This window comes from Podarcis pityusensis (genome assembly GCF_964106645.2).
Source record: "Podarcis pityusensis genome assembly, chromosome: 3".
NCBI lineage: Eukaryota > Metazoa > Chordata > Lepidosauria > Squamata > Lacertidae > Podarcis > Podarcis pityusensis.
The window spans coordinates 118975663-119210869 of record NC_138026.1 but is presented as its reverse complement, the minus strand read 5'-3'; the positions used below and the strand labels follow the sequence as shown (position 1 = coordinate 119210869).

Genomic DNA, 235207 nt, shown 5'->3' with positions numbered 1-235207 from the left:
TACAAACTTCCCCTCCAATATCCACTGTTGCAGGAGACCTTTTTCTCTCCCTGCTCACTCCCTGCTTGGCACCAGCTCATCCTCCCCATATCAAACGTGCGCCCCATAAACCTGGCCACCTTTCATGGGACTGGATGACTACACTCCCATCTGTTCTCAACAAAGGCATTGGGAGGTGCAGCATCTAGTCTAAGGTAAAAGGTACAGTGGTACCTCGGGTTAAGAACTTAATACGTTCCAGAGGTCTGTTCTTAACCTGAAACTGTTCTTAACCTGAAGCACCACTTTAGCTAATGGGGCCTCCCGCTGCCGTCCGATTTCTGTTCTCAACCTGAAGCAAAGTTCTTAACTTGAAGCACTATTTCTGGGTTAGCGGAGTCTGCAACCTGAAGCGTCTGTAACCTGAAGTGTCTGTAACCCGAGGTACCACTGTAAAGGTAAAGGACCCCTGGACGGTTAAGTCCAGTCCAAGGCGACTGTGGGGTTGCGGCACTCATCTTGCTGTCACGCCAAGGGAGCCGGCTTTTGTCCGCAGACAGCTTTCTGGGTCATTTAGCCAGCAGGACTGAACCACTTCTGGTGCAACTTCTGGTGCAACACTGTGACGGCAGCCAAAGTGCATGGAAACACCATTTATCTTCCTGCCAAATGGTACCTATTTATCTACTTGCACTGATGTGCTTTTGAACTGCTAGGTTGGCAGGAGCAGGGACAGAGCAACGGGAGCTCACCCCTTCGCGGGGATTCAAACCGCCAACCTGATCAGCAAGCCCAAGAGGCTCAGTGGTTTTGACCACAGCGCCACCCGCGTCCCTAGCATCTAGTCCAGGCTTCCTCAAACTCAGCCCTCCCGATGTTTTGAGACTACAGTTCCCATCATCCCTGACCACTGGTCCTGCTAGCTAGGGATGATGGGAGTTGTAGTCCCAAAACATCTGGAGGGCTGAGTTTGAGGAAGCCTCATCTAGTCTAACTCCCTGCAACACAGCAATTGCAGCTCAAGAATCCCTGATATTGGCCATCCAATATCTGCTTAAAAACCTCCAATGGAGGAGAGTCCACCATCTCTTGGGGGAGGCCTCTTCTGCGGTTGAACGGCTCTCGCTGTCAGGAAATTCTCCCCACGGTTGAGTTGGAACCTCCTTCCTTGCAATTTGAATCCATTGGCTTGGAGCCTCAGAAAACAAGGTTGCTCCCTCTTTCATGGGACAGCCTTCAGATATGGGAAGATGGCAAAGAAGTTCAAAGAGCATCTCTCTCCCTGCAGACATGTGGTGTCAGTCCACACCCTCACGACAGCCATTTTGTGTTATGGTCAAGCCCACACGGCCGCCATTGTGTGACTGGCGACCCACTGCACATTCCGAACACCCCAGCTGTGCTCCTTGGGGGCTGGTGTCTAGGACCACATCTAGAGTCGCTGCAATGTCGCTGAAGAACGTCAGTCAGTTAGCAGCACCGCATTGTGTCTCCCCCAATCTGGTATTTCATACAGATAAGGTGGCCTTGCGACCTTTCGTTGTGGTTTCCTCTGTGAGTGGCATTCGCTTTTTACGTTGATCGATCATCTACCGCATTGCAAGAGTTCTTCGCAGCTTAACAGTAACGGCAAAAGCAGTTGGAATCAGTGAGATATAAGAAGGAGATTTTTAAGTTTTTCCAAGCAGACTTAATCACAGGTTATTGAGGGTATCGCAGTAAGTTACTGAGACTATTTTGAAGTTATCGTTCGGGCAGGCGGTAATGCTATTGAACATTCAATATCATGCTTTCAAATGTTCAAAGCACTTAATTTTCCCCACAACCCCCCTGTAAGCTAGGGAGATGACCACAGTGCCTGGAGACAGGCAGTCAAATCAGACTAGGAATGACTGCTGGAAGGAGCGCAGAGAGAATAATTGCCCTACAGCCGCACAACCGGAAGCCTCCATCTGCCCCAGCTGCAGCAAAACATGTCTCTCCAGTATCAGTCTCTACAGCTACAGCAAAGCCCTGTGACTCTCCAGCAGTGTGACTTCACCTACAAAAGCACCCTCCTCCATAGTTTCCCAAGACAGACGGATGCCAACATTGTCCCCTTACTCCAGACGTGGGGGCTACTGAGGCTGAAGGAGGCACAGGGACTTGCCTACAGGCCAAACTAGACAATACAGTGGTACCTCTGGATGCAAATGGGATCCATTCCGGAGCCCCGTTCACAACCTGAGCAGAACGAAACCTGCGTCTGCGCGTGCGCGGGTTGCGATCCGCCGCTTCTGCGCATGCGCGTGACGTCATTTTTGAGCATCTGCACATGTGCGGGCGGCGAAACACGGAAGTAATCTGTTCTGTTACTTCCGGGTCGCCGCAGGACGCAACCTGAAAAGATTTAACCTGAAGCGTCCTTAACCCAAGGTATCACTGTACATTAAACAAGTTGTACAGGTGGAAAGGGACCCCCAGGGCTATCTAGTCCAGCCTCCTGCAATTCAGGAATTAATGCGTCAATGCATTAGTTTGGGGAGTTCCCAGACTGTGGTCCGTGGCATCTCTGTGAACAACGGCAGGGACAGGGACTGCTCCATTGTTCTTAGAATGTGTCCCTCTGCCCAGAAGGGAAGTTTGAGAGGAGAAGACACTTGCAAGGAGTGGAGAAGATTAGCAGCAAGGTGAATGGGAGGCTAGAATTAAAAGATCAAACCGTGCAGAGCATGATGCATTGAAATTACTTCAGCAGACAGAAAATACATCCCTCAGCAATTTTCAAGTGGTCAGGGTGGGGTGGAGAGCTGGGAAACTTCTTCATTAGCACATTGAATGTCTCTGGCTCTCCCCCCCCCACCCTTTTAAAAATAAACTTGCCATTAGGACTGGCAAATAAACTGGCAGGGAACTGGCCAAGGACCAGGATGAATGGGGAGGAGGAGTTGACCCATTTCCAACCATGCCATGGGTCTGGGGGAATTCTCCCTGCCCCCACCTCCAGCTCCCCCTTCCCATTTTCTACCCCACATCCCTACGAGGGGACACACAGCCCCCCTCTTCTGCTGCTGCTGCCTAGAATAAGAGCGAAATCAGACTTGCTCCGAAAGGAAAAGCAGATCATAAATCACCTTTCTAGCATGTGGCTGGAGTTTTAATCCCATGCTATCAGTTAATACAATATTTAACGTGGAAGGGGATTTTTGTGTGATGTGCAGTCAAAACAAATTTGAGCACGAGCTCTTGAGCAATGCAGGGCGAGGGTGTTTTTGCACTATCACTGTTTCTTTTAAACAATGCCGCTCCCAGTTAAGAATAGTTCATGCTTTCAAATAAAGGCCGGGTGGTTTTATTCCAAAGGAAGATGATCTTGCTGGAGGGGAGATTTCCCACCTTGTCTGAAGGAGAGAAATGGGACCACTCGCACTCTCCTCTCCTCCCCCCCCCAAATCTGTTCTGGACAGTCCTCTGGAGCAGATTTTGAGACTCCATCGGGGGGCTTCAGGGGAGAAGGAAAGGGAAGTTCTTCCTCTACCCTGCTCTACCTCTCAAATCAGAACCAGTGAAGGCGGTGAAGGTCCCGTGTGAGTGCCTGGAGGCGGTTGGAGGATGGATGGCGGCTAACAGATTGAGGTTGAATCCTGGCAAGACAGAAGTACTGTTTTGGGGGGACATGGGGCGGGTGGGTGTGGGGGACTCCCTGGTCCTGAATGGGGTAACTGTGCCCCTGAAGTGCACAGCCTGGGAGTCATTCTGGACTTACAGCTGTCCATGGAGGCGCAGGTCAATTCTGTGTCCAAGGCAGCTGTTTATCAGCTCCACCTGGTACGCAGGATGAGACCCTCCCTGCCAGCGGACTGTCTCGTCAGATTGGTGCATGCTCTGGTTATCTCTCACTTGGACTACTGCAAATGAGCTCTGTGTGGGGCTACCTTTGAAGGTGACCCAGAAACTGCAATTAATCCATAATACGGCAGCTAGACTGGTGACTGGGAGGGGCCGCCAAGACCACATAACACCGGTCCTGAGAGATCTGCATTGGCTCCCAGTACATTTCCAAGCACAATTCAAAGTGTTGGTGCTGACCTTGAAAGCCCTAAATGGCCTCGATCCTGTATACCTGAAGGAGCGTCTCCACCCCCATCGTTCAGCCCGGACACTGAGATCCAGCGCCGAGGGCCTTCTGGCGGTTCCCTCATTGTGAGAAGTGAGGTTACAGGGAACCAGGCAGAGGGACTTCTCAGTAGTGGCGCCTGCCCTGTGGAATGCCCTCCCACCAGATGTGAAGGAAATAAGCTGCTACCTTATCTTTAAAAGACATCTGAAGGCAGCCGTGTTTAGGGAAATTTTTAATATTTAATGCTGTATTATTTTTAACACTTGATTGGAAGCCGCCCAGAGTGGCCGGGGAAACTCAGCCAGATGGGCGGGGTATAAATAATAAATTATTAATAATTATTATTATTGTGCAAGGAAAATTCTGCTGTGGGGGTGAAAAGGCAGCACCTAGACACCCCTAAATTACAGTGAACATGCCACCCTGTCTTCTGAGCAGCAGAGCCTTGGGTGGCCTAGTTCTTTAATTATACTGGAAATAAATCCATTACTTGGCTTACCAATGCCAAGATGTCTGTGTTATCAACACTTTTGTGAATGAACGCCGCATTTAGTTTCCTTCTGTTTCCACTGACATCCACCTAGCAGCTTGATTTTCTTTCTTACTCGGTGTTGAGATTGCCCGGTAACAGAATATTGCTTAGTGTTTATTTCGCCCCTGTCTATGTGGACTTCTGTCCTGGTCCTAGCTAAGGCCACCAAACTCCCTTCCCGTCCCTTCTCAGCTAAAATAGGCTGAGAAACTAATTCCCACCTCCATTTGCAATTACAGCAATGGGTTGGGGAATCCTAGCCTTAGCTAGGACCTATGTGGCGCTGTGGGTTAAACCACAGAGCCTAGGACTTGCTGATCAGAAGGTCAGCGGTTCGAATCCCCGCGACGGGGTGAGCTCCCGTTGCTCGGTCCCTGCTCCTGCCAACCTAGCAGTTCGAAAGCACGTCAAAGTGCAAGTAGATAAATAGGTACCACTCCGGCGGGAAGGTAAACGGTGTTTCCATGCGCTGCTCTGGTTCGCCAGAAGCGGCTTAGTCATGCTGGCCACATGACCCGGAAGCTGTACGCTGGCTCCCTCGGCCAGTAAAGCAAGATGAGAGCCGCAACTCCAGAATCGGCCACGACTGGACCTAACAGTCAGGGGTCCCTTTACCTTTATGAACTGCCTGCCAACCTAGCAGTTCGGAAGCACAAAGTGCAAGTAGATAAATAGGTACTGATCCAGTGGGAAGGTAAACCGTGTTTCCGTGTGCTGCTCTGGTTCGCCAGAGGCGGCTTAGTCCTGCTGGCCACATGACCCGGAAGCTGTACGCTGGCTCCCTTGGCCAGTAAAGCGAGATGAGCGCCGCAACCCCAGAGTCGGCCACGACTGGACCTAACAGTCAGGGGTCCCTTTACCTTTACCTATGCATCCCACACTCCCCAGCTTGGAGGAACTACCAAGGAAAACGTTCTGTTCAGCTAAAGATTTTGGCCACAGACCCAAGAAAATACAGATAGGGAGGCGGTGTGTTGCCGGGGGAGGCGACAGAGACCTTGCCAGTGGGGTGGATGAGAATAGAAAGCTTTCTTGCTCCCCCCCCCCCCCGAACGCGCCTCTGCTCTCTCGCTCTGTGCCCCACTGAGCAGCTCATTGCAGGTTCTCGCTGTGGGCTCCAGTGGGGAATTTGTTCCCGATTTCAGACATCAGCTTCTGTGTGCTGTTTCTGCACAGCCAAGGTCCCCAGCCCCTCGCTGTTCCAATTTGTTTGCATCTGTGTTATTTCAATTTAGCATAAATGTGATGGACGTGGAACCGGTGTCGCCGGCTGCAGCGAGGAATAAACAGCATTTTCTTCTCGGGCTCCGAAAAGGCAATTCCCACGCCTGGGATTTTGGCCTCACTCTGCGGGGCTTGCAGCACTGCGATGCAAACTGGGTTGCACAGGGCGAGGGGGGGGGGGACACAAATCTTTCTCCCTCCTGCTTTGCAGGGCACCAGCACAGAGATCAGCAGCTGACAGGTTAAGGGTCCCCCCCCCCACTCCACCATCCTGAGCTTGTCAAAACCCTAAGTCTCAGCATTTAGGCAACACAGGCTTGCAAATTATGGGAAACAGTTTGCTAGCTGCGCAAATGCCTGCTCTTAGTTTGCACATAACGCATTTCCTCTTTTAAAATATTGGAATATGCAACTTGTCTGTGCTGCTTGAACACTGGATTTGGGCTGGGATATGTGCGTTCGTGTGTGGAATTAAATTAAATTGGCTGGAAAGGCAAAGCGGTCTCTAGCCCCACCTATAGCTGGCAGTACTAACACTGCGCTGCATTTCAGGGGTGTTGTAAGTCACAAAACTGGTCCATCTCTACTTGTGATGAGATAATCAACCATACTGGCATGTGCAGCACAATTTTTAAATGTTAAAAAAAGAGATGAGGAATCACATTTCCCATACAGTGTAAAACTAGAGTCAGAGTACAAACTCCTTTTTTGTTTGTTTTACTGCTCTGTTGGAAGAGGACGGTGCTCCCCAGTCACAGACATGCAAAAATATTGGATCCAGACCACTGAATTATGATTGACATTTTCCCACCTCTTGCTTCCATGTCTATCCTAGCAGGTTATAAGGATGGATTGCAGGCGAAGCACTCATGCAGGCACAAGCCTGTCTCCACATTTTTACTGTTGCCTTCAGTTCCATGTGGACTAGCACCTTGCTTTTTGAAAGAAGTGACAGCTGCGAGCCTGTGAGAGCTAATGAGCACCAAAGTGCACAAATCCAGAATTCCCAGGGCTCTGGAATAAGCCTGTTAAAACTTGGAATGTAATTGGATTATTCCTTCCCACCTCTCTCTCTCTCTCTCTCTCTCTCTCTGCCCTGCAGTTAATAATGAATGGCGTCCAGGAAGGAAAGGAAGTGGTGGAAAGCAAAAGCCATCAATTACCGACAGAACGAAACTTCTGCAGTCAACCAGTGAAGGATCGCTGCTGCCTTGACAGCAGGTTGCAGTAAAATATGGCTGTGATTAGAAATTGTAAATATATATAAGGCAGAGGGAAATCAGAGGCTATTAGGCAGGCGATTAATACAAGACTCAGACAGGTGTCACCACTTGCAAGGCAGGCCGATGAGGTGGTGGCTTTGAGGTTTGGCTATTCCCACAGCCGCCAATCACTCTGGTCCGATCTCTCCTTAACGGTCTCTCTTTCTGTTCGTTGGGGGAGCTCATTATGCATTTGGAGCCCAGATGTGCTTAGAGGCTGCTGGACCAGGAGAAAAGGAGCCAGCACTGCCATCTTATCAGGAGGTCCATTCCTGTTGTGGCCCCCAAACCCTTTGGAATTCCCTCCCTGTGAACATACTACACAGGATCCAGAAAGGACCTGCAACTACCTTATTTTCCGCTCCATAAGACACACTTTTTTCTTCCTAAAAAGTAAAGGGAAATGTCTATGCATCTTATGGAGTGAATACGTCGTCCCTGGAGCCGAATTGCCCAGGGGCAAAAAGCAGATCGTGCTTTTTTTAAAAAAAAAACAACGGAAGGGGGTGTTGAAACAAAGCCGCTGATCAGCTGATCAGCAAGCAATCGGGAGGGGAGATAAGGGACTCTAGCGATAAAGGAGGCTGCCTGGGAGGGGGGAGGGAAAAGCCCATGGATCCTCAGGATTTTTGCATTGGGTCATCCCAAATTCACCATCAGATCACATAGCATGTCCATGGCTACAGCCTGCACCAAATCACACACGCACCCACTGTTTTGTGGGGCAGCAATGGCGCAAAAACATGGTTACAAAGCATGGATCCACATGGATCCTCAGGATTTTTGCATTGGGCTACCCCAAACTCACCGTCAAATCACATATCATGTCTGTGGCCACAGCATGAACCACAAAAATCATACACCCACTGTTTCTTTCAGAATTTTTTTTTCTTGTTTTCCTCCTCTAAAAACTAGGTGCATCTTATGGTCAGGTGCATCTTATGGAGCGAAAAATACGCTAATTCAAAACACCAGAGAGCTGGTTATCTGACCACACTCCTTAAGAAAAGCCTTTATTGATGCCCAATGCAGTCTTGGAAGCCCACAACAATAAGGTGGTGGTCTCTTTTAATAAAAAAGGGATAAACTATGACCGGGTCTCTTGGTTTTATTTTAGAAAAAAAAGCATTGCTTTGAGTAAACAATCAGTATTACAACACAAAGGAGAACTGACAGGTGGTGAAAACGCAACGTCACAAACAATCTTAAAGCAAAATACTTCATTTAGAAATAATAGGGGCTGCTCCCTTCCAAAATAGGGGGGTGGTATGGGGAGAGAAAATGCTTTAATTCAACTTTTGCCAAGCTGGTACCTGCTAGGTATTTTGGTAAACAACTCCCCCATGCTGGCTGGGGCTGATGGGAGGTGTAGTCCAAAAGAGTTATGTTAAACATTCCAGAGAATGGAACAGGAAACGCAATTCATGAGCACTATCTGTTTGTTTGTTTGTTTGTTTGTTTGTTTACAAAACGTTGTGTCTCCTCCCCTGCCTCGACTTCTACCGGGGACCATGCAGCCTGCTGGAATTCTACAAAATGCCCCAGTGATGTTGGCATTTGGGGTGGGGGTATATGGGACAGCTGCCTCCATCGTTGTGTCACGATAGTGGAAAAATTGTGCCTGTTTAATTATTCCTGGTTTTTAAAATGGCACGGCAGCCCCGGCAACCACACTCTGGAGAACTGTGCAATTTGTTGCCACTGTAAAATGAGCCTCTCTGCTCTCCCCTTGGGTCAGCAGCCGCTTCCTTTTTCTGACCCTGCTGTGGGGGGACGGCCGGCCGGACTCTGAGGCAGGCCGAGGCCTCAGAACTTCTGCAGGAATTTGAGGACCAGGTCCTGCAGTTTCACCCGGAGCGCCTCGTCGCTTTCGCACATGATGTGCGTGGAGTCCTCCTCGATGCGGATGAGGGTCTCCACGTCCTGGAAGAGCACGATGTGGCCTTTCGGGGTGTCCTCCACCTTCACGTCGCTGAAGCCGTGCTGCAGAGGGACAGGGAAAAGGGAAGGGGGAGATGTTCAGCTGGCAAACCAGAGGCAGTGTGGCAAATGGGAGGATTTGCATTCCAGGGAGTTGGGTCCCTTTGGGTCCCTGTCCAACTCTCCGGTTCTATGACTCGGCATGAACAAAGGTGTACAGGGGTCGGCCGCCCCTTGCCTGAATTATATTTATAAAACAATGAACAGTACACCACAAAGAACTCATAACCCACCTGCTCTCAGCAGCCAGAAACACCATAACCAGACACTGGAGAGACCTGTCAGGAGTAAGCATGGACCAATGGTACCAAATAGTATGGGAAACAGCCCTACTAGAAAAATTAACTAATAAACTGAAACTGACACGGGGACAAACAGAAGAAGACGCCTTCACCCCGGTATGGCTCCCATTTATCACATACACAGCCCAACAGGACAATGACAATAATCCACCAACAGCATACAAATCAATATGGCTAACCTGATCCAAAACACCCACCCACCTCACTCACACACGAAAACAAAGATCACCACAGCCAATCACAAGCAAACAATCACACCCTAGGCCAACCCAAACCTCTCTCCTCTCTCACCACCAAAGGAACACAAGTGAACAACACAAGCAACGCTGACACCAAACTCTACATACATTAAACATAATAGAAACACCGCCACCCAACCCCACCCCCATCCATCTTCCCTCTCTCCACCCCCCCTTTTCTTTTTTCTTTTTTTTTCTTTTTCTTCTCCCCCTAATGCCTCAACAAATGAAACGGATTTGTAAAAATGTTACATGGGAAAAAAAAAAATACGAGGCACTACACTTCTGTAAAACAAGAAAATCCTTAATAAAATATTTAAATATATAACACCAAAAAAAATAAAAAAATAAAAAAATAAAACAATGAACAGGGTGGTGATACAATGACTGCTGCAATCAACACAAGATAATATCACCAAGCCTAAAAAAAAGAAGACTAAACGTCCATAAAAATGGCAAAAGTAGTTTCTTTTTGCTATAAGCCAGGAATTAAGATTGCCGGAAGAAATACCAACAACCTCAGATATGCAGATGACACAACCTTGATGGCAGAAAGTGAGGAGGAATTAAAGAACCTTTTAATGAGGGTGAAAGAGGAGAGCGCAAAATATGGTCTGAAGCTCAACATCAAAAAAACGATGCGCCACTGGTCCCATCACCTCCTGGCAAATAGAAGGGGAAGAAAGGGAGGCAGTGAGAGATTTTACTTTCTTGGGCTCCATGATCACTGAAGATGGTGACAGCAGTCACGAAATTAAAAGATGCCTGCTTCTTGGGAGAAAAGCAATGACAAACCTAGACAGCATCTTAAAAAGCAGAGACATCACCTTGCCGACAAAGGTCCGTATAGTTAAAGCCATGGTTTTCCCGGTAGTGATGTATGGAAGTGAGAGCTGGACCATAAAGAAGGCTGATCGCCGAAGAATGGATGCTTTTGAATTCTGGTGCTGGAGGAGACTCTTGAGAGTCCCATGGACTGCAAGAAGATCAAACCTATCCATTCTGAAGGAAATTAGCCCTGAGTGCTCACTGGAAGGACAGATCCTGAAGCTGAGACTCCAGTACTTTGGCCACCTCATGAGAAGAGAAAACCCTGGAAAAGACTCTGGTGCTGGGAAAGATGGAGGGCACAAGGAGAAGGGGACGACAGAGGACGAGATGGTGGGACAGTGTTCTCGAAGCTACAAAGTTTGACCAAACTGCGGGAGGCAGTGGAAGACAGGAGTGCCTGGTGTGCTCTGGTCCAGGGGGTCACAAAGAGTCGGACACGACTAAATGACTAAACAACAACAAGTTTCTTTCCCCAATACGTTTTATCTTAACAAACTGAAGGACATTGTCCTCTTCCTATGCTCCTCCTGATGGAAACTATCCCCCTGCTTTTAGCCTTGTATGCCTCCTTCCTGCAACTCTTGCCACCAAGCTGGTGTCAAACATGCTTTCCTCTGGCCCACATCAGTGAGGCCGAGAGGGGGGTCTTGTTGTCCGAGCAGCCCAGGACCTCCAGACACACTGCCCACCAGGCTGGCACCCCAGGGAGGTCCCTTCGGTGCAGCTGGCACAGTGGTTTGACTTCACTCCCGGAGGCGCACTCCATTGTTTCTCACCCCCGGAGGCGCACTCCATTGTCTCTCACCCCCAGAGGCACACTCCATTGTCTCTCACCCCCGGAGGTGCACTCCATTGTCTCTCACCCCTGGAGGTGCACTCCATTGTCTCTCACCCCTGGAAGCGCACTCCATTGTCTCTCACCCCTGGAGGCACACTCTCTTGTCTCTCGAGGCAGATGGATGCCAACCGCCTCCCCGGTCCTCTGGCCATGAAGGCAGCTGCTGCTTACCTTCTCCAGGGTCTGAACCAGCTGGTCCATGGGGATGGAGCCGCTCAGCAAAGGCTTGACGGGTTTCAGCTCCGGAACTTCGTCTGCCACCCGCTTCCTCTTCTTGCCCCCTTGAGGCTGAGGAGGCTTGGGGGGGAGCTGTCGATGCAAAAGGAGACGGATGTTCGGTTTTATGTTTTTATTTCTGCAAACTGTTCAGAGATGGTTGAAGCACATGGAGAGCACCAGGTTGGAGAAGTCTGATGCATAAAAAAGGATTGCCTTCTCCCACTTTAAAACCATGTTGTCGCTTTAATTGTGCATTTAATTATGCATTAATTAGCTGTTGCTTTAATTGTGCCCTAAACAGCCTCGGTCCAGTATCCCTGAAGGAGCGTTTCCACCCCCATCGTTCTGCCTGGACACTGAGGTCCAGCGCTGAGGGCCTTCTGGCGGTTCCCTCCCTGCGAGAAGCCAAGTTACAGGGAACCAGACAGAGGGCCTTCTCGGTGGTGGCGCCCGCCCTGTGGAACGCCCTCCCACCAGATGTCAAAGAGATAAACAACTACCAGACTTTTAGAAGACATCTGAAGGCAGCCCTGTTTAGGGAAGCTTTTAATGTTTAAGAGACCACTGTATTTTAATACTCTGTTGGAAGCTGCCCAGAGTGGCTGGGGAAACCTGGCCAGATGGGCGGGGTATAAATAATAAATTCTAAATTGTGGAGATATTTTAGGGGGTGAGGGGTACTTTCAGCTTACCTTAGTTCTGAGCTGTTTACCATGTGTGTGCGTGCACAGAAACACAAGTCAAATAAACAGCAATAAAAATTAATAGGTTTGAGCCCCAGGATCCTTCTCGACAGCCTGCTGTTTGTTCCAAAACGGAATTGATTTTGATTAAGGGGTTCAGCTTCTCTTGCGAACCCCAGCACACACACAAAAGAGAAACGTTTTGTCCCAGGGGTTTTGCTGGGATTTGGTGAGCACAACTGCTGGTTAATTAACTGGGAAACCCCAGGGATCAGAGTCACAGGGAGCAGCTTTCACCGAAACCCTTCCCCTGCCAGCACCCCAGTATTCAAACCCTACCTGAAGCACATGTTTGTTGTCTTTTGTGTGCAAAACAGCTGTAACGGTCGCCAAGGAGATCCCCGGCTTCATCTCGGTGGGTACCAGCGAATCTGCAAGCTGGAGAAAGAAAGTTGGTGCCACTTTATACACACACACATTTAGCCACTTCAAGTGCAATCAGGCAATTTGATTTTCCTGAAAGCCAGTAGGATGCACAACACTCCTCCCACAGAATGCAACTTTTAAAGCATGCAGGGACCCTGGAAGCCTCCGAAAAGGGATTATTTGCACAACTGCCACCTCTTTCTTTCTTTCTTTCTTTCTTTCTTTCTTTCTTTCTTTCTTTCTTTCTTTCTTTCCCTGCACCCTGAGGTCATATATTAGAATACACAGAATGAGCAAGGATGACGGGAAAAATTAAGAGATAATACAGAAGAAACATTTTTTAGAGAGTGGGACGTTTACAGAAAGTATCTTAAAGGGCATTGTAAAAATGTGAATTCTCTGGCAGGCTTAGACTGACCCCTGTATGAACGTAGAAAACCTTATTAAAATATAAATTTGGGAGAAGTATGGAGTGACAATGAAAAGTGCGCTACTCAAAAGACCCTTGATGGGGTGACTGGAAGTCAGAGTAGAACTTGTGTTGTAAGAAATTAACTTTTTTGTAATTTGTATTATCCTTTGATTTTTTCCCCTTGACTTTTTTCTCTTTTTTTACAATCAATAAAGCAATTTTAAAAAAAGACTTTTCCTTTAATTGTGACGCTCGGCCTATTTCTCAGCTGTCGCTTTGTTAAAGGAGTCTTATGGATTGCAGTTGTTTCACTGATGAGTTGCTAATTATTCTATGTTGGGTTTCCAGTATGTTTCCGAGCAGCGCTGTGTTGGGGTCTGCCATTAAGAGGAAGAAGGAGAGAGAGGTCCAGCGAAGGCAAACTGGAACCTCTGTATTCTGTGGCCTGGAAGGAACGCGGGAACAGCAGAGGATCCGGCCTGCGGTAGATGGGCAAGCGTGATCTGTCCTCCCCCCTCCTTTCCTTTTCGGGGGCGGGGTGTGCCAAGCGGAGGCTTTTAAATTTTTTATTAAAAAGCCTTTCATCACAGACATCATTAAAGCCATTTTGCTGCTACAGGGACTGTAATGAGTCTCGAGGGGCGCTTGAAAACGTTTAAGGAATAAAGCAGGGAGGTGCCTTTGCCTAGATGAGCGGCTTTCATAAACCCGTAGAAGTTAATTTCCCAAGGACACAGCGGAAAGGGCAGAGGCGCTTGCCAGGCAAGGGGGATGATGGCGGCGGGCGGCTTGTCTGGCACTGAAGGATGGGCAGGGAGAGTATCGCGACCCACATCTGAACGGCTTGAGTCACTGAGCGGGCTTGGGAACCACTGAGCTGGGCGGAAAATTGGTCTGACTCATGGAATCATAGAACCGTAAGGCTGGGAGGGACCCCAGGGGGCAATCCAGTCTGACCCCCTGCAAGTCAGGAATCACAAAATGGGAAGCGTAATGCTGGTGGTCAACAAAAGAAGTTTAAAGACTCTGAAGGCAAATCTTTAAAAAAGTAGTATAAACACCGACAATTGGGAAACACTGGCCTACGAGCGCTCCAGTTGGAGAACAGCCTTTACCAAAGGTGTCATGGACTTTGAAGACGCTCAAACTCAGGACAAAAGGAAGAAATGTGCTAAGAGGAAGGCACACTTGGCAAACCCTCACTGTGATCACGTAGGTAAAGGTAAAGGGCCCCTGGATGGTAAAGTCCAGTCAAAGGCGACTATGGGGTTGTGGCGCTCATCTCGCTTTCAGGCCGAGGGAGCCGGCGTTTGTCCGCAGACAGCTTTCTGGGTCATGTGGCCAGCAGGACTGATCCACTTCTGGCGCAACAGAACACTGTGACGGAAACCAGAGCGCATGGAAACGCCGTTTAATTTCCCGCCGCAGTGGTACCTATTTATCTACTTGCACTAGCGTGCTTTCGAACTGCTAGGTAGGCAGGAGTTGGGACAGAGCAATAGGAGCTTACTCCCACTTGGAAACCTAAGTCCCCACTGTGGAAGGACGTGTGGATCCAGAATTGGCCTCCACCATCACAGTTAAGAGCATGTTCATGGAATACCATCTTACTTGGCTACGAGGGATTGCCAAAGAAGAAGACGACTGTCAGAAAGTTCTCTCTAATGTTTAAGGCATTAACAGCAGGGGTTTCGAGAGAAGTTTTGTAGTGTATTTTCCTGGTGGAAATGGATCTGCTCGAGCAACTTTTTGATTCGGTCAAAGAAATACAAAACTGGGGCAAATAGGTATTTTTCCATGGGCGTCAAGAATTTCTCAAGCAAACCAAAATCTTCCCACTGGGAATGTAAACACAGGGGGTACAGCCCACCCCTAGGTAGTGCCCATTCATAAGCCCAATGGGCTCCCTCTGACGGGGCTGACTTTTACTGTTCAATGCAACCCCCACCACCACCGATAAGAACCGCCACCTCATTGTATGACTTCTTGGCTTAACGGGACCAGAGAAATAAGCACATTTCGAGAACAGCTAAGTACATGGAGAGTCTGCTGCAAGGGGGGCAATTATTTTCCCAATTAGAAACACGCTCCTGGACTCAGAGTTCCAATTCAGGCAAATGGGCTCTTTAAATGCAAATGAGCATATCGGCGCTCCCTTCTAAATTGGATGGGGAGATGCAGCAGTGGGGGCAAGCCCTGCGTTCGTTAGGGAAGCTAGTTAATTGCACACAGGGCTCTGCGTTGCGTTTTTACACCCTGTGCTAAATGACACCCCTTTGAGCTGCAATAAAGGGGGGGCAGTTTCAGCTTGTGGGCTCTTTCTAAAGTGGTGCAAAGTTAGTTTGCAAGGAAGAAGGCAGTGCTTTAGATCAGAGGCTGAACTGGATTCCATCAGATTCTTCTGAGATCACGCAAGGCTAGCCTGTAAATCATTCCAATATAGTGGTACCTTGGTTCTCAAACTTAATCTGTTCCGGAAGTCCGTTCCAAAATCAAAGCGTTCCAAAACCAAGGTGCGCTTTCCCATACAAAATAATGCAAAATTGATTAATCCGCTCCAAACTTTTAAAAGAACCCCTAAAACAGCAATTTAACATGAATTTTACTATCTAACGAGACCACTGATCCATAAAATGAATGCAATAAGCAATGTACTGCAGTCACACAACCATCAATCAGTAGCTGAACTGGGTTCCACACAGTCTCAAAAACAAAAACGCAAAATAAATAGCAAAAACAGACAGACCTCAGCGTAATACTCAAAACAGAAGTGTGGCACTCAAATTGGAAGCGTAACACTCAAAATGGAGCACGTTTAGCTTGCGAGAAAAGTTCGCAAACCGGAACACTTACTTCCGGGTTTGCAGTGTTTGGGTTCCAAGCTGTTTGAGTACCAAGGCGTTTGAGAACCAGAATCTGAAGAGCTGTCACAAGGAAGAGAGAGCAAGCTTCTTTTCTGCTACTCTGGAGGGGAAGACCCAAACCAAGTTGCAAGAAAGGAGATTCTGACTAAACCTAAGGAGGAACTTTCTGGCGATAAGAGGTGTTCAGTGTTGGAACAAAGTGCTGGGCTTTTAAAGCAGACATTCGGTGTCCATCTGTCAGGGATACTTGAGCTCCGATTCCTGCGTTTCTGGGGGGGGGGTGAACTAGGAGCCCCTTCCAACCACGATTCTATGTATTTTTTGTGGGCTGTGCAGTGGCCAGGCAAAACAGAGAAGTGGCTCCCTCTTTAGGCTAGTGCATACTATGTGTCAGCTGACTCCTCCAAGCACCTTGAACGCAAGTCACATGAAGCTGCCTGGATTGGGACCAAAACTAGCCTCGGCTGCCAGAAATGCATACAGAGGGCTCAGCTAAAAGCAGCAATTGGGGTTTGGACCCGGGTGGGGATGAACCTGCTGTCTTGCAAGCCGTGAGATGCTTAAATCACAGAATCAACATATTCTTTGGTGATCGCTCGTAGCCGAGTTAAAACATGGTTTTAACAATGAGTCCGTAATTGACTGTGGAGGCCAATTCTGGACCCACACGTCCTTCCACAGCGGTGACATTGGTTTCTGGGTGGGAGTTGATTATGGTGTGGATTTGCCAAGCATGCCTTCCTCTTAGCAAGTTTCTCCCTTTTGTCCTGAGTTCGAGTGTCTTCAAAGACCATGACACCTTTGGTAAAGGCTGTTCTCCAACTGGAGCGCTCGCAGGCCAGTGTTTCCCAGTTGTCAGTGTTTATACTACATTTTGTTAGATTTGCCTTGAGAGAGTCTTTGATCCTCTTTTGTTGATCACCAGGATTACACTTTCCCTTTTAAAATTCGGAATAGAGTAGTTGCTTTGGAAGACGATAATCAGGCATACAAACCACATGACGAGTCCAACAAAGTTGATGTTGAAGAATCATTGCTTCAACACTGGTGATCTTTGCTTCTTCTTCACTCACAAGGGTCATAGGAACGTGCAGGCCCATTCTCCACGACTAGGTGATGATCCAGCGAGTGGGCACAGAATCATATGGCTCGAAGGAGCCACCAGGGGTCATTGATAGTCCAACCTGTGTCCTTGTAGGAATTGCAACTAAAGCAGGCGGTCCCAATCCTTGGCATGTCCAGGTAGGTCTGGGAATGTCCTGCCTGAAATCCTGTGTCGGTGTGAAGACCCTGGTTTCCAAAGGTTTGAGGAGGAGCCGTGGCTCAGGGCGAGAACATCTGCTCTGTGTTCAGAAGGGCCCAAGTTCGGGGCTGGGATCGAATCCTGCCAGAAATCCCAGAAGAACGCACGGAAACGCCGTTTACCTTTCCGCCAGAGCGGTACCTACTTATCTACTTGCACTTTGACGTGCTTTCAAACTGCTAGATTGGCAGGAGCAGGGACCGAGCAACGGGAGCTCACCCCGCCGCAGGGATTCGAACCGCCGACCTTCTGATCGGCAAGTCCTAGGCTCTGTGGTTTAACCCACAGCGCCACCTGTGCCTTACTTATGATTAATTCAGTCCTCACGGTCAGAGGCAAAGTCCTCACGGTCAGGGATGTTGTTCACTCTGGCTCCTCGCCCTTCCCTCTCTCCCAACAGAATCTGAACCTACGGAGGCCCCCTGTGGTCAAATGCCTCTGCGTCTGTTGCTCCTGCAACCTTAATGAACGTCGTGTTCTATGGGACAGCGGATCATCTATGCCAGACACATCCAACTCCAGAGAGACTGCAATCCACTATAAAAAAACTGGCAGTGATCTACCCATTGAATTAACCAAAGTTGTTGAGCTTTTCTGGGGAGGAAGACCCAAAGTGGTTGAGCTTTTCAATTTTTGTCTTTTGGGGGACAATCAATCAAGGGACACCCCAAGATTGACTGGTAGATCACGATCAACCTGTTGGACATCCCTGATCTGATGCTGTCTAATGAAGTGTCTGTTAGAATTCCTGCTCCCTGGTTGCAGTCATGGGATTGTTGTCTATCACATGACGGTGTATGTTTTGACTCCACAGAGTGGGAAGTGACAGAGACAGGATGTTTGTGTTCCTGTGTTCCGTGAAGTGGGACTATTGTCCTTTGTTCTCTCTCTTTGCTGCCTGATGCTAGAGAGAGAGGGAGCCATGTTGCAGTGCTCCGTGTCTGTTTATATGTAAATAAAGTAGATTAGCCAAAATGCTGAGTTGCTGAGGTCTGTTACGCAAACTGTGAACACTCTGTGGATCCCTAAGTGTGCCGATGTCTGTTGGCATCGGTCGCTGTGATGTCCGGGCTGAAGAAAGCTTTTGAAGTTCCTGAACCATCAACCAGGAGGGAGAGAACATGCCAGTTAGGCATGTCTCTCTGCCAGGGTCCTACTCGAGTGTAGGACGAGCTCCTGACAGTGTCTGCTGGCTGCTCTGTCCCCCACCGCCCCGGCTTCTCCTAACACCTCGTAACCTGGCTGCTCGCCTGTATCTGACTTGTTCTCTCCTTCATAAAGGTAAAGGGACCCCTGACCATTAGGTCCAGTCGTGGACGACTCTGGGGTTGCGGCACTCATCTCGCTTTTTTGGCCGAGGGAGCCAGCGTACAGCTTCCGGGTCATGTGGCCAGCATGACTAAGCCACTTCTGGCGAACCAGAGCAGCGCACGGAAACACCGTTTGCCTTCCCGCCAGAGTGGTACTTATTTATCTACTTGCACTTCATGCTTTCGAACTGCTAGGTGGGCAGGAGCTGGGACCGAGCAACGGGAGCTCACCCCGTCGCAGGGATTCAAACCGCTGAATTTCTGATCGGCAAGCCCTAGGCTCTGTGGTTTAACCCACAGCGCCACCCGCGTCCCTATCTCCTTCATAGTTCAGCTGTAATTCTACACAGCCTCCCGCTTCCCTGTCAGCTACAGAAGAAGGGGGAGGCGATCTCCACCATTCCCCTTCCTCTTCATTCCAGTTCCCGATAGTTCTCACCCCCCCAACACACCTCCACCCCATACCTTGGTTCGCCTTCACTCACTCACCTCTGGCGTGATTTCAATCTTCTCGTAGCGCCGTTTGAACGGGAGGGTCAGCACCTCAGCTCTGCGGTAGGACATGGGTGGGGGCAGACAGTCGACCATCAGATCCGTGCGGTGGGCCTGGGTGGGAGGGGGCTGGGTGTACTGCTCCGGACAAACAACGTGGAGAGGCTGCCGGGGGGAGACGGGAGGAAAATAAGGAGTCAAGGGACAGACACACATCCATGCCCTGATCCGTAAGCCCCTGCGGTAGATGCCTTGTTAGAATTTATTACATTTATTTTATACGTTGCCCTTCATCCAAAGATCACAAGGCAGTTTACATGTACCAAAGCAAGAATCTCTTTCTTCTTTAAAAAAATAAATAAATTTATTTATTTGGTTTTTCAAATTGAAATTCTGCAATCATATATTGAACATAGATCATAAAAACAAGATTCCAAGGAATCTCCTGGACTTCCATCCTCTCCTTTGTGGGTCCTATCATTCATCATTTCCTCCTGCATCTTTTAGAACAATCCAAATCTTTTAGATCTCCGTTGTGTCCAGAATTCACTCTTAAACGACAAGTGATATTCCAATCCTAGTGACAATTTAAACTGTTCACAATGGTCTTTAAGGTAAGTTATAAATTTCCCCCATTCCTGCAGGGCGCAGCTTCCATCCTAAGCCTTTGCAGGGATTGCTTTCCTCCTGAGGAGCTGGCGGGCATGCAGGGAAAGGGGAGGCTGCCAGCAAAGCCGCGCAGCCCCCCCACTTGCTGGGGCGCCCCTGAGAGGCCGGCACCCTGGCGTGACGCACCACTAAACCCTATGGGAAAGACGGCTCTGACGATGACGGTCAAATAGGTTCAACAATAGAACCCATTGCCTAGGAAGGGTAAGTGGCCTCTCCTGGGCTGGAGGTCTTCAGGCAAAGGCTGCCACCTGCATCAAATCTGCGGTTGGGCCAGGTGACCTTCCACGCCCTGTTCAACTCTTATGATTCTACAACACACAGCTGCTGTGTTTTGGAAATGGCCAAGTGTTTGGGGCAGGAATGGGGAGCCTGTGGCCTTTGAGATGCTGCCATGTCCCACCATCACTGGCCCTGGAAGGCCCTAGCCTTGGTTTAGTGGGAAAGCCCAGCTTGGCTCTGCAGCGAGGCCTGTTAAGTGGAGAGAGGTCTGCCCTGGTGTACCTGGACTTCTTTGAGTAGTTTGGAGACCTGGATGAAGTTCAGCCTGGTGTCGATGGGGCAGTAAACGCATTTCATAGCCAGCGGCTGGTATGGAGCCAGGGCATCGAGATAGGAGAAGTCGGGCTCTGTAAATGGAAAGAGAGAGAGGGATTCGGACAAAACACACGCAAACCTTGGGGGAGGTCTCCTCCGGTTTGGAGGAAACAACAACCAAACGGAAACAATTTCTACGTAAACCATAAGATCTAACTAAAGATACAACAATAATATCAATAACAGCAACAAGCTCTCTCCATAAACAATACTCCAGCCCAAGAATCTGTAGCTTTTGTAGCTGGAGTCAGTCCGCACTCCACTCTCCCGGCCATGCTCTTACCTGTAAATATAATGGTGTTGAGGCTGGACTTCCCCCACAGCTCCATGAAATGCACCACGTCCCCAAACCGGAGCGAGGGGTGTCCCGTGAAGACCACGCAGGGCTGCTTGAAGTCGTTGCTGAAGTCTCCGTGGATGCTGGGGTAATGCTTGAGCTTGTTGGTCTGAATGAGCTGGAAGGAGAGAAACGAGGCTGTCAGAAACCTCCTTTTCCTTTCCCGCGTTCTTCCTTTATTGACATTCGAGCACCGCTCTCGACACAAGTTATTTATCGCTACCTAGGAATCGGCTCGCGTGCCTCTCTTGCACGCAAACGTGTTCAAAGCGTCCTGGCAAAAACGCGTGCCGATACATCCCTGCAAAAACAGCCGCGCACTAATTCATTCCAAAGCATAAAGCGACGATCCAAACAAGTGATTCGTCTCGATAGCTTTAAAATAGTAGGTATACAATCGATGCTAAAACACTCTTTCAGATTGGAAGGTAAACTCGTGTATTAGAAACCAAGGTTATAGCGATAATCATACAGTGGAACCTCAGTTATCGAACATCTCCATTGACGAACATTTCGGAACCCGAACGCCGAAAATCCGGAAGTAAATGCTTCCATTTTTGAATGTGCCTCAGAAGTCGAACGGCTTCCGCTGTGCGTCTCCCCCCCCCCCCAATTTTCACCACTGAAATTGACATTCTCCCTTTGCGCCTCGGTTGTCAAACGTTTTGGAGGTTGAACGGTCTTCCGGAATGGATTACGTTTGACAACCGAGGTTTCACTGTACAGTCATACCTCAGGATAAATACGCTTCAGGATAAGTATTTTCGGGTTGCGCTCTGCAGCGACCCGGAAGTAACGGAGCGTGTTACTTCCAGGTTTCGCTGCTCGCGCATGCGCAGACGGTCAAAATGACATCACACACATGCACGGAAGCGGTGAAACGCGACCCACACACGCACTGTCACATCTTACGTTCTGTTCAGGATGCGAATGGGGCTCGCAATATACCACTGTATATTGATGGGAATGATAAAACTTTCTGGGTAATTGTGCTGTTCACAGCACAAACAACACCACTGGCTACTAGCCATTGGAGGCCCTCCTCCATGGATTTGTCTAGTCCTCTTTTTAAAGCCATCTAGGTTGGTGGCAGGGAGTTCCACAGTTTAACTTAGCTAACAGTAAGCTGGGTGGACCAATGGTTTGACTCAATACAAGGCAGGATCCCGCGCCCCTGGTATCTGACAGTTATCAGCTGGGTCCTGGGCTCAGTGGAAACCATCTGAGAGGCCTCGTGGAATTGTAGCATTAGAAGGGTCCCTGAAGGCCATGTAGTCTAACCCCCTGCAATGCAGGAATTTTTTTTGCCTGACGTGGGGCTCGAACCCACAACCCCAAGAGTGGGATTCTGATGAGCTATTTGGTGTGCCCTCCTCTTTCTACAAGATGGCTGCTCAGAAACACCCCCCCCCACTCGTTTCCTAGCGATAAATCTAAATGCACACATGCGAGCCACGCTGGGAGTTAATAAGCCCTCCGTCTTGCAAGTGTGCCTGTAATTAAGCATGGAAGAGATTTCTCCTCGGAGCCCGCCGAGGCCAGCTCTTCAAGATCTAAGCGTTACCTCCAGCAATGGGAGTCAGAGGCCCAGCGAAGGACGTGCTAGATGAGGATTATACTTCAAAATGTGGATTTCATGGAGAGCGAGAGAGAAAGAAAGGGGGGGGGGAGAGAGAGAGAGACCCCTGCAAGCAGCTCTTGAAATTTCAGAGACAACCCGAAGGAAGCAGAACCTGCCTCAGAGGTGCTGGCGGGCATTTCCCACAACAAGGAAAGCGGGATTTGTGGGATGCCATAAATGCCGTCAGATTTGCCAATGGATTAGTAAGGGAAGGATGAGATTTCTGAAGCAGGTTTTGATATCTCTTTCTCCACCGAAGGTGGCCTGGGTGAGCCTGCTCAGGGGTTTGACTCGCCTGAAAGGAAGCCTCACCTCAAAACACGCCGAATAAAAGGCACATAATATCAAAAGGGTTATTAAAATCATAGAATTATTGAAAGGGACCCTGAGGGTCATCTAGACCAGGGGTTAGCAAGCTTTTTCAGCAGGGGACCGGTCCACTGTCCCTCAGACCTTGTGGGGGGCCGGACTATATTTTTTTGGAGGGGAATGAACAAATTCCTATGCCCCACGGGTGGCACTGTGGGTTAAACCATTGAGCCTCTTGGGCTTGTCAATCGGAAGGTCGGCGGTTCGAATCCCCATGACGGAAAGATGGAGCATACGCTTCATAGGCATATATTTCTGAAAGTGGACCTAGGCATATATTTCTGAAAGAAGAGAATGGATGTCAAGGGCATCTCTAAGCAGTGCGGTGATTAAACTGGTGGCAATAAAAACAACTTTTGTCCCTGCAGTATTCGGAAGGTCAATGAGCAAGGCTGCAAATCAGAGAAATCTAGGATGCCGTCTTTGGCAAGGCCAAAATACACGGGCAATTCATTTTGTGTGGGTCTGCGTGTGGGTCTGCCCAGAAATTTCAAACCTCCTTTTGAAGATCGATAAGGAAGCAGGTGCTCTGTGGGTTGAATTCATGTCCCTTGCTCCCTCTGGCTGCCCTTAGTGGGAGGGGAAAAGGCCATTTTCCATGCAAGGGTTTTTACTTCTTGAAATCTGGCAAGCCTATATTAGCACTTATGGGTTTGAACATGAGAGGAGGCAGTACTGGCCCTTTCATATCTGGGGACTCAAAATGACCCCCAAATTAGCTACACGTGGAGAACTGCAAAAAGAAAGAAAAAGAAAGAAAATGCAGGGACCGAACCACTGCCCAGTTATGACGTTTCAGCCACATCCCTCTGAGAGGCATCAAATAGCATCATCAGAAAGCGCCACAGAGCTTCTCAGTAACGACAGAGTCCCCTGCAACTGAATGGTGAATCCTTAAAATGCGACAATTGGCAGAGAAATTTTTCTGCATCTGGAGACTCTTAGCTAAACTTTTTTATTCTTTTAAGGGAGGAAGACATTTCTGGAAGTTTATGAAATTCTGAAGAACTACGTATCTTTGCAAAGCAATTTCCCCTAAAATGCGTTTCACTATCATATGCCTTTTTATGCACGCTTTACCCCGGCAGATGCTGGCTGGAGGCGCTGCAAAATTCGGGGAAGTGTGAATTCCGCAAGAGGGCCGAGTTCTGGCCTCGTACTGTTTTGGAAAGCCCTTTACAGTCATACCACGGGTTACAGACACTTCAGGTTGCATTTTTTGGGGTTGTTGTTGTTGTTTAGTCATTTAGTCGTGTCTGACCCTTCGTGGCCCCATGGAGCAGAGCATGCCAGGCACTCCTGTCTTCCACTACCTCCCGCAGTTTGGTCGAACTCATGCTGGTAGCTTCGAGAACACTGTCCCACCATCTCGTCCTCTGTCGTCCCCTTCTCCTTGTGCCCTCCATCTTTCCCAACAGCAGGGTCTTTTCCAGGGAGTCTTCTCTTCTCATGAGGTGGCCAAAGTCTTGGAGCCTCAGCTTCAGGATCTGTCCTTCCAGTGAGCACTCAGGGCTCATTTCCTTCAGAATGGATCGGTTTGATCTTCTTGCAGTCCATGGGACTCTCAAGAGCCTCCTCCAGCACCAGAATTCAAAAGCATCAATTCTTCGGCGATCAGCCTTCTTTATGGTCCAGCTCTCACTTCCATACATCACTACTGGGAAAACCATAGCTTTTACTATACGGACCTTTGTTGGCAAGGTGATGTCTCTGCTTTTTAAGATGCTGTCTAGGTTTGTCACCGCTTTTCTCCCAAGAAGCAGGCGTCTTTTTTGGGTTACGGACTGCTGAAACCCGGAAGTACCGGAACAGGTTACTTCCAGGTTTCAGCGGTTGCGCATGCGCAGCACCGCCGAATAGCAGCCTGCGCATGCGCAGACACACAGCTGCGGGTTGCGAACGTGCATCCTGCACGGATCATGGTCACAACCCGAGCATCCACTGTAAATGCAAACTGGTTGCAATTTCTCCCTCGTTCCTTCCACCCTCCTCCTGTGCGTGAGATGGGATCGGGTGGGCAGGGCAAATCTCTTACCTCCGCATGAGGGAAGGGTGGTTCTGGCAGGTACACCTTCGTCTGCTTATTGTGACACAGCCTGAAAGGCGGAGGGAGAGAGAGAAAGAGAAAAACAGAGAGAAAAACAAGCCAGATTTACAAACCCATCCTAAAACCCATTGCAGTTCAGCACTGCCACCTAGTGCTCAAATCTCCCAACCAAGCAGAGAAGTTCTGTGCTGGCAGCTGGCAGTATTGTGTAGCCCAGCAGTTCCCAAACTTTTGAGGACCACCCTCCTTTGGTCCCATAAACTCATCCCCAGTTCCCCCTATCCCAGAGGTTTTCAACCTTTTTGAGTCCACGGTTCCCTTGACCAACTGCATTCTTTCTGCGCCCCCCCCCGGGGGCTCAGGAGCCCAGTTATGTCCTCCGCTTGCCTGAAATGGCGCAGTTAACAAATACCCTGAGAGGCAATTCAAAAGAAAAATTTAAGGAAAAGTGGGATAGATATAAAACATATGTTCAAAAATACAGTAAAGTTTCGCTACCTGTGCTAGCATTCGATTGACGTCGGAGTGAGACTGAGTTGAGAAATAAGGCTAAGAGCACATATTGATATTGGAATGTATTAGATAATATGTAACGAAATATACAATAATAAGAGTACATTCATTTGTAAAAAAAGGAATATACAATGGGAAAGACAGGAAGTCTAGCGTGTTGGTATGTACTGTATTTTTCGCTCCATAGGACACACTTTTCCCGTCTTAAAAACTAAGGGGAAAAGTCTGTGTGTCCTATGGAGCGAATGCAGGGGGGGAGGCAGGCAGGAAAAGCCCCCAAGAGCCACACACAAGCTTCGTGCGGCTCTTGTGGGCTTTTCCCCAGGAGGGAGAAGGGACTGACGCGGCCAGTCAGTCCCTTCTCCCTCCTGGGGAAAAGCCTTGCGCAACCTCTCCAGCCGCGGGAGGCTGCGCAAGGCTAAAGAAGCCAACTTTTTAAAAATCTCTCTATATCTACCTCTTTTTCTTTTTTTGTCCTTTCTCCACCCCCTTCTTTTCCTCTGGATCAGTGTTTTTATCTAGATTCACATTTTAGTTTGGAGGGGGGGATATTATAAAAAAGGAAACTTTGCAGCTTTTATTTTAGTATACAATAAAAACAGATTAAACAAAACACAAAAGAAGGAAATAGCATAGAAGAAGAAGAGAAAAGGGAAAGAGGGGGGATACAAAGCCATTTACCAGAGGTAGATCTTAACCCTTGCCTCACCTGGGAGCTTCTCTGGGCAGGAATTCCCTCGGCTTAAGTGGGGTGGGGGAAGAGTGGCAGGTTGGGGGGTACCTACCTAGACACTGAAGCCACATGTCTCTCCGATGAAAACTGGGAGTGGGCATTGTGTGAAGTGGCTGTGGATCTCCTGCCGCAGAATTGTAGGACTGTATAGAGTTGGGAGGGCCACCCAAGGGTCATCTAGCCCAGCCCCCTCACAATGTAGGAATCACAGCTAAAGAACGCCAGGCAGATGGTCCCCCAACTGCTGCATGAAAGCCTCCAGTGGTGGAGACCCCCAACACCTTCCGAGGTCATAGAATTGCAGGGTTGGAAGGGAACCGCAGGAGTCATCTAGTCCAGCCCTGGTGGACAGTGGGCGCGATCCATCCCATTGAACAAGGCTAAAGATGCTGTGCAAGGCTAAAGAGGAAGCCAAGCCAGCAAACTCGCTGCCTTGTCTTTTTCTTTAGCCGTGCTGGAGAGGTTTAGCTCCTGGCTGGAGAGGTTGCACGGCTATGGATCCCACTTGGCTTCTTTGCTCTTTGGGGCTGGGGGGGGGGGAATAATATTTTTTCCCTTGATTTCCCCCTCTAAAAACTAGGTGCGTCCTGTGGTCCGGTGCGTCCAATAGAGCGAAAAATACGGTATATGATTTTGGGGGGAAATGTGTTTTTGTTTTTTCTCTTTCCTTTTTTTTGGTTTCATTTTCTTTCTAGGTATATAAAATTTGTATATAATTTTTGTATACACGTTGGAAATTATATTACAGGAAGTCCTGTAATGTAATATGACAACATTTACCGATGTAATGTAAGAATGTTAACAAATAAATAAAATGCAATTAAAAAAAAAAATTCCCCACTTGCCTGAAGAGCTGGCAGCCTCTTGCCCTTTTTCGAACACCCTCCCTGGTGGAGCGTTCCCTCAGCCTCCTCTCCTCTCTCCTTGCGAGTCCTCTGGGCAGATGCCGCCACTGCCCCTGATCTCTGAGCCACCCGCCACCCCACAGGGGCCTGGGGAAAGGATGCCCCAGACCTTGTGGCCTGACGGAGACTGGCTAACGGTGAAAGTGAGGCCAGCACCCTGCTCACCTTGGGAGGCAGCAGAGGCAGCAGCAGGCGCTGTCGGGCCTGACTTGGTGGAAATTCAGGCACTCAGCTCCCAGGCAGCCCTTGCACAGGGCAAGCACGAAGAAGGGTCAGCGTGGTGCCCTCCTGTCTGCCCAGCCTCCCACTTGTCCATCCATTCCCCAAAACAAGGGCAGGTGGACTGGCTGGGTTCCCTCGCCCGCTTGCTTGCCTACTCCGAGGCTGCCTCTGTTCCTGGCACCCAGCACGCCCTGGCCAGCCCCAGAGGCACCATTCGCCTGAGGAGCTTGGAGCCAGGGCTGCTGCAACAAACAGCTGTGCAAGTCTTTGGGAGGCAGAGACGCGAGAGGTTCAACAGAGGAGGGAGGGAAAGTAAGAGGGACAGAGGCCAGTGTTGCCCAGGGCACCCCTGACCATCCTTCAAGGCACCCCAGGGTGCCACGGCACACTGGTCGAAAACCACTGTCCTATCCCATAAAAAAAGCATTTTTCAGAATACAGTGGTACCTTGGTTCTCAAACGCCTTGGTACTCAAACAACTTGGAACCTAAACACTGTAAACCCGGATGTAAGTGTTCCGGCTTGCAAACATTTTTCCAGAAGCTGAATATGCTCTGTTTTGAGTGTTATGCTTCTGTTTTGAGTGCCACACTTCCATTTTGAGCGTTACGCTGAGGTCTGTCTGTTTTCACTATTTATTTTGCGTTTTTGTGGCTCTTTTTTGTGTGTGTGACTGTGTGGAACCCAGTTCAGCTACTGATTGTGTGACTGCAGTACATTGTTTATTGCTTTCTTTTTATGGATCAATGGTCTCGTTAGACAGCAAAATTCATGTTAAATTGCTGTTTTAGGGGTTGCTTTTAAAAGTCTGGAACAGATTAATCCATTTTGCATTACAGTCATACCTCGGGTTACAGACGCTTCAGGTTGCGTTTTTTCAGGTTACGGACGCGCCGAAACCTGGAAGTACCGGAATGGGTTACTTTCGGGTTTCAGCAATCGCACATGCGCAGAAGCACTAAATCGCCCTTTGAGCATGTGCAGAAGCGCCGAATCGCAACCCGTGCGTGCGCAGACGCGGTGCTGTGGGTTGCGAACGTGCCTCCCACACGGATCACTATGGATCACTGGCGGTTCCCTCACTACGAGAAGCCAAGTTACAGGGAACCAGGCAGAGGGCCTTCTCGGTAGTGGCGCCCACCCTGTGGAACACCCTCCCACCAGATGTCAAAGAGAAAAATAACTACCAAACTTTTAGAAGACATCTGAAGGCAGCCCTGTTTAGGGAAGCTTTTAAAGTTTAATAGGTTATTGTATTTTAGTGTTTTGTTGGAAGCCACCCAGAGTGGCTGGGGAAACCCAGCCAGATGGGTGGGGTATAAATAATAAATTATTATTATTATCACCTTCGCAACCTGAGTGTCCACTGTACTTTCTATGGGAAAGCGCAACTTGGTTTAGGAACGGACTTCTGGAATGGATTAAGTTTGAGAACCAAGGTACCACTGTAGTAGCTTTGCTCTCCCACCCTCTTTCTTCCTGTGTCGGAGGTACCCCTCCACCCAGCCATGGGGTACCTCTTTGCTGCCAATACTTACCACTCGGCAAAGATCTGGGAGAACTCGAGGGAGCTGTTTGCCACTGGCGAGATGAAGTAGAAGGGGACGTTGGAGAGGCCAGCAGAGTCGATGTACTGGTACAGGCACTCGAGAAGGTCGTAGATCACGCCGGACGGGTAGCAGGGGACCAGGACGTTCCCCCCGTTCCGGACGGTCAAAGCTTAACAAAGAGCAAGGACATGTTTTTGAGTTAGTGAATAGGGAAGAGATAATAATAATAATAATAATAATTTTTATTTATACCCCCGCCCTCCCCGGCCAGAGTCGGGCTTAGGGCAGCTAACACCAATAAGATCACATTAAAAACATAATGGGGGGGATGGACAAAAAACAAAAACCAATTTAAAATACAGGTTAAAATGCAATTTAAAATGCAGCCTCATTTAAAAAGTAGCTCATAGATCAAAACCATAAGGGGAGGGAAACAGAAGGGTCAGACTGAGTCCAAACCAAAGGCCAGGCGGAACAGCTCTGTCTTGCAGGCCCTGCGGAAAGATGTCAAGTCCCGCAGGGCCCTGGTCTCTTGTGACAGAGCGTTCCACCAAGACGGGGCCAGTACTGAAAAGGCCCTGGCCCTAGTTGAGACCAATCTAACCACCTTGCGACTTGGGACCTCCAAAATGTTATCATTTGTGGACCTTAATATCCTCCGCAGGGCATACCAGGAGAGGCGGTCCCATAGGTATGTGGACCTGAATAACTATCCAGTTTTCTTTTTTAATGGCACTCAATGGTTCAGAGTACTGGCACCTCTCTCTTTTTTTAACCAAAAAAAGTGTCGTGTACACTGTGCTCGCTGGGGATGATGGGAGTTGTAGTTCAAAACATCTGGAGGGCGCGAGGTTTGTGAAGTCTGCTCTATAATATCCGCTGCCCCATTGTCTATGTTGCCCCCCCGAACAACTCATATCTTATTCCTTAAAAAAGATGGGAAATGATATATAATGAAATGAAGAGGATGTTTAAAATTACCTTTGTAAAAAAAACCCAGAAGCTTTTCTTTTGGGATTTATAGGGACAGAACTACCTAAACTGTACAGAAACCTATTCATGTATGCGACTACAGGGGCAAGAATGTTACCTGCCCCAAAATGGAAAGAAGCAGAAGTCCCACTGAAGGAAGAGTGGATACAAAAACTTATGGAATATGCAGAAATGGCAAAACTTACCGGAATAATAAGAAATCAAGACAACCAATTTTTTAAATAAAAGAATGGAAATGGTTTATTGAATATTTACAGATAATTTTTAAACAGATATAAACATTGGCAGGATGACTGCACTTTTATACGGGCATATATTTAAAGATGATGAATAGATGAGCAAATTAAGTTAATTTGGATATGCAGAAGATATCAAATACAAATTTAAGGAACTGCAGAAAGAGGGGGATGGAAGTCAAGTTTCTAAATGTCAAAATGAATGTAAAATTAGTGAAATGTATAACACTAGTGAAATGTATAAACTTGAAAAGTATAATAAATAAAATATCAAAAAGAGAGGGGAGGGATTTATTGAGATTTTTTAACAATATTTCCAGCCTTGTGACATCTTCCCGTTGGCCTTCATATAAATAAGCCAAACTCCTGCATGAAATGCTTACAGTTGCTGGCAGCATTCAGAGGTGAGTTTAATAAGTAAAACGTATTATATAAATATGCCTGTTGTCTTTGTCCATGGAGTTTTCTTGGCAGGGATACTGGAGTGGCTTGCCGGTTCCTGCTCCAGGTGGATCACGTTTGGTCAAACTCTCCACTATGACCTGTCCATCTTGGGTGGCCCTGCACGGCATAGCTCATAGCTTCTCTGAGTTATTCAAGCTCCTTCACCATGGCAAGGCAGTGATCCATAAAGCTATGGTTTTCCCAGTAGTGATGTATGGAAGGGAGAGCTGGACCATAAAGTAGGCTGATCGCCGAAGAATTGATGCTTTTGAATTCTGGTGCTGGAGGAGACTCTTGAGAGTCCCATGGACTGCAAGAAGATCAAACCTCTCCATTCTGAAGGAAACCAGCCCTGAGTGCTCACTGGAAGGACAGATCCTGAAGCTGATGCTCCAAGACTTTGCCCACCTCATGAGAAGAGAAGACTCCCTGGAAAAGACCCTGATGTTGGGAAAGACGGAGGGCACAAGGAGAAGGGGACGAGAGAGGACAAGATGGTGGGACGGTGTTCTTCAAGCTACCAGCATGAGTTTGACCAAACTGCGGGAGGCAGTGGAAGACAGGAGTGCCTGGCGTGCTCTGGTCCAGGGGGTCACAAAGAGTCAGACATGACTAAACGACTAAACAACTAAACAACAACATCAAATAAATAAATAAATAAATAAATAAGAACATAAGAACATAAGAAAAATAAAACAAGGTTTACACGTCTAGGTGCTTTCAATTGCTCCATTGTCCAAAATTGCTGCCATCACTTAACCGGCCTTTGCAATGGACTGGTTTCCATATTCCCTGCCAGCTTTCAATCTCCTGGTCCTTCCCTACTTTTTTACTAGATCATTTTTAAGATGCAGAGAGACCAGAACTGCACACAGAATTCCAAATGAGAATTCACACGGGCAGAGATCTTCGTTGCTTCATTTACAATTCCTTTTCCTTGCCTTTTTCCTAGAGTTGCCATATTTCAAGAGGTAAAAAGCCGGACACAAAATCCGAGCCCAAATTGCCAGAGCCAGAGTCTGAACCCAGAGTAACCTGAGCACTTTTTTATTTTATTTTTTAAACCCCAACTCCAGGACATTTGCTCTAAAATGTAAAATACACTGGATGGGTATTTAGGACCTGCAAAAGAGGACACGTCCAGGAATTCCCGGTCGTATGGCAGGTTGGCAACCCTGTCTTTCCAAATGCTGCAATCGTCCTTTAAACAAAAAACACCTGCTGCTGTTACACAGGCATTGCACCAATATTTTCAGAGCACCGTCTTCTCTCAAGATCCAGTGGGTGGAAGTTTAATATCCTGTCTACTGTTAGATTAAAGGAGAGATATCTCTGGTTCTCTCGTCCGTTCTTTCCCCATTATTCCTTTTAAACATTTACCACCTCTGCTCCTGAACCCAATAAAAGGTGGGGGGAAACTGCATTTGGGCCTGGGGACAAAAAAATAAATAAATGGATTTAGGTTTATGACATCACTAGAATCACATAATGTAATTCCTCACATCTGAAAAGCTACACGCAGTTTCCATGCAGGAATTGCAGCAATGGTGAAGCAGAGGGCATGTGATACTTTTATGTTTGTCTTGACAATTTCATCCTGTGTGCTGATCACAGAATCTTAGGGGACCCCAAGGGTCATCTAGTCCAACCCCTGCAATGCAGGAATGTCGGCTAAGGCATCCATGACACATGGCCCTCCAACCTCTGCTTAAAAACCTCCAATGAAAAACCTCCGGAGGGAGACCGTTCCACTGTCACACAGCTCTTACTGTCAGAAAGTTTTTCCTGATGTTAAGTCGGAATCTCCTTTCTTGCAACTTGAATCCATTGGTTTGAGTCCTACTCTCCAGAGCAGGAGAAAACAACATGTTCCCTCTTCCATGTGACTGCCTTTAAGATATTTGAAGATGGCTATCTGGTCTGTTCCAATTTGTTGTTGTTGTTTAGTCGTTTAGCCATGTCCGACTCTTCGTGACCCCATGGACCAGAGCACACCAGGCACTCCTGTCTTCCACTGCCTCCTGCAGTTTGGTCAAACTCATGCTGGTAGCTTCCAGAACACTATCCAACCATCTTGTCCTCTGTCATCCCCTTCTCCTTGTGCCCTCCATCTTTCCCAAATCAGGGTCTTTCCCAGGGAGTCTTCTCTTCTCATGAGGTGGCCAAAGTATCGGAGCCTCAGCTTCAGGATCTGTCCTTCCAGTGAGCACTCTGGGCTGATTTCCTTCAGAATGGATCGGTTTGATCTTCTTGCAGTCCATGGGACTCTCAAGAGGCTCCTCCAGCACCAGAATTCAAAAGCATCAATTCTTCGGCGATCAGCCTTCTTTTTGGTCTAGCTCTCACTTCCACACATCACTACTGGGAAAATCATAACTTTAACTATACGGACCTTTGTTGGCAAGGTGATGTCTCTACTTTTTAAGATGCTGTCTAGGTTTGTCATTGCTTTTCTCCCAAGAAGCAGGCATCTTTTAATTTCGTGGCTGCTGTCACCATCTGCCGTGAACATGGAGCCCAAGAAAGTAAAATCTCTCACTGCCTCCATTTCTTCCCCTTCTATTTGCCAGGAGGTGATGGGCCCAGTGGCCATGATCTTCGTTTTTTTGATGTTGAGCTTCAGACCATATTTTGCGCTCTCCTCTTTCACCCTCATTAAAAGGTTCTTTAATTCCTCCTCACTTTCTGCCATCAAGGTTCCAATGTAGTCACATCCTTTTCCTGAAGAGGGCAGAAGAGCTCCAAAATGTGAAAAAAAAATGCAAGTTGGGAGCTTTTACAGCTCTGGCAGCAAAAGTAAGAGAAGCCAGAAACATCTCATGTCAAACCCTTGGGGAAAAAATAAAATTCTGATACTCAGCTGGGCATGGAGGCAGATCCTGAGAACCGTGGAGGAAAAACCGGCAGAAAATGCTCTGTTCTTCTACGGCTCTGTAGCCAAGGTGGTGAGCTGCTGTTGTTCCTGAACTACAATTCCCAGCATCCCTGAACACTGGGTCATGCCAGGTGTGGCTGAAGGGAGTCCAGCAACATCTGGTGGGCACCACATTGTCTAAACCCTGGCTCTGAGGTGTGCGCTTACCAGCAAACGATATAATCCAGACGACAACAGTGCCACTGTCAGAATGCCAACAGACGACTCGAGGAAGTGAGCCAAGTCACATGTTGTTGTTGTTGTTTAGTCGTATAGTCGTGTCCGACTCTTCGTGCCCCCCTGGACCAGAGCATGCCAGGCACTCCTGTCTTCCACTGCCTCCTGCAGTTTGGTCAAACTCATGCTGGAGGCTTCGAGAACACTGTCCCACCATCTCATCCTCCGTCGTCCCCTTCTCCTTGTGCCCTCCATCTTTCCCAACATCAGGGTCTTTTCCAGGGAGTCTTCTCTTCTCATGAGGTGGTCAAAGTACTGGAGCCTCAGCTTCACGATCTGTCCTTCCAGTGAGCACTCAGAGCTGATTTCCTTCAGAAGGGAGAGGTTTGATCTTCTTGCAGTCCATGGGACTATCAAGAGTCTCCTCCAGCACCAGAATTCAAAAGCATCAATTCTTCGGCGATCAGCCTTCTTTATGGTCCAGCTCTCACTTCCATACATCACTACTAGGAAAACCATAGCTTTTACTATACGGACCTTTGTTGGCAAGGTGATGTCTCTACTTTTTAAGATGCTGTCTAGGTTTGTCATTGCTTTTCTCCCAAGAAGCAGGCGTCTTTTAATTTCATGGCTGCTGTCACCATCTGCAGTGATCACGGAGCCCAAGAAAGTAAAGTTATTCAAGCCCCTTCGCCACGGCAAGGCAGTGATCCATGAAGGGAGCCATGTCACGCGGTGTGCATTAAATAGCCAAGGAAGCACAAATTTACCCTCTCAAGGGGTTCCAGGGTCAGAAATGACGTTGCAAGGAATTCAGCACCCAGGAAACTTTATTCTCAGCTTCCCGTCACAGAATCGGAAGGGACCACGAGGGTCATCTAGTCCAATCCCGTCAATGCAGGAATTTCTTGTCCAATGTGGGGCTCAAACTCCCAACCCTCCGACAGTGGGGGGAGAACGTAGCCACGACAGACAGCTAATAGCCACTGGTGGCCTTGCCCTTCCAAGGCACATTTTGAGCAGGATGCTAAGTGATGCTGTTCACACCCACGACATCATACAGCTCAACAATAAATAGCTTTTCCGATGGTGAAAATTAATTTGCTTGTTAATTCTAAATATGTAATAGCAGCTGTTGCTATGTTTCTCTATAAACCAACAGACAGAGAGAGAGAGAGAGAGATTCACTTTGTAGATGTAAATTAAAGGGATATATGGTCACTTTAAGGTCTCGACAGACTAACCAATTCTCTGTGACCAAGTTGCGTTTAATAATTTTCTCCTGACCAATTGGGTCGAAGCGCATCGGGCCTTTGTCAAATTTTGTAGTCATCTATTAGTCATATAAGGATTTTGATCATGCTTTGGCAAGTCTATTTGTTATTATATTGTATTTGTAATCTGATCTATTTTGACTACTGGCCTCTGACAAATTTTGTAGTCATCTATCGGTCGATATGGAGAGTTGGATCAGGCTTTGACCCGAATAGCAAAGTCAATTTGTTATTGTGCCATCTTTGTAATTTCATCTGCTTTGATTACATTTTCATCTTTTGACGCTGGATTAAAATTGTACTTCATCTTCCTATAGTATGTAGAAGCATTTCGCATTGTTTAAGCTTCTGAACCCACTTATGTCTTTTGGGTTTAGTTACATTGGCTGGGGCCAGAACACCCCTTTTTCTGTGCTATGCATTTTATCGTCTTCACCAAAGTCCACAACAATAAGCAGGGAATACAATTATTATATGCCAGTGGTTTTCAACCAGCATGCCATGGCATCCTGGGGTGCCTTGAACGATGGTACAAGGCCTCCATCCCTCTTTCCTTCCTTCCCTCCCTCCTCTGGTGCCCTCTCATGTCTCTGCCTCCCCAAGGCTTGCACAGATTGAGGCTGAATCCTGACAAGACAGAAGTATCGACTTCCGGAGGTGGCGCCAACGGCAATGGCGGATTCCCTCTAATTCGGAGGGAATCTGCTCCACAGAAATTGGGTCTGACACCGCTTCGGCGCAGCGGGGACCCTTTAAATCACAGGCGGGTGAAGCCTGTGACCCTGGGACTCGGCGGGCACTGTTTGCGCCCCCCCAATCTGCAAAGGAACCCGGCAACGGGCTCCGGAACAGAGCGGGGAAGTGGCGCTGTGCTGTGAGTCGTCTGCTTCTTTTGTGGAGTGAAGCCGCGTAGCTGTTGCCGGAGAGCGCTGCCTTTTTTCCTGGACAATTCGGACTTTAAAACAAATACCCGTGAGTACTTAGAATTTGAACAAATGGGACAGTAAATGAAGATTTGTGAAAAGGACAGAATTGGACTATAAAAAAAAGAAAAGAAAAAAATCTATTGAATTCGGTACGGAGCGGGAAGGGCTAAACAGGAAGTCACCCTTCCGTTCTTTTGTAAATAGAACAAAGCAAAGGCAATTTACACTAGAGCTTTGAAAATCGCTTTTAAAAGAGTGGATTCCAACATTCTAAATTGGGAATATTTTTTTTTTGGACTACTTGAAGTAGTAAAAGGAAGTTATTTTCGTCCTGATCCTGGAGCGGGGAAGTCAGGACTGACGTGAATTTATCAAGATAACTGTGTGTGAGAGATAGCTAAAAGAAGAGAATCTTTGTGACTTTACTGTTCCCTTTCGCATTTTAAAGGAATATATATGGACAAAGTATTTCAAGTATTTTGGAAATGTAGCAAAAACAAATATAAGTCTTCCCCCTAGGGGGAGCCTTTGAAACTGTAACTAATTCCAAGGACTTGACAGCTGCTACAAAATAACCGTGGGAAAGCGTGACAATGTTTTCAGAAGTTGTGGTGTGCCTGCTTTATAAAACAAATATTCTACTGGAAAAATTACATGATAAGGTGAACCGGATGGCCAATTCGACTGGAAATCTTAGACAGGCAGTGGAAGGTTTTGACCAGACTGTGGGAATATATGTGGTGTCTATCCAGGACTCAAACCAGGAGTGTGTTTTGACAGAACAGGGGTTTGTGGCATTAAATCAGGAGTGTGTCTTGACAGAACAGTCCCAACAGGAGTTTGATCCTTCGGATTTGATAAAGGAACTTGGAAAAAACCAGATCTGGGAAGGGAAAGTTCGGTGTGGTTTGGAAATGGGGGGCTGGATTGACCCCCCTATGTCGGGATATCTGGACTTTTTAAATACAGTAACAGGCTGCGATATGTTTGGAATTGTGGGGGCCCACAAATTCGGAGGGCCCTTGAAGCATGCTCTTAAATACTACATGGAATGCAGCGATGAACAGGGAAAAGGGTCTGACTTGATGAGAAGGGCTAAAAACACTACTAAGTTGGAGTTATCACGAGCAAGTGACTACAGCCACAAATACGAATAAAAGCCGCGGAAGGGCCATGGAAGTGACCTGAGGGCCTCGGACATAAGGTCACCGGGTTAGATTGAGGAATAAGGACTGACAAATCTCGGAACCAGGAGGAAGGGACGTTGGATAAAGATTGGACTTGTTTATATGCTTTTTTCTCTTTTTTTTTTTTAACTAATAGAATGTTTTATAAAGTTGATGAATGATAGAATGATAGAAAAATGTTGGAAGAAATTACCTGGCTTTAGTAAAGATGCATAAAGAATTATGAAAGAACATTATGAACACAAGAAGTTGGTAAAGTTAAGACTTAAATTTTAAACTTTAAGGTTTATTTTATTATAGAAAGACAGGATTAAATTAGTTGAGAATTCCTTTTATGTTTTATTTTTTTTGAAATATGGAAAGGAAAGGATTTGCTGGGATAATTAATAACTAGAATACAAAGGAAGGGAGGAGGAGGAGGTCTAAGAAAGAAGGTAATGACAGTTAAGGATCTGAAAAAAATGAATTTATTCTGTTTTCTTTTATTTTTCTTCTGTATCTTCTATTTTCTCATATTTTTATTTTTATTTTTTGTATTTTTTTGTGTGTAAGTTTTGTATTTTCTACTTTTTGGTTTTGTGTAAGCTTTGTATTTTTTGAAATTTCAATAAACATCATTTAAAAAAAAAAAAAAGACAAGACAGAAGTATCGTTTTGGGGGGACAGGAGGTGGGTGGGTGTGGAGGACTCCCTGGTCCCAAATGGGGTAACTGTGCCCCTGAAGGACCAGGTATGCAGCCTGGGAGTCATTCTGGACTCACAGCTGTCCATGGAGGCGCAGGTCAATTCTGTGTCCAGGGCAGGTGTTTACCAGCTCCATCTGGTACGCAGGATGAGACCCTACCTGCCCACAGACTGTGTCGCCAGAGTGGTGCCTGCTCTAGTTATCTCCCACTTGGACTACTGCAATGCGCTCTACATGGGGCTACCTTTGAAGGTGACCCAGAAACTACAACTAATCCAGAATGTGGCAGCTAGACTGGTGACTGGGAGCGGTCACTGAGACCACATAACACCGGTCTTGAAAGACCTACATTGGCTCCCAGTACGTTTCTGAGCACAATTCAAAGTGTTGGCGTTGACCTTGAAAGCCCTAAATGGCCCAGTATCCCTGAAGGAGCGTCTCCACCCCCATTGTTCAGCCTGGACACTGAGGTCCAGCTCTGAGGGCCTTCTGGCAGTTCCCTCACTGCGAGAAGCCAAGTTACAGGCAACCAGGCAGAGGGCCTTCTCGGTAGTGGTGCCCACCCTGTGGAACGCCCTCCCACCAGATGTCAAAAAAGAACAACAACTACCAAACTTTTAGAAGACATCTGAAGGCAGCCCTGTTTAGGGAAGCTTTTAATGTTTGATGTATTACTGTATTTAATATTTGGTTGGAAGCCGCTCTGAGTGGCTGGGGAAGCCGAGCCAGATGGGCGGGGTATAAATAATAAATTATCATTATTATTGCACAGCTGTTTGTTGCAGCAGCCCTGGCTACAAGCTCCGCAGGCGAATGGTGGCACTGGGGCTGGCCAGGGGGTGCTTGCCCGGCACCTGTGGGGCAGTGTGAGGAGGCATCTCACTTTGGGGTGGAAAAGATCAGACACCAGGGGCGGCAGCTGAATTTGCCCAGGGGAGAGGAGGCTGAGGGAACACTCCACCAGGGAGGGTGTTTGAAAAAGGGCGAGGGGCTGCCGGCTCTGCAGGTAAGGGGTGACATAACTAGGCTCCTGAGCCCCCCAGGGGTGCCGCAGAAAGAATGCAGCTGGTCAAGGGAGCCGTGAACCCAAAAAGGTTGAAAACCTCTGCTATATGCAAAGAGGGACAAGGGTCCAAAATAAAAAAAAACCCTATTAACTTAAATCAAAGTCTCAGTTTAAATGGAAGAAATCCAATTTGGCCCAGAAAAACTTGGGACAGTACTAAAAGCCATCCGGGGAAATACAAAATACAAAACAAAAACCCAAAACTTAAAAGACAACATGCCTGTCTATAATAACGGTAAAGGACCCCTGGATGGTTAAGTCCAGTCAAAGTCAATTCAGGCCGAGGAAGCCAGCATTTGTCCACAGCTTTCTGGGTCATGTGGCCAGCATGACTAAACCACTTCTGGTGCAACAGGACATCATGATGAATGCCAGAGAGCATGGAAACGCTGTTTACCTTCCCGCCACAGTGGTACCTATTTATCTTCTTGAACCGGCGTGCTTTCCAACTGCTAGGTTGGGAGGAGCTGGGACAGAGCAGGGATTTAAACTGCCGACCTTCTGATTGGCAAGCCCAAGAGGCTCAGTGGTTTAGACCACAGCGCCACCTGCGTCCCTTTTACCTTATAATAGCAGCCTGATAAAAAGCCGAGGGTCACAATCCGACAAAATACCCAAGAGGGCTTAAAGCCATTGAAGCAGGATTCAATCAAACTGGTATTCAGAAGCACTGCTGCCTCCGATTGTGGCTAGTAGCCATCAAACGTCTTCTCCTCCTCCATGAGTGGGTCTAATCCAATTTTAAAGCCATCGAGGCCTTGATGTTATTTTAGGGAAGAAAAGTACCTTATACAGAGGCAGGCCAGTGGGTCTCCCCTGACTGGCAGGAGTTTTAGCCAGGGAGTCTTCCCTAGCCTTTGTCAAGTATAATTGTTTAATTGACAATGAAATGGAGAACGCCTGTGTGTATTGCTGGAAAGGTTTAACACGGGGAAATTCCACAGAGGTATACTAAGAGCTTCCTGCTAGCTAACCTGTGTGTGTTTAACCTTAGATCACATGAGAGGCTATTGAATGGCAAACTGGCCACCTTGAAAGGCTGGTGCCGTTGGCTTTTTGTTCTCAGGCTCTGAGACTCTCCTGAAGGGAGTCAATACAGATCTAGGCAAATGGATGCTGAAGGAAGATAGAGATCTATGCTTTTAGGTCTGTCTGGAATTATTTTTTATTTCTAAGGCGATGAGCCCCTGCTGAACACCACAATATATTTATGGTGTAAATTTATCATTTACTGGGTGTGGGTTTTTTTTGTTCTGTTTTGAAGAAAGCTCTGCAAGTGAAGTTTTGCATCAAACAAATGGGCCTAGACTATTTTATTCCAAGAGGAGTCAGTTTATATGCATCCAATCATTTCAATGTTAATATCCACACCATAGATTGAATCCATCTATTGACGCCAGAGATTCTGCATGCAAAGCCTGCACTCTGCTACTGAGCTCTCTTTCTTCAAGCTTGGATCTAGGGAGGGGAGCCCAGGACTGATCCTAACTTCATGCAGAGATCCTGGACAAGGTCAGTGCCAAGGGGAAGGTTAGGGCCTTCATGGAATGTGGAGCTGGAAGGGACCCAAAGGGTCACTTAGGCCAATCCCTGTCACTGCCTTGACAACCACCATTTCTGGCTTGGCTGTCAGCAGCAGCTACATGGAATCAGCTGGCCATTTATTCCTGCATTGCAGGGGGTTGGCCTAGATGACCGCTGGTGTCCCTTCCAACTCTACCATTCTGTGATTCTATGTAAGGCCAGACCAAGCTTGTGGGCTACGCTGCCTCCGCCTTGCGCAGGCTTTTGGGTCACCAGGTGCTGGCGACGACTGCGCCTTTCGAGAAACGGGAGGCTGACTTTTCACAAAGCACACGCGAAGATGTTAAACTGGCCGAGAGGGAGCCAGGAAGCGGCAGGGCCACCTGTCGATGGGAGAGCCTTGTCAAAACACAAACCGCTGGCAAGGAAGCCACCCACTTAGCGAGCCAAGGAGAGCGGGCGATTCAATCTCATTATGCCTGTTCCGTTCCAAGACTGGGTGTCGTCTCCAGCCGACTTCCATAAGGTACAACTTGCATCTCTCAAAAGCACTTACTGTATTAATGAGGGAGGCAAAGGCACATCGTAAAAAATCTCAACTGCTAGTTTTATGCCAGGGAGAGGGAGAGAGGGAGTCAAGCAGTTACTTCTGTTCCGGGAATCTCGGAGCAATTTCCCACATGGGGTTATGAGTCAGATTATAAAGCAAGCAGAGGCAAAAGAACCCCAACCCAACCCAACCAGCAACAACACGGCCATCGCTGCCACATACACACACACACACACACACACACACCCCACGGCCACCTTACCAAGGTTACTGCAGAATTCTCCCACCATGCCGTCGGGATTTGCGGTGGGAATCTGGGTGAGGCCGGTCAGGATGAGGACATCGCTGTTTTTCAGGGAAGCTTGGTCCATGGGCTGAAAGGGAAGGTCCAAGAGGCAGAGCTCGTTTATTTATTTATTATTAGTCACACAATTCTAAACCAAAATAGACTCCAGGCATCTTGCAAAGAGGACAAAAGTGCAGAGTTAGAGGCATCGTGTTCCTCAATGCATGCAGAAGACGATGGAGCAGGTCAAATGGGTGTGTCTTGCCCAGCATACTTTTCTCACAGGGACCAACCAGATCCTTAATGGGACTAAAGGTAAAGGTAAAGGGATCCCTGACCATTAGGTCCAGTCGTGGCCGACTCTGGGGTTGCGGCGCTCTTCTCACTTTATTGGCCTAGGGAGCCGGCGTACAGCTTCCGGGTCATGTGGCCAGCATGACTAAGCCATTTCTGGCGAACCAGAGCAGCGCATGGAAACACCGTTTACCTTCCCACTGGAGTGGTACCTATTTATCTACTTGCACGCTGACGTGTTTTCGAACTGCTAGGTTGGCAGGAGCAGGGACCAAGCAACGGGAGCTCACCCCGTCGCAAGGATTCGAACCGCCGACCTTCTGATCAGCAAGTCCTAGGCTCTGTGGTTTAATCCACAGCGCCACCTGCGTCCCTCCTTAATGGGACTAGAGGAGTGCAATATCAGTCTCCTCTTCTATAATAATAATAATAATATAATAATAATAATTTACTATTTAAACCCCATCTCATTTGGCTGGGTTTCCCCAGCCACTCTGGACGACTCCCAACAGAATATTAATAACATGCTAAAACGTCAAACATTAAAAACTTCCCTAAACAGGGCTGCCTTCAGATGTCTTCTAAACGTCAGATAGTTGTTTATTTTCTTGACACCTGATGGGAGGGTGTTCCACAGGGCAGGTGCCACCACTGAGAAGGCCCTCTGCCTGGTTCCCTGTAACCTCGCAGGGAGGGAACCACCAGAAGGCCCTCGGGCACTAGACCTCAGTGTCCGGGCAGAACAATGGGGGTGGAGATGCTCCTTCAGGTATACTGGACCAAGGCCATTTAGGGCTTTCAAGGTCAACACCAACACTTTGAATTGTGCTTGGAAACGTACTGGGAGCCAATGTAGGTCTTTCAAGACCAGTGCTATATGGTCTCGGCAGCCGCTCCCAGTCACCAGTCTAGCTGCCGAATTCTGGATTAGTTGAAGTTTCCGGGTCACCTTCAAAGGGAGCACCATGTAGAGCGCATTGCAGTAGTCCAAGTGGGAGATAACTAGAGCATGCACCACTTCCAGCGACTGGTATACAAAGGCAGCATTTGGAGGCTGAACACAGCCCCTGAGACCAGGGATCTTCTTTAAAAGTTATCTACGTTGGGGCCCATCACTGCAGGCTGGTGTGAACAGATTCCACTGCTTGGCCGTGGATTCACAGGAATAATGTTAAGACGAACCTAGCTGGGTCAAGCCAAAGGCCCATCTAGTCCAGAGTCCTGTTCTATCAGCAACAGCAAGAAACTCCAGTGGGTGCAGAATGCCGCGGCCAGGCTCCTTACGGGGTCCTCGCTGTGGGATCACATTCACCCGGTGCTATACCAGCTGCACTGGCTCCCGGTGTAGTACAGGATGAGGTTTAAGGTGCTGGTTTTAACCTATAAAGCCCTATACGGCCTAGGACCCTCAAACCTATGGGACCGCCTCTCCTGGTATGTCCCACGGAGGACCTTACAGTCTTCAAACAAAAACATCCAGGAGGTCCCAGGCCACAGGGAGGTTAGGCTGGCCTCAGCCACAGCCAGGGCTTTTTCGGCTGTGGCCCCAATCCGGTAGAACGCTCTGTCACAAGAGACTAGGGCCCTGCAGGACTTGACATCTTCCCACTGGGCCTGCAAGACGGAGCTGTTCCACCAGGCCTTTGGCCAAGGCACAGTCTGACCCCCTCCTTCTGTAATCCTCATAGAACTTTAGCCCAATGGTTGCCATTAATTTGATTTTGAATTGATTTTAGAATGAATTGATTTTAGAATGTATTTCAAGTAATTGATTGTGATTTTATGTAAATTGTGTTATTTTTACTGTTGTTAGCCGCTCTGAGCCCGGCATTGGCTGGGGAGGGCGGGATATAAATAAAATTATTATTATTATTATTAGCAGCACATGGTCCTTGACAAGCCTGCAGGCAGCGGGTTGGGCTAGATGACCCCGCGGTTCCCTTCCAACTCTACAATTCTATGAGTCTCAGCCATCACAGTTCACCAAATGCCAGGGGGAAAGTCTTGGCCAGGTGTAAGGCGGGTCTTCACTGGGGAGAGTGCTCCATATCTGGGGGGCTACATTGAAAAAGACCGTCTCTTGTGCTAAATCCGCTCCAGAAAAATAATCAATTGCACGCTCAAAGGCACAACCTGTTTGTTTAATTTTGGCCCCTTCCTTCCCTCCCCTTTTTATGAAGATTACCCGCTCTGAGATACCACAGCTAATTCTCCCCTGGTCTCCTCACTAGCCCAAACAGGACTAATTTAGCCAGCTGGCCCTGGTGATCATCTAATGTTTATTGGATGGATTTCCCCCTAAATTGATTTTTTAATTCTGAATTTATTGTAATCCACGTTTTATACTGTATTTTATGCTGTTTTTTTGTTGCATCAATTAAGTGTTTTAAATTAAGTGTTTTAAATTTGTTGTTAGCTGCCCTGAGCCCGGTTTTCTGAACCAGGAAGGGCGGGGTATAAATAAAAATTTATTATTATTTTTATTATTACTGTCCTTCATCTGAGGGTCACAGGGTGGTTTATAGTATAAAAACGCAAAAATAATACCACAGCCACTCAACAGCACAGGGGCAGAAAAATAAAGACTCTTGGCTCAGGAAAGAAAGCCTCAGGAAAGAAAGCCTGACTTTGACAGCTGCAGGGAGGTTGAAGGGAAAGCCGATCAGAAGTTTGGCCCAAAGTCTTTCAAAGTTATCCTCTGTGCAGCAGCCCCAGTGAATCAATGCCAAACGGAAGATGAAATTATGACTATTGAATACCGGCATAATCATTACATATATTTTCCACGGGCAGGTTCAATATTACTTTTACTGTCTTATTGGCATTTTCGGATGACAGGCATTTCATTTGTCTGTGTTGGTTTTTTTTTTGAAAGCTCGCTCAGAGGTCTCTCTCTCTCTCTCCGCTACCAGCTACACTGGTTCTCTAGTCTTCCTTAGAAACACAAGAGTTGTAGGGTTGGAAGGGCACCCCCATGGTCATCTAGTCCAACCCCGTGACACAGGAACCGCAGCTGAAAAATCCCCTTGCGCTAGGCTTCTTCCCGCAGCAGAACATGGAAACTTCAGCCTAGAAGGCTTTTCAAAATGAGAACCAGACACATTTACGGTGATGGAGACGTCTGGATTGTGTCCTTCGACTCTGATATTGCCTTTTCCTTGTCTGGGTGGAGACTAGACTCTGTTTTTGCATTTCTATCCCCCCGTTTTTTCCTCCACGGAGTTCAAAGTGGCTTGCTCCCTCATTTACCGTATTTTTCGCTCTATAAGACGCACCAGACCATAAGACGCACCTAGTTTTTGGAGGAGGAAAACAAGAAAAAAACTATTCTGAATCTCAGAAGCCAGAATATCAAGAGGGATCGCTGCGCAGCGAAAGCAGCGATCCCTCTTGCTGTTCTGGCTTCTGGGATAGCTGCGCAGTCTGCATTCGCACCATAAGACGCACACACATTTCCCCTTACTTTTTAGGAGGGAAAAAGTGAGTCTTATAGAGCAAAAAATATGGTAATTCCCTGTGAGGTAGGCCAGCACAACTGTCCCTAAGGTCAGCCAGCGAGATTTGTAGCCAAGCGGGGAATTCAAACCCTGGTCTCCCGGGTCCTAGTCCGGGACTCTAACCACTATTCAACTGCTGTCTCTCTTATAGACACTGGCCAGCTCTAGAAAGGCAAAACCTACCCCCCCCCCCACTGCTGGTACAGATGCACGCAGGTGGAGAACACTCTATGAAAAAGAGAAGGAAAGGGGCAGAATCGGTTTGGTTGCCCCAACCGCTTTGCCAAATCACACCTTTTGCCCTAAAAGAAATAAACCCAAGGGCAAAAACTGGGCACGACTCCTTTCCCTGGTCTGCCGCTGGCGGGGATTGTAGCTCAGAGCTCTGCCTGCCGAATCCATCAGCCCTCCAAAGATGTAGCTGTCTTTCGGGGGGGGGGGGCGTGGAGGGAAATTATGGATCTTGTGAGAATTAATTTACTGGAAATTACATCTATAGCACTTTGAAGAGTTTGCCCTTAGACAAGCGGGGTGGACGAGTTGGCAGCCAGTTAAGCCATCATCCCTTCGAGAAAAAAGATAATTCAAGGGGCGATATAGATGTAGCCTGGAAGCTGCCTTCAGATATTGCGGAGTTGAAATATGTGGCATTTGAATAATAAATAAAAAGGGGGAGAGAAGGGAAGCGGGCGCAGAGAATCTGTGGGGCTTTCATAGGTGCCTAAACTGGGAAGGCAATCGCATTAATAATATCTGGCCTGTTATTAATATGCAACAGGTTGTTTTTCTTAATGAAAAAGCAGGACCCGTAACCTCTTTTTTGACATTTTGCAATGGGCTCAGGTCACATCAAAAGGATTACATTAAAAGGTTTTAAAAGGACTCCTTGAGAAGGTGGTGGACTCTCCTTCCTTGCAGAAGTTGGAAGGCCATGTCTCAGGGATGCTTTAGCTGTGATTCCTGCATGGCTGGGGGTTAGACTAGATGACTCTGGGGTCCCGTACAACTCTACAATTCCACATTTCTATGATTCAGTAACATTATAATGATACAAGGCTGGATCCCAGGAACTAAAGCAGAATTTCCCTCACAGAGCAGGCCTGTGATTCCTGCATTGTAAGGGGTTGGACTAAGATCATGGCCACTGATCCCATCACCTCCTGGCAAATAGAAGGGGAAGAAAGGGAGGCAGTGAGAGATTTTACTTTCTTGGGCTCCATGATCACTGCAGATGGTGACAGCAGCCACGAAATTAAAAGACACCTGCTTCTTGGGAGAAAAGCAATGACAAACCTAGACAGCATCTTAAAAAGCAGAGACATCACCTTGCCAACAAAGGTCTGTATAGTAAAAGCTATGGTTTTCCCAGTAGTGATGTATGGAGGTGAGAGCTGGACCAGAAAGAAGGCTGATCGCTGAAGAATGGATGCTTTTGAATTATGGCGCTGGAGGAGACTCTTGAGAGTCCCATGGACTGCAAGAAGATCAAACCTCTCCATTCTGAAGGAAATCAGCCCTGAGTGCTCACTGGAAGGACAGATCCTGAAGCTGAGGCTCCAATACCTCATGAGAAGAGAAGACTCCCTGGAAAAGACCCTGATGTTGGGAAAGATGGAGGGCACAAGGAGAAGGGGACGACAGAGGACGAGATGGTGGGACAGTGTTCTCGAAGCTATGAATATGAGTTTGACCAAACTGCGGGAGGCAGTGGAAGACAGGAGTGCCTGGCGTGATCTGCTCCATGGGGTCACAAAGAGTCGGAAACGACTAAACGACCAAACAACAACAAAGGGGTTGGACTGGATGACCTTATGGGTTCCCTCCAGCTGTACAACTCTACGACTCTAGGAGTTTCTTGCCCCTGCCTCTTCTGCTGCAGGACCTCCTGATGGATGTGGGAAAGACAACGTGTGCTGCTTTCTTGAAGAGGGAGAGGGAAGGTGGTGCCTGCTTTGCAAAGTGCTGCGCCTGCCTCTGCTTGTAGAAGACGCCCGGTGCCGGATTTACATATAAGCTAAACAAGTTATAGCTTACTCTCTTGGGGACCCCCCAAAAAAATTTAAAGAAAAAAACCTGGATGTACATTTCCAAAATATAAGATAAAAAAATAAAACCTACATACAGCAACAGTGTTTTGTGTTGTGTAGGCTCCTATGATGTAGGTTATGGGTAGGCAAACTAAGGTCTGGGTGCTGGATCTGGCCCAATTGCCTTCTAAATCTGGACCGCGGATGGTCCAGGAATCAGCATGCTTTTACATGAGTAGAATGCGTGCTTTTATATAAAATGCATCTCTGGGTTGTTTGTGGGGCATGGGAATTCATTCATTCCCCCCCCCCCAATATAGTCCGGCCCATAGCTGTCAACTTTTCCCTTTTCTTGCGAGGAATCCTATTCGGAATAAGGGAATTTCCCTTTAAAAAAGGGAAAAGTTGACAGCTATGGTCCGGCCCCTCCACAAGGTCTGAGGGACAGTGGACCGGCCCCCTGCTGAAAATGTTTGCTGACCCCTGATGTAAGTCGCACGAGATGGAGGAGCTGTGGAGTTGCGCATGCGCTGTAGATTAACTGTATTGAGGAAGGAGAATGTCACACCTTAAGGAAGGCGAAACCTCAGAGTTCTGGGAGGGCGTCGTACCTGCGGGTGCGTCGTGAGGAGTGAGGATCCCGAGACGTAGGAAACCTTCTCGTAATGCGACTGGATGATCCAGTTGGAGCTGCCAAGCGCATAACCGGAACTGAGAGGGGAGACCTGGACTGCACCAAAAAGCTCCTGTTGGAGAGAAGAAAAACAACACAAGGAAGAATTCCAGAAAGTATTTCCCGGCATATGATTTTATTTTATGCATATTTTCTTTCCTTTTCTTTTTCATGGTAAATCTTTATCGGTTTAAAATACAGGCACGAATGATCATTTACAACAAAGGTAAGTATAAAGGTATTGAATAAGGGCGAAAAAATTCCAGACATAAGAATAAGAAAAAAGAAGATAAAAAGATAAAAAAAGAAAAGAAAAAGAACCAAAAATTTATACAGAATCATATCCATCAAATAAAATTTTTTTGCATAAAACTTCCAATCATCCTTATTATACTGTTTATATAATCATAATTTTATTGCACAGCTTTACATTATTTCCTTTTTCATGTATTCCACTAAAGTATTTGTTTCGCTCATTTTTGTTTACAGGTATCATTCCAGTTCTGCTAGGATGGTATTGTTTGTACAATATAATCTTATATATTCCTTAAATAGTTTCCATTCTCCATTTATTTTCTGATTTAAAGCTCCTCTGACTTTTAACGCATATTTTCAGATCTGTTACCTGCCCTTCGCCATCAGGTCACAGGGCAGGTGACCACCTTACCACGCCTCCCACATCCCACAAAAAGCAGGATACGACCACAGATACTCACTATTTTCTGGGAATACCCCACCAGCTGGATCTTACTGAGGGCCGAGTTCACTTCCTGCATATTGTAGCACCTTCTCCACATGGCGACTTCGACCGCGTCTTTCAGAGGGGTGGGAAGCAGCCTGGAGACAGAGAAAGACTGGATCAGGCTCAGCGATGCGCCAAGACCCTGGGCACACCTAGGTCCACCAAGACCCCTAGATCCTTTTCACATGTACTGGCAGTAAGCCAGGTGTTCCCCATCCTATACTTGTGCATCTGGTTCTTCCTGCCTAAGTGCAGAGCCTAACTCTGTTCCGGCGACATTTGGTGACAGACTATGTATATATCGAACTTTTGAATTATTCTACTGGTGAAGATTTAGAGACTTTGGTTGCAATTTCTGATCATTTGTATTAGTCTATACAGTAGTACAAGGGTGGCGCTGTGGGTTAAACCACAGAGCCTAGGACTTGCTGATCAGAAGGTCGGCGGTTCGAATCCCCGCGACGGGGTGAGCTCCTGTTGCTCAGTTCCTGCTCCTGCCAACCTAGCAGTTCAAAAGCACATCAAAGTGCAAGTAGATCAATAGGTACCGCTCCGGCGGGAAGGTAAACGGCGTTTCCGTGCCCTACTCTGGTTCGCCAGAAGTGGCTTAGTCATGCTGGCCACATGATCCGGAAGCACGGCTCCCTCGGCCAATAAAGCGAGATGAGTGTCCCCTTTACCCAGTGGTACCTCGGATTAAGAACTTAATTCATTCCAGAGGTCCGTTCTTATCCTGAAACTGTTCTTAACCTGAAGCACCACTTTGGCGAATGGGGCCTCCCGCTACCGCTGGAGCACGATTTCTGTTCTCATCCTGAATCAAAGTTCTTAACCCGAGGTACTATTTCTGGGTTAGCGGAATCTGTAACCTGAAGCGTCTGTAACCTGAGGTACCACTGTAAATAGTGTTTAGTGCCATTGTTATTGGCCATCGTGTTGTGTTATTTTGTTCAGCTAAGTACAGAGCCTGACGTTTGTCCCTATTGAAATTCATTTTCTTTGCTTGTGCCCAGTTCTCCAAGTCGTTAAGGTCATTTTGGATTCTGATTCTGCCTTCTGCGGCATTAGCTACCCCTCCCAGTTTGGTGTCATCTGCAAATCGGATGAGTATCCTCTCAATTCCTTCATTCAAGTCATTTATAAAGACGTTGAACAACAATGGACCCAGGACAGAACCCTGTGGCACCCAGCTTGTTACGAGGAACCATTAATGAGTACTCTTTGAATTCTGTCAGTCAACCACAAATCCACCTAACAGTCACCTCGTTCAACCCACATTTTACCAGCTTCCTCGTGAGAATATCAAGGGGGACTTTGTCAAAAGCCTTACTGAAATCAAGATACACTATGTCCACAGCATTCCCCTGATCCACCAAGTTTGTAATTCCATCAAAAGAAAGAAAGAAAGAAATCAGATTTGTCTGGCGTGCCTTATTTTTGAGAAACTCATGCTGAGTTTTAGAAATCACAACTCCTTCCTGCAGGAGGGAGTTCCGTAGTTTAATGAAGAGAAAGCAATTTGCAATATGCATATCCACTGCCAATGCCAGAAAGGTGCTGGAAGATTCAGAAAACAAGCAGATTGTGGGCTGTGCGAGTAATTACTCAGAAGGCGAAAGGAAGGGGAGGAAACTGTTTTTTCAAACAGAAACTTTGACACAAGTATTAAAACCTTTTATTCCTTGGAAAAGCCGCCATTGTTGCAGACTTCCCCCCTTTCTCCGCAAAGGAAGCTGGAGAACGACATCCGAGAATGGCAGCGTCAAGGCACATAAAAAGGATGGCCGTCTCTTTTGCCATAAATCTCTTACAGTACGAGGAGCCCAGGCAGGAAGGCAGTGAGAGCTGCCAGCGAGGGGAAGAAGAATTGGGTTCTTACTTTGTATATTAAACAGATGCTAAATCAAAAGCTCATTCCAACCCATTTCCAATGATTTGTGAAAACCAGTCAACTTCTGTCGATCCATTTGTTTGAAAGGAGCTGATTTACTGGGGAATCGGTTGGGCCACTGACCTCCTCCTCCATAATTTTTAGGAGACTGAAGGAAGTGTTGAGGATTGCTCCTGCCAATGTCTCCATGTTCACCTAGCGCAGAAAACATGTAATTTCTACAGATGCCAACAGAAGAGAGCCAGTGGGAGGGGGGTAGAGTGTCAAATTGGACCTGGGAGAGACCTGGGTTCAAATCCTTGCTCAGCCACGAAGTTCACTGGGTGACCTTGGGCCACTGCCTCTCAGCCTAACCTACCTCGCAGGGTTGTTGTGGGAGATTAAATGAGGGAGGGGGAGAATCATACACTGGTGCCTCGCAAGATGAAAAGAATCCGTTCCGCGAGTCTCTTCGTCTTGCGGGTTTCTTCGTCTTGCGAAGCAAGCCCATTAGCGGCTTAGCGGATCAGCTGATAAGCGGCTTAGCGATCAGCTGTTAAGCGGCTTAGCCGATCAGCTGATAAGCGGTTTAGCGGCTTGGGAAAAAGGGGGGGGGAGGAAAAAAACCCCACAGGAACTCGCAATACATTTTCGTCTTGCGAAGCAAGCACATAGGAAATTCGTTTTGCGAAGCACCTCCAAAACGGAAAACCCTTTCGTCTAGCGGGTTTTCCGTCTTGCGAGGCATTCGTCTTGCGGGGCACCACTGTACTGAGCTCCTTGGAGGACAAGGTGGAATATGAATGTAAAAATAATAAAATAACGTGTCCTCTTTGGATGGAATGCCATAGGAAACCCAACAGCCAGCCTGTTTTCTCCAAGTTATTGCAAATTTCTAAGACACACTTTCATTAAAATAAGAGAGATCTCCATAAAACCATGGGTAGGCAAACTAAGACCCGGGGGCCGGATCTGGCCCAATCGCCTTCTAAATCTGGCCCGCGAACGGTCCGGGAATCAGCGTGTTTTTACATGAGTAGAATTATGTGCTTTTATTTAAAATGCGTCTCTGGGTTATTTGTGGGGCCTGCCTGGTGTTTTTACATGAGTAGAATGTGTGCTTTTATTTAAAATGCATCTCTGGGTTATTTGTGGGGCATAGGAATTCGTTCATTATTTTTTCCCCAAAATATAGTCCAGCCCCCCACATGGTCTGAGGGACAGTGGACCGGCCCCCTGCTGAAAAAGTTTGCTGACCCCTGCATAAAACCATGCTTAGAAACATTGATAAAGGGAGGGCACCCCCTCTGTCGTCCTCCCCGCAGAAGCACCCCAATTCCATGGCACTCATCCAGAAGGTGCCACTGTTTGAGGTGGAGGAATGAAAGGGGAAATACGATGTCAGCCACCCCAGTGCCACAACTCAGTGCGGTTCAGAGTTGCCAGCCATTAGGTTGCAGACGGTAATGGGGTAAAAACCATCAGCTGCCCTGATGCACTAAGTATATTCCTTGCAGAGCTTTCCGTTTAAAAGGCGCCAGCGTTTCCTACAATAAAGGGAGCGGCTCAGTTGCACACAACCCAATCGGGGCTGGAAGTTTCTGAGCTGCAAAGTGATATAAACACAGGGAACGCTCCAGGCTGCTGTGAAAAGAGGGGAAGAGGCACCACCGACAAGCTGAACGAGGCTCACGGGTGACTCAAAATAAAAGCAGATCGGCTTAACATTGCGCTCACTTGGGGGTGTCCCCTGTTTTCAAAAGCCGCTATCTCACCAACCCTAGGAAAGAGGCACCGATTTGGGCCCAGCCAGCCAGACTCGGGGCTGACATCGAGGACCCGACCTGACAGCGCCAAGCGCAGATGCTCAAAATCTTCATGGACTCACAGATTCGCTGGCCATGCTCTGTTTCAAAGGCACTGGTGCCATGCGCTGGGGAGAGTCCCATTGTGCTCAGGTCCTCCCAGGCCTCTAAGAGCTATCTGTTCATCAGTATTCAAAAGCTTGGGTCCACTCTGCTGTTTTGTTGTGATATTTTTTCCATTATTGTATTATTATTATTTTTAATATACAGTGGTACCTCTGGTTGCAAACGGGATCCGTTCCGGAGGCCCGTTCGCAACGTGAAAAGCCTGCAACCTGAAGCGCCATATCTGTGCAGGTGTGCAGCATGATTTGGTGCTTGTGCGCATGCGCGAAGCGCAATTTAGCGCTACTGAGCATGCGCGAGCAGCAAAACCCGGAAGTAACCCTTTCCGGTACTTCCGGGTTGCCGCAGGACGCAACCCTGTTCAGGGAAGTTTTTAATGTGTGATATTTTAGTGTATTTTTGGTTTCTATGGAAGCCGCCCAGAGTGGCTGGGGAAACCCAGCCAGATGGGCGGGGTACAAATAATAAATTATTATTATTATTATAACCTGAAAAAACGTAACATGAAGCAGACGTAACATAAGGTATGACTGTATATTTAATCCGCATGCCACCCTATAGCCGTAGATCTCTGGACGGTTCACAACAGAAAATGATATAAACACACACACACAAAATACGTAATAAAAATAACAACAAAGGCAACCCAGCAATCCCCACCCGCTTCCACAGCACATTTAAGAGGGCATCGGCTGTCAATCAGCCAAATTATTATTATTAATAATAATTTTGCTATTTATGTGCTGTCCATACGACTGAGTTGCCCCAGCCACTTTGGGCGGCTCCCAACAAAATGTTTAAAAACACAGTAAAATGTCAACCTGGTTGAAGAAGAATAGCTTCACCTGGCACCTAAAGGTGTATAATGAAGGTGCCAGGCGAGCCCCCCTGGGGCGAGCACCCCACAGATGGGGAGCCACTGCAGAAAAGGCCCCGTTCTCGTGTTGCCACCCTCTGGGCCTCACATGGAGCAGGCAAACGAAGAAGGACCGTAGGGGATGATTGCAGGGTCTGGGTAGGTTCATATGGAGAGAGGTGGTCCCTGAGGTATTGTTGATTTTGTTGTTCTAAGTCAGTGGTTCCCAAAGTTGGTGGTTCTCCCCCTCCCCCGCCTAGAGGGGGGGATTACCTGGGGGGGGGCATCCTAAGAGGCAAGGGGGCAGCAGGAGGGTGTAACTGACTTCCAAACTTTGGAAAGCTGGCATCATTGGGCTGAGTCCATCAATTCTGCTGAATTAGTTAATTAAACTGAATGGTTCCAATTGGATTTTGAATAAATATGCAATGAATCCTCCCTGTTTCGAATTTTATTGTGCTATTATCTTCCTTAGTGGGCCGTGCAAACCACTGTGTTTTTATGCTGTGAACAGCCCCGAGATCTACGGATGAAGAGCGGTATAAAAAGTAAAATAATTATTCGTACTAATAATAATAATGCTTTTTATAGGGTAGCCGATCAGAAGGTCGGCGGTTCGAATCCCTGCGACGGGGTGAGCTCCCGTTGCTCGGTCAATGCTCCTGCCAACCTAGCAGTTCAAAAGCACGAAGTACAAGTACATAAATAGGTACCGCTCTGGTGGGAAGGTAAACGGCATTTCCGTACGCTGCTCTGGTTCGCCGGAAGCGGCTTAGTCATGCTGGCCTCATGACCCGGAAGTTGTACGCCGGCTCCCTCGGCCAATAAAGCGAGATGAGCGCCGCAACCCCAGAGTCGGCCATGACTGGACCTAACGGACAGGGGTCCCTTTACCTTTAGAGGGGCACTGGGGATGAGATTATGGAACCAATGGGGCAAATGGCCCCCAAAATGTTTGGAAAATGCTGTTCTGACTGACACAAGCAGCTCTGAGGATAGGGCAGCTGAGCAGCAGGGCGAGAAACCAAACCGTAGGGGGAGTGCCCCCCCCAGACACACACACCCGTTCCCAAGGGAGGTGCCCTGCGGAGGGGGGCGTGTCCATCCTTACCTTTGCACTTCCTTATTCTTCCACATGGAGGCAGACTGAGCCTTGGGCACCCGCTCAATGAAGTTGACCAGCTCCTCCATCAGAAGCCTGCAGAGAGGAGCAACTGTTAGAATTCCTGCTCTGGTCTGATGCTAGAGAGAGAGGGAGCCGTGCTGCAGTGCTCCATGTGTGTTTATATGTAAATAATAATAATAATTTATTATTTATACTCCGCCCATCTGGCTGGGTTTCCCCAGCCACCCTGGGCGGCTTCCAACAAAACACTAAAATACAATAACCTATTAAACATTAAAAGCTTCCCTAAACAGGGCTGCCTTCAGATGTCTTCTAAAAGTTTGGTAGTTATTTTACTCTTTGACGTCTGGTGGGAGGGCGTTCCACAGGGCGGGCGCCACCACCGAGAAGGCCCTCTGCCTGGTTCCCTGTAGCTTGGCTTCTCACAGTGAGGGAACCGCCAGAAGGCCCTCGGTGCTGGACCTCAGTGTCTGGGCAGAACGATGGGGGTGGAGATGAGTCAGGGGCCCGAGCTTGCCCTGGCTCCAGATGTGGGGATTCCCTTCTTGCCTTCAGCTGGGCCATCACTTCCAGCTGCTCCACTACTGGTTGGGTCAGGGGAGGCTGAGGCGGCCCCTGGGTCTAGTAACCCACCAATGTCTCCCGAGCTGCAGAGAGTGAGGTCTGAGAGAAGGTGAGACCTGAGTACTCGCAGGAAGAGTGCTCGCCTTCAGGCGAGACAGGGAGGTGAGTCACCGGGGGATCAGGACTGGCCGTTACCCTGACAAAGATAAAAGGCTGCTGGACCCCGTCCCAGGTTGTGGGAGCAATGTTGCTGTTGGCCAGAACCTGCCTGTGATCCTGTGCCTGACCTTGCCTGGTTTCTTGCCTCGTGTCCTGCCTTGGCCCTGTCAGACTGACTCCTCCCAGAACCCTTGGATTCGGGACTGGACCTGGACCACGTTGCTCGGGTTATCCCCGCGCCCAGCACACCCAGGGTTCCTTCCAATTCTACGATCCTGTGATTCTGCATTTAGCAACTTGCAAAATAAAGGAGTGTGTCCCTGGCATGTGACGAAGAGTAGAAGAGTTTGGATTTGATATCCCGCTTTATCACTACCTGAAGGAGTCTCAAAGCGGCTAACAATCTCCTTTCCCTTCCTCCCCCACAACAAACACTCTGTGGGGTGAGTGGGGCTGAGAGACTTCAGAGAAGTGGGACTAGCCCAAGGTCACCCAGCAGCTGCATGCGGAGGAGCAGGGAAGCGAACCTGGTTCACCAGATTACGAGACTACCACTCTTAACCACTACACCACACTGTGCTGCCCACCACGGAAGCAGCGGCAGAGGTTTTCTGTGAGCGCAACACCGTCTAGCACCATTTAATCGCTCTGCCCAGGCCTGCCAAACAGAGGAGCCCAAACTGACTCACGACATTCGGGAAGAAGTCAAGCATGCAGTGCACACACTTTAAGCTGCGAAGAAGAACTTCCTTGGCTCGCTCTCAGCTGCATCTTAAAAGCCTCTCACATTAGAGAGGCAAGGCTCCTCTTCCCTGTGTCGTCCTCTACATCCTTCCCCGAAGGCGAGGAGATAAAACGAGGCTTCCCCCCCCCCTCACCTGCCAATTTGAACCGTCGGCTCGGTGGCATAGACAGTTCCGGTGAACCCAGTGTGCTCCGTAATGTAGGGCAAGGCCATCATGCAGTGGTAGTTTGAGATCAGGATGACGTCCACCGTCGACAGGTCAATCAGCTCCATCTGAAAACAGAGAGCTTAAGTGTGGTCTCCTAGGTGTGTGACATTATACTGGGTTCATAAGGAAAGGGTTAACTAATTGTAAAATGACTAATCAATGGGAGCCCAAGGGACAGAATTAACTGTGTATAAGGTTTAAGCACGGAGGTTTTGGGGAGAGTTAGAGTTCGGGCGGTTGAGAAGACAGTCTGGAGTTAGACGAGACAGAGAAGAGAAGTCTGTGGATTGGGCTAGTCTGGTGTGAGAGAGGGAGAGAATTGGTTAAGAGGAGTCAGTCAAACAGTTGAGATAATCAGTCAGAAGGTATAGGCCAGTAAAGAAACTAAAGTTAAGATACCGACAGGAATATTATCTGAGAAACCATAAACTTGTTAATGTTTGTAAAATAAACTTGTTTTTTTGTGTGTTCACTTTTAACAACTGTCTAGACTCAGTGTTTTACCCAAGAGTTAGGGATGCGCTGTGGGTTAAACCACAGAGCCTAGGACTTAATGATCAGAAGGTCGGCGGTTCGAATCCCTGCGACGGGGTGAGCTCCCGTTGCTCAGTCCCTGCTCCTGCCCACCTAGCAGTTTGAAAGCACGTCAAAGTGCAAGTAGATAAATAGGTACCACTGCGATGGGAAGGTCAACGGCGTTTCCGTGTGCTGCTCTGGTTCGCCAGAAGCGACTTAGTCATGCTGGCCACATGACCCGGAAGCTGTACGCAGGCTCCCTTGGCCAATAATGCGAGATGAGCGCCGCAACCCCAGAGTCGGTCACGACTGGGCCTAATGGTCAGGGGTCCTTTACCTTTTAACGGGTTGGTGGCAGCAGGGAAGCAAGCACAGTGGTAGCACAGGGATCAATAGACCGTTAAACGTCCGGGGACCCTGTGTGATCGCCACAGTAAGGCACTGTTGGGAAACGCAGCCTCCTAAAAAAGTCTTCTCCCTCCCTCAGAATGGAAGAGGAGGCTATTGAGCCCAGCACCCTGCTCCTGCTGTGGCCAACCGGGTTGCCTGTGGGAAACCTGCAAGGAGGATTCGAACCCAAGAGCAACTCTCGCCCTCCTGTGGTTTGCAGCAACTGGTACCCAGAAGCGCTGCTGCTACTACGAAGGCAGAGCCTTGCCATCCAAGCTGGTGGCCATCGATAGCCCTCTCCTCCTCCATGAATTGGTCCAATCCTCTTTTAAAGCCATCCGGGTTGGTGGCCATTACTGCCTCTTGTGGCAAGGAGTTCCACAGTTTAACTATGGCACTGCGTGAAGAAATGCTTCCTTCTACCTGTCCTGAACCTTCCAACATTCAGCATCATCGGATTTCCCGGTGTTAGGATTCGAACCCTGGTCTCCCAGGTCTTAGTCCAGTACTCTGACCACCACACTGCTCAGGGTGTAGTGAGGGCCCAGCAGTGCTCTGCTTCTGACATGACTTTTCCCTTTTCTCCAGATTTCCTCAGGCTACATCTCACTCTCGTTTCTGCTCCTTTGGCCCTATTGAGTGGTTTCCCTCCTTCTTGGGCCTGTTTGACCCTGGGGTCCACCCAGGGGCCCATTGCAAGTAGATTGTGAGACCCTTACTCTCCGGGTTGTGGGTTCGAGTCCCACGTGGGGCAAAATATTCCTGCATTTCAAAGGCTTGGGCTAGGTGACCCTTCCAACTTGACAATTCTGTGATTCTATCCAAGGGGCCAAGATTTCTGAGATGAAAAGCTGAGAGGAGGCAACTTTTAGAAGGGGAGGTGGGAAGCAGCTGGAAGGCAAGGCCTGAGGCCTCAAGGATGGCCTAGAATCTCAAATATAAATTTGACTTGTAACAGCCTGGTTATAATTGTCACTTTTGGGGCTGGAACTAAACCTGTCCTCTCCAGACTGTTCTCCAGGCAGAGGAATAGGTAGGTAGGGTCAGCCAAGGTCGGAGGAGGAGACAAAATGATTTTTTGCATCCCCGTAACAGGAACTGTAATTGGAAATATTTACTGGTAAGGCTATAACCCCCGATTATGTTGGTCTGGAAAACTTACCAGAAACTTAAACCTCTAACTCAGTTATTATGGAGCAGCTAATGGGATTCAATACTCGTCAAGTGGAAAAATTATCTTCCCATCGATTCGAAGGTAACAGCCGAGAAATGGGTCAACGTGGCTGCTCAAAAAACAGCGGCTCAAAAAGTGCCATGGCGGCTAACTTAAGACCTGATGGTTCTTTTGCTTTTTTAGGGGAGGTTGGGGCAGGGGGAGAGGCATTCAGTCCACAAAGAAAATGGAAAACTGGGTGGGAGGTGGAATGAAATAAGAGCATCTGTCGAAACCCACAACCCAGAGACTGGGCAATGGAATCAGAGAATTGCAGAGCTGTGATGGTTCATCTAGTCCATGGGTAGGCAAACTAAGGCCCGTGGGCCGGATCCAGCCCAATCGTCTTCTAAATCCGGCCTGCAGACGGTCCGGGAATCAGCGTGTTTTTACATGAGTAGAATGTGTGCTTTTATTTTAAACGCATCTCTGGGTTATTTGTGGGGCCTGCCTGGTGTTTTTACATGAGCAGAATGTGAGCTTTTATTTAAAATGCACCTCTGGGTTATTTGTGGGGCCTGCCTGGTGCTTTTACAGGAGTAGAATGTGTGCTTTTATTTAAAATGCATCTCTGGGTTATTTGTGGGGCCTACAGCAAGACACTGGGAGCTCTCCCAGGACCTTAAAAGCACCCTGGGTCTTGCTGGGTGGGACATTGCCTGGCTCCCCCTGGCAGCCTCAAGCTCCTGCAGAACGCACCACAGAGGAGGGCATGGCATGGCTCATTGACTGGAAGAGCGAACAGGTCCACTCCAAACGGCAACATTTTGTTGCAGCATCCCACTTGCATTCCCTGGGCTCTCTGTCCTTCCCCTGTCCTGCCAGGAAGTTCATTTTGGCTGGAGAGGAATTCAGGGACTTTCTGCATGCAGGAGAACTACCTCTGAGATCGCGGGGCTGACAAGATGAGCCTTTGGGTCTCTTCCAGCTGTACAATTCAGAGTCAGGGAGGCCAGGCCACCAACAGAGGTGGGCTTGAAAAGAGGATTAGGCAGATTCACAGAGGATAAGGCCCTCCACGGCTGCTAAGCCTGATGGATGAGTTTTCCCTCTCCTGTCGGAGACAGGGAGAGAGCTGCTATGTGGGCTCCCAATAGGGGCATCTCGTTTAGTACCTGATTTACGTATAAACTAAACCAGCTATAGCTTAGGGCCCCACTCTCTTGGGGGACCCCACAAAATTTAAAGGAAAAAAACTGGATGTACATTTCCAAAATATAAGATAAAAAGCAAATAAAATAAAACCTACATACGGCAACAGTGTTTTGTATGTGCAAATGGCTTTAGATACCCATTTGGTCCATAAATTGCCATATAGCACATATTCAACACAAAAAAAACAGTGACAATTTGTTGTTGGCAAAGGACAACTGGAGATATAAAGGGCCCCATTACCTTCAGGAGCTTAGGGCCTCATCAAACCTAAATCCGCCCTGATTTCGCTGCCCACTGTGAGAACAGAATGCTGGTCTAGGTGGGCCACTGGCCTGACCCTGCAGGCTCTCCTTACGTTCTCAGGAAACCTTTGGTCCCATTTGCTCGGGAAAGTCTGCTTCTCTGCGTCTCAAGCAGAGAAACGTCTCTCCCCCTGACGCATCTGTTGCTTGATCTTAAAGAGCTGGTGTTGTGGATTGAAATCTGGGGACTTCTGCATGCCAAGCAAGATGCTCTCGGGGGTGGCTGGTGCCCAGTGGGACTGGTAGGGCAGAATGCAAGGAGGCTAACAGTAGGTGGCGCTAGAGAAACTGGGAGGCAGCAGAGACAGCTGATTCTGGGTTTGCCTCCATCTTCCCCGCCCCTGCTGAGTCCTGCAAGGGCAACACTGAGACTGAGAGGGAGGAAGACAGCAGGCAGTGCTGCCCCCTGGATGGGTAAGAATCTGTACAGTGGTACCTCGGGTTACGAATGCTTCAAAAAACCCGTTTTTTTGGGTTACGAACGATTGTAACCCGGAAGTAAGTTGTCCAAGCTCTCGGAGGTCTCGCTGCTGCCTGGAGGCAAACCCAGACATCAGCGGTGCCTACAGAGCTGTCTTGAGGCCTCCACGAATGCCGGGAGCCAAGCCTATTGTGATTGTGGAAGAGGACCCTGAGCCCCCTCCAAACAGTGAGTGCACATAAGAAAAGAAATAAATGCTATTTTTTTCATCTAAAATACTGTCTTATTTATTTTATAATACAGTACATTGGTTATTGCCTTCATTTTATGGATCAACGGTCTCGTGAAACAGTAAAATTCATGTTAAATTGCTGTTTTAGAGGGTGTTTTTCATCGGCTGGAACGGATCAATCCACTTTCCATTGCTTTCAATGGGAAAGTCCGCTTCAGGTTAAGAACAGACTTCCGGATCCAATTAAGTACTTAACCTGAGGTACCACTGTGGTCCAATCCCCTGCAATGCAGGAACCTTTTGCCCAAAGTGGGATTTGAACCCGCAGCCGTGAGATTAAGAGCCTCATGCTCAACCAGCTGCTGGAATTTCTGAGACAGATAAATGAGGCAAATAGTAGATTACACTGCCCAAGCAAAGAAAACAAGGACGGGGAGACGGGAAGAGAGACCCCCCCACCCCCACCGACCCACACAGGCGGCTATCAGTTCATGGAAACGGAGGGTGTCTGAATGCCAAACCTCCCTGTTGAGAAGGCTTGGCCGATACAAAAAAAGGTCCAAAATGATTTCCTTCTGAGGAATGAGGTGCATTCAAGTGTCCAAATTATATATACCGCATTTTTCACTCTATAGGACGCACTTTTCCCCCTCCAAAAATGAAGGGGAAATGTGTGTGCGTCCTATGGGGCGAACGCAGGCTTTCGCTGAAGCCTGGAGAACGAGAGGGGAGGGAGTTCCCGCCGGGCTCCGAAGGCTTGCGGATAGCAGCCTGCAGAGCACAGCGCCAACTCCTGCTGCGCTCACTGGGCTTCAGGCAGCCATCCGCAAGCCTTCTGAGCGCGGCAGGAGTTCCGCGGCTAAAAACGAAGCCAAGACAGTGAGCGGGATCCATCCCGCTCGCTGTCTTGGCTTCTGCCAAAGCTGCGTGCATCTTCTCCCAGCTGGACAGGTTGTGCGCGGCTAAAGAGGAAGCCAAGACAGCCAGCGGGATGGATCCCGCTTGCTATCTTGGCTTCTTTGCTCTTTGGGGCTGGGGGGGGGGATAATTTTTTTTCTCCCCCCCAAAAAAAACTAGGTGCGCCCTATGGTCTGGTGCAACCTATGGAGCGGAAAATACGGTATATTGGCCAGGTGAGGAGCTGGAACACCAGCAGGTTTTGGGAAAGCCCTTCTCTCTTTCAGCCCCAGGCAAATCAGCGGCACAGACAAAATAAAACAACTTTAGCCCACCTTACAGGGTTGTTTGCGACAATCCCCGAGATAATATATGTAATGCTCCTTTCTGGAAAGCACTATATAAAGAGCTGAGTGTTATTATTTTGCACACTCGGTAAGCTGCTGTTTCCCCAGCAAAATAAATGTTCAAAAAACAGCCATCGTTTGCAGTTCCGCTTTCCCTTAAATTGCAACAGGAGCCGTAAGTGGCTTGAGAAATGGATCGGAACATCCATTGGGCATTATTTCAAAAAGTGCCTCCCGTGAAACGTGTGTTTTCTCCAAAGCGAGGAGGATGGCTCCTCCGACTGCTGCAAGCCTCTTTGAAATCAACAGAGGGTAGCAGCGGGTTTGAGAACCCCTTGATGGTTCCAGCTGGGGACCAAAAGTGGGGTGGTCACGGTTTGGCACCCAGGATCCTGCGAAGACTCACCTCCGGCAAGCAGAACTCTGGAACGGAATCCACAAACGCCCGGCCAGCACAGTCTTTCAGCTCCTGGGAAATGGGAGGGGAGGAGGAGAAGAAGGAGAAGGAGAAGAAGAAGAAGAAGAAGAAGAAGAAGAAGAAGAAGAGGAGGAGTTTGGATTTGATATCCCGCCTTTCACTCCCTTTAAGGAGTCTCAAAGCGGCTAACATTCTCCTTTCCTTCCTCCCCCACAACAAACACTCTGTGAGGTGAGTGGGGCTGAGAGACTTCAAAGAAGTGTGACTGGCCCAAGGTCACCCAGCAGCTGCATGTGGAGGAGCGGAGACTCAAACCCGGTTCCCCAGATTACGAGACTACCGCTCTTAACCACTACACCACACTGGCTCTCAAGAGAGAAGACCCTCAGCTGAAAAGGAAGAAATCCGAGGCTAGGTGACAGTGAGGGCAGAGGACCACACTCTGGGCTTCAACTTCCGGCGCTTACAGGCCGCGATGGCCAAACAGCTCGCAAGCTGCATGCGAACATGCGGCCATCGCAAAGGGCTGTAGCTGAATGGACAGGCACCTGCCAATCCTGACATGCTCCTCAGGCCTGGCATAGGCGGCAGGCAGGATCGGACATCTGCTGCAGATCTTGCTCAGGGTCTGCCGAAAATCAGGGCCGGCCCCGTTCTCTCCCGGAAATCTCCACCAAACCTCTCTTTCCCTTGGCACTTCCTTCCTTCCCCACATTCTGTACTTTCACTCCGTCGGGTCTGGAGATGGAAACCGCCCTGCGAGTTCCTCCAGACATCCACATTAATATTCTCCCAGGCCTGTTAAATTAGTCTTTCTCCCTTTGCTCCGTCCGACAAGTTGGTTGCTGCGCATGCAAATAGGTCTGAGATGAGATGGGAGCAATGGCTGCTTAGACAATGAAAGCAGTGATGTCTCTCAGCAGTCAAATGATGCTTGCACTATGCTGCTGTACAGTTCTCTACACGGGGAAAAGGGTTTTTTTTTGGGGGGGGGAGCTCCCCCCAAAGTTAAAGGTTGCATGTTTACCGAACAGTACATTACCTTCTCCTCCCTCTACAGTGTATCCCCCTGGCTTCAGCTCTTAAGAGATTCTAGCAATTTTTGGCAAGCTCTAACAAACGAGCAATTACTTCAAATGGCAGGAGGCGCTTAACCTCATCCAGTTATCTTAAAAGGTGAATTATGGGTAGACTGGGTGAATTTCAATGCCTCCTCCAGTCTTAAAAACAAGGGCCTTCCTCCTTACATGACAAAGCACCCACCTTTGACCCCAGCTGTGCGGAGAACTGGTCAATTCATTTGTCATTCTAAGCAAGCGCAACGGTCAATATAAGAAGCGCAGAAGGATTCATAATTAAAGGTGCACACTACAGGCAGCGCCTCCGAGAGGCTTCCGATGCGATTGTGGAACGCAGAGTAGCCATGCGGCTGACGGGGCTTCTTGCAATGTTCAGGGATTCAACATACGCCACGACTTGTGCATTCCCTGTGACAACAGGATGCTGGACTAGATGGGCCTGACCCTGCAGACACTTCTTAGTTTCTTAAGAATTCCCTCCAAAGTCTCCAACAGAGTCCAGGGGAAAAGCACAAGGGGCGGGGAGACATTTCAAGGTACAGCGACACCTTGGTTCTCAAACGTCTTGGTACCCAAACAACTTGGAACCCAAACATTGCAAACCTGGAAGTAAGTGTTCTGGTTTGCGAACTTTCTCGGAAGCTGAACGTGCTCCGTTTTGAGTGTTACGCTTCCGATTTGAGTGCCACACTTCCGTTTTGAGTGTTATGCTGAGATCTGTCTGTTTTCACTATTTATTTTGCATTTTTGTTTTTCGGCTCTTTTTTTGTTTGTTTTTGTGACTGTGTGGAACCCAGATCAGCTACTGATTGATTGTGTGACTGCAGTACAATGTATTGCTTTCATTTTATGGATCAATGTTCTCGTTAGATAGTAAAATTCATGTTAAATTGCTGTTTTAGGGGTTGTTTTTAAAAGTCGGAAACAGATTAATCCATTTTGCATTACTTTCTATGGGAAAGTGCGCCTTGGTTTTGGAACGCTTCGGTTTTGGAACGGACTTCCGGAATGGATTAAGTTTGAGAACCAAGGTACCACTGTATTCTTTTTGCAAAAAAAATTCTTTTTTGTAAATAATAATATTTTATTATTAATTTTGTAAAAGACGGGGCTAAGAATCATAAAGAGCAGGACTCAAAGGATTTGGCCTGGAAATGCAATTGCTTTTGGCAACGCTCTTGCTTTTCTCCCCAGTTAAATCAGAGATTGACCAAGCTCAACGGTGCTGGCTAATTAGCCAGGCTTGCTGAAAACCCCAATCCCAGTTGTACATTACCTTGTCTAGAAAAGTGCTCCCATCTTTTAAGATCCAACCAGGGAGCTTGGATAGCCTTGGACTACAAGAAAAGAAAAGAAAAAAAAGCTGTGTTAATGGGTTTTATGACAAAATCAGCACCCATTTTCGGAGAACGACATAATATGACCTCCAGGTATAGGGCAGTATAAAAATTTAAAATAATAATAGTAATAATAATAATAAATTAAGTTATTGATGCTCCACGTACATTTCACAAACATAGCACAGCTAAGTCTAATGCAACGCGCTCTACGTGGGGCTACCTTTGAAGGTGACCCGGAAACTGCAACTAATCCAGAATGCGGCAGCTAGACTGGTGACTGGGAGCGGCCACCAAGACCACATAACACCGGTTCTGAGAGATCTGCAATGGCTCCCAGTAGGTTTCCGAGCACGATTCAAAGTGTTGGTGCTGACCTTCAAAGCCCTAAATGACCTCGGTCCAGTATACCTGAAGGAGCATCTCCACCCCCATCATTCAGCCCAGACACTGAGATCCAGCGCCGAGGGCCTTCTGGCAGTTCCCTCATTGCGAGAAGTGAGGTTACAGGGAACCAGGCAGAGGGCCTTCTTGGTAGCGGCACCCACCCTGTGGAACGCTCTCCCTTCAGATGTGAAGGAAATAAGCAGCTATCCTATCTTTAAAAGACATCTGAAGGCAGCCCTATTTAGGGAAGTTTTTAATATTTAACGCTGTATTGTTTTTAACACTTGATTGGGAGCTGCCCAGAGTGGCTGGGGAGACTCAGCCAGATGGGCGGGATATAAATAATAAATTATTATTATTATTATTATTATTATTATTATTAAGTCACCTTTCTCCAATGTGGTGCCTTCTAGATGTTTCGGGCTGCAACTCATAGTAGACCCAGCCAGATCATAAAAAATGATTTAAAAAATTGAAAATATTGAGCCCCAGACAGAGCCACGACTGAGCTTTAATACTTCCTGGGCCTTACCATTAATGGATTAAATTTTAAATCCTGGGAAGCCAACAGCTTCCAAACAGTTTTCAAGGGCAGCCCCTCCATGCAACACATTGCAGTAGTCTAACCTTTCAGCTCCATTCCTATTAGTATTATAATTTACTGATAAAAATGAAAAAAAAAATGTCCAGTAGCACCTTATAGACCAACTAAGTTTGTTCTGGGTATAAGCTTTCATGTGCATGCACACTTCTTCAGAAACACCAGAACAAACTTAGTTGGTCTATAACAGGCTTCCTCAACCTCAGCCCTCCAGATGTTTTAGCCTACAACTCCCATGATCCCTAGCTAGCAGGACCAGTGGTCAGGGATGATGGGAACTGTAGTCTCAAAACATCTGGAGGGCCAAGGTTGAGGTAGCCTGGTCTATAAGGTGCTACTGGACAATTTTTTAACTTTTATTTCGACTGCGTCAGACCAACAAGGCTACCTACCTGAAGCTATAATTTATTAAATTTGTATTCCACCTTTCATCCATAGATCTCAGAGAGGTTCCTACTGGGAAGCTTGGGAGGAAAGTGATCATGCCCTCCAGGGTTTCGTGATACAGAGGTAAAGGGAAACTGAGTGCAGTTGGACATTGTAATAAATATAGGGGTTGCTCGTGCGTAAGTTGCCGCCACTGCTGGCTAGGTTGCCTTGTTAAACCTTTTCTGTCTGGACAGCCCTTCACTTCGTGGCTGTTTCAGTCGCTAGCAGAATCTGTCAGTGGGCGTTTCTTAAACCTTTTCCAGCATAAAAGCTGTTTGACGCCAAGTCTCCTCCTCCTCTCCCTGCGCGGAAGTCTTCTGCGCAGGGAGGGTGTGGGTAGCGGAGGACCCGTACTCTCCCCGCTGGTCTCCGGCGAGGAGTCCTGGAGCCCCCTCGCCGATTCCCCCATCTCCCTGGTGTTACACTGATTTCCTTCCCCAGCTGATGAGCTGCCTCTCTCCCTGCTGGGCCCTTCTCCAGCATCGCTTGGGAGCCTTGCCTCCACCTCTAGCTCCGATGTCAGTTCCCTGACAGACATGTTTCAAGTTGCGAGAAAGGAGATTCCAACTAAACATCAGGAAGAACTTTCTGACAGCAAGAGCTGTTTGGCAGTGGAACCGTCTCCCTTGGGAGGTTGTGGACTCTCCTTCTGTGGAGGTTTTTAAGCAGAGGTTGGGTGGCCATCTGCCATGGATGCTTTAGCTGAGATTCCTGCATCCATGAAGATGTATGCGACAACGGCCGCGAGAGTTTTAATAGCACAAGGATGGAAGACTGAAGAAACCCCAAGTAAAGAATCATGGCAAGAAAAATTGATGGACTATTCAGAACTGCCAAAACGGACATACAAGCTACGGGACAAGGATAACTGTGACTTTAAAGATGAATGGGAAACCTTTACAATATATTTGAAGACGCAACAAAGCGAACTGGACTCCCTGGCTGGTTTTGAATAAACATTCACAAACTTTTTATTGATAATAATCAGCTAAATAGTTTGAGGATCTATACAACTGTGTAACATGCAGAAAACAGCATTTTTAGAGAAATCAAAGACTGGAACTGAGGGAAGTCGGGAGGTGGGGGTGCGTGGGTTCTGTGGGGGGAGGGAGGGGGAGGGAGGGAAAATGGGGGGGAATAAGGATGATATATTTCTGGATAATATGTTTTGTTTTAATCTTGAATAAAAAGTTATTTAAAAAAATAGCTGAGATTCCTGCATCAAAAGGGGTTGTACTAAATGACCTCTAGGGTCCCTTCTAACTCTATGATCTATGCAAGGAGTTGAGAAGGAGCAGAGCAAGGCTCTGTACCATTGAGACTACCTCCTCCATCACAGCCACCATGCCAGGACACCACGAGTCTTTGTGGCAGAAAAGGGGTACCAGCAACATCTGGGGGGGGGGGGGACACAGGTTTCCTCATACCTGGACTAAACACATACAGTGAGGGGGGAAAGTTATTTGATCCCCTGCTAAATTTGCCCATTTGCTCTCCAACGAAGAAATGACCAGTCCATAATTTTAATGGTAGGTTTATTGTAACTGTGAGAGACAGAATAACAACAGGAAAACCCCCAGAAACCCAGAAGACAAAAGTCAGAGATTGATGTGCAGTATAATGAGTGAAATAAGTGTTTGATCCCTTTGCAAAAGGTGACTTAGTACTTGGTGGCAAAACCCTTGTTGGCAAGTACAGAGGTCAGACGTTTCTTGTAGGTGGCCACCAGGTTTGCACACATCTCAGGAGGTGTTTTGTCCCAGTCCTCTTTGCAGATCCTCTCCAAGTCAGTAAGATTTCAAGGCTGATGTGCAGCTACTCGAACCTTCAGCTCCTGTTTTCCTGTTGTTATTCTGTCTCTCACAGCTACAGTAAACCTACCATTAAAATTATGGACTGGTCATTTCTTTGTCAGGGGGCAAACGGGCAAATACTCCCCCCCCCCACTGTACTCTTTAAAGAGAGACGATGAAGAGGTGAGCAGCTTGCCCAGGAACTTTACGCTCCTCCCCGATAAGCACAAGATGTTCCCTTTCGATGATGCAATATGCAAGAGGGGAGGGGGAGGGGGGGACGATCAACGTCTCCCGCGATATTGAGGCTCTCTTCCCAGAAGCCTCCCAAATAAAGCAACTCTCGCCGACGGGCTCCTGACAGTGTAATGAAGTGATTGATTAATCCTAAATAGCTCGACACGACACATAAATAAAACAAGCAAATGTGACGCTCCTCCAGACAGGAAAGGTTAACGGCCTCCATGCGACTGGATTTCAGCATCTCTGCAGTCGGATTCTGTTACAGGAGAAGTTTTGATTGTTCAACCTGCTTCCCAGAACCACATACAGGCTGCTTACGAAAGTAAAGCCACGTTCCTTGGAAAATTAGTTCTGGTGGTGATGCGATCTCATCTACTACTATTAATTATTATTTGTATTAATTACTATTATCTGTTATTATTAATCACCCACCCTTTACCCTAAGGTCTCAGGGCAGGTTACAGTTAGATAAAGGGACCGCTGACCATTAGGTCCAGCCGCGGACGACTCTGGGGTTGCGGCGCTTATCTCGCTTTATTGGCCGAGGGAGCCGGCGTACAGCTTCCGGGTCATGTGGCCAGCATGACTAAGCCGCTTCTGGCGAACCAGAGCAGCGCATGGAAACGCTGTTTACCTTCCCGCCAGAGCGGTACCTATTTATCTACTTGCACTTTGACGTGCTTTTGAACTGCTAGGTGGGCAGGAGCAGGGACCGATCAACAGGAGCTCAACCTGTCGCGGGGATTTGAACCGCCGGCTTTCTGATCGGCAAGTCCTAGGCTCTGTGGTTTAACCCACAGCGCCACCAGCCCGGGGGCCAGATATGGCCCAATCGCCTTCTAAATCCGGCCCGCAGACGGTCCGGGAATCAGCGTGTTTTTACATGAGTAGAATGTGTGCTTTTATTTAAAATGCATCTCTGGGTTGTTTGTGGGGCATAGGAATTCATTCATTCCTGCCCGCCCCCCAAAATTAGTCCGGCCTTCCACAAGCTCTGAGGGACAGTGGACCAGCCCCCTGCTGAAAAAGTTTGCTGACCCCTGATGTAAGTCATGGGCCCTGCCTGCTAGCCTGCTCTCTAAAATATCACTGGTTTGCTCCTTTCTGTATATAGGGTGCCTACATTCTGGATGGACTGGTTGCATGGTAATATGTACAAATGGCTTTAGGTCTATAAATAACTGTATAGGATATATTCAACACAAAAACCAGCAACACAAAAACCATCGGTACCTATTTATCTACTTACACTTTGACGTGCTTTTGAACTGCTAAGTGGGCAGGAGCTGGGGCCGAGCAAGGGGAGCTCACCCCGTCGCGGGGATTCGAACTGCCGACCTTCTGATCGGCAAGTCCTAGGCTCTGTGGTTTAATCCACAGCGCCACCTGCGTCCCCATAGGTTACAGTTAAAAACAGTTTAAAACAACTTACGATCACAAAAAGGAAGCTGGGAATCTGTACAGGCAGCTCTCCACGTGGGAGCAATCTGCTTGTACAGTACGAAGGTCAGGGCATGCATGGTCTTAAGGGACATGCTTAGCACATAAGAAGAGCTCTGTTGGATCAGGCCAACGGCCCATGTAGTCCGGAGGCGTAACATGGGTTGCCGCTGCCCGTGACGGGGCAAGTGTTGCATCCTGCCCCCTGGTAGACTGGGCAGCAGTCAGCCCCTTTGCCAGCCGGCGTCTAATCAAGGGAGACTCTCCTTGCAAACTAGCTCCTACCTGGGAGCAGAGATAAGGCAGAGAAATGCGAAGCCAGGAGCGCCTCTGCCCTCTTGCCGTCCCGTGACAGCCATCTCAGTTGCTTCGTTTGAGCTGTGGCAAGGACTTCCCAGCGCACAGGAAGAGGGACCCATTGGGAGACCCACTTCCTTTTCTGATTATGTTGAAGATCCTGTAACATATCTACTTTTTAATTTGTGGGGTGGGCTGCTGTGTGTGTGTGTCTGGGAGGGGGAGATATACGCCTGGCAAGCTTGCACTTTCCTCCTGCCTCCCATTTATCTCTCCTTGCCTGAAGAAGCCAGAAAAGATGACAGATCTGTGACCTCACTTGCGCTGAGCCGCTGCCGCAATACTTTACTGAAGCTTAGAATAAATTATCTGGAAAACCGAATCGATAAATCCATAAACCGTTTTCCATCTACTGAGCCAAAGGACGTTATTTTGATAAAGGGAATTTTTAAGTGGACTAAGTCTATTTATGCTATCGGGCGATGCTGCGTGCTCATTTGAAAAAAAAGCCTCCTTTCCCAGGCAAGTCAGCTCTGGGCTTTCCTCCCAGAAAGAATGCCCTCACCCCCTAAACTTCTCCCTCCCCAAAATCTAGCTTACGAAGCGGAAAGCAGAACCGGAAAGCGTGCAAGGAGCCTCGGGACATACCTCTGGACCAAAGGCAGGGGCAGAAAGTTGAGCGTCGAGGTCATATCCAGCCCACAGTCGAGCATAATGGTGGTCGATTTGAATTTGAGGACGTTGCATGGTAGCGTTGGGTGTCCGGACAGGCAGTACTAAGGGAATGAGATGGGATCCAATAAATGACCAATAAAAGCAAAAGGAATTCACAGGCCTGGAAGGGAGGAAGAAGCTTTGCCAACCAGTCTGCTGCCCAAGTGCCATATTTTAAATAATCTCATAATGGTTCAGGGTTAGCATGACCTGCTCCCCATTCTCTTTGACACTTATTCACTGAGCAAAATTTACTTATTCACTGAGCAAAATTTCTGGTTTCGCCAGAAGTGGCTTAGTCATGCTGGCCACTTGACCCAGAAAAACTGGCTGCGGACAAACGTCAGTTCCCTCGGCCAGTAAAGCGAGATGAGTGCCGCAACACCAGAGTCGTTCGCGACTGGACCTAACTGTCAGGGGTCCTTTACCTTTAACTCTTTACGTTTCTGAGCACAATTCAAAGTGTTGGTGCTGACCTTGAAACCCCTAAACGGCCTCGGCCCAGTATACCTGAAGGAGCGTCTCCACCCCCATCGTTCTCCCCAGACACTGAGGTCCAGCTCTGTGGGCCTTTTGGGGGTTCCCTCCCTACGAAAAGTGAGGTTACAGGGAACCAGGCAGAGAGCCTTCTTGGTGGTGGCACCCGCCCTGTGAAACGCCCTCCCATCAGATGTCAAGGAAATAAACAACTATCTGACTTTTAGGAAACACCTGAAGGCAGCCCTGTTTAGGGAAGTTTTTAATGTCTGACGTTTTATTGTGCTTTTAATACTCTGTTGCGAGCCGCCCGGGCGGGGGCATCACAAATGTTAGTCTGATCAACCATGGCGACAGAAGTGATTTAAAAATGGAACATTTTCACATTTATTATTAGAAACTTCCTAGTAATTCCATCTCATGAAAAGTATTAATAGAAAGGGCTAGTCACACGCAACAGAAATGCTGCTCAGATTTATTAGTCTATATTCTATTACATGTGTGGCAATGATGCGCCTATCACTGATTGGCTAAGCTGCAGTGATGGCTGAAAATGTTCAGCAACTTAGTGAGTGGAGCTCTTTTCAGTCCAGATTTTGTGAGGGACGGGGATGTTGTCTGTTTGGATGGGACACTTCTCCAGATGGGAAAGGATTTGATCTGGTGTTTAGGATACTGCCTTTCGCTTGGGCTTAGGACCTCAATGTCAGAGGCTGGACTCAACTTCACTGAAGGATCCTGGTACCTCACTCCAGATGCAACATTACCCAGAGATTGGTGTAAGGTCAGGGGCTCCTGGTCCTCCTCTGATGAGGAGACCCCTGACTGAGGCATAGCACCCATCCCTTGTCTAGACCCTAAGAGTTGTGGCTTCTCCTATCACGGCAGCCTCATGAGTTGGAAAATCTAAAGGGAACCCTGACCGTTAGGTCCAGTCGCAGACGACTCTGGGGTTGCGGCGCTCATCTCGCTTTATTGGCCGAGGGAGCCGGTGTACAGCTTCCAGGTCATGTGGCCAGCATGACTAAGCAGTGCACGGAAATGCTGTTTACCTTCCCTACTTGAACTTTGACGTGCTTTCGAACTGCTAGGTTGGCAGGAGCAGGGACTGAGCAACAGGAGCTCACCCTGTTGCGGGGATTCAAACCGCCGACCTTCTGATCGGCAAGCCCTAGGCTCTGTGGTTTAGACCACAGCGCCATCCGTGTCCCTGGAAAATCTAAGAGGGGTGCAAAAAAGAGGGGCGAAGTACTTCTAATTGTGCTTTTACCGGTAATTCAGTTGGGAGCTGCCCAGAGTGGCTGGGAAAATCCAGCCGGATGAGCGAGGTATAAATGATAACTAATAATAATAGCAGAAGGAGCAGAGCTCAATTTCACAACATGGTCTGAACTAACTGAGCCACTAGATCTTTGCAAAGAAAAAGAACCCTTTTGCAAAGAGCAGGATCACCAGAAACTACGTACTAGCAGAAACAGCTGGAGTGCAAGATATATCGTTCTCGGGTCTATCGCCAAAAGTCTTGGTTGGCAGAAGAGGGCAGGAAATAAGACCAAGTGTTTGGGCAGTCAGATGCCTGGGGACAACCTTGCAGAAGAGGCAGGTTCATGCAACCACTTAAGAGGTATTGATGGGAACATAGGTTGACGCTAAGAGGAAAAGCATTACCCATCGCCCAAGATGGAAAAGAGGGAACTCTCAATATGGGAGATCTCAATCGCTGACCGTGCCAAGTCCAAAGCAAAGAAGGATGGCTTATTCCCTTAAGTACGTTACCAGAGAGCTCTTTGAGACTCAAATAATACCAAACGTATGAAATCAGAATATGCAAACATGGGTGCATTTGTGCGCGAGGGAGAAAAATCAAAATGCAAACACGGTGGGAGTCAAGGCAAAGAGAATGATGGCAACAAGCCCTAAGCCACTTGCTGGTGAAATCACTCCAGGATAAGGCAGCAAACATTCTATACTGGGTAGAACACACATTTTTTAAAACAAAAAAAAATCGTTTCATTTTCTCAAGTTCTATGGTTTGGACTTTCGATTTAAAACAAGAATTACATACGGCATTTATGAACGACCATATAGCAGAAATACACAATAATCACACACAGAGAGAAATAATAGGAAAGGGGTGCATGACACAAACTACACACAATTCACACATCATCCTATGCCTGCTTACTCTGAAATAAACCTCACCATGTTTGATACGGCTTAAAAGGTAAAGGTAAAACATCTTTATCAATGACTTGGATGATGGACTCAAGGGCATCCTGATCAAATTTGCAGATGACACCAAACTGGGAGGGGTGGCTAACACCCCAGAGGACAGGATCACACTTCAAAACGACCTTGACAGATTAGAGAACTGGGCCAAAACAAACAAGATGAATTTTAACAGGGAGAAATGTAAAGTATTGCACTTGGGCAAAAAAAATGAGAGGCACAAATACAAGATGGGGGACACCTGGCTTGAGAGCAGTACATGTGAAAAGGATCTAGGAGTCTTGGTTGACCACAAACTTGACATGAGCCAACAGTGTGACGCGGCAGCTAAAAAAGCCAATGCAATTCTGGGCCTCATCAATATAGCATCTAGATCAGTATAGCATCTAGATCAAGGGAAGTAATAGTGCCACTGTATTCTGCTCTGGTCAGACCTCACCTGGAGTACTGTGTCCAGTTCTGGGCACCACAGTTCAAGAAGGACACTGACAAACTGGAACGTGTCCAGAGGAGGGCAACCAAAATGGTCAAAGGCCTGGAAACGATGCCTTATGAGGAACGGCTAAGGGAGCTGGGCATGTTTAGCCTGGAGAAGAGGAGGTTAAGGGGTGATATGATAGCCATGTTCAAATATATAAAAGGATGTCACATAGAGGAGGGAGAAAGGTTGTTTTCTGCTGCTCCAGAGAAGCGGACACGGAGCAATGGATCCAAACTACAAGAAAGAAGATTCCACCTAAACATTAGGAAGAACTTCCTGACAGTAAGAGCTGTTCGACAGTGGAATTTGCTGCCAAGGAGTGTGGTGGAGTCTCCTTCTTTGGAGGTCTTTAAGCAGAGGCTTGACAACCATATGTCAGGAGTGCTCTGATGGTGTTTCCTGCTTGGCAGGGGGTTGGACTCGATGGCCCTTGTGGTCTCTTCCAACTCTATGATTCTATGATTCTATGAAAGGTAAAGGGACCCCTGACCGTTAGGTCCAGTCGTGGTCGACTCTGGGGTTGCAGCGCTCATCTGGCTTTATTGGCCGAGGGAGCCAGCGTACATGTGGCCAGCATGACTAAGTCGCTTCTGGAGAACCAGAGCAGTGCACGGAAACGCCGTTTCCCTTCCTGCCGGAGTGGTACCTATTTATCCACTTGCACTTTGACGTGCTTTCAAACTGCTAGGTTGGCAGGAGCAGGGACCGAGCAACGGGAGCTCACCCCGTCGCGGGGATTCGAACCGCCAACCTTCCGATAGGCAAGCCCTAGGCTCTGTGGTTTAACCCACAGCACCACCCCCGTCTTGATAGGGCTTACTCCTTTGCAAATCTGTTGCTGCCATTAAATAGAGATTAAAATTCACACCAGGGATGAGGAACCTCCAGATGCTATCCTGACTCTCTTGCAATTAAATTGCCCGGGGTTCCCCCCAGACTTGAGGGGTTCAAACATTATGAAGGGGGGGGGGGAGAAAACCCTCCCTCCTCCTCCTCCTGTGTGTTTAAGATTGTAAACCCATGGGGAATGATTTGTGCTGCAGTTTACTTTTTGCAAAGCCCCTAGACATTTTAAAGCATTTTAATGATCATGATAGTATCACAGAATTGTAGGGGTTGGAAATGCAATGCAGGAATCTTTCATCCAACATGGGATTCGAACCAACAACCCCAACCTTATGAGACTCATGCTCTACTGACTGAGCTATCCCAGCATAATAATAATCAGCACAAATGCTATGATAGAAGATCAGAGGTGTCTTTCAACGTTAAATCTATGCTGTAAGGAACCCTCAGATGTGAAGTTCTCTGTTGGATTTTGGACTATGAGTATGTATTATTACACCGCGGGTTCCTTGTGGAAGGAATGGCTGTTCATCTGGTTTGTTTCTGGTGGAGAGGCAAGGTGTTTTCACATGTGAGAATTAAATTAGCTTTACTTAAAGTGAGAAAGTACATGCGATTTTAAAATAGCTCTCTTCCCCAATGTCTCCTGCAATGGCTTAAATAAAAAGATGCATCTTCCAGGATCAAAGTCAGGGTAGTGATGTTAAATTCTCGAGAATAACCTTTTGGAGAATATTACTGAGAATATTTTCGATTAATGAGAATATTAGAGAATTTTCATTTAAAATAGGAGAATATTCATTTTAATGCATTGAAAATGATATAATTAGTTAATATGCATGTTTATTCATGGGTAAACTTGTTCAGATGGCAACCAAAAACTGTTTAGATACTTTTATTCAATGGGGCAATGAAGTAAATTCACATTCTTTGATTTTTTGCACCAAACTTGAAATCAAAACTTCAACATGAATGACTCATGTTAATCACTAAGTCTGCCACTAACCATATTAAAGCTACTTTCTGTAAAAAAAACAAAACTACACTGTATGGCCAAGGGTATAGAACTGCTAAGAATAAGGTCACACCAAAATAGAAAAAAGGCTATTACATATAATTGAAATACATATGAATTCAAATGTTCATCAAATTAAATAAATAGCATTTTTAAAACTAAAAAATAAATAATAACTTTTCTGTAGCTCACTTTTCAGAACTGCCAGTGGTGAATGACAGAATGCCCAGTAAGGTAACTGGATTAATAAGTAAATAAATCATTATTCACTACTTGCACTGGCAATATCACAGCTTGACTTATTATTTACCAGATTTTTAAAATGTGGTTTGTAAAACTGGTTCTTACATTAGAATTTACAGTTTGTGCAGAATATTCTCCGGAGAATTTTCTAGCAGAGAATATTCTCGAGAATATTCTCATTCTTAATTGGCGGAAATGACTGGCAGAATCCGTGACCAGGGAGAATAGTCGGTGGAAGAAGATTGGAAGAAATTCAAAGATTACTTACGGAAATATTGCAAAATTAAAGAATGTTAGAGTGATGTTGGATTGAAATGAAGTGGCTTCTAGCTGTACAGGCTTTAAAGTTAATATATAGATCAAGATTAAGGATTAGGATTAAAAAAAGTTAAAAGAAATGGAAAATTGGCTTTTAATAGGTTAAAATTTAATGTTATATTATATTAAGATTAAGGATTGGGATTAAAAAGGAGGGAAAGGAATTGCTGGACAAACAAATTGAATTGGAATACAAAAGAGGGAGGTATGAGGAGGTCCGGGAAATAAGTTAATGTAAAAGTTATGATGAAAAGATGGAACTGTTTTTAACTGTTTTTTCTTTCTTTTTCTTTTGTATTTTGTATGGTGTATTTCTCTTTTTATTTTTAATTTTTTTCCCTCTTATTAAGATGTCTCTTTTTATGTGAAACTTCAATAAATATCATTTTTTTTAAAAAAAGAGAGAGAATATTCTCATTCTTGAGACTATTCTCTGCAGAATATTCTCACCTCACATCACTAAGTCAGGGTCCATCTAGCCTAGCAACCTGCTCCTAATAGCGGCCAGCCGGACTCTTCTGGAAAGCCCTCAAGGAGGACAGATGGCCAACTGCTCTCCTACTGCTTGTCTCCAACACCCAATTCTCGGAGGTAGACTGCTCCCAATGTGGAGGTTCCACTGAGATACAGTGGTACCTCAGGTTAAGTACTTAATTCGTTCCGGAGGTCCGTTCTTAACCTGAAACTGTTCTTAACCTGAAGCACCACTTTAGCTAATGGGGCTTCCCGCTGCTGCCACACGGCTGCTGTGCGATTTCTGTTCTCATCCTGAAGCAAAGTTCTTAACCCGAGGTACTATTTCTCGGTTAGCGGAGTCTGTAACCTGAAGCATCCGTAACCTGAAGCGTCTGTAACCCGAGGTACCACTGTATTGTGATTTCCCCTCTGCAGATGTACCACTGGTCCTGTTGTCCTTTACACATCTGCCTAACCTTCCCTTAAAGCAGGGAATGGGGAAAATGTGGATCTCCAGATTTTGGGAGCCTGCAGTTCCCATAATCCCTGGCCATTGCCAGCACTGGCTGTGGACGATGGGAGTTGGGAAGTCAACATCAGGAGGGGCCGCATTTCTGCTTTAATGCCATCTTGTAGCAGGGAGTTCCACAAGCTGCTCGTGCTTTGCATGAAATACTTGCGTCTGAATTTATGACCATCCGTAGTCACACATGACAAGAACAATATGCGACAGACACTAAAATGGTGATTTTATAATAAATCATAAATCCAGAGATTCCCCCTTCTTTATAGGAAAGCTGCAAGATTCTCAGCCATAGCATCCCTGCCAGGTGGGCTCTTTCTTCTATATATGAATAATAATAGCCTCCAGATTAAATCCCCCCACCCTCAGGGGAGCCGAGGTCTACCTCGCAGGGCTGCAGGGCGCGTGTGTGTCCCCCTCATGCCGGTCCCCCGCCTCCCCACCAGCCTCCCCAACTCACCAGCTTCATGCTTCACCCGGCTGTTATTTGCAGAGGACCGGCCCCTTTCCCGGCCTAGGCCTCTCCCCCCGCAAAGCACGCTGGGATATGTAGTCTCCCTGTGGTGCCCTCATCATTCTGTCCCCAGTGAAGTCATGGGCAGCCGGCCGAAGAGCATGCCGGGAATCGTAGTCCCCTCCTGGCTGCGTTTCACCCCGGCGCCAACCTGCTCCTCGCTCTCCCGTCTCCTGCCGCCTCATTGGCGCGGCGGCGGCGGCGGCGCGCGGGGGCCGCCGGGAGCCGTAGTCCCCACCCGCCCGGCCTGCGCCGGCCCCCTTGGGGATGGAGGACTACAAATCCCAGGGCCTCCCCGCGGCGGCAGGTGGGAGCTTGGATGTTGATATCAACATGGCGCTTGTCAGACAGACAAAGGCAGCCAGTCTGGTCTGATTGAGCTCAGAGGGGAGCAGGGAGGAGTGGGAGGGTTTTTTCCCCCTTCTCTTCCTTGGGGGGCGCCAGGGGGAGCTGGGGCTGGGGGCTTGCAGGGCTTGGCACACACCCCTGGGCACACTGCCCCCCCCTCATTTTATTTTTGCAGGACCCCCCCCTGCAAGGAAAAGGGGGAGGAAAAACCCACCAAGCCAGCCTCTTTCCTTTTCTGCATTTTGGGAGCCACCCCCCCCTCACCCCCCAACTCCTGCCGTTCAATGGTCAAGTGGAGAAGGAAGGAAGCGGGACCCAAAGGTGAGTTGTCCTTTGGGCAGGGAAGGGCATGATCTGGGGTGGGGAGTTGGGGGGTGGGAGTGATCTTGCAAAAGGGGAGAGGAAAAGTGGGGCATGACTTCCACCACCTCTTCCCCCCCCCCCCATTCACCTCTTTTTGGGGGTTCTGGTAGGAGCGATTCATTGCAACCTTTGGGAGTTAGGAGGGGTGGGGTGGGTGGGAGGTGGCAAAAAATGCACCCTAAGTAACTTTTGTGGCGTATGAGAATTTTTAAGAGTCAATGGAAAGAGGGGGAATGTTTTTCCTTCTGAGTTTTGTGTGTGGCGAGGAAGTCTTTTGCAAATAGCTTTTTTTTAAAAAGAGGGGGTATTTCTTATTTATTTAAAATTTTTGGTGGGGAAGTTTTTAAAAAGGAATACAGGCGCCCCTTTCTTTCCCCTTGAAAGGTCTGATTTGGGGGCAAAAAGAGGTGGGGATGAAATGCCTAGATGGGTGCTTGCTCATGATCACTTATCACTGGTTCCTAGTTGCCTCTTATCTCACTTTAGCCATCCTTTTGGGAGGCAGGCAAAGTGAAATGAAAGCTTGGATTAATCGTCTTGATGTGCTCATATGTCTTGAGTGGTTCTGGTGGTCCTGAACTGGGTTGAGATACTGTTGTCGATGATACCGATTGTGTTTATCCTGGATTATTTCCTTGAAAGGGAAGATGTGATGATGTCTGGATTTTACTTTGCGTTTCCCCCTCCCAAGCATCTGAAAACCTTAGGCTTAATGGAGCCCTGATAATCTTTGCATTGAATTAGCCAGGCAAAGCCACGCCAGTCTGACATGATTGTTTCCTAACAAATGTGTTCTTGCTTAGGTCAAGGTGGTGATCCCTCAGGGCATGAGAAAAGTCAAACAGGGATGCTTCTCTCGCCTTCAGTGCAAACCACATGAACAAAAAAATCCTGTTTTGCATGATGTGTGGGATTTGCATGACTTGTGTGTGATGATGGCAGGATGGTTTCTGCTTGCTACTTTACGGCTAGGGTTTGCTGGGATCTTAGGAGCGAGACCAATGACAAATTCTTTTTTGATGATCTTGCAGGGCAGCTGTCTTCATCTTGACGGTCCTAGTACTTTTCAGAGTGCCTGAAATGGAGAATTATTATGTTAAGAAATGAAAATAAGGATATAAGGTTGGGAGGTTGGGTTTCATGTCTGCCAAGTCTTGCTGGGGAACTGGTCTCAGTGCCGACTGGGGCAACTGATGCTCTGCTTACAGGCAGTTTAGCTACAGCTGCATTAATCTCAAACTTTCGTATTCCTATTGCCTTGAGTGCACTAAAACGAGCTGAAATATTTTGACCTCACTGAGTTGTGGACAGGAGGCAGGGACGGTTTTTGACACACAGCGCTTGTGCTGAAGAATCTGTTCTCTATTTTTTCCTTTTCTTTTTGGCGTGATGAGAATGTTAGTATGCAAAATGTGCACAGGTTGAAAAGGGAGAAGGTGCTTCTTAAGGTTGCTGATGGGGTCTGTGTCAGGATACCTGAGACACTGAGGCTAAAACCTCCTCCTCAAAGAAGCGAGAATGACAAGCAGAAGGTGTGAACTGTTGCTGCGTCCAGACCTTCAGAGGGAGGGGTTGGGATCCGCTATGGGAATATTGGCTTGGAACAGGAGAAATGAATGCCTTAGCCTTAAGGAAACCAAGGCAATTTGTGCGGCACTTGCATGTCATGTGATTTTCATCCCTTTTTACTCACGTAATATTGCTGATTCAGACCTCGTTTGGAACATGGGTAAAGGCTTCTTTCTGCGCTTTGCACCTCAGATGTTTCTGAGGCTGGTCTCCAGCACCTAAAATCTGATGCAAGTGCCTAGGAGTTTTGAAAGTTTTCCTTCCCTACCTCTCAGAAAGTTAAGAGGATGCTGTAAATGAACCATTGTGGTACCTGGAGTGAAGGGCTGAACTTGAGTCTGCAAGGTTCTGTTTCAGATCCAATGCAGTCAGGGATTCGCTGGGACTTTAGCTCCAGCTAAAGAGCCCCCTCCCCTTCAAATCCCATTCTAGGTCACAATCTGAAACCCATTGACCTGAGATTAAGCCCCATGGAAGTCAGAAGGATTTACTTCTGCATATTCATGGTTAGGATTGCACTGTTAGCCATGAGATCATTAGCAGTGCAGTCCTATTCATGTTTACTCAGAAGTCAGTTCCGTTGAGTTAGTTCATGGGGGGTTTATTCCTAGATAGGCTACACACACCAGTCTTGGACGGAACACCAATTCCTACTCTCAACCCTTTTTTCATCTGCAGCCTAGGGATAGCAACACTGATCTACCTTACAGGATTGTTTGTAAGGATTACTAAGGGAGAAAATGAGGATCTCTTTGAACACCCAGAAGCATTATTCCAGTGCTAAGCCGTAGTATTTCTATTTTCCAGACTTGCATCCCATCTGTAAAATAGGAAGGTGGCTGAGAAAGTGAGGCCTCGATACTCGATATCTCCATGGGTAATCTGAATAAGTATTATTATTTTTAAATCCTCTTGTGCGTCTTGGCAGGAGGAAAATATAAAGGAGGGGACCGGTGGGACTGCCTTGAAAACTGCTCGTTCTTTTTTCATTGAAGCATCACCGTTATGCCAAATAGGAGCAGACTTTCCTGATGGGGTTTAAAAGGCTCATCCCGTGGAAGTGAGTTTGAGCTTTCTGCTTCTGTTTGGGCAGCTGTCTTTGGGCTGTGTAAGTAAGAGAGACTAAGGTTAAAAAGAGAGAGGGTGGGAGACTGGAGAAAGGTGTGACTCCTGACCTAATGAAGAGAAATCATGTTTTGAATTAGCCAGGAAGCACAGAATGAATTCAGACAAAGAGGCTTCATTTCTAGTGGAGAGTTCAGAACTGGATTGGTGATGTTTTGTTCTGTGCCTCTGACTTACATTGCATTAGAGACCATTGGACTACCTAACCTGCCATTATTATTATGTATTTATTTAGAGTGGTGCTTGGTTTTTAAAATAATAATAATAATAATATTCCTCTTCAGCCAGAAAGAGTGCCTTACAAGTGTTAGCGATACAGCAGTCCCAGCACTTGGGCTTGCAATCTAAAAGACGCTGCAGCAGAAAAAGAAAAGGCACTGGGAGGAGTATACTGGCTGCTCTGACTGGCAGCTGCTCTCCAGGGTCTTTTGCAAAGATCTTCCTTAGCAACTGCATTTCAGGGGGTTGGGCTAGATGACATTCAGGGGTCCCTTCCAACTCTGCAGTTCTGTGATTCTGTGACTGCTACCTGAGATCCTGTTAGATTGCACCTGTGACTTCTGGCATGTGCTCAACCAAAGGGTAACGTTTACAAGGATTGCAGCGGCCAACCTTGGTCATATTCCCCGGCCCCACGAATGAATGGCCAAGGCTTGCTGTGGGCTGCTAGTGGCTGGTTTGCTGCTGACAGTCAGCTTCTGTTTGGATAACAAGTTAGCTGTGAACTGAAGTCACCCCCTCTCCAAAAAAGAGAGAGAGAGAAAGCCTAGTTAATGTGTGGCAGCGTTTTCCTGACCTTGGGAGTTGTACCTAAACGCCATTGTTTTCCAAGCTGCTTCACAGCTTCCTATTTTCCTAGTGCTTTCTGGAAGGGTAAAAATATTTGCAGTGCGTTTGAAGCTGCTAAAGCTGAGTTTTGCAAATTGCACCGGTATAAATCTCTGCTGCTGTTGCCGCTTGAACGCTGTGCTTGGAATAAAACACTGGCTTTTCTGAAAGCTTGTACCTTTCCCTTTCCTTTTTTTCTTTTGGTCATTGTGGAGTCTGCTCCATTTCCACAGGGCCTGAGCTCACTTCCTGAGTTGAGGGCAGCCTGGGACAGGACAGGGCGATTGAGATGAATCGCTTCCACCCCTGTGGAAGACCTGTGGGACTCTTAACCATGAGTTCATCTTTGACTGTGAGCTCAGGCTTCCCAGGATGAAGAAACAGATTTTTGGCTGCACCATGCATCCCCAGAAACAATCCTGGGAACTGTAGTTCCTTAGCGCTGCTGGGAATTGCAGCTCTGCGAAGGGTGAACTACTGTTCCCAGAATTCTTTGGGAGAAGTCATGTGCTCTAAATATGTGGTTTGTGTGCAGTTACCTCTGTATGTTCTCCTCCATTGTCTTCTAAACCCTCTTTTTCTTTGAACCGCTTTAAGCCCCACTCCGGGCCTTGCCACAGGTGAAAGGAAATCGTTAAGTACATACAGCTTCATTTTCTAACATTCATCCCTTGTTAGCCTTCCCTCTCCTACTCCTCCCCTTCCTCATTTGTTCACTTGCTGCTGTCAAAATGTAGCTTTGTAAGCTCCTTGGGGCAGAGGCTTCTTGTAGTCCCGTTTATGTTTTAAAAAATGCATTGTGCGGAGGGAGCTATGTGTATAAAAAAATACGTTGTGTTTCCGATCCATTGACCTCATCCTAAAAATACGAGTCCTGCTGGATCAGACCAAAAAGTACACGTGATCTGTAAAATGCAAACAGAAACACAGTGCATCAAATGTGTTTTTTAAGCTTGTTGAACTTGACTAGCATACTACTGTTCTCCCCATACAACAGGAAAAGGTAGACTGGGATCTGCTGGTAAATCTTTTGTTAGGGTTACTGGCCCCCAATAAGGGCAGTGACAATAAAGTAGCCTATAGGAAAACAGCTAGCCAGGAGGAGTGGGCATTTGACTGACAGGGCTATGCTCTGACACTGGAAACAAATCCTTAGGCTCCGAATGTGCTCAGAGGCACCCTTTTCTTTTAACTCTACCTGTACATCATTTGTACCTGTGGATGTATCCTCAAGATAAACTAACTCGGTAATAAAACTACCCCTCTTCTGCTTTTTAACTCACTTGCTTTGCAGGCTCAAAACTCCCTCGCTCCTTGCATCCCTGTTTGTGGATGATTTTTCCCCCCAATCCATTTTTTACGGCCAGTGCAAGTCCAGGAGATGACCTCATCGCTTCAGGCTAATGAATGCTGAACAGAAGGGCATTTTAAAACATTTTTTTCTGGGTGCAAGCAATGTCAGATCCCGTACAGTCATACCTCGGGTTGCAAACGTGATCCGTGAGGGATCTGCACATGCGCGTGATGCGATTCGGCGCTTCTGTGCATGTGCGCGACGTCATTTTTGTGCTTCTGCGCATGCGCGAGTTTCAAAACCCGGAAGTAACCTGTTCCGGTACTTCCGGGTTCGGCGCAGTCCGCAACGCGAAAACGCGCAACCTGAAGTGTTCGTAACCCAAGGTATGACTGTACTTGTGATCTGGAGCTGGATACTATTTTTTAAAAAAAAATGTTTTAGGGAAGAGGTGGTTGTTTAACAAGCGGAGCGTTGATCCCAGATTTGGGATGGGAGTAAGGGGCTGGTCTGTTGCTGCCCTTGAAACTGACCCAGAAACTCCAGCGGGTGCAGAATGCTGCGGCGAGACACCTTACGGGGTCTTCGCCACAGGATCACATTTATCCAGTGCTATACCAGCTACAAGGGGACGCGGGTGGCGCTGTGGGTAAAACCTCGGCGCCTAGGACTTGCCGATCGCATGGTCGGCGGTTCGAATCCCCGTGGCGGGGTGCGCTCCCGTCGTTCGGTCCCAGCGCCTGCCAACCTAGCAGTTCGAAAGCACCCCCGGGTGCAAGTAGATAAATAGGGACCGCTTACCAGCGGGAAGGTAAACGGCGTTCCGTGCGCTGCGCTGGCTCACCAGATGCAGCTTGTCACGCTGGCCATGTGACCCGGAAGTGTCTCTGGACAGCGCTGGCTCCCGGCCTCTAGAGTGAGATGAGCGCACAACCCTAGAGTCTGTCAAGACTGGCCCGTACGGACAGGGGTACCTTTACCTTATACCAGCTACACTGGCTCCCAGTGGAGTACAGGATCAGGCTTAAGGTGCTGGTTTTAACCTTTAAAGCCCTATATGGCCTAGGACCCTCATACCTACGAGACCACCTCTCCTGGTATGCCTCACGGAGGACCTTACGGTCTGCAAATAATAACACTTTGGAGATCCCTGGCCTCTAGACTGGCATCGGCCAGGGCCTTTTCGGCCTTGGCCCCGGCCTGGTGGAACGTTCTAGCCCAAGAGATCAGGGCCCTGTGGGATTTGACATCTTTCCGCAGGGCCTGCAAGATGGAGTTGTTCTGCCAGGCCTTTGGTCAGGGCTCAGCCCGACTCCCCTTTTATTTTTGTATAAGAACTAATATGAAAGAGGCCTCCCAGCATTCTCACAGGCCCATATAAGATCAGCGTACAGTGGTACCTCGGGTTAAGAACTTAATTCGTTCTGGAGGTCTGTTCTTAACCTGAAACTGTTCTTAACCTGAAGCACCACTTTAGATCATGAGGCCTCCTGCTGCTGCCACGCAGTTTCTGTTCTCATCCTGAAGCAAAGTTCTTAACCCGAGGTACTATTTCTGGGTTAGCGGAGTGTGTAACCTGAAGCGTATGTAACCTGAAGCGTATGTAACCCGAGGTACCACTGTATACAGTTGGGCCAATGAGCACTCACTGTTCCCAACCCATACCCTACCGAAAGCCATCTGATTAGATTTTAATTAGATTTTGACCTGTTTTTAAGAGGTAATTATTGTTTGATTTTATACCAGTGTTATATATCTGATGTTAGCCGCCCTGAGCCCGGGGAAGGCGGGATGTAAATAAAAGTTTGTTTGTTTGTTTGTTTGTTTATGATGCTCAGGAAAGAATTCTGCAAAGGATCCCAAGGTGGGCTCTGTGGGATGCTCTGTCTGTATGTGGGTGATCCAGTGTTCAAGTTGTGAAAGAGGAGACTCAGCTGGAGAGAGGAGGGAGAGAAACTGCTGGCTCACGGGCTCCCCATCACCGTGGAAGGCTGGTCCCATGATACGAACAGCTCATTTCTGCAGTGCTTATCAGGTGCTGGGCTTGCGTGTGCTGCCGTTTCCTTCCTAAGGATAGGGAAGCTGGTCTTTATTTCTCCCACAAGGGCAGAAATAAAGCCGTCCAGAATGTCGCTAGCAACGCACCAGTGTTTTTGGGGCCTGCGGGCGGTGCTGGGAACGGTTAGGAAGTTGGGAGTCCTTAGCAGGGATGCCCGAGCTACCCGTTCCTTGCAAATCCCAGTGTGAGCCGCACCTTCTGGGCTGGTGAGCCGTTTTGGAACACAGCTCACCCTTCGGATTTTGATTTCCGCTCCAGATTTCGCGGCGCAGCTATCGGCTCCAAGACAGGGGATTAAAAAACGTTTTAGGATAAAAGATGCTTAGAAATGCATACTTTGGGGCATAAAAAGGTAAAGGGACCCCTGACCATTAGGTCCAGTCGGGACCGACTCTGGGGTTGCGGCGCTCATCTCACTTTACTGGCCAAGGGAGCCGATGTACAGCTTCTGGGTCATGTGGCCAGCATGACTACGTCGCTTCTGGCGAACCAGAGCAGCACACGGAAATGCCGTTTACCTTCCCGCCAGAGCAGTACCTATTTATCTACTTGCACTTTGACATGCTTTTGAACTGCTAGGTTGGCAGGAACAGGGACCGAGCAATGGGAGCTCACCCCGTGGCGGGGATTCGAACCGCCGACCTTCTGATCGGCAAGTCGTAGGCTCTGTGGTTTAACCCACAGCGCCACCCGCGTCCCACTTTGGGGCATAGGGGCATCTTATTTAAAAGAGCTTTTGTAGCCCACTGAACACCTTTTCCCAAAAGCTCTCTTATTATTATTATCATTTATTGTTTGTTTGCTTTGCATACGGCGCGATGCAATACCCTGCTCCCTTCTCAACTTTGATGAATTATTGGCAGCTATGATTCATCCCTGTCATGCAAGGCAGACGGTATGTGCGTGTTCCTAAAAGGTCGCCTCACCCCTTATGCACCTAATCGATCACTGTGCTGTGCAGCCGAGACCCTCCTGCGATGCCATCTTACCCGGAGTCCATTGCACCCAACGTAGGAGCCAAGCCTCGAGTGTTTGGAATTCCCTCTCCGTGGATACAGTGGTACCTCAGGTTCCATATGCTTCAGGTTACATACGCTTCAGGTTACAGACTCCGCTAACCCAGAAATAGTGCTTCAGGTTAAGAACTTTGCTTCAGGATGAGAACAGAAATCGTGCTCCGGCGGCGCGGCGGCAGCAGGAGGCCCCATTAACTAAAGTGGTGCTTTAGGTTAAGAACAGTTTCAGGTTAAGAACAGACCTCCGGAACGAATTAAGTACTTAACCCGAGGTACCACTGTATTAGGCAGGCTCCATCTCAGCTGTCTTTTCACCTTCCTCTTCCAATTATTCTTCTAAGCTGAGATCTTTCCTGGTGTGCATCCACACTGGAACCGTGCTGAAAATGTTTTAATTCCTTTATCGTTGGCCTGTTCGTCGCCCTGGGCTGAATATATCTGCTCACGATATTTTGCACGCTCAACTTCTGTGGAGTGACAATCAATATTGCAAGTTTTCCCTCCCAATATGATAAAACCCAACAGCAGCCACGAACGCCAATCACGGATTCCAGCATTTCCCATTTTCCTGCTGAACATGAGCTGCCAGTTGTGTTTTGCTTGGCTGTTGAGCTTCTTGCGGAGCAAAAGTCCCCTGCCCTGTCTGTAATGATGACGAGGTTTGTGTCCTGTGCAGATTCCGTGTTGCAACTGCATGAACTTATTTGTTTATAGTTGAAATGTACACCCTGCCCTATTGGCCCTGATTTGCTTCAAGGCACCTGTCAACAATTAATACAAACCATACAACCATTTTAATATATATATATATATATATATATATATATATATATATATATATATATACACAGAAAGCTAAAAACGTATAAAAATCATTAAGAAAGCAATAAAACAAATTTTAAAAATAATCTATTAAAATACATATATGAAAAGCAGCTGCTGTTGTTTAGTCGTTTAGTCGTGTCCGACTCTTCGTGACCCCATGGACCAGAGCAGGCCAGGCACTCCTGTCTTCCACTGCCTCCCGCAGTTTGGTCAAACTCATGTTGGTAGCTTTGAGAACACTGTCCCACCATCTCATCCTCTGTTGTCCCCGTCTCCTTGTGCCCTCCATCTTTCCCAACATCAGGATTTTTTCCAGTGAGTCTTCTCTTCTCATGAGGTGGCCAAAGTCTTGGAGCCTCAGCTTCAGGACCTGTCCTTCCAGGGAGCACTCAGGGCTGATTTCCTTCAGAATGGAGAGGTTTGATCTTCTTGCAGTCCATGGGACTCTCAAGAGTCTCCTCCAGCACCATAATTCAAAAGCATAAATTCTTCAGCGATCAGCCTTCTTTATGGTCCAGCTCTCACTTCCATACATTACTACTGGGTAAACCATAGCTTTCAAAAGCCTTTCCCTTTTTAAAAAAAATACTGTTCCCAAAGGCCTGTTGGAGCAATAAAGTTTTCACCTGCTGTTGAAAGCACAACAAGGAGGGACCCCTCCTAGCTTCTTTAGGAAGGGAGTTCCAAAGTTGTCTGGGAGCAGCCACCGAGAAGGCCCTCTTCTGTGTCCCCACCAGGCTGGACGGAGAGTAGGGTCTCCCCTGAAGATCCCAGAGCTTGGGCAGGTTCTTACGAGGTCCTTCAGATCGCATGGTTAATGTTGCTTGATGTGGCTCAGGACCGCAACAGCTCAAGGTATGAACCTACCTGGACCCTGAGATCATTTCCTGAGGCCCTCCTTCATGTGCCACCTCCTTGAGAGGTCTGGAGGGTGGCAACATGAGAATGGGCCTTCTCTGTGGTGGCTCCCTGTCTGTGGAATGTTCTCCCCAGGGAAGACGCCCCTGCCCACAGGAGTAAGAACCTCAAGCATGGGGTGACACCGACTTTTAAAACTTCCCTCTTTCCCCCAGAATACACTGTGAGCACCATCACTGAGACATCATCACTGCATCACTGGCATGTCACAAATGGGGAGGGGTATACAAGGGTTACACAAGTTCAACATTAGGCCCCTTTATCAGACACCTTTCCAAACACCTCTTAAGTCTCCATCACCCAAAGAACAATAAAACTCTTGACATCTCCTTGCCCTCAGGACTTGTCTGGAGATGGGCTTTCAGAACACCTGACTTGCTCAACTGCCTCTGCGGATGTCTAGTGTTGCCGCCCTGGTCACTCCCTGGGTGGGGGCCCCTGTATGTGCTCTCACGCTTGGGGGATGATGGCGGGATGCCCTGTTCCTGCCGCCAACGGGACTTCCTGCTTCTTGGTTCATGGAGGAAGGTGGAGCCCAAAGTCACCTTTCTTTAAGGGTTAAAATGGAGCGTTGGTTAAAGTATGGATTTTCTATGAATTTATAAAGCTAGGTGCAGTGGACCCTCCTCGGGTTGCGAACATGATCCATGCAGGAAGCACGTTCCCAACCCGCAGCGCCTGCAGCGCCGCACCTGCGCATGCGCGGGTTGCGATTTGCGCGTCTGCGCATGCGCAAAGCGTGATTTAGCGCTTCTGCGCATGCTCCGAAACCCAGAAGTAACACGTTCCAGTACTTCCGGGTTCGGTGCGGTGCACAACCCGAAATCGCACAACCCGAAGAGTCTGTAACCTTAGGTATAACTGTACAGTGGTAACTCTGGGTGCGAACGGGATCCGTTCTGGAGCCCCGTACGCAACCTGCACCTGCAGGTCGCGATTAGCCGCTCCTGCGCATGTGCATGACGTCATTTTGAGCGTCTGTGTGAGCGGCGAAACCCGGAAGTAACCCGTTCCGTTACTTCCGGGTTGTCGCGGGACGCAACCTGAAAATGCTCAACCTGAAGCGTCTTTAACCCAAGGTATGACTGTATCTTCCCTGAGCTGTCAAGTCGAAAGGATGCAGTCAGGGATATTATTTGTAACACTGAAACAACTTTAAAGATGTGCCCCCCCCGTCATTTCCGAAAGAAGTCCTGCCAGGAGATGCTGCTGGGGCTTGAAGCTAGGACCTTCTACATGCCAAGCAGATGTTCTGCTGCTGAGCTATGGCCAAAATAAGCAAGTGTGTTTGGTCTGTCTGTCTGTCTGTCTCTCTCTCTCTCTCTCACCCCTGCCTGGAATCGCAGGCGGCTTTTCTTCCTCCTCCCATCACTGCCAGATCATGCTGGGACAGAGTTCTGTAGCAGCCGGCAGGAAACTTTCTATTAATTGGGGAATCTCCTTGGCCAGCTCAGGCATTTGCGTGTTGGAAGTTGGCAAGCCTGCCTTTCGAGGAGGAGAGAACAAGTTCATACAACGGGTCAGTTCTCCCTCGATAATTTTTTGGAGCCGCGCTTCCTCCTGTTGAAAGACTTATCTGAGATGAAGTGCTTGAAACGAGGACCAGGAAAATGCCCAGAAAGTGGGGGGAGACTATTATTTGCATTGGGGGGAGGCAACAATAAAGGACTGTCTAGCGGCACCACGGTTGCAGCAGACCAAAGTAAAACTCCCCTCCAAAATGAACAGGAGAAATTTACCGTATTTTTTGCTCTATAAGACTCACTTTTTCCCTCCTAAAAAGTAAGGGGAAATGTGTGTGCGTCTTATGGAGCGAATGCAGGCTGCGCAGCTATCCCAGAAGCCAGAACAGCAAGAGGGAGTCTATAAAGCAGTATAAGAGATTTGGGGAGAAAAGATGGGAGTTGGAGCTTGGAAAAAACAGCATACTTGCTTTTTTTTTTTTTTTGCCAGCAAATATTTCTACATAAGATTCCTGGGTGGCTGCCAAGGGCAAAGGGTTGTGTAGAAAGCAGAATCGTAGCAAGGTCTGCTGTTGCCTGTGGGCAGCCTTGATGGGCTGAAAGCCAGCGGTCCCTTGGCCACCAGATCAGTAGCAGATGATGGGGGCTCAAGACCTCAGCAGCTTAGCAGCCTAATTGAAAGTCTCCCATGCAACTTTTTGAACAGCAGCGGGTTGATAAAGTAGGGGAGGACTCAAGAAGCTCACTTGGAAAGCGCAACAGGCAAGGAATCCTGGTTTTTTAAAATATATTATGCCACCACTGTTTCTATTTATCTCCTAAGGATGCAGTGTTAGAAACTCAGATATATAAGCCAAGTGGTACCATAACCCTAGATTACGGTCACTACAACATAAGGTCTAGGTGCCAGTTTTTTATGGACAGATTATTATTATTATTATTATTATTATTATTACTATTATGATTTATTGCATCTCAAAGTGGTTTACAACACATTAAAGTACCAAATGGGACGTGGGTGGCGCTGTGGGTTAAACCACTGAGCCTAGGACTTGCCAATCAGAAGGTCGGCGGTTCGAATCCCCGCGACGGGGTGAGCTCCCGTTGCTCGGTCCCTGCTCCTGCCCACCTAGCAGTTTGAAAGCAAATCAAAGTCCAAGTAGATAAATAGGTACCACTCCGGCGGGAAGGTAAACGGCGTTTCCGTGCGCTGCTCTGGTTCACCAGAAGCAGCTTAGTCATGCTGGCCACATGACCTGGAAGCTGTATGCCGGTTCCCTCGGCCAATAAAGCGAGATGAGCGCCGCAACCCCAGAGGTGGCCACAACTTTACCTAATGGTCAGGGGTCCCTTTACCTTTACCTTACCTTAAACCTAGATTATGGTCGCTACAACATAATGTCTAGGTGCCAGTTTTTTGTTTTTGCTAAGGACAGATGATGATGATGATTATTATTAATTATCACATCTCAAAGTGGTTTACAACACATTAAAGCATCAAATGAAACAATCCAGAATACAACAAATTCAAGCTTCGAGGAAAATATTTCAAATCCTCCCCTAAGTTACATTTTGCTTTCCCCATGCTTATTTATCTACAGTGGTACCTCGGGTTAAGTACTTAATTCGTTCCAGAGGTCCGTTCTTAACCTGAAACTGTTCTTAACCGGAAGCACCAGTTTAGCGGATGGGGTCTCCTGCTGCTGCTGCGCCGCCGGAGCACGATTTCTGTTCTCATCCTGAAGCAAAGTTCTTAACCTGAAGCACTATTGTTAACCTGAGGTACCACTGTACTTTACATAGCTGTCCCATAGCAGAAGTACTGTAGGAAGGCAGGGTGGTGCAGTGGTTAGGATGTCAGAGACTAGTACCCGGGAGATCAGGGTTCAAATCCGCACTCAGCCATGAATCTTGCCGGGTGACCTTGGAATCAGTCGCGGTCTCTTCACCTCCGTCGCAGGGTCATTGTAGGGAAGTCATGGATATCTTAAGGATGCAAAGTGTGTATTTTAAAATGTGAAACAGAAAATCTAATAAAAATTATATTCAAAGTTTGTGAAACCCTGGCTTTACATAGTTAACCAAATCAACTTCTTCAAAGTTTGTTTACAAATGGAGTAGAGTTTGTCCTAAACCATAGTTTCTAAGTAACAAACCGGCCCTACTGTTAGGGAAGTGGGGCAGTATCAATATCCTGGGACAATGCTTCCGGCTGAGAGGTAGCTGTTTCATCGCACGGCTGGTTGGATCGAACGAACGGAAGGCCCTCGTCGCATCTGATCTTCCTCCTCAACCATCTTCCTTTGTTTAGAGCACGGCTTCCTAATTTAATACCGTCCCAAAATAGTCTTCCTGCGAGTGAGACATGGGTGGCTGTTCTCTCCCCTACCCCCGCCGCCGTTTGTGGTGCGAGAAGCTTTTTTGATTAAACACTGAGAGTGTTCGCAAATAGATGCAATTTAAGTTTAAGATTAGCACATAAAACATTAGGTCTCGTTCCTCCTCTGTTACACAGCCATCCGGTCTCCAGGAGTGGGAAATCGTTCCTCTACTAGTTGGCCGACTGAAAATCTCACCGTGTAACTGTGAAATGCACACTTTTATTTTTATCCTGTGCCTGAGCTTTTTAATATATATATATATATATATATATATATATATATATACACACACACACACACACACACTGCACTTGCTAATGTGAAATTCTAGGTTCTGAGTTAAATCTGTTTTCTCTCTCTCAGATGTAGTTCTTCCTCTTCATTTGCCGGCTCTGTTCATTGCATGATAACATAGCATCCTATAAATCCCATTTTTGGGAGAACAACAACAACAATAATAATAATAATAATTTATTTGTACCCTGCCCATCTGGCTGGGTTTCCCCAGCCGCTCTGGGCAGCTTCCAACAAAGACCAAAATACATTAAAATGTCACGCATTAAAAACTTCCCCTGAACAGGGCTGCCTTCAGATGTCTTCTGAACGTCAGGTAGTTGTTTATCTCTTCGACATCTGATGGGAGGACGTTCCACAGGGCGGGCGCCACCACCGAGAAGGCCCTCTGCCTGGTTCCCTGTAGCTTTGCTTCTCGCAATGAGGGAACCGCCTGAAGGCCCTCGGCGCTGGACCTCAGTGTCCGGGCAGAATGATGGGGGTGGAGACACTCCTTCAGGTATACTGGGCCGAGGCCGTTTAGGGCTTTAAAGGTCAGCACCAATACTTTGAATTGTGCTTGAAAACATACTGGGAGCCAGTGTAGGTCTTTCAACACCGGGGTTATGTGGTCTCGGTGGCTGCTCCCAGTCACCAGTCTAGCTGCCGCATTCTGGATTAGTTGTAGTTTCTAGGTCACCTTCAAAGGTAGCCCCACATAGAGCGCATTGCAGTAGTCCAAGCGGGAGATAACCAGAGCATGCACTATTCTGGTGAGACAGTCTGTGGGCAGGGAGGGTCTCATCCTGCATACCAGATGGAGCTGGTAGACAGCTGCCCTGGACACAGAATTGACCTGCGCCTCCATGGACAGCTGTGGGTCCAGAATTACTCCCAGGCTGTGCACATGGTCCTTCAGGGGCACAGTTACCCCATTCAGGACCAGGGAGTCCCTCACACCCGCCCGCCCCCAGTCCCCCAAGAACAGTACTTCTCTCTTGTCAGGATTCAACCTCAATCCATTGGCCGCCATCCATCCTCCAACTGCCTCCAGGCACTCACAAAAAAGCAAGATTCTAGCCCTTATTGTGGCAGAAAACAGCTTGGATGTATGTGGGCAGTTTATGGTGAAGGCTTGGAGTAAAGAGTGAACATTTTCCGGTGGTGGGATGTTGGAAGGGACCCTGAGGGTCATCTAGACCAACCCGCTGGGGTGTGTACAGTGGCTAGGTATAACACCTTTTTTAATGGGAGTTGCACTGTCAGTCTACTACTAGGGTGACCTCCTGCAATGCAGGAATCTCTGATATAGGATCCCTGACAGATGGCCACCCAACCTTTATTCAAAAATCTACAATGAAAGCGGTGGAAATCGTTGCAAGGATTGTTATAAGAACAATGTTCTTCTTTTTAAATTTCTGGTGGTAGAAATTAGGAAGCAGGAAGATCTCTGGTGTTTTTTCCCCTGAAGGTGATTTTAAATAGTTTCTTAAACTCATCATAGAATGGCACACTTCCAGAGATTACTGACTGGCAGATACTCATGTTAGAATATCTACGATTAGCAAAACTGACGGGATCAGTTAGAGGAACATCGAAACGAAAAACAACTAGAGAATGGATAATATTCAAGAACTATGTAAAACTTTATTGCACAAATAATTCCATATTAGCAGAAATTGAGTGGTATTTGTAAAGAAAACGATTGGAGGGAATATATACAAAGTAGAAACAAATGATATTATACAATACAAATCTGTGTTAAAAAAGAATGTTTATATTACAGTATAATGAGAAGGATGGGAAGGATTGTGTCGATGAACACTTTTATTGTGTAAATGTTGTCTTGTCTTTTCCTCTTTTGATTTTTTTTTACTTTGTATCTTTGTTATTTATTTTTTTCTTTTCCTCTTTTTTGTTCCTTTAGAAATTTTCTATTCTCTACATAATTTTCTTTTTCTATATGGAAAGAGATAGCATATAATGTTTGTATAGATATGTAAATTTTTAATCAATAAAGAATTTAATTTTTTTAAAAAAAAGAAAACGGTGACATAATTTGTATTGCAATAGCACAAAGGGCTGGTCTGTCAGTGGCTGGACAAGTCAGTGGCTAAAAATATCCCTGTTTACCGTTCTCAATTATCAGTTACCTGCCTTTTCTTTTTATAATCGCCCAAAGCGGCCAACGTAAGCGTATGAAACCTGCAAAGCGGACTAAAAATAATAGAATTGCAGCATCGTGATGGCATACCGGTTAAAAGCAGAGCAGTCTCTATGAGAAAGTAGAAGTACAAGGAACATTATTGCAGCATTCCTTGACCTGATGTGTCTTCCAGATGTTTTTGGACTCATTCTGCACTGCATGGGGCTGATCAGAAGGTTGGTGGTTCGAATCCCCGTGACGGGGTGAGCTCCCTTTGCTCGGTCCCTGCTCCTGCCAACCTAGCAGTTCGAAAGCACACCAGTGCGAGTAGATAAATAGGTACCGCTCTGGTGGGAAGGTAAACGGCATTTCTGTGCGCTGTTCTGGTTCGCCAGAAGCAGGTTAGTCATGCTGGCCACATGACCCGGAAGCTGTACGCCGGCTCCCTCGGCCAATAAAGCGAGATGAGCGGCTCAACCCCAGAGTCGTCCGTGACTGGACCTAATGGTCAGGGGCCCCTTTACCTTTCCCTTTAAGTCTTGCTCGGCCAGCCCACCAGAGCATTCCCTTTCACCAGATGCGCGCACACGCAAGTGGATTTCCACACAGGAAATTTACTCTTTTACTCTTGTAACGTGAGATGGTTGCAGTGACTCCAGTCATCTTCCTGGTATTGATTCCATCTCCTGCCAGACAGGCCTTTGGACATCATGATGGTAGCAGAGTCGAATCATAGCCGGGAGCTGCGGCTGACGTCGCTCATGAATTTCCCTTTGGCTCATTTACCAGAGATAATTCTGACAAATTTGGGTGTCATTCCCTGGTCACGCTTCGTGGTGCTCGGTTCTGTCCACAGCCACCCACTTTGTTACCTTCGTCACATGATGTGGATCCTGGTGGAAGCCTATTTTTAGGACTTTGGTGGTCTGGAATAAGAGAAGAGAGAACCACCTCTCTCTTCCAATTTATGAAGTATACAGAATTGCCTGGAGGAAGTGGAACATAATCAGTTCTGGAAGGACGTCCGACTTCCGAAACATTCGAATCCCGAGGCGCGGCTTCCGATTGGCTGACAGCTAGGCTTTTTGCAGATCGGAAGCTGCGCTGGACGTTCAGGTTCCAAGGAACGTCCGAAAACCTGAACACTTACTTCCGGGTTTTTGACGTTTGAAAGCTGAAACGTTTGGGAACAGAGTGGTTCGAGAACCGAGGTTCCACTGTACTCGCTAAAGTATGTTTCCGAGCACAATTCAGAGTGCTGGTGTTGACCTTTAAAGCCCTAAACGGCCTCGGGCCAGTAGACCTGAAGGAGCGTCTCCACCCCCATCGTTCTGCCCAGGCGCTGAGGTCCAGCGCCAAGGGCCTTCTGGCGGTTCCCTCATTGCGAGAAGTGAGGTTGCAGGAACCAGGCAGAGGGCCTTCTCAGTAGTGGCGCCCGCCCTGTGGAACGCCCTCCCATCAGATGTCAAAGCAATAAACAACTACCTGACATTCAGAAGACATCTTAAGGCAGCCCTGTTCAGGGAAGTTTTTAATGTGTGATATTTTAATGTATTTTTGGTTTCTGTGGAAGCCGCCCAGAGTGGCTGGGGAAACCCAGCCAGATGGGCGGGGTTCAAATAATAAATTATTATTATTATTATTATTATAAAGGCTATCAGGTACTGGGCTGTTCTTAATGTGAAGCAGTACCTGTTGCCAGTCTCTCCCTTGTTGGGTAACTCATAATTCATATACAATCATACCTCAGGTTGAATGTTTTCAGGTTGCGCTCTGCGGCGACCCGAAAGTAACGGAACGCGTTACTTCCAGGTTTCACCACTCGCGCATGCGCAGACACTCAAAATGACGTCATGTGCGGAAGCGACGATACGCGACCCACAGACGCCATCGCTTGTTACGTTCTACTCTGGATGCGAACGGGGCTCCGGAACGGATCCCGTTCACATCCAAAGCTACCACTTTATTACTTGGGGCCTGCAAGCAAAGAACTCGCTGGCTAGTTCAAGGCAAGGCCGGCCCATGACATTCAGCCTTCCTTCACATTCCTTCTGCTTGGTTGCCTTTTAGCATTGCCAGGTCACGACGCTAGCTGAACTCCTCTCCTGTGCAATTCTGCCATCTCAGTCCTGCTAGGAGTCTCGACTCAGACTATACCTGGCAATGCAATGTTCACTGGCTCCCTGACCCACAGTCCCTGGTTACCTAAATCTTCCTTACTATTGTGTTCTCTTTTAGTTCCTTGATTATTATTTTTAAAGCACTGGGTCCGTTAACAGCCTTTGGTTCTCTGTCTTCTTTATTTGATTTGTCTAGCCACATTTTCTCTTTTGGCTTGCCTCTCCCTTCTTCCCTTCCCTTCCTTCCTTCCTTCCTCCCTCCCTCCCTCCCTCCCTCTTGTGATTTTCTTTCTTTCTTTCTTTCTTTCTTTCTTTCTTTCTTTCTTTCTTTCTCCTCACTGCTCTGCCTCCCCATCCCCCTTGTCTTACCGTATTTTTCGCTCCATAAGATGCACCAGACCATAAGACGCACCTAGTTTTTAGAGTGGGAATGCAAGGAAAAAATATTCTTTAAAGGGAGCGCTGAGCAGAGCCTGTCTGCATTCCAGGCTCTGCTCAGCGCTCCCTTTCATGAGTCGCGTGGAGCGTGTGTGCGGCTCTTGGGGGCTTTTCCCCGAGGAAAAAGCCCTTCTCTCTCCTCGGGGAAAAGCCCCCAAGAGCCGCACACACGCTCCGCATGCGCTTTAAAGGGAGCGCTGAGCAGAGCCAAGGAGCCTGCATTCACTCCATAAGACGCACACACATTTCCCCTTACTTTTTAGGAGGGGGAAAGTGTGTCTTATAGAGCGAAAAATACGGTAATTCTTATTTGCCTTCCATTGCCACATGTGCCTCTCTTCACATTTCCTCCAGCCATCCTGCCCTCCTGGGTTTCCTCTTCCTCTGCTTCCTTGCATCATTTCCCAGGGCTCAGCCACCCCCACAAAGCTGCTCCGAAGACCCATCACTTGCACTCGTGTCAAGTTTAATCCCTGCAAGATCGACAAGTTCCACTTCTTCCCTCGGAAACGGGAAATCAGACATTCTGGCAAAAAAAGAACCGAGAGTTGAGATGTTTATGAACATTCTGTGCTGCCGCCCTGATTCTGCTAACCGATGTCAGTGGCTGCAAGCACAAAGCAGCACAGACGGAACGGGAAGAGGAAATTCCTTGCTATTCTAAACCTCTGCTATACTAGATTCACTTCTGCTGGGTGTATAGTTGCAGGATTACGCCAGTCAATATCTCCCCTCTGCAGATCAGGAGCACTGGGTGTGTCTGCCTTCCTGTTGTGGTTCAGGGTTTGGACTGGAGTTGTTGTTTTCCCTGTGCCACATCTGGCAACATTAGGCTCTCCTATGAAAAACCTCTGGGGTTTTGCTGGGTATTAGGGGAGGAAAATGGACTCCTCGTTTCTTTCCGTAACCCTGCCTGTCGCCTGCAGTTTTCTCGAACTGGTTAATCTTTGAATCTGCTGCCTAGACTTTATATCCAAGTGATGATTTCTGTACACAGTGTTGTTTTCTCGGTAGCGGTTTAAGCTTTTTTCTCTGTCTCCGCCAGCGTTCCCGGATATTTGTAACTTAATGTACAACCGCAAATGCTTGGGTCGCAAAGCTGACCTCTGAGATTTCGAGCGGTGACAGTTTTCTATAAATACTTTCTTTTCTTTTTTTGCTTGGAGCCTGTCGTGTTGCTGCCGTCCTCCTGTCCCCCATCCCTTCCCCGAACTTACTGCTTCGGGTTCTCTTCGAAGCTTCCCCGCTTTTTAAGATGGGATCGTGACTTCACTTCCAGGATGACAGTAAACCTCGAGCCAAGCGCTTGGCTTGTTAAGGCTGGCGTTGGACAGCGGCGTTGATGGCTGCTTGCCAAGGCCCGTTGCCAGACCCTTGAGAGCCTCGGCTGTCTTGCTCTCCCTGCTCGCTGTTGTGGCCTGTTCACTTGTTCTCTCCAAAAAAGTGAGGGGAAGAGTGGGTAACCTTCATCTGCCCTGTCCTCTTCCCCTGGAAAGGGGTGTAGATGGAGAGGCAAATCAGGGGGTAAAGGTAAAGGTAAAGGGACCCCTGACCATTAGGTCCAGTCGTGGCCGACTCTGGGGTTGCGGCGCTCATCTCGCTTTATTGGCCAAGGGAGCTGGCATACAGCTTCCGGGTCATGTGGCCAGCATGACTAAGCCGCTTCTGGCGAACCAGAGCAGCGCACGGAAACACCATTTACCTTCCCGCCGGAGTGGTACCTATTTATCTACTTGCACTTTGACGTGCTTTCAAACTGTTAGGTTGGCAGGAGCAGGGTCCGAGCAACAGGAGCTCACCCCGTTGTGGGGATTCGAACCGCTGACCTTCTGATCGGCAAGTCCTAGGCTCTGTGGTTTAACCCACAGCGCCACCCGCATCCCTAATCAGGGGGTAGCCGTATTCCATTAGTGGGGATTCCAGGAGTCCATCTACCCACATGCTCTCCAAGGTAAATACTGGCACGTCTGAAATGCAAGACGCCCCATCAGTATTGGCATTCCGCCGGCTCCTGAAGACTGACCTGTTCAGGCAAGCGTTCCCCTGAGTTTAAATGTCTGATCTTACTGATTTAACTGCTTTTCAACTGCTTTTTCATGCTTTTCAACTGGCTTGCTTTATTGTGTGTTTTAGTCAAGGGTACTCGCAGGTATACAGGTAAAAAAGTCAAAGGACCCCTGGATGGTTAAGTCCAGTCAAAGGCAACTATGGGGTGCTGTGCTCATCTCGCTTTTCAGGCTGAAGGAGCTGGCGTTTGTCCACAGACAGCTTTCTGGGTAATGTGGCGGCTCCCAATCAAGTGTTAAAAACAATGCAGCATTAAATATTAAAAACTTCCCTAAACAGGGCTGCCTTCAGATGTCTTTTAAAAATAAGATAGCTGCTTATTTCCTTGACATCTGGTGGGAGGGCGTTCCACAGGGTGGGCACCAGTACCGAGAAGGCCCTCTGCCTGGTTCCCTATAATCTCACTTCTCTCAATGAGGAAACCGCCAGAAGGCCCTTGGCGCTGGATTTCAGTGTCCGGGCTGAATGATGGGGACTAAACCACTTCTGGCACAATGGAACACTGACGGAAACCAGATCGTGCAGAAACATCATTTACCTTCCCGCTGCAGTGGTACCTATTTATCTACTCGCGCTGGTATGCTTTCGAACTCCTAGGTTGGCAGAAGCTGGGACAGAGCAACAGGAGCTCACTCTGCTGTGCCGATTGAACTGCCGACCTTCCGATCAGCAAGCCCAAGAGGCTCAGTGGTTTAGATGATGACGCCACCACCCGCGCTTAACCAGGCATATATAACCACCATGGCTAGCAGCCTTCGATAGCTGTGAATCTGTCTAACCCTCTTTAAAGCCACTAGTTGCACATGGAAGGTCTCAAGTTCATTTGAGACCTTCCCCAACATTTAGGGGTAGAAAAACCAAATAGCTGGTGATAGGTGAGATTCTTTCATGTTGGGGGAGCTGCTGCATTATAAGGTAATCTGGGTCTAGATACACCTGGTGTGGTCTGACCTGGTGTCAGGCTACTTCCAATGTTCCCCGCCTTCCCAGCAGAGGTTATTCTCAGAAATAAGAGCATAAGAGTCTTCTGGAACAGACCAGTGCCCAATAATAATAATAATGATAATAGTAATAATGTTTTATTTATACCCTGCCCTCAGGGCGGCTAACACCAATAAAATCACAATAAAACATCATGGGGGGGGAAGGGAAAAAACCCAATTTAAAATACAGGTTAAAATGCAATTTAAAACGCAGCCTCATTTTAAAAGTAGCCCATAGATCAAAACCATAAGGGGAGGGAAACATAAGGGTCAGACTGAGTCCAAACCAAAGGCCAGGCCGAACAGCTCTGTTTTGCAGGCCCTGCAGAAAGATGTCAAGTCCCGCAGGGTCCTAGTCTCTTGTGACAGAGCGTTCCACCAAGTCAGGGCCAGTACTGAAAAGGCCCTGGCCCTAGTTGAGACCAATCCAACCAACTTGTGACTTGGGACCACCAAAATATTGTCATTTGTGGACCTTAAGGTCCTCCGTGAGGCATACCAGGAGAGGCGGTCCTGTAGGTACGTGGGTCCTAGGCCGCATAGGGCTTTAAAGGTCAAAACAGACACTGCCAGCGCTTTGCCAATGCCCTCCCCAAATGCATCTTCTGAACACGCAGGGCGTTTCGTGAAGGACGCGAAGCGGCACCAAACCTTCTTGTAGCAACGTTACAGGAAAAGGGCTCATCCTTAATGTAATCAAGCTCTGTGTTGCGGCCATATGGAAGCAATTTTAGTCAATAAGCAACTCCTGGAGGGGAGACGGAGGAGAAGAAATGATGGGGAAATTGAGAAAGGAGGCAGGAAACTCAGCGGTTGCACTGAGAAGGGAAGCCTCCCCTACCGACAGGAGCTTCAGGGTCCACGGTGTTGGACCGTTCTGGGTCTCTGCCTGGGCATAACGCTCCCAGTGAACCCTATGTGAATCCAGAGGAGAGTCCCTAAGACGGTTGGATGGCGCCTTCCTTGTATACGTCCTTCTGGCAACTCCTGCAGCCAAGCTGGTGCCAAACAGTTGCCAATGGAAGTTGAAAATTAGGGTTGAGAAATCACGCTTAATCAGATGTTGCTAGCGGCTCAATGAGTCATTTCACGGAGAAGAGGGCTATCAGCGGCTACTTGCCACGATGGCTATGCTCTGCCTCCACCACAACACAATGTTTCCGAATAACATCTGCTTGAAACCTCAGGAGAGGAGAGTTGCTCTTGGGCTAGGATCCCGCTTGTGGTTGTCCCCTCTGAGAACAGGATGCTGGACTATGTGGCCTAGGACCCATGTACCTACGGGACCGCCTCTCCTGGTATGCCCCGCGGAGGAGCTTAAGGTCCACAAATGACAACACTTTGGAGGTCCCAAGCCGCAAGGTGGTTAGATTGGTCTCAACTAGGGCCAGGGCCTTTTCAGTACTGGCCCCGACTTGGTGGAATGCTCTGTCACAAGAGACTAGGGCCCTGCGGGACTTGACATCTTTCTGCAGGGCCTGCAAGACAGAGCTGTTTGTGGACCATAAGGTCCTCTGCGGCGCATACCAGGAAAGGCGGTCCTGTTGGTATATGAGCGTCCTAGTCCGCATAGGGCTTTAAAGGTCAAAACCAGCACCTTAAACCTGACCCTGTACTCCACCGGGAGCCAGTGCAGCTGGTGTAGCACTGGATGAATGTGATCTCCCGGCAAGGACCCCGTAAGTAGCCTTGCCATGGCATTCTGCACCCGCTGGAGTTTCTGGGTCAGCTTCACGGGCAGCCCTGTGTAGAGCGAGTTACAATAATCAAGCCTGGAGGTGACCATCGCATGGTATACGTGAGATGAGAGATAGAGATCTTTCCACTTAGCAAACAGGCTTCCCCCATAGATTCCTTTCTCATAACCCCGCGCTTTTTGTCCAAGGGGCAGATTGCGAACTTTGTAAGGTGGTGTGTACATTGCGTTGAAACGTCTGGGCTCGGCGTAAGATTTGTGAACACACAATAATTACATTACCCGAGGTTACTCTTCAGCTTTCCCCAGCTGTGGAGTTTACAGCCTCGCCACGCATGATTGCTGATCTGTTACTCGACGTGTATTTTATTATCTGTACTTGCCCCGCAGTTCCCTTTCTGGGTTAGACAGAGCAGGGCGACTGTGCTGGGTGTCCTCTCTCTGTCTCATACGTGCTGCGCGGTGCTTGGCAATTTTTACGAGAGACGTTCCTAACTACGAAAACGAGCTTGCAAAGGGGGCGGGTGGGTTATGAACTCTCAGCTGGCCGTCCTTCGATTGGATTCTAAACATTAACCAGGTTGTGAATCGGCTTTGGAGACAAGCTTTAAAAAAAAATCCAGGCACTGAGGAAGTCTGACCTTTCCCCAATTCTGCAATATTTTTTGAGGTGCAAGAAGAGCGCTCCAACTTGCGCCAGTGCCGCACATTTGTCTAAACCTGTCGTTCCCAAACTTTTTGGGCCACCGTAAACTCATCCCCAGTGCCCCCTACAAATACCCTCCAAAAATCGATATTCAGAATAGTGGTTTGCACAGCCCGCTAAATATCATGGACGCTCGGATTGCAAACGTGATCTGTGCAGGAGGCATGTTGCAAACCCGCAGTGTTCGCAACCTGCAGCGCCGCATCTGCACATGCACGGATCGTGATTCTGCGATTCTGCACATTCGCAAAGCGCAATTTAGCACGGAAGTAACCTGTTCTGGTACTTCTGGGTTCGGCACGGTGCGCAAGACCCGAAAATGCACAACCCGAAGCATCTGTAACCCGAGGTATGACTGTAATGACACGGTACAGTTCAAAACAGCAACAATTAATTGCACACTTACTCACAATCCAATTAAAATGAATTAGTTTAATTAATACAATGAAACGGATGAACTTGATCCAGTGATAACTGCTTTTCAAAGTTTGATCGGCATTTGTACCTTCAGCACCATCCCCTGGCTGCCTCCTTGTCTCTTAAAGGTAAAGGTAAAGGGACCCCTGACCATTAGGTCCAGTCGTGGCCGACTCTGGGGTTGCGGCGCTCATCTCGCTTTATTGGCTGAGGGAGCCGGTGTACAGCTTCCGGGTCATGTGGCCAGCATGACTAAGCCACTACTGGCGAACCAGAGCAGTGCATGGAAACGCTATTAACCTTCCCACTGGAGTGGTACCAATTTATCTACTTGCACTTTGACGTGCTTTTGAACTGCTAGGTTGGCAGGAGCAGGGACCGAGCAACAGGAGCTCACCCGTCGCGGGGATTTGAACCGCCAACCTTCTGATCAGCAGAACATTTTTGGTAGGATTTCTTATCCTGCCCTTCACCATAAGTTCCCTGGGCATGTTGAAGCAGTAGAAGAGACAATTCTAAAAGCGGACAAAGATATTACAGTGATAGGTAAAGGTAAAGGGACCCCTTAACATTAGGTCCAGTCGTGGCCGACTCTGGGGTTGCGGCGCTCATCTCGTTTTACTGGCCGAGGGAGCCGGCGTACAGCTTCCGGGTCATGTGGCCAGCATGACTAAGCCGCTTCTGGTGAACCAGAGCAGCACACAGAAATGCCATTTACCTTTCCGCTGGAGTGATACCTATTTATCTACTTGCACTTCGTGCTTTTGAACTGCTAGGTTGGCAATAACAGGGACTGAGCAACGGGAGCTCACCCCGTCACGGGGATTCGAACCGCCGACCTTCTGATCAGCAAGTCCTAGCCTCTGTGGTTTAGACCACAGCGCCACCTATTACAGTGATAAAAATACATAAAACCATTCCAAATGGAAGAGAACATTTGGCAGAAGAGGTCTGTGTCCCCCAAACCAAAATACATTGCATCTCAAAGGACAAGGCAAGAATGTGCATTTTCAGCATATAGTACAATGAAGATGCTCTGCTTACTCCTCTGTGGGGAGAGAATTCCACAATTTAGCAGCTGCCCCAGGGAAGGCACTTTCCACGGATCATTATTCCCAGCACTTCTGAGGTTGGTGGAACAAATAAGAGTGGTTCTTCCTGCAGATCTGAATGCCTGAAAAAGCCAGTAGGACCTTTGCTTTGAATTACAATCCATCATCTCCACCAGCCAGATCTCGGAGGGGAGGGAGTTCCAAAGATGGGGTGCCACCACCAAGAAGACTCTCCCTCGTGGCACCATCAAATGAATCCCGTTAGCAGGTGGCGCTGCCAAGAGAGCCTCTCTAAAAGGTAAAGGTAAAGGGACCCTTGACCATTAGGTCCAGTCGTGGCCGACTCTGGGGTTGCGGCGCTCATCTCGCTTTATTGGCTGAGGGAGCTTCCGGGTCATGTGGCCAGCATGACTAAATCACTTGTGGTGAACCAGAGCAGCGTACGGAAACGCCGTTTACCTTCCCGCCGGAGCGGTACCTATTTATCTACTTGCACTTTGTGCTTTCGAACTGCTAGGTTGGCAGGAGCAGGGACCGAGCAACGGGAGCTCACCCCGTCGCAGGGATTCGAACCGCCGACCTTCTGATCAGCAAGCCCTAGGCTCTGTGGTTTAACCCACAGCGCCACCCGCGTCCCAGAGCCTCTCTAGCAGATCTTAAAACACAGGTTGTCCTATAGAGGGCTGTCTTGCAGGTAAGGGGGTCCTAAGTTAGCTACAGGTTTGCCTACCCGGTCTAGAACCTTGAAACTGGCTCAGGAGCATATGGGCGACACATGCAGATCTTTCAGGAACTGGTGATTTCTGTGAAGTTGGGGGTGCCCAATGTGCATCACTTTATCCTATCTCAGGGGCAGCCAGAGATGCTCACCGCACACTTTGCGCCATGAATGATGCCCCCGCCTTTTTAGGCCACTGAAAACGAAGCATAACCTGCCCATCCCGTTTCCCCAGGGAAGAACTTGATTGGGACAAAAGTTCACCCCCCTCCCGACCACCTCTCTCCCACTGTTCCTGACCCCTGGAGGCCACGGCGGTGATGTTTGACATGACATCATGGAAGAATGAAACAACTACATATCTTTTCAGCCTCTTGCTTTCATCAGATTCTGGAACTTAAGCCAACTGGGCAGATGCTCAAGTTACTCATCCACTAAATTGTCCTAATGATTGAGCCTCTCAAGAAGCTGAACTGCCAGTGTCTCGCAGACAGCCCAGCACTTCTGGCCACCGATCAAAGCCGCCGTACGTGGGGCAGAAGGCACCTTTTGTAGGTGGGGAGTGCACAGAGGAAATGCTGCGCTGCCTGCCTGCTTTGTGTTTCTTGGACCATGCGGGGGTCTGTGTTCAAGTGGCGACAGGCCTGCAGTTTGGTTTTGTCGCGTGAAGTGAAAGAGGCAGAATATGGTGGTGCTGCTGCAGGCAGCAAAATTGCAACACAGCACATCTTACAAGACAAATGCACCTTGCTCTAGACTGCAAAAGAACCCCCAACTAATTCCCCAAAGCCCAAGGGAAGTGAGTGTGACTGTTTTGCAGCAGAACCCACACTAAAATTCATGTAAGAAAGAGCAGGAGAAGGGAATATCTGTCTGGAGTGTTGGTTCCTTGAGGACATAAAGCTCTTTGATGGAGCTTAGAGAACTCTTGAAAAACTAGAGTTTTTGTACGGATTTTAGCCAGTGCATCTCTTTTTTAAAATAATTTTTATTAATTTTAACATATAAATTATAATACGTCCCACAAAAATTTATCACTTATACAATCATTTTGGACTTCCATCAGCACTTCTGATGATCCACCGTTTTAACCACTTCTTATGCATTTCTTAAATTTATATTACCTTTAATTATCTTAACTAATCATCCTCCCCCTTATCCATTTTTGCAATAATTCCAATAATTCTCCTCACAAAACTACTTGCAAACCTACAAACGTCGTCTGATCTTCACAAATACTTTTCAAATAATCCGTGTATTTACTCCAGTCTTCTGTGAATTTCTGGTCCCGCCGATTTCGAATCCTTCCTGTTAGTTTATGTAGTTCTGCATAGTCCATTAGTTTTAACCTCCATTCTTCTATCGTCAGTAATTCTTCTTGCTTCCAATTTTGGGCCAATAGTATTCTTGCTGCCGTTGTTGCATATAAAAAGAGCTTACATTCCTTTCTGTTTATATCACTCCCAACAATGCCCAGTAAAAATGCTTCTGGTTTCTTTATAAATGTATATTTCAACATTTTTTTCATCTCCCAGAAGTTTTTCTCCTTTTTACATTCCCACCACATATGATAAAATGTTCCTTCTTTTTCTTTACATTTCCAACATTTATTACTAACTTTATACATTTTAGCTAACTTAACGGGTATAATATACCATCTGTACATCATTTTCATCATATTTTCTTTTAAGGCATTGCATGCAGTAAATTTTAAACCTTCTTTTCATAATTTTACCCAGTCACTCAGCTGTATATTATACCCAAAATCCTTAGCCAGTGCATCTCAATGGAGAGGAGACGAGTAGCCTTGTTATATTTCTTTGTTCTATTGCCTCTTCCTATAAGTCCTTGCCTATTTCCTATTTCGTTTACTTTGCCGAGTTGGTTGTTGAAAGAGTATGAGCTTGGTGAGGAATGGCAAACCGGTTATCTTTGTCTCCCGAGTTCTAAGTTTATCTTACTATTGCCTGTATGGAACTCATTCTTCTAAAGGAGGCAGGTAATTAAATTATCCTGGTAACCAGGTTATTTGCAGTGATCTTTATCTAAAGTCTGAGGAGCTCAGGAGGTATGATCAATGCCTCGCAGGACACTTTTGAGATAAGAACTAGACCGGGGTCAGTGAAGTTCATTTTGGGGTGTATTTTGATGCCATCTGTGTTGACATCATGATCTACAGTAACAAACCATGGGGGAAAATCAGATTGGCATGTTCCATTGCAATGTCATAATTCTGCGTACATGTTCCCAATGTTACGGAAAAATCTAGGTGTGAGGTTGCTCAGTCACCCAGCTCGTTGGGCAGAGGCCACGGGTCCCTGTGGAATAAAGGAAGGAGTCCAGCCAACCGGAGCAAATAGCTGTAGACCAAAGTTTATTGCGCAATAGGTTCAAAGAGCAAATTTGAACCCTGAGGATAGGGTGACAAAGACTTTTAAAACTTTCCCACCATATCCCAGAATACAGTTCGTGCAGCATCATTGCTACATCACTGACATGTCACAAAAAGGGAGGGGTGAACCTTGGCAGACATGTCCAGACAAGTCCTTGGTACAAGATTAGCATAAGCAGACATGGCAGGGCAAGACTCAGGTATAAGATTAGCATAGACAAATATGTCTTAAGTACCCACCACCCAAAAGTACAATAGAAGTTCCTTTGCGTGTCTGGAGCCTGAGGCGAGTCAGGTGATGAGATTTGGCTTCCTTTGGCTAACAATGAGCCCAGCAATTGTCACCTCTGGGAACTTCCTGGAGTCCTTTTGCAAGGGGAAAATAGCTTTGGAATGGAGAAAACTGGGAAAGGAGATGATTTTATATTATTTTAAAGCTAGGTAACTTCCCTGAGCTGTCAAGTTGAAAGGATACATTCAGGCACAATATTTGTAATATTTCACTTTAAAGATGTGCCCCCCCCCCCGGTAATTTCCATAACACCTTGATTTGCTGGAGTTGCATCAGGATGAAGACCCTGGTTTTTATTTTATTTTAGTGGGACCAAAACTTCTGAATGAGGAAAGGAACTGCCAATGGGTGGTGAAACTTCTCCCTTCTTGCCTCCCTTCCTCCTGTCTTTTGGGACGAAAATTCAGTGCAATTTAATCTGGTGCACGAATCAACAGAATTCACACGTGGAGGGCATCCGAATTTAATGCCCCTAAACCAATGAAGTTCATTTGGTGGCTTTTGAGCTAGTTGCTATCTCTGCTTTAACCTAACCTACCTCATAGTGTGTTGGGAAAAAGTTCATGCATGTGTGCTTGAGCTCCTTGCAGGCATGGAAAAATAAACATAAAATATTATTTTTTTTAAAATTGTGTTGCATTTTTGTGCACCGCTTATAGAACTTTTAAAAAAATTGAACCTGCTTTAGAGAAAAGAGAAGAAATGCTTTTAAATAAAACAAAACACTATCTTAAAAGCAGAGATACAATAGCTCTATACTGGTTTTCATTTTGTGAGAAACAAGAATCCAGTAATAAGAGAGTCCAATCTCCTGGGGTCAGGGAAAGTGTTGGGCAAAGGGAAGGCTATTCCAAAGTTCAGTGGCCAGAGCAGAAAATGCCTATTCGGGGTCACTGGCCTGTGGTTATTCTGGGGACGCGGGTGGCGCTGTGGTCTAAACCACTAAGCCTCTTGGACTTGCCAGACAGAAGGTTGGCGGTTCAAATCCCCGCAATGGATTGATCTCCTGTTGCTCTGTCCCAGCTCCTGCCAACCTAGCAGTTCAAAAGCATGCCAGTGCAAGTATATAAATAGATACCACTGCGACAGGAAGGTAAACAGCATTTCCATGCGCTCTGGTTTCCGTCACTGGGTCTTGTTGCGCCAGAAGCGGCTTAGTCCTGCTGGCCACATGACCCGGAAAGCTATCTGTGGACAAACGCTGTCTCCCTCGGCCTGAGAAGTGAGATGAGCACCGCAACCCCATAGTCACCTTGGACTGGACTTAACCATCCAGGGGTCCTTTACCTTTTTACCTTACCTACTTGGGAGGTGTCTGCTGCTGTGAGAACACTTTCCCAGATTATCTAAGAACTGAACATGACAAAAGATCGAAACAAACAAACAAAAAATTCCTTCCAGTAGCACCTTAGAGACCAACTAAGTTTGTCATTGGTATGAACTTTTGTGTGCATGCACGCTTCTTCAGATGCACAGTGTGCATGCACACGAAAGCTCATACCAATAACAAACTTCGTTGGTCTCTAAGGTGCTACTGGAATGAATTTTTTTATTATTATTTTGTTTCGACTACAGCAGACCAAACCTACCTGTAACTATGACAAAAGATGGAAGCTTCATTTTGTCTCCTCCAACCTCCGCAAAAGTAGCACTGTTGTCCCTTGTGGCGACAAGAGTAGACCAGCAATGGATACCTGGCTAATCTCAACAGACAGACGTGGGCGATCTCTGTGGGTCGAGTCTCTCCCTCTTCTGCCCTTGCCGCTGGTTCTTGCCTTGTCCCACCATGAAGAGGAGCTGGATGAATTATGCCGAATGAGTCAGGGATGCCCAGTTTTGCTTATTTCGCGCGATTTACACGCAGGGTGCTGAATTCAGCTTTCCTTGAGGGGGCGCGATTCTGGTGACCTTGACGTCGAATGGAGAGGATGTACTGTTTTTCTTTTTGAGCAGAGAATACACAAGCCTGCTGTCTCATCATACCCTTCAGTCTGATTAATACATTGGGCCTTCTTTTTAAAAAATGCTCGCTTCTCTCCGTGATCTCCTCCTCTGCGGGAGAGAAAGGAGAGCCTTCCCTTTATGTCTCACTCTCTGATACCGAGGATACCATCTTTGCAAAGTCCATATTGACGTTGGCAACTTTCCCAGCTACTTAAGGTTTAAAATATAAAAAAAAAACCCAGGGCAGCATAAAACTGCCTTTGGTTGTTCTCCGACAAGATGTTTACTCTGTTTCGGAGCATCATGCTTTTCGCCTGTCTGCTCTGGAAAGGGTCCAGAAAGCACCGTGCCTTTTCGCAGTCGTTCTGCCAAGGTTGCTGTCACCTGCCCTGGACTCCCCAGGTGTCAGTCCCAGGCTTGACTTTCCTCCTGCTACGGAAAGGACCTTATTCCTTTGGCAGCCGTGCTGCTGCTTCTTGACGGAGGACAGGAAACAGGAAGTGTTTGCTTCCTGCTTTCCCCCTCTTTTTTAAGGAGAGAAAAGCCGTTTCAGATGCTCTTGATACTAATGGGTACGTAAATGGCATGTAAGGAAATGTATCATAGCAGACGTCGATCGTTCTCTAGGTCATTTGCCCACAAAGCGGCGATAAGCCAGACAAACAGCAGGGTCACTTTGGAGACCTGTCACCAAAACAGATTTGGCTGGCTAGGTGAAATTCATACTCGTCTTCATCTTCTTCACCCAGCAGTCTCTCTGCCTATTTGTTGTATGCCATAATAGTAATAAGGCACGGGTGGTGCTGTGGGTTAAACCACAGAGCCTAGGACTTGCCGATCAGAAGGTCAGCGGTTCGAATCCCCACGACGGGATGAGCTCTCGTTGCTCAGTCCCTGCTCCTGCCAACCTAGCAGTTCAAAAGCACGTCACAGTGCAAGTAGATCAATAGGTACCTCTCCAGCAGGAAGGTAAATGGCATTTCCGTGCGCTGCTCTGGTTCGCCAGAAGCGGCTTAGTCATGCTGGCCACATAACCCGGAAGCTGTACACTGGCTCCCTCAGCCAATAAAGCGAGATGAGCGCCGCAACCCCAGAGTTGGCCACGACTGGACCTAATGGTCAGGGGTCCTTTACCTTTACCTATAATAGTAGTAATAATACTTTTATTTATATCCTGGCTGAAACTGGGCTCAGGGCGGCTAACATCAAATATAAACATTGATATAAAATCAAACAATAATTAAATCACCTCTTAAAAACAAATCAGGATAAAATTAAAATCTGAATTAGATGGCTTTCCGCAGGATTTGGGTTGGGAACAGTATATGCTCATCAGGCCCAACTGTGTACGCTGATCTTACATGGGCCTGTGAGAATGCTGGGAGGTCTCTTTCGTACTACAGTGGACGTTCGGGTTGTGAACGTGATCCGTGTGGGATGCACATTCGCAACCCACAGCGGCGCGTCTGCGCACGTGCGGGTTGCGATTCGGCGCTTATTCGCAAAGTGCAATTTAGCGCTTCTGCGCATATGCGACCGCTGAAACCCGGGACTAACCCGTTCCAGTACTTCCGGGTTTCAGCTCGTCCGTAATCTGAAAAAAACGCAACCTGAAATGTCTGTAACCCGAGGTATGACTGTACAGTGGTACCTCAGGTTACATATGCTTCAGGTTACATACACTTCACGTTACAGACTCCGCTAACCCATAAATAGTGCTTCAGGTTAAGAACTTTGCTTCAGGATGAGAACAGAAATCATGCTCTGGCAGCGTGGTGGCAGCGGAAGGCCCCATTAGCCAAAGTGGTGCTTCAGGTTAAGAACAGTTTCAGGTTGAGAATGGACCTCCGGAACGAATTAAGTACGTAACCCGAGGTACCACTGTAGTTCTTATACAAAAGGGAAGGGGAGTCAGGCTGAGCCCTGACCAAAGGCCTGGCAGAACAACTCCATCTTACAGGCCCTGCGGAAAGATGTCAAAGATGTCAAATAATGCCTTCTGACTTGCCGCGATTCACGATCAGGGCCCCTGTATGGACTAACTCACGGTATATTCAGAAAAAGGTAGGCACAGGTGTTTAGGACCAGTCACTGGCAGCTCCTCAAATCTCTCTCTCTCTCTTTTTTTAACGTTGCAGAGTTGGGATAAACCGGAGCAAATTGGGGATGGTAATCAGGGCAAATAAAAATTGATTGAGTTTTTAATTTCAAATTGGGTCTTGATTTTTAATACTTAACACTTGCCCAAATTAAGGGTTAAATATAGCTGTTAAATCACCATTTTAAATGTAAAAATATACCGACTCAATTACAGTTCATCAGACTTTAATGAGGGAGAAAGCCAGTTGGCTGTAGCCTTAAAAAATTATTTTAAATTAAATAGTATAGCGTTGTGTAGGGGTTTTCTTTTTTTGAGGGGAGAAGGAGAAAAATAAAAGAAACTCCTACAGTCTGGTCCAACTCTTCTACTTAAAACATCTGTCCTAAATCATTTCCAGAGCTGACTTTTTGCGAGTGAAGGAAGTGTTGCTTCTCTTACTTCTTTTTCATGCAGCAGATAATTCCCACGTTGTAAGGAAATTGGGGTTGGTTTTTGCAGCCCAAATCTCCACCAAGGGATCCCACAAGGAGCTCTTACAAGGAGCTGTCCGTCCCCCCCACTTTGTAAGGAGGCGAGGAGCCCAGAACAGAAAGCATGCTACAATTTTTAAACCCTCTGTAATAAACGTAAGTCTGCCCTTCTTCCCTTATGGGGGACACAAGAGCCCGTATAGAGTCCTTTGTAGGTTCTCCATCGGTCGGAGAAAATAACAGAGGCCAACCAGACAATATTGAAAAAGCAGCTAGTAAGCCTGATCTTTATTGAACTGTTGCAACAGGGTGCTCCCCTCACACACAGGAAAGGAGGAGGACCCAGAACAAAGGTTTGCCCGCCCTTATATAGACATTTTAAATTGCCCGCCCTGGAGTCCAAGACCACCCCCAGAAACATCATACCTACATCACAGAAGGGGTGTGGCCCAAGACCACCCCCACCCCAGATACATCATATCTACATCACAGAAGAGGCGGTCTACAACAGAAATCTGAGTGCGTTGTTTATCTCCTGTCTGGCAGGTTACCTGTTAATGCTTACTTGATGGGATAGCCTGGGGAGCCTGGTCAGTCTTTTATAATGACGAATACTTAGTTCCTGAGCCAGGTCACAGGCTCACCCTCTTCATACACAGACATACCCTTAAGACATGATTTGTGAAGGAAAAGACAATGGGGAGGCTCCCCCATCTCCTCCCTCCTTGCAGAGAGAACATTTGAAAATGGTTTCAGGGCGGTCCTCCTGTGCTGCTCCAGACATGTGGTCCACACATCTATGCATGCGCTTGGTTGGTACATTTATGAACATTTATTATATATATGTTGTTGTTGTTGTTGTTTAGTCGTTTAGTCGTGTCCGACTCTTCGTGACCCCATGGACCAGAGCACGCCAGGCACTCCTGTCTTCCACTGCCTCCCGCAGTTTGGTCAAACTCATGCTGGCAGCTTCGAGAACACTGTCCCACCATCTCGTCCTTTTTCGTCCCCTTCTCCTTGCGCCCTCCATCTTTCCTAGCATCAGGGTCTTTTCCAGGGAGTCTTCTCTTCTCCTGTGGTGGCCAAAGTCTTGGAGCCTCAGCTTCAGGATCTGTCCTTCCAGTGAGCACTCAGGGCTGATTTCCTTCAGAATGGAGAGGTTTGATCTTCTTGCAGTCCATGGGACTCTCCAGAGTCTCCTCCAGCACCAGAATTCAAAAGCATCAATTCTTTGGCGATCAGCCTTCTTTATGGTCCAGCTTTCATTTCCATACATCACTACTGGGAAAACCATAGCTTTTACTGTATGGACCTTTGTTGGCAAGGTGATGCCTCTACTTTTTAAGATGCTGTCTAGGTTTGTCATTGCTTTTCTCCCAAGAAGCAGGCGTCTTTTATATATATAAAAGACCTTAATTTTTTTATTTCACAGGCCTGTGGTTTATGCATTTACCTTGTGCACTTCTGAATGTGTATTTCATTTATGGCACCTTAGAATTCTTATAACATAGAGAAGATTCTGAGGTGAAGAGCTGTAGCTCCGTGCCTGAAACACTGGACAACTGCTGCCCGTCAGTGCAGACAATATTGAGGCGGATGGGCCAATTGGTCTGACTCAGTTGGCTTCCTATAGTCTCACCCCATCAGCTCTATATTAGGACTTTCCAGGTGTGCAGTCCCAGGTAGGCTAGAAAAACAAGGCGTTTGCCAAGCCTTTGGTAGCTTGTGGTCTGCATTTGGTCTGGGACATTGCCATGATTCTTGCATTGCAAGGGGGGTGGACTTATTCTGTGATAAGCTGTGATAGGAATTTTATGGTCTTAGATATATGGTAATGTTCATAAGTGTACCAACCAAGCACGTACATAGATCAGCACAGGAAGACCAACCTGATGCCATTTTGATTCCTAAACTGAGCCAATGTTTTCTCTGCAAGGTCAAAGTGGGAAACCTCCCCATTGTCTTTTCCTTCACAAATCCTGTCTTAAGGGTATGTCTGTGTTTGAACAGGGTGTGAGCCTGTGACATGGCCCAGGAACTAAGTATTTATCATTACAAAAGACTGGCCAGGCTACCCAGGAAACCCAATCAAGTAACCTGCCAGACAGGAGATAAACAACAACAGGAGAAAAACAATATTCAAATTTCTGTTTTAGACCGCCTTTTCTGTGATGTAGGTGTGATGTATCTGAGGGGTGGTCTTAGGTTACACCCCTTCTGTGATGTCTGTATGATGTTTCTGGGGGTGGTCTTGATCTACAGGGTGGCAATTTCAAAAGTCTTTATAAGGCCTTGCACAGCATTTTTCTGGGTTCCTCCTCCCTCCTGGGTGTGGGGAGTAGGGGGCCTGTGAATAAAGATCAGGCTTACTAGCCGCTTTGCTTCTCAATATACTCTGGTTGGCCTCTGTTATTCTCTCCTACCAATAGGGAACCCACTTAAGGACTATATACGGGCTCCGGAATACCCCATAAGGGAAAGGAAGCAGTTTTTCTTACAACAGTGCTTTAGTTGAGATTCCTGCATTGCAGGGGGTTGGTCTAGATGACCCTGGACCCCATTGCAGTTCTGTGATTCTGATTCTATCGGTTACAGACAGGTAAAGCACAGACGGCACAGGGCTACGCTTAGCCCAAATGTTCCACGAGTCCATTTCGAAACGCATAAACTGGAACAAAGCATTTATTTTGCGATTTGGAAGAGAGAGAGAGAAAAAATAGCAAGCACAAACTAATGTGGAAACAAGACTGAAAAGGCCCATGAATGAACACTGGGGAAGCAGAGAGGGGCCGGAAATTGACTGATCCCTCTCTTCCTCGCCTTTAATGGCCTCTATATCAGCTATCTGGAAGCCAAAGAAGCTTTTTTGCCTATATTAGTGGGAAATGGAGCGTCTCCTTTTTATTGCGTAGGATCTCGCCCAACATGTGAGAAAGAAAAACACGCCATTTCCTGCTAGCGCGCAGCCGAAATTAATAAGAGGCCTCTCTAACGGTTGTTTACCACTGCGCAAGAGTCAACGCGATTTCCAGTCAGTGCCACTGATACACCCATAAATTAGCACTAAGTACTCCATTAAAATCTAGAGTTCTAATGCTTGCGCAGAATTTTTCCCTGCTTTTCCGGGGCCCCCTGGGCATAGCCTTCCTCTCTGGGTCCCTGGTGGGGATGCCCTCATGGAAGGGGAACGATAACCAGCCCTTGCTCGCGGCATCGGCGCTGGGCAGATAGGGGGGTCCGGGCATCTGTTGCAAGAGCTTCTCCAAAGAGATGCGGACCCCAAAAACCTCCAGGGCTTGTTTGGGGCCACGAGCACTCACTCCAGCGCACACTGAGGAAAGGGTTTGGGCCCCTGGCAAAAAGCTTAAAGGAAGCTTCTTCTTCTTTTGCAGGTGGCGCTCAGTTCCTTCCTGACAGCAGCTTTGCTGGGTTGTCAAAGCCTTCCAAAAAGCGCATGCCTTCGTTGCTTTAAAATCAGAGGCAGAATCACAGAACTGTGGATTAGGGAGGGAGCCCCCAATCCAACCCCCTGCAATTAAGGAATCCTGCCCACAGCCATCCCTGTTCCCCAGCCCTTATATTAAATGTTCATAAATGTACCAAGCAAACACATACATAAATAAATATATGAACCACGTGTCTGAAACCCGCAGAAAAAGTCCTGAAACCATTTTCTCTCTCCCCAAAATTGACCTCAAATATTTCTCTGCAAGGTCGAAGGAAATGGGGAGCCTCCCCATTGTCTCTTTGCTCACAAATCCTGTCTCAAGGGCATATTTAAGATATGAATAGGGTGAGCCTGTGACCTGGATTCAGGAATTGAGTAGTTATCATAACGAAAGAGTGGCCAGGATACCCAGGTAATCCAATCAGGTAACCTGGCAGACAGGATAAAAACAACGCACTCAGATTTCTGTTGTAGACCACCTTTTTGTGATGTATGTATGATGTATTGGGGGGTGGTCTTGGGCTACACCCCTTCTCTGATGTATGTATGATGTATTGGGGGTGGTCTTGGGCTCCAGGGTGGGCAGTTCAAAAGTCTATATAAGGACTTGCACACCTTTGTCCTGGGTCCTCCTCCTCTCTCCTGCATCTGGGGGGAGCACCCTGTTGCAACAGCTTTAATAAAGGTTTTCTTCAAGGAGGGAGGAGGTGGGGGAGCCTCCTCATTGTCTTTTCCTTCACAAATCCTGTCTTAAGGGTATGTCTGTGTATGAAGAGGGTGAGCCTGTGACCTGGCTCAGGAACAAAGTATTTGTCATTACAAAAGACTGGCCAGGCTCCCCAGGGTATCAAATCAAGTAAGCATTAACAGGTAACCTGCCAGTCAGGAGAGAAGCAACACACTCAGATTTCTGTTGTAGACCGCCCTTTCTGTGATGTAGGTATGATGTATCTGGGGGTGGTCTGGTACTCCAGGGCGGGCAATTCAAAATGTCTATATAGGGGCGGGCACACCTTTGTTCTGGGTCCTCCTCCTTTCCTGCGTGTGAAGGGGGCACCCTGTTGCAACAGTTCAATAAAGATCAGGCTTACGAGCTGCTTTGCTTCTCAATATTCTCTGGTTGGCCTCTGTTCTTTTCTCCTACTGATGCACAACCTACAAAGGACTCTATATGGACTCTTGGGTACCCTGTAAGGGAATAAAGGCAGATTTTGTTTACAACAATGGCTATTAGCCAGGATGGCTCTGATCTACCCCAATGGTAGAAGCAGTAATGCCTCTGAATACCACTTGCTGGAAACCGCAGGAGGGGAGAGGAATTTTGCATTTTTTAATATTGTAATTCTGTTTTCTGAACTGCCTTGAGACCTACGGGTATAGGCTGGTATACAAATTTGATTAATACAAGGGTACCTCTGGATGCGAACGGGATCTATTCCGGAGCCCCGTTTGCATCCCGAAGTGAACGTAACCCGCATCTGTGCATGTGCGGGTCACGATTCGCTGCTTCCGCGCATGTGTTTGACGTCATTTTGAGCGTCTGCGCATGCGTGAGCGGCGAAACCTGGAAGTAATGTGCTCCGTTACTTCCAGGTCGCCGCGGAGCGCAACCCGCAAATGCTCAACCTGAAGCTACTTCAAGCCGAGGTATGACTGTAATAATAATAATAATAATAATAATAATAATAATTAATAATGGTGCTCGAATACTGCTTGCAAGTTTCCCACAGGCACCACTGTAAGAAGAGGATGCTGGACTAGAGGGGCCATTGATGCGTTGGGCTCTTCTGACCTTTTTATGTACAAAAAGGAGTTTCTCGGATTATTGTACGTACAAAGAAAGCTCCTCTGGTGGCTGGGAAATTTGGAGAGCATCTCCCAAGAGCAGAAGCGAGGACCACGGTTTGAAACCGTAGCTGCAAAAGGGATCTCTGCAGCGGCTCCGGGAACGCCCTGTCCCAATAGCTGCTATTTTGAGCGTGTAAATAATTAACCGCTTTAAGAGCAGGTCTTTTCATCAAAAGAAGGGGAAGAGAAATACACACGCACACACCCGTCACAGGGAGAAAGCAGCCCGAACAAAGATGGCCGGGATATCTTATATCGATTTCAATTAGAGATTGAGCCGTACTAGAAAACGTCTTGTTTTCCCAAAGCTTGTTTTCCCATTTTTAGATTCGTAGGATGCTGGGGATGCCTGCAAAGCTTTGTTGTAAACAAAAATTGCCCTTTTCCCTTATGGGGTATCCAAGAGCCCATATAGAGTCCTTACATAGGTTCCCTATTGGTAGGAGAGAATAACAGAGGCCAACCAGAGAATATTGAGAAGCAAAGCAGCTAGTAAGCTTGATCTTTATTGATCTGTTGCAACACGGTGCTCCCCTCACCCGCAGGAAAGGAGGGAGACCCAGAACAAAGGTGTACCTGCCCTTATATATACATCACAGAAGGAGGCTGTCTACAGCGGAAATCCTGCCCTCCAGGATACCTGATAATGGTCACTGATTGCATTACCTGGGCAGCCTGGCTATTCTTTTATGATGGTTAATACCCCAGTTCCTGAATCCAGGTCACAGGCTTCACCCTATTCATACACAAATACGCCCTTAAGACAGGATTTGCAAGCAAAAAGACAATGGGAATGGTTTCCCAATTTGCCCCCCTTACTGCAGAGTAATATTTGAAGTCATTGGGAGAGTCAAAATGGCTCCAGGATTGCTCTCCCATACTATTTCAGACACATGGTTCATATATTTAGATACGTGTGCATTTATGAATATTTATTCTATGTTTGAGACCTTAAAATTCTTATAGCACTATCCTTGACAGATGGCTACCCTACTTCTGCTTAACCTGTAGACCCCTGTAGGGACACTGCAATGATTTCATCAATGAAGGTACTAAAATTTCCAGCCATGGCCCCGATTCGAGTACCAAATCGGGGAGGCAGGACACCACAGGCTTGCCCCCTGGCCCCTGAAGTCGCACCCTCAGAACCAATGTACGATTGGTCTTGTTCTTGCTTTATATCAGGCACCTTGTCTACAACTTCATTAACATCCATCTACAACTTCACTAGCATCTCTTGGTATTGTGAACAACACCGAACTTACCTTTTTTTGGTATCTTCATGAACTTGCCTAAAAAGATAAAGAAAACGAAAGACTGAGTTAAGCATTTGAAAAATCTATTGAAACCAGACATTATAAGTTCATCTTAGACTGGGTAGTTTGCAAGTTTCTGTGGCTTTGCATAAGACTTTGTATTTTTCTCAGAAGATTGATAAAGAATGTATAATTGCACGAGTCATACTACTATCAACAGCACAGGTTGCATTTTTCTATCATTTCAGGGATCGGCAAGGCTTACTGGCCATGGGCCGGACCACTCCTGCAGAGATCGTACGTGGGCCGGACTGGTGCACCGTGACGCCGGAAATTGCATGTCCGTGGTGCCGGAAATCACTGCACAGAAGTGATTTTCAGTGTCTGGGCATGCACAGAAGCGATTTTCGGTATCTGTGCATGTGCAGATGCGATTTCCGGAGCTGCTCAGCGAGTCCCTGCACTGCGCTGCGCCGGTTTAGCGCAGCATGCGGCTCAGTTCGGGGTTGGCTCGTGGGCTGGTAAAAGGGTCTTCGTGGGCCGGATCCAGCCCCTGGGCCGCATGTTGCTGACCCTTGCTTTATATATTGTTTGTTCCGGTTTTAATATCTTTTGTTTTGTCCTGCCTTGGGCCAACTGGGTCATGGCCGGGCTGGAAACATCTGACGTGAACCACTTTCTGCAAGCAAGGGATTTGACCTACTTTGAGGGGTGGGGAGAGCTGGGGGAGCTGAAAGTGGGGGGCATTGATGATCCGTGGAGGGAAAGGAGCCCTTTTCAACCTGAGAGGGAATGCAGTGCAGTGGTTATAGTGGCGAATTAGGACATGGGAGATCAGAGTTCAGATCCTCACTTGGCCATGAAGCTGACTGGGCCAGTCATATTCTCTTAACCTACCTTATAGGATTGTTGCAGCAATTAACTGAGGGGTGTGTGTGAACCATGTATGCAACTTTGAGCTCCGCTTTGAGGAGGGGGTACAAAAGCAATTGATTTAGGGAAGCTTTTAATGTTTGATAGGTTATTGTATTTTAGTGTTCGGTTGGAGGCCAGCCAGAGTGGCTGGGGAGGCCCAGCCAGATGTGCGGGGTATAAATAATAAATTATTATTATTATTATTATTATTATTATTAGATCCATCTCAGCAGAATGCCCCCCCTCCACCCCCAAGGGATCTGAATAGCCGGCTTTATTTATAGGGAACAGTTTCTCAATCTAAATCTCTGAGTCCAGAATTTAATTTTAATTTTGCTTCGCAGTATCGATTGGTGACTCATATCATATGGAAAAGGCTGCGTTCGTGTTGGAACCCTCTGAGGTTCTGTGAGTGTCCGGTCTCTCTTTCTCTTTCTATCTGAATCACAATTTGGGTACATTTCTGTTGGAACGGTGGAATGAGAATGTCTTGTCCCAAGAGATCATCTTTTTTGGCAGTAGATTTGGTTTCTCACCAAGAATATGTAGAACTTTTTTTTGCCAGTGGTGCGGGGATGCGTTTTAGGTAAATTGCTTGATGGAGACTAGTTTTAAGATAAAGATACTTTCTTTTAAAATCTTCGTTTTAAACTTTTAATCTTACTATTATTATTTTTTAAAAAGCCCATTAACATGTAGCACATCATTTTCACAATGCAAATGTAGGTGGAGAACAATCTTAGTTGATTTCATAAATACGAATGTGTCTTATTCTCAGCAGATTGGTCAACAGAGACCCATAGATTCCCCTGACCGCCCTGTCTCTAACCCCACTGAATGAAAGAATGCCCATTCTCAAAACACAGATGTGTTATAGTCTCCTCTTTTGTAAGGGGGAGGGAGAACTCCTTATTTATTTATAGAAGCATTTCTGTACTGCCATGGCATAAAATATCTGGTCGCTGCGAAAAGATAAAGTATTAAACACCATTGAAAACAATGCAAGTGATCATTAATGTTCCAGAATAAGTAAAGAACTTTGAAGTAGCTGCGAAGGGCTGTGTCGGCATGAAAAGGTCTTCAATAGGTGCCCGACAATTGAAAAAGTGTATACTTTAACCAGTCTCCCGTTTTCAGAACTTTCCTTTGTCCCTGTCTGCTGGTTATCTCTGTCCTTATGGCAAAAGAGACAAATGAGACACGGACAGGCGGTTTGTTTCTCTCCGCCAACATTGCAGCTAACTCTGAAAAGCTTAAACAAAAAAATTCCTTCCAGTAGCTCCTTAAAGACCAACTAAGTTAGTTCTTGGTATGAGCTTTCGTGTGCAAGCACACTTCTTCAGATACACTGAAACATTGATACTTAGAAGGATCTGGCAACTTCTGTTTCAGTGTATCTGAAGAAGTGTGCTTGCACACGAAAGCTCATACCAAGAACTAACTTAGTTGGTCTTAAAGGTGCTACTGGAAGGATTTTTTTATTTTGACTATGGCAGACCAACACGGCTACCTATCTGTATCTGAAAAGCTTGTTTTCCTGAGCAACCTCAGCATTCAAGAGCACAAGCATCCAGGTACTCACAGATGGCCTGTTGATTGCTCATTTATCCTGATTTATTTGCAGGAAGATTGGCGGGTACCCCTAGGCCACTCTGTGGGGCAGCCTTTGCTATCTCTGTGTCCTCCAGATATTTTGGACTAAAACTATATGATTCTAGGAGCACAGTTGAGCTAGCTGGGGCTTATGGAAGTTGTGCTTCAAAACATCTGCCGAACACTGTCTAAGTTTTGCATGTTGTCCTGCTTGCCAAGGTCAGTACCAGAGTTCAGCTGACTTGGGCAGAAGCCCGGAAACTTGAACCTTGTGCCAGGGCCCACTGCCCTGACCCTAGCACTGTGTTTTTTGTTTCTGCTGCACTCTTGGGGGAGAAAAATTAAAAGCGGCACGGGTGACTTTCTATTGTCGCTGCGTGTTTTGGTCTCACAACTTTGGAACGCCCTGCTGATGGATCCGCCGCAGGCTACCCATGCTTCAATTATTTTGGGAGACTTTGTTTATTTATTGGACTTAACACTTGCCTTTTTATTATTGCTAGTTAAGTGAAAAGTTAAAGCGATTTGCCATGCAATGCAAAAATTAAAACTGATACAAAAGTAAAAGCTAAAGTTGTTGGTGCACCCACACCCCAGTCTCAACACATCCCACCCTCCAGATGTTTGGGACTACAACTCCCATCAGCCAGTGGCGTAGCGTGGGGGGTGCAGGGGGGGGCCCGGCCGCACCGGGCGCGACATCTGGGGGGGCGCGCTCGCACTCGCAGCTCTCTGCCCCTACTAAAATCCACGGGCTAGGGGGCGCAAATTACTTGCCTTGCCCCGGGTGCTGACAACCCACGCTACGCCACTGCCATCAGCCCTTAGGGCTGGGGGTGGTGGGTGTTGTAGCCCAAAGCTCCCAAAAGGAACCAGGTTGGGGAAGCCTGCCCTGAGACCTCCCTCTCCCTGCCTCTATGGACTAGATCATGCTCTCCTATTTCAAATTCCATAAGCAGGAGCTTCCTGGTTTTCTGGGGGGCGCGCAGTGGAAAACATTGTTTCTAAGTTTACAGCATTCTTTCATTTGAACGGCTTCCTTCCTCCGCCTGATCCCAAGTCCCAGGACTTTGCACGCTCCGTACGGCCGGCTACAAACAAGCTATACACACATATATAGTCCTCAGGGTCCTCCATACTATAACAAGGTAAACAAATGACAGGCTGACCTTTTTATTCTCTCTCTTCCGCCCCCCCCCCCCAAATAATCCTGGCTGTGTTCAAACCAGTTTCCGCTCCCCAAAGTGTTCCTCCTGCTCCTCCCTCTGCCAATGTTGTTTAATCCATTTATGCCTCTCTTCCCCCCCCCCCGCCAATCTCCTCCGTGCGACACTTTATGACTTTGTAAATCAGCCTGAGCGGCACCAAATCAAATGCTTTCTTCCCGAAGACCCTGATAACGTATGTCTGCCGTTTCAGTCTTGTCTAACCTAACGATTTGGTCGTATAATAAAACCGGATTTCAGCAGATTTGTCAGCCGTGACCTTCGCTTTTTATGAATCTGGGCTGGCTGTCCTCTTGTTAAATTATGCATTTCGAAGTCTTCTGCCATCTTTGGAGGGTTTTTCACCCCCCTCTCTCTTTTATTAGCCGGCCCCTGTCATAATAATAATGCCGTCTTGCAGCGCCGTTCGGAGGGAGGTTTAAGGATGTGTTTTGGGTGCAAAGGGGAGTTTTATCTCAAAGGCAAGGGGGTGGGGAAACAAAGGCTTTTTTCCTGTTTTGTTTTTATCCGATTTCTGCCTCCCATAGGGATGGACCTCTGTCTGCTGAAGGTTTTTTTGACGTGGCAAGTATCCATGTTGGGAAAACGCTGCACGTCACTGGTTTGGGCATGTAAAAGGGGCACGGGTGGCGCTGTGGGTTAAAGCACAGAGCCTAGGACTTGCCGATCAGAAGGTCAACGGTTCAAATCCCCACGATGGGGTGAGCTCCTGTTGCTCGGTCCCTGCTCCTGCCAACCTAGCAGTTCGAAAGCACATCAAAGCACAAGTAGATCAATAGGTACCGCTCTGGCGGGAAGGTAAATGGCGATTCCGTGCGCTGCTCTGGTTCGCCAGAAGCGGCTTAGTCATGCTGGCCACATGACCCGGAAGCTGTACGCTGGCTCCCTCGGCCAATAAAGCGAGATAAGCGCCACAACCCCAGAGTCAGCCATGACTGGACCTAATGGTCAGGGGTCCCTTTACCTTTACCTTTATTTATTTTTTTATAAGATATTTATTGAAGTTTTCAAGATATTACAAAACACACACACACAAAAAGAAAATACAAAGTAAAAATATTTAAAAACAATTCATTCCTTCCATTACTTGACCTTCATTTGCTTAGTTCCAGGACCTCCTCACACCTCCCTTTTTTGTATTCCAGTTCAATTATTTCGTTCAGCAAATCCCTCCCCTCTTTATGTATCCTAATCATTAATCATAAAGTATTGTAGTTTTAGATTTTAAATATTAATAATCCATTTTTTCATATTCCTTGTAACCTTTCAGCTAAAGTTCACTTAGTTTCTATCCAACATCATTCTAGCATTCATTAATTTTACAATATTTCTGTAGATAGTCTTTAAACTTTTTCCAATCTTCCTCCATCGACTCTTCTCCCTGGTCTCGGATTCTGCCAGTCATTTCCGCCAGTTCCATATAGTCCATCACCTTCATCTGCCATTCTTCCAAGGTGGGTAGATCTTGTGTCTTCCAATACTTTGCAATGAGTATTCTTGCTGCTGTTGTTGCGTACATAAAGAAAGTTCTGTCCCTCTTGGCACCAATTGGCCGACTATGCCCAAGAGAAAGGCCTCTGGTTTCTTCAAGAAGGTATATTTAAATACCTTTTTCAATTCATTATATATCATCTCCCAGAAAGCCTTAATCTTTGGGCACGTCCACCAAAGGTGAAAGAAAGTACCTTCATTTTCTTTACATTTCCAACATTTATTATCGGGCGCATGGTAAATTTTTGCAAGCTTGACTGGTGTCATGTACCACCTGTATATCATTTTCATAATATTCTCCTTTACCTTTACCTTTAAGGTGGCACGTCAAACTGTTTTATCGGGAAGAAAAATGGTAGGGCATCTATCTTGTGTGCAGAAAATCCCAGATAGGGCCAAGAGGGCCCCCTTTCTGGAGACCTGGAGAAGCCCCTGCACCTGTCAGTGCAGGTAAACCGATGGCATCTTCCTGTGTTGGACTAGGACTCTGGCAAGACCTGGGTTCAAATCCACATTTGGCCATGAAGCTCACTGGGAAATATTAGGCAGCCCCTAGCTTAGATCCCGACGTGGGTGGCGCTGTGGGTTAAACCACAGAGCCTAGGACTTGCCGATCAGAAGGTCGGCGGTTCGAATCCCCGCGACGGGGTGAGCTCCTGTTGTTCGGTCCCTGCTCCTGCCCAGCTAGCAGTTCGAAAGCACATCAGTGCAAGTAGATCAATAGGTACCACTCCGGCAGGAAGATAAACGGTGCTTCCATGCGCTGCTCTGGTTTGCCAGAAGCGGCTTAGTCCTGCTGGCCACATAACCCAGAAGCTGTATGCCGGCTCCCTCGGCCAATAAAGCGAGATGACCACCGCAACCCCAGAGTCGGCCACGACTGGACCTAATGGTCAGGGGTCCCTTTACCTTTACCTAGCTTAGACCCAACAGAATCCTACCTGGTCCAACCGAAAAGAGACTCTGGGTTCAACAGCGCTCAGTGGGTGTGCCCCCAGCACATCCGTGAGTTCAAGCCTGGTTGTTTTGTGCTTTTTAAAGTGGCTTCCCAATCCTAGTTAGGGAGAGGGATTTTAGCAGCTCGCTTAAGGGGCAGGGATCGCGGGAGCACTGGATTTCCATTCAGGAGGCAGGGAAAGCCGCGCCTGTTGCGCGATAGCCAAAGGAGCGGAGCGGAGAGTCTCTTGGGTGCGTGTCAGATTTTAGGAAAGCTTGCAGTTCTGAAACACACAAGGCGAGGAAGGCAATCTGCAGAAGTCACAGAGGATGCCTTGCTTTCTAGCACCTACCTGGTGCCCCCTATACGCGTTGGACCACTGATGGCTGATGGGAGTTGTAGTCCGAAGCTTCTGGAGAGGGCACCAGGTTGTCAGAGGCCGGTTTAGACATTTAGCATTCCTTCTTCTTTTTTTGGAAATTTTATTTACAACATAACATAAACGCCCCACCCCCCCAATACAGAAATCCACCCTCATTAAACGCAAACGTAACATACAATAAGCATAACATACAATAATACAAACAACCAAATGGAAGACTTCCTTTATCTTGTATTTGGCCTCCTTATTTACTTCTTATAAGCTGTTTCCTTTATGAATCACTATTAAGATTTTTCTAATTATAACTTAAATATCCACAAAGTCTCCTGCAGACATTAATCGAAACAAGTCCATGTATGCATTTTAGGGCACTGTTTTGTGAAGTATTCTCTGCATTTCCCCCATGCTTTTTCAAATTCTTGTCTAGTGTGATCTCTAATTGCCTCTGTTAATCTATCCAGTTCAATATACAGTGGTACCTCAAGTTACATACACTTCAGGTTACACACGCTTCAGGTTACAGACTCGGCCAACCCAGAAATAGTGCTTCAGGTTAAGAATTTTGCTTCAGGATGAGAACAAAAATTGTGCTACGGCGGCAGTAGGAGGCCCCATTAGGTAAAGTGGTTCTTCAGGTTAAGAACTGTTTCAGGTTAAGAACGGACCTCCGGAACAAATTAAGTACTTAACCCGAGGTACCACTGTACTCTAACAGTTTGTCTTGCCATTCCTTTTTTGTTGGCACAATTTCTTTTTCCCAGTTTTTAGCAGTTAGGATCCTTGCCGCACCTGTGGCATAGAGGAATATTTTCTGTTCTTCTCTTGCTATACCTGTGTCCGTTATCCCTGGTAGAAAAGCTTCTGTATTTTTCATAAAGTTATAGTTAAACATTTTTTTAAGCTCGTCATATACTATGTTCCAGAAGCTTTTGATTTTTTCTCAGGTCCAGACATTTAGCATTCCTAATTGCATCTTTTGCTTTCCTCTTGCCTCTTATAAAAAAGCATCGCTAACCACTTAAGGGATCACTTTCGCCTGGCTCTGCTGTTTTGGCCTTTGACGCAGGAGGGGCATGGCTGAGTGGGAAGGCCTGTGCTTTCCAGTGGACCAGGTTTGCCCTGCGCATCTCCAGGTAAAAGGATCTCATGTGGCAGGATCTCCATTGACCATGGAGAACTGCTTCCTGTCAGTAAGCTATGTGATAGGAATTTTATGGTCTTAGATACAGTGGTGCCTCGCAAGACGAAATTAATTCATTCTGCGAGTTTTGTCGTCTTGCGATTTTTTTCGTCTTGCGAAGCACGGTGTCGGGAAAGTTTTGGAAAAGCTTCAAAAATCACCAAAGTCTTTAAAAACCTCAAAAAAGGCTACCACACCGCGTTCTATCAGTTGCTCCTCGAAGTCAAGTCGCAACTGTATTAACGGTGTTAAGAAAAAGGAAACAAACTTGCAAGACGTTTCCGTCGTGCGAAGCAAGCCCATAGGGAAAATCGTCTTGCGAAGCAGCTCAAAAAACGAAAAACCCTTTCGTCTAGCGAGTTTTTCGTCTTGCGAGGCATTCGTCTTGCGGGGCACCACTGTATATGGTAATGTTCATAAGTGTACCAACCAAGCACGTACATAGATCAGCACAGGAAGACCAACCTGATGCCATTTTGATTCCTAAACTGAGCCAATGTTTTCTCTGCAAGGTCAAAGTGGGAAACCTCCCCATTGTCTTTTCCTTCACAAATCCTGTCTTAAGGGCACATTTAAGATATGAATAAGGTGTGAGCCTGTGACCTGGCCCAGGAACTAAGTATTTATCATTACAAAAGACTGGCCAGGCTCCCCAGGAAACCCAATCAAGTAACCTGCCAGACAGGAGATAAACAACAGGAGAAAAACAATATTCAAATTTCTGTTTTAGACTGCCTTTTCTGTGATGTAGGTGTGATGTATCTGAGGGGTGGTCTTAGGTTACACCCCTTCTGTGATGTCTGTATGATGTTTCTGGGGTGGTCTTGATCTACAGGGTGGCAATTTCAAAAGTCTTTATAAGGCCTTGCACAGCATTTTTCTGGGTTCCTCCTCCCTCCTGGGTGTGGGGAGTAGGGGCCCTGTGAATAAAGATCAGGCTTACTAGCCGCTTTGCTTCTCAATATACTCTGGTTGGCCTCTGTTATTCTCTCCTACCAATAGGGAACCTACGTAAGGACTCTATATGGGCTCTTGGATACCCCATAAGGGGAAAAGGGCAGGTTTTATTTACAACAAAAACAACACAGATAGAAATTTTTGTTGTTTAGTCGTTTAGTCGTGTCCAACCCCGTGGACCAGAGCACGCCAGGCCCTCCTGCCTTCCACTGCCTCCCTCAGTATGGTCAAACTCATGTTCGTGGCTTCGAGAACACTGTCCCACCATCTCGTCCTCTGTTGTCCCCTTCTCCTTGTGCCCTCCATCTTTCCCAACATCAGGGTCTTTTCCAGGGAGTCTTCTCTTCTCACGAGGTGGCCAAAGTATTGGAGCCTCAGCTTCATGATCTGTCCTTCCAGTGAGCACTCAGGGCGGATTTCCTTAAGAATGGATACGTTGGATCTTCTTGCAGTCCATGGGACTCTCCAGAGTCTCCTCCAGCACCAGAATTCAAAAGCATCAATTCTTCGGCGATCAGCCTTCCTTCTTCTCATTTTAATAGTAACCCATAAATCAAAACCATAAGGGGAGGGAAACATAAGGGTCAGACCGAGTCCAAACCAAAGCCAGGCGGAACAGCTCAGTCTTGCAGGCCCTGCGGAAAGATGTCAAGTCCCACAGGACCCTAGTCTCTTGGGACAGAGCGTTCCACCAAGTCGGGGCCAGTACTGAAAAGACTCTGGCCCTAGTTGAGACCAATCTAACCACCTTGCGACTTGGGACCTCCAAGGTGTTGTCATTCATGGACCTTAAGGTCCTCCGCGGGGCATACCAGGAGAAGCCGTCCCTTAGGTACGAGGGTCCTAGGCCATGGGCCTTAAGATATTAAGGTCTAGACAGGTATACATGCAAGGAGGCCTTCCATCAGGTATCCTGGACCCAAATTATTTAGAACTTTAAAGGGTAATTCCAGCCTCCTTGCATGTATACTTGTCTACAACTTAATATCTTAAATGGAGCCCTTTCTCCAGGTAGTGGTTGGCAGGTGGCTTAGTGGGAGAAAGCCTTTTTTGGAAATGGTGGCGCCCAACTCTGGGAATGGTCTCTCTGGAGGTATGTGCCCTTTCAGTGCCTGGAGAGCTCCGTTGTTTAGAGCGCGGTGTTGGTAACGCCAAGGTTGCAGGTTCGATCCCCTAGTGGGACAGCTGCATCTTCTTGCATTGCAAAGAGTTGCGACGCTTTCAACACTACAGTTCTATGATTCTATGCTCTCCCACACCTTTTAAATTTAAATTTTAAATTAAATTAAAATTAAATTTTAAATTAGTTCTTCAAATTATAGTTTTCCCTTGCCACCACATGCTGGGTTTTAGGGCTGTTTTTATTGATCTTGTGCTGGTTTTATACTGATTTTGCACTGGTGTGGCATTTGGTGGTGGTTGTTATTATGGGCTGCCAAGAAGGCATGATCAACTGGTTCGTATATGAATGCCAACAGGGTAAAAACGGACGAAATAAATAAATTCTGTTCTATTTATACATTGATGCAAAATTATTGAAATTTGCTTATTTTGTTTCAGTTTGTAAAGCCGTACAAGATGTATTTATTTAATCGATTTCATAAACACGTTGGTGTGTATATACAGGCCGGTTAAGCATGCTGTTTGTGTTGTTTCCAAACAACAATGACAACTGATTCAAATAGTGAGAAATTTGCAATACTTTTTGTGAGATTCTGTTTCGCCTGCTCCCAAGGGTGGGTCAAATTCGGAAATTCGGCTTAGCATGTCTTCTAGCTTCTCAGCTGCCAGCACCTACCAGTTTCTGTGTAGTATTGAGATAAACTTTCTTTCTTTTTTCCTTCCTTCCTTTCTTTTTTTAAAAAATGAAAATGGCATATACCGTAGCAGGTCGTTGAACTGGGGTGTTCATAATGCAGGATAGCTCATTCGGAAGAGCTTGAGACTTTTAAACTCAGGGTCATGGGTTTGATCCCTTGTTGGACGGAAGATTCCTGCGTTGTGGGGGGTTGGACTAGATTACTCTCGGGGTCCCTTCCAACTCTGCAGCTCTGTGATCCTGTACACTTGCGGGATCCCTTCATTGGATCAGCGCTGCCCTGGATGCGATCGCCACAGCTCGCCAAAGGGTGGCAAGAAAAAGAAAGTTTGAGAATGTTTGGACCAGAAGCACTCCTCCTAGGAATTTTAGACCAAGATATATAAAAAAAATAAAATTGGAAATTATTTATGTATGCAACAACAGCGGCAAGAATTAAACTAGCACAAACTTGGAAGACAGAAGAAATACCAACGAAAGAACAGTGGCAAAGGAAACTTATGGAATATGCAGAACTGGCAAAACTAAGAGAAAAACCACATGAAAAGGACAACAAAGACTTTAAAAGATAATGGGAACCATTTACAACATATATGAAGAGGTAACGTAAAGAAATGGACTCATTGGTAGGGTATGAGTAAACAATCACAACTGTATACAACAAAAAATAAAGACTATTTGTATTGGGGAAATTTTGGGGAAACAATACGCAGGGTGAACAGTCTGGAAATAAAGCAAAACGGGAGTATGAGGGAATTCCAGGGTAAGAAGGGGTGGAAATATGAAAAAATGTTAAAGATATATTGTTAGAAGAAGTATACATGGAAAAATAAATAAAAAATATATTTTTTAAAAAGTTTGAGAATGTTTGGAAGCATCTTCATAGTGCTGTGTTATAAAAGCTCTTTGTTAGATATACGGGTGGCCCCTAGGGCCTGCCGATCAGAAGGTCGGCAGTTCGAATCCCCGCGACGGGGTGAGCTCCCATTGCTCGGTCCCTGCTCCTGCCAACCTAGCAGTTCGAAAGCACGTCAAAGTGCAAGTAGATAAATAGGTACCGCTCCGGCGGGAAGGTAAACGGCGTTTCCGTGTGCTGCTCTGGTTCGCCAGAAGCGGCTTAGTCATGCTGGCCACATGACCCGGAAGCTGTACGCCGGCTCCCTCGGCCAATAAAGCGAGATGAGTGCCGCAACCCCAGAGTCGGCCACGACTGGACCTAATGGTCAGGGGTCCCTTTACCTTTACCTTTAGCGATGCAATCTTGAGCAGCTAGAAACAGGAAGATGGTGGGGTGGTCACTGAGGGCTGTGGCAGAAAGGTCACCATGTCATCTCCCCCATTTTAGCACATTTATTTAAATAGCACCGCCAAAGTACATCACACTTTACAGGATACAATAGCACGGGTCTCTTGCTCCAAGAGCATACAATTCTGGGACCTTGAGCTGAAGAAGAAGCTAACTGGTCCCTTCACGAGTGCCTTGGAGAAAAATAACAATTAATAAGTGATCCATGCAATTATTATTATTATTTAATTAAATCGCCTTTCTGATTGTAATCAGCCTGAACCTCTTCACCCTTGCTACTTCCAGCTGTTTGGGATCAGGGCAAGTTTGCTTCTGCCTGACAGGCAGAAATCCAACAGATGACGCTAGGCTGCACCTGTTGGTTTTATTGCCTGCCGTGAAGCTGCTTCAGCCCTTCCTTAAAGGGAGCTGGCGTTGCTGGCGAAGGAGGGTGGCGATGGCAGGGCAGACTGTACTCAAACATCTTAATTGCAACCAGAGAGAGAGATGAAGAAAACTGAAGTGGCTCCCAAGGAGATACTAGAAAATCTGAGCTGAAAATGAGAATGATTTAATGTCAAATGAGACAAATGCCGAGTTGATACTCCAGTGCCTCACGCATCCACTTGTCCTTGGCGCTGAGAAAATGAGATTTTTAATATCGGAAAAACAGATTGCCACGGAGGCTCATCCATTGTAAATTTGAGCTGCCTTTTAGTGGGGCTTTTAAGCTGGGGATTGGATTGTTCGTTCTGTTCCACAGTTGCTGCCACGATTTTCATACTAATATGTAATTTCTCCCCCCCCGCCGCCTTTGAGCTGACTGCACCAAAGATGGAAGAACTCCCCTTATTTTTTTATTTTATTTTTTTGGCCTCTGATGCTCCCTTCCCTTGTCCTCCTCCTCCCCCTCCTTCCCTCCGTCCCCTTAACAAGTTAATTTCATTAATGAATAATGCAGACAGGACAAAGGTTTGTCAGCTTTAAACTCTGCATTAGTTATAGAGATTAATGACACCGATTGCTCTGGCTGGGTAATGCAAGCGAGGGAGACCTGGGTCCCTGGTAGGAAGCTGGAGGGCGAAGGCCTGGAACTTTGCTATTTCGGGTTTGTTTTTCAAAATCTGGTGGTGTCAATGTTCTTTCAGCGCAAGGGATGGGGAACTGTTTTGAGCCCGAGGACCACTTCCCCTCGTTGACATCTTTTTGGGAGCCAGCCATCTTTTTGGGAGCCAGTCTAAACCACGGAGCCTAGGGCTTGCCGATCGGAAGGTCGGTGGTTCGAATCCCCGCGACGGGGTGAGCTCCTGTTGCTCGGTCCCTGCTCCTGCCAACCTAGCAGTTTGAAAGCACACCAGTGCAAGTAGATAAATAGGGGGGTTCCAGCGGGAAGGTAAACGGCATTTCCGTGCGCTGCTCTGGTTTCACCAGAAGCGGCTTAGTCATGCTGGCCACCTGACCTGGAAAAACTGTCTGTGGACAAACGTCAGCTCCCTTGGCCAGTAAAGCAAGATGAGCGCCACAACCCCAGAGTCGTTCGCGACTGGACTTAACTGTCAGGGGTCCTTTACCTTTTTTACAGTTGGCAGCCCCTTCATTGATCACTGCCTTGTCCTGGTGAAGGGGCTTGAATAACTCCAAGAAGCTGTGAACTATGCCGCGCAGGGCCACCCAAGACAGACAGGTCATAGCCGAGAGTTTAGACTAAATGTCATCCACCTGGAGAAGGAACTGGCAAACCACTCCGGTATATTGCCAAGAAAACTCCATGGACATAAAAAAGGAGAAGCTTTGAGAGTTTCCAAGGCATGCTCTGGTTCATGGTGTCACAGAGAGTCAAACACGACCAAGACAACTATAGAACAGTTGGGAGCAGTGTTAGAAACTCAGATATATAATCTAGGTGCCAAATGGCTCCTTAAACCAGGGTTACAGTCACCAAAACGGAATGCCTAGTTGCCATTTTGGGGCTACGCAACTCAATGGTTCTATTTTTCAATACGACCTTTGGGTTGCTGAAATTCATTCTGATTGTGCAGACGAAATATGGTGGTACCTCTGGATGCAAACGGGATCCATTCCAGAGCCCCGTTCGCATCCTAAAGCGAACGCAACCCGTGTCTGTGAGGGTCGCGATTTGCTGCTTCTGCGCATTCAAGTGACGTCATTTTGAGTGTCTGCGCGAGCGTCGAAACCCGAAAGTAATGCGTCCCGTTACTTCCGGGTCGCCGCGAAGCGCAACCCAGAAACGCTCAACCCGAAGCTACTTCAACCTGAGGTATGACTGTATCACGGAGAGAATTCTACAGGATGTGGTGCTAGTGTGTGAAAACAGTCCACAGGGTTCCCCAAGCAGGCACCACCGAGCATCTTCACTTAGTCGCAAATGGCGAGTAGCCAGGTGCAAAATGCACCTTGGGCCTGGCAAATTTTGGTGTGGCCAGACGCACATCGCATTCCTTCCTCCATCTGGGCAAGAGGGAGGCTCCATCGCAGTTCAAAGCCACATCCCTTGAATGGGGAAAGGCCATCGTTTGGGTGGGTCGAGTGTCTGCCTTGGAAGCAGAAGATCTCAGGACTGATTTCCGGCATCTCCATATGGATGTAAGAAGAGTCTGCTGGATTAGGCCAATGGCCCATCTAGTCCTGTTCTCACAGTGGCCAACCAGGTGCCCCAATGGGAAATCCACTAGGAGGATACGAGTGCAAGAACAGCACTCTTCCCTCCTGGAGTTTGCAGCAACTGGTGTTCAGAAACTTTGCTGCCTCCAACTGTGGAGGTAGAGCATAGCCACAATTCCTAGTAGCCCTTTCTAGCCCTCTCCTCCATTAATTTGTCTGATCTTATTCAAAAAACACACAAGACGTAACCGGCTGTACTTCTGAATAAATAAGATATACCATTCATTGTATCAAACCTCTCCATTCTGAAGGAAATCAGCCCTGAGTGCTCACTGGAAGGACAGATCCTGAAGTTGAGGCTCCAATCCTTTGGCCACCTCATGAGAAGAGAAGACTCCCTGGAAAAGACCCTGATGTTGGGAAAGATGGAGGCACAAGGAGAAGGGGATGAGAGAGGATGAGATGGTGGGACAGTGTTCTTGAAGCTACCAGCATGAGTTTGACCAAACTGCGGGAGGCAGTGGAAGACAGGAGTGCCTGGCGTGCTCTGGTCCAGGGGGTCACGAAGACTAAACAACAACAATTCATTGTATCAATTTGTAGATTTCATCAGAAGTCTCATAAACTTCAATGAAAAAGGCAGAAGACCCAGTGGATCAGTTCATTCTCTAGTCAGTTCATGCATAAGGTCCATACATGTAGTCATACCTCGGGTTAAATGTGCTTCGGGTTGAGCATTTTCGGGTTGCGCTCTGCGGCGACCCGGAAGTAATGAAGTGTGTTACTTCTGGGTCTCGCCGCTCGCGCATGGGCAGATGCTCAAAATGATGTCACGCGCATGCACGGAAGCGGTGAATCTCGAACCGTGCAGACCCGGGTTACGTTCGCTTCAGGATTCGAACGGGGCTCCGGAACGGATCCTGTTCGCATCCATAGGTACCACTGTACAAGTATCTATTCCACCTGTCTGTTCAAAGAGTCCAACAATCCACATGAAGGGTTGTTACAGTTCCACAGAATCCTTTCACAGAGTCTCAGACAAGGATTTCCGGAACATTAGCCTTGTTTCGCCGTCCTAGGCTTCATCAGTAGAACAGGCTTATACGTAACATTACAGGATAGTGGATCTTATAGCATAGTAGTGGTTGCTAATACAGTGGTGCCTCGCAAGACGAAATTAATCCGTTCAGCGAGTCTCTTCGTCTTGCGGTTTTTTCGTCTTGCGAAGCACGGCTGTTAGCGGCTTAGCGGCTATTAGCGGCTATTAATGGCTTAGCGGCTTTAAGAAAAAGGAAACAAACTCGCAAGACGTTTCATCTTGCGAAGCAAGCCCATAGGGAAATTCGTCTTGTGGAACGACTCAAAAAACGGAAAACTCTTTCGTCTAGCGAGTTTTTCGTCTTGCAAGGCATTCGTCTTGCGGGGCACCACTGTATTCCAGACTCTTCTGCTTTTTTCACTGAACTTTATGAGACTTCTGTTGAAATCTACAACTTGATACAATGAATAGTATACCTTATTTATTCAAAATATCTTGTGTGTTTATTATGTTCCACGTAACCATAGGTTTGTTGTTGTTGTTGTTTTGCGAATGATCTTATTCAAAGGCACCCAAGTTGGTGGCCATCACTGCTTCCTACCTGATCTCAGACAACCCCACGACAAGAAAAAATGCATCCTTGTTCCTACGGGAAAGGATAACGACAGAGATCCCAAGGACGGGAAAATAAGCACATATTAGTGGGAATGTACCCAAAATACATTACACTAAGGACCATTACACTAAGGGACGCAGGTGGCCCTGTTGGTTAAACCACAGAGCCTAGGATTACCGATCAGGAGGTTGGCAGTTTGAATCCCCGCGACGGGGTGAGCTCCCATTGCTCGGTCCCAGCTCCTGCCAACCTAGCAGTTCGAAAGCACATCAAAGTGCAAGTAGATAAATAGGTTCCGCTCTGGTGGGAAGGTAAACGGTGTTTCCGTGCGCTGCTGTGGTCCGCCAGAAGCGGCTTAGTCATGCTGGCCACATGACCCGGAAGCTGTACGCCGGCTCCCTCGGCCAATAAAGCAAGATGAGCGCCGCAACCCCAGAGTCGGCCATGACTGGACCTAATGGTCAGGGGTCCCTTTACTTAAGGACCATTACTTGCAAAAAAATAAATAAATGTGTGCATTGGGCAAAATTGCATACAGAATGCCTGTGGCGGGAGAACTGCAACGCTGATGGTTTTCCATGGTGATTTCATTTAATTGCAAACTGAAATGTGGCAAACTGAACATGGGGAAACTGAGAGAACTTGAAATGGTTAGGCTGGTCCATTCCTAGCTGAAAGGGAAGCTTATATATTCCAGTAGCACCTTGTTGTTGTTTAGTCGTTTAGTCATGTCCGACTCTTCGTGACCCCATGGACCAGAGCACGCCAGGCACTCCTGTCTTCCACTGCCTCCCGCAGTTTGGTCAGACTCATGTTTGTAGCACCTTAGAGACCAACTAAGTTTGTTCTTGGTATGAGCTTTCGTGTGCATGCACGAAAGCTCATACCAAGAACAAGCTTAGTTGGTCTCTAAGGTGCTATTGAACATTTTCTTTCTATCTATCTGTATCTGTATCTATCATCTATCTATCTATCTCTATATCTATATTTCTACTGCATCAGACCAACACGGCTACCTACATGATTCTATCTTTGAAAGTCATTAGCTGGCTTTTTTTTTTGTACCATTCCAGGAAAGGTGATTCCCAAGCCTGTTTTCTTGCGGTTGAATTCCCCCAAAGGTTAGGAGCTTTTGACAAATATTTAACATGAATCTTAAATACATTCTGTGTTAGCTTTTCAGGGGATCAGATCAGCCGCTGTTCACTGCTGTTCTCTGTGCCATTCTTTAAACCTGAAACTAAAACCGAGAGCTGTCAAAATGGTCTTCCATAATCTTCTTTCCTTTAAGCTGGTTGAGTTCAATTCCTCCACCCTTCCCTTCTGATTTTTGCCCCTTGTATTTTATCATTCACGTAGCTTCCCCCCCAAATCCTTCCTCATCTGCCCATATCTGTAGTGTGCAAAACTGTCAACACGCAACAACGTAGTACCTTGGTTCTCGAACGCCTTAGTACGTGTACATTTTGGCTCCCAAACCCCGAAAACCCAGAAGTAAGCGTTCTGGTTTCCGAATGTTCTTTGGAAGCCAAACATCCGACACAGCTTCCGTGGCTTCCGATTGAGTGCCGGAAGCTCCTGCAGCCAATTGGAAGTCGTTACCTTGGTTTTCGAACAGTTCCGGTCGTTGAACGGACCCCTGGAACAGATTAAGTTCGACAACCAAGGTACCACTGTATTGGCTTTGATTGCCAAAGCATCACATTGTTGGCTCAAGCTTCCTATATCAATACATGTTTCTGAGGAAGTGGTATCTTAGTTTTATATTTTGTTCGTTAATTATGGGGTTTTAGCAGTGTTAGAAACTCAGATATATAATCTACTCACCAAATGACACCTTAAACCTAGGTTCCTGTTGCCACAGTGGAATGTCTAGGTTCTGTTTTGTTTGTTTTTAAGTGATGGATGTTATTGTTGTTTTCATTTCCATACTTCTTTACATTTTAAAGACCAGATCTCATTCATAGAGTTCCGAGCCTAGAAATGTAGAATTGGAAGGGACCCAGTTTACATTCAAACACCAAATAAAACAATCTAGAATAAATTTAATTCAAGCTTAAAGCAGGTCCTTTCAGATCCTTCTCTAAGTGACATTTTTGCTTTCCCCAGTCGCCATCCTGTCATCCAGAGATCTCCATGTGGTCGCAATTGTACCCGTTCCAGTCGCAAAACGCGCCTGGCTCCTGGCTGATTTCTAACCCTTTCTTGAAGAGTCCGAGTGAAAAATAGAGCAAATGATACATCATAAGATATTTACTCGTAGTCAAGAAAGATATCCCATCTTTTAGGAGAGAAATTCTGGCCGTACCTGGTTAGAAGGGAGTTTTGAGACAGGGAGAGGATAGGATAGACACGTACATAGAATCATAGAATCATAGAGTTGGAAGAGACCACAAGGGCCATCGAGTCCAACCCCCTGCCAAGCAGGAAACACCATCAGAGCACTCCTGACATATGGTTGTCAAGCCTCTGCTTAAAGACCTCCAAAGAAGGAGACTCCACCACACTCCTTGGCAGCAAATTCCACTGGCGAACAGCTCTTACTGTCAGGAAGTTCTTCCTAATGTTGAGGTGGAATCTTCTTTCTTGTAGTTTGGATCCATTGCTCCGTGTCCGCTTCTCTGGAGCAGCAGAAAACAACCTTTCTCCCTCCTCTATGTGACATCCTTTTATATATTTGAACATGGCTATCATATCACCCCTTAACCTCCTCTTCTCCAGGCTAAACATGCCCAGCTCCCTTAGCCGTTCCTCATAAGGCATCGTTTCCAGGCCTTTGACCATTTTGGTTGCCCTCCTCTGGACACGTTCCAGTTTGTCAGTGTCCTTCTTGAACTGTGGTGCCCAGAACTGGACACAGTACTCCAGGTGAGGTCTGACATCGCAAGGCAGCTCTGCAGTTGTATGAGATAATAATTGCGAATGCACTTTTGTATTAGTTCATCTCTCCGCCTGTGTCTTGTCAACCTGTGTTTTTCCTCAATTCTTTTGCTTATCTGTTTCAGAATGGTAACTGATGCCGAAGACCTCCCGGAGGCTTTCTGACTTCCTCTCCCCATGTAAAGTATGCTGAGAACCTTTCCAGTGGTGTAAGTACAAGCTCAACCCCCAACCCCCTGTTCAGTTTCAAAAGCATGATGTGTGTAAGAGAGGAGAAAAGGGGGAGAAGCTGTGGGTCAACCCCCTGGTCTGCTGTTATTAAGGTACAGTCATACCTTGGGTTACAGACGCTTCAGGTTGCGTTTTTTCGGGTTGCGGACCGTCGAAACCCGGAAGTACTGGAACGGGTTACTTCCAGGTTTCAGCAGTCGCGCATGTGCAGAAGCGCTAAATTGCGCTTTGCGCATGTGCAGATGGGGGTTGCGAATGCGGGTTGCGAATGTGCATCCTGCACGGATCACGTTCGCAACCCGACCATCCGCTGTATTTGCCAGACAGTTACAGGAAGAGCGTGGGACCGTCTTTCAGTCTGTAGAAGGTACAGTCGTACCTTGGATATGGAACACCTTGGCTCCCAAACAAATTGGCTCCCGAATGATCAAAACCTGGAAGTGAGTGTTCTGGTTTTCGAACGATTTTTGGAAGCTGGATGTCCGATGGGGATTCCGCAGCTTCCGATTGGCTGCAGGAGCTTCCTGCAGCCAATCAGATGCTGCAGTTTGTTTTCCAAACATTTTGGAAGTTGCATGGACTTCTGGAACAGATTCCGTTCAACTTCCAAGGTACGGCTGTAGGTGTATCCACCAAGGTGTGCTCAGGTTCTGGTGTGCTCAGGTTCTGCTTTTGGGTTTCCCAGAATAGGCATCTGATTGGCTCCTGTGACAACAGGGTATTGGACTAGATGGGCCTCGGGCCTCATCCAGCATGGTTTTTCTTTTATCCCTACAAGTTTCATCAAAGTTGTTGTTGATTTTGCAAAACTGCGGTGGCTTTGCTGCCGTGTAATGGTGTATAAAATAAAATGGGTTTAGTTTTAACTGTCCCAGGCTTAATTGTTTCCTTCTGTAGGGCTCCTCAAATGCGGCGTGCTTATTTTGCAAACAAGTGGATTGCCCACAAAAGCAGGGTAACCAACTATGGTGCCCTTGAAGGCCCTCATTGGCACCCCAAGGCCCCAGACTTTGAACTTACTTAAAAGAAAGTCCCTTGCCTTCCAGAAAGAAAGTTATGCAGCAAAATGTGCAGGCACCCTTCTAAGCAATTTTGGTGAAATGGGCCACCCTCTCTGCTCCCGCCTGTCCGTACTTTAAGCCAATGAGCAGAGTCAGAGCTGTGATTGATAAGTGAGTTGTTTGACCACTAGGCAGTAAGAATCCCTGGGGTCCTAAAGGGCTGCTGTTGTAAAGAATCCGTCCTCTCACCAAAAGGCAAATGCGGAAATTAAGCTTAGGCATGTCTCCTGCTGTACAATGTAACCTCACTGTATAGCTAAGTACAAATGTACAAATGTCTACTCAGAAATAGATCTCTTTGTGTTTAATGAGGCTTCCGGGGTAAGTTGGTAAAGGATGGCAGCTTAGACTTTGCTTTAGGGTTGACTTAGACTTTTAAAAAAGTTTTTATTTATACTTTTCAAGTTTATACATTTCATTAATTTTACAATCATTTTAGCATTTCAAAGTTTGACTTCCTTCCCCCTCTTTCTGTGGTTCTTTAAATTTATTTTTTAATATCTTCTGCATATCCAAATTCATTTAATTTGCTCATTTAATGATCTACTTTAAATATATACTGCAAGTTATTATTACAATAATCCTGCCCGTGTTTTTATCTGTTTGCAATTTATCTGTAAAAGTTCAATAAACCATTTCCATTCTTTTATAAAAAGTTTGTTATCTTGATTTCTTATTCTTCCGGTAAGTTTTGCCATTTCTGCATATTCCATAAGTTTTTGTATCCATTCTTCCTTTGCTGGGACTTCTGCTTCTTTCCATTTTAGGGCGAGTATTATTCTTAAATTTCCATACAATTTAGGTATAATACCCAAAAGAAAAGCTTCTGGTTTGTTTGTTTTTACAAAGGTTATTTGAGAATTTCAGCAAGTTAAACCTTTTTCCAGAAAGGAAATACAATTATGGGGAAAATTATCCATGGCTTTACTCTATCTTAATTTTCTGTTATGCCACACCCTTCAAGGCAGTCGTTTTGTGCTATTCCCTACGCCCATGGCAGTCAGTTTGCATGTGGTCTTGAAAGACCCACACTGGTCTTGAAAGACCCACACTGGCTCCCAGTACGTTTCCGAGCACAATTCAAAGTGTTGGTGCTCACCTTGAAAGCCCTAAACAGCCTCGGCCCAGTATACCTGAAGGTGCGTTTCTGCCTGGACACTGAGGTCCAGCTCCGAGAGCCTTCTGGCAGTTCCCTCATTGCGAGAAGCCAAGTTACAGGGAACCAGGCAGAGGGCCTTCTCGGTAGTGGCACCCGCCCTGTGGAATGCCCTCCCATCAGATGTCAAAGAGAAAAACAACTACCAGACTTTTAGAAGACATCTGAAGGCAGCCCTGTTTAGGGAAGCTTTTAATTTTTAATAGACTATTGTATTTTAATAATCTGTTGAAAGCTGCCCAGAGTGGCTGGGGAAACCCAGCCAGATGGGCGGGGTTTAAATAATAAATTATTATTATTATTATTATTATTATTATTAATTATTAATCGGCATAGCCCAGTCCTGTGCTTGGAAGCGCCTTTTCTGGGCCCTGGTCAAATAACAATAAAACTACTAGCCCATTTGCAAAGCTAAGCAGGGTCCGGTATGGTTTTCAAATTGGATGGGGGCCCCGTGTGTTGAGATTCCTGCACTGCGGGGGGTTGGACTAGATAATTCTTGGGGTCCCTTTCAACTCTTCATTTTTTTATTTGTTATTTTTACTTTTAAGACTGATTAAAACATTTTATTAACATATAGAACACATACATTAACATTTATAACAGTACATGTATACACTACACAATACTTTATTTTCATAACATAAAGCATACCTACATTACTCTATATTATATCTACCTATACTATACATACCAGCCCCTTCCAACTCTTCAGGTCTTTGAATCTCTTTCCTACCATTTGCTCCCCAATCTTTTTAAGTGGGGATGCCAGAAATCGAACCCTCCGTGTGTATGTACAGAGCTCTCCATTTGGCTGGGAGCAGGGGTGAAAACTTGTTTGCATGGTTGCTGCCTGGGAACGTGCCCTAGACAACATCCCAGAATCCTCTGCAAAAAGGAGCTTTTGAGCAGATATTGGGGGGGGGGGGCGGGGGCGGCAATCGGCTGATCGAGCAAAGGGAACAGAGTTCCCGGAGGAGAAAGAATTGGCAAACTGCTGATTCATAATCTGTCAGATCTGCACAACCTTCCCTGCTCACAAATGCATAATGCATGCTGTTTCTGTTGGAGTCTTGATTTATTTAGAATTGTTCTGGGGGTAGGAATACCATTATTCCTAGGGTTTCCACATTTGGGGCAGGGAAGGGGCGGGTGGGGGGGGAAGGATAAGGAAGCCCCAAAAATATTCTGTATGAAACAGCCAAATCCGGGGCTACTGAAGGCTACTAGCCACAGTTGGAGGCAGCAGCACTTCTGAATATCAGTTGCTGCCAACCGAAGAATAGTTCTTGTGTTTGGGTCCTGTTTGCGGATTTCCCATAATGGGTTGGCCACTTTGAGGGCAGGACGCTGGACCAAATGGGCTACTGGCCTGATCCAGCAGCCTCTCCTGATGTTCTTACATCAAGTAGGTAAGGTTTTTTTTACCTGACTCCTGTATGCAAGCTCTCCTCCCCTGCTGCCCTTTACAAGCGCAGTATGAGTTGCATAAAACTTCTATCTGGGGGCAGGATCCAGTCTCTTGGCCTCTTGGTCCAGTATACCTGAAGGAGCGTCTCCACCCCCATCGTTCTACCCGGACACTGAGGGCCTTCTGGCTTTTCCCTCATTACGAGAAGCCAAGTTACAGGGAACCAGGCAGAGGGCCTTCTCGGTAGTGGCGCCCGCCCTGTGGAACGCCCTCCCACCAGATGTCAAAGAGAACAACAACTACCAGACTTTTAGAAGACATCTGAAGGCAGCCCTGTTTAGGGAAGCTTTTAGTGTTTGATGTATTGCAGTATTTTAATATTTTTTTGGAAGCCGCCCAGAGTGGCTGGGGAAGCCCAGCCAGATGGGCGGGGTATAAATAATAAATGATTATTATTGTTGTTGTTATTATTATTATTATTATTACTTCTGTGTGGACAGCTCTGGCGCTGGCCAGAGCACTGTGGGCATCACTGACCAGTCAGCCTTTCCTGTCGCTGTTTTGCAGTGGGATCTCAGCTCAGCCCCTCTTCGGGAGGAGTTCCCGAGAGGTGGCAGGCTGCAGCCTTGCCCCTTGGCCAACCGCGCCCAGGGTAGCTCAGTTGGTAGAGGATGAGAAACCCTGAGGTTGTGAGTTCAAGCCCCACGTTAGGCGAAAGATTCCTGCATTGCAGGGGGTTGGACTAGATGACCGCCATGGTCCCTTCCAAATTGACAATGACAGCGGCTCTCAAGGTGACCTCGCCCCGTGCCCAAATGTCCCCTTGAAGAACATGCAGGCATCACCTTCAGCGGTGATGGCAATCCTTTTTCTTTTCTCCTTCCAAACCCATGCAGGAGGAGAGGGAAAAAGCAAGACCCTTTCGTCCAGGGAACATAAGAAACTGTGTTATACTGAGTCAGAGTGTTGGCCCCTGTGGCTCAGCATTGCCTGCACGGGCTGGCAGCAGCTCTCCTGGGTTTCAGACGGGGCACGTTTAAGCCCTTACTTGGGAATGGAAACCGAGGCCTTCTGCATGCAACACGTTCTCTGCCCCTGAGTGTCGGCCGGCCTTGGGCGGAAAGTCAGTTTTGCCCTGGCCCTGTATCTCTTCCTACCCAATTCTGTTCCACCTTGTGCCAACTGCTTTGCCACTTCCTTCCCTTCCTTCCCGTCTCCCTCCATGCCGCCAGCAGCGTCAGAAGTCTGCAGGGGGCAAGCTCTGAGAAACTGCCTGCAGGAGACCCCCAGATTGGTCCGCACTTTACGGCACAGATTTTCAGACGAAACTGTTGTTGTTTAGTCATGTCCGACTCTTCGTGACCCCATGGACCAGAGCATGCCAGGCACTCCTGTCTTTCACTGCCTCCCGCAGTTTGGCCAAACTCATTCTGGTAGCTTCAAGAACACTGTCCCACCATCTCGTCCTCTGTCGTCCCCTTCTCCTGGTGCCCTCCATCTTTCCCAACATCAGGGTCTTTTCCAGCGAGTCTGCTCTTCTCATGAGGTGGCCAAAGTACTGGAGCCTCAGCTTCACGATCTGTCCTTCCAGTGAGCACTCAGGGCTGATTTCCTTCAGAATGGAGAGGTTTGGTCTTCTTGCAGTCCATGGGACTCTCAAGAGTCTCCTCTAGCACCATAATTCCAGCACTTGATGGTGCCGCTGCCTGACATGGGTTTTCAGACGAAACTAGGAAAGGACAAAGACCAACACCCAGCCCTCGAGTAAGTGGATTATTTCCTTCAAGGGAGTGCAGGACCCAAAATATTGGCCTTGTCAGTCTGTGAGCATTCTGTTGTCAAATGCTTCCCTCTGGACGTTTAAAACAAATGACTTAGGTGGCATATTTTCCCTTTGCTCCCCCCCCCCATTGTATATTTGAGTTGGCAGTTAGGACTGCAAACTTATTTAAAATGTTTTTTATTGATTTAATCACATGAGTCTTAAGTCTGTTTAATTGATCTTGCAATTGAATTTGCATATGGGTAAAAACAATATTTATGAAGCGGGAATGCGTTTTCTTACACGAAGCGTTTATGTTTTGTAAAAGCATCATCTCAGAGGCATTGCCTCCGTTACGCGAGAGGAGGGACAATGTACCTTTGGAGATGGTGTTTGGTACCTGTTTTTGGGACAAGAATATTGCTGCTCGGTTGAATCTGGGGAAACTTATTAGTTGATTAATATGTTTCTTAAAAAAACCAAACAACTGATGCTGTAACTGATTTAAACATAACAGCTGCATTGCTAAAGCATAACTCTTTAAGCTTCAATGTGGTTTGGCAAGATTTCTGGATTGGTGATCCACACTTTGGATCAGCCAGAGATCAGAAGATTCAGGACACATAAAGGAAGTACCATATTTTTCGCTCCATAAGACACACCTGACCATAAGACTGTTGGATTACCATTAACAAAGACGCACCTAGTTTTTGGAGGAGGAAAACAAGAAAAAAAATATTCTGAACGGAACAGTGGATGTATGATTTTTGTGGTTCATGCTGTGGTCACAGACATGATATGTGATTTGACGGTGAGTTTGGGGTAGCCCAGTGCAAAAATCCTGAGGATCCATGTGGATCTGTGCTCTGTAACCACGTTTTTGCGCCATTGCGGCCCCACGAAACAATGGATGCGTGGTTTTTTTGGTGCAGGCTGTAGCCATGGACATGCTATGTGATCTGATGGAGAATTCAGGGTGACCCAATGCAAAAATCCTGAGGATCCATGGGCTTTTACCTGTCCCCTCCCAGGCAGCCTCCTTTATCCCTAGAGTCCCTTATCTTCCTCCCGATCGCTTGCTGATCAGCTGCTCAGCGGCTTTGTTTCAACACCCACTTCCCTCTTTCTAAAAAAAATAAAAATCTGCTTTTTGCCCTTGCGCTATTCGGCTCCAGGGACCACGCATTCGCTCCATAAGACGCACAGACATTTCCCCTTACTTTTTAGGAGGAAAAAGAAGTGTTTTGTGGGGACAAATCACAAATGTCACAAAAGTGATTGTGCTGATTTTGGTAGTGGGCTGCATGTGCTGGAGGGGCAACCCACCCCCCAACCTATACATAAATTCCTGCAACACTGGTTTCCCACACACAACTGGTTGGCCTCTGTGAGAACAGGATGCTGAACTATATGGGCCACGGGCCTGATCCAGCCTCCTCTTTTGCCCTTACCCGAGTCTGGTGGAAAACCAAAGCAATTCTACACCAGCCTTCTCCAACCCAGCACCCTCTAGATCAGGGGTCAGCAAACGTTTTCAGCCTCAACCTCAGACCTTGAGGGGAGCCGGACTATATTTTTTTGGCGGGGGAATGAATGGATTTCTATGCTCCACAAATACAGCGGTACCTCTGGTTGCGAACGGGATCCATTCCGGTGGCCCATTCACAACATGAATAGAACGCAACCCACAGCGGCGCGTCTGCGCACGTGCGGGTTGCGATTTGCCGCTTCTGCACATGCGTGTGACGTCATTTTGTGCATCTGCGTATGCACGAGCGGCAAAACCCGGAAGTAACCCTTTCCGGTACTTCCGGGTCGCTGCGGAACGCAACCTGAAAAAACGTATCATGAAGCAAACGTAACATGAGGTATGACTGTAACCTAGGAATACATTTCAAATAAAAGCACACATTATACTCATGTGAAAACACATTGATTCCTGGACCATCCACGGGCCGGATTTAGAAGGCGATTGGGCCCGGCCTTAGTTTGCTCTAAATATTAGTATGCTCTAGATATCTGGGCTGCAATTCCCAACAGCTTCATCCAGTGCTAACCACGTTGCGAAAGGCTGTTCTATATTGTGATTCGTTGCACACGCAGAAAGCCAAAGCGGGCATCTTTGAACCCCAGTTTCTCTGTTGTAGATCTTGGAACCTCCATTGTGTAGGTTCTAGGCTATGTATGGTTTGCGCAAGCCGCAGTTGGCTGTGACGCCCAGGTTCAGCCTCCGTCCGGAATAATAGCTTTGCTCAAAGCCTCTGCTTGAATGAGGTAGCTTTGAAGGACTTGAGGACACTGGGAAGAACGATGTGTTGCTATTCCATTCTTGGCCTGAGTTGTATAAGTCGTGCGGCGTCGAGCATTTGATTATGCTGGATTTATTTTCAGACGTCTGGGGCTGTTCTTATTAACTGTCATCGCTTTGATCGAAAGCGTGTGGCGGATTTCTGCATCTGTAGCGCCTGGCTTGCATGCCTAAACAGAAGCCCTGGGTTTGCAGGTTGTGGCAAGGTGCAAAGAGGACCTTGTGTTGCCTGCTTTTAACAATTTTACCTTGCATTTTACTGGGGCAGAGCCGGTTTTCAAGATCGGGGCGAGTGGAAAGATGCTAAAGTGAGGATTTATTTATTCGTTTTATTCAGCTAAATTTATATCCCCCTTGATTTCAAGAATACAGTGGTACCTCGGGTTACATAAGCTTCAGGTTACATACGCTTCAGGTTACAGACTCCGCTAACCCAGAAATATTACCTCAGGTTAAGAACTTTCCTTCAGGATGAGAACAGAGAACGCAGCGGCGGCAGGAGGCCCCATTAGCTAAAGTGGTGCTTCAGGTTAAGAACAGTTTCAGGTTAAGAACGGACCTCTGGAACGAATTAAGTGCTTAACCCGAGGTTCCACTGTACCTCTAAGCTACTGGTTCCCAAACTTTCTCAGGCTATGACATCTTGGTTCCATAAACTCATCCCCAGTGCCCCTACCCTATAAAAGGCATTATTCAGAATAGCGGTTGTATGACTCACTAAAGAAGATAACAGCAATTCAAAACAGCAACGATGAATTGCACATTTATTCACAATCCAATTAAAAGTGTTTAATTAAATTAATTCAACAGAATTGATGAACTTGATTCAGTGATACCAGCTTTTCAAAGTCCGCTAGTCTACATATCTGGCACTCCAACTTCCACTGCCACCCCCTCGCTTCTTTGTGCCCCCCTGGGTATTCCCACTGCCCCGTAGGGGGCAGTGCCCCCCACCTTGGGGCACCATTGGTTTCTAAGCAGTTTACAAAATTGTTAAAGCATTAACATTCTCCTATTGATTTATGCATCTTCAAAAGCATCTTAAAAAGCATCTTAAAAAGCATCTTAAAAAGCAGAGACATCACCTTGCCAACAAAGGTCCGTATTGTTAAAGCTATGGTTTTCCCAGTAGTGATATATGGAATTGAGAGCTGGATCATACAGAAGGCTGATCACCAAAGAATCGATACTTTTGAATTCTGGTGCTGGAGGAGACTCTTGAAAGTCCCATGGACTGCAAGAAGATCAAACGTATCTATTCTTAAGGAAATCAGCCCTGAGTGCTCACTGGAAGGACAGATCGTGAAGCTGAGGCTCCAAGGCCACCTCATGAGAAGAGAAGGCTCCCTGGAAAAGACCCTGATGTTGGGGAAGATGGAGGGCCACTGGGCTAGAGATTACCAAAGGAGGGGGTTAGATTGTGCCTTGGTCAATGGCCTGGTGGAACAGCTCTGTCTTGCAGGCCCTGCGGAAAGATGTCAAGTCCCGCAGGGCCCTGGTCTCTTGTGACAGAGCGTTCCACCAAGTCGGGGCCACTACTGAAAAGGCCCTGGCTCTAGCTGACACCAATCTAACCACCTTGCAACTTGGGACCTCCAAGATGTTTTTGTTTGAAAACCCTGAGGTCCTCCGTGGGACATACCAGGAGAGGCGGTCCTGTAGGTACAAGGGTCCTTGTACCAAGATGATGGAGATGTCAGGCACAATCCTGGCACCCGGGCATCTTCACTTGGTCACAAGTGGTTGAAAGCCAGGTGCAAAATGCGCCTGGCTCCTGGCTAATTTCAAACACTGCTGCTTGCCTTCCCCAGTATCGTGCCTCCCACAGTGAGCAGCCTGGTGCTTCTGGAAAGCCAGCAAACAGGATAGTAAAGCAAGGACCTTCTTGCACCGTTGCTGCCCAAAAACTGTTATTCAGCAGCCTCTGGACATGGGGGCTGCACATCTGGGGCAAGGAAGAAGAGAAAGCATTTCCTGGTTCCAGGCAACTTTATTTATATTATTATTTTACAGTGGTACCTTGCTTCTCAAACTTAATCCGTTCCGGAAGTCCGTTCCAAAACCAAAGCGTTCCAAAACCAAGGCACGCCTTCCCATAGAAAGTAATGCAAAATGGATGAATCCGTTCCAGACTTTTAAAAACAACCCCTGAAAAAGCAATTTAACATGAATTTTACTATCTAACGAGACCACTGACCCATTAAATGAAAGCAATAAATAATGTGCTGCAGACACACAATCAATTAATCAATAGCTGAACTGGGTTTCACACAGTCACAAAAACAAAACAAAAAAGAGCCGCAAAAACAAAAACGCAAAATAAATAGCAAAAACAGACAGATCTCAGTGTAACACTCAAAACGGAAGTGTGGCACTCAGATCGGAAGCGTAACACTCAAAATGGAGCACGTTCGGCTTCCCAAAAAAGTTCGCAAGCCGGAACACTTCTGCGTTTGTGGTGTTTGGGTTCCATGTTGTTTGAGTACCAAAGCGTTTGAGAACCAAGGTACCACTGTATTTGTTTCACAACATTTATATACCACTTGGTCGCAGGAGACTTCATAGTGGTTTACAAAACATTTTTTTTTGCTTGAGAACCTATTGAGCTGATTGAATTCAGACCACCCTTGGAGACAGTTAAAGGGCACAATTGGGGGTCATTTATTGGCTTGCCATGTTGGGCTGTGAGCCAACACACCATGTCTTTAAATGCTCCATATCTTCATTCGTTAAGTAATTTAAAAATTATTTAAAATGCATTGCATCATTAACTACTATTATTAAAGCAAAATGCTTTTGATTTTTATTACTGTTAAAACTGGCTTACGGTAACAATACTAACATTTCATGACATCGTTATTTATTAAAGTCCTATATTATTTATTAAATTTCCATATTGGCAGCAATTTAACGCAGCCCGTTGGGTCCAAAGATTCCCAGAGCTGCTTACGTAGGAGCAATAAAAACAAGGCAGGACAGGGCAAAAGACATGGCACAAAAGGAAAAAAACATGACGAGGGAAGAGGAAAACAAGCAGACACAGACAAAGTCCTTATAACGGCCAGCTTGAATGGGACCGATTTGGGAATAGGAAGTATCTTAGTACAACTGTTGCTAAATGACCTTTTAAGGGATGGGAGGATTCAGATGGCCACTGATCTCTCAGGCAAGCAATAATAATAATAATAATAATAATAATAATAATAATAATAATAGAGTAGGCCTGGTTTTCCATCTCTTTCTCTCTCTCTCCCCTGCAGTCTGATGAAAAGGAAATATAATATAATATAATTCCAGAAAGTCACCCTGTCCCTGGGTTTTTGCAAGGCTTCTCCCTCCCCCTCAGCACGTCTGTACCTTCTTATAATACCGTTTCAGTGTGATTTTTTATTTATTTTAAGCACGAGGTTGATGAATGATGCCCGTTTCTGCTGCAAATATTTCTGCTTCCAGAGGCAGCCTCATTTGACAATCTCCTGCTCTCTGAAAGAGAGATGACTCTTTACAGAGCGCAAACGCCCTTCCTTTATTTATCTGCTCTTATTTTATTTTTATTTTTTTAGTTTGAAAAGAAAGTCTTGCTCTTTCCTCTCCCACTTTCTCCCAACAGTTGGTCAAGCCCAGGGAAGGAGAATAAAAAATTTAAAAAGTGGTCAGCACTGGCCCCCTTCAAAAGAAACAAATTGAAAGCAATGCAATTAAAGGTGTTGCGGGGAATTATAAGGTCTTGCAAACATTATGTAGCGATAAACCGCTAATGGGAAAGTGTGTCCCTTAATTAACGAAGAACATCACATTATTCTTAAATGTATGGCTGCAGAGCTACTTAGTAAATTGGCCGGCTGGAGCTTGGGGGCACGTTTACACGAGGGATTTACACCAGGGTCTTGCAGCCTCTGTTGCAACTGCGGCCTGCCCCTTTTGGGCTATGTTGTTGTTGTTGTTTAGTTGTTTAGTTGTGTCCGACTCTTCGTGACCCCATGGACCACAGCATGCCAGGCACTCCTGTCTTCCACTGCCTCCTGCAGTTTGGTCAAACTCATGCTGGTAGCTTCGAGAACACTGTCCCACCATCTCGTCCTCCGTCGTCCCCTTCTCCTTGTGCCCTCCATCTTTCCCAACATCAGGGTCTTTTCCAGGGAGTCTTCTCTTCTCATGAGGTGGCCAAAGTATTGGAGCCTCAGCTTCAGGATCTGTCCTTCCAGTGAGCACTCAGGGCTGATTTCCTTAAGAATGGATCGGTTTGATCTTCTTGCAGTCCATGGGACTCTCAAGAGTCTCCTCCAGCACCATAATTCAAAAGCATCAATTCTTTGGCGATCAGCCTTCTTTATGGTCCAGCTCTCACTTCCATACATCACTACTGGGAAAACAATAGCTTTTACTATACGGACCTTTGTTGGCAAGGTGATGTCTCTACTGTTGGATTAGGGTGCATCATTTTAGGAGGTGAAACTTATTTTTTTTAACCATTTTTTAAAGCGAGGCATCTTGAAAATACGATTTTTAAAATAATGATCTTTATTGGTTTTTCAGTTACATACTCCACACACAAATATTGTTTTACATTTTACATTTATACTTGCTCCTAAGAGCTGACTTCCCTCCTTCCTAAAAATTTAGATACGATTTAAAAAAGCCAGAAGGAGGAAGGAATGAAAATACGATTTTGGGTGGGAGGAGCTATTCCTTTTTTGTGATGAGACTGCATATAGCTTGGCAAGTCCGCATTCGATGAAGAAGCACGCAAACCACTTTTGGAAAACCAAACTATTTTAATTTTGCCTTCTGTAAATGTCAGGAGATGCTAAACGATAGATGATAGATAAATAAATAAATAAATAATATTAATATTAATATATAATATTACCACAGGTTTATTTCTATGCAATTTTACACACATTTACACGCATTTTACACACATTTGCTTACCAGGCAGAAATAAATTATATGAATTTAGCCAATCTATTTTATCTAATCTCAATCCTATCTTGTTAGTTTGTATTCTGCCCTCTATCCGTAAATCTCAGGGCGCTACACAACACAAAAATGCAAGGTAAAAAAACAAAACAAACACACAAATAAACCTTTCTTTTGAATTCCCAAGTCATGTTTTGACTTTTAAGCACCCCTCATTTCGGGGGAATTTGAAAGCTGAAAAGTTAGATGAGTTCCTCACATGAGCGAGAGCGAAGGGTGTTGCAGCAAACTTGTTTGTTCCCAAGGGCCGCCTTCCCTCCTGGGGAGCCTCCCTGGGGCCGCATGGCAGTGGTGGGCGTGGCCAGAGGCAGAAGTGGGCGGGGCAGCAAATGTGAAATATCCCTTTGTGCAAAGGGCTATTTTCCATGCATGCCCCTTGTCCCATCCTGCACCCAGACCAGCAAGAGGCGTTATCAGAATCCAAGGACCCATTTCAGCAAGGCAAGAGGCAGATGTGGCCTGGAGAGAGTTTTGAGGGCCACAGAGAGAGACCTGGGGGCCACATTGAACCATCTGCATCTGCAATTCCACACCCGGCTTTAATCACAGACATTTTTGGGAAGCGATTAAGGATTCCCTCAACGAGACTCTTAGTAGCACTTGTGGAGAGGCAGGTGTGTGTTACAGCAGAAATTTGGTGAACGGTGAAATTTACGGTTGAGCATTGCAGTTCTAAAGACTCGGACAGACATGGCAGAAAAGCCAGATTTTTCACTGGTAGTTCGGTGGGAAGAGTTCCCTGTTGCAATAAAGGAGGGTGTTCCCACCGCAAGCGTTTCGGATTTCCAGGCAGAAGGACCTCTCTCTCTCCTCCCCCTCTGGGGTTCCACTGCCCCCCAAGCCGATTTCGGGGGTGCAGGAGGGAAAGCCCCATTGCTCAAGCAGAAGAGCTTGCACAGGGCTTCGTCTGACGAAACTTGTTAGTTTAGTGTGAAATTGTTGTTGTTGTTTAGTCGTTTAGTCGTGTCCGACTCTTCGTGACCCCATGGACCAGAGCACGCCAGGCACTCCTGTCTTCCACTGCCTCCCACAGTTTGGTCAAACTCATGCTGGTAGCTTTGAGAACACTGTCCAACCATCTCGTCCTCTGTCGTCCCCTTCTCCTTGTGCCCTCCATCTTTCCCAACATCAGGGTCTTTTCCAGGGAGTCTTCTCATGAGGTGGCCAAAGTATTGGAGTCTCAGCTTCACGATCTGTCCTTCCAGTGAGCACTCAGGGCTGATTTCCTTCAGAATGGATAGGTTTGATCTTCTTGCAGTCCATGGGAGTCTCCAGAGTCTCCTCCAGCACCAGAATTCAAAAGCATCAATTCTTCAGCGATCAGCCTTCTTTATGGTCCAGCTCTCACTTCCATACATCACTACTGGGAAAACCATAGCTTGAACTAGATGGACCTTTATTGGCAAGGTGATGTCTCTAGTGTGCAATTACCCCAAGTTAGTTCTACCTGTGCTCGATGAGTCTAGCAAGTGCATTTAGGATTCCAAGAGAATTCAGGATTCCAAGAGATTTTCAGATTCCAACCAAAATGTTTTCGAGCATCATCTTCAGTTTTGTCGTTTGCTGATAGGCGTACGTTTCCCACGCAAAAGTCAGAAACAAATCTCTTGACCCAAGCATTTTTTATCCGGATGCATACATCCAATTTCTCCTGGAAAAGCAGTATATTGTTCCGTCATTCCTTCATTTAACTCGAGCCAAATCGGTCCAAGCGCCATGCCCAGAATTCCTCTCATCTCTCAGAACTTATTTCAGTTTCCAGCTCCTTGTGACCACCAACTTTGTGCCGTCATCTTCACATCTTTTCATCTTTAATCTTAACCTCGCTTTTCAAAAAATCCTCGTAATGGTAATCATTGGTTCCGTAGTGACGATTAAGCTTTAATTTCCTCGATAATTGCAAGCATGCTGTGTGTCTGCCTCATCTATCTATCTAATCATAGAATCGTAGAATTGTAGAGTTGAATCATAGAATCATAGAGTTGGAAGAGACCACAAGGGCCATCGAGTCCAACCCCCTGCCAAGCAGGAAACACCATCAGAGCACTCCTGACATATGGTTGTCAAGCCTCTGCTTAAAGACCTCCAAAGAAGGAGACTCCACCACACTCCTTGGCAGCAAATTCCACTGTCAAACAGCTCTTACTGTCAGGAAGTTCTTCCTAATGTTTAGGTGGAATCTTCTTTCTTGTAGTTTGGATCCATTGCTCCGTGTCCGCTTCTCTGGAGCAGCAGAAAACAACCTTTCTCCCTCCTGTATGTGACATCCTTTTATATATTTGAACATGGCTATCATATCACCCCTTAACCTCCTCTTCTCCAGGCTAAACATGCCCAGCTCCCTTAGCCGTTCCTCATAAGGCATCGTTTCCAGGCCTTTGACCATTTTGGTTGCCCTCCTCTGGACACATTCCAGTTTGGCAGTGTCCTTCTTGAACTGTGGTGCCCAGAACTGGACACAGTACTCCAGGTGAGGTCTGACCAGAGCAGAATACAGTGGCACTATTACTTCCCTTGATCTAGATGCTATACTCCTATTGATGAGGCCCAGAATTGCATTGGCTTTTTTAGCTGCCGCGTCACACTGTTGGCTCATGTCAAGTTTGTGGTCAACCAAGACTCCTAGATCCTTTTCACATGTACTGCTCTCAAGCCAGGTGTCCCCCTTCTTGTATTTGTGCCTCTCATTTTTTTTGCCCAAGTGCAATACTTTACATTTCTCCCTGTTAAAATTCATCTTGTTTGTTTTGGCCCAGTTCTCTAATCTGTCAAGGTCGTTTTGAAGTGTGATCCTGTCCTCTGGGGTGTTAGCCACCCCTCCCAGTTTGGTGTCATCTGCAAATTTGATCAGGATGCCCTTGAGTCCATCATCCAAGTCGTTGATAAAGATGTTGAATAAGACCGGGCCCAAGACAGAACCCTGTGGCACCCCACTAGTCACTCTTCTCCAGGATGAAGAGGAACCATTGATGAGCACCCTTTGGGTTCGGTCAGTCAGCCAGTTACAAATCCACTGAGTGGTAGCATAGTCAAGACCACATTTTACCAGCTTCTTTACAAGAATATCATGGGGCACCTTGTCAAATGCCTTGCTGAAATCAAGGTAGGCTACATCCACTGCGTTCCCTTCATCTAGCAGGCTTGTAATTCTGTCAAAAAACGAGATCAGGTTAGTCTGACATGACTTATTTTTCAGAAATCCATGCTGACTATTGGTGATCACAGCATTCCTTTCTAGGTGCTCACAGACTGTTTGCTTAATGATCTGCTCCAGAATCTTCCCTGGTATTGATGTCAGACTGACTGGGCGGTAATTATTTGGGTCCTCTCTTTTCCCCTTTTTGAAAATAGGGACAACATTTGCCCTCCTCCAGTCTGCCGGGACTTCGCCTGTTCTCCAGGAATTCTCAAAGATGACTGCCAGTGGTTCTGAGATCACATCTGCCAGTTCTTTTAATACTCTTGGATGCAGTTCATCTGGCCCTGGAGACTTGAATACATCTAAACTAGCCAAGTATTCTTGTACTATCTCCTTAGTTATTCTGGGCTGTGTTTCCTTTGCTGAATCATTTGCTTCAAATTCTTCAGGTCGGGCATTGTTTTCTTTATCGGAGAAGACTGAGGCAAAGAAGGCATTGAGGAGTTCAGCCCTTTCTGTGTCCCCTGTTTGCATTTCACCATCTTCTCCTCTGAGTGACCCCACTGTTTCTTTGTTCTTCCTTTTGCTACGAACATACCCACAAAAGCCTTTTTTGTTGCTTTTAACCTCTCTAGCAAGCCTGAGTTCATTCTGTGCTTTAGCTTTTCTGACTTTGTGTCTACACGTGCTGGCTATTTGTTTGAATTCCTCTTTGGTGGTTTCCCCCCTTTTCCATTTTTTGTACACATCCTTTTTTAATCTTAACTCAGTTAAAAGTTCTTTAGATAGCCACCCTGGCTTCTTTAGGCACCTTCCATGTTTCTGTCTCATTGGTATTGCCTGACGTTGTGCTTTTAGTATCTCCCTCTTAACAAACTCCCAGCCATCATGAAAGGGACCCATGAGGGTCATCTAGTCCAACCCCCTGCTGTGCCCAACGTGGGGCTCAAACCCACGACCCTGAGATCAAGCGTCTCATGCTCCACCAACTGAGCCATCCCTGGGGCTCTATCTATCTTTATATCATCTCCAGGATTTATCTGAATATGTGACATGCCCCTTTTGCAATTACTGAACAGTTAAATAGCCCTGGGAGCAAGTCGCATTGTGCGCAATGGAACTTCCCACTCAGTAGACATGCCTAGGCTAGAAGCATAGCATGCTGCCTTGTGCAGAGACGGTACATTTATCTCAGTATTGTCTGCACTGACTGGCAGCAGCCAAGGTTTCAGGTCACCCTCACCTGGAAATGCCAGGGAACGAACCTAGGAACTTCTGCATGCAAGGCAGGTGTCCTACAACTGATCTAAGGGCCCTCCCCCAATTGGGGGTGGATTTAGGACTGGGACTCGGGTGGCGCTGTGGGTTAAACCACAGAGCCTAGGACTTGCCGATTAGAAGGTCTGCGGTTCGAATCCCCGCGATGGGGTGAGCTCCCGTTGCTTGGTCCCTGCTCCTGCCAACCTAGCAGTTCGAAAGCACGTCAAAGTGCAAGTAGATAAATAGGTACCACTCCGGCGGGAAGGTAAATGGCGTTTCCGTGCACTGCTCTGGTTCGCCAGAAGCGGCTTAGTCATGCTGGCCACATGACCCGGAAGCTGTACACCGGCTCCCTCGGCCAATAAAGCGAGATGAGCACCACAACCCCAGAGTCGGTCACGACTGGATCTAATGGTCAGGGGTCCCTTTACCTTTACCTTTTAGGACTGGGTGAGCAGAGCACATGTGCTGGATTTGGAAAGGAGGTAGAAGGGCTCTAGGACCCTGTGAGAACCCTCACGCCTCCTTCCCAGGGCGCCATAGCGTCTCAGTCTGCCACTGCCCCAATGAGGGGGGGAGGAGAAGGCTATATCAGTATATTTATTTTTATCTATTCATTGCATTTCCATCCCACCTTTGGAGCTCAAGGTGGCCCACATGGTTCTCCCCATCCTCATTTAATCCCTGCACAACAACCCTGCAAGGTTGTTTAGGCTGAGAGGCAGCAACGGGTCCAAGGTCACCCAGTGAGCTTCATGACCGAACGAGGGATTCGAACTCTGCTCTCCCAGGTCCCGGTCCAGCACTCTTAACTATGCCAGAAAGACAATTAAGACAAAGTTTAAAAATCCACATCAAGTAGCGACGGCTTGGGGAAGTGGATCTGATCTGCCTTAAAAGTTACTTTGGAAGAGTTGGGAGGGGAGGAATCACGCCAGTGTCAAGAGGCAGCGAGTTCCAAAGGTGCGTCGCCGGCAACAGAGGTGGGCGGAAGTCCCTGGGCACGTCAGAAACAGCACTTTGGATCCCAGCCGTAATTCGAAGCTTTGATTAAAGAGCCTTCCTGGCAGCATAGTCACTTTAATGAGGTCTCTGGCTGGTGATGGAACTGGACTTTTGCCACCAAGACAGCCCCCGTCCGGCCCACCAGATCATGCCAGCTTCCCTCCCGGTGTCCTTTAAAAGTGTAGGTTCAGCGATCTTGGCCGGAGTCCAGAGAGGAGTCTGCAAGCATGCCAGGACTTCTCAAGCCACTTGTTTCTGAATGCTGGAAAACTTTCCAGAGTGGCATTGGACCATCGCAGTCTTTAATCAGGGTTCCTTGCGCATCCCGTGGGATCGCAGTGGCCAGTGCGGTGGCAGAACGGCGGCTGTGCAAAGGTTGGGGGATGAACAGCTGGAACATGTGCACGTAAGACTCAAACTCTGGACGTCCAGCGGGCCTGAATGGTGAAAACTTCAGGACAGATAGAAGGAAGTCCTTTTTCATGCAGCACATTGTTAAACTGTGGAACTCTCTCCCACAGGAGACATTGATGGGTGTCAGGGACTGGTTCGATGTAGAGGAAAGGTGGGGAGGAACCAGCTGGGGAACCGTAAGGGATGAAGGCTCAGAGCCCAGGGATGTCAGGAGCTCGTCCTACACTCGAGTAGGACCCCGGCAGAGACACATGCCCGACTGGCATGTTCTCTCCCTCCTGGTCGATCGTTCAGGAGCTTCAAAAGCGTTCTTCAGCCCGAACATCACAGCGACCGATGCCAACAGACATCGGCACACTTAGGGATCCGCAGAGTCTTCGCAGCGTGCGTAACAGACCTCAGCAACTCAGCATTTTGGCTAATTACTTTATTTACATATAAACACACACGGAGCACTGCAACATGGCTCCCTCTCTCTCTAGCACCAGACAGCAAAGGGAAAGAACAAAAGACAATAGTCCCACTTCACGGAACACAGTAACACAAACATCCTGTCTCCATCACTTCCCACTCTGTGGAGTCAAAACATACACCGTCATGTGATAGACAACAATCCCGTGACTGCAACCAGGGAGCAGGAATTCTAACAAGGGAGTGGTGGTGGGATGGTGATGAGCGGTCCAAGGTAAAAGAGGGAGCAGGCTGAGAAGGGGTGTTGGAAGCTGGAGAGGTAACAGGCCTTAGGGAGGAGGGAGAGTCTGTGGCAGAGAGGAATCTAGAATCAGAGGCAGAAGATGAATCAGGGGAGGAGGGAGGCCGAGAGGCAGAGATGAGTCGGGCTGGTGAAGAGTCAAGGCGGTCTCCCCCTCCTTCAGCGACAAGCTCCCTTCGCCACCTGATCTCCCAGAACCAGAAGAGGCATGAAAAGGGAGGAGGAGAGGTTGGCCTCCTGCTGGAGGAGTCTCTGATTGCTTGGGGAAAACCCCAGAGAGGAGGAGACATAGGCGCAGTGGGGAGGTGGGAATTTCCGAGCACAATTCAAAGTGTTGGTGCTGACCTTTTAAGCCCTAAACGGCCTCGGTCCTGTATACATGAAGGAGTGTCTCCACCCCGGACACTGAGGTCCAGCTCTGAGGGCCTTCTGGCGGTTCCCTTCCTGAGAGAAGTGAGGTTACAGGGAACCAGGCAGAGGGCCTTCTCGGTGGTGGCACCCGCCCTGTGGAACGCCCTCCCAGCAGATGTCAAAGAAATAAACAACTATCTGACTTTTAGAAGACACCTGAAGGGAAGTTTTATTCATAGCTGTCAATGTTTCCCTTTTTCAAAAGGGAAATTCCCTTATTCCGAATAGGATTCCTCGCAAGAAAAGGGAAAAGTTGACAGCTATGGTTTTATTGTGTTTTTAATATTCTGTTGGGAGCCACCCAGAGTGGCTGGGGAAACCCAGCCAGATGGGTGCGGTATAAATATGTATTTATTTATTTATTCATTCATTCATTCTTGAAGAGGTGTTGGAATCTGGAGAGGTAACAGGGCTTAGGGAGGAGGGAGAATTTGTGGCAGAAATAAGTCTAGAATCAGAGGCAGAAGATGAAGCAGGGGAGGAGGGAGGCCGAGAGGCTGAAATGAGTTGGGCTGGTGAAGAGTCAAGGGGGTCTCCCCCTCCTGCAGCAACAAGCTCCCCTCGCCACCTGGCGCGCATTAGGCCTTTCACTTCCGTTCAGATCCCGTTTTTGCTAATAGCAAGTTAGCTCCAACTCCTTCAGTGTGATCTACTGCTGACTTGCTCCTGCAAATGGGCCCCCTTTGGCCTGATCCGGGCCTCTTTCTCGCGTCCCTGCGCCTTCTTCCCTCCTCACCTTCTTCCCCTGTGCCCCCGCAGCCTGCTGGAAACCATGTTTCACTACACTGACGAGCCCCGGTTCACCATAGAGCAGATCGACCTGCTTCAGCGCTTGCGGCGCACCGGGATGACGCGGCACGAGATCCTTCACGCCCTGGAGACCTTCGACCGCCTCGACCAGGAGCACAGTGACAAGTTCGGCCGGCGGTCGGCCTACGGGGCCGGTGGCGGCTCCTGCAGCAACAGCACCAACAACGTGGCCGCCTCGTCCTCCACCGCCACGGCCTCCACGCAAACGCACCACTCGGGGATGTCCCCTTCGCCCAGCAACAGCTACGACACCTCCCCGCAGCCCTGCACCACCAACCAGAACGGCCGGGAGAGCAGCGAGCGGCTCTCCGCCTTCAACGGGAAGATGTCTCCCACGCGGTACCCGCTGGCCAGCAGCATGGCGCAGAGGTCGTACAGCTTTGAGGCCTCCGAAGAAGACCTGGACGTGGACGACAAGGTGGAGGAGCTGATGAGGTGAGCTCTTGGGGCTCGGGGTGGGGCGCGCTCCTGTTTGTGGGCTCGCTGTTAGCGCCGCATCCCTTAATTCTGGCCTCCCTCTCCTCAAGAGGGGCGCGCAAGGCGGTTTGACGAAAATCAGAGAAAGCGCGGAATTTCTCTGTGGGACCCCCAGAAGCCATCTAGACCAACCCCTGCAATTCAGGGATCTCAAGTGTAGCATACACGACGAGGGGGGCATCCGACCTCTCCTTGAAAGCTCCAAGGAAGGTGTACCGTCTCCCATGGGAGCTTTTACCGACAGAAAGTTTTTCCTAACGTATGTAGATTGGAAATCAGGGTACAATTAGAATAGAGGGGGATCTCTCTCTGTGTGTGTTTTATTATTTATGTTGTATTTTTCCTCTCTTTTCTTTCTTCCTTTGCCTTCCTCCCTTTCCTTTTGTTGTTTCTCTTTCTTTCTTTCTAATTTCATTTATTCTAGATAGAATTTTATTGTACAGTGGTACCTCGGGTTACATACGCTTCAGGTTACAGACTCCGCTAACCCAGAAATAGTACCTCGGAGAACAGAAATTGCGCAGCAGCAGCGCGGCGGCACCGTGAGGCCCCATTAGCTAAAGTGGTCCTTCAGGTTAAGAACAGTCTCAGGTTAAGAACGGACCTCTGGAACGAATTAAGTACTTAACTCGAGGTACCACTGTATTGTGAAAACTTTAATGAAAATTCCCTGGAGAAAGTTCCTGCTGCTGTTTAGTGGCTGCACCCAGAGAGAGAGGGGGGGGAGGGATAGATAGATAGATAGATAGATAGATAGATAGATAGATAGATAGATAGATAGATACATATCATGTTGTGGATGCTTTAGTCGAGATCCCTGCATTGTATGGGGTTGGACTAGATGACCCTGAGTGTCCCTTCCAGCCCTGCAATCCTATGAATCAGTCTTTTAATTCTGTTAGTGTATAATTGTTGTTTTTTTCAAATTATTGTCATCATCCCCTGACCCTAAGTTTTCATATGTTCTTATTTTACCTGCAAACTGCCTTGAGTCACTGTCAGGAAGAAAGGTGCTTATGAATTATAATTATAATAATGGTCAGAATTCCATGCGGCCCAAGCAGGCCTTAGATCCGGGGGGGACGGGGACCCAAGGGGCGTTTCCCCATCTGGCCCGTCTTCCGAGGGCCACAAGACAGTGTTGGGCGGGGCCAGAGGGGAAAGTGGATGGAGCAAGGAGCATAAATTCGTCATGAAGACATGTTCCAGCTGGGCAAAAGCATTTGGGGTGGGGTGGGGGGTCGTGGGCAGAGCCCTGAGGCCAGACAGCGAGGCCCGGAGGGGCCTAATTTGTCTACACAGGCTGGCAGCAGCCCTCTCGGGATTTCAGACTGGCCTCTTTGCCAACCCACCCCGAAGATGCATTTGAACCCAAGGCCTGCGATATGCAAAACATGTTCTCTGTCCCCGAGTTACGGCTAAGTAATGCGCTAAGCTACACCCCCATGTGCAACACCCTAGTTTGATGCCAGCATCGTCACTGGTGGGAGAGATTTATTTATCCCTCCGTAATGAAACTTTGCGCATCCCATATGGCCTGCATGAATTTACACGGACTGCGAGTCATCCGTTCTCCTCTTCGTGCGCTTTGATCAGCCGGCGACACGGATTCAAAGCAACGTCCGACGGCGAGGGCCATCCGTCAGGCCCTTCGCTCCCTCTGCCGCCCCCCTCCCCAAATTAAATGCGTCTTCAACTCTGGCCCTCTTTCTTGCCCCCTCTCTCTTTTTAATCTTCTTCTTCTTCTTCTTCCTCTCCCCTCCCGTCCACCCTCCAACCCCCCCAAAAAAACCTCCCCCTGTTTTGTTAGGAGGGACAGCAGCGTGATAAAAGAGGAAATCAAAGCCTTCCTGGCCAACCGGAGGATTTCGCAAGCCGTCGTAGCGCAGGTAACAGGTAAGAGCTCGGAAACGCCTCGCCTGGACCCCCTCTCCGTAGCTCAGCACCGCCGTCTCACTGCGCCTTCTCCTGCCGGCGCAGATGTTGGGATATCGCTTGGCTTTCTGCATTGCGGTGCAAATCTGTCAGCTTAGTCATGATAATGTATGCCTTTGATTTAAGACCCATTGTGGAACTTCCCTGGTGAATCTCTCTCTCTCTCTCTCTCTTTCTCTGCACCTCCCTTGCCCTGCCTGATCTTCTCTCCCCCTGTTCCTTACGCAGCTTACGTCAGCAAGATATCTCCCTGCTTTTCTTAGGAATGCTGTAATGAGCGTCAAGCGCCTAGCGCCGAAATGGCTTTGTTTTTAAATTGTGAACGTCATCCACAGCCCTTCCCTTGGGAGTGGGAAGGTGAGGTTCCGGCCCTTTTAGGATGCGGAGGAGGACGTCCAGGCCTTGTGGGGCGCTTGGCTGGAAAGGGTTAATTGCGCCCACGTTGTTTCATTAGCCCCATAACCCAACCTGCCTACTTAAGCCAAGCGAGGGTTAAACACTAAGGCTGTCTCCTCTCAACCCTTCGTGTTGCTTTCGGCGGTTCTCAACCTGCGGGTCCCCAGATGTTGTTGGACTGCAACTCCCATCACCCCTAGCTAGCAAGGCCAGAGCTCAGGGATGATGGGAGTTGTAGTCCAACAACATCTGCGGACCCACAGGTTGAGAACCGCTGTGCTAGATGCTAAAGAGAGTGAATGGCTCAGTCAGGAGAGCATAAGGCTCTTAGAATCGTAGAGTTGGAAGGGACCTCCAGGGGTCATCTAGTCCAACCCCCAGCAATGCAGGAATCTCAGCTAAAGCGTCCGTGACAGATGGTCATCCAACCTCTGCTTAAGAACCTCCAAGGAAGGAGAGCCCACAATCTCCCAAGGGAGACCGTTCCCTGTCAAACAGCTCTTACTGTCAGAAAGTTTTTCCTGTTATTGAGTTGCAATCCCTTTTCTCGTAACCTGAAGCCATGGGTTCGAGTTCTGTCTTCCGTAGCAGGGGAAAAAACAAGCTTGCTCCGTCTTCCATGTGACAGCCCTTGAGATACTTGAGGATGGTTCTCACATCTCCTCTCAGTCTCCTCTTTTGCAGGCTCAATGTACCCAGCTCCTTCAACCGTTCCTCATAAGGCTTGGTTTCCAGATGCCTTGATCATCTTGGTCTCCCTCCTCTGCCCACCAGTGTGGTGTAGTGGTTAAGAGCGGTAGTCTCGTAATCTGGGGAACCGGGTTCGCGTCTCCGCACCTCCACATGCAGCTGCTGGGTGACCTTGGGCTAGTCACACTTCTCTGAAGTCTCTCAGTCCCACTCACCTCACAGAGTGTTTGTTGTGGGGGAGGAAGGGAAAGGAGAATGTTAGCGGCTTTGAGACTCCTTAAAGGGAGTGAAAGGTGGGATATCAAATCCAAACTCTTCTTCCTCTTCTTCTTCTTCCAGCTTGTCAACATCCTTCTTAAACAGTGGCACCCAGAACTGGACACCATATTCCAGGTGTGGTCTGACCAACGCAGAATAGTGGTACAGTGGTACCTCGAGTTACATACACTTCAGGTTACATACGCTTCAGGTTACAGACTCCACTAACCCAGAAATAGTACCTTGGGTTAAGAACTTTGCTTCAGTATGAGAACGGAAATCGTGCTCTGGCGTCACGGCTGCAGCAGGAGGCCCCATTAGCTAAAGTGGTTCTTCAGGTTAAGAACAGTTTCAGGTTAAGAACGGACCTCCAGAACGAATTAAGTACTTAACCTGAGGTACCACTGTACTATGACTTCCCTTGATCTGAACACTCGACTTGTGCTGATGCAGCCGGGAATAGATTCTTTAGTTTCTTCAGCATCCTGCCTCATCACTGTCTTCTGGCCTCCCTCCTGCGTCTGATTCTGGACTGCTCACTAAACCCTGTTCCCCCTTCAGCTTCCAACACCTCCTCCTCCCAGTCTTCTCCCTCTTCCTCCCTCTGCCCAACCATCATCACCCCCTGGCTCTGAGTCTTCTCCTCCTGGGGATTCCCTTGGGGGTTCCCCAGCTGCAGCCTCTCACTGCTTCTCAGCATCTAGCCGGCCCATGACATTCTACATGTTTACTCTTGAGCTTAAGGACCGCTGAGTACAGCAGGGCTTGCTCCCAGTTAACTGGGAGCATAAGCCGCATAGAATTTCCCCCCGCTGGCCTTGGCTTTAAGGGGGGAATTTGTTTAGGCCTTGTTTAAAGGTAAAGGGACCCCTGACCATTAGGTCCAGTCGTGGCCAACTCTGGGGTTGCGGCGCTCATCTCGCTTTATTGGCCGAGGGAGCCGGCGTACAGCTTCCGGGTCATGTGGCCAGCATGACTAACCCGCTTCTGGCGAACCAGAGCAGCGCACGGAAACGCCGTTTACCTTCCCGCCGGAGCGGTACCTATTTATCTACTTGAATGTTGATGTGCTTTTGAACTGCTAGGTTGGCAGGAGCAGGGACCGAGCAACGGGAGCTCACTGAACCGGTGACCTTCTGATTAGCAAGTCCTAGGCTCTGTGGTTTAACCCACATCGCCACCCGCGTCCCTTAGGCCTTGTTTAGGGAAGTTTTTAATGTTTAATGCTGTACAGTGGTACTTCGGGTTAAGAACTTAATTCGTTCCGGAGGTCCGTTCTTAACCTGAAGCACCACTTTAGCTAATGGGGCCTCCTTCTGCTGCCGTGCCACCAGAGCACGATTTCTGTTCTCATCCTGAAGCAAAGTTCTTAACCTGAGGTATTATTTCTGGGTTAGCGGAGTCTGTAACCTGTAGCGTATGTAACCCGAGGTACCACTGTATTGTGTTTTTAATATTTGATTGGGAGCCGCCCAGAGTGGCTGGGGAAACCCAGCCTGATGGGCTGGGTATAAATAATAAATTGTTGCTGTTGTTATTATGATTATTGGCTAATACGGGAGGCCTGTTGCACCTAGGAGCTGACTGCAATGACGACAGCGTAGAAGGGCAAGTTATAAATCTAAATAACAAATAGATGCAAGGACTAAATTAAATAGATGGATCATATCTCTTGCATCGTGTGGTGGCAGACCCCGGAGCGCTCGCTGCAGAAGTGTGTTGCGTGCCTGCGTAAGGACAATAGCTTTGCTTCGAATCTTGACAGCCGGGCCTTTCCGGCTTAAGCGAAGGGCTTTGTGAGCCGCCTCCCCTTAATTTGTCATTTCAGCACAGGCTGTTTCCGAGCATAATTCCCCTTTCTTCTTCTTCTGAATAAGCAGCAGTGAGCTTCTGGTTTATTGTTGTTAACTCCTCTGACCCAGGCAGGCATTTGACACAGCAGCAGGCAGCGTGCTCTGGAAATGTGAGGCTTAAATCAGGGGCACAGAACCGTTATCGTACATTTGCTCGTATGAAAGCTTCCAGGGCCCGTGTGCCAGAGGATGTGTGATCAGATGGGAAAAGGGGTGGAGTAACAGATGAAACTCTCTATTACAGTGGACGCTCGGGTTGCGAACGTGATCTGTGCAGGATGCAACCAGCGTCTGCACACATGCAGGTTGCGATTCGGTGCCTCTGCGCATGTGCAAAGCGCGATTTAGCGCTTCTGCGCATGCCCGGCCACCAAAACCCAGAAGTAACCCGTTCTGATACTTCCAGGTTTCGGCGGTCTGTAACCCAAAAAAACCGCAATCTGAAGCGTCTGTAACCCGAGGTATGACTGTGTTAGTCATCATAGTAGTAGTAGTAGTAGTAGTATCTCGCCCTGCATCTGTAGATCTTAGGGTGATTCGCAGCCCACTTGGATGATGGACTCAAGGGCACCCTGATCAAATTTGCAGATGACACCAAACTGGGAGGGGTGGCTAACACCCCAGAGGACAGGATCACACTTCAAAACGACCTTGTCAGATTAGAGAACTGGGCAAAAACAAACAAGATGAATTTTAACAGGGAGAAATGTAAAGTATTGCACTTGGGCAAAAAAAATGAGAGGCACAAATACAAGATGGGGGACACCTGGCTTGAGAGCAGTACATGTGAAAAGGATCTAGGAGTCTTGGTTGACCACAAACTTGACATGAGCCAACAGTGTGACGCGGCAGCTAAAAAAGCCAATGCAATTCTGGGCTGCATCAATAGGAGTATAGCATCTAGATCAAGGGAAGTAATAGTGCCACTGTATTCTGCTCTGGTCAGACCTGGAGTACTGTGTCCAGTTCTGGGCACCACAGTTCAAGAAGGACACTGACAAACTGGAACGTGTCCAGAGGAGGGCAACCAAAATGGTCAAAGGCCTGGAAACGATGCCTTATGAGGAACGGCTAAGGGAGCTGGGCATGTTTAGCCTGGAGAAGAGGAGGTTAAGGGGTGATATGATAGCCGTGTTCAAATATATAAAAGAATGTCACATAGAGGAGGGAGAAAGGTTGTTTTCTGCTGCTCCAGAGAAGCGGACACGGAGCAATGGATCCAAACTACAAGAAAGAAGATTCCACCTAAACATTAGGAAGAACTTCCTGACAGTAAGAGCTGTTCGCCAGTGGAATTTGCTGCCAAGGAGTGTGGTGGAGTCTCCTTCTTTGGAGGTCTTTAAGCAGAGGCTTGACAACCATATGTCAGGAGTGCTCTGATGGTGTTTCCTGCTTGGCAGGGGGTTGGACTCGATGGCCCTTGTGGTCTCTTCCAACTCTATGATTCTATGATTCTATGATTCTAAATACTAATACTGGTAGTAGAAATAATAACAATAATATTTATACCCCGCCCATCTGGCTGAGTTGCCCCAGCCACTCTGGGTGGCTTCCAACACACATAAAAACAAAATAAAACGTCAAACATTAAAAACTTCCTGACACAGGGCTGCCTTCAGAGATCTTCTAAAGGTTGTGTATTCCTTCCCTCCTTGACATCTGATGGGAGGGAGTTGCACAAAAAACACACAGTCCACAATAAAAACAAGAACAGAAACAAACCAATATCCACTCCCCTCATTGCCTCCCACAACACATTTAAAAAGGTATCAGAAGTAATCAGCCGAAGGCCTGGATTAAGAGGAATGTTTTTGCCTGTCACCTAAAGGTGTAGGATGAAGGAGCCAGGCAGGCTTTCATGGGGAGAGCATCTCACAAATGGGAAAAGGCCCGTTCTCGTGTTGCCACTCTCATGAAGGATGCACATGAAGATATGCTGTGTCCAGTTCTGGGCACCCCAATTTAAGAAGGATACTGACAAGCTAGAACATGTGCGGAGGAGGGCAACCAAGATGGTGAAGGGTCTGGAAACGAAGCCTTATGAGGAACGGTCGAAGGAACTGGGTAGGTTTAGCCTAGAAAAGAGGAGACGGAGAGGAGATATGAGAGCCATCTTCAAGTATCTCATGGAAGAGGGAGCAAGCTTGTTTTCTCCTGCTCCGGAGGGCGGGATTCGAACCCATGGCTTCAAGTAACAAGAAGGGAGATTCCGACTAAACACCAGGAAGAACTTTCAGGCTGTAAGAGCTGTTTGAAAGTGGAACCGAGTTTCTCGGGAGGTTGTGGACTCTTCTTCATCGGATGTTTTTAAGAAGAAATTGGATGGCCGTCTGCCATTAATGCTTTAGTTAAGATTCCTGCATTGCAGGGGGTTGGACTAGATGACCGCTGGTGTCCCTTCAATCTACAATTCTATGATTCTTTGCACAGCAGGCTATCTTGCAGTCACGCTAAAGTCACCCACCCCACCCTCTTTCCCTCCCTCCGAGCAAGTAGTATTTCTGTATTTCAGGGGCACATTCTAGCTAAGCGGGGCCTGTAAGACAGAGTTGTTCCGCCTGGCTTTTGGCTTGGAATCAACTTGATCCCCTTCCCTCTCTTTCCTTTTTCCTTTCTCCTCCTGTGATGGAACTCCTACTTGGGGACTTCCCTGGCTTTTTTCTGGCCCACGTAGGACCAGTCTGGATAGTTGGCCTTGGTGAAGACTTGACGTTTTCATCCCCAGACAAGTTTTTGAGTTTCTGCTGAAGTGAGGCTGCATTTTAATGTTGTATTTTAATCTCGTTTTTTTAAGTTGTATTTCAATCAATTGTTTTATATCTGGTGTTAGCTGCCCTGAGCCCAGTCTTGGCTGGGGAGGGCGGGGTATAAATAAAATTTATTATTATTATTATTATTATTATTATTATTGGTCACAGGACTTGGGAAGTGGTCGTGGTGGGGATACACAGAGCAGGGCTGGTAAGAAGGAATCTGGTCTGAGTAGAGGGCTGGAGAAAAAAACCTGGGAGGCTGGTTGAAATTTTGTGTTTGGCTTTCTCAGGTGTGCCACCTTGAGGTCCTTAGAGAAAAAGGGCAAGCTATAAATGCAATGAAACAATAATAAAGTAATGCCATGCATCAAAATAGAGCAGAAAAGCTGAAAAAAAGGAAAAACCCCAAAAATGTGCTGATGCAATTTGTTGTTGTTGTTGTTGTTATGGGAAGCCCTACACAAAGCAGCAACTGATAAGCACTAGCCCAGAATAATAATAATAATAATAATAATAATAATAATAATAATAATAATAATTTTATTTATACCCTGCCCTTCCTGGTTCAAAAACCGGGCTTAGGGCGGCTAACAACAAATTTAAAACACTTCATTATAAAAGCAGCATAAAATACAGTATAAAAACACGAATAACAATAAAAATCAAAAATCAATTAAATAATCCCCAGGGCTAGCTGGCTGAATTGGTCCTACTTGGGCCAGCGAGGAGGTCAGGGGAGAATTCGCTGTGGGTCTCGGAGCGGGTGATCTCAGAGAGGAATGCGGAAGTCTTTTATTTATGGAAGCTGCCTTTCAAGGGTTATGTAGTAAGACAAACAAGACGCTGATGGGCAGGGCAGCTTATTAATAATACGCAGATAAGGCGAATGACAGGGTGAACCGGAGCTAATAATAGCCTGTGCAGGAAGACCCAGTGGAAAGGGGCTCGTCCTTTCATGCTTGTGCCCTCTAGAGAGGAGATTGGGGAAAAGCACGCAGTGGGAACTAATTTGGGATGCGGGGGAACTGTGATGTGGGAAGGGGGTCTCCTAGGTTCATCAGCCCCAGTCGTGTTCCCCAGGCAAAAAGGGTGTTTCAGTGGAAACCAGTCTGCTGGCAACCAAATAAAAATGCGAAAAGAATACGTTTCAAATGTCGTGTTTAAAACACACTGTAAAAATAAAGCTCTGCCTCAAAGCTCTGAATTATGAAGTAGATACAGGGTCCTTTAATGTGTCCAAAGCCCTTCCCTTGATCACAGTGGCCTGGTTTTCATAAAATTGTACAGTTGGAAGGGACCCGGATCTTGTTTGTTTGGACTACAACTCCCATCATCTCTAGTGGGTGGGACTAGTGGTCAGGGATGATGGGAATTGTTGTCTGAAACCAGCGGGAGGCACAAGTTTGGGAAACCCTGATCTAGTCCAGCCTTCTGCAGCGAAGGATCCACAGCTAAAATTCAGGAATCGGTTCTCACCAAACCAAACTGTATCTTTGCACGAATGCATGTGTGTGGAGATTGTGGGGAGGAGGTGATTGTGGCCACTTTCCATCATTCTGCTGCTGTGCTGAAGTAAACCATGGTTTGGCTTAACACACTCTCTGAACATGAGGTCGTGTTTTCGCTCTCTTGGTGCCATAGGCTGTTCGTCAAAGGAGGATGAAACCACTAAACCCAGTGCAGTGGCAACCAAGGAAGAGCAAAGAAGCCACAATGTCCTCTCCCAGAGCCTGTGATCATGCACACTAAACCGTGGTTTGGCTTAGCACAGGGGTCTGCAACCTACGGTCCATGGGCCAGTAGCAGCCCACGAGGCTCGTCTAACTGGCCCATGGCGACCCCTGCTGCCCCCTGCCGCCCGCTCTTACTGACTTCCGGGTTGATGGTGCCTGTGTGCATGCGCATAGGCGCTCCTACGACCCGGATATGCACTGAAAATAGCGTGTGCACACGCGTGCAGGACAGAGAAGCGCCCGTGCGCATGCGCACATGCTATTTCTGGGGCACATTTAGGTCGGAAAAGCGCCAGAAATAGTGTGAGTGCACACGCATGCGCGCTCCTCCAACCCAGAAGAGCATGTATGCACGCACGCTGCTGCCCATCCTCCAATGGACGGAGCATGGACCAGCCCATTGTCCGGTAAGCTTGCCAATCCCTGACTTAGCGCCACACATGAGCCAGCGCACTGAGTCATCTATCCAGGCACTTGAGTCCAGATCCTAAAAATAACGCACAGGGGAGTGTTTAATGAATGATAGGCTTCCCGTTTTGAAAATGCAGAGAGAAGTAGCTTTCCTGCCTACCACGGAAGTTACGGTTAATCTCTGCCCCTCGCAGGAATGCCAGCTTGGCCCCGTGACCATGGGTGCCCAGGGCTGTGGGTGCCATGCAGCTTTCATGGCCTTGGCACCGAAATTTGTGGGTGCTTGGCCCCTTCATGGGGCATGGGATGCGGGTGGCGCTGTGGGTTAAACCACAGAGCCTAGGACTTGCCAATCAGAAGGTCAGTGGTTCGAATCCCCGCGACGGGGTGAGCTCCCCTTGCTCAGTCCCTGCTCCTGCCAACCTAGCAGTTCAAAAGCACAAAAAGTGCAAGTAGATAAATAGGTACCGCTCTGGCGGGAAGGTAAATGCCGTTTCCGTGCGCTGCTCTGGTTCGCCAGAAGCGGCTTAGTCCTGCTGGCCACATGACCCGGAAGCTGTACGCCGGCTCCCTCAGCCAATAAAGCGAGATGAGCGCCGCAACCCCAGAGTCGGCCACGACTGGACCTAGCGGTCAGGGGTCCCTTTACCTTTACCAGGGGCCCAGGGAGTTGCGACCTATGGACCCTCCCCACACCAAAAAATTCATTCCATGTCTAGGAATATCACCCACTCCTTTCTCTTCTGCATGCAAAGTTATCTTAAAGATGTGGCAGTTTCTATCACTTCCTTCCCGGTCTGCATTTCTGATCCACCCAGGACTGACTGCTGTTTACTCCTGGGTAGTGCGCATGCGTGGATGGATCGTTCTGTCCAGAGCAGAATGAACGGCCGAGTGAGTCATTCCATTTCCTGGTGGACGTGTTCGTAATGTCCTATAAGCTGCTATTCTGCGCTCGCCGTCTCCCCCCCCCCCCCAAGTTGTCTATCTATGTAAGCGGTAGGAGCAATTAATCACAATAATGTCATCTGAAAATTCGGTCTCTTAAATGCGAGAGCTCAAAGCCGTATGTATATGTATATATGTATATGTATATGTGTGTGTGTGTGTATATATATATATATATATATATATATATATATGTGTGTGTGTGTGTGTGTTTATGGGCTCTTTTAAAATTAAAATTAAAATTAAAATTAAAATTAAAATTAAAATTAAATTAAAAGAGTATTCTAGCCCCAAAGCACCTAATCTGTCTGTGCAGAGTAGGGGTAGGGATCCCAGTCCAAAACTGGTGTTCCACACATCTTGCAAGATGTGCCTGGTGGAATGCAAACTCAATATAGGATTTAATGCAGAATGGGGATATTAAGGCAGTGGTTCCCAAAGCAGGGAGTTTACCACCCCCTGGGTGGCAGTGGGATTACCCAGGGGAGTGCCGGGGTACTAACTAGAATAAAATATTGGGGGGCCCAGGTAAGCCCTGCCCCACATAACTAATCACAAGATGCGGCACACACAACCACAGCGTTTGAATGGCAATGCCCATAAATCCGGCAATATCCCTTTTGACATGAGGCAACAAAATGTGGTCGCAACATAGATTTTGTCTGATGGCGTTATGATAAATATGTAGTTTTATTTTCAGTTCCTTTCCTAATTCTCCCTGGCATGGCTAGAATTGGGAACAGCGTGTGTGGCTTGTTCACAGGTTGTCCGTAGGGCATGATGAAAACTTGTGCGCAAGAGGAGGAGCCACACGGTGTGGCAATCAGTTGCATAGTTTCTCTTTCTCTCTCTGTGGACTCATATGATATGATACGATACGATACGATACAATATGATACGATAATCTTTATTGTCATTGTCCCATACAGAACAATGAAACTGAAAAATATGCATAAGACATTCAAAACCCAACAAGCCTGCTATCCCAGCTATCCCAACCTGGTTAGCCCCCTAAAAACTCTGATGCCCCATTTTTAAATACAATATACTCCCACAGAGACTCCTTATACTGCGTTTAAAACCAAAATTGCATTTGGGTAGAAACTGTTTCTCAGGCGGCTAGTCCTAGTCTTTATAACCCTCAGCTACATTAGTAAAAACAAACCAGTGTTTTGAATGCGTTATCAACATGCAACACCAGATGGCGCTGTAAAGCACAAACTTTTTCTATGCGATTTTACATAGTGTTTGTTTTTTTCTTTCCGCTTTATTATAACGTTTTAATTTATGACTTACTTACAGTGGGTTTCCCCCTGTGTGTAGATCCACCTTTTCTCTCTCCTCTCTTTGCTCTTGCCTGCAGGTATCAGTCAGAGCCGGATCTCCCACTGGCTGTTGCAACAGGGATCGGACCTGAGCGAGCAAAAGAAAAGGGCCTTTTACCGATGGTACCAGCTTGAGAAGACAAACCCCGGTAAACAAAACCAAGCCGAGACACTCCAGCTGTTCCCTCTGAACCAAACCTTTTGCCCAGCGGCTGTGAGTGTTGTTGCTTCATCGTGCTTCGGTCGGCATGGAACTTCCCCTCCCTCCTCCCTCCCTTGCTCCCCGCCCCCTCAGTTACAATCCATGCTCAGCAATAGGGGTGGGTGGGGGTGGGAGTGTTAGGATATTTCCGTTCCACCTTAAAAGGGAGCAGGCTTTGTGTGTCACAGTGTCTGCGCATTTCCTGTTCACAGGAAGTTTATGTTTTCTATTGCTTTCGTTTCTCTCTCTCTGTGTCAGAGACACTGAAGCAGGCAGTCATGTTTTTCTTTGTTCTGATCAACGCTGAATAAAACTTGTAAATAATGCTCTCCTGAGTGCGACTTCTGCTGTGCATTATCTGCTGATAGAGAGTGTGCATCGGCTCTAGAATGTGGCAGGCTATTTCTGGAGCTCATGTCGCTAATTGCTGATACTGCGTGTCTACGGGAGATCGATGGACGTCCGGCAGCCGGCTTGGGGGCCATGATGGACTTTTTCTCCCTGGCAGTATCCCAACAGGGAGGAGGGTTGCATTGGGCAGAGCAAGGTATGGGGAACTTCCCTGCAAATGGGTCTGTATCGGGGACCTTGTTTTCCAAAGAGGGCTGGCAGATGTTTGGGGCGCATGTGGAATTTATGGCATCGAATTGCAACTTGAAAAATACCAAAGTGCGCTGGACAACATTGCGCGGCGATTCCTTCGCTCGTCAGCAGGCGGCGCTGCTGTTTTGTTTAACCGGAGGGAGACTGTGGGACAAGAATGGGAACTTCAAATGCCATGACAGCTATCGCCCGTGGCCTCTGAATTACTGTTTATTTGGTTTCTGTCCTCCCGCCTCTCAGTCCTTAAAGGTAAAGGGTAAAGGGACCCCTGACCATTAGGTCCAGTCATGGCCGACTCTGGGGTTGTGGTGCTCATCTCGCTTTATTGGCCGAGGGAGCCGGCGTACAGCTTCCGGGTCATGTGGCCAGCAGGACTAAGCCGCTTCTGGCGAACCAGAGCAGCGCATGGAAACGCCATTTACCTTCCCTCCAGAGCGGTACCTATCGAGCTACTTGCACTTTGACGTGCATTTGAACTGCTAGGATGGCAGGAGAAGGGACCGAGCAACAGGAGCTCACCCCATTCTGGGGATTCGAACCGCCGACCTTCTGATCGGCAAGGCCTAGGCTGATATGTGCTTCTAATCTGCCCTCCTTCCTTCCCTCCCTTCCCCTTCCTTCCTTCCTTCCTTTCCTTTCCTTTCCTTTCCTTTCCTTGCTTGGCCACTGCAAGAGCAGGGTTCTAGACTACAAGGGCCACGAACTCTCAGGGCTCTCCTCCACCAAGCTGGCTGGCGCTTCTTCCCGCAAGGGCCCACCAGCATTCCGAGCAAAGCACGTTTGGGAACCAGGTCGGAGCTTTGCCGCATTGGCCGACCCACCTCGGAGCGCCCACGCTTTGACACCAGCGGCACTGATTCATTAGGGCAGACCGGATCAGTCTGGCAGGGCCAGCAGGTAGCCGGCCAAGTGGGAAAGGATGAATGAGTTCCCTTGGCTGAGCTCCCCGTCCCTTCTTCCCTTGGCTGTCACAGACTCAGGCTGGCTTGGAGATGCGAGGCATCAACCACTTGGGTCCCTTTTGGGGATGGTCTTGTTGTTTTTTAGCACAAATGCCAGAATGTCCTTCCTGAATTTGCTCCTTGTTGTTGTTTAGTCATTTAGTCGTGTCCGACTCTTCGTGACCCCCTGGACCAGAACACGCCAGGCACTTCTGTCTTCCACTGCCTCCCACAGTATGGTCAAACTCATGTTCATAGCTTCGAGAACACTTTCCCACCATCTCGTCCTCTGTCGTCCCCTTCTCCTTGTGCCCTCCATCTTTCCCAACATCAGGGTCTTTTCCAGGGAGTCTTCTCTTCTCATGAGGTGGCCAAAGTCTTGGAGCCTCAGCTTCAGGATCTGTCCTTCCAGTGAGCACTCAGGGCTGATTTCCTTAAGAATGGATAGGTTGGATCTTCTTGCAGTCCATGGGGCTCTCCAGAGTCTCCTCCAGCACCATAATTCAAAAGCATCAATTCTTTGGCGATCAGCCTTCTTTATGGTCCAGCTCTCACTTCCATACATCACTACTGGGAAAACCATAGCTTTTACTATACGGACCTTTGTTGGCAAGGTGATGTCTCTGCTTTTTAAGATGCTGTCTAGGTTTGTCATTGCTTTTCTCCCAAGAAGCAGGCGTCTTTTAATTTCGTGGCTGCTGTCACCATCTGCAGTGATCATGGAGCCCAAGAAATTAAAATCTCTCACTGCCTCCATTTCTTCCCCTTCTATTTGCCAGGAGGTGATGGGACCAGTGGCCATGATCTTCGTTTTTTTGATGTTGAGCTTCAGACCATATTTTGCGCTCTCCTCTTTCACTCTCATTAAAAGGTTCTTTAATTCCTCTTCACTTTCTGCCATCAGAATTTGCTCCTAGCTTCTGCTTTAACCCAAGTATTTGCACAAAACAAATGTAAAACCATGAAAATCCCTGAAACGAGAAGTAATCCACCAGAAATATTATCTTATGAAAATAAACTAAATAATAAAAATCAAAAAGTTTAAGGAAATAATTAGAAAAACCTAAAATTGAACAAAGCCTTATCAGGATGCCGGCTACAAACCTCATTTCGCTGAACTATTCAGTTTCCTCAGAAGGAAATAGAAAAGTCAAAAACCTTAAATGACCAAAATTCAAAAAGAGGGGGTAGAACTCCCAAAAATTCTGATGTATTGTAATCCTAGCTTGACCTACGTGAAGCAAAGCGCAGCAATAAAGGATTGAGGACTCAAAGGTACAGTTTCTAATACTGAATTTACAAAAAGGGTTTGAAAACCTAAATGGCAAGTTTTAGACAAAGCCCAACTTAAAGGAAGCAAAGCACAGTAATAAAGAGTTGAGGACTCAGCTGTGAAAATTCTAGTGTTGCCTTTACAAAAAGGTTTTTAAAAAACCTCCTCCTCCTTCTTCTTCTTCCTTCTTTGGCGATCCCTTGTAGCCGAGTAAGATTGTCTTCCATGAACACGGTTTTACCAGTGAGTCCGTAAGTGACTGTGGAGGCCAATTCTGGATCCACACGTCCTTCCACAGTGGGGACATTGGTTTCCGGGCGGGAGTTGATCCCGGTGTGGATTTGCCAATCACGCCTTCCTCTTAGCACGTTTCTCCCTTGCGTCCTGAGCTCGAGTGTCTTCAAAGCCCAGGACACCTTTGGTAAAGGCTGTTCTCCAACTGGAGCGCTCGCAGGCCAGTGTTTCCAGTTGTCGGTGTTTATACTACATTTTTTGGGGTCCTATCTGGCATGGTAATGTTGACACTAGCTGTGCCTCTAGGGTTTCGGGAAAGGAGTATATCTCTGCCCTACCTGGAGAGTCTGGGGATGCAACCTGGGGTCTTCTGTATGCAAAGCAGATTCTCTGCCAATGAGCTAAGACAGCACCCCAGCTGCCGAATCAGTACTAGAAATTAGGCCGGTGCCAGGCGTATTTTGCAACAAAAGGTTTTGCAACATTAAAACATCAGTCATGAAAAGCTTCCCTAAAGAGGGCTGCCTTCAGATGTTTTCTAAAAGTCTGGTAGTTGTTTTTCTCCTTGACATCTGGTGGGAGGGTGTTCCACAGGGCGGGTGCCACCACCGAGAAGGCCCTCTGCCTGGTTCCCTGTAACTTGGCTTCTCGCAATGAGGGAACCGCCAGAAGGCCCTCGGAGCTAGACCTCAGTGTCCGGGCAGAACGATGGGGGTGGAGATGCTCTTTCAGGTATACTGGACTGAGGTCGTTTAGGGCTTTCAAGGTCAGCACCAACGCTTTGAATTGTGCTCGGAAGCATACTGGGAGCTAATGTAGGTCTTTCAAGATCTCGGCAGCCGCTTCCAGTCACCAGTCTAGCTGCCACATTCTAGATTAGTTGCAGTTTCCAGGTCACCTTCAAAGGTAGTTGAGAACATACAGGGTTTTTCTTTTTCTTTTGGTCCTCTTTTTAACTAAGGAGGATCTCTATAATGCTCCTCTTACAGAATTGCTTTGCATCTGGATGATAAATCGGCACAGAAATCTGTTTCCAGCCTCCACCCTCTGCTTTGACGTCGATTGTACTGACACAATAGAAGTCTGAGCATGTTTGTTTAGCTGGGTTTCCCAGACTTGGGGCATCCATTTTTTTTTTTTTGGACTCCAACTCCCATCATCCCTAGCTAGCAAAACCCAATGGTCAGGGACGATGATGGGAATTGTAGTCCCAGAACGGCAGGAGAGAGACCCAAGTCTGGCCTAGATGACTTTAAAAGTCTGGGGAACCCTGGTTTAAGGGAAGGGATGCAAGTCAGCGGTTTCAATCCCCGGTTACTCCAGGTAAGGCTGCAAAAGACCCCCCCCCCCGAAATCCTGGACAGCTGCTGCCAGTCATTGCAGGAAATACCCAGCCCCAGGGACCGACTCTGTGCAAGGCAACTTTCTATGTTCCTGTGGTACATTGGCTCGGATCATTGGCCCCCTGCCCTGACTTGGAACTTGCACATGAAAAGCATGTTTCCTGCGGCGTGTGGCTTTGCCGTTCTGATCCCCCCCCCCCGCCCCCCCAGCAAAATAAGGAGCTTGGCAAAAAAAAAAAAAAAAAGGAACTTTTTTGGGAGTGGTGGTTTAAACCTGCATTGCTGTTGGGTGGAAGAATTACGGCCTTCTCTGAACTTAGACCTCCGGCTTAGCTGCAGAGGAGTTTTGGCGTGTTCACGAGCATTTCAGCAGTTCGGAAGCAATGAATGATGATGATTATTAATAATAAAGCACATCTGCGTTCTAGATTGAGGGACTGCGGGGATCTGATTATGGGCAGCAGTGGGGAGAAGGCAGAACTGTCACAGCGGTGGGCAATCCTTGGGCTACTCTGTGTGAAAGAGAGGGAGGGATACAGTATATGAATTATGTGCAAAGTAGATATGGAGGAAATGAGGTTTTAAGTTATAGGAGTTTGGTTATACAGTCATACCTCGGGTTACAGACGCTTCAGGTTGCGCGTTTTCGGGTTGCGCACCGCGCCGAACCCAGAAGTTACCGGAACGGGTTACTTTTGGGTTTCAGCGCTTGCGCATGCGCAGAAGCACTGAATCACGCTTTGCACATGCACAGAATAATAATAATAATTTAATGATTTATTATTTTTACCCCGCCCATCTGGCTGAGTTTCCCCAGCCACTCTGGGCAACACAGAAGTGCCAAATCGCAACCTGCGCATGCACAGCCACGGCTCTGCGGGTTGCGAACGTGCCTCCCGCACGGATCACGTTCGCAACCCGAGCGTCCACTGTACCTGCGTGCCTTTTCACCTGAGCAAAAGAGGCTTTTTTAAAAAATGAAAGAGCAGGTGTTGCTGTAGTTTTAGACGAGCTCCTGTTTCATCAGGGCAGGTGCTGTTTTAGAAAGAAGCAAATTTACGGAAGGTCAGTCTTCATGGCTACTAGTCATGATGGCTGTTCTCTGCCTTGATGCTCAGAGGCAGCTATGCTCCTGAATCCCAGGTGCTGGAAGTCACCAGAGAGGAAGAGCTCCTCTTGTGTTTGAATCCTGCTTACAGGTTTCCCAGAAGAGGCATATGGTTGGCCTTTCTGAGAATAGGATTCTGGACTAAGTGGGCCGCTGCGTTCCTTCGGTGTTGAGCGGGCAGCCGAGCTGGGCTTTCCAGTTCCGCCGGGAAACACTTCCGTGTCCCGCTTTGCTTTTTTCCAGGCGCGACGTTAAGCATGAGGCCGGCCCCGATCCCGGTAGAAGAACCTGAATGGAGGCAGACTCCTCCCCCCGTCACAGCTACCTCTGGCACCTTCCGCTTACGGCGGGGAAGTCGGTTCACCTGGCGGAAGGAGTGCTTGGCCGTCATGGAAAGGTAAGGAACCCCAAAGGGCTGGGTGGACCAGGTTTGTCGCAAGTGTCAGTTGTGCTATGGAGCCTAATTTAAAAAAAGGGGGGGGGGAGCATTTCTACCTGTTCCCAATGTAGTTGTGCCTTGGATCCTGAACGCCCTGGAACTCGGACATTTTGGCTCTCAAACGCCGCAAGCCCGGAAGTGATTGTTCCAGTTTGCAAACGTTCTTTTGGAACCTGAAAGTCCGACGGGGCTTCCGCGGCTTCTGATTGGCTGCAGGAGCTCCCTGCAGCCAATCAGAAGCCGCGATTTGGTTTTCAAGCGTTTTGGAAGTCAAACGGACTTCCGGAACGGATTCCTTTCAGCTTCCAAGGTACGACTGTGTTATCTACACCAGCGGTTCCCGAAGGAAACCACAGAAGGTTGTAGATCGTACTGGAGGATGTTGAGATGAGCAGCCACCTGATACACAGATGGTGGTCCTGTTGCCCAAGGAGATTTTGGGGCACCATTATTTGCTGCTTGAGCGGCTTCCTTTTTTAAATTTTCATTTATTTATTTGGTTTTTCAGATTAAAATTTTACAATCACATATCCAACATAAAACATAAAACCAAGATTCCAAAGAATCTCTTGGACTTACCTGCTCCCTTTTGTGGGTCCTATTGTTAATCATTTCCTCCTGCATCTTTTATGATAATCTGAAACTTTTACCTCTCCACTGTGTCCAAAATTCACCATTAAACCACAAGTGTTATTCCAATCCTACTAGTTTACAATGGTTTTTAAGACAAATTATAATTTCCCCCCTATTCCTTATTGAAATGTTGGTCTTCTTGGTTCCTGATTCTTCCGGTCATTTTAGCCATTTCAGCATAGTCCATCAACTTGATCTGCAGGAGCTGCTTCCAAGTTGTGTACCGTTGTTGGTCAGTAGCCTTCAGACAGGGGTGTGTATTTTGTGGGGACAGGCCTCTCCCAGTTCAGGCAAGGCCGGTGCACCTTTTCCAGACCAGGGGTTCATTCTCAAAACTTTCTCTCGCAAGGCAATGCCTGGCACTGTGCAGGTGAGGGCACCCTGCAGATCCCGTCATCAGCAGGGCCTTGAGCGTGGTGGCACCGACCCTTTGGGATTCCCTCCCTGTTGCATACCAGACAGGCACCACCTCTGCTGTTCTTCTGACACCTGCTGAAGATCTTCCTCTCCCAACAAGCTTCTTAAGCAGAGATCTTCATCCCATTTGGATCTGTAGATTGGAATTGCGTTCCGAGTCTTTCGAAAGGTGTTCTTACTGCTTGTTGTTTGACGCCCTGCGCCGCTTTGGGAGAAAGGGCAGGGTATTGGTTTAATAAATGAAGTAAATTCCTTCTTGAGTAACCTTTTCCAGGCGTTTGTGCCCATGGTGGGCAGGCATAGGAGCGAAAAGTGGGCATAGCAATAGGTGGGGTGCCTGCGATTTCTCCAGTGGACAACATGGGACTCTACCTTTGAAGGTGATTCAGAAACTACAACGAATTCAGAACACGGCTGCCAAACTTGTGACTGGGAGCGGCTGCCGGGACCATATATCCTAAAGGATCTTCACTGGCTCCCAGTACATTTCCGAGCACGATTCAAAGTGTTGGTGCTGACCTTGAAAGCCCTAAACAGCCTTGGTCCAGTATACCTAAAGGAGCATCTCCACCCCCATCGTTCAGCCCGGACACTGAGGTCCAGCTCTGAGGGCCTTCTGGCGGTTCCGTCACTGCGAGAAGCAAAGTTACAGGGAACCAGGCAGAGGGCCTTCTTGGTGGTGGCTCCCGCCCTATGGAACGCCCTCCCATCAGATGTCAAGGAAATAAACAACTATCTGACTTTTAGAAGGCATCTGAAGGCAGCCCCGTATAGGGACATTTTTAATATTTGACGTTTTGTTATTGTTTTGTACGTGTTGGAAGCTGCCTAGAGTGGCTGAGGCAACCCAGCTAGATGAGCCGGGAATAAATAATAGAATTGTTATTAGTTGCATCACTACATTCCAACCCTACAAAAGCCAGAGGCTTCTAACACTGCCCCCCCCCGAAAGAAAACACAATACCCTCCATCATCACAGTTTAAGGGCAGATTCCTGCCAGTCAAGCACACTCAAGGCAGTAGTTGCAGAGGAGGCATGGCTGGTGTGGAAAAGTCCTGAGGCCCACAGATTGGGTCTCGGTGGGTCATGTTTGGCCCTCAGCCCTCCTGTTCCCCCACCCTGGCTGATTTTGCAAGGCTGGGATCCACTGGATCCAGCGGAGAGGATGGAACTGGGAACGGCAGGCGGCAACAAAGACTGCCTGGTCACGTTGGGCAGCCCGTTCCATAGCTGATCGCTCCCGGGTACATCTCTGGGCGTCCTGTTCCTTTCCCCACGCTGCATAAGTATTGCATGGTGAGGCATATGCAGTCCGCTTGTAATTCAATTCTCTTTTCCTTCGCTGCTGCTTTGGAATTCCTCCCAGTGCACATTACGGGCTGCCGGGGTGCGGCTTTTGTGCTGGAGATCCAGAATCTCTTGCGTCTCTCCTCCGTCCCCTCCCTTCCCCGCTTCTTAAAAACTTCTCTCGGAATATTTACGAGCTGAAGGTTAAAGAGAAGCAGTGAGCGGACGTCTGCGCTCGTAGCTGCAGGATGGGTGTGGTTCTAGATAAACTGCATCGTGAGATCTCTCTAGTGGCTGTGCAGCCTTCTACCCCACCTGCATGAACATAACCTTGTTTGTTGCCCAAACCTCCCCAAATAAAATAGGCTAGCCTTGCTCTGGTCTCGTGAGAGTGGCCTGCTCTCTGCTTGCGAGGAGAGCCAGGAGGTCGTTTTGGGCATAAATGGAGGTTCAGGCAGGAAACCTCCTTGATTATTTGTGCAAATTTACGGCCTGCTCCTAAGGGACGCGGGTGGCGCTGTGGGTTAAACCACAGAGCCTAGGACTTGCCGATCGGAAGGTCGGCGGTTCAAATCCCCACGACGGGGTGAGGTCCCGTTTCTCAGTCCCTGCTCCTGCCAACCTAGCAGTTTGAAAGCATGTCAAAGTGCAAGTAGATAAATAGGTACCACTCTGGCAAGAAGGTAAATGGCGTTTCTGTGCGCTGCTCTGGTTTGCCAGAAGCGGCTTAGTCATGCTGGCCACATGACCCGGAAGCTGTACGCAGGCTCCCTCGGCCAATAAAGCGAGATGAGCGCCGCAACCCCAGAGTCGGTCATGACTGGACCTAATGGTCAGGGGTCCCTTTACCTTTTATGGCCTGCTCCATCCCAGAAGCTATGGGTGAGTGTTTATTTTAATTTATTAGATTTATATGCCTCCCTTCATCAAAAGATTGCAAGGCGGTTCACAAGAGTAACAATAGGGAAATGCGAAATGAAAGTGTTGTATTAATATTGTTGTAAAGCGATTTGCATCTGTTTCTCAGTAATCCTTACAGAAGTGGGTTCTCTCTCTCTCTCTCTCCTGCCCCAAATCTCTTCCATATTGGATCACCTAGAACCAACTTGGCACTCTCAAAATGTTTTGGAGTACAACGGCTGTCAGGCTGGGGCTAATGGCAGCTGTGGTCCGAATGGTTTTTTATTATTTCGTTTTCCTGTTTCTAGCCCATGTTTCTCCTTGAGGAGCTCGAGGTGGCCTCTGAGGTTCCTGTCCTCTCCCCCTTTTGTCCCCACAAGAACCCTGCGAGGTACACTAGGCTGGGAGACACTGGCCTGCTTAAGGCGTCACATTAAGCCCAGCCATGGCTTAGACCGGTGAGTCTCCAGACCTGAGACCCACCTCTGACTCTCAAGCTGCAAAGGAGGCCCATGGGCTGAGTTTGCTAAGTGGGCATGGAATGGATGAGTGGGCGGGAATGGAGTATCCTGGGAAAAGCACATGGCTGTCAGGCAAATACCCCTGAAACGGAGCAGTCTTCCATCGCAGGCTGCTGGCATTAGATAAGCGAATGGTGGTTGTGGTTCTCAGAAAAATGGCACTGCAGAAAATAAGGGCCAATAGAGATACTAGAGGGGAAGAGTTGGAGGCAGTGAGAGATTTTACTTTCTTGGACTCCATGATCACTGCAGATGGGGACAGCAGCCATGAAATTAAAAGACGCCTCCTTCTTGGGAGAAAAGCAATGACAAACCTAGACAGCATCTTAAAAAGCAGAGACATCACCTTGCCAACAAAGGTCCGTGTAGTTAAAGCCATGGTTTTCCCAGTCGTGATGTATGGAAGTGAGAGCTGGACCATAAAGAAGGCTGATCGCCGAAGAATGGATGCTTTTGAATTCTGGTGCTGGAGGAGACTCTTGAGAGTCCCATAGACTGCAAGAAGATCAAACCTATCCATTCTGAAGGAAATTAGCCCTGAGTGCTCACTGGAAGGACAGATCCTGAAGCTGAGACTCCAGTACTTTGGCCACCTCATGAGAAGAGAAGACCCTGGAAAAGACCCTGATGTTGGGAAAGATGGAGGGCACAAGGAGAAGGGGACGACAGAGGATGAGATGGTTGGACAGTGTTCTCGAAGCTACCAGCATGAGTTTGACCAAACTGTGGGAGGCAGTGGAAGACAGGAGTACCTGGCGTGCTCTGGTCCATGGGGACACGATTAAATGACTAAACAACAACAACGGCCATGGAAAAAAGGATTGGAATTTGGGGACTCTTACCTGCTATCCACCCGGGGGACGCGCGGGGCGCTGTGGGTTAAAGCCTCAGCGCCTAGGACTTGCCGATCGAAAGGTCGGCGGTTCAAATCCCCGCGGCGGGGTGCGCTCCCATCGTTCGGTCCCAGCGCCTGCCAACCTAGCAGTTTGAAAGCACCTTCGGGTTCAAGTAGATAAATAGGGACCGCTTACCAGCGGGAAGGTAAACGGCGTTCCGTGTGCTGCGCTGGCTCGCCAGATGCAGCTTGTCACGCTGGCCACGTGACCCGCAAGTGTCTGCGGACAGTGCTGGCTCCCGGCCTATAGAGTGAGATGAGCGCACAACGCTAGAGTCTGGCAAGACTTGCCCGTACGGGCAGGGGTACCTTTACCTTTACCTGCTACCCAGGGACGTGGGTGGTGCTGTGGGTTAAACCACAGAGCCTAGGACTTGCCGTTCGGAAGGTCAGCAGTTCGAATCCCCGCTACGGGGTGAGCTCCCGTTTCTCGGTCCCTGCTCCTGCCAACCTAGCAGTTTGAAAGCACGAAGTGCAAGTAGATAAATAGGTACCACTCCGGTGGGAAGGTAAACGGTGTTTCCATGCGCTGCTCTGCTTTGCCAGAAGCGGCTTAGTCATGCTGGCCACGTGACCTGGAAGCTGTACGCTGGCTCCCTCGGCCAATAAAGCGAGATGAGCGCCACAACCCCAGAGTCAGCCACAACTGGACCCAATGGTCAGTGGTCCCTTTACGTTTACCTTACCTGCTACCCACCTGTGGCCTGAGTGTCCCTCCCTCTCCCTCTCTCCCTTCCTGCAGTTCATGGAATCGGTGTGATGTCTCGCTGGGTGGGATGTCTTGGTGGCACCAATAGAACGCTGAGAAACAGTACAGTTTCTGCGAGGGAAGTGAAAGGTCAAGTTTGTGGAGAAAAGCTTCACATGGATTTAGAGAAAGGGCAGAGAAGAACGGCAACAGAAAGTATTGGAGTATGCAGAAATAGCAAGGCTAACTGGAAGAATCCGACAGCAGGAACGATGAGAAATTCCAAAAAGAATGGTCCAAATTTATGGTATACTTAGAGAAAACTTTACATAAATAAAGACACTCACAGGCCTGAAATAAAACTCATAACCTTTATTGTAAACATTTGGTTAGACCACAATATGTAATGCTGTAATATAATAAGGAATGTATGTCTAAAGTACAATACAAAAAATTATTAAGGAATTATAGACATTGATAGAATGTATATGTAGTAATCATGCTTAAGTAAGAGCAATGTAGAGAAGCCAGAAGAGGAGTGGAGGGAAGTTAATTCAGATAAGATATAGATTGAAAGGAGAATAATATTGTTAAGCTGTATTGTGTTTAAGATATTTGGAAAAAATTAATAAAAAATTTTGCAGGGGGGAGAGAGAAAGGGCAGAGAAAGTTGCACTAGCAGGGATAGCTTCAGGAGCGAATTGATATCTGGCAAGCTCAAGGGTGGCAATTTCTTTTTCCCCCACAACAAAAGTTTCTCAGAAGCCTGTGGTTTGTTTTGAGGGTTGGGGGAGAAGGGGTTGTGGGCGTCCTAAAAGCAAATGGCCCTTTTCTTTTTCCGCAGCTACTTCAATGAGAATCAGTATCCCGATGAGGCCAAGAGGGAAGAAATCGCAAATGCCTGTAATGCGGTGATTCAGAAACCAGGTAGGGAAAGAGGGGTTTGTGTGTCTGTGTGTGGTTAACACCCCCCCAAAAAAAATCCTCGGTACCCCGTGCGAAATATACGTTGACTCAGCTTGTTTTGGGGGGGGGTGTTTTTTAATGCAGGGAAGAAACTGTCCGACTTGGAGCGAGTCACTTCTCTCAAAGTGTACAACTGGTTCGCCAACCGAAGGAAGGAAATCAAGAGGAGAGCAAACATTGGTAATGTATCACAAGCGCCTTAAGCAACTGCCCATGAGTAGTAATAATAATAATAATAACAATAATAATAATTTATTATTTATACCCCTGCCCATCTGGCTGGGCTTCCCCAACCACTGGGCGGCTTCCAACAAAATATTAAAATACAGTAATGCATCCAACATTAAAAGCTTTCCTAAACAGGGCTGCCTTCAGATGTCTTCTAAAAGTCTGGTAGTTGTTTTTCTCTTTGACATCTGGTGGGAGGGCGTTCCACAGGGCAGGTGCCACCACCGAGAAGGCCCTCTGCCTGGTTCCCTGTAACTTGGCTTCTCGCAGTGAGGGAACCGCCAGAAGGCCCTCGGCGCTGGACCTCAGTGTCCGGGCCATTTAGAAATGGGATTTGATTTGGCTTTCTTTAAGGGGAACGTGGAAGGGTCATGAGGACATTTTGAACGTGGAATCTAGGGGGCTTGGTCAAAACAGATCGCTTGCCCCACTCCCCCTGCCCCATGGAGATGTTGTATAAGGTGAAGTTCAGGTGTCTCCAAAGCGGTTGGTGTTTGGAGACCTAAAGGCTTGAGAGCTTTCAAATTATGTGCTCCAGGAAAACTTCACCTTGCCCTTCCTCCTTTGAAAACATCCGTAGTGGCAGGCGAGATTCCTTCACCTGAAACCTGGAGGAGTGAGGGAGCGTTAGGTATTTATTATTATTAAGTTCATTAAAAATTATACAACTGTGGATTGTTTTTTTTTTTTAAAAAAGCCCTCAAAGCGGTTTGCAAAAAAGGCAAAACAAGAAAACGATAACAAAAATGAACAGCAATAGTTTACAACTTTCAAAGAGTTCATCTAATAACAGCAGACTTAAAAGCAGCTTAGAACTGGCACCAGCATTCTAGATACCTGAACAGGGTTGTCTAAACAAGAACGTTTTTAGCAGGGGCCGAAAAGAGCTCAGCGAAGGCCTTGCCTGCCTGATCTCAAGTGGCAGGTAGTTCCGAAGTGTAGGCGCTGCCACACCAAACAACCAAGTCCTTGACAAATGCCGAATGGGCATTCTTGTGGCTCCTTATAGCAATGCCATTTCCACCAATTTTATGTGGTCAAGTGGATACATGTGGGGGAAGGTGATCTCATAGGTAAGCTGATCCCAGTTTCTAATGGCTTTATGTACTAATATATAATTATACCTTGAACTTGAACTTAGGTATGTGAAACAGTGAGCTGTTGGTTCACTCGCGATGCCTGGCAGGCCTCTGAGTCCAAATATTTGTTTATTTCCCACTTTTCCCCCTGACAGGGACTCAAGGTAGCTTACAGATAAAATAAGAATGGTTAAAAACGTATGGGGAAAATCATTAATAAAAACAATTAAAGGTTGATATAATTAAAACCATATAAACTGTATATAAACGATATAAATATATATATTATATTATCTTTATATAAACTCTTTATATAAACTACATATAAATATATGTTAAAACATACAGAGTAGGTGCAGGTTGCGTATGGATAAATATAATGATATTTGGAATCCATTTGTGAAAGGTATAATGTGAATAATTTTATTGGAATAATGGTATTAGTTATATACCCATATACTCTATTGTTTCAACATTTCGCTTTTTGCTTTTCTTTCACACTACTCCCTCACTGTTTACTTTTAGTAAAAATATAAATATTAAAAAGCAAACAAACGTACAGATAATAACAATAAAAGCAACCCTTTTTTCATTAAAAGCAGTTAGTTTTCAAAAGCCTGTCAGGATCGGAAGGTCTTCACCTGCCACTGGAAGGAGGAGGTCTAACTTCTCTAGGCAGGGAGTTCCAAAGTCCTTTGGGAGCACCGATAAGGCCCTCTCCCTCATCCATAACAAGCGAGCCAGAGTTGGTGGCGGGACTGAGAGAACAGAGGAGGGACTCCTATAAAGATCTCAGAGCCCAGGAAGGTTCGTATGAGGGAATACAGTCCTCCAGGTTGCTTGGACCTAAGGCTTTCTACTCTTCCCAAGGATCAGGCAAGTGACTGTGGGAAAACGTTCCCTGCAGGTAGGCTGTTTTGGAGCCTGCGGCCATGCAGGAACAGTTCCCTCTGCAGGAACAAAATAAATGCCTTTAAATGCCCCTCCACGCCATTCAGTTGGCATTCTGGGTATTTTACGCACCCTTCACCGCCACCAGAATTTTATCTCGCACCATCCGAGGGTTTGAAACGCTTCAGGCACCGCAGAGGAGAAAAACGACACCTTTTTAAAAACGACATGCTCAAAAGAATAGCTCTTCAGCACAACGGCCATTCATGTAAAATGCACGCTGGCTCAGTAACTCTAAGCCAAACCGTGGCTTAGCGTGACAGGACAAATGTGCAGGTGGTTTTGCTGACGCATTTCAGGTTTGCCTTAATGTGCTGTCCAGACCCGGGTTCATAGTTTAACTCTTCTCCAAACCATGGTTTCATGTGGCGCAGAAGCAAAGTGCTCAGGGAAGAGGAGTGAAGCAGCCACAACCCCCGCTCTGGAGAACTTAGTCACATCTCATTCATTCTCATTGGCTCATTCGTTCACGGTAAGCCAGTGAACAAGGTCTGTGCCAACTGTGTCTGTGCAGCTAATTCCAGAAATCAGTTTGCATTTGCTTGAGATTGCTCCAGAATGAATGAATTCCATAGAATATTCTTTTTTCCTCACTGTACAAAGTTTCCCTTCTGTAATGCAAGCTTTTCCTCTGTGAATATATCCTGGTGCCTTGGCTTGGTCATAAAGGGTTTGAGGGAACCCCAGAGGACATCCAGCCCAACCCCAGCCCTCGGTGGAGCTGCAGCATCCAACCCCCTGCAGTGCATGGTCTCAGTAGGCCCCCCCCCCCCCCAGATGTAGAAATCTCTCTGGACTTTTGGTCCTCTTCATGGCGGAGGAGGGAGGGAGGAAAGGAAGGAGCTGCCTTATAAGACCAGATGATCTGCTACCGGGCTATACAAGCTTTCTCCTAAGGAAGGAAGTAAATAGAAAGCCACATGGAAGTCTTCCTTTTCTGCAACAAAGGGGGAGATGGAGAGCCACCTCTGTTAGGAAAGGCAGAAGTGTTTGGGCCTTCTTAGGTGTTTTGTTTTGGTTTTTTTTTAAGATGGCAAGGTGCCCATTATCTGAGCAAAGACCCCAGCTCAGAACTGCTTCTGCGTTTTTGGGAAAATGGGTATTCTTCAACCACATTAACCCGCCCTTCCTGAACAGCCTAACAACACGCATTAAGAGGGGCTTGCACCGTACAGTGGTACCTCTGGATGCGAACGGGATCCGTTCCGGAGCCCCGTTCGCATCCTGAAGCGAATGCAACCCGCGTCTGCGTGTGCGCAGGTCGTGATTTGCCGCTTCTGCGCATGCGCGTGACGTCATTTTGAGCGTCTGCGCGTGCGCGAGTGGTGAAACCCGGAAGTAACGCATTACTTCCGGGTCGCCGCGGAGCGCAAGCCGAAAATGCTCAACCCAAAGCTGCTTCAACCAGAGATATGACTGTATTGAAATGAAGATGAAAATGGGACCCCTCCCATGGTGTGCCTGTATTGTAAGAACCATCAAGCCACAGTAGTAATAAACAAATGCGGGAACATTCGCAGGCATAAGGAAAGGGAGGGAGGGAGAGAGGGAATGTATGAATGTTGCTTTTTAGCAGTCAAGTCTGGTTTTCCACCCTTCTTGACGAAAGGGCCTTTTAGGTTTGAAGCCTGTTAGGTAGGGATTTTGTGTGTGTGTCCATTGCACTTCCACAACCATGTAGAAAAAAAGTGTGAAAGTGGACGCATTATTTGGCTTCCTGAGAACTGCTGCTGTTGCTTGAAAGGCGAGTCGCTAGCCCTTATGACTGAAAAGATAGTGCCTGCCGAAATCTCAGGAGTCGGACAAGTGGCTGCATAAGATTATCAGTAGTAATTTTGCGCAATAGCAAAATAAAATTTAAAAATGCAGAATGAAACACTATGCAGATGTTCATGACAAACCTGCAAACCAGGCAAGCTTGCCCAGTTTCTTGTTTTGCCGAATCTGGGTCGTCTCGGTTGCAGGAACTTTTAACTATTTATTTATTTTTTTAGCGTGGGGTACACACAGCTCTGGTTATCTTATTTGTGGTTCTTACAAGAAACAACGTGCCCCGTTTGTCTGTGTGGGAGGGTCCCCATTCTTCATCTTCATCCTTGCCGGTAACCTTTGCAGCAGATAATTTAGGGATCCATTTGCTTTTTTCGAAGAAGCAGCAATCCTGGAGAGTCATGGCATAGATGTTCAAAGTCCCGGAGGCCACTCCAACAGTGATGACATAGACGGCAATGACTATTCAGAGCAGGTAAGTATCTGAGGCGAGACAGGTGGCCCTCAACCCCGGGCGGCACGTCTCTCCCACCAGTGGCTGCCGATCCTCATTTGGGGTGGGGGTGGGAAGGTGGCTGTGGGGGGGGGGATGGTCCTGGCCTCCCTCCTCCGCTTCCCGGATTAACCCTCCCAGCTTTTTGTGCTCTGTCGCACAACGGGGGAAAGGCGGGGAAAGCCCTTCGCCGGACCAGCCTTCACCCACATGGATTTATTGTCACACAACAGGACACTTGGCAAGTACGCAATGGGGAGGAGGAGGGCCGATGTTCAGAGGGAGGCAGAGAAGCAGAGAAGTTAGAAGAAGACAGGAGGATCTGCTCAAAACAAGCAAGTTAACGCTCCGTTTGCAAAAAATAAATAAATACAAGGGCATGATTTGAGACTCCCAAATTCTGCACCGCCACGCATCGTAACCCTGTGGTCTTGTTTGCTCCCGTGTGCCCTTGTAACCAGAGCTGTGTGTATCCTACGAAAATCCATCCATGTGTTATTGTTATATTTTTTATTTATTTAAAAAAACAAAGAGGAAGAAAGGCAACAAATATTTCCAGTGCTTGTCGTTCCTAGTCAGTGGGAGGGAGAAGCCTGGAAACGGCAATCAATAAAGTTTCGGAAACCAGAGGGTTGTGCGCATGGTCGCGTTTTGGGTTGTTGTTTTTTCTCCGAACAGCCCATGGAGGGAAGGACAGGTGTCACCCGTTTGATTTGACAGAGTGACGGCCGCTCTCTTGTTTTCCATCGCCAGGCAGCCACCCCCCCTGCCCTCTAATTCCATTGGCTGCATAGCCCTGGCCTCTCCTCCGCCTCCCTCTGCTCCTTGCCAACGAATTACAAATTCCTCTGACGGTGCAAAACCTGGGAACAAAATCCGCCAGGATGCAATCCAGGTCAAGGCCCACGTATTTGCATAATTCTCAAGGTGCGTTTCTGAGCGCCTAGGCTTTTGAATGCCACATTAGGTGTGGAACACACAGCCCTGCTTATAGCACAAAAATATACAAAGTTGTTTCTCCCTCCCCTTTCCCCCTCCCAGTGCAAGGAATGCAAAGAAATACATGCATGCTCCTCTCCCCCAGGAATGAATGCATTGATCGCGACTTAGTAGTATGGAAGCTCGATGCGCAATAAGGGAACCCCTCCCAGTCCACCTTCTCATGATGTTCTGTGGGGTGACCAAAGGCTATTCAGTCCATGGCTAAAGAATCATAGAATTGTAGAGGTGGAAGGGACCCCAAGGGCTATCTAGTCCAACCCCCTTAAAATGCAGGACAGCATCCCTGACAGATGGCCAACCAACCTCTGCTTAAAACCCTCCAAGGATGGAGAGTCCACAATCTCCCGAGGGAGACCGTTGCACCGTTAAACAGCTCTTACCGACAGAAAGTTCTTCCTAATGTTTTGTCGGAATCTCCTTTCTTGAAGCCATTGGTTCGAGTCCTCCCTCCGGAGCAGGGGGAAAACAGCTTGTTACCTCTTCCATGGGCCTTTGGAGATTTGAAGACGCCCATCGTTTCTCCTCTCACTCTCCTCCTCCTCTCACTCTCCTCCGGGCTAAACATCCCCAATGCCTTCCACCACACTTCATCAGGCTTGGTGTCCTCACGCTTGGTCGGTCTCGGTTGCCCTTCTCCGCACACATTCCCGAAAGCGTAGAGGGGCCAGGAATTAGCTGCTCCTTCGCCCCCATGCACAATTGCAATCCCTCCCGTCTTCCTCTGCCCTGTGCTGAGGAAAGACTTTGGGTTTCTGAGCGCACGAGGCTCCCGCAACGGCCCACTTCTCTCACCAGGCAAACGCAGAGCATCGCCAGTTCCCTCTTACTCGGGAGTCTGTCCTGGCGGAGCTTTTCGCGGGGTCCACTTTTATGCAAGGCTTTTCTCCAGCTGTGGAATTAGGTGGTCTGTAAAGCTATAACTTCATGATTCAGTGACCCTGGGCCTTCAGTCTGTGACTGTGGCTGTGAGCATTTGGAACTGTGGTCAGCTTTGGTAAAGAGGCCACTGGATTGCTTCGCCGCACACGTATTTAAGTTGATAATTCCTCACTGAGCTTACTGCAAGCTGCCCAGGGCCTTGCCATAATAATAATAATAATAATAATAATAATAGTAATAATAATAATAATTTCTTATTTATACCCTGCCCACTCTGGGCAGCTTCCAACAAAATATTAAAATACAATAGTCTATTAAACATTAAAAGCTTCCCTAAAAAGGGCTGCCTTCAGATGTCTTCTAAAAGTCTGGTAGTTGTTTTTATCTTTGGCATCTGGTGGGAGGGCGTTCCACAGGGTGGGTACCACTACTGAGAAGGCTCTCTACCTGGTTCCCTGTAAGTTGGCTTCTCGTAGTGAGGGAACCGCCAGAAGGCCCTTGGAGCTGGACCTCAGTGTCCGGGCAGAATGATGGGGGTGGTGACGCTCCTTCAGGTATACTGTTTAGGGCTTTAAAGGTCAGCGCCAACACTTTGAATTGTGCTTGGAAATGTACTGGGAGCCAATGCAGATCTCTCAGGACTGGTATTATATGGTATTGGCGGCCGCTCCAAGTCACCAGTCTAGCTGCCGCATTCTGGATTAGTTGTAGTTTCTGGGTCACCTTCAGAGGTAGCCCCATGTAGAGCGCATTGCAGTAGTCCAAGCGGGATATAATCAGAGCATGCACCACTCTGGCGAGACAGTCTGCTGGCAGGGAGGGTCTCAGCCAGCGTACCAGATGGAGCTGATAAACAGCTGCCCTGGACACAGAACTGACCTGTGCCTCCATGGACAGCTGTGAGTCCAAAATGACTCCCAGGCTGCGCACCTGGTTCTTCAGGGCCACAGTTACCCCATTCAGGACCAGGGAGTCCTCCACATGTATTAAGGCAGCTTCCTAAGGGTGATCAAGAAGAAAAATAAAGGAGGCGGACCTTTTGATTTCCTTTGCACCATCAGTCGCTTTGTCTCTTTCCCTTGTTGTTACCAGGAAAGATCATCAAGGCAAACTCTTGCATAGGGGATGACTGAGAGTCCGCACCTGAACTAGGCAAGCCAATGGTCATATTTTCAGGTTGCCCAGTAGCCCCCTTCCCACTGCTGGATAAACTGGCCACCAATTGTAGAGTTGGAAAGGGACCTTGAAGATCATCTTGCCTGAGTCAGGAATTTGCAGCTGTCCCAGACGGGACCTGCAACCTTGACATTATCAGCACCATGCTGTAACCAACTGAGCTTTCTGCTATGGGGGTCCTTTAACTTAAGGCTTCTGGGTGCCTTTTTTAGGAGAGTCCCACCAGAGGCACCAAGATGGAGGCTCTCAAGCCTTGGATGATAATGATGATATTAAATACCACCATTCACCCATAGATCTCAGGGCGGTCCACAACATAAAAATACAAGGTGGAAAAAAACAAAATGCATAATAAAAACAAGAACAAAGCAAAAACGAGAACAAATACCGTCCCCCAGCCCTAAAAACATTTAAAAGCGGAATAGGATGTTAATCAGCCCAGTGCCTGGTTGCAGACGAACGTTCTTGCCTGGCGCCTAAAGGCATATAATGAAGGCGCCATATTTCACCGTGGTCACTTTTAGTTGAAAAAGTTACTCAAAAGTTTTAAGAAGTAACGCAAAACAATATACTGCTGGACGGGGGGAATAGTTTTTCTTCTAAATTCTTTCTTCGCTGAGGGAGGTGAAAATCTGAGCTTTTGCACCTTCTTTTTCCTTAAAAAAAGAAGCTTTCTCTGCAGTTAAAAAATGCTTTCTTGGGTGTGTTATATCCGACATTCTGTTCAGATTTTCCACGCCCCAACTCATCTGGGGATCTTGTATAAAGGGCGATCAAAGGGTAGCAAAGTGATCCCATGCACGTCCCGCTTTTCAGCTGTGTTTTTAGTTTCCTTACTGTCATTGTGGATCATTTTTTAAATGGTGTTCTGATTTAGTTGTGTGCTGCCCTGGGCTGCTGTTTGGGAGGAGGAATGACACAGAAATGAAAGAATAACTAGGTTTTGCTTCAAGTTTCCTCTGAGGCTCTTTACAAATATGAAGGCGACGATTTTAATTTTTCGTCTGTCTTTTTTGGGTGAAAAGAATGTCATTGTGCAGATAAAAAGAACCCAGTCAATACAGTGCATTGAATCTCGCCATGCTTAGTTACAGGGACGTTAAAGGCCAGAACGTTTTAATCTCACATCACATGCATGTTCCAGCACCTATGTGCATTCGCTGCTTTCTCAGATGTGAAAAAAACCCCCGCAAATTACTTCCTTAGAAAAAGCAGAAGCTGCTTCGTCTCCTCTTTGTTAGGTTATTTTTGTGTTTTTTAAATAAAGCCATGGATATGATTGTCTTTAGATCAGCTTTCCTAGCCTGGCACTCCAGACTACACAATTTGGACTACAGCTCCCATCAGCCCCAGCCAGCCTAGCTGCACTCCCATTGGCCACAGAATCCTTTCTGTTGTGCTGCCTGGGGCTGATGGGAACTGTAGTGCAAAGCAGCTGGAGAGCAGCTTGGGCAAAATTATTATTATTATTATTATTAGTAGTAGTAGTAGTAGTAGTAGTAGTAGTATTAATACCCTGCCCACCTGGCTGGGTTTTCCCAGCCACTCTGGACAACCTCCAACAGAATATTAATAATAAATTTTAAAAACTGATAAAACATCAAACATTTAAAACTTTCCTAAACAAGGCTGCCTTCAGATGTCTTCTAAAAGTCAGATAGTTCTTTATTTCCTTGACATCTGTTGGGAGGGTGTTCCACAGGGCAGGCGCCACTACTGAGAAGGCCCTCTGCCTGGTTCCCTGTAACCTCACTTCTCGCAGGGAGGGAACCATCAGAAGGCCCTCAGAGCTGGACCTCAGTGTCCGGGCTGAACGATGGGGGTGGTGACGCTCCTTCAGGTATACTGTTTAGGGCTTTCAAGGTCAGCACCAACACTTTGAATTGTGCTCGGGAATGTATTGGGAGCCAATGTAGGTCTTTCAAGACCGGTGTTATATGGTCTCAGCGGCTGCTCCCAGTCACCAGTCTAGCTGCCGCATTCTGGATTAGTTGCAGTTTCCGGGTCACCTTCAAAGGTAGCCCCACGTAGAGCGCATTGCAGTAGTCCAAGCGGGAGATAACCAGAGCATGCACCACTCTGGCGAGACAGTCCGCGCTGCAGGTAGGGTCTCATCCTGCGTACCAGATGGAGCTGATAAACAGCTGCCCTGGACACAGAATTGACCTGCGCCTCCATGGACAGCTGTGAGTCCAGAATGACTCCCAGGCTGCACACCTGGTCTTGCAGGGCCACAGTTGCCCCATTCAGGACCAGGGAGTCCTCCACACCTACCTGTCTTCTGTCCCCCAATAACAGTACTTGAGTTATGTGGTTTAAGCAATTGGCATTTCACGATGTACACAAAGAAACACAGAACTGGCATGAATCAGAAAGTGCGGAGGCAGTGCCAGAAGCATTTAGAGCAGGGAGACTTGCAGAGGTAGTTTCAATAAAGGAAAGAAACTGGTGTTCCCCATGGATTGGTTTAAATTTTGTCTTGTCCTACCCTTTCCCCCCACTTAATTTACAATTAAGTGTTTTAAATTTGTTGTTAGTCGACCTGAGCCCGGTTTTTGAGGCGGGAAGGGCGGGGTATAAATAATAAAATTATTATTATTATTATTATTATTATTATTATTATTATTATTTGCTGTGTCCAAAGAACTAAGCACACAGTGTGTAGCATTATTTAAGTTTTCTCCCCCCCTCACGTCATGGCATTTGAGTTAAATTAGGCTGAGAGCTGAGAACTTGCCTCAGTCATACAGAAGAAGAAGAAGAAGAGCAGTTTGGATTTGATATCCCGCTTTATCACTACCTGAAGGAGTCTCAAAGTGGCTAACAATCTCCTTTCCCTTCCTCCCCCACAACAAACACTCTGTGAGGTGAGTGGGGCTGAGAGACTTCAGAGAAGTGTGACTGGCCCAAGGTCACCCAGCAGTTGCATGTGGAGGAGCCGGGAATCGAACCCGGTTCCCCATATTACGAGACTACCGCTCTTAACCACTACACCACACTGGCTCTCCACTACAGGGAGCTTCCTGGCCTCAGTGAGGACTTGATCCTTGAATATATACAATAAAAACACAGCTCATGCGTTCCTACCTCCCACTGAACTTGTCTGCTGGGATGGGTTTATGATCCAAATAAAACAAATAAGGAAATAACATCCTCCCCTTCTCTCTTGATTCAGTTAAAAGCATTACAAATCTTAATGCCACCTTGACTTGTATTTTGCCCAAAAGCTGCAGAAATAATTTTTCAGAGCTGCTCAATGTCACTATCCCCTCAAAATACATTTCTTCCCGTATTATTTGCCCCCGCCCCATTTTCTTCCTGAGAACGGATTGAAGCGTAATGTTTTATTTTGATTTGCGAGTGTACTCAGATGCCAATGTCTATGTGTGTCTTGAGCTCTGAGCGACACATGGATAAAACATCCATCCTTGGGACACTGAAAGAGAAGGCAAAACGTTCCCGCAGAGAGAGGGGGGGAAAGAGAAGAACACATAAGCATGTATTTTATTCATACGCACGTCAACACCCTTTCCACAAACAAGCTTCTATATCCGTCTTCTGCGGCTGAAATTAAAAAAAAGAGCGTGTTAGATCACTTCCAGGAATGCACAGCCTCCACTCTCTGCAGAGTTCTAAAAATGCCTTGTTTGCACACTTCTTCCTTCCTTCCTTCCTTCCTTGTCTTTTTTTTAATTAAAAAAAACCCTGAAATGTTTGGCCAGATGTGAAATGTATGTGTGCTTGTGCAGATAAGCGCACCAGTCTCTACCACTGAGATTATGGACGGGGTCTTCGATTGTACAAATTCAGAGGTCTTGCAGAATCGCTTTTTTTTCTAAGACCCTCGCCAAGAGCCCCGAAGAGTCAAGCATTTGGGCCCAGCAGCCATCACTAGCTAGGATGGCCTTTCTGGTTGCCCATGAGCTTGGCCTTGCTAAACTGATAAAGAGCGCTGAAATCCCATGGCAAAACTGCAGAGACATTCCTAATCTCTGCCTGCGTAAACAGTGGACGTGTGCCCCTTTGCTCTGATTTTCATACTGCCGTCCCGCTTGCAGATTTTCAGGTTTCCGCTCGCGGAATTTAAGATTGCGGAATTTAAGATTGCGGAATTTGAGCGGGGAGAGAGACGGGAAGGAGAGAGGCCAGCTTTCCCAAAACTTCCCTTTGTGGTTTTCATGACTCTCCATAATTCCCTGCAGGACTCAAAAGGGTGGCAGGTTGCTCCTTCCGCCTAGTCTCTTTCCTTTCCGTCTTCGATTCGGAAGGGACCCTCCAGGGGCATGTAGCGCAAGGGAACAAAGGAACCTTCTTCTCATAAATAATAATAATTTAATAATTTATTATTTGTACCCCAGCCACTCTGGGCTGCTTCCAACAAAGATCAGAAATACATTAAAATGCCACACATTAAAAACTTCCCTGAACAGGGCTGCCTTCAGATGTAATAATAATAAAACCCTGAAAACGTGGTTATCTCTGCACGCCTCTTCTCCCTCCCACCAGTGCCTGACCAGCATGTCCTGCCATCTTTGGAAATAAGACCCACTAGATGATTAGAGTCCTTTGCTGCCCTTGGACTGTTGCATCATAAAGACTTTATTCTGAACTCCTATCAAGTGATGGTTTGCTTGCTAATGGGGCTTTCCTCCCCTTCTCCTCCCCTCCCTCCCTCCCTCTCTTTCCTCCCTCCCTCCCTTCCCCTCCGCCTCCCCAGGATGACAGCACTAGTCATAGCGACCACCAAGACCCTATCTCACTAGCCGTGGAGATGGCGGCCGTGAACCACAGCATCCTGGCGTTGGCCCGGCAAGGAACCAGCGAGATCAAAACAGAGGCCCTGGATGACGACTGATGACGCGACGGAGGGGGAGGGGCTCCGAAACGAGAAAGTAAACTTAGTTTTTAGCCGTAGCACCTTAGCAGCCTTTTCCGACCCCCCAGCCCCCCACCCCGTGCCCCCAAAGCCCCCACCCCCGGTCTCCAAAATGTGTTCTTCTTAACAGTATAACTCTTTGCAGTCTCTTGTATGTCAAGTTAGCCGTTTAGGGTCTCGTCGTCCTGTGAAGAGGGCACAACGTCCTCCGATTCCGCGTATAAACTCAGTATTATCTTTCCCGGTCCAATAAGCAACCAAACCGACTGACCTCCCCATGCAACCCCCGTCTCACAGCTAGGCGAATAACCTCTGCTGCTGCTGTTGTTGTTGCTGCTGCTGTGCTCTCTCTAGCATTCCACGAGTGTTCTTCCTGGCATCGCCGCCGGCCCTCGATTCCAGCTTAAATCCAGATTTAGGAAAAAGATGGCGCGGCTTTGTGTTCACCCCTCCCAACGTCCCCCGTGGATGCTTTCCCCGTCCCAAGTCTGGGGGAAGCTGTTGTCGCTGCGTTGCCGGGGGTTGGGCTAGATGGCCGCTGGGGTCCCTTTCAACTCCGCAGTTCTACGATTCCACGGAACGGGAGTTTTCGGGGCTGGCGGCCGGTGCGTGGCGGGGTTTGGCAGGGGATAGGGAGGCGGGGAAACCTGGGCGAGATTTGAGCGCCTGGTTTGCCATTGATCGATGTCCCTCTGCTATTCGACTTGGCTTTCTTTTCTTGCAAACTGGGATGTGTGAGATGCCAGCTGAACTTGAAAGAAGCCGAGGGTCTCTTGTAAGCTTCCGTCTGCAGAAGAGGGTGCCCGCTGTGTCTCTGTGTGGCAGCCATGGGCGTGTCGTCTTCCAGAGAAAACGTAATATCATTGGGTGGCTTAGAGGGAAGTCTCTCTTGGTGGAGGTGATGGTGGTGCTTGGGTCTTCGGTGTCTGTGCAATGGGCTGCGAACGGAGCTGCCGGCCGCAGAGATCTAGCCAAAGACCCACGCGCAGAGGGTGCAGGGCTGGAAAAGTGACTCGGGCAGAGTGGGCAGGACTGGGCTTCCGCGAGGTTGGGTAGCCATCTCTAAATGTGAACGTTTTGTGTCGAAATGGGTCTTACATTTCCAAACTTGGCCCCAGCTCTCAGGAGTTTGGGAAATGGCTCCAAAGTCTTATGGCCACTTACTCTCCACCCCACCTCCCCGCAAGAAAACGCAGCGCTCTCAAGGAAAGCTTGACCACCGCCTGTTAGCTGGTTCCCCCTAAAGCGTTTCGGTAACATAGATGGCGAGTCTTACGAGCGCCACAATTAGCCCATCAGAGAGTGTGCCTCTTCCGTAGCCTGTTCCCCGCAGTATCGCACAATTGACCCAAAAGAAAACCGGGTGCATTTTTTTTTTGTGTCTTTCCTGTTTGTCCTGCTGTTCCTCAGGAGCTAGAAACCTGAATCGGGGGGCAGGTGAAATAATTATTGGAAGCCATAAGTAAGCCGGAGAACGGATATAGCTTTGAGCCAGGTATTCAGCAGCTGGGGTCCAGTTGCTGTTGACCTCCTAGCATGACGGGGGTTAGTTTCTACTTCCTTTTGCGCTCTTTGGTTGGGTCTCCATGAGGTCGGGTTCAGGAGAGGCAGGCTGCCCAGGGATATGCCTTTGGTTGGGTCAGAACGCTCTGGCTACGTAGGAAAAGAACCGACTTCTAAAGAAACAAATGGAGGTGTGTTTCCTTTGTTTTTTGTTCATCTTGGATCCGGTCTAGCACTTTGGGTTTCTTACTTTTTTTCGTAAATAAATCGATATATTTGTATTTGATAATTTCCCTTTTAAAAATATATATATATAACATTGGATTAGCCTAAACTGAAAAAATATATATGTAAAAGCTTGTGTTAAACCATCCCAGATGCATCTTGGGGAATCATCAGTCTGGGGCATCTCAGGTGACAAGGAGCCTCACCTGTTGCTCTGGAGATGCTCCTGTACTTTTGCCACACCGGTCCCTTCCAGATGTTTGGGACTACAGTTCCCATCAGCGCTGCCACGGGAGCTCGATGGAAGAGTTGTGGTTCGAAATCTCTGGCAGGCACCAGCGTGGTGAAGGCTGCTGTGCTGAGTATCTGAGTTCGCTCATCGCCGCTGCCTTTTGCCGCTTCCCGATCACGTCGGCGGAATTTACCCGGGAGTCGTTCCTGGTGGGATCGTGGCCTGTGTCGCTCAGCATCTCTCGGCTGCAAATCTTCAGCCCATTGACTTCTTGCACCCCTTCTCCCCCCGATCCTCAGATGCTCTGGTGATGTGTCAGCCTCATTTTTCGCTGGTAGATTTTACTGACCAAAACACATCTCGTTTCTTTGTTTTCTTCCCTCCACTGAAACGTAAGCAACCGCTTGTCTTCTGCCCGGCACTGCCTTGTCCTAGTAGGCCAGCTTTCAAGGGGCCTTGGACTTAGACTCAGGGATGTTGTGAGATTAGACTGGTGCCTGGAGAGAGAGATTCTCTCCCTGTTGGGCAGAAGTTGGGACCCTCTCAGTGCTGGGGAGTGAAGAGGTGGGGAGATTTGGGGTCTCCTGTCTGAGGGAATGACCCAGCACTGCCCCAGATTCCTTTCCGCTGCTCAGAGGGTAGTAGGACCCGAACCAATGGATTCAAGTTAAAATACAGGGGATTCCGACTAAACATCGGGAAGAACTTTCTGACGGTAAGAGCTGTTCAGCAGTGGAACAGAATCCCTCAGAAAGTAGTGGACTCGCCTTCATTGGAGGGTTTTAAGCAGAGGTTGGATAACCACCTGTCGTTCCTGCATTTCAAGGGGGTTGGTCTCGATGACCTTCGGGGTCCCTTCCAATGAAGGAGAGTTTTGCATTCACCCATCCGAGCGAGTGAATTAGGAGAACTAGAGCTGCTCCGGTGAGATTTTGACCTGGTGTACAATCACAGACGGAGCAGGTAAGCAAAGTGTCTGGATTTGAGAGGACCGTTTAATGGTCAATGCCTTTTCCGCACTGATAATGTTGTCCTTGATGTTATTACAGTTCCAAATTTGTCCCAGCAGCCAACTTTAGGAAAGGAAAAAAGGGGGAGAAATTAGCTTGCAGGAACAGCTCACTTTCCCAAGCACAGTAGCATAACATCAGGTCCACTGGCTCAAACAGGCCACCCCTTTTTCCCTTGGACGGATTTGCAATTTCACCTCTGTCGCCTCCAGTTTTCGAAAGAAACGCTGAGATCTTGTGTGAGTTTGTGGCTCTGGGCCACTTGTTGCAGTGACGGCCTTTTGCTATCGATTCAAATGTTGGCGGCTCCTGCGTTGTCAGAACGAATTCAAAATGGCAGCCGTTCCGGAACTGATATTTTCAGAAGGTTTTGCTCCCGAGGCTGAAAGGAGAACGGTGCACTGGGTTACGGAAGGAAAGGATCCTGGTCCCAGGGCTTGGACCCTGATTGTTGGAGGGTGTGTGGACTCAGCAATAAATGTGCAGAGGGTAGGTTTGTACAGATCTAGGAGGAGTCGCTGTGTGTATCGAGGCAACGAAAGTCCTGGCATCACTTTGAGTCGTCTGGTAGCAATAGGCTGCCATTGCCACCCTTTTCGGATATTGTATCTCAATGGAAATATGAGACGCAGTTGCTCTTTGTGCCTGATGAGGAATGGTTGAAGTTTCCATCAGTATTGTCAGAGCAGTCAGTTCAGCTCCATCCTCTCTCACTCCCGAGCACCCAAACTCTCTTCTTCCTTCTCTTTTCTTCCCAAGTTGCCTTTACGGTCCAACGAGAGTTTTCTAGATGCACTGCCAGGTGCCTAACCCACCACCCCAGCCTTCGCCAAGTTCCAGGCGTTTGGAACTGCAACTCCCATGAGCCTCAGCATCAAACAGCTGGGATTGATGAGTGTTGAAGTTGAAAACATCTGGAGGGCCGTTAGGTTGGCCACAGCTGCTATACCCTCACCTTTATTAGGCATCTTAACCATCGTGGGAAGGGTTGAGGTTTTCGGAAAGTAGTCGCAGATTGATTTAACCAATTCATGCACACACACAAAAATTTTGAGGAGGAATTTGTCTCAATGGTTTGACCCATAAATCCCTTTGGCCATGTGCAAACTCCCTCTGTTGTGGGTTTGGTGGGAAAATAGCCTTTGGTGGGAAGATAAAGCCTTTACTCCCAGCAGAAGGGTCTGGTCTGGTCTTCCAGTACCGCCCAACTCTATGGTTTTGTGAAACAACTGGGATAACACTGGGGTAGATCTTAATTTTTAGGCTTCCAGTTCCTTTCTTCCTTCCATAGTCTTCTGTTTGAATTTGGAGCCAGAGCTTTACTTTGAAACTGTATAACGTTAGCGTTGAGGTGTACTGTTCCTTTCTTCCAGGGGGAGGTGCGTATACCTTTAAAGCTCCCCAGCCCAAAGGATTCTGGGAACTGTAGCTTGTTAAAGGTGCTGGTTTGCCAAGGGTGAACTCCAGTTCCCAGGATACTCTGGAGAAAGCCATGTGCTCTAGACGTACAGCCAGAGTCAACGAAGAGCAGCTTCCTCTAGAACAATCCATGTTATTCTGTGTATCTTTCACTTCCTTCCTGATGTGTATTGTTGTTGTTTAGTCATTTAGTTGTGTCCGACTCTTCGTGACCCCCTGGACCAGAGCACGCCAGGCACTCCTGTCTTCCACTGCCTCCTGCAGTTTGGTCAATCTCATATTTGTAGCTTCGAGAACACTGTCCCACCATCTCGTCCTCTGTCTTCCCCTTCTCCTTGTGCCCTCCATCTTTCCCAACATCAGGGTCTTTTCCAGGGAGTCTTCTCTTCTCATGAGGTGGCCAAAGGATTAGAGCCTCAGCTTCAGGATCTGTCCTTCCAGTGAGCACTCGGGGCTGATTTCCTTCAGAATGGATTGGTTTGATCTTCTTGCAGTCCATGGGACTCTCAAGTGTCTCCTCCAGCACCATAATTCAAAAGCATCCATTCTTTGGCGATCAGCCTTCTTTATGGTCCAGCTCTAACTTCCATACATCACTACTGGGAAAACCATAGCTTTAACTATACAGACCTTTGTTGGCAAGGTGATATCTCTGCTTTTTAAGATGCTGTCTAGGTTTGTCATTGCTTTTCTCCCAAGATGTGTATTATTATATCCCAAACCCTGCCTTTCCGCATATTTGGAGCAGCAGGGGGTGCTTTGGAGAAGGGGAGAACCTGGTTGGAAGATGACCAGGAAACGCTGAGATTTCCTACCAGAAGTAAATTCCACGTTCACAAAAGTGCTTCCTGTTGAGATTTATTTTGATTTATTTTTTTGGCACTCTGCACTACTTGTTCTTCCAGGGCACGTAAGAATCTGGGCTCCTGTTTCCCCTCTTTTGCTGCTTCCACGCACAAGCCGACAACGCTTTTACGTTCCATGGTAGATGACGCTTTATCAGTTCCGTCGGAGGGAGTCTGCCTTCTCCCGAATCAGTCCAGCGCCATCTTTTCCAGACTGGCAGGCAGCAGGGCTTCCCAGATTACAGAGAGGGCCTTTTGCCAGCCCTTCCTGGGAAGGGCAAGAATTAAACCCGGGGCCTTCTGCACTCAATGCAGGTGTTCTCCCACGGTGCTGCCATAGCAGTGGCAGGGATGTGTCCCGGCCGGGATGAGGGGGAAGAGGCGAGGAAAGAAAGGGAGATGCTACTGAGATTTGACATTTCCTGCCCACAACAGGAGCATGGTTCAAAACACCCCTTGCTAACCACTGGCAAACTTGCCCTACCTTTCCTTGTCTCCTGAACTTCCACTTGGCTGATCTGGACCTTCTCATGCACTCTTGATGCGCACCTGTGGCTCTTGCGGACAGGCTGGCCCATCCATTATTTTTTTTAAACAATACATTTTTATTATTTTCTTTGCACAGTCATTTTACAATACATTAAATCACATATATACTTTCAGCTCTGCCGAGCTTGCGACTTCCCTCCTTCTCTTCAGGGGGTATCCCTTATTTTCTCCAGTTGCGTGTTTTAATTTTTAACCTTGTATCTGTCTTATACATTGTAGGAGTTACTTCAGTCCTGCCAGTGTTTTTAAATATTTACAGTTATCCTTTAAGTACACAATAAATTTACTCCAACTTTCCTGGAATCTCTGATTGTCCTGACCTCGAATCCTGCCGGTCAGTTTGGCTAATTCCGCGTAGTTCATCATTTTCACATGCCACTCTGCAATGGTAGGGACTTCTTGTGATTTCCAATTTTGGGCCAACATATTCCTTGCCGCCGCTGTGGCGTACATAAATAGTCTTTGGTCTGTTCTGTTTTCATAATCTCAGGCTGCCCCATCCATTTCAATGGAAGACGCAGACCCAGAGAAGCGTCTCTGCCGCCACAGAGCAGAAGAGAGAGCCTGCAGGATCAGGCCAATGGGCCATCTAAGTCCAGCATCCCCTTCTCACCGTGGCCAACCAGATGCTCATCATGGGGAACCAGCAAGCAGGATTCGAACCCAAGGCCCCCTTTCCATCTTCCACCCACTGGGTTTCCGAACGGTGCAGACACAGCACAGTCACCCTGGCTAGCATGAATTTATTTAAGTCATGATCAACGGCTGCTTCAAGGCCTGGAAGCTGGTCTTCTTTGCCCCATCTCGGGGCCAGGTAGGCAGGCATCCAGCCAGCAAAAGTGAACCCCAATTAAAGTGAGGCCTGTTGACCGAAGTCCCCCTATAAAGTGTGTCATCTTTCTGAATGAGTTGCCTTGTAGGAACTGGTGCAGCCAAAGAGACGGCTGCTTCCGGTGCGACTCAGTCCAAGCTTCCATCAGCCGGATCAAGGCCCTTCTCTGAACCACAAACACAGATGGATCTCGGGGGCTCTCAGTGAGAGCAACTCGATCCCCCGGGCAGAGAAAGAATCGCGCCATTTCCATATGCTGGATTCCACCACCCCCCTCCCAGTTTAGGATATTTGCTCAGGTCACACGCAAACTCTCCCCCAGTTTCTTAGGCTGCAGTCTCAATCCTGCTCACTTTGGAGTAAGCCCCTCTGAATTCAGCAGGGCTTACTTCTGACTAAACGTGGTTAGAATTGCACTGCTCGCTGTCTTCGTGTGCTCCTCAGGATCTGTTAGTTCTTGGCCTCCTTTTTTTGCCCAAGAAACAAAATTTTGAATGCACCCGTCCTTTCTGTCAACCTCCTTGTGGATAAAACTTAGTTCCTGAATCTCCCCCTTTTTTGCTTTAGGGTTACTTTTTAATAAAATGCAGAAATAAATTATTGTTACTCAGTTTATTATGCGCTTAGCCCGATTTAATACTTTGTGGGAAATGATTTTTGGCTGAGAACAATCTGCTATGGAGTGATGGCGTTTCTGTGGAGACTCTTGCCTGGTCTGTTGGAGCTTGTATATGTCATACCAGGGCTTGACATTGTATGCCCTTTTAAAATGTGAGGTTTTTTGTGGATGGGTGGGTATTGGGTTGTGGTTTTTATTTTGATTATGTATTTCGTGGTTGCATATTTTGATTTTATTCCATGAACCGCCTCCGGGTATTGGGCGGTATGTAAATTCAGTTAATAATAATAATAATTGTAGGTTGTGCCTTCCATGTAACTGAAGCTGCCATACGTCCACTGGCTTCCCTAGGCTAGAAATGTCCACTCTGACTGGCAGCAGCTGAAGCTTCTCCCTGGCTCTCCCTCCCAAATCCATTCTTAACTGGGACTGAACCTGATTATACATGTTTCTCTACCACTCAGCTGTTGCCCTGTTCCCTGTTCTTTGGAGCTGGATCAGGCCAGTAGCCTGACCAGTCCAGCGCTCTGTTTTCACTGTGGTCGGTTCGCTACCCAGACGGAGCTCACAAGCAGAATCTGAGCCCAGCAAGGCTCGCTCACCTGTGATTCCCAACAACTACCGTATTTTTTGCTCTATAAGACTCACTTTTTCCCTCCTAAAAAGTAAGGGGAAATGTGTGTGCGTCTTATGGAGCGAATGCAGGCTGTGTGGCTATCCCAGAAGCCAGAACAGCAAGAGGGATCGCTGCTTTCGCTGTGTAGTTGCTGTTCTGGCTTCTGAGATTCAGAATATTTTTTTTCTTGTTTTCCTTCTCCAAAAACTAGGTGCGTCTTGTGGTCTGGCGCGTCTTATAGAGCGAAAAATACAGTAATATTCACAGGGCTCTGACTGCGGAGCTAAAACATAGCCATTGTGGTTAGTAGCCATTAAGAGTCTTTTCTTCCACGATAAAGCCAAGTTTTCCGGTCTTCTCCTTCTCCTTGGGACCAGCCTGCGTTGTGCCTGCCTCTGTGACCGTAGCCACGTTCGGATGTAGCGCTAAACGTTTGCCGGGCTTTGGACGTAACGCTAAACCACCACCACTCCTCCTGGTGGCCACATCAGAGGAAGGTGCTAAACTGTAACTTAGTCTCACACCGAAAGCATAGCTCTCCTTGTCTAACCTTCAGGAGAACCTTCCACTCTCCTTATCCCACACAATCTTGTATACAAGGGCGATTTGCACATCACGTTGGCTCTGTCTGCCACAAATCCTGGCCTGGCTGGATCTGGTCCAGCATCCATTCTTCCAGCGGCCAACAAGACCGTGTCCTTTTGCCACTCCAGGCCAATATCACAACCTGATAAAGACCAGCGGCCATTTGTGGCTGATCCTGGCAGCTGCATCAGACCAATGGACTGTCTAGTTCGCCATCCCATTTTCCCACAGAGATGAGCAAGGTTCCAGTTGGCCTCTCTGTCCCACTGTTGATCCTCAGCAACCGGTCTTTAACGAGGTTTCGGTCAGCCACCCAGCCAAGAAATAACTTTGTGCTGAAATTCTCGTAGTGTCTCTTACAGTGGTTCTTCTGTTTGCGGCCGGGAACAGGGTCTCTGTCCAGGTCTGCGGTCGGAATGGCTTGGGTACAGCTGACCGGTTGGCTTTCAGTGGAGCACAGTGTGTTATTTCTGGTGTCCAAGTACAGAAACACCTCCGTGGAAACCGATCAGCTGGTTATCCCAAAAAGGAAGCTGTAACAAACAGGTAGGTAGGACATAGCAATCTGCTGCACCATATTGAATTTGACCGAGATCGCGCTGGACTGTTAGGAATGAGATTCCAACTCAAGCTTAGGAAGAACTTTGTGATGCTAAGAGCTGTTTGACATTGGAAGGTGCAGCGCTCTCCTTCCTTGGAGGTTTTAAAGCAGCGGTTGGACGGCCGTCTGCCGGGGATTCTCGAGATGGGATTCCTCTCTATGATTCTGTGAACTCTGATAAACCGTTTGGTATTCCGGGCGGATTTCAAGCAGCCACTGCCGACACCTTCCCATCCCGATACGAGGAGCCGCCTTTGTGCAACTTCCCCTTAGTTTGTGATGTTTCTGAAGGGGGAGGCACATGTCGCCACTTCCTTGGCATGTGGGCCATCAGTGTGGCGAGGCCTGGGAGAAGGCAGGCTTCCCTTCTCTCCGCGAAAAGGCCAGCATTGGAAAGCTAAAATAGAAGATAAGTCATGGGCTCCTCCATCTTGGGTGTGGCGCTCTGGGCCAACTGCCTTTGGGTAGAAACATCCGCTTCCTTGAGTCCCGAGAGTGGCTTGTGCACTACAGAGTAGTTGTCTGTCTTAGGTGTTCATTTTCTAAAAGTGCCTACATGAGTGGCTGGGGGGCAGGGAGGATAGCAAGCAAGAGGCCCCCCCCCCCCGGCCTCACCAGTTGCCCGGGGGACGATGACGAAAGGGCATTTCTCCCTTACATGCCTTCTGCCTGCGGGACTCGGAGGGCAGGAGACCCTAGAAGGTTGCATTAGCTGCCCAACAAAAGCCGGGCAGAAGCCATGACAGCCGCTTCCACTGCCTCCCTTTCCTCTCCTCTTGACTTGAATTCTGTTTCTGGAAAACCTCTGTGAAGTTTGGGCGTTTGAGGTTCGTTTCAGTCTCCTGTTTGGGTGTGGGCAGCAGGGACATAGGTCACCCCGATGCTTCAGAGATGTGTGTTGCAGGGAGGCAGGGCCGTCCCAACGAGTGATACGCACCCACAACACCGAAGTCTGCCGTGACATATCGGACATGCGGAGATTATTCCTCCTCTTTCTCTTCCACCCCAGCCAAACCTTCTCCTGCCCACCGTCTTCCCCGAGTCGCCATTGCACCCCTGGACAAACCGGGTAGTTGTGGGGGGCAATTTTCAGCACCTCTGCGATTCACGCGCTCCTTGGACATCACGATACCTCAGGCAGGTTCGCGCCCCCTATCACAAAGTCATTCTCCTGGCCAGACTGCCAACCATTGCAACTTAACCTCTGCCCCGAAAGGGACTCTCGTTGCAGATCTAAAGCAGTGCAGGATTTGTTTCCCAGGTCCCAGACCTGTGCATTTAATTCCACCTGGAGGGATCTAACTGGACAGGTGACTGTCTCAATTGCGTCCCTCTGTAGCCGAAGCTTCCGATCCAGTCCTTAAATCAGGTTTCCCAAAAATGCCTTCTTCTTTTTCGGTCAGGCTTGTTTTTGTAAACGGTCACGGGTCACCCTAAGTTTGTAAATGTGTTAAGGGGAAAGTGTTCTTGATTAATCTTTTTTTCTTTAAAAAAAAAATATGAGTATTTAAAAAAATTCTGAAAGGAACAGTATCTCTCCCAGATTTGCAGTTAGTTTAACGTCTATTTTGTGGCGTGCAATTTTCATACTGGTTTCATAGGCGCCGCGATCTTGCCCCTCCGATTACAATGCGGTGAAGGTTCTTGCACCATGTTGGGGAAAGGCTGGTTTCCACGCTGCTTTGCAAGTCCTGAGTGCGAATCACACGTGGTTCCAGATTATTCGGTTTACCAGCCAGGCTGGTCGACCCTGCAGGAGCGTGCTTTGGCACCCGAAGCCAAAATGCCAGGCGTCTTTGTTGCACTGTTCCCAGACAGCAGCTCCGTAGTCAGAAAGCTCTTTCCCTCCCTGGCACAGAAAACAGGGGTGCGGAATGCAGCCTCAAAGGCCTGCCATGCATCCGACGCATTACCTGGACGAGAAAGCCCCTTTCTGAAAAGGAGCCATCCAGACTTGTGCTGGGGCTGCAGATGATGGTGGGGTCCCTGCACCTTACTTCAAGCCAGCCTTTCTCAACCTGTGGGTCCCCCGATGTTGTTGAACTACAACTCCCATCAGCCCTAGCTAGCAAGGCCAGAGCTCAGGGATGATGGGAGTGGTAGTCCAACAACATCGGGGGACCCACAGGTTGAGAACCGCTGCAAGCAGAAAGATTTTGGCAGCAGCAGAAGGTAGCAAGGCCTGCTGAAGTCGCCCCCCCCCTTACCCAAAAGGTGCAGGGACTTCCTCCACTTCCGTTCATCTCGCTTGCAACCCTTGTGCGGTCCTTACGTTGGTGTTGCAGTGGGGGGGGCCTGCGAGGCAGAAGGTGGTGCCTTTATCGGCCCAGAAGGGCCAAGGTGAAGCGGCGGGGTGAGGTGGGGGTGTTGTTCCTGTACCAGGGGGTCAGTAGCAACTCTTCGCTCTTCTCCCTCCCACCCCCTGAAAGGGTGTCGTGCTGCTGGGGGGTCCCTGGTCCGTGCCTTCGGCCAGCGTCTCTCATTCAGTGATGGGCGGCCAAGGGTGTATGCATTCTTCTCTGGGCTGTGTCCCTCTCGAAAAAAGAAAAAGGCAGGACGGATACTGACACACCCCCCCCCCCCCGTTAAGTCATTGCATTTCAACTGTTTCGTGGCTGCATCCCTGCATCATCAGGAGTTTGCGATGTGGGAAGAGGCCATCTCTAGTTTCGTTCCCCGTGTGTGTTTTGGCGTGGCATTGATATTGTTTGGAGGGGGCGGTGGGGAAGAGCGTTAAACATTGCATTTGGAAAACGGAAGTGTAGGAGCCAAACTCACAGGAGCCGAGGTCTCCTCGCCCCCCCCCCCAATAAAATATTTGAGGGCCCCCAAGTTGATGGGCATTAATGGTGTCATGTGATCGGTTCGGCTTGGTGGGGCTTACCTGCCCCTCCCCTTCAAAAAAATTGGTTACAGTGGTACCATAGATTCCAGTGTATTAGGCAACTGGGCGTATAAGGTGACCCCCCAAATTGGCTCGGGGGGTCGACTTATACGCCCAGTCTTATACGCGGCAGCTTTGCTGGGCGACTTCCTCCCAGCGCAGAGCCCGCCGCCCGCTGCCGCTGCCCAGCAAACCCATACCCGCCGTATGAGAGGACCCCTGACTTTTTAGAGGATTTTCCAGGGTTAAAAGGCGTCTTATACGCCGGAATCTATGGTACCTTGGTTTACAACCATAATCTGTTCCAGAGGTCCGGTTGTAACCCAAGGCTCGCTTTCACCAATGGGGCCTCCCCCCCCAAATTGGTTGTAATCCAAAAAAATAAAAATAAAAATGGGTTGTTATCCAAAAAAAAAAGGGACACGCACCTCTGGGTTTGACGTGGTTGTAATCCAAAGCGGTTGCAAACCAAGGTGCCACTGTATTTCAGTTTTTACCCCTGGAATCTCGCCAGTCCAAGTTGATTGGCATTTTGACAACTGTATAATTTGGGAATTAACTCTTATCTGTTACAATTTGGTTATTATGGGGGTGAATCGGAAAACTAATTACAAAGAAATTGTTATTTTTCAAAAAAAGGAAGCTAGCCCGTCTGCCTTGTAACCGGCGAGGGTCTTCCGCTGTCTGCATTGCAGGGAGACAAGACCTGCCCCGTCTTAGGAGCTCATTTATTTGCCTTTTTCCGCAACCTGCCGTTGAGAAGCCTTTGTGTGTCTGCCTGTGCGTTTCCTCCGTTGACGTCCCGGGGTCTCCTGCGTCTCCCCCTCCTCGCTCACTATTGCGGTGGCAATGGGCACCCCGGCCTGGTGCCCTTGCCCTGCCAACCTGTGTCTCAGCCTACCTCATGAGGTAAATCTGTGTCTCGCTGCCCCTCAGCTCGCAACCCTCGTTTTCGTTTTCGTCCGTAAACGTCCGCTCTCTACGCAAAAAACACACGACTCCCAACGCACTGGAATGTATGTATATCTCTATCCCTTTCCCCCAAAATCCTCCACCACTGACAACCCCCCCAAAAAAAGGCCCCCCGCCCCTTGCTGTTGCCACCGATTCCTCTTGCAGATTGAATGCTGCTTTAAATGTGAAAAAAAGAAACAGTTGTTTTAAAAAAAAGCTATATAAGGAAGAGAAGAAAATAAAAAAAATAAAAATAAAAAAACCTGAATGAAAAGCTAAAGCTGAATTTATAAGCCTTGTTGCATATGAGCCAAAAGTGCAAAAAGCTCCATATAATAAACTAACCTGCCACTCATATAAATATAAATATATATAAATATATTAAAATCAGACTGTTCTACAAAATTGTGTATTTGTATTTTTGTGTACGTAAAATTTTCTGCTAAGCAGAAGGGAGGATGTAGTATATAGGATGATGTGAGAGAATTTTTTTTAATCAAATTTCTTTTGCTACTTATTTTTGTTAACATCTATATGCCTGTCTTCGTCTTCTGTATGTATGACAGTTTTTGAAAAAAGCTGTGGTCTCTCTCTCTCTCTCTCTCTCTTTCTCTCGCCCTCTTGCCTTTGGTTCCTTATTTCAGGACCAGGTTCGGGTCAGTCACCCCCCCCCCAGAAACCCCCTTTGTCCAAAGGGCTGAGTAACAGACAGCTGCCAGTATCAGAAGACTCCTGAGAGGGGCTTCGCTGCCGTCGCTCTTTGTGGCACCAAACTGCGCCACTGCATTGCTCAGAATCCTTAAATCATCCTTGCAGGTCCTTCTGCACACTGGCCCCTAGTAGCGAAAAAAACCCTTGGGTCAGAGTATCCAAATCTCTTCACTGAGATATTGCTGCAAAGAACGCCATTATCAAATCACACCAGAAGCGACTGGCAGAGATATTTGGGGGATTTCCAAATTGTGCAGGAAATGTGGGGGCTGGGAGGGAAGTGGGGGGAAATGGCCACTTTGAGGTCGTTGATCCCACCCAAACCAAAATGGCGGCTTTGTGCCGTGATGGTTTGAGCCGCGGCGTCACCTGGCCACCTCCTGCCCCTCAAGATAGTTCAGGACAGTCCAAAACAGCTCGAGGGATACCAGGTTGGCGAACGTTAGTAATCTTAATTTCCCATCTCCTCCATAATCTGTGTTACAGCCCTGTAGGTAAGAGAAGAGGAGGAGGAGGCATTTACTGGCAAAACTGCTCCCCGTGTAACAGCCAGCGAAAGATCCAGCGAGTGTATTGGCCGATGCCTTGAAGACCATGCCCACAGATCATTCCCTGCCGGTTTCCCTCCTCCAAATCATTAATAATGACATCCTAATTTGCAAAGGGGACGCGGGTGGCGCTGTGGGTTAAACCACAGAGCCTAGGACTTGCCGATCAGAAGGTCGGTGGTTCGAATCCCCGTGACGGGGTGAGCTCCCGTTGCTCGGTCCCTGCTCCTGCCCACCTAGCAGTTCAAAAGCACGTCAAAGTGCAAGTAGATAAATAGGTACTGCTCCGGCGGGAAGGTAAACGGCGTTTCTGTGCGCTGCTCTGGTTTGCCAGAAGCGGCTTGGTCATGCTGGCCACATGACCCGGAAGCTGTACGCCGGCTCCCTCAGCCAGTAAAGAGAGATGAGCGCCGCAACCCCAGAGTCGGTCACAACTGGACCTAATGGTCAGGGATCCCTTTATCTTTAATTTGCAAAGGATTTTGTTTAAGGATCTCTCGCTCCCTACTTCTTAAATGCAAGGCTAGTCCCAATTCCCCTGCGTGAATTCTTCCCAAACCGCTTGTGCAAAACTGGGACCACAGTTGTTTAAACCCTGTGCATTTTTTTTTTTTACAGAACGGTCAGTGCCTTGAGTGCTTTGCTAGCATGTAAACGGACACACTTACGAAAGGCCCTTTCGAGGAACAAACAAACAGCACCTCTGCGACAAACCACGGTAAAAACGTACTTGGTCTGTGCCACACCCCATTGCAGGTGAGGAACGCATGATGTTCAATGCTCAGCCCTGTGGAAAAAACCCCCCAAAACTTGCACACAGCAGGGAGAAACGTAATTTCCCCTTCTGTGCTAATTTTGTGTTTGTGGCCAGGCATTAAGCACCATACGCTCCCAAGTACGGTTTTTTTGAATGATGGAATCGGTTTGCCGTGAGCTTCTTCCTAAAGCGAAGTTGCAGCCATAATTAAGAGTCTCAAAGCCTCTTTCGTGTCAGAATTTCTTCTCCCTGGGCCTTGATTTCCCCACCCATTTAATACAATGCATTCTTGCAGAGAGGAGCTATTCACATATTTCCCCATCTCTCCATTAAAAGATAAAATGCCATATATATATAATTACCTCTTGCCTTCCTCCCCGCAAAACAGGGGTGGCAACGAGGGGAAACAGGAGAGAGAGAGAGAGAGAGAGAGACAACATCTTTCTACGTAGGGCTCATATTTATACCAATGTGTACTGACTGTGAGAGGCGTCCTTGTTTCTGTACGTGAAAGGGGGGGGTTGGGGAGAGAGAAAGAGAGAAACAAGTGCTCTATTGTATTGATTAAATACTAGTTTAAAAGAAAAAAAATACAAAAACAAAAACGACAACCGAGTCCTTGTATCCTTGTAATCTCCTATTCTGGATTATTAGTGCCTTTTTGGACAGTAGACTGTTCTGTAATTAAATTGTAGTATAACTGCTTTTTTGTACAGTTTTGTTTTAAATAAAACTTTTTTTTAATTTGTGTTTATTTTAGTATTGTACCTACTAGAAAATTAAAATGTATAACTGAAAAAAAAAACAAGTTCTGGTTCGGTCCTCTTTGTGCGAAACGTCACCGGTTTCATTTCGCTGGGGATTCGCAGGGTCCCCGAATTATCATGACACGGCCGGCCGCCCTGGGTCACCCAGCCACCTGACCCACTTCTGTGGCAGGATGGCCCTGAGAATGGTGCTGTTCAGAAGATTCCTCCCTAGCTTTTCAAATGGGGGGGGGGGTTGTCAGCTTCGCCTTTGAGCCAGTGCCACCGACTGGGCTCAACCTCTTCAGCCCCGACTGGGCCAGGCGAGCTGGGAAAGCACTTCCAGAGACCTTCCACTGCAGGGAGCAGGTCTAAGTGCTGTGGACTCACACCTCAGAGCTGTGAGCAACAAAACTCACTTCCAGTAGTCAGCGGAGCACAGCAGAGTATGAACCACATGAACGACAGCTCTGAAGAATAACTTCTTTTATTCTCTACAGCTATTGCATAAACTAACTAACTAAAGACTGATCGGAGACGCTGGACTGCATGAGTGTTACAGCTGCTTGAGCAGTCACCTCATCTATATACAGATAACACTCAGACTCCCTTTGAAGTCAGGCTGGAGCGGAAGAAGCAATGAGCAAAATCTGCCCCCTCCTTTCTGAAACATTGTCAGCAGATTCTTGCAATGGGAGGGGTGAAACATCCTCAGGGGGGGCAGTTAAGAGAATCCAACATGCTACTCAGAGAATTGCCTTTACGGCAGAATTCAGTCTCTCTCTTTGCTTATTTTTTACAATTTGGTACAGTGCTTGACTGGGGGGGAAGAAACACCGCAAACTGGTTTCCAGAAAAGCCAAAGCAATAAAACTAACAATAAGAAAGAGTTAATAGCCATTTAAAACATTTGAAAATAACAAGAGACTGAAAACTCCCTTCGGCTTTCTAAATTTCGGGGGGAAACCTGTCCAAACAAAAATGATTTGGGCAGGTGCTGAAAAAAAGTACAGCAAAGGCACATGTCAAGTGGCAGGGAGTTCCAAAGTGCAGGTGCTACCATGCAGAAAGGTAAGAGTTCTTATGCAGGGGGAATTTTAATATGACACCAGCAACAGGGCCAGTTTGACTGATCAAAGTGGTGGAGAGGGTATTTCTAGGTAAACTGGTCCCACGTTTCTAAGGAGGTCATTGTAAAAAGTTACACAAGTGTTTTGGGGGTCAGTATTATGACCAATTTGTTGCACTGGCTCCCGGTGGAGTACAGGATCAGGTTTAAGGTGCTGGTTTTAACTTTTAAAGCCCTATATGGCCTAGGACCCTCGTACCTACAGGACCGCCTCTCCTGGTATGCCCCACAGAGGACCTTACGGTCTTCAAACAAAAACATCTTGGAGGTCCCGGGCCACAGGGAGGTTAGGTGGCCTCAACCAGAGTCAGGGCTTTTTTGGCCGTGGCCCCGATCTGGTGGAACGCTCTGTCCCAAGAGACTAGGGCCCTGCGGGACTTGACATCTTTCTGCAGGGCCTGCAAGACAGAGCTGTTCCACCAGGCCTTTGGCCAGGGCACAGCCTGACTCCCTTCTTTGGCAATCTTCACAGAACTCTAGCCCAATGGTTGCCATTAATTTGATTTGAACTGATTTTATAATGAACTGATTTTATAATGTATCATTTTACTGTTGTTAGCCGCTCTGAGCCCGGCTTCGGCTGGGGAGGGCGGGATAGAAATAAAATTTGTTATTATTTATTATTATTATTATTATTATTATTATTATTATTATTATAAAAAAAAAGCTCTTGTGACAGCTTTAGGGCACTAAAATATATATTACTGTAAGTTGCACGAGTGACGACTTCGTTGGCGAGTGGATGTAAGGAGGAAAATTTCCAGGTGGGAGTTGCATGGCAGCTCAATGCAAAAAGATTGCAGCTGGTGCGAACGAGAGCTTAAACGCATGTTAAATAGGCACACATTTTTTACAGCGGCAGATTAGTGATAATTGCGGTGGTGATTGCATTAACACAGATAGTGAGCTGGGGAAGCATTTGCAGGAAGCAGGTTGGGCACAGAGAGCGAGCTTTAACAGAAGCCTGGCTCTCGATGACGCACCTAGTCCAAGCTTGGCTTAGCCTGGTGCAACAACGCAAGAGTAAAATGGGCTGGGGAAGAGCAAAGTGGCTGTGAGCTGCTCTCCAGAAGGATGTGCGCATTCCTGGTTCCAGCAAACCTGCCTTTGGGTTTACTGTCATGTGTGAATGAGGCTATGTGTGGGTCCAGCTTGGGGCTTTGACACCTATAAAGGATGGCCACTGTCAAGTCTCATGCTGGCTTCACGATTTCTCCAAAGTCCTGGCATTTCTTCAGAAGTCCTGGACTTCTTGCCCTGCACTCTATTAAAATATTGATCTATTTAAAGTAATTTAGGTAGCCATGTTGGTCTGATGCAGTCAAAATAAATAAATAAATTGTCCAGTAGCACCTTAAAGGTAAAGGTAAAGGGACCCCTGACCATTAGGTCCAGTCGTGGCCGACTCTGGGGTTACGGCGCTCATCTCGCTTTATTGGCCGAGGGAGCCGGCATACAGCTTCCGGGTCATGTGGCCAGCACGACTAAGCTGCTTCTGGCGAACCAGAGCAGCGCATGGAAACACCGTTTACCTTCCCGCCGGAGCGGTACCTATTTATCTACTTGCACTTTGACGTGCTTTCGAACTGCTAGGTTGGCAGGAGCAGGGACCGAGCAACAGGAGCTCACCCCGTCGCGGGGATTCGAACCGCCGACCTTCTGATCGGCAAGTCCTAGGCTCTGTGGTTTAACCCATAGCGCACCTTAGAGACCAACTAAGTTTTGTTCTGTGTGCATGCACACTTCTTCAGATACACTTATACCCAGAACAAACTTAGTTGGTCTCTGAGGTGCTACTGGACAATTTTTTAATTAAAACTGCATCAGACCAACATGGCTACCTACCTGAATCTAGAATCATGGAAGGCAGCACATTAAGCCGCATGAAATGGAAGTCCATCAACCTCACAAAGAAACTTGCACAGGTACAGACTGCTATCTCCTTTCTGACTAAATGCAAGAACCTGGACATTATACCTAAGGGTCTTAGAATTAAGAACCCTCTACAGTCCACCTATCCTACTGAATATGCAAAGAAACTATGCCACACTTTCTAAAGAAGCTGCTCAAACATCTGATCAGCATTCTGTACTCTAAAATTAACAATAATAATAATAATAATAATAATAATAATAATAATAATAACAATAATAATTTATTTGTACCCCATCCATCTGGCTGGGTTTCCCCAGCTACTCTTTGTGGCTTCCAACAAAGATTAAAAATACATCAAAATGTCACATATTAAAAACTTCCCTAAAACAGAAGCAAATAAAGGAGGAACTCTCTGCACGGAACAGCTCTACAAGGAATCACCCTGTGTATCTTAAGAAGTGAGCATGCACATGAAAGCTTATACCCAGAACAAACTTAGTTGATCTCTAAGGTGCTACTGGACAATTTTTAAATTTATTTAAAGTAAAATGGTGTCGCAGTGCATGTGTCTGTATACTGCAATTTCACAGGTACATGGAAGTGTAATGACCCACAGTCATCTTGAGAACCTCCTGACAAGTTTCTATCCCCTATGAATAAAAGGCGCAGTGTTAGGAAAGCTTGCTGAAGTTGTAGAATCAAAAAATCAAACCCAACCCCCTGCAACGCAGGAATCTTTCAGCCACGACCCTGAGAGTCACAGTCTCATGCTCTACTGACTGAGCTCTCACTGAAAGCAAAAAGTTTTTAGTGAATGGGGAGGAGGGTTAGAGCAGGGGTAGGCAAACTAAGGCCCGGGGGCCGGATCCGGCCCAATCGCCTTCTAAATCCGGCCAGCAGACGGTCCAGGAATCAGCGTGTTTTTACATGAGTAGAATGTGTCCTTTTATTTAAAATGCATCTCTGGGTTATTTGTGGGGCATAGGAATTTGTCCATATATTTCCCCCCAAAATATAGTCCGCCCCCCCCCAAGGCCCCCTGCTGGAAAAGTTTGCTGGCCCCTGTGTTAGAGAGACACTTCAGTTCCCTGCGCAGCCACTGCTATATTTTCTGCACAACTAGCAAAAACTTTGGAGTGAATTGGGCAAGGGAAAGAATAAAAACATGCTCACTTCACGGATCACATCCAGGACAATAAATTAATCTGGATTTCCTTCTGAAGCCCCGGGGTCTGGCCAGGTGGTCCTGTTTGACTCCTCCACTGATGCCTATTTGCTTGAGTTTCCTTATCCCAGCAGATTTGCAGTGCTTTGGCCAGGCAAGCAGGCTTCTATTCTTATTTATTTATTTATTGAATTTATATCCCGCCCTATACCCGGAGGTCTCAAGTCTGGGAGGGTGGGAGAAACGGAGCGAGCGAGGATTCGAGGCTTAACGTAAAGGAGGTGGTTTTATTTTAGGTAACGTACATCATGTCAAAGGTATGGTACAATATTACAAGTTTAGTATGATACAAGAGAGCATTAAAAACTTTACACTTCATTACAATTTATCTTTGGATTTTTAGCGCATTTTAAAAAGGTACAACCAACAGACACTTCTGAAACCAGCTAAACATCCGTCCTTTATATACAGTCTCCCTACATTTACAAAGAAGTAAAGATCACAACACAAATCAACGGAAAGTAGTTAAATCTGAAAGCCCGCTCCCCTCCCTAAGACGGGAGAGAGAGAGTTAGTGACCCTGGAATCATGACCACATGGGGACGCATTCTGCACAGAGCCAAAGTTGCCACCTTGGCAAACGCCTCTTGTGCTCATGTGTAGTGTTTAAGTGTGTCTGCGGTGGGGGAGCAAGGATCAGGCCGCTTTCCCACTCATGCATATTTGGGATGAATTTGCATGTTAAATCAGATCACCCAAAACATCTGCCCGTGACTCTTGCCAGGTAATATTCCCACTGGGTGTTGCCTCCTTGGCAGCTACCATTCTATACCCGGTGCGCATACACACAAAATGGCGGCAGGTTGCTGGCGCCGCCACCTTGGGTGGGGCCTTTGGCCCCAGCCCTGGGGAAACTGGGGAGCTCTTTCAGAGATGCTGGAACGAGACATGGCCATGGCAGAGCTGGCTGAAGAAAGGCAGGGCTGCATCGCAGCGGGTTGGGCTAGATGACCCGTGGGGTCCCTCTTCCGACACGACAATTCTGCGATTCTACTGGGACGCAGCCTGCTAATGGAGCTGGTGTCGATGAAGCGCTCCAGCTGGAAAGTGGTGCTAAAGAAAACCTTCCACATTTCAAGATGATGACAACAGGGAGGTCGTTCCTCTAAAACCATCTCTCCAGCCAACTTGTTGGCCCTACAGACCTGGGAGTGCCTGCTATTGTCTTAAAAGCAGGACTGGGGAACCCAGGGGCCAGGGCTGGCTGAGACTGGTGGGTGCTGGGAGTCCCATTTGGAGGGTCAGAGGTTCCCAGTCCCTGGATTAGTGGGCAAGCCAGCTGTCAAACCGATAAGGCACAGTAGAAGGAATTGTGGCTTGGTTAAAAGGAAGCCAGAAATACGAGCCACTGGGGCAGTGTCCCATGTGTTCAGCACCCCCAATTCAACTATATAAAAGCTTTCGATGCAAGCAAAGTGTACACAGCTGCAAACCCAAGAAACTGCCCTTTTTAAAAAGTATTTGAACTTCAAAGTCTTAGCGATGGAGAATTCTACGGTGGACCCATTGAACGTACTGTAGAAACTCTTTGCTCCATGATTTAAAAAAGAAAAAAGGTTATTTTTTGGAGGCAGAGGTCCTAGGAGACGCCTATCTTTCAAAGCCTGGTTCCACATGCAAATTACATGGGGAGTTGCAACGGCTGGAGCAAGCTTGCGTTTCCTTGAAAAACAACTTGCCAGCGGCGTTCTGGCTTAAGAGCTGCCGCAATTTGTTGGAAAAAGCAGACCTGTTCTGGGTTTTTTTAAAGAGCAGTTAACGCAAGACGAAAGGAAAGGACGTTACGTCTTGTTGAAAAGACAGGGGGCATGATCCAGAAAACCGCACGAGTACCCACAGCAGGGTTTCTAATTGCAACAAGCCGTTTTATTTCACTGTCTCGAGTCCCGTTCCCAATCATACTTGAAAGCCATTCTTTACGCAAAGGGCTCTTGAGATCGGACAATGAATTAAATATAAAAGGAAGGGCGAAAGTGTCAAAGGGTTAGAAGGAGGCTGCCCCCGAGTCAGAGAACCGCAAAGGCTTCAAGAGGCCTTTGCCAACTTGGTGCCCTCTAAACTGGCTGGGGCTGATGGAGGCTGTAGCCCTAAGGAATTGGAGGGCATCAGGTTGGTGAAGTCTGGTCTCAAAGGCTTACGGGTTGCCAACAAAACTTGCCCAACCAGCGCCCTTTCCCCTTTGTAAAGTGCATGAAAAGTTCTGGCAAAACCCAAGGGCCCTGACGGCAGGGAGCGTGGCAGGTTTACCTGCCAATCGAGCCTCAGCTCACCTGGGATTGCTCACACATGCCGGAAATAAGAGGAAGGTAATGGTAAGTTCGTTAAGGATGCCCGTCGCCGCGGTGGGAAAACTGTTGCCGCTTGCGTTGTTCAGCACAGCAGCCCCGAGGGAGGACTGCAGGGTGTAGGAACCTAATGTGGAATCCTAGAAACCTCCACTTCACAGGCAAACTACTGGCCCTCATTGAGTCACAAAACCCAGCAGAACCAATTTCAACGGGACTCAGGTGGGCTTAATCCTGTAAGGATCACGACTGACAGGTTTGAAAGATTCCCCTGCAAAACTTTATATATTTTTTTCTTTTTTCAATAAAACCCTGCCTGGATATTAAAACACCTAGATTTGGGCACTCATTTCATTTCTCTTAAGCTGTGCTGGGGGGCAATTGTACCCCGTGTGGAACATTTCTCCTCCAGTTAGAAAACCGCGAGGAGGTGCTTAAGACGCAACGGTGAAATATCTTCCTAACCCCAAGTGTGCTTTATTAAAATTCCCAGCGGGGTGGGGGGCATAGGGAACCAGTTGCTTTTATACTCCAGCCCCCCCCCCCCAGTGCTGGAGCTTGGCTTGCTCCAAAGACACCCCCTTTCTGCGCTGCCACCGTCTCTTACGCATCTAAAGCCTCTGGGTTTTCTTGATCTACAGAATGTCCAAAGAGGCCTTTAAGGCTCCTTTCTCTGTAGTATTCATTTATCTCCAGTCCCCTTCGCCCTTTGTAGTGGTGCATGCATCACTGAAAAGAAAATGCGCTGAGTCTTCCTTTTCTGTCTGTCTAGAGAAGAGCGCCCCCCCACCGCTAGCTGTGGTTGCAGGGGGTCAGTCTAGAGGACCGCTTAGGGCCCCGGCCAACTCTACTGCTCTATGATGCCACGTCAAGTCTGCCAGTTCTCCGCTTGGCGCCTGCCTGCCCCTCTCCCCTCCGTCTTCCCCAGCCGACCATTTCCTGACCCACATGGCTTCTTATTTGAACATCACATTTGCGCGCCTTCCAGGGCCAAATGAGAGTCCAGTCGGCAGGGGCATCTCCTGCAAAGGAGATACAGGAACCTGCTTTCTGCCAAGTCAGGCTGTTGGTCCATTGGATTCTGTATTGTCTACACTGACTGGCAGCATCTCTCCAGGGTGTCAGGAAGGGGATAATGCTGCCGACTGAACCTGCTTGCAAAGTGCTCTGCCCTTCCTTCCTAATCGTCCGCACATCCTTTCGCATAGGCTTTTCCTTCCGGCTGGATGATTAAGGCACAACTTGGCTGCGCAACCAGGAAGGAGAGAGGAAGAACGGGGAGGCTGCGTGAGAAAAAGTCGCCAGCAGAACTTACATGTACCCACAGCTGAATGCAACGGTGTTTGCCCACGGGATATCCCAGAAATTTTGGAAGGGGTTCACGGCAGAAATGAAGGATTGACAAGGAGCAAGGTCCACTCGCAAGATTACCGCCGCGCATGCTTGCGGGAGATACTCTTGCAGAATGGGGGGGGGGGTGAGGAGGACCCCCTGCGAATGCACCAGGCAACCGGAAATCAGCTCCGAGTTTTAGCAGGCCATTGCTTGTGTCTTGCCCTTTTCAGTGGGGAAGCATAAAACAGGCAAGGTGGCCGACTAAGGCAGCTCAACAGACATGGGACCCTTACAACCTCCTCTGTGCCTTCAGCTCAAAAGAGGGTTTTTTTTTGGGGGGGGGGTTCTAGGCTGCTGGGAATCTGTGAAAATTTCCCTGCTTCCACCTGCGGCTCAGGGGGTTGCATTGAGCTGAGCGAGCCGCAAAGCGGTTCTGTTCTGGGCTCAACTCAGCCGCAGAAACTACACACCTCAGTCCGATTGCCAGCTTAAAATCTGGAGAGACGTTTTAATTCTTCGACGGGAAGGAGAGCAGTTGAGGGAAACCTGCGTGGAGCAGTGCAAAGAGGCTGGTGCAAGCTGGCGGGCGGCGGGCTGATTGCAAATCGCAAGGGCTGTGCTGCTATCATTCTTTTAGCAATAAATAAGAAATAAATACCATAGATTTTTTTGGGGGGGTGGGGAAGAGATGGGGGTGGGAATCTGCTTTACACACTGATTAAACGTCAACGCCGCAAAGGAGGAAGCCCCCCAGAGACCAAACTTTCAACCAACCGTACTGGAAACTGGTTTCATAAATACAGTAGCACCAGAGGGTATGCCGAAATAATAAATTCTAAAAACCCAAGCAGGGTCTCAGAGAAAAGTCTCTTTTTCTCCTTTAAATAGAAAAAGCACTAGAGCAGTGTCATCAGCTAGATGCAAGGTGTCTTTGCTTTTAAAGATTCAGGCATTTTTTTTGGGGGGGGGGGAGACAACCCACCACCCAACTGGCTAGCCCCCCAAAAGCCTCGTCCCAGTGCAGCGAGGGGCAATACCTTCCCAGCGATGCCGGCAAGAGGGACGAAAAGACCAGAGACTAATAAGCCAGGCACTGTTTCTCTGAAGCCGCCATCCGCCAGGACACACAAGTCTCTTCTTCTCTCTCCCATGGTTTAAGGATGAGGCCCCGAACAACAGCACGTTTGCTTAAAAAAGAGGCTCCGTGAACATTGCCTCTTGCAGGAGGACTGGAAATCTGTGAAGTCACGACGGTGGATGGCTTTTTTTTAAACCTCACCTGGCAGGGGGTGAAGAGAGGGATGGAAAAGGGACGCAGTTTGCATCAGGAGCGGCATGCCGATACCCCTTCATGGCAAAAATTCACCCGACGACCCAAGGAAAGAACGAACGCACACACCCCCAGGCCCTGCAACGCCCTGACTGCCCCCGCCGTCTTTGTTTAGTTGTGCAAAGTAAGGCCGCTCTCGAGGAAGTGTCTGATTCTCGCAAGGCAGTGCTCCGCTCAGTTGGCCCACGACTTCCGGTTCTCTGCGTTCCTGGGGGTCTTTTCCACTTTGGCCAAGGCGGTCAGGGAAGCGAGGTTGGAGGCCGAGCCCGAGAAGGTGCCGCTCTTGCGCTGTTCAGGGTTGCCCCCGCCCTGCAGTCTCGTCCCGGCGCTTCGGCGCCTGGCCGGCCCCGTGGCTTTCTTGACCCGGCTGGGCTTCACGAGGAGCCCGTAGCCTGGATTGCACTTGAAGTATTGCCGCCCTCCGATCGAACCGTCGTTCTTGCCTGGGGGGGGGGGGAGAGAAAAAAGAAGAGGTTTTACAAAGAGAAACTGTTGTCCAAAATGTATAATTTATGATCCCCTCTATATTCTCTATAGGGACGCAGGCGGTGCTGTGGGTTAAACCACAGAGCCTAGGACTTGCCGATCGGAAGGTTGATGGTTTGAATCCCCGCGATGGGGTGAGCTCCTGTTGGTCAGTCCCTGATCCTGCCCACCTAGCAGTTTGAAAGCACGTCAAAGTGCAAGTAGATAAATAGGTACCACTCCAGTGGGAAGGTAAATGGTGTTTCCGTGCGCTGCTCTGGTTCACCAGAAGCGGCTTAGTCATGCTGGCCACATGACCTGGAAGCTGTATGCCGGCTCCCTCGGCCAATAAAGCGAGATGAGCGCCGCAACTCCAGAGTCATCCACAATTTGGCCTAATGGTCAGGGGTCCCTTTACCTTTACCTATATTCTCTATATTGGATAAACAAGCCAAACCCTACGCCAAAGGATAAATGGACATAAATCTGACATCAGGAATCACAAGACAGAAAAACCAGTACAAGAACACTTCAGTCTCCCAGGACATTCAATGAAGGATCTCAAAGCAGCTGTCTTGTTACAAAAGAATTTCAGAAATAGACTGGAAAGAGAAGTTGCTGAATTGCAACTTATTACCAAACTTAAAACCATGGAGAGACCTGGTCTGAATAGAGACATTGGAGTCTTATCTCATTATACATGATAAAGTTATTTTTGGCCATCTCATCCCCTGCTTTTTCCTGTAAAACCAATTGCAGTCGTTAACAGTCAACTGGTTTACCACACCTATCAGCCAAAATCACCCATTCCCAACACCCTTCTGAGTAATACCCCTCCCCACCCTCTCACTATATATAAGGGTCTGGGGACTTTCAGTGTATCTGAAGAAGCGTGCATACACACGAAAGCTCATGCCAAGAACAAACTTAGTTGGTCACTAAGGTGCTACTGGAAGGAAAATTCCAAGTGGGTCTGAACCTCAGTGTTTAAAATCCATGATAGAGGATATGGATTCACAGATCACGCTAAGGGTGGCCAGGTTTTGCAGCCGCAAATTTAATACAGCGGAACCTCAGCATTTTTCCAATAGATTTTGCCGACCGTCCATTGATCCTTGGTTTTTGAATGCTTCGGAAGTCGAACAGTCTTCCAGAATGGATTGCGTTCAAAAGCCGAGGTTCCACTGTATAAATAAATTACTGAACAATAAATTACTGAAATTGTGGTTGGCCTAGGGTGCGGTTGCTTGTTTGTGATTGGCTGTGTTGAACTTTGTTTTCGTGTGTGAGTGGGGTGGGTGGTGCTTTTGAATCAGGTTAGCCATATTGATTCATATGCTGTTGGTGGATTCTTGTCGTTGTCTTGTTGGGCTGTGTATGTGATGAAGGGGAGCCATACCAGGGTGAAGGTATCGTCTTCCATTAGTCCCCGTGTCAGTTTCAGTTTATTGGTTAATTTTTCTAGTAAGGCTGTTTCCCATACTATTTGGTACCATTGGTCCATGCTTACTCCTGACAGGTCTCTCCAGCGTCTGGTTATGGTGTTTCTGGCTGCTGAAAGTAGGTGGGTTATGAGTTCTTTGTGGTATGAGTGGGCATTATTGTATTGGAATATGTTTAGTAGGGCCAGTTCTGGGGTGATTTCTAATACTTGCTTAATTATTTTACATATTTCTTGTATGGCTGTTGACCAAAATAGTTGGATTTTGGGGCACTCCCACCACATGTGGAGGTATGTGCCTGTGGAGGTGCACCCTCTCCAGCATTTTGGTGAGGTTCCTGGTCGTATTAGCGCTAGTTTCCTTGGTGTTAGGTACCACCTGTAGGTGAGTTTCAGAGTGAGTTCTCTCCTTCTCGTTGATATGGAGGCTTCCTCCGTTCTGAGGAAGCGATTCTGCCCCGAAACTGGCCACCACCCAGCAAAGCACCCCATCACCTCCCCAGCCACGCTTACCTGACGGCATGTCCAACTCAACTCCCACCCAGGTTCCCTCCTGGAAGTCGGTCGGCCCGACGTATCTCACGGTCCCGGTCTTATTCGTACCGACGGTCACGTATTCTCCCTCCTTCAGCCAGTCCGGGACCTCGTTGGTTTCTTCCGAGTCGGACGTGGCGTCCGGCTTCTCCTCGGAGGCACCAGTCGCTGTGCCGTTGTTCTGGGCGGGGCTTTGCGGGCTCCACCCCTCTCTCTCCTCTCCCGCCTCCTCGGAACTCGAGAACCCCGCTGGCTCTCCTCCCAGCATGCTGGAGAAAGACCTCAGCTCCGACGTCCGGACTCTCTGGATTTTGAACGGGGAGCTCGTGACGCCGGGCTGAGGCAATGGCTCGGCTAGAACCGGAGATCTGGAAAGTCCTGCGTCGGGGAGAGATTTGGTCGCCAAAGGGGGGCTCCGAGCTGCGGAAGCGCCAGGCCGCTGTGTCGCGCACGAGTCGTTCTTTGACGGGGAGGAAGAAGGAGGGCTATCCTCGCTTGGCGCGGCGGAAGAGGCCATGGGCTTTGGCTTCGAGGTGCCGTCGTTGTGCCCTTGGTCTCCGCCACCCTTAGTTCTTGCCTGGTCCGTTTTGTTAAGGCCGGGGGTGACCGGGTCATCTCTCGCTAGAGGAGGGGCACAAGGCTCAGGAGACGAAGCGAGACACGGTTTCACCAGCACATCCACGGCGGCCCCAGTCTGGGCGGCTGGAGCAGGCTGTGTCGTGTCGCTCGCGGCGGGCGTCTGCCCACCGGCCGGGAGCTGGGTGTCGTTCCCCGGCGCGAGCGCCTCGGAAAGGGTGGCCGTGGAAACGCTGTGGGAGAAATAGCCGCTGGACGCCTCACTCAGGGGGCTTGGCGGGCCGTCCTGGGAGTCCTGCGCCTGAATATCGGCCACGGGCGGCTGCGGAGGCACTTTGGGGGTCCTTTCGGGGGTCTGGTCCGGCTCCGCCAACTGTGCAGCCACCTCAAAGGGCTCCTTGGCGCCTTCCCCTTGGGAGACCTAGAGCACAAACAGAGATGCCAGAGTTACAACCTGTTTAGGAAACAGCAAAGCACCGAGAAGGTAACAAAAAAATATAGGACATAATGCAGTGGTACCTCGGGTTACATATGCTTCAGGTTACAGACTCTGCTAACCCAGAAATAGTGCTTCAGGTTAAGAACTTTGCTTCAGGATGAGAACAGAAATCGTGCTCCGGCAGTGCGGCGGCAGCAGGAGGCCCCATTAGCTAAAGTGGTGCTTCAGGTTAAGAACAGTGTCAGGTTAAGAACGGACCTCCAGAACAAATTAAGTACTTAACCCGAGGTATCACTGTATACAATTTGAGGATTGGGAAAAATTGTGGAAAACAGATTTAAAATTTACAGACTGTTCTCTTTTGAAAGAAAATTACATGAAAATGATGTATAGATGATATATAACACCAATACAGATAGCAAGAATGTATAAAACTGGGTTAAACATATGTTGGAAATGTAAAGAAAAAGAGGGGACCTTTTGCCACATGTGGTGGGAATGCAGAGAAATTTTTAAAAATTGGGTAATGATATATAATGAACTGAAGAAAATGTTTAAATTAACATTTGTAAAAAAACAATCCAGAAGCATTTTTGTTAGGGATGGTAGGAAAAGACCTGCCGAGAGAATTTATTTATGTACGCTCCAACGGCGGCAAGAGTCTTGATAGCACAAGGATGGAAGAACAAGGAAACCCCGACAAAAGAACAGTGGCAAGAGAAATTGATGAATTACGCAGAACTGGCGAAACTGACATACAAATTGTGAGACAAGGACAACTGTGACTTCAAAGAAGAATGGGAACTTTTTACAAACTATTTAAAAAGACAACAAAATGAATTGGACTCCTCGGCAGGTTTTGAATAAACATACACAAATTTATTGATTGTTAATATAATAGATAGATAACTTTAGGATATACATAATTTTACAATATGCAGAGAATAACATGTACTGAGAAATCAGAGAGAGGAACTGAGGGAAGTCTTGGGGGAGGGGAAAACAATGAAGATGATATGTTTCAATAATTTATGTTGAAATTCTTAATAAAAACTATTTATAAAAAAGAGAGAAGGTAATAAAAAAATGATATATCAGGCATGTCCAACAGGTTGATCGCAATCTACCATCAATCGCAGGGGTGCTCTAGGTTGACCCCCCCCAAAAAAAAATTTATTACACCGAGAAGGTAATAAAAAATGATATATCAGGCATGTGTTGGGAGTCACAGAATGCTGTGTGAGATAGTAAGTCTGCAGGCTTGAGTTTGCTAGCTGATGCAACTGGCTGATGGAATCAGCCTGCAATACTTTCTGTGTCAGAAAGACTCAGCAGTAACGTGCTGTCAGTTGATTGGCTGTCCTCGGTTTAAAAGGGAAACCTGTCCAGCAATAAAGGTGGTGGTGTAGAGGAGTGTGGTCAGAGAGAGAGATAGATAGAAAGGTCTTCCTATTTGCCTTAAGGTGCAGCCAGGTGCTCTGTTTGACTGTATGAACTGCTTGTGTATTATAGCCTGTAGATATTTATATATATAGCTCACAATAAATATACTTCACAGAAGAACCTGCCCTGTGGAACGCCCTCCCACCAGATGTCAAAGAGAAAAATAACTACCAAACTTTTAGAAGACATCTGAAGGTAGCCCTGTTTAGGGAAGCTTTTAATGTTTGATGCATTACTGTATTTTAATATTTTGTTGGAAGCCACCCAGAGTGGCTGGGGAAACCCAAGCAGATGGGCGGGGTATAAATAATAAATTATTATTATTATTATTACTATTATTATTATTATATAAGAACCTGGAACTCTTGAGCATTTCTGCTAAAGCGCCGCGGAGAATTCGCAGCAGCATGTCCAACAGGTCAGTCGCAATCTACCACGCAGTCTCTTGGGAGTTGGACGTGCCTGTGATGTATAATGAATCAAAAAAATGTTTTCAATAAATTTATATATAAAAAAACCGATAGCTTTTGTATTGGGAATTGTAGGAACTGATATTCCAAAGGAGCAGAAAAGGCTTTTATGTATGCAACGACAGCTGCACAGATGCTATCAGCCCAGAGATGGAAAGAAGATAAAGTCCCTACCAGAGAGGAATGGCAAATTAAACTGTTGGGACTCTGTCGAAATGGCAAAACTGATCGGGAAGATCAGGAACCAAGAAGACCAAAACTTTAACAAAGAATGGGGGAAATGTATAATTTATCTTGGAGACCACTGTAAGCAGATGGAAACATTAGCAGGAGTGCAATAACACTTGTAACCTAGCAAGTGCTATGGAGGTAATGGATTTATATAAAATATGGATTATTGAAAAAGATGCAGTAGAAAAGGTTTAATAATAGGACTCACAGAGGGGAAGGTGGGAAGTCCAGAGATTTGGAGGAATTTCCAAATGTGTATGTGTATGGTTGCATTGTTATAATTTTATACTTTTAAAATCAAATAAAAATTATTTCGGGGGGGAAAGGAAACATGAAAGCACCTGTGGTTGGCTTGCTGGCAGTATTTTTAATGTTCTTTGGCAAGAAGAGGAGGAATTAAAGAACCTCTTAATGAGGGTGAAAGAGGAGAGCGCAAAATATGGTCTGAAGCTCAACATCAAAAAAATGAAGATCATGGCCACTGGGCCCATCACCTCCTGGCAAATAGAAGGGGAAGAAATGGAGACAGTGAGAGATTTTACTTTCTTGGGCTCCATGATCACTGCAGATGGAGACAGCAGTCACGAAATTAAAAGATGCCTGCTTCTTGGGAGAAAAGCAATGACAAACCCAGACAGCATCTTAAAAAGCAGAGACATCACCTTGCCAACAAAGGTCCATATAGTTAAAGCTATGGTTTTCCCAGTAGTGATGTAGGGAAGTGAGAGCTGGACCATAAAGAAGGCCGAAGAATGTATGCTTTTGAATTCTGGTGCTGGAGGAGACTCTTGAGAGTCCCATGGACTGCAAGAAGATCAGACCTCTCCATTCTGAAGGAAACCAGCCCTGAGTGCTCCCTGGAAGGACAGATCCTGAAGCTGAGGCTCCAATACTTTGGCCACCTCGTGAGAAGAGAAGACTCCCTGGAAAAGACCCTGAAGTTGGGAAAGATGGAGAGCACAAGGAGAAGGGGACGACAGAGGACGAGATGGTGGGACAGTGTTCTCGAAGCTACCAGCATGAGTTTGACCAAACTGCGGGAGGCAGTGGAAGACAGGAGTGCCTGGTGTGCTCTGGTCCAGGGGGTCACGAAGAGTCGGACACGACTAAACAACAACAATAGAGAAGCGGAGGGAAAAGGCAGGCCTAAGAGGGAGGCTTCGCCGTGTATGATCTAAGTAAGCCCGGTTTTCTCTTTCCCATGGCTCCTTCTGGGAAGCTCCTAAGCAGGGTGTGTCAGCTCAAAAGCCGGTCTGGGCGATATCTGGGGTGGGAGGAGATGCTTATTGCACACAGAGACACTCATACCACCTGCAAGAAAACCTCTGGTACTTTGGAAGAGAAAAAAAGGTCATCTAAGGCTTTTGGGGGGTTCTTTGTTAAGTAATTGTTGCCGTGTCGAATTTTATTATGTTATCATTTCCCTCAGTGGGTCTTGGAAAAGGCTATTCCGAGCAATGCTTTTTATAAGGTTAGGTGACACCAGGGATGAGTTCATGGAGCCAAAAAGAAGTGTGAGACGCCCGTCTTGGCCAAACATTTCTCAATCCCTGGCCTCGAGGGACCAATGGCTTATCTGCATTTTCCACAGCATCTGAAGCTGCCGTCTCCAGCGTGACAACTTCAGACATCATCCCTGGTCGTCCATCAAAATCCCCCTGCCAATTTTTTAATTTTAAAAACTGAGAGCTGGGAGCGGAGGGGATTTCTTCCTTTTGGCTGCTTTTATTATTTTACAGTGGTTTTTTTATTTCTTTTTGAGGAGGGCGGACTTTTTTGTTTGCTTTTTTTATTTGAGGGCGGTGGTTCTGAGCATTGCCAACTTCTGTGAAATGGGTATTTTTGCGGTGTCCACATGTGTTTCTTAAAGCTCCAGATGCGCTCCAAAGAGTTGGGGACTGTCAGCAGGAGGCCCAAAACATTTTTCAAAAACCTTGAGACCTTTTCTTAACACACACACACACAAACACACACATAGAAAGATTTACACGAACAGGCCACAAATCTGCGCAGCATCCTCTTACATTTCGTAATTCAAAATGCTCAGGCATGCTCCCATTACAGAAGCTGGAGCCCAAATGATTCACAGAGAGTTAGCAACACACGCCGGTGAGATTGTGGATTATCTGAACTCCCGGTGCATTAGCAGCCAGTTTTGCAAATAGCCAATTTCTTCCAGAAAGGCCTGGTAGGATTAATATACAAATGTATGGAGCACAATAAATATGCCCCCTATTATTTACCGAAATATTATTTATATTACGGGAACGGGCACCTGCTGTTTGAAAAGGGCGATTTATGTGAACGGGGAAAACAAGCCAGATCTATAAGTCTCTCCCAGGTATTTGGCTTAATTCGCTGGAAGGATAAATCACTCGTGCGAAAGCCAGGCGCCAGGATGCACAGAGTCCCGCGCTCCAAACCCAGAGCCCTTTGCAAATGCGTTAACTGCGGCAGGACAAACCTGCAAGGTACAGAGTTAATAGCACCTGCTAAGATTAACAGCCCGTCCTGGTGATATATATATCTTGGCAACAGCATTGACAAACTCCGAAGAATCAATCGCTCCAGCCAAGCCGTTCCCTGTTAAGATGACTTTACACTCCACAAACCGCTCTTTTGCAGGGAACGGGGAGGTAAGTACAGTGGTACCTCGGGTTAAGTACTTAATTCGTTCTGGAGGTCTGTTCTTAACCTGAAACTGTTCTTAACCTGAAGCACCACTTTAGCTAATGGGGCCTCCTGCTGCTGCTGCGCCACCGGAGCACGATTTCTGTTCTTATCCTGAAGCAAAGTTCTTAACCTGAAGCACTATTTCTGGGTTAGCGGAGTCTGTAACCTGAAGCGTATGTAACCTGAAGCGTATGTAACCCAAGGCACCACTGTATCGGAAAGGCTCAAGCAAGGGACTCAGCAAAATAGCCCAGTCCATAGAGCGTGAGACTCTTTATCTCATGGTCGCGGGTTCGATTCCTGCCTTGCAGTGGGTTGGACTGGATGACCCTCGGGGTCCCTTCCGACTCTACAATTCTAGTCCATGATTCTATGTTGTCCGCATGTCATTTGGGGGGGGGGGGCATTGCAGCATTCTAAGATCTCCATCACACAGGAGGCGAGCAGGGACGGATTTCGGTTTCATGAGGCCCTAAGATACTGAAGGTAATGGGGCCCTATATATGTCCAGCTGTCAACAACAAATTGTTGCTCTTTTTTGTGTTGAATATATGCTATATGGTCACTTATGGACCTGATGCGTATCTAGAAGGGACGCGGGTGGCGCTGTGGGTTAAACCACAGAGCCTAGGGCTTGCCGATCAGAAGGTTGGCGGTTCGAATCCCTGCGACGGGGTGAGCTCCCGTTGCTCGGTTCCTGCTCCTGCCAACCTAGCAGTTTGAAAGCACGTCAAAGTGCAAGTAGATAAATAGGCACCGCTCCGTCGGGAAGGTAAATGGCATTTCCGTGCGCTGCTCTGGTTCGCCAGAAGCGGCTTAGTAATGCTGACCACATGACCCGGAAGCTGTACGCCGGCTCCCTCGGCCAGTAAAGAGAGATGAGCGCCGCAACCCCAGAGTCGGCCACGACTGGGCTTAATGGTCAGGGGTCCCTTTACCTTTACCTTTAATGCGTATCTAAAGCCATTTGCACATAACAAACTATGTATTTTATCAAAGTGATTGTTGAACTGAAATGCAATTGAGAAGAAGTATATTCATAGTGAAATACAATTAAGAAGATGTATATTAATAGTGAAATAATTATTAAGCTCTAACTTAAAATGATTTTTCATTCATAACAAACTTAATAATGCAAACACCTTGGCATTTGGCAATAACGAAAGTTTCTTTAGAAACACCATTTACAAAGACTCATAATCTAGTCTCTAGAAACTTGCTATAACATGAAATAATAGTAGGTGTAAATATATGGTGCAAACTACTAATAATCATAAATAGCAGAATGTAGGCACCCTATATATAGAAATGAGCAAACCAGTGGTATTTTAGGGAGCAGGCTAGCAGGTGGGGCCCATGACTTACATCATAGGAGCCTACACAACACTAAACACTGTTGTTGTATGTAGGTTTGATTTGTTTTTTATCTAATATTTTGGAAATGTACATGCAGTGTTTTTTTCCCTTTAAATTTTTTGGGGGCCCCAAGAGAGCGGGGCCCTAAGCTATAGCTTGTTTAGCTTATACGTAACTATGGCACTGGAGGTGAGCAGCCCTTCCAAGAGGACCAGGTAGATGCTTCTGCTAACCCAGAGGAATATGAAGACAAGCACGGATGTTGCCTCCAGCAAACAGAAAACCCACAGAATATGTGTGGAAGGGAGACTTCCTGGGGCGAGAGGTCAGCAGCTTTTGAGGACCACTGAGTGAGCCTGTGGCAAAGGTGAGATCTCCGCCAGGGGCCACCCGGGTCACAGATGCAAGAGCAAGATGCAGCAAGAACCTGGCAAAGGGCTTACCTGCTTCACTTTTGCTGCGGTGGCATCAACGCTGGCAGACTGGACCATAATTCTCGGGACAGGCTGCAAGGAGGGAAAGAAAGAAAGAAAGACAACCCTAAACACACGGCAGCAAAACACGGCATTATTGTGGACTGTCTCGCCAGAGTTATCTGGTTATCTCCTGCTTGCACTACTGCAAGGCACTCTACGTGGGGCTCCCTTTGAAGGTGACCCGGAAACTGCAATTACAGTGGTACCTCGGGTTAAGAACTTAATTCATTCTGGAGGTCCGTTCTTAACCTGAAACTGTTCTTAACCTCAAGCACCACTTTAGCTAATGGGGCCTCCCGCTGCTGCCACGCCGCCGGAGCACGATTTCTGTTCTCATCCTGAAGCAAAGTTCTTAACCCGAGGTACTATTTCTGTGTTAGCAGAGTCTGTAACCTGAAGCGTCTGTAGCCTGAAGCATCTGTAACCCGAGGTACCACTTTAATGCAGAATGTGGCAGCTAGACTGGTGACTGGGAGCGGCCGCCGAGACCACATAACACCGGTCTTGAAATACCTACATTGGCTTCCAGTACATTTCTGAGCACAATGCAAAGTGTTGGTGCTGACCTTTAAAGCCCTAAACAGCCTTGGCCCAGTATACCTGAAGGAGCGTCTCCACCCCCATCGTTCTGCCTGGACACTGAGGTCCAGCTCCGAGGGCCTTCTGGCGGTTCCCTCCCTGTGAGAAGTGAGGTTATAGGGAACCAGGCAGAGGGCCTTCTCAGTGGTGGCGCCCGCCCTGTGGAACACCGTCCCATCAGATGTCAAGGAAATAAACAACTATCTGACTTTTAGAAGACATCTGAAGGCAGCCCTGTTTGGGGAAGCTTTTAATATTTGATGCATTATTGTATTTTAATATTTTGCTGGAAGCCACCCAGGGTGGCTGGGGGAAAATAATAATAATAATAATAATAATAATAATAATAATAATAATGGATAAAGGTACCCCTGCCCGTACGGGCCAGTCGTGTCCGACTCTAGGGTTGTGCGCCCATCTCACTTAAGAGGCCGGGGGCCAGCGCTGTCTGGAGCCACTTCCGGGTCACGTGGCTAGCGTGACGAAGCTGCTCTGGCGAGCCAGCACCAGCGCAGCACACGGAAACGCCGTTTACCTTCCCGCTATAAAGCGGTACCTATTTATCTACTTGCACTTAGGGGTGCTTTCGAACTGCTAGGTGGGCAGGAGCTGGAACCGAAGACGGGAGCTCACCCCGCCGCGGGGATTCAAACCGCCGACCATGCGATCGGCAAGCCCTAGGCGCTGAGGTTTTACCCACAGCGCCACCCGCGTCCCAATAATAATAATAATAATAGGAGATTCTAATTCTATAAGGAAGTTCGCAGGGAGACAACGCCCTTCCATCTTCCGCAGCGTGGCATACCTGCCAGGTGAAATTGACTACAAACACACTGTTATGAGTTTGGAACTGGGGTGTGCTGTAGCCCCAAACTTCCCTGGCTAGATTCCCCACAGATTCAAAACGAATTGGGCTTGACAACCATATGTCAGGAGTGCTCTGATGGTGTTTCCTGCTTGGCAGGGGGTTGGACTCAATGGCCCTTGTGGTCTCTTCCAACTCTATGATTCTATGAAGAGACGCAGCAGCAGTAGCTGGGAGTCGAGACCAAAGGGGTTAAAAGAGAAGGTGCCTTTCTGTTCACACAACCCCCCCCCCCCACAAAAAAACTCAGAGATGCTAAGAGGTGCCATCAGTCCAATAGAATCCCCCTCCGCCAAAATCTTAAGCAGCGCATAAACAGCTTAATCAGAAAGGCCGCCTTCCATCGGAAGCCAACCCGCGAGTTACGCGAAGAATCCTATTACGCCAAATTAATTCAATCTGACTAATTAGAGAGCAGGAAGTTCTTTCAATTATTTGATGTACCTTATGAGAAACGCACTTGAATACGAGAGCAGGTTGCATTAATTGCGGCGTCCTTATTTCTACAGATTCGCTCCTGAATTTGCAATGGGGGGGGGGCGGTCAGAAGCAGCTGCTCTGCTCACTGCCGCCTCCAGAAACTCCAGACTGTGGAAATTGGTGACAGACCAAACAGAAAGTTGGCGGGTAGGGAAAGGACGCTTTGCAAGAGGACGGGGAACCCTGCCTGGTCTAGACCGGCCTTTCTCAACCTGCGGGTCCCCAGATATTGTTGAACTACAACTCCCATCACCCCTAGCTAGCAAGGCTCAGGGGTGATGGGAGTTGTAGTCACACAACATCTGGGGACCCACAGGTTGAGAACCGCTGGTCTAGACCATGGGTAGGCAAACTAAGGCCTGGGGGCCGGATGTGGCCCAATCGCCTTCTAAATCCGGCCCGCAGACAGTCCGGGAATCAGTGTGTTTTTACATGAGTAGAATGTGTGCTTTTATTTAAAATGCATCTCTGGGTTATTTGTGGGGAGTGCCTGGTTTTTTTTACATGAGTAGAATGTGTGCTTTTATTTAAAACGCATCTCTGGGTTATTTGTGGGGCATAGGAATTCGTTCATCCCCCCCCAAAAAAAGATAGTCCGGCCCACCACATGGTCTGAGGGACGGTGGACCGGCCCACAGCTGAAAAAGATTGCTGACCCCTGGTCTAGACAACCACAAACGTCCCTTCCAAACCTAGATCTATGCATAAAAATAATTTAAAAGACAGAATGCATGATTTTCGAAATCTGCACCCCCCAGAGTCTCTGGAGCTTGGCACAAACTCCTCCTCCACCTGCTCAACGTTTGGAATCCCACCAAAATTAAACAGGAGTCTGGAGTCTGAAGAAACTCACCAAACTATGGGGCGAGGAGGGAGCTCCTATACCTAGACGCTCTGGGGGTGGGACAGATATGATTCTTAAGGAGTAAAAAGCCCACTTTCCCACCCTGCAATCTTCCTGATCGATCAAGTTCCAATCAATGAACTGGCCGTAATTATCAATTAATGCTTTCAGCCCTGCTGAGTTCTTTACTGCCTCAGCAAGACGTCAGTAAGACAGAGTGCGCTCCCTGGGCTATGGGTCACCTTGCTGAGCCCCTCTCGGTGCACCGATAATTTAGAGTATTCCAATATTTTTTTCACTGTAATCAGCAGCTGTCCAGCTTTCCGAATTCAGGGAGCCCTGCCCAGCTGCACTCAGCCTGGGGGTCTCGCAATGGCGTGCCATGGGAAGCTTCACGTTTGAGGGTGCGCACTGAGTTCATGCCAGGCCTCACCACCGCCCTCCTTCTGAAAATACCTCCCCAAACAGCCCAAAACAACCCTCTTGGATCAGGCCAATGGCATGGCTAGTCTCCTGTTCTCACAGGGAACAACCAAATGCCGTATTTTTCGCTCTATAAGACGCACCCGGCCATAAGACGCACCAAGTTTTTGGAGGAGGAAAACAAGAAAAAATAATATTCTGAATCTCATAAGCCAGAAGAGCAAGAGGGATCGCTTCACACTGAAAGCAGCAATCCCTCTTGCTGTTCCAGCTTTTGGGAACGCTGCGCAGCCTGCATTCGCTCCATAAGATGCACACACATTTCCCCTTACTTTTTAGGAGGGAAAAAGTGAGTCTTATAGAGCAAAAAATACGGTACTTACTGGAAGCCCAGAAACAGGGCCTGAGTGTAACTGTGTTCTTTCCCCACCTATAATTTCCAGCAGCTGAGATCCAGAGGCCTGCTGCCTCTGACAGTGGGAATAGCAACCACCCACCGACTGCTCACGGCTGTGGGTTCAAGCCCCATGTTGGGCAAAAGATTCCTGCATTGCAGGGGGTGGAACTAGATGATCTTTGTGGTCCCTTCCAACTCCAGATTCCTAAGAGTCTAGGATTTGGGGGAGACTGTCCACCTACTCCCCAGAGACTTCCCGTCTTTCAATTACTAGTAAATGAAAGTGAGTCCTTTCATTTCATCTCAGCTGTCTAAAACAATCCACTTTATTGTTGTTGTTGTTTAGTCGTGTCCGACTCTTCGTGACCCCCTGCCCCCCGCAGTTTGGTCAAACTCATGCTGGTAGCTTCGAGAACACTGTCCAACCATCTCTTCCTCTGCTGTCCCCTTCTCCTTGCGCCCTCCATCTTTCCCAGCATCAGGGTCTTTTCCAGGGAGTCTTCTCTTCTCCTGTGGTGGCCAAAGTCTTGGAGCCTCAGCTTCAGGATCTGTCCTTCCAGTGAGCACTCAGGGCTGATTTCCTTCAGAATGGATAGGTTGGATCTTCTTGCAGTCCATGGGACTCTCAAGAGTCTCCTCCAGCACCATAATTCAAAAGCATCAATTCTTCAGCGATCAGCCTTCTTTATGGTCCAGCTCTCACTTCCATACATCACTACTGGGAAAACCATAGCTTTAACTATACGGACCTTTGTTGACAAGGTGATGTCTCTGCTTTTTATGATGCTGTCTAGGTTTGCCATTGCTTTTCTCCCAAGTCCACTTTATTATTTTTGATATTTATATCCTGCCCTTCACCAAATACGGTGGAACCTTGGTTTTCGAACTTACTCCATTCCGGAAGACCATGGATAGGCAAACTAAGACCCAGGGGCTGGATCCGGCCCAATCGCCTTCTAAATCTGGTCCGCAGATGGTCTGGGAATCAGCGTGTTTTTACATGAGTAAAGAATGTGTCCTTTTATTTTGTGGGTTATTTGTGGGGCATAGGAATTTTGTTCATTTCCCCCCCCCCACACACACACCAAAAAAAATAAAATAATCCGGCCCCCCACAAGGTCTGAGGGACAGTGGACCGGCCCCCTGCTGAAAAAGTTTGCTGACCCCTGCAGAAGATCATTTGGTTTCCGTAAAGTTCAAAAACCGAGGATCTGGCTGCAACGTCAATGGGGGAAAATGAAAAATGCAGCTCAGAAGCTGTTCATCTTCCAAAAATCGTTTGAAAACCAGAGCAGTTACTTCTAGGTTTTCAGCGCTCAGGAGCCGAAAAGTTCCAAAACACAGGGATCTGGGAACCGTGGTTTGACTGTACATATAATCATAACAATCAATATCTGATACAGCAAAATTAAATGTGCATATTCCCCCAAGTTGTTGAAAGCATTTCATAACCAACAAGTGGAAACTTTGCTGTCCTCTTTTTGGTATTTGCGGAGAGAAAAGGCTGGGACAATTTAGTTCCCCTTCAGTATTTCCCTTGGAATTCATGGAACTTGTTTTTCTTGCTCCTCATTCTGGATTCCTTCCAACACACCGATTGCTTTCTAGCAAATAATCTTCTGTTTCTATGGCACCCAAGGGCGCCCCAGTAGTGGCACATCCACCGTCTTAAGCAAGCCCTCGGCACCGCAGGGAGAGTCATCTCGTCCTTTTTTGCAGTAATAAATTTTCTTGCTTAGTCCTCCGGAAGCCTCGTTTTGTAGCAAGGACTGCAAATACATTTCCCAACCTATTATCAAATATGCACAATTTAACTCTGCATCCACAAATTTCGGGTTTGCCAGCTCCTCCCCCGATGCCATTTTTAAATTGTTCTTTAATTTGATTGCACATACGCAACCTCCATCCGTCTGCCTTCACTCACAAAAGCAAGACTTCAAAAGCAAATCTGCTTTTGAAGAGGCATAGGAAGACACCTGGTTGGACAGTGTTCTCGAAGCTACCAGCATGAGTTTGACCAAACTGCGGGAGGC

General features: G+C 47.6%; 3 protein-coding genes across 11 annotated transcripts in view; 1 reads left to right on the top strand and 2 right to left on the bottom strand.

Moving 5' to 3' along the window:
* Nucleotides 1–8186: 8186 nt before the first annotated feature.
* INTS9 (integrator complex subunit 9) lies at nt 8187–76931 on the bottom strand. Its single transcript, XM_081001000.1, has 17 exons — nt 76772–76931; nt 69658–69785; nt 63759–63819; nt 61392–61454; nt 55438–55577; nt 53822–53908; nt 48028–48148; nt 47250–47384; nt 40797–40908; nt 28547–28727; nt 24624–24684; nt 20545–20716; nt 20169–20293; nt 18993–19160; nt 12528–12626; nt 11458–11595; nt 8187–9079 (listed from the first exon to the last, which is right to left on the bottom strand). Exons 1-17 carry the CDS (start codon nt 76778–76780, stop codon nt 8903–8905), a joined length of 1977 nt encoding a protein of 658 aa, XP_080857126.1. The 5' UTR covers nt 76781–76931; the 3' UTR covers nt 8187–8902.
* A 180-nt stretch (nt 76932–77111) lies between these two features.
* On the top strand, nt 77112–198685 carry HMBOX1 (homeobox containing 1). 9 transcript variants are annotated; one of them, XM_081001083.1, is made up of 11 exons: nt 77112–77132; nt 136449–136532; nt 156933–157418; nt 159271–159356; nt 169801–169911; nt 175710–175863; nt 182092–182174; nt 182298–182393; nt 186622–186716; nt 186968–187069; nt 194509–198685. In XM_081001083.1, exons 2-11 carry the CDS (start codon nt 136510–136512, stop codon nt 194644–194646), a joined length of 1374 nt encoding a protein of 457 aa, XP_080857209.1. In that variant the 5' UTR covers nt 77112–77132; nt 136449–136509; the 3' UTR covers nt 194647–198685. The 9 variants fall into 9 exon arrangements, with proteins under 9 accessions (XP_080857209.1, XP_080857212.1, XP_080857211.1 ...); XM_081001086.1 differs by lacking the exon at nt 77112–77132 and adding an exon at nt 77139–77494 and having other exon boundaries at nt 186628–186716; XM_081001085.1 differs by lacking the exon at nt 77112–77132 and adding an exon at nt 77139–77494 and having other exon boundaries at nt 186625–186716.
* Nucleotides 198686–214739: 16054 nt separating this feature from the next.
* The window catches only part of KIF13B (kinesin family member 13B), a 124382-nt gene continuing 103914 nt past the window's right edge, over nt 214740–235207 (bottom strand). Inside the window, 3 exon segments of the mRNA XM_081001252.1 lie at nt 214740–219925; nt 221902–222919; nt 229554–229616. Of these exon segments, the coding sequence (XP_080857378.1) occupies nt 219657–219925; nt 221902–222919; nt 229554–229616 (1350 nt within the window). The 3' untranslated portion in view covers nt 214740–219656.

Excerpts from the sequence above, each read along its gene's own strand:
- INTS9 (XM_081001000.1), bottom strand. Across the intron at positions 20,294-20,544 it reads CAACACCATTATATTTACAG|AGCCCGACTTCTCCTATCTC; the intron begins GTAAGAGCATGG and ends TTCCATTTACAG. Across the intron at positions 19,161-20,168 it reads AACTACTCAAAGAAGTCCAG|CCTCTCCACGTTGTTTGTCC; the intron begins GTACACCAGGGC and ends TCCCCCCGGCAG.
- HMBOX1 (XM_081001083.1), top strand. The coding sequence starts at position 136,510 with ATGCTGAGAACCTTTCCAGTGGT. Across the intron at positions 159,357-169,800 it reads CGTCGTAGCGCAGGTAACAG|GTATCAGTCAGAGCCGGATC; the intron begins GTAAGAGCTCGG and ends TCTTGCCTGCAG. Across the intron at positions 186,717-186,967 it reads GCAATGACTATTCAGAGCAG|GACACTTGGCAAGTACGCAA; the intron begins GTAAGTATCTGA and ends GTCACACAACAG.